This window comes from Orcinus orca, chromosome 2 (genome assembly GCF_937001465.1).
Source record: "Orcinus orca chromosome 2, mOrcOrc1.1, whole genome shotgun sequence".
Taxonomy (NCBI): Eukaryota; Metazoa; Chordata; class Mammalia; order Artiodactyla; family Delphinidae; genus Orcinus; species Orcinus orca.
In genome coordinates, this window is record NC_064560.1 from 188,291,847 (window position 1) to 188,571,531 (window position 279,685).

Below are 279,685 nucleotides of genomic sequence, written 5' to 3' on the forward strand. Positions count from 1 at the left end.
TCCCTGCCAACACTTTGACTTTTGCCCCTTAAGACCCATTGCAGACCTCTGACTTCAAAATTCTAAGAGAATAAACGTGTGTTAAGCCACTAAGTGGCCATTGACTACGGCAGCGATAGGAAACTAACACAATGAGCATGTATTTTATAATCACACACACACAGAGAGAGAGAGAGAGAGAGAGAGAGAGAAAGCTGCTTGTTATTTTTAAAAAGGCAGAGTTATGGGTGAAGCAACTTCATTTCCACAGAAAGCCACGTGCACCTGCCAGGGCAGACAGGAGCTGCCCAGGTTCAAGATGTTAAATACGAGAAAATGAAGTTTGTAAAAATTCTTCAGGAAGTTGAAAGCCTGAAGATTCAAAATACTGTGCTGAAAAGTCGTGTGGTTTTTGAGTTCCATCTGATTGCTTAATGAATTTTATTGTTTTTAAGACCATGATTGGCTAAATGAAAATATTTGTAAAAACTAAATTAGTAACCTTTGACCAATCATGTTAAAAAAAAAACAAAAAACCTTGAGAGGATTTAAAGTGGGCCACATCTTTTCAGTTTAGAGAATGCTTTTTCATCTTCACATGGTCAGATTGTCAGTTCCTTGCTGACAATTAGAGGATGGGCCCCCTTTTGCACACTGCTGGGCCCAGGCATCTAGAGTAAAAAGTGGCAGAACCACAGGCTTCTTGGCCATGGTTTTCCCTCAGGAATTCTGTACATGATCCTCTTTTAGGCAGAGAACCCCAGACTCCTACCTCTCTCCATGGTGGGGGGCCTTCCTGTCACTCAGTGTCACCACCTCACAGAAGGGTCCCCTGGCTACCCCATCTAAAGTAGCCATCCACCCATTACTTAAAACTTGCTCCCAGCACTGCCATCTATCCAGTAATTATTTATTTACTGCTCTGTTTGCTGTCTCCCCAGTCCCCACCTAGACTGTGACCACCTAAGGCCACAGGAGGTGCTCAGAACCTGGTAGCTAACAAAGGGGGATCCGGGGGGGGGCGGTCCGCCTTCCCGGCAGCTGTACCTTCCCGGGTGCTGCTGAGGGGCAGTGGGGCTGGGGGCTGGGGCTGAAGCTCAGGCTGGAATCCCCTCCTTCCCACCATGGCCTTGGGGTGCTGCATGGGAGGGCCAGGCTTGGCTCTCACCGGAGAGTAATGATAAGCACAGTGGTGGTGAAAGTCATGTTAACACGGGTACCATCGATGGAGCACATGTGCCTGTCGAGCACTGTGCTTATGTTACACACACTCTGAATCTTTGCAGTGATCTTGTTCTGCCCATTTGACAGATGAGGAAGCTGAGACTCAGGACGAGTGACGGCTCCCCCGTCCCCCCCCACCACACGTTCCTCAGAGAATGAGCATCCAGGCCCAGGTTCAAAGCCCGGCTGGCCGGCCCCACGGCCCGAGTCCTTGGACACAGGCCCTGCTTCAGGCAGCTGCAGACGTGAGCTTCATGGCGTGTGTGGGCAGGGCTGGCTCTCCCCCTCTCCTGGACCCGGGGGCCGAGGAGGCAAAGGTGAGGGAGGCCACCAGCTGCACCCCTGCTGTTCTGGCGCTGTGGGCAGGAGGCCCCCGGTCCAGGCGTCTCATCTCCTCCTCCAGGCAGAGAGGGAATGAAGTGCAGTGGGAATCGCCATGTGGTTGCAAATAGTTCTGTGTGGGAAGAGGGAGGAGGGAGCGGCCTGTCTCCCCAGGGACTCGCCTCACTCCAGGCAGGGGAGAAAGAGGGGCGTCCCTGCAGCGCACCCAGGGCCCAGGCCCCGTGCTTCATCGAGGCTGTATTAACAGGCCCAACGGCGGTGTGAGGGGAAATGTCACCCCTACGTTGAGACAGGAGCTGGAGGTCCTTCTCCACTGGCGGTGACGTGACCGGGCAGAGCTGGGATTCCAGCCAGATCTGTGTGACCCACAGCCCAGTGGTCACCAGGAAAGCCTATTGTCCTCAGGGGGCCAGGGGTCAACCAGTAGAAGACGGGGGAGGCAGGGAGGGCCCTGGAGGCTCTGGGTGGCCCAGCTGGAGCTGCTGCTCCAGGCGGACGGGCAGAAGGCACCCCACGACCTGCCTGCCACCCCCCGTAGCCAGCGTCGCTCTGGGCCTGAGCATCCAGGAGGGGTCCAGCAGCAGCCTGGCTCCCAGGCCCCTCGCGGTGGCCCCACGGGGTGGCCCCTTCCTGGCACCGCACACCCGCTACAGCTGCCTGCTGACTCATGTCTCAGCTGGGAGGGCAGGCTGGCAGGGGGGCCTGTCCCCAGAGAGGGGCAGTGACTCAGGGTCACCCCCCGGCAGGCACAGAGCTGGAATGGGTCCCCCAGGGTATGGCCTTGGCGGGGCGGGGTGTGGGTGGGGGTCTCGGCCTGGCCCCCAAAGACCTTCTGGAGGAGCCCCTGCCTGCCTGAGACATTTGCAGGATGTCCTTTTCCTGGTCCCATCTGGCCGTGGAGTGGGAGGAGGCAGCAGGAAATGAGCTGACCTCGAGTGGGAGGAAGGCTGGTGGCAGTTCTGAGGGTCAGTCTCCTGGGGACCAGCCATCCGCTTGTGTGTGTGTGTTGGGGGGGAGGGGGCTGGGGTCCTCACAGCCTGGCATGGTCTGCCCACTGCCCGTCTGCCCCCGGACAGGACTTGAGCACGGCCTCAGGAGCTTGTGGTCCCCTGTGTGGATGCTTCCAGAGCAGGCGGGAGGGAGAGGAACCAGAGGAGGCCTGAGCGGGCTAGCGCCAATTCTACAACTCACTTGGTGCCCCTCAGTTGGACATGAGAGGTAGAGGGGGTGGGGGGAGGGGGAGAGGGCAGGAAGGAGTTATGTGGAGGTGAAGGAGGAGGCACTGTGCCGCCAGAGGCTCCCTGTGGGAGAGGCCGGGAGGGCGTGGAAGAGGGACACGGCAGGGCACGGAGTGGCTGGCCCTGCCTCAGAACCCCTTCTGCTGCCCCCAAGCCTTCAGCCAAGTCTGCCATCTTACCCCGCGCCGGCGATGCCAGGGGAGCTGGGGAGGGGCCGCTGGGCTGGGGCCACGGCTGAGGTGGGAGTGAGAGGCTGCTCGACGTGCCCAGAGCAGACAGGGTGGAGGGCGAAGATCTCCAGAGTGTGTGAGATGGGTGCCTGGCTAAGGGCAGGACTTCCGGGGGGCAGATGGGATGGGGCATCCAAGGATGGTCATGTGACCACAGAGGAGCTCGGAGTGACCATCTGGAGGACTCTGGGGGCTGTTCCATGCGGTCACAGACAGGGACATGCACAGGCCCTCTCTTGGGCCATGAACAGGTAAGGGGTCCAGGGGAAGGAGGCCTTGGTTCCCACCTGGGGAGATCCTGAGCTCACAGCCCTCCCTGGTCCTGAGAGTGAACCTGGGACCTGGCCCAGGCCCAAACCTGGCCCTGTCCCCAAGACCCTTCCCCGCTGCTGGTGGTGGGGAGGAGGGCTGGCTCCCTTTAAAGAAGGGCATCCCCTCTCCCCTCACTTCTTCGATCTCCCCTCCCTGGCCCACCCGCCCTCCCATTCCCTTCCAACTGCGGGGGGGGAGCTGGAGCTTTCGTGTTCCAGCCATGACCCTGGGACCCAGTCTCCCTACCTCCTCACTCTTTTCCTGAGTTGGCATCATTCTCAGGCAGGCCATCCCACATGGTGCCAAATGGCCACCCGCATCCCCAGGCTGGCGTCCTATCAGGATGTCAAACCCAGTAGAAAGAGGTTTTTTCTAATATTTCCATAACACAAGTGCTAGAGGGACCTCCCATTGGCCAAGTTTGGGCCACATGTCTAAACCTGAACCAGTCACTAAGCTTGGGGGCTGTAGAGTTCTGGACAAAAAGGCCGGGCCCATGTGTTCATCCTTGAGCCATATGGGTGGAGACTGGGCTCTCCCAAGGGAGATGGGACACTACGGAGGGGACAGATGGTGGACAGGCAGACAGCAGCCGTCACCAGCGCCCCTGCGCAGGCTGACGTGAGCAGGACCTTCCAAGGCAAGGCCCTGGCACACAGCCAGCCTGGCAGAGAGTGGCTGGTATGATACCTAGACTATTATCCTTGGGTGGCCCTGGCCTCCTGCCTTCCCGGTCCTGACCTGGGAGGGTCTCTTCCAGCAGTGCTGCACAGGACGGCAGGCTGGCCCTGACCCTCCAGCCAGGGCTAGCTGCTGCCCCTCTGAGCACCTGTCCTTTCCTGCCAGTGTCTCACGTTGCAAATTCCATGACTTATGACCACCTGCAGCTCCAGGTGCTGCCTGGCAGGACCAGTGCTAAAGTTGGGATACCTACCTGCTCTGCCTACGGTGAGCTCCTGCCTTCAGTCTCTCTGCAGACATCAGCAGCCCCCTCACCTGCCTGCCTAGTGAGTCAGGGAGGTTGTGCCTAGCTTAGGGGGAGGGGGATTGAGACTTAGCGTGCCTACGATCAGAGCTCAGGCTCTCCACATGTCCCTGGGTCCTGGCAGGGTGGGGTCACCCCACAGCTGCTCAGCCGCGCAGCTCAGGGGGATTAGAGAGGCCTGCTCAAGTCCTCTCTGGTTCTTCATCTTTACTATTCACTCTGCTGGGCTGAGTCTCTGACTTTACATCTGGCCCCCAAACCTCTACATGCCCTCTCCTCACGGTGGCAGGACGGCTACTGCAGTTCCAGCCTCACCTCTCAGGTTTAGGTCCCTCAGGAGAGTGATACTCTTTCCTTGCAGCTCCCACTCTCATTGGACCATTTCAGGTCACACGCTCATTCCCCATCCTCCGTAGAAGTGAATGCTAGATGTTAACTGGCCAGGCCTCAGTCACATGCTCCAATCCCAGGCAACATGGGGAGAGCTGGGAAAGGTGAATTCCCACACTAAAATCAGGGCTGGACCTCCTAGTTCCAAGGGCTGACCTGTCCAGGGCGGCCCCCAGGCGCCGAAAGCTCCCCACCCCAGGAACTGAGCCTTAACCTCTCTCGGGTCTGTGGGCTTTCACGAACAACACAAGCCATGGGTCCATTTAAAAATCATTTTATTATTAACTTCATCTTTCCATTTAGCCAAGTGTCTGTCATGTATAAGGAATGTCGGTAAATATTCCATTTGAAGCTTCTTTGTACATATTTCCATTGATAAATAAACTCTGAATTCACATAAAAAAGTTAAACTTAAATAACTCATATTTCCTTCTCTTGTAACAGGCCTATATTGGTAAAATATAAATATTCTTGGACTCAGGCTTTGTTCTAAGTGAGGGCAGTAATTTATCACATGGTACAATTACTGACAACAAAACTAAGAAATTGTCGGCTGGTGTCCTGGCTTGGACGAGTACTGAGGCGGAAAACAGAAAATTCACATTTGGTTTCTGGGCCAAGGGTAGGGCAGGAGTGGTGATGGTGGGGAGAGAACAGTTTTCTTTAGAGCTCTGATAAAAATAATCTGTTCTGCCACTGAATTTTAACTTTGAATATATTCTTCTACATTTGCAGATTAATTCCATGATCATTTTACTTAAAACTTAGATGTCAGCTAACAAAATATGGCACATGATCCATTTTGAACAACGTCAGTAGGTTCAGAAACTATCATTGGGCTGGCGAAAACGACAACAGAAATGCACGTAGAGAGCGATGATCAGGGGTTGGTTTGTTTAGTCTACTGTGGTCAATCGCACATTCATCCAGGGCCTTCGTGCGCACACTCGACCCTCAGCGCGCCCAGGCGGGGCCCCCTTGGCCTGGGCAGCAGTGAGGCTGGGGCGCTGCTCAGAGCATGCGGGGGATGATGGTGAAGGGCACCGCGGGGCTGCTGGCCTCCAGCTCCAAGGCTGTCAGGAAGCACTCAGTGGCCGCCGCGTCGTTGCCCTGAGCTTGCAGGACCTCACCCAGTCCGTTCCAGACCTCGTGGGCCGTGGAGTTCACCTGCACTGCGTCCCGGAGGATCTTCTCGGCCAGACTGTAGCGGCCCAGCTGATGGAGGATCAGGGCCTGCAGAGACAGACAGACAGTCAGAGAGACTACCACTCTGCACTCCTATCTGTCCTTGAGTTTCGGCACGTTCCTTGGAGGGAGGCATGCATCTCCATTGGGCTGGGCACAACGTAAGTTCAAGTTCTTCCTGCACTTGGGGCTAAGAGTCAAAAGAATCGCTCGAACCATGAACTGTATGAAGTTACCGATGTTCAGCCTTTTTATTTTTTTATTTTTTTAACGGTACGCCGGCCTCTCACTGTTGTGGCCTCTGCCGTTGCGGAGCACAGGTTCCGGACGCGCAGGCTCAGAGGCCATGGCTCACGGGCCCAGCCGCTCCACGGCATGTGGGATCTTCCCGAACCGGGGCACGAACCCGTGTCCCCTGCATCGGCAGGCGGACTCTCAACCACTGCGCCACCAGGGAAGCCCTCAAAGCGTTTTTTATAGCCCCGGAAATCTTTGGCTAAATGGAATCTTACTGCTAACACTCACACATTATGGGTATAAACAGACAAAAAGGAACTGCTGGGGGTAGGACAAGGGAGGGGGCCAGAGTCCCCAGTGGGCTCCCCAGAGGCCCTGTACAGGCTCAGTGGAACCAGCTGGACAAGCATTTGGAGAGTCTTCCTTTAGGACAAATTTCCCCAAAGTGGCGTTACTGGGTCAGAGGATAAGACTCTTTAGGGTTCTCCAAATATTTTGCAAATGATATCCCCAAAGGGTGGCGTCACGTTTTGAGCCATCTACAGAGTTGCAGTGGTCCGTCCCCCACCCCACCCCCGCTATCATTACTCTTTATTTTTACTAATTCTGTAAGTGCAGATTGTCCCCTCCTTGTCAAAACCTGCATTTCTTTCATAACAATTGAGGTTAAATATTCAATATTTCCCATGCCCGTTAGAAGACGTGCATCTGTTACCGTAATTGTCTAAAGTCTGTTTTTGACTTTTGAGGGTTTTTTTTCTTCTGTGAACAGAAGTTTTTAGTTTTTTAAGTTGAATTTGTTGATCTTTGGTTATTTACTGATTGATTGATTGTCACTTCAAAGCTTAGGCAGTTATCCTTTCAAAGAACTGACATGCCTTGGATTCCATTTGTTGTGATCTGACTCCCCCGCCCCCCCCCGTAGTTGTCCACCTTCCTCAGCAGATAGGAAACCTCAGTGGGTCTCCTCTACGTGGCTGGACACAAACTAGCTACTTCCCCCCTCCCCTCATTCCTGTGAGGCACTGCCTTTGTCACACAGTGAATTACTGCAAGAGATGCGGGGCGGGGGGGCTTCTTAAATTTTCCGATGAGCTACACCACCTTCCTTTCACATAAGCACCGTGCTGTTTGGATTTCCTTATTCCACATTAGGATTGAACAGGTGGGATTAGAGCCTTTCCTCATCGCTCTTCGCTTTCAGTGTATTTATTGACAATCTTGCCCTGTACTAGTCCAGATGAATTTTAAAAATCACTTTGCGTCTTCCCTTTGGGAGTTGAATTGTACTTGCATGAAAGCTCTAAAAGTGTGGAGAAGCCTAACATCCTTACAGTGTTTTGTCTTCCTGCCCAAGAATGTGGCCTGACTCACCGGTCCTTCAAATCTCGGCCCTGTACTTTCTTTCTGTGCCTCACGTGTGGCAGGGGTGAGTCCTCCCTGGTTTCCTCAAAGCTGTACTTCACCGGCGGGCAAGGGGCAGACCCAGGCAGTGCAAGGGCATGACGTGCAGCCTGGGCCAGGTGGGCCCACTCCAAAGGGCTTTGGCCTCCAAGATGAGCTCTTAGACGGGGTAGGAGGAGCCCTCAGCAGGCGGTGTCCAGCACCTGAGGGCTGTCTGGCTGACCTTGCCCTGGGCTTGTGGCCCTGGGGGTGGTGTCTGAGAGCCAGAAAAGCAGCCTGACTTCCCAGAGTCGCCTGCACCTATGAGCAGCTGGCATGGGAGCCGTGAGGCCAACCCCGGAGGAGCTTGCGGTCAGCGGGGCCTGGGAGACCCACGGCCCCAGCACAGGGTGTGACGCCTCATCTCTGGGAGGGGAGCCAGCCCGGGGAGGCTCCCTGAGTGAGGAGGTAGAGGAGGCCTCAGGCCAACAGAGGCTGCAGACTTTAAGGTCAGGTCCAGCCTCTCTAAGAGGGAAACTGCATACGTGTCCTTTCTTATTAACATCTAGATACGCTGTAACAATGTCCACCCTGGAGTCCCTGGGTACGAGTAGGTCCTGGACTGGATCTGCCAGAGCTGGGGGCTCCGGGGGGGTGGCCAGGGCCAGGCAGGAGGGTGTTCCAAGCTTCGGAACAAAAGAGGTGGCAGAAGCCAGTGCTCGCAATTAGGATTTTACTGGGTTTCTGGAATTTGCTCTCCTCAGACTGCAAGGCCTTCCCGTTCTGCAGTGAGCACTGCTGGGTTTCGGCTGCCTTCCTAGGCTGGTCAGGGTCAGGTTTGCTGGGACTACCGTGAAAGCCCCCTGTTTGCACATGAGGCCACCGCAGGGAAGCACTTCCCGCGTCCACAGGGTTTTCTCCTCATGGCTCCCTCCCCAGACTACCGACTCCCTACCCACCCAGGAGGGGATAAGGGAACAAGGGCGGACGTTCAGTGTGGACCCGGGCTTCCTGGCAGGATGAATAGCAATAATAAGAGCGGCAGCGAGTGCTAACAGTGTTTAGAGCACACCAGGCCCTGCTCCAAGTGCTTAGTTCACCTGGGGACTCCAGAGCAATTTCACACAGGCATGGCCAGGACACAGAAGCACCTGCGTGCAAGGCCTGCTTTTATTGCTGCGGAGAAAGAGCCCACAGTTGAGGAGCACCTACTATGCGGCGGAAAATACTCTCACGCACTGGGTCCTCCTACCCCCATTTTGCAGGTGAGTATGCCAGGGTGCCTAGAGGCTCCGGGTCTCTTGCCCTGGCACAAGCTGCTTACTGCAGAGCCGGGCCAGAACCTGCGTCTCCCAACTCTTCGGGCCTCCCTGAAGGCCATTCGGGTGTGGTGTGCACGGTGGGGTGGGGAGTAACCGCATCCCTCTCCCAGGTGGCACCCCCCCTACTCCGGCCCTCCGCCCTCCGTTAGAGAAAACCTGACAGCTTGACACCTGCACTTCCCAACCTCGAAGGTCAGGTGGAAAGAACGGGAGGCCACTTGCCCAGGACGTGAGGGCTATGCCTCCTTTCTTCCAGGGGAGGTTATCAGCCCCAACTCCTGCTAGAACATTCTGATTTAGCCAACAGAGAAATGAGAGGAGGGAGGAGGGTCTGGGTAATGGCAGCAAACACAGGCATTTAAAGGTTACAGAAGGAGTCCCGTCGCGTTCCTTCAAGGCAAGACTTTCTCAATGCATCAAATTATTGAACACACACGTTTTCTGAGCGGCTCTACCAGGCAGGGAGGCACAGATTGCGTGTTTGGCAAATGGTGATGGGGACAAGGCACCTGGTAAGCCACAAAGAGGCATGCTTGGTTAATTGGTGCAGGTGGAGAATATAACTTAGGTCCCACTGGCTCTGCTGCGGTAGAAGCAGCCTCGTGCTGTTTCCTTTCTGTACCCGGAGTTCTGTCTCCCCGTCGGGCACTATGCCGGACACTTGAACTTGGCTTTGGCTCATCTCCTATTTCCTCCACTTTAGATATAAGGAGACAGGCTTGGAAAGGCCAAGTGTCTTGCCCAAGGTCACAGGGCACACGAGTATGGAGCTTGCAGGCCAGCCCAGGTCTTCCTGAGGCCAAAGCCCCGTTCTCCCCACCTTGGCTTCTCATCCGCTCGCTGCTGCCTCTGTCACTTTAAGAGACAAGGCCGGTGCCCCTCAGGCACTAACCCAGTTACATCTGAGCAACAGTAAACGGGCACCTGCCATGCTGTCTCTCCCTTCCACTTTCTCTGACCACTGACGGCCGGCTCTGTCGCTCCTTCCCGCGGTTACAATGGGGAGGTGGCTCCTCTCCAGGGCACAGCTTTTCTCCTATTTTTCTGCTGTTTGGGAGCATCCTGTATATTCACTCAAGGACCGGAAGGCTCCTTGCCTCCCTTTGGTGGCCCACAGGCCGGCTGTGACCTTGAGGCTTGGGGTGGCTGCAGCCGCCAAAGGACTGGGGCTGCTGTTAGCCGGAAGGCAGACCAATGAGATGTGGAGACCCAGGAGGACCAGGGCCTTGGTCCAGCAAGGCCCGGAGGTCACTGTTCTCAGCAGCAATGACCTGCCCCTACTCTGCTGGGGCAGTCCTTTTGCTGGGAATTTTGTTTAGAAAGTGGCAGGCTGCTGAATCTACCCTATCTTGGGGGCTCTAGGGTACATGGCAGCGGCAAGTGTACCCCCCAAAATGCCTGCAGGAACCAGCCCCTGGACTAATCTGACCCGTCGCCCTCAGTGCTGGACAGCTAAGGGCCTTTGTGAGTCTCTAGTGTTCTCGTGGGCTTGGAAATTTCCAGCCCATTCCTGGACTTATATTCCGAATGTACGAACAGGCTACCATTTCCAGATGACCTTGACGCTTCCTGAGCAATCTGTCTAGTGGAACTAATTCCTAAAGCTGGAGCAGCTCGGGGAGACATCAGACTTGCTAGGGGCTGCCAGCTCAGGCTTGGCCAGGGAATGAAAAATCGGCCTCTCCCCAGTGCCCCAGTGAGGCAAGAGCAGCTCAGAAATCAGTCACACGAGGAGACCAACCAGAACAAGCTCCAGCTGGGGTCTGAGTCACTGTACTGGGCCAGCGCTGCCGGCAGGTTGGCCAGAGGTGGGATGGGACCTGGACGGGCCTGGCTGTCAGGACTGACACACCTCCCAGCCCCTCTACGTTGTGAGAGGCCTCCCCTGGCTTTGATGTGCGCTTATGCATTAGGACCCTGCTGTCTTTTTCATCCTTCAGGCCCCCTGCTTCCTCTCTTCTGCAAAGAGCAGAGGCCACTGATCTCACCACCAGCTGGGTCTCACCACCAGCTGGGTCCAACTTTCTCCTGGTACAGACCTCTGGGTTCATCCAGGCTGATTTGTCAGCCCACGTATTTCTGCAGGACATAGCCCCCAGCCCCCGTCCACCTCTCCAACCTTAGTCGGTCCCGGCCTGGACCCCTGCTGCTGGGGCTCTAGTCCATCTGCTTGAAGTGCTGAAGATCCCCATTCCCCCCAAAGCCCAGGCTACACTGCCTACCTTAGGCAGGGCTACCCAGAGGCACACGGCTCCCAGCTCCAGCCCTCAGGCTGGCAGGAGACAGAGATTTCGATGACTGACATATTTCATTACCTTAGTAAGTACCCCCCCATCAAAATCACAAAAACTCACTGAGTGACTGCCCAGACCCCAGCCACGTGCTGGGGACACCGATGTGGGCAAGAAGCAGTCCTGCTTTCAAAGCTGGGGCCTGGTGACCATCCTAACACGACCGAGCTATGTGCCAGGCGCTGGCTACGCCTCGGCCGGCGTGCCAAGGCCCTCACTCACGTCTACGCCTCGGGGCCTCAGCAGGTAATGTTGGCTCCTGCCTGAGGCAGGGCGTAAGTGGCAGAGCTGAGACGTGAACGCTGCCGCCCGTGCTCCTGACACTGGGCCCGCTCCCTTTCTCTTGGAGAGGATGTGCAAACAGGCCTCCACCTTTGCCAGCCCTGCTGTTTCTGGAGACTCTGGAGGTGGGGAGCTGTCTGGGGCTGGCCTTCTGAGAAGACGGGAACCGCTGAGGAGGTAGCTCATTAGTCCCTTTCTCCAGACACAAATGGAGGCAGCTCCCCAAGCTTGTAATTATTATAATCAGGTGTTTTGTACAAATAAGATCTTGGCGATGCACCAAGTTGCAAATAAGGGATTAAATTAAACTTGTTATTTCAAATGAGACAAAACGGACTTGGCTAGTTTGAAGCCAATTAGCATCTTCCTCATTCATGTCTTTCACGCGTGTGTGAAAATAGCTGCTCAAGGACTAAACACCTTGCCCCACGCTGAGGGCGCCCGTGCAGAAGCCCTGTGCAGGCTCCACTGCTGCAGCCCTGGCTCTGCAGAGACGTCTGTCCACGGTCCCGGGAGACCAATAGCCGGGCTGCAGGACAAAAAGCTCCTTGGAGATTTTAGACATCCCTGTGGTGCTCTGCCCAAGTGCCAAGTCAGCCCTTCGCTGGGTTCAAGGGCGTCTCAGACCCCTGCTTGTCCCCCTAGGCGCACAGGTACAGGGAGATAACATCGCCGCAAGATCCCCACCACAGCATGCCTTGCAGAGGGGGAAGGATTTCCCTGGCACCCGTGAGCCAGGGGCCCCATCCTGGATGGGGGCTAATGACCAGATCTGCAGCCTTTCCCAGGGCCTGGCCTGCACCTGAGCTGCTGGGACCGTTCAAGGCAAGCCAGCACCTCCGAGCTTTGGATAAGGATAGTTAAGCCTCCTCCTGGTGGAATTCCCGTTGTCAGGACCCCGGGATTGTGATGGCAGCTAAAGGAAAGCCTGTCTCCCCAGCTTGTTACTCTCGGGGACAATGACAGAGCTGCTGAGCTGGCTGCAGTCTGAGCTGTGGCTGTGCTGGCTGGGGGAGGTGTGTCAGGGGGTCAAGACACAGGCTGTGCAGGCCCTCGTCACCGCTGGTGGCTCTGGAGTTAGAGGGACCCACCAGCAGCCAGGGAAAGGTGTGGATCGCTCAGAGACGGCAGAGGGTAGGTCAGGAGCACGGGCTCTAGGCTCCCCCGAACTGGTTTGAATCCTAGCTCCACTGACTTGAACAACTTCTCTGGGTCTCAGGTCTTCTGTCTGTATAATGGGGACAAATACTAAAATACGGGAGAGCAGCGAGGCCTAAATGAGACAGAGTTTGTAAAGTACTCAGTATGATAAACCTTCGGTGAATGGTCCCCATCATCAATATTATGATTATGAGTGCTATCATTCCTCCTAACGATCGCGGGGCAGGGAGGGCTTCCAGGACGCCCACGGTTAGATGCTTCGTCACTGCCATCCCTGATGCCCTCTGGGCTGGTGCTCTGTAAGAGCAGGGACCATCTGATTTGCCTTTGCTTTTGCAGCACCTAGAGCGGGCCTGGCACAGCTGAGGTTCTAGGTGAATGTCTGTTGAATGGATGGAAGGATGGAAAAGGGGACGGGGTGGATGCTGTGTGATGGTGGGGAGGGGAGAAGTGGGCATGGCCTCTTCTAGTGCTTCTGACTAATGAGCCCCTCAAAGTTCTGGCCTCAGGTCACCCTTGTCCACACTCCCAAGTCAGACCCCGCTCACTCAGAGCCTTCTCCGCCTTCCGGGTACATCAGCATGGTGGCTGAGGGAGGGAGGGGAGCAGCTCCGTGGGAGAAGGTGCCCGGCTCCCGCTGGAGCCCAGGGGCTGCCATGGCCTGCCCTCAGGCTGTTTGCTCACTCACCACAGATCTGACACCGCTCCCCAAGAAAACCCCAGAACCCACCTACAGACTTTCTGGTCCTACACTCTTACAGATGAGGGAACAGAGGGCGAGAGAGGAAAAGAGGCTTGCTCAAGGCCACAGCCCCTGGATGCAGAGTGGGCTCGACCCCTGAAGGTGCCAGGAGGAGAGGCCTGGTGGCAAGCACCCAGAGTTTTAGTTTCGGAGCCCAGTGCTTTAACACCACCCTCAACACAGCTGTATGTGCACGGCAGAGCCAGGGCTTTCTGGAAGCCTATCAGGCCCCCAAGAGGGAACAGGGACCCCACACGAGCTCCCACCCTTTCCCAGAGGCCATAGGTCGGCTGGTCTGGGAGTCAGCACCAGCTGAAACATCACATTGGGTGAGAAAACCCAGCGCGCTGCCGTCCCTTCTCTTCAGGTATTTGCATTTTCTTCCTGAAGATGCAATCCATCAGAGAGAAGCAGGGTGGTAGCGGTGGTGTTCTCAAAACTATTTTTCTTTCAAATCAGAAGACCACAAGGAGACAACCGACTTAGAAAGGCTTTCCTCGGAGCAGCTCTGAATGCCAAGCCTAGGGAGGCCCGCTCTTCTCTGCAAGCATCAAAGGCACTGTTGGTTCTGAGCACGAGCATTTTGTGGGTGCAGCGAGGGGGCAGCCCTGAGCCCCGCCCTGCTTTCCAACAACGCCTTGAAGAGGAACTGAACTCATACTCGGATGGGGCGGGGTTGCAGCTTCTTCACCTGGATTCCAGCAGCTCTGGGTGAGGCCTGGTTTACACTGGGCTCTGTTTTGTGTTTCATTGCTGTTTGCTTTGAGTGCTTAGAAATCGCACTGGCTTGCCAGGGGCCCGAGTGTGTGTATCTTGGCAACTATGGCAGCCACGGAAGCCCCGCCTAACCCGGCCAGGAGTCCCCAAGGAGCCCCATCCTAGGGATCCTGGCTGATGCCGAGGGCGTCTGCAATCTTACCTCCTACAGCCCCTTGCCCGCTGGAGCTCCAGAGCCTTCCACAGGCCGTCAAGAGTGAGTCGAGGATGCCCTGGAGAAGGGACTCAGTTTTCCTATCAACAGATCTCAAGTTTTGGGGAGGGGCTGGTTCTTTGCCACTTTACTCAATTTGATCCAGTTTCCCCAAAGGCCAAAGCTAGCCATTCTTGAGAACCATGTACTCATCTGAGCCAGGACACAGCAGGGCATGTGCACGGCTGCTGCAACCGTCACCTGGGGGTCTCAGAGTCCCACCTAGCCGCCCCGGTCCTCAGGTGGGGACAGAGCGTTCATGAGGCCATCTGACCTTCAGAGCAACAAAGGGCCGCTGACGTCCTCATGAAGAGGAGGGGCAGTGCTGGCTGAGCGGCTCCCGGGGAAGGGCCAGTTCTGGACAGTGACCTTGAGGATGGTTCCTGACTGGGGTTGGTGGGATTGAGAAGCTGGGGGCGGCGGGGGGGAGAGTGGGGACCAGGCCTCCACGGTAGCCAGACTTTTTCCACGTATTCTGGGGCTGGAGACAAGCGTTACGAGAAAACCTCCTGGCACCCCTGTGGCCTCCGTCCTCCACATCCCCCCAGCCTCCCTGCTCCGGTGTCAGAACCAAATCACGAGGTGGCTCCGTCCCCCACCCCACTTCAAGTCAACTAGGCCAAATGCCCCCATGTCCTCAGACAGGCATGGGGGTGCAGCACCCAGAGAGGAGCCTCGGCCCGAGGAACCAGCGGTCTGGGCACTAAGCAGACACCCTGGGAGCCATTCCCTCAGCAGTGTGTGCTGTGAAATGGTGCTGAGTATTCCAGAGGGAGGAGGGAAAGACCCCCAGCCCTTCCCCTCCCTCCCGCAGAGGATGAGCAGACGTGGCTGAGAGGCTGCCCACACCTTTGCTCACCAGGACGCCTGGCGGCTGCAGGAGGCTATGCTCTCGTGGGGGCCCCTTTCCAGGTCAAATGTTTTATTTGAAGAAATGAACCTTCTGGGGACCAGGCCTTTCTAGCATTGAACTCAACTCAGAAGGAAACAAAGCTCAATTTTTCAAAAACCTCTTGTTTTTCGAAGCCAGCAGCCAACCAGCTATGGAAGCAGAAATCCTTGGGGTTGGCGCAGGGTGGGGGGGCGGGGGGGGTTGGGCCTCTGCTCTATGACAGAAATCCCTGCTGCAGTCCCCGACAGGCAGCCTCCCACTCTTGCTTGCACCCTCCAGTGACGGGGAGCTCACTACTTCTCCAGGCCGCCCACACCGTTGGTGGGCAGTCTGAACTGTTGGTTAAAAATGTGTAGCCCTAATTAGGCTTTATATCTAATTCCTACTCTTTGATGTTTGCTGAGTCCTCTGGAGTCATGCAGAAAAGTTCCCTCCCCTCCCTTTCTGCCCTATAGCCTTTCAGGCTCTGAAGAAAGCTTCCAGAATTCTCTCTCTCTCTCTCTCTCACACACACACACACACACACACACACACACACACACACACACACACACACACACACACACACTTCAGGGCTTTAGAGGAATGGTAAACTCAGACCTCCCACCCTCCTGCCCCCATCTCACTGGACTCTAGTGCTGAGGGCGGCGCCCAAAGGAGACCTCACTGCGGGCTCAGAAGGAGCCGTTAAGCCCCAGAAAACCGCGCGTGGGGCTCTTCCTTTATTTTTAAGCGTCTGACTGGCAGAATCTTTCGAAGCTGCTTTCTTCCAGGATGGTGTGGAATATTCTGAAGGAGCTCATTCTACGATTAGCAGAGCAATGGGCCGTCAGGCAGTAAACACCAGCGGTGAGCGGGGGGGCAAGTCTGGCCCGAGCCAGAGGGCCCGTCCAGCCCCCAGTGGATGTCACACAGACTCAGGGCCCTTGGCCCCAAATTTCCTCTGGCCTAATTTCTTTGAAACTGGGTAGCTCGGCGTCAGTGCTGAAATATCCACAGATCATGGTGGCTTCTAGGGAACAGTCCCTCAGGGAGGAACCACAGCTGGCCTGCCAGCAGCTTCCAAGCACCGAAGGCCCACAGCCTGTCGCATCTGCAGCAGGGCGTCGGGAGGGCGCTCAGGCGTGTGCAGAAGGGCACGTGAGCGCCTCCAAAGGCGGGAAAGGGGGCCATGGGTGGGCACGCACGCTGTCAGGGTCACAGAGTGAGTTGAGGAACAGCATCCCAGTTCCCGGGTTCCCAGGACGGGGCTCGCTCACTTTGCTACAACCAAGGCTGTTTTTAGCTCTTCTCTCCCTTCCGCAAACTTCTTTTGAGTACTGCGATGATCCAGCACCGCGGTGTCGGGAGCTGTGTGGCGCGCAGGGCGCTCAGAGGCACAGGCCGACACCCTGGCCACATTCCCTGCTCTCTCTGGCCTGGAGGGGTTGGTTTGCCGGGGGTCCTGCCCCAGACTGAGAGCCCCCTGAGCAGGGCAGGACTGTCATTCACGTGCGGACACATCGAGAACAGAGCCAGGCTGCTGGAAGGAGGATAAGGGGGAACATTCCAGGAGAGAAAACATGACGCTCCCCCCTTTATAAAAAACGAATGAGAAGCTCATAGTTGGGGTGATCACTCATGGCCACACAGCGGTGAAGCACTGTCACCCCAAATCGGATCCGATGCCTCCACCTCTAAAAGCTTCCCGTAAACTGGTACCTGGCCCTGCGTGTCTAGCTCTTCCTGGAGGACAGTGGCTCTCCCTGAATGGTCTGGGGTAGGCAGGCTCCTATCTGGGGGAGGCACACCGGGGAGGGGCCTTAGAGGTGACAGAGAAATGAGGAAATGGCCCTGGGAGTTGGGTCCCAGCACCCAGGTTTCCCAAGGACCAGCTCAGGGCTCTTTGCCGCACGTCAGGTTACCAGGATCTCTAGAGAGGGCACCGGGCATACAGGGAGCTTAGACGCATGCCAAGAGCCTTCTCTGGGTTCACTGGCTCTGACCCTACAGCTCGTGGCTGGTTTGTCCAGGGAGCAATCCTCCTTGGGGGAGAAGTTCTGGGGACATGACATCCCCGTCCAGCTCTGTCAGCCTGCCTGGGCAGCGCAGGCCCTTCCTGCACGTTGTGGCTTCCAGACTATGGGCTCTCCAGACCCAGGGGACCACCAGAGCGCCTGGCCTGAGAGGGGCTGACAGCGTTGCCCTCATCTGTGTGACGTGAAGAGCGCCCACCCTACCCGGCACGCTACTCACACGGCACGCCCGTTCAGTCTGGGACGGGGGCAGCCCGGCTCCCTTCCCTGCGACGTTACCTCAGCAGCATCCCTCCCACTGGCTGTGCTATCTTATAACCATCCCCCACCTGTAATCTCTGCTGGAAGATGAGCTCAGACTCCAGATTACAGATGGGGTGTCCTGTGCCCTTGGCAGTCTCCCCTGGCCCCGACTGCAACCTGGCTGTCTAGAACTCAGCGCCCCTTCACTTGCCCTTCAGAGTTCATGGTGTGGTGATTTTGCTAGTCAGGGGAAAAAAAGGGAGAGCTGACCTCAGTAACAGAAGGATGACATCACCTCAACATCAGTATGTCTGAGCATCTCTCTGACTCGAGCGCTGGAAGGACTAAGGAGGCGTCGGCTTCCTTCCTCCCTGAAAACCAGCGCAAAGGCAGGCTGGGAGCTGCTCTCTCTCCTTACCCCAAGTGCTGCCCCGACCCCTAGCCCTGGGGGTGGAATTACTTTTATCTGTGTCCTGAGGCCTGGGTGTCCCACACTGCAGCAGGCAGGACCCTCGGAGACCAGGCCGGCAGGGTGACAGGGAGTCCTGTGCCCGGGCAGGTGAGCTCCACACTGGCCGCAGCCCGAGGTGAGGCACTCATAAATTCAACGAGCTCGCGCTCAGAAACGCCAGCGTGAGCATCTCCAGAGCTCTGCGTGGCACGCTGACCTAACTGAAGAAATGTCAGATCAAGCCAGCTCCACGCAGCATCAAGGGACACCCGTGAGAAGGAATCTCGGGGTTACTTCTGCACCTCAGGCTGGGCGGGGGCCCTGGCGAGGGGCGAAGCGGGGAGCTTTGGTGTCCCCAGAAAGCTGTGGAGATCCTGGGCATCGTCCTTACTCTGAAACCTGGGACAGTTCTTGGTAACGTTCCAGGTAACTCTCTAGCCCCGCCTCCCTCACTCTGCCATTTGAATCACGTGCTTTGTTGTTGCAACTATTAGCTCAGAGTCTCAGTGTGAACGGGAACGTCAGCTGCCAGCTTTGAGGGGAGAGAAAGCCACAGCTTGGCCCCAGGGCTGTGGGACCTGCCACGCCCCAGCCAATGCTTTCTGTGGGTGCTAACACGGCTCCCCGTGCCCATACTTTTCCATTGGTAATGGGCAAGAGACTCCTGGCTGACTTATTTAAACGTCTCCCTGGTTGACTTATTTATAAATAATAAACAAGGGGGATATCCACCTTCCCCAACAGCAAGTCAGGCAGGAACAAGAGCAAGGGGTGGCCTGGAAGTCAGCATTTCCCCACGGTCTGAGTTACCCACACAGTGGAAAGTTTGGTGCTCATCACCCCCGGAGGCCGAGGCCCAGCCTCCCACCCTCAGGGGAGGCTGTTGCTACTCCGGATGTGTTTGGGAAGATGGCGTTCCTCTCGAGGCCTGTGCAGCCCGGCCAGAGAGTAAACCGGGTCCTGCTTTGGGCCCAGCCTCCCCGTGGGGTCCCAGGGCTTCCACAGGTGAGAACAGCAGCCCAGGCAGTCACCTGGCTCTTCCAGAAGCTGGTGGGAATGGGGAGGGAGACATGACCCCAGAGCCCTGGAGTGGGGAGTGGAGGTTCTCCACGGTCAGAAAGACGATTCCCAGGCCACCACCTCGTTGCTGAGCTGACGAGCTTCCTGGGAGAAGCCGAGGGTGGGAGGGTCCTAGAAACTCCAGCCTCACTCCTGAGGTCCCAGGCTGAGATCCCTTCCCAACGACCCTGACACACCCTCATCAGGCCTCTGTCCCAACCTGTCCTCAGATGGGGGGATGGGGTGGGGGAGGGTCACACCTTTGACTGGCGTGTCACTGTACGTGAGTCTGAACATTTACCACCAAACAATGAAAGCAAAAGCCGGTCCTGTTACTTCCAGCAAGAAGTCCTGGCCTTCCCTGGGCCGGCACCCTGGTGGAGGGCAGGCCCTCTCAGGCCAGCTCCGTGGTCCACCGCCAGCTGTCCAACTTAGGCAAAACCTTCTCTCTAGCCTCTTTCCCAACCTAGAAAATGAAGGGGTGGAGTAGATGATCTCCAGATGAAAATACTAGGGTTTGGGAGAGTTTCCCACCCACCAAGTATTTTTGGAGCACCCACTACACACCTGATGCCTATCTATTCTTTCAGGGCTTAAAGTTTAATTGGAGGAACAAGCAGAAAACACTACAGGGCAGCCTCTTTCCTGCTGTCTGCAGGGTAACCGACCACAGTGTGAAAGGAAGGGGCGAGGGGCAGCGGCCGGCACGGCTGGGAGGGCTTCCCGGGGGAGGAGAGGCCCAGAGCAGGGCTGCCCTCCAGCAGCAAAACTGGACACAAACAGGAGAGTGGCCCCAGAGGCACATTCCCTACTGCGGCGCAGTAGCCCAGGCAGAAGAGAGGAGAGCAGGCTCTGCTCTGTTTCTGTGGGGGACCCTGGGGACGCTGGGGACCTGAGTGCCCTGGAACCCCGTGGGCACTCAGTAAATGCTGCTTGACTGAAAGGCAGTTCCGGTCCCTGGCACGTGCTCAGTATACTACAGGCACTCAATAGATGCCTGTGTATGGGCGTCATCTCCCTGCTCAGTCACCCACTCCAGTCTAGGCAGTGCCCACCCTAAGAAGGGTTGGCACCCTCCATGGCACCCGGAGCAGGGGAGCAGAGGGGAGGGCTTCCAGGCCCCAGCCCTGCAGGCTCCTTGGGGATATCATGGAGAACGTCAGCTACACGACGGCCACCATGACGCCTCAAGGCCAAGTGCTCCCGCGACCGGGCTTCCAGCAGGTCCAGCCGGGGGCTGCCCACCCGAGGCCCGCCTGCTGGAGCGGGACAATGCTCCCCACCGGCCCCGCCGGGACGTGAGCGCGGTGATTTACTCTCCGCCAAGGAGGATGCGGTCATTTGGGCGAGCGCCTCCCCCATCCCCGCCAGGGTTTGGCATGAACAATTTTTCCATTTTTACACAGGAACAAACAGAAATGATAAGACAGTTTCTGATGACGGGAGGACAGGAATTGATAAACCTTGGAAAAAACGTTTTCCACAAATAACGTGAGGACTCACCCCACGGAGTGCGGGCAGGAAGGTAGGTGTGGGCTCCGGGACCCCTGGGCCAGGCCAGGCCAGCCTGGAGGACAGAGCCCGGGGAAGCTATGCTGCAGTGAGGAAAAGAAAGACAGGCAGTTTGCTCGGACATGGGGACTTCCTCGCCTGGGCTTTTGTTATAAACGTTCTCCCCAGGGCCCTCAGGCCTCGTCCTGGGACATGCGGGGAGCAGCTGCCACCGGGAACCACGTGGCTGCCGGGGAAATGGAACAACCTGGCCCGCGCTCTCTGTTCCCACAAAGCCGAGCTCTTACCACTGACCACTTCAACACAGAGTAAACAGCATCAAGATTAGGGCCGTTTCCTCAAAACTCCCCCATCAGCCCCCATGGGAAGGGTGCAGTGACGTGGTGGCTCCCCTGAACAGAGGCCCTCAGGGCTGGGCCTCGGTGCCCAGGGCCATGAAGGCTTCTCCAGGCCACGTGCCTGTGCAGGGAGCTCCCCAGCGGATCCCTGAGGGGTTGACCAATCGCCTGGGTGGAGACAGGCAATCGGAGGAGGAAGTTACAGCCACTGCAAATATCGCTCCTGTGGTTCAACTCCTGCGACTCTCACGTGTGTGGACTTAGGGAAGGTAACACTCACTGGGTCCACAGAGGTGGCCGCTCGCAGCCAGTGGGGACCTGCCCCGGGCTCCGCTGCCCCAGGAGCTGAGCGGGTCTGGTCTCAGCTTCCTGGTAACCCTCTCGGGCACCCCCTGCTCTTCGACTGGGGTACTTTGCTGAGAAGCGAGCCCTGGCCTTCTCCCAAAGGACCTAACGTCCACCTTGCATGGGCCCTGGGGACCTCTTCACCTCACCCTCAGTTCTCACAGCCATGCTTCCTTGGGAAAAGGGAAGGTGCAGAAACCTAACACCTGCTAGGCAGCTCTTACGTGCTGGGCAGGTGCCCTCACAACACCTATAAGGATAGACAGCTAGTGGGAAGCAGCGGAAGATCACAGGGAGATCAGCTCGGTGCTTTGTGACCGCCTGGAGAGGTGGGATGGGGAGGGTGGGAGGGAGACGCCAGAGGGAGGGGACATGAGGATGTATGTGTAGGTATGGCCGATTCACTTTGTTACACAGCAGAAACGAACGCACCATTGTAAAGCAATTATACTCCAATAAAGATGTTAAAAAAAAAAAAAAAGGATGGAATTCTCATTTCTGCATGACAGAGGCCAAACTGTCCAAGGTCATAGGAATCGCCCATGGTTGGTAGAGCTAGAAATCAAACGTGGGTCTTCTTGGCTCCAAGATGTGAGATCTACCAACGACCTCTCCCTCCCGGCCACCTGCCTGGGCAGCTCTGAGTCTCAGTCTAACTACCTCTCCCTCCCGGCCACCTGCCCGGGCAGTTCTGAGTCTCAGTCTAACGACCTCTCCCTCCCGGCCACCTGCCCGGGCAGTTCTGAGTCTCAGTCTTTCTCCCCGTTGCCTCCTCTCAGCTGTTGTCTCTGCGGAGAGTGGTGAGGTGAGCTCCACTGCATCTGTGCCCCAAGCACCCTGCGCCTGCAAGTCCTGACTCAGGGACACCTGTGCTCTTCTTTGCCGATGTCCACTGCTCCCCCTTCTCCTCTGCCTCCCTCCCAACCACTAAACCATCTGGATCGGAGTCCAGCCGTGTGCTGGTAAAGTTGCTCTCCGAAAGAAAAAACCCCAGATGCGTAGCATTTGCCACTTTCCGTGGTATAAATACTCCCTCCGCGGCTGAGTTCACAGGACATCACTGTAGGCGGAGCTGGGAAGCCGGGAACAGAGCAGCCCACCAGCCCCGCAGGCACCGTCTGCGTCCTCTAATTGGCAGGAGCCCTGAGCTCCTCGCCCCCCACGAGAGCAGAGAGGGGCAAGAAAGGCAGGCGATGCTGGTGCCCTGAGACGCGTGCACCCCGTCGGCCAAAGCACATGTTACCTTGATGGCTGGGCGGGGTCAGCACAAAAATACTATTTTCTCCAGGATCGAGGACAGAAAGGGAGAAAAGAGGCCCGTTTTCTTCTGTCATCAAGCAACTTGACTCGGGGAAGCTTAAGGCATCGTTGAAACGCCCTCATAACGCCTCCGACATCTGGCCTTTGTCTTCTCCCGTTCAGTCTCCAAAGGATCGTTGGGCAACATGGCCTCCTAAGCCTGCATTTCCCTAAAGCCAACTTTCTTGTACACCGGGCTGCGTCCTGTCATACTCGTGGGTGGGTGCACGGTGGTCGGGGGTGACTGCTGGGAGGGGTCACGGGAGGGGCTGCTGGCAGCAAGGAGGATGGGATTGCAGCTTTAATCATTCCAGAGGCAGGAGCAGATTCGTCCCCTTTGTGTAAGACACCAGGCAGCAGGTACAGAACCTAACAGCTTGTGGGAGTCCTAATTAGAGAGCCAGGTATAACTCCGTTGACCTGCCCGGCTTTGAAAGGCCTGGAAAAATGCATGTTTGTCCTTAGGAAGAAGCAGATTTTGCTTCTCGCTTGTTCTGCAAGGTCCCCGCGGGGATCGCTTGTTGGCACTTTGATTCTAGCCTCCTGCATCTGCCCGGATGCCCGCTGCCCGGACGTGGAGGATCAGAGAGAACCTGCGGGGACCCGGGTCCCTACAGGGGAGGGGCCGTTTTCCACAACAGGCCTGCTTCACGCCTTTGTTTATGAAGAAAGACGCAGCATCGTACCCCACAGCTTCCCCCGTGGGGCTGGGCCAGCAGTTGCTGCTTCATTTGGAAGGACATCAGCCAGCATTTCAATTACGGATCTAATCAAGACTGACCTCTCGGCAAGGCCAGATCCCAGGCTGAGTGTGTGTGTGTCCAGGATTCCTTGGAGGAACAATCACTGCTGTTATCAGCTTGGGTTATCCCCCTCCCAACCCCGCCCCCCCAACCCGGGAGGCTGCCAGCTGGCCAGAGAATCAGGTCTCCAGGAGACATCAAGAGGGGACAGTTCACGTTTTTCTCGAGAACCAAGGCCGCCTTGACTGTCAGACACCATCGGAGTCTAGGTAAAGCTAGAACAACCCCTGACACAGAGCAGAGGCTCAAATACTGAGTCCTTTGCGGCTTTACACGCCTTCTGGGCGACTAGCTGATGTTCTGAGAGGCATGAAAAGAAACAATACCTGCAAAGGTATTTTAAGAGACAGGTGTTATGTAAACACCAAGCAGATGAGGAAGGTGGAGGGAGGACGCAGCCTGGAGGAGGGACGAGAGGGACCGCGGCACAGTCAGTGGACCTGGCGGGAAGTGAAGGGGCAAAGTAACCACGGGGCGAAGTGCTTGGAGTCCCGGGAACCTTGGCGGAGGAGCCGTCGAGCTGAGGAGCTCGCAAAGGGCGTTCCCAAACTCTTGGAGTCTTGGGCTTTCTGGACACCGAGGCCCAGATCTGAGAGCTAGTGGGGGGTCTCTCAGACCGCAGTTCTCTTCTCTCCCCAGGAGGCAGCTGAGGCCTTCCTTGGAGGCACGTTGGGGTAAGGCCACCTCCGGACCCCGGGCAGCCTTCTCATCAAATACCCCAGCGTGGAGCCCCTGCACACCTTGGACCCCTCCTTGGTCAGCAGGTTTCTAAGAGCAAGGGGTCTGCGATGACAGGCCCCAGAGGAGGCTTCTGCACATCTGGATCCAAGTAATCACCTTTCCAGAGCCTGAAACCTGGTGATTCTTGGTATTTCGTCATTGGTGCATTTGGCATTCCTTCCTCCTAAAGCAATCCTTCACCACCACCCCACCCCCTTGGTAACAGGAGGGACACCAAAGGCTAACCCAGAAACTTTTCTGCATGTGCCTGGGCTCCTAAATCAGTGCTGAAGCTGTCGATTCAGGCATATCCAGGGTCCGGGCAGCTGTGAGCAGGAATGCTACACAGCAGGGAGAGACCCCTCTGGGCAAGGTGAGAGGCAAGAGGAAAGACAGAGACTTCACTGCAGTTGAGAGCAAAAGAGAAAGGAGACAGGCTCAGCAGTTGCTGCTTGACTGTCAAGTCACAGAGTCAAGCCCTCCAATCCCCAGAAGATGGTGAGAAATTCCACTCCTCCCACCAGAGCAAGGGGCAGAGTTCTCTGGGGCCAGGGTCACCCTGGAGGGGTCCAGAGAGCTGATGCCTTTCACCCCACCCCCAACCCAAGAAAGCAAGTGCTATTATCCCGTTTTACAGATAAGGAAAGTGGGCATGAAACCTTCAAAAGTGATGGAATCAGGATTCCTGGTGGGTCTGCCACTCAGTGCTGTGCCCTTGGCAAGTCCCTTCCCCTGTCTGTCTCAGCTTCCCCAACTGTGAAAGGGGACGCTTAGATTAGGGAATTCCACTGGCGTTCTAAATCCCGGACTGCTTTCAACTGTCTGGGGAGCATCAGGTCCAAAGGCTTTCATCTGCCACCTGTCCACCCTAGGCCCTCATCCTTGATATCGGTGAAGGAAAACCAGAAGCAGTACCTGGGGGAGACTTCTCACAGGAGGTCCTCCCTAGACCTCTGGGCTGAAGAGTTTTAAGCTCAGACTGTCAGAAGGTCCGGACAACACGTGAGAGAGACATGGCCCAGAGAGAGCCCAGAAACACCAGCAGGGGCGTCTCTGGGACCAGCCCCAAATGATGGGGAAGCAATTCAGGCACGAGACGGGTCGGAGGCTGCCAGCCCGGGTGGCTCCAAATGCCACCATGAGAAAATGGTGGCAGCTACGCCCTCTGGCTGAGTTCAGAGGCAGGCTGCGCGGGGGCAGAGGGAGCTGAGGAATCCAAGTTAAGCAGCAGGGCTAAAATCCTGGGAGGCCTGAAATAAGGAGGGGGGATTAGGGACCGGGATCTGAGAACACAGAAGGACCCTGGTAAATGAAAAAATCTGGATCAAATTCCTGATCCAAGCTAGGGAGCAATAACTGTGGAAAGGCAGGAAAGCAGTGGAAGCGAACCGTCAAATCGTCCTGGAATAATGGGGCAGAATTTCTAAGAATAAATGGTTTGGGTAGAGTATGTCAGATTTTAAATAATTTTAGATCATCATTACTAATGAGACACTGAACCACTCTGCCTGTAATTAGTCATCTAAGACTCCAAAACAAAAGAGGAATAAACACAGAATTCATTTTTTCCCTTAAGCTGCAGCAAAGGAAAGCCTAGTGACACGGCTTGCATTTCAGAACCTGCCCTGGGTCTGTGTTGCTTCTGGGTCTGTGATTTCAGTCCTCAGGGAACGCAGGGGTGGCCCGATGCCACGGCTCCCTGGCCAGCACCCAGAAAATGCTGCAGTGGGAGGATGGACCCAATCATCAAGCAGAAAATGTCTGCAGAGAACATCCCTGCACCGACTGATGCTGTTTGGGGTGGGAGGGTTTCTGGTGGGGGCGGGGGGTGGCGGGAACAAGGGCCCCAAGTCACACAGGAGTCATGCGGATGTACAGCACACGTTCTGGATTCCCAGGCGACACTCCTTTTGCTCCAACAAGGACACACGTTCCCAACAAGCCAGAAGCACACAGTTTCAAAATGATGTGAAGACATAGCTTGTGTCGTAAAACCTTTCAATTACCTGCTTCTTCCCTCAAGTCATTCCCAATACCCGCCACACCCGTCCCCACTCAAAGGTCCTCTCTGCTGGGTTCGCTCCCCTGATCCGCTTTGGCAGACTCGCTCTTTGACTGTTTCTGCCACTGCTGTCACCTCCCTCCCAAAGACGGGTGCAGGTGCTCTGCAAAGCCGGTTAGGGCAATGTGGCCTCTCCCTCCCTTCCTCGGAAGACGCCCCTCCCCAACCCAAGCAAGATGTGAGAGCAGAGAAGATATCTTGGTGCTGTGGAAATAAGGAAGCTGCTTTCATCTGGGTTTGGGGTGGGGGTCAGGGGCAAAAGAAGAGGCTCCCTCAGTCTGGGACCAAGAGTAGAAGGTGGTCTCGTCCTGAACGGGACGCCAGGCTCACAATCTATGGAGGGAACCAGCAGGAAGGGCTGAGGGTGTGTCCCGAGTCACAACCAAGGGACAAAAGATCGTCCTTGGGGAGAGATGGCTTGGGGGTGACCAACAGGAAGTCCACTACAAGAGAATTCACCTGGCCTGAGGGAGTGGGGTTTGGACGTCCGTTGTTTTCAGACGGGAGATGATGTTGAATGATACTTGCGTGGCACACGGGGCTGAGGCTATCCCTTTCCTGGCTCACCTGTAGCCACAGGACATTAGCAGGGAGGCTCTGGCCTACAGGGGAGGCAACAGGTGGGAGCGCTGTGGCCCAGGAAGAAGCTCTGTGTGGCGGAGGAGGGGTGCTGCCGGGGTCCACGCAGCTCCAACCCCTTGGCGGCTGCCTTGTCAACACGTCTGCCTCGGTGCCCCCGGCCGCCCGGGGTGGCCATTTCAGCCTCCCCAGCATTTGAGTCTGAGTCAGGCCTTGGCGCCTGGCATCTAGCTTGGCAGGTGAGCTCCTCTGGGGAGCGGGGAAACAGAGCACAGGGGCTTCGACCAAGGAATGGTGGATTCTTTTTACATTACCATTTTGATCTCTGGTCTGGAACTAGGTCTCTCGTGGGTGTGGTCAGGTGAGTCCGTTTCTTAGAGGTGACCCTCCCCGACTGGACTGAGAGAGCCTGGCAGGCCCGGCAGACAGCTGCACGGGGGCGCCTGCCCGCCCTCGGCCCGGGCCTCGCCCCTGTGGACTCCAGTAGTGTCCCACGGCCGTCTGTGGTCTAAGGATGGTGACCACCATGCTCCCCAAATGGGGTTCAGGGTCTGACACAGAAGAATGTGCTTGGGGACAACAGGACAGAGTGTCTGAACTTGAGAGGGGTCATCACCGCGCCCCTCCCGGGGCCCCTGAACAGAGGGCTGCCCCTCCAGCCTTCTGTCATGTTCAGCCCCTGGAGCAGGTCCACAGGTAACCACTAAGCTGACACACCTGACGGGAGCCCTGCCTGGCAGCCCAGCAAGTCCTCTCTGAGATCCCGCTGCCCCGGGAGGTGCATTAATTAGCCCTGTCCAGGCCTCCACGGTCTCCAGTCCCACCTCAGTGTCATTTCCTGTCCTCGTGGTCGATGGGACTTTGTGCAGAGGCGGAGCCACAAAGAGCTAGTAAACCTGCCCGGCGGAGCCAGCATGTCCCCACGAGAGCTGCTCGGTCTGTGCAAGGGAATTAGCACCCAGGCTTTGGGGGGCTTCACTCATAAAAGGGGAGTAATGACATCTGTCAAGTTCACCATCGCCTGTAGTTGTTCTCCCCCTCCCTCCTCCCCAGCCCACCCGCCCCACGCCGGCCGGCCACCCCTGGTCTACACAGTCACTGGGCTGCCTCAGGCAGGGCGCCTTCCCCCAAGGAGCAGACAGACCCATGAGCAAACAAGTCCGCGTTGGTTCAACCGGTGCTTCCAGGGAGGGAGGTCAAGGGGCTGAGGGCCCCTCTGTCAGGGTAGGTAGGTAGGGGGCCAAGAAACGCTTCTCAGAGGCAGTGACTCCTGAGCCGGGCTCCACGACAGGCTCTGCCCTTCCTGCCGCCCAGGCTGATGCCTGGTACCTGACCGCCCCTGCCCACAGGCCGAGGGCCCACCCCACCCTGGCCATGGGGGCACCCATCTTCCACAGCAGCCCTGGTCTGGCCCAGCTGGGCCTCCCCCTGAACCCAGTCAGAAGAGATGCTTTTCGCCTCTACCTGACAACAAGTCAGGCCAGCTGGGGCCTCCACCGTTCCCTGACTCCTTTCAGCCTGGATAACTAGGGCTACAGGCTCAACAGAAACAGTCAGAAAGTAATACTTAAAAAGGAAAGTGTAATACCATGCTCTCGGCCAAGCACGTGCCATGATATATTCTTTTTTTTTTTTTTTTTTTTTTTTTTTGCGGTACGAGGGCCTCTCACTGCTGTGGCCTCTCCCATTGCGGAGCACAGGCTCCGGACGTGCAGGCTCAGCGGCCATGGCTCACGGGCCTAGCTGCTCCGTGGCATGTGGGATCTTCCCGGACCGGGGCACGAACCCGTGTCCCCTGCATCAGCAGGCGGACTCTCAACCACTGCGCCACCAGGGAAGCCCCATGATACATTCTTATTTCAGCTCCTCCAACTGCTGAAATTTGGTTCAGGAGGAAAGCCACACCCATGGTCAGTTCCTTCAGAAAAGAACTCCCTGTCAAATCGAGGCAGAGAGGCTTCCACCACAGGCAGGTGGGACCTAAATTATGGAGACTGGTAGTAACGCTCATAGCTAGTGCTTATGGAGGGCTAGGCAGCCTGTGTGACTCACTTAACCCGCAAAATCACACCGCCAGGGGATCACCTTTATTATCCCCATTTTATAGCTGAGAAAATGGAAGTACAGAAAGATTAAGGGATGTATCTCAGGCCACACAGTTGGTAAGTGACAAAGCTGGGACCCAGGTGGGTTGGCTCCAGTGCCATGCTCTCAACCTCTGTGCTGTCCTATCATTCAAGCTGGAGACTCTTAAGTGACTCTACCTTCTTGTCCTGGCTCTGCTCCTAACTTGAAATATGACCTAGGGCAGGTCACCAAGGGCAGCGTCCCCATCAGTAAAAATGAAATTCTCTATTTCATATTTCATACTGCAAGAATAAACATCAGATACGGTGAATGAGGTTTTACATTTCTTTTTTGAGGTTAAGGTTATATTCGTGCTAATTATTAATAATTCTTGGGGGACTTCCCTGGTGGCACAGTGGTTAAGAATCTGCCTGCCAATGCAGGGGACATGGATTCGAGCCCTGGTCGGAGAAGATCTCACATGCCGAGGAGCAACTAAGCCCGTGTGCCACAACTACTGAGCCTGCACTCTAGAGACTGAGAGCCACAACAACCGAGCCTGCGTGCCACAACTACTGAAGCCCGCACACCTAGAGCCCGTGCTCCGCAACAAGTGAAGCCGCCGCAATGAGAAGCCCGTGCACCGCAACGAAGAGCAGCCCCGGCTCACTGCAACTAGAGAGAGTCCGCGCGCAGCAACGAAGACCCAACGAAGCCAAAAATAAATAAATAAATCCATTAAAAAAAGAAAAATTCTTGGAAGGGCCTGAAGCTGTCAATGTTGCTCAGAGGCAGTGTGTACCATTAAGGGACGGGAGGGAAGCTGGAGTGAGGAACAGGGGCTAAGCATCTGGTAGAAGGCCCTGCTCTTTCCTCTCCTCTGTTAGTTTGAGTCCCAAATACTGTCAGTAAAGACAGTAGAGAAGTTAAGGCCTGTACACTTTTCAAAGAGTACTGTCAACAGCACACAGATGAGTAGGAAAGGTGGACATCTAAATATTTCAGTAGTCTTCCTTTAAAGAAAACAATTGTTCCCCTTATGTTTAAAAGCATTTTAAAAATCCTGGAAGTAAATGAAATACAATTAATAGATGAGAAGGCTTCTCACTAGACGATGGTAGTGTTTTGTTCCCTGCCAATCATTCTTTCTATGTACAGAGAGAAATCGATACTTTCGATGAAAGAGATCCGTTTCTCAAGATCAGCATTTGCAAGGGGAAGGGTATCTCCATTCGGCTTCATTACCTTAATTGTACCTGGGTCTTATCCAGAGTAACAGGAAGGATCAAAGTTCCCTTCTTTAAGACTGGCTTCTCCAAGGGAAAGATGCGGAGCCCTGCCCTGTCTGGGCCCTGGGCCCTGGGTACCCCTTACTAAACTGATGGATAAGCTAGACAGATACACAGACAGTTGCCGCCTCTGGAATCACCCTGAAAATTTCACGACTTCATGCTGCATCTCTCATCCAATAGGGGCATCAACTGGAAAACGTGCTTCTAAATCATAAAATAGACGCAAGCAATTTCCTCCAAGTTTCATGAAACACTTTAAAAGAGGGAGAGAGAGAAAAAACACCAAAGTTTCATAATTTAGCAGTGCAAGCTGCGTCAGGCAAGCCGGAGTCACCTCTTTCCCTTGATTCAGACCTGCCCTGCCTGCCACCCTTCTGGCTCGTCATGCGCAATGGGATGAAGTATTTTCGCACAGTAGACGCGCGTGTAAGCTTGAGGACAGTTTAAAGAAAGCTCCGACTTCAGGTCCCTCTTTGAACTTCAGAAGAGCTGCCGCCGTCTCCGAGCAATGTCATTAGCCTTGTTCGGATGCTTCCGGCTCAAACTTTAGAGCTGCGAACACGACTTAAAATGAAGTAACCATCCAGAAGACTTGTCCCCCTGCACCGCGCATTTCAGGTCCTCCTTCCAGACCTCCCGCCGACGTGGCGTGCCTCTGGGTATTTCATAACAGGATGCACTTTTCCGACAGCGCGGCCGTTCTCTGCCAGCCTTTGCTACTAATGTGCTCCCGGAACAGAACTGCAGCACCCATTCTGAAGTTCTCACACTTGATGTCACTACAGATTTCTGATGTTTCTGAAAATGTAAGATCACGGAGGAGACCCTCGAAGACACCTGTGCTGAAATCTTTAGCCTGGAGCTGTCTGGATTGAACTGAGGTGTGGGGTGAGGCGTGTTTCACGCCTCATCCACAGAGGTCAGCCAGCACTTTTGGACCCTTCATGCCCCAAACAAAAAGTCTATTCTATTATTCAACTGGCCACCTACAAGAGCCCCCAAAGTGTCTTTCCACTGAGCAGGAACCCCCTGCAGCCTCCCTGGGGGTCCTTGCTGAGCTATTCATACAACCCACCATCACGGGGCCCTCAGGCTGAGGCAGGGAGGCCTCCGCCCCACTCCTGGGAGGACCCCTGGCCTCCGATGGTCTCTCTTCCCCATCATCCTCCCCTTTCTTTGGGGAGCTCCACCAGTGGGCCTTTCTCACTACTTCCTGTGGCAGAGGGGGTGAAATTCACACTGCCCACCCCCGGTCTCCTAGCTACCCTCCTTTGAAGGATGGATGGCCTCTGTCCCTGTCCAGGTGTCCAGCCTTGTCGTGGGACCTTCGACATTCAAGGCCGTGGTCCCTGGTGCTTCCTCTCTGGTTTCTCCCCGCTTCGGCATTAGCTCTGAGAGACTCTCATCTTGCCGTAGCTGGAGGCCCATCCCTTGGGGACACGTCAGTCCTCTTCCTTCCCTGCAGGGTGGGGTTGGGGCGTGAGCGGGGCCCTCCGGGCCCAGCCCCTCTCCAGCTCACACCCTCCCCAAAGCCGCCCGAGCAGAGCACGCCTGTCTCCCTCTCCTGCGGCCCCAGCCCCCAGCACGCCCTGGACGACCCCCACCATCTGCTTCTGTTTCACACCTCTTTTCGACCTGTCGAGTTCATTGGTGATGTGCTCCAGGATAAGTTACTTTCTCAGCAGTATTTTCCCCTCTAGTCTTACCAACATCATCTCCCCGCACACAGCCTTTCTGGCTTCCTTCCACGTTCATCTCCCTCTTGAAGGCTCTCTCTGTTCCTTTCTTTTTTTTTTTTTTTTTTGCGGTACGTGGGCCTCTCACTATTGTGGCCTCTCCCGTTGCGGAACACAGGCTCCGGACGCGCAGGCTCAGCGGCCATGGCTCACGGGCCTAGCCACTCCGCGGCATGTGGGATCTTCCCGGACCGGGGCACGAACCCGTGTCCCCTGAATCGGCAGGCGGACTCTCAACCACTGCGCCGCCAGGGAAGCCCCTCTGTTCCTTTCTTACCCTCCCATCTCACACACTGCCCTTGGGAGCCTAGGGTGACGTTATCAGAGGGCAAGCAGGTGGCCCTGTTTGCAGAGCCTGTCCATATCCTGGTCATCGTGTCCCTGTCTACCCTGAGTCCGTGCCTGTCCTTGGCCTGGGTGGTATCACCCAGAGGCCGTTCCTCTGTCCTTAGTCCGCCGTGAGCCCCCTTTCCCTCCTCTACCCCCTCCTCCTGAGCACAGGGTTACTGGTGTGGAAACAGTTGCTCTATGTTTCATTAATTTATCTCAGGTCCTGGGAGTGAAAGGCTTTTTACCATGGCATGCAAATGTATGTAAAGTTATATACTTATGCAAAAATGATATGAACATATGCCTTTAGATTTTCTGGAAAGAAGTCTGATCACTCTATGATTCCCTCCCCTTGTCAACAACATCACTTTGTAATTCCTTATCCCGTCAGCTCACCGCTCCCTTACTATCTGCCCACACTCAGCTCTCTTGTCTTGTGCTAACTCATTATTAATATTAAACACATGATTTCTCTTCTTTCTTTGCCCTGTATGTGAATTTAAACACATCTGTGAAGGCTGAAACTATTAGAAAACTGTCAATTTTCACTGGGGTTTAATTTACATTTCTGTTGTCAAGTCTGACCTTGTATTAACTTTAATACATTTAATACTTTAATGAATACCATCTGCCTCCAAGTCGTTATTGCTTTTTAACAATATTAATGTGTTTGCATTTCTCTGAAATCGTGCCTCTCCTACGAGCTGGGCTGGGCGGTGGCACGTCCTCCCCCTAACCTGTCCTAGAAGGTAGCAAACAATCGTTCCTCAGGGAACAAGCTCGCGCCCCGACTGCTAACCGTTCTCCGTGGCCACCGTCAGCCCCTGGTCTCCACCTGTGACACACAACGTGGCTTCCTTCCTTCAAATCGGCTCCCTCCGACTGCCCCTTGGCCCCTCTCCTTCCTCTCTGAGCATCAGGGCTGACGCAGACGCACTTTCCATCCTCTGGGCTTTTTCCATGACCTGCAATCTGCCTGCAGTCGGTTCCTTCCCTTGGAAGCCCCTTGGCTGGTTCTTCGGGATGGTGCTCGCTGCTGCGCTCAGGTCCTTCAAACTCCTTCTAGTCTGACCTCTGACCCTCGCCGTGGCCTTGCGGCCAGGCCTCCTTGGCCCACCCTGTCACTTGCGCACCCCACTCCTGAGAGCCAGGCAGGTGCCAACGCTCACATCTGTTTCCGCCTCCTCTGCCCCGTAAGTCTAGAGCCCCCGACTCTTCCCTTGGACGTCACCTGGAAAAAGGCGGCCTCTGATCTCCCTGCTGACAATTCGTCTTCACTTAGGGGCTTGCAAAGCAGTCTGGCTGCCACGAGGGTAGAGGCAGGACCTTCTGTGACTCAATAAGAGGTTTCCCTTCCTGTGCTTCATGTGTGTCTGGGGCTAAGATTATGCCTCTTTATGCACCAAGAGGGTGAGCCAAAGGAACAGCGCTTTCCTGTGCCGCTGGGGTGGGAGGCAGGAAAGAGAGGGCTGTGATGTTTCAGGGCTGGGGGCCTGGGTTCCAGGGGCTGCCCCTCCGTGGGCACCAGGAGAGTCGGCAGTACCGGTGGGAGGGGAAGCTGACCTTGGCTGCCGCGGGTCTCCCGCCAGTTGTGGCTGTGGCTGGGAGGACGCAGGCCAGCTGGCATCATTTACGAGGTCACCAAGAAGGAACTGGCCAAGCCACCCTTTGGGACCCACAACAAGCACAGTCACTGGGCAGTTTCGGACCACGAGAATCTGAACTCCTCAAATTTGTAGGCCTGTCGGACTCAATCTGCCTCCAGTCTAGATAGTTTTTGAATGTATCAGGATGCGTGGAGAAGTTTAAGAGTTTATTATGATCGCGATTTTCTCCTGTTGAGACCTCCAAGGCAGCTAATGTCTCCAGGCCAGAGAAGGCTCGGTTGTTGCCCTGGATCCAACAGGCAAGGCCCCTCCATCACCCGGCCCTCGCTCACCGGCTCTCCTCCGCTGGGCCCACTGCTGCTCCTTTCAGAAAGGAAAGCGTCTGGCATTTGGCAGGGAGCTCAGGTGTCTTGACAAGCTCCAAAGGTGAAACAGAAAACTTTCCCGGTGCGATTTTCCTATTTGATCTTTTGTCTCATGTGTTCCCCTTGGGGACGAACAAGAAATACTTCTCTGAATAATTCATAGGCCCCGGGGTAGAAACACGCTGCCTCTTTTTAATAAAAAGGCTGGGTACTCGGTGTTGATTATACCTCTTCTGTGATACTTCAGCAAAAGCAGGGAGATCTCAAAAGCTCTTTACAGATTCCTCTTACAATAGTGAGACAAAAATGAAAAGCCATGGAATATTTTTAACCAAACAAACTAATGTTTGGATAATACGTAAAATTATTTATAAAGCTGTATTGAACTACAAAATGCTCATAAAGGGAAGTTGAAAATTAAATGATTGTAATTATTACAAGGTCTGATTTATTTTTAAAACTGAAAATGATTGTCTTCAGTTTTCTATTTAATGAGCACCTACTAGGTGCCAGGAGCTCTGCTGGACTCGTTATGTAAACCATTTCATGTTGTTCTCACAAATGAACTGGGTAAGGAACAGCTCAATGCACAGAAACACCGAGGCTCTTAGAGGTTAAGTGACTAGCCCAAGGTGTCCCGGGGGCAGGGACAGGGCTGAGTTTGAACCCAGATCTGGCTCAGAAGCATACGTTTCCCATGGTTCCTAATGCTGGGCACCTGGGCCCTCTTCTGCTGAAAACCACCAGTTACTGCTCAGCTCCATCTACATTTTGTGATGTTACTGTGAGCAATGGTGAGAGAACAAAGCCTTTGGGACCCTCTGGAGAACATTTTACTTATTGGTTACAAAACCGTATCCTCTTAGCACTGGACAGAAACTCACAGCCTATCTAGTTGAATACTTTCATTTTACAGCAAGGAAACCGAGTGCGGAGAGCTTATGGGCTTTCCCCAAAGTCAGAGAGCGAGCGAGTGACACGGCAGGGCCAGAATTCTGTCCCTGGACACCTTGTCCGATGCCCGTTCCTCCACGTCACACCCCCCGATCATACACGCTGGGCTCCCGAGGGCTGCCCACCTGAAGGTCACCTCGGCTGCATTACGGGCTTTTCCCTTCCCGTGGCTCATGAAATCAGAGATGTCCTACCGCTGAGAATGAAATACAAATTCAGAAGCTAAGTCTGGCCGACAGGCCCAGAGAAAGCAGCTTTTCACCCGCTCCCTGGACCCGGTTCATCTCCAAGTCTCCATCCAGACTCTCGCAGGAAGGGGACAGCAGACGGGCGGCTCCTGGGCAGCCGCTGTGCCCCACGTGTGAGTGGTCTATTTGACCCCACCCAACTGAAACCGAGGTGGTCAGGTGGCCAACTCCCCCGCAAGGAAGGGAGGGGAGCAGTGGGTCAGCCCCGGGCTCCTGGCCGGGCACCCAGAGGAGGGGCATGTGCGGCTTCAGAGCCACCACACCCGTATGCAGTGTGGACGCCGTGGTGACTTACCTGGGTCCTCTGGGCACAGTAGGGCTGCCCCCCGTCCTCTGACAGGACGCTCCCACTAGCCAGTGGCCTCGGAGACAGGCTGGGGTCTCGGCTCCCTCAAGGTAAGAGAGCCCCCCAGGAGGTAAAGTGCTCTGACTTCTGTACTGAAGGCTCCCCAAGGTGCGGACACCCCCAAGGTGGCTGCTATAAGCAGCTCGGAGACCAAGAGGACAATGACAGTGCCCAGGGCCACAAATATGTCTTTATTAAAGCCAGAGCCACAAGGTGGCTTGGACTGCTGGCTGGAGACCGTTGACTCACAACTGTCCTCTCACACTGATCAGGACCCCCAGGCAGGGTCGCTGAGGCTGTGCGCTGCCGATTCCTACGAGCTCCATGTGCGTAACTGCAAGCAAACGGCGCCCGCTGGCTTGATGCACCTTGACAGCCTGGCAGCCCCGGTGCATCTGGCCTTTGGAACAGGAACAGGGTTTGAGGGTCAAGAACTATGTGCTGCTTCCCGGGGGACCCTGGTCCAGGGCTGGAGGCCCCGCCAGCGCTCAGACTCACCAGCCGCTGCATGCTTTTCACGTGGGTGGGGCTTATGGATAAGGCCTCTTCGTACCACCGCCGGGCCTCCTCGATGTTTCCTCGGAGCTCGGCAACCTGGCCTCGCATGTACAGGACGTTGTGGGACATCGGGAAGAGGTTGGCAGCTTCTTGGGTACAGGCTGTGGCTTCTGCCGGCTTCCCAATGCCGATGTAGACTTCAGCTGTGAGGAGGAGAGCACAGGCAGATGCTGTCCTGGGCCACTGCCCTTCAGGGGCCCCGGGACATCGCCTCCCCTCCACCATGGGAGTCTGGCAGGGGCCCACCTGGAATACGCAGGGCCCAGAGCCAGCCAGCCTAGCGTCAAGGCCGTGCGGCCTTGGAGGGGACACTTGTCACCACCGATGAGACGGGAGTGAGGCCTGCCTGGGCCCTGCCCCCCCCATTCGGAGGTCACGCATCCTCAGGGCGCACCAGGGACACCTGCCCTCAGCTCTGGCAACCACAGAAGAAGGGCTGGATGAACCCAAGGACAGGCAAACCAGAGCGGCACAGCCCCTCACAGGGCAACGGCTCTGCTCTCGGGCTGGTTCCCCTGATGCCAGGAAGTGTGACAAGGCCAGCAGGCGGTGCTGCTATGGGCACGACATAAAATCACTGCTCCATCAGACCCTGCCCTGGACCGACCAGGGAAAGCCACTGCACCGGGGGGACTAGTAACTGTATAACACTGACGAGCCATCGCTTTCCAAAAAGCAGGAAAATGAGCTCTCCTCCAATCTTAGGTCTCAAGTCTCCCACGCCTACGTGGAGGGTCCCTAATTGCTCTGCAGCCCTGGCTTCCATCATGCACGTCCCGTGCCCCCAGCCATCCCCAGGTCCGCTCAGATTCCTCATTTCCTTAGGGCCCTGAGGTCACGGCCCCACCGCCTCTCCAATGTAGGGCCTGCGTTGGCTGGATGTGGGAAGACTCTCCCTCCTCAGCCACACCTGTCAAGACCACCACCCAGAGCCCCGCTCAGGTGGCCGCTGTGCTCCGGGCCCACGGACCCCTCCTCCCACCCCCGGGCAGCCCCTTCCTCGCCTGCTCCTGCCCTGACTGCTGGCCTCCACTCCTGGCAGAGAAGGAGGTTTTGTGCCCATATCTCCAAGTTACGTGTATATGCACACATTGTGTATAACGGAAGGCACACGAGAATAGGAATGATAGAAGAACACAATACAAAGAAACAGAAAACATTGACTTTTTCCCTCACGCCCCTCCCGTCTCTCCTCCAGCCCCTCTGTCCCGCGCAGCCACTGACAGACCAGCCTCCCCAGGCAAAGCTCCGGTGGGGTCACCACCCTGCTGCAAAGCGCTCCTTCCGTTCCTGGGCACCCCTCACCCCCTTCAGTCTTCCCTGGAACGGCCTCTGAGAGGCTTCTGCTGACCATCCCACCTAAAACTGCTGCTCCCCCTACCCCGTCCTGACCCAGCACGACCCAGTTCCTTTCCCTGCTTTCTCTTCCAGCCAATACCAGGCTCACCCTGTCTGTCTCACTCACTGTCTGGGGGGCCCCTCTAGGACATAAGCCACCACCTTCACACTATTCACTGCTGAGTCCCCAGCGACCGGATGAGCGCCTGGCAGAGCGCAAGAAATGGTTGCGAACGAATGATCGGTAACAGTAATGATACCAGTAGCTAATCATCATCAAACATGGGTTTTGTGCAAAGAAGTGCTCTCATTTCTGCTTTTGTCTGCACAGTGATCCACTAGGTACTATTATTTTATCCCCGTTATACAGACGAGGAAACTGCGGCACAGACAGGCTGAGCAATTTGTCCGAGGTCCCAGGGCAAGGTACAGGCAGGCGTGGCTTTGCGGCTGTGCTCTCAGCTCTCTACAGAGAACAGTGTCTCCCCTGCCCCCAGATAACATCCAGACCCCTTTGCCTGGCATCCGGAGCCCATGGTGACTGTCTCTACCACCCCTACTAACCTGTGTTCCTATTGCTTCCTACACCCCCGGGCTCTGCCGTGTTAAGCCGCCGCTGTTTCCCTGGGCTTTTGTTTATTCTCTTGCCTCTGCCCTGATGGTGTCACCCCTGTACCCCCTTTAAAGCCCAGCTCAACGGCCACCACCCCCGGAAGCTACCTCTGACCCCGTCCCACCGCCCCAGCTGGAAGGGGAGCCCAGCCTGGGTATCCCTCTGATGGCTGTGTCCCTAGAGACATTTGGTGAGGGGTCCTGGCTACGCCCCCGGACAGCACGTTCTGCTGACATCCACCCTTCTACCTCCCCACCTCCAGCTTCAGGCGCGGAGACTGGAAATTCTGGGTGGGCAGGGTGTGGTCAGTGTCGATGCCACTGCATGGCCCTCTCCTAAGCACCTCACTTCCCTGGTGACCATAGTCACACCAGTGACTGACTCCTCAGGCCATGAGCAAGCCCGGGGGAGGCACAGACCCACCCTGCACCCCATCTGTGCTTCTGGCCATCAGTCCCCCTCAACAGGGAGCAGAGGTGATGGGCTGGCCCGGGGACCTGCGGGGAGAGGCCCAGCCTCTCAGACCTGGAAACTCGGACACTCACATACAACTGAGCTCTAAGTGTGGCCGGGCCGGCACTGCGCCTGCCTCACGTCCTCCGAGACTCCTCTCTTGAGGTACTTACTGAGCACCTACTACACACGGGGCCTCTGTAGGAACAGAGACCACACGCGTCTGTCCTTCCGCCTGGGCCTCTGCAAAACCTGCCCTCCTGGGAGATAGACACGCAGGGCTGCCCGCTGTCTTCCAGTAACACGACTCTATCCAAGCTCCCGCCAGAAGAGTCCGGGGTGTATCTGGCAGTTTCAGGTTCCGGAGCCTGGCGGCTGCGGGGGCAGCAATACAGAATGTTCCTCCCACTGTATGCTGCCTCCTGACTTGCTTCCCTTTGGGGGTGAGTTCGTGTTCATTTCCAAGGTCCCAGGGCTGCCTGTGGGTGGGTGAGACGCCACAGGCCCCTCCCGTCTAGATCGCTCCGGAATAAAGGCCAACTTGGGAGAGCGGGGACGAAATGATTCCAGAGCTTTGTTTTGCTTTTGATTTTTAAATTTTATTTTATTTTATTTTCATTTATTTGTTTTTTGGCTGCTTCGGGGCTTAGTTGCGGCACGCAGGCTCTTCATTGCGGCGCGCGGGCTCCTCTCTAGTTGCGGCGTGCGGGCCTAGTTGCCTCACAGCATGTGAAATCCCAGTTCCCCGACCAGGGATCGAACCCGCATCCCCTGCATTGGAAGGCAGACTCCCAGCCACTGGACCACCAGGGAAGTCCCCAGAGGTTTTATAACAAGAATCAAGGTGTATGTTGCAGCAGTGGGGGGAGCCTTGAACACCAACACAACAATGTAGATGACACCCTGTTCTGTGTGGGTCCCCGTGAAAACAAACACGGGACCGAGTGTCTTCTTGGTTCCGTGTCTTCGGCTACAGGTCTGGTGCCTCTCCTCCCTCCTCGTGATGAGGAAACAGACGACGGGGGCTGAGCTGAGTCATGATTGAGAAGGTGGGAGAGAGGATCCAGACCCCCGAGGACTTCTTTGCCGTGCTGTCCAAGTTGTAGGGGCAGGCTCATGTCACTGCTGCGGCCTGTGCTCCCGAGGCAGAGGGGCGGGCGAGTGCACGGCCCGCGCTGCTCCCTGACCCCTCCGTTTTAAGATCAAACAGAAGGACACAGGCGCAACGGGCTGGGGTGATTTTCAAACCATTTCTCCCCAGTGGAGCCTCTTTCCTCCAAAGAGATCTTAAGAGTGGACAGCTGGCCTCCCTTCTTGGTTTGGCCCCCTCTCCGGGTCTCTGAGGCAGCACTGCCTCCACCTTATTCAAGCCCTCCTTCTCCTTGCTACCAGGACTCTAGGGTACCCCGTTGGTCAGCCAGTGTCAGGGGAACATGGAGGGTTCGATCCCTGCGCCCAGGCCTTGTGTGTGACCTTGGGCAAGGCCATCAACTTCTCTGGGCCTGTTCACCTGCCAGGTGGGGCCTGAGGCTGGCCCGCGTCTCAACCAAGAGGGTGGAAGCCTGGAGCCTTGAATGCCCGCATTCTCGGCTTGCTCCTGCGGGCGTGATGCTGGGCTCTGCCCCTGCGACAGCGAGGCCAGCAATTCGGGACGGGTGAATTCGATCAGCTGTGATGCACTGGGAGCCCAGCTGAGGCCAGGAGTCACGATGCATCCTCCGATTCAGCCTCCCTGGGCACAAAGCTGGGAGTGTGATCTCCATCTCACTCCCTGTCTCTTTCTTAACTGGCTCAGAACTCAGGACGCAAACAGAGGTGTACTATTTCCCTAAAGCCTCCAAAAAATGTGATCGGTATTGTCTTTTCCCACTAAAACTATGAGCAACTTCCAGCCACGTCACCTCTGCACCCCTTAGCACAGGCCTAGCACTTAGTAGGTGCTTAAGGAAAGACTGTAGACTAATGGACACTGCTTGCGGGTCAGAGGAAGGCAACCGTCTCTGTGGCCCAGGTCGATGAGGAGTCAAAGGCCAGAGAAGTCACAGCAAGTGATGCTCCCCGACCCCTTCACCAAGAGCTAAATTCAAGTGAAAACAAAAAACACACAAAAAACCCCACAAAGGGCCTTTTGAGCTCATTAAGAGATATAAGAGCTTGTACCGAAGGAACAGCAACAGAGCGGGAAGCTGGCTCTGGGAACTTAAAGCTGATCGGCTCCTAACAAGAACACAGTTCAGCGCAGTGTCAGAGCCCCCGCTGCGGGACGGGCTCTGAAGGGTCACTCTCTGAAGAGGTCACAGGGACAGAGTCTGTCCCGGTCGCTGGCAGCTGACAGCTGACAGCCTCTAACGAAAGGTAAGGTGCCACGCAGGGTCACGGACACTTTCTACCCCTTTCTGAAGCTCAGACTAAGCTCTGGCTGTCCTCTCTGGACTCTCTTGCTTTCTCCTTGCTACCAGGTTACTATGAAAAATGCTGGAAATACCCCTCCACCCCACCCCCGCTTGCAAACCCTCAATGGTTCCCAACTGCAGGTGAATGTAACCCAGATGTTTTTGCTTCCCGTTCTAAACTAGGACCCTGCTACCTTTTCACTCCCTCCGTGCTCCATTCACGGTCTCACCTCCACACCTTGGCTGTGCTGTTTCTTCTGCCCAAAGTGCCTTCCCTGTACTGTTGCAGACCCATCACTCCTCACCCTGGGTTCCCGCAAACCTCGCCCTGCACATGACGTCCCCCCAAACCCCACCCTGCACACGACTTCCCCAGATAGGCCTGGGTGCGTCACCCCTCCACTGCCCCGCGTGCTCTGGGAAGTCCCTCACCCCAGGCTGCCCCGTGCTCCCGTGACTTGTGTTATCCCGTAGAGGTCACGTCCCTGGAGGGCCGGGATCAAGTCCGCTCCCCTGTGCGTTGTGCCTCGCGCAGAGGGCTTTCCGAAATCGTTGGCCAAACCAAGCTAAAGATGGGATCTGAAAAGGGCTGAGCTATAGTGCCAAGGCCCGGGGCCTCTTTCCTCCTCAGTGGTGAAGGGGGCTCCCGATAGGGGGACCTGGAGTGGGACGCACCCACAGCCCCGCACGGGGCCCAGTTTCCTCACTCGTTCATTCACTCTTCTGACACTTGTCAAGCACCTGCTTCACGTCGGCTGCAAGGCTGAGAACCGGCTCCCATTGCCTGCCTTGGGCTCAGGGCTGTTTGGGTCGTGCGCCGTGCAGAGGCGCTGTGCGGAGTGGGGCTGACCAGCCTGGACCCCGCTGGCCAGCTGTGAGCCTGGCGTAGGGCTGCATCTGCCCCTGGAAAGCGAGGAAGCTCTTCTCACCAAGGTGCCTTCAGCTAAGGCACACCTGCTCCCTGGGGCTTAGCCTACCCAGAGGGGACATTCCTGTGAAACTTACACAAAGGAGCCGTGTATGTGAGAGGCGGCCCGAGGGCTGTACCTGTGTGCGAGCCATCAGATCCTCCATTCCCCCAGAGGTCTGGCAGAGAGGGATGCAGAAAAAGGCGCGTGGGCCATCAGCTTCTCTCGGTCTTGCAGGCAGCAGGGAGTTAGGCCTGCAGACTCGCCGACCCCCCGAAACCATTTCCCTTTCCCCAAACCCTGCTTCCCTAGAGAGAGGAGACTTGGGAAACAACCTTAGCACGCTGGTCCTGGGACAGCCTCCACCGCGGAGGGCAGGGCAGCGCCAGCGCTGGGCGCACGTGTCTGCCGAGAGACCAATGTCTTTGTCTCCACCTTATTCAAGCCCTCCGCAGCATTTCCTACCTGCCACACGCACTTAAAAATCATTATTTTACAATGGGGAGAGGGAAGGGGGCAGGGGCAAGGGAGGGGTAGGGGACTAAGAGGTATGAACTATTAGGTATAAAACGAGCGGCAAGGATACATTATACAACGTGGGGAATATTTTATAATAACTATAAATGGACTATAACCTTTAAAAATAAATGAAGATACGATGCTGATCAAGAAATCATTATTTTAACAGCTATGGAGTGTCTGACCCCCACCTGTTGAACACTCTCATGCATTTTCTGTGTGACTGTCAAACTGTCGTCATTTTGCAGAGGAGGGCACTAGGGTGGTGGGACCAGGATTTCAACTAGTCTGAGTCCAGAACCCAAGCCCTTGATGGTACCGCGCAGGCTGCCAGGACGTAACCCCCCTTGGCTGCCAGGACGCCACGTCTCCCGGTTCCCTCCCGCCTTGCTGACCACTTCCTTTCTGCTGCTTTGGCTTTTCCTCTCCTCCCCAAATTTTGAATGTTGAGGGCTCGGGTCTGGGGCCTGGCCCTTTCCCTTCTCCATCGACATTCTCATCACATCCCTTGGCTTTAAATCCCCACTCGCAACTTGATGTCTCTAGCCCAAACCTCAAGCGTAGACTTGAGTATCCAGCCACCTGCCTGACACCTTCACTGTGGGTCCTCAGGCACCCGACGCTCCCAAGTTCAAGGAGGGCTCTGGTTGCTCTTGCCCCCCCATATCCCCACCCATCGGTTCCCACCACCCAGGCTGCCCGTGGCAGGAAGAGGAATCACCAGTTACCTGCTGGCTCCAGCTCCCAACACAGGAGTCTTCCTTTTCCTTCACCCCTACATCTAACCCATCAACAAGTCCTATCAGTTCTGCCTCGAAAATGCAACTCAGGTATCCCCCTCTCTCCACCCTCAGACCGGCCGTTCCCCGCGGTCACACAGACCGAAGTTCCTGACCTTGCCTCCCCACGGCACTGCCTCCCGTTCCGTGCCCCCCATTCCTCCAGGGTGATCTTGTAGCAACCTCCCTCTGATCCCTTCATCCCCCCGCTTGCCGTCCTTCCACAGCTTTTCAGTGCTTTTAGGAAGAGATCCTGACCTGGTCACCAGGGCGCTGGCTCGTCTGGCCTCGCCTCGGCCACGTGATTCTTCCTCTCTAGGCTGCATGCCCTGCGGCCCTGCCATTTCTCTAACCTCAGGGCTCACGTGGCCCACAGGCCTGTCCACGTGTGTCCTACGCCTGCCACGTGCTCAGGCCTCCTCCGGTCCTGGCTGGGGAGGACCTCGGTTCCCAGTTCTCCCAGAGCCTACACTGCTGCTCTGGGGTACTCGGCACCGTGGAATTAAGTGCTTCTGCAGTTGTTATGTTTCACATCTGTAAACTCCATGAAGGCAGAGCCCGTGTCCGTCTGCTGACCCCTGAGCTCCAGAGCCTCGCCCTGAGGACGCACGTGAACAGATGCTCACAGCTGCGTGCTCCATAGCTGAGTGCCCTCCCTGGGCGGGGGCTGGGGCCCTGGGCCCACACTGGTTGGGTCTGGATTCTGGTTTCTCCACTTACTAGTCATGCAACCTTAGGCAGGTGACGTGAGAGCTGTGTCTTGGTTCTTCCATCTGTAAAATGGGGTGATTAAGGGGTATTTATACCTTATACGGCTATCACAAGGACTAAACAAGTTAAGACACATAAAGTCCTAGGATCAGGTCTGACACATGCACGGTGCTTGGTAAAGGTCAGCTACCTGCAGGTTGTAGACCGTGAATCAAAACCTCCCAGGGCAGCAGAAGGGGCAGGTCTGGCGGGGCTGACCCACGGAGACTGGCACCGTGTCAGGTCAGGCTTGACCCCTGGGTACCACATGTTCCCTCCTGCAAGCACTCCCTGTGCAGTCACCCTCACGCCACCTGTCTGGGAGCTGTCTTCACCTTGTCATGGGGGCCGTGCCACAGGATTACCCTTCAACCCTGCCGATGCAGCCTCCCGGTGGCTGGGAGGAACCTAGCAGGGGGAAGGGCAAACGGGACAGGCCAGCCAGGGCCAAGGAATTTGTGAGAGTATCACAGCTTTACATTCCCAGCAGAAATCAGAAAATCTGATCTTGCACATCTAAGAATAGCCGTTGGTTTCGACGGTGAGAGATGCCAAAGTGAAAGCTATAATTATTAGTAAGTAACAAGCAGAAATTATCCACCTACTGCACAGTCATTTTTAGCTGCCATCCCAGAAGTGGAAATTGAAGGATGGACACCAAGAAGCTGCTTGGCTTGGGAAAGGCCCTGGTTCAACTCTGAATGACTGTGAATGTATGAATTTCCAAAGGCCAGTGATAAGGTGTGCATTCTAAAGAAAACGATGTATGACTCCCAGGAAGATATGTCTCAAGGTGCAACAAACATCAAAGGCTCTAATTCAGCTCACCTGACTCCTGCCCAGTGAGACCACAGAGGTGCTGGTTTCTATTTGGCCTGGGTTTCCCTTCTGCATAACAGAGGAAAAGAACGCTTTGGACCTTCTTTGTAAGATGGTGTTTATACAAATGGCACTAGAAGATACTTGGAAATCCAGGAAAAGAGACCATAAAAATGGGTAGTTTCTTTCTAAATATCATGTGATACCCAGAGCTGATACCCAATCTTTTGATACCCAAAAGATTGATAAATGTAAAAAAAAAAAAAAATTTGGCAAAAAACCCCCAACAAAACCCCAAAACACAAACAAAATTAAAATGGGGGGAAATACTTAGAGCACATATGGCACAAGGCCAACTTCTTTGACACATAATAAGTGCTTACGACTCAAAAAGAAAAGCTCGGCATCTAAGAAGATAAATGGGCAGAAGCCAGGAGCAGACAACTGAAATACCATTTTCATCTATCAGATCGGCAAAGATCTTGAGGTCTGATGATTTGCTGTGTTATCAAGAATGTGAGAACATGGGCATTCTCACCTTGTTGACTGGAATGCAAACTGGCACAATTCTGTGGAAGGCAATGTGACAAAAGTTACCAAAATTAAAGAGTACGCACCCTTTGATCCGTCAATTCCACTTTGAGGAGTTTACCTTACAGGGACGGAACAATCTATAGACGGCTACTCATTGACGCATCGTCTGTAGCAGCAAAATACTAGAAATCATCTAAATGTTAGTCAGTGGGCTACTGGTTAAATTACGGTAAAATCATACAACGGATTTGCTCTCTGATGTGCCGAAGGGCAATGGTCTGCGCCGAGTGTTACACCCCGGCGGGGGTGCACACGCTAACGGTGGTTGCCGTGGGGGAGTGTGACTGACACTTGGGATGGCAGAAAGCCTCTCATTTCACATCTCTTGTGCCTTTTGAACTGTGTATCATGTGCGTGTATTATTTTTTCAAAAATAATTTAAATAAAATTGTCACATGGGTCCAAAAAAACCAAGCAACAAAACATGTACAACCCATGCCAGTTGGCCACCAGGTACCCTGTGAGGAGCCTGAGGCCCTGGGGTCAGAAGTGTCCAGGAAGGAAGAAGAGGTACAGCGGGAAGGGGCGCCCAGGGCATGGGTCCCATCACACAGGACGGGAGGGACCCTGGATGGTCAAGCATCCCTGGACTTCCTGGGTCTGTGCTCCCCACTGGGCCTGTGGCTGATGTCCTCACAGAGCAGCCAGAGGCTCCGGTGTCCCAGTCATGATCTCTTTGCCACTCAGATGACACACAAGTGGCTCAGGGACCTGCTCATATAATAGGCTGGAAATCTGAGGTCGTCTCAGAGTGGCCTTACCTGCCAGCCTCAAATCTGGGGCCACCTCCAGCACGGGCCTCCACCACAAGCTCCCACTACACTCAGATCACCAGCAAAAACAACCAGGAGAGAAGAGACCCGCAAACGCCACAGAAACACCATGGCCTTGGGTGTGAGGCCTTGATCTAGTTTCTTCCAAAGCTTGCGGCATTTACAGAATCTGGCGGTATTGTTAGAGCTGACGATGGACGCAGATGTTACCTGGTTTCCATAAGTTGTCAAAAAATGTGAGTCACTTTTAGTTTGCCACCCAGAGCAGTAAAGCTCAAACCACCTATGGTAAAACCTTACAGTTCAGTGGAAGCTTCTTTTATGAATTCCTTCTGAGTTTACCTCTTCAAAGACCATATTGAATATACGATACCATTCTAATCTTGACTCAAAGTCAGTGCTTTGAAAGAGTCAATATAGCACCAATCCTATAAAGATTATAATTTGCTTCACTCATTCATACTATATAAGCGGGACTTACATTCTGCCTGGAGTTTAAGGCAAGTATGATATTCCATTTCCAGAATTCAATCCCACCAACTCGTAGAATGTTAAAAGCCACACGCGTTAATAGCAATGAGAGCTTTATTCTGTCCTATAGGCTATGGCAATGAGAAAGGGATGTCACACGATTGATAAAACTTCAAGGATAACTCCAAAAGGAATCTTAGCTGCCGGGTTCTTCAATGTTCTAATAAGCAGCTACAAAATTTCCTCCCGAGTCATGGTGGGTCACGTCGAGGAGCAAAGCCTGGATAACTGAGGGAGGGGCAGCAAGCCACTGGGCAAAGCGGTCCTGGGACTCAGTGACCCTCACCAAGGTCATTAGGTTTTCCGAGCCACAAGCAAGAGAATGCCTGGGAGGTCAAGGGAGCTGCTTCCAGCCTAGAAGGATCACCTTCTGCCCTTGTGGTTTCGTAGACATTAACCCTTTAAAAACTCAACTTCATGCCCATTTTGAAGGACAACTCTGCCCCTCTACTAGCCCTGCAGGTTCGGCCAGTCTCACCTGGCCTGGACACTAAAGTGAACCCCTTCTCTTTTTGTTCTTTGCCGTCACTGCTCACGAGGATGACTGAGTAGGACAGGCACCAGGTCCTAGACTGGGGACCAGCTTTTCTTCAAGAGAGCCACAGAGGAAGGCATGACTGCTGTTCCCGGGCCCTTGAGTCAGCCTGTCTAGAACCCAGCAAGAGGCTGAACGCTGGCCAGCATCTGCACAGGAAGACCAATCAGCACGTTCGTGAATCATCCCTCTTTTGTATTTCTGCTTAGAAGAACATAATTTGTTAATTTACAGTGGTTGTTTTGGCTCAATTAAAGATGCCAACACGGGAGCGGCTGACTGAGCTCGGCTCTGGGACATGCCAAACCTAGGTAAATCCAATTGTGTTTCTTACACGAAGGTTCCAAACAAGGTTGGACATCATACAATTAGCCTTGGCAAAAAAGGGGTAAACAGATGGCCAGTGGTGGGTAATAAGCACTTCTGCGGCCAAACCTGGGCTTTTGCCGTGCACCCTGAGAGTGGAGCCTGGGAAGGCCTTGCAGATCAAGGGGTAAAACTGGAGAAACAGAAGTCATCTTTCCTATGGAACTATAAATATGTAAGCAAATCAGGAGCCACCATTTGCTCTGTATGGTGGGATTCCCATTGCTAAATGTCTGCAGGCTGCATTTATTGTGGCGATTCCCTAGCTATGCAGAAGCAGCCGTGTGAAACTGGGGGAGGGGCAGTCACACCTGCCTTCTGGGCTAGTTTCCAGTCCGGCAGCTGCTGGTACCTGCCTCGCTCTCTGAGGATTACCAGGAGCGCCGTCAGAAGTGGCAGCTCGGACATCCAAACGCTGTTCCCCCCGCCCCCTCGGCTTAGATAAAGACATCTGTGTCATCAGGACACCTGGCCCCTCTCCCAGGGTCTCTTAGACTTCACCACCAGGGTGTGCCAGGCACTGTGCTCACCAACCCTAGGAGACGATGCTATTGCCCCCCATACGGATGAGGAAACCGAGGCTGAGAGGGGAGGCTATCACATCCAGCCCATGCAGCTGTTGGTAAGTAGCAGAGCTGAGGCTCCACTCCAAGGCTGCAGGACTGCCAGACCTCCGTCGGGTCCGGGACACCACGCTCTGCTGTCCCCCTCAAAGAAAGTCTGGGGTGTAGATCTCTGGCCCCTGCGACAGCATAAACCCTGCGGCCCAGGCCGCAAGCTCCCCTCTGGCAGAGCGGCAGATGGGCGTGGGGTTGAGGGGCGGAGCGGTACCTGCGTGGAGCCAGATCTGCGCCAGCGTCATCCAGGGGTGTAGCGGGCCCTGCTTGGGGGCACTGCTCTGCAGAGACGACGCCACTTCCGACAGTGCCTGCTCCACTCTGGAGGCTGCTACCGACGTGGCGTGGACAGAGCCTGCGGGAGGGTTTCGGGAAGACGGCATCAGAGGTGGAAGGACAGACCCAGAGCCAGCCACCGACCCACACAGCCAGCCGTCCCCCTCACACACAGGCACGGGTTCAAGACGTACACACACCCCTCCCTCACAATGTTTCTGAGGTTTACGGTCCTTACTGTCCATACAGTCACTATGGCCTGGCACCTTAGTTTCTGTCCGTTGCTTTAGTTCGTCTTTTAGTCAGGACAGAGCACACGCTGTGCAGATGCTCCATCCGGGAGCTGAGTCGAGCGCAGGCTGAGTGTCGGGGCAGGAGAGGCACAGCTAGCCACGAGGCCGTGACACGCTGCTGAAACTTCGCAGACGTGAAGTACTACGAAGGGAGGTGACAAAGCACTCCCGCCTGGGCCTGAACCTAGAAACTACCTGGGGGGCAGGGGGAGGAACCACACTTGCCTCCTGGGGCAGGATTTGGCATAGATGGAGGCCATTCTCAAGACAAACCCAGCAACCGCCCGTTTCATTCCCTGGCCTTTGAGGGATCTGGAACCGTATTCTAGGACATGCCTTAAAAACTGTAGACAAAGCACAATTTGCCTGCTGTCTAAGCAGGTGTCTATCACTAAGGCTAATACTAGACTCGCCGAGGACAGGTTACGGCAAAGGGGCCCGGAGCTCAGGAGCTGCACCCGCCTCACTCCTCTGCAGAAGCTACTGTCCTGAGAACTGGGGGAGGCGGCAGGCTGAGCACATTCACCGGCCAAAGGGCTTCTATTCAGAAGTCCGATAAGTCAAATGACACACTCCTCTCCACGCTGACCCTCGGGAGGTCCTGGCGATCGGAGGCCACCTCCCCAAACAGGGGCTCTTTCCCCACTTCTTTCCAACATCCGCTCTTGGAGGAATGGTTTCAGAGCTGAGAGCGGGAGTCTCGGTTATTTCAAATTTAAACCCGGTGATATTTATATTCACTGGCAACATTCTTAACTTATAACGCATCGTAAAGCGTAATACGGAGATAAACGTTCCAGCGCCTTCAGTGGTAACTATCGACTTATCGTGAGGTTGAAAATGGTGATGATATAGAGAGATAAATGCTGACTACTCAAATAAATTTCACTCTGGGTAAAATGAGACTGTGAGCATAAAAATAATTTCTGTTGGGGCTTTGAGATGCACCAAGTTGGTCCTTTTTATGATAGAAAAATATTAATCTAGAAATGGGAAAGTATATTCTCAGTAAGGCACAAAGGGCCAGCAACTTCTTGCAGTTAAACATCAGAGATTGTCTCATTGAAGTCACAAATGACATAAGAATGCCTTCTATTTTCATGAATATTTAAGGAAGAAAGCTTCTAAAAGTTCTAAACAGTGAATAAGACGTGAAAGATTTGAAAAGAGGAAAGCACAAAGTTATTATTTTCAGACTATACGATTGTATTTCACGAAGACAAAATCTGGAAATTAACTGATCTGAAAAAAATTTTTTTTTAAATAAAAATTCATGTATTCCTTTTTAAGACTACCTGCGGCAATAGACTGGCCATCCATATTCCAACACAAAGGAAACATGGATTTTTCTAAATACACTCAAATCCTTCAGTGGGGTGGGGTTGGTGGAGGCAAAATGCAGGAGGTGGATGGGAACCAGACTGGGAGTCCAGCGTCTGTGGATAATCCACACACAGCGCCCACGGGGAAAAGCATGAGGAGGGCGCCTCTGGAGAAGGACCCGCGAGTCCTCCAGAGCGAGCGCTGCCATGCAAGGAGGATCTCGAGGCCCAGTTCAGAGACACTGATCGATATCATTATGATCCAGGAGAACTGACGAAGGTCAGCTAAGAACTGACCTTGCTTAGACAAAGTGTGTGGGACTACCTAAAGAAACCCCAAACAGCAAAATGATTAAACTGCTGTTGATTTTTTGGGTCTTGTTTTGTTTTGAACCTTTTTATGGAAAAATCAATGCTTTAACTTTGATAACAATGATTTGATGTAGTTTCCCTGAGACTTTCAACAGCAACTATTAGTAAATAAATAAGGTTGTTGTTGCTACGTTCTGACATTATCAAGCCGACTCACCTCCTCACTGACTACCTTCAACAGTGGTTCTCAACTTTGACTTCGCATCAAAATCACTTAGGGATTAAAAAAAAATCACATGCCGTAGCTACAGCCCAGACCGACCGAATCATGGACCCTAGGGGTGGGACCAGGCATCTGTTTGTTAATAGCCCAGGTGGTTCCAATGTGCAGCTAAGGCTGAGGCCCCTGACCTGGGGAGAGAGGAAGCAGGTGTTATTAACTGACATGTGGTCAAGAAAAGCCTGCAGGCGTCCTCTACACAGGCCAGCCAGCCTGAGCTGTCCCGCTTCCCTGCAGCCCAACAGTCTGGGGAAAGAGTACCGGGAAGATCTTGTCCTTTAGGACGGAGGTTCTCAGGATCCTCTTGGTCTCAGAATCCCTTAGGAGTCTGCAAATTTATTGAGACCCCTCAAGAGATCTTGTTTACACGGGTTATATCTATTGATATTGACCCATGAGAAGTCGAAACTGAGAAATGCTCAAAATATTTAGTTATTAATTCATTTTTCAAAAAGAACAATAATAAACTACCGCTCTAGAAAAATCCTACACATTTTCTACCAGGTTCTCAGGCTCCTTTGCTACAAGGACTTGTGACTTTTGGAGGTGCTAATTTTGTTTTTTTGGATTAACTGTTTGGTTCACAAATGCACTCGTCAGAACTAATGTCAAAGTTCCTTCTCTCTGTGGTATCTATATACAACTAAATCAATTAATGCTTCACATAATCATCTGTAAAATAACAGATTTTAAGTTATTATTACAATCAATGTTTCGCTGTGAATAAGGTCTGGCAAATGATGATGATGATGACGCCAGCAGTGGTGTATCGGCTTTAGTGAACGTGGCCTGTTTCAGGCACTCTGATTTGCACTTTACATATATTATTTCACTTAACCTTTAAACAATTCTTTGAGGCAGGTAACACTGTTACCTACATTGTTTAGAGGACAAAATTGAGATTTTAGTGAGTATCTTACCCAAAGTCATACAGCCAGCAGGTGGCAAAACCAGGACTCAAACACTATCCTAACTCCGAATCTAGCCTCTGAATCCAGCCCTGATGCCACCTCCACCAGGAAGGCTGCCGTGAGCCTTCTGTTTCTTCTCCCTACCACCCTCGTGTAAAAAGTTAGGCCTCGGGTCCTCAGTGCCCCATCTCCCCCTGTGGGTATGGTTATCACTGTACAGACCACACTGTTTTATGTAAAAAGTTGATGTAACTGTCTCTCCTCCGAGACTGGGTGGTTCTGGAAGACAGGAACATGCCCTCCATTTAGGTATTTTCAGGGGCTAACAATGCCAGGCCCACGCAATGTACTTGGTAAATGCTTGCAGAATGAGTGAGTGATGAATGAATGGATGGAAGAATGAGTACTGTCAATACACACATCACTGTGTGAAATTTAGAAGAGTGGCCCCTCTTTGGGGAAGCACGTCTGGGTGCCCTACTGTCCTTCCCTAATGGCTCAGAGGCCAGAACCTTCCCTGTCTCAAGGGGCTTCTCAGCATGGCTGTGCTCACTTCCAACAACCCGGACTAAGAAGCACAGTGGTGCACAGCTGGATTAACACTGTACTCACCTAGGGGCTTCCCAGCTCTAACATAACTAACCCGCTTAAATAGGGAGGGTAACTGAGGTTCGTCAGAAATAACTGTTTCCTTCCTAGTCGATCCCTTTTCACACACACCTCACAGGGGAAGAGACCCTTCAGGTTCTGAACTGGGGATGGATATTAGGGCATTCAGTACTCATTAATAATGGTAGGCGACCTATGATAATGGTAAAATTATTTAATAGTTAATGTCTACTCTTTCTGGCAATAGCACAGTATATCAAATTCTTCCACTGGGTTAGAATTTGGAGGAAAAAAGGGATAAACATCATTATGAATCAGAATGGATATATATCTGATTACAAATAATCAAAACAACCTGTAACTTAACTGTTTCATAGGATTGAAAAAGGTAAGTGGCAAAACAGATTTTGATTTCTGTTGGTAACACCTAGAAATGCTAGTTCTAACCCGCCTATCTTTACAGCAACCCCTTTCTCACCAAAGCAAATGTACTCCTACAGCGTGCATGGGGGTTAAGAGGATTATTCCCCTAAGGGAAATGGACAAATTGAGGCTTGAGAAAGGAATTAGAGGGAGGAAGAGAAGACATATTTCTAATTTGAAATCCAAGACTCTGGAGAAACAAGCTTCCAAATAATCAGGTTCGACAGGTAAGCCAGCAGATGTGTCCGGCCACTGTACACCTCTTATTTATCACGTTAATTTGAGAAGCGCTTATCCCTGTCGTAACCCTGAGAGCCGAGCAGCCACCAGGTCCCTCAGTCACAGGGCACAGTGGCTCTGAAAAGCTACTGCAAAACCAACTAAACCGACAGCTGACACAGGCAGGTGAGGGCACGCCCTAACATCTGGCCTAGGTTCTGTAACCTGACTGCCCCAGTGGTCCAGGGGGCATAAGATGCCCCGGAGCTGAGGAGACCTGAATTTCCTCCCAGCTGGAGGCCCAAGAGGAAATGTTATCTCGGACACCTGATACACAGGCAAAATGCCACTTGAAGAATTGTTCTGATCCCTACATCTGGGGTCTTTATCTGAGTCCCCCCTCCCCCCCGGACCACTGTCTGGGTGGGGTGGGGGACAGGGGCAGCGAAAGAGAGGCCCCAGGAGCTGCAGTGGAGAGTCATCTCCCCATGGGCTGAGGGGCCAGGAACCCAGGCCCCTGACCTCAGGAAGCTGAGTCCAAGCTCAGCTTGGAGGATGTCTGCCCCACATTCCTATCATTTGCTGAAGCCTGTGGAGAAACCCTGCCACAGTAGGATGCCGGGCACAGCCAGGTCAACTTGCCGTTGCAGTTGAAGCCTTTCCAAAAATCCTTTTCCAAAGCACACTACACCCGCGGTCAATTTCACACAGACCTCAAATGTGGCAATCACACGTGGACCCTATTTCCATATCCAAGGCTCCTCATTCAAAGGGATCTCAGAGCCAATAATTCTGTGAAGCAAAGGGCTCAGTAAATTATGTGGCCTAGTTATGTTCCATCACCTGTATTTTCACAAGCAGGGTCACTGAGTGCATGGCATGTATTTATATTCTAGCTACCCTTTTGGCTGTTCTGGTCGCATTATGTAAGCTGCTATGGTCTGAAGGATGTCCACCTTCCCTGTGCCCTCATATCTTCACAGCATGTAGAAGATGAACAGGTCTCAGATGCAGCCCTGCTGCCTGCTGACTTGGTGAGCAACACGGTTCAGGAACAACAGACAGCTATGTTACTTGATGTGCGAAAAGAATCCTCTACCAAAGAGACATCAGGAGGCACATCTCACAGGTGTTTGCTCAGGATTCAGGCTGCTCTTTGTTTCCCGGCCCTGGAGAGTTAACGCGGATGCCCCCTATGCATGAACGTGAGACAACGTAGAGCACGTGGCCGCGCCCCAAGTCCCATCTCTCTGCTTGTCACCCACATTCTTTCTGCCTGATGCCGCCGCGGCAGATACTTGCCCTCCCCACGTTTTTCTGAAAAGAAACCAAGTGTGCAGAAACTACCCACCGCTAATAAATCTCTGTACTTATTTTCCCTCAGTCCTGAAGTGATTCCATCGTATCTGTCAGTAGAGTTTATTCAGCTTCCGGTTCTTAGAAGCTGTGCCCCCCAAACAATGAAAGAATTAAAGAAAAGAAGGCGCCCCTCCCCCCCTTAAAGACCCTGCAAACTGAACAACGATCTGAATGACTAAGCGTTCTGCCCCAGAGCTTTGCTTAAAACTCTTCGTTTTTAACAGGAAAAGGATGCCTGTTTCTCAAGATAGGGCTTGCGCATAAATCAGTGCAACACTGCGGACTGCTGGCAGCCCAGTGACCTCACACCTGGCCCCTGTGCTCTAAGAACCCGAACGTCCTTGGACCCGAGGAGACAGTGATGACTGTCTCTTCTTTTCTGAGGCGGGAGGAGAGATGCGAGCGTCTGCTCTCACTTCAGCACTCAAATTAGGCATATTTTTCTCTGTACCTTAAAAACATGAGCCATTTTCCTCCACTCCCCACCCTGCCAACCCCGGGCGAGGACAATTCCTATCTTTGCTGGAGGCGGTCCTGCCTCTCGAGGAGGCTGATCTGGGGGTGGTGGGCTCTTCACAGCACGCTGTCAGAGATCCCCCTTCCACATTCTGATCCCTCGAGGGCTGCCCCCTGCCCTCTGCACAGCATGTCCACCCACGTGATGGGGCCACGGGGCTGGGGCGGACTTAGGGGCCGCTGCTGGGTCTATCCAACTCCCACCGACTATGGGGCCTCTTGGTTGTGGGTCCCGCTGATAAATAGCTCTGGGGGTCATTCTAGTAGATACTTTCCTTTGTTCACTGAGTGAAAAAGGAGGTTAAGATAGCCAAGGAAATCTGGACAGCCAACCCACGGTCCCAAGACGAGATCACAATTTCCAAATGACTTTAACAGAACATCAAGCACAGTTGAAACCTGACGGGACGTGCCTTCTCTTGAAAGGGGAAAGTCCTTTCCAGGGAAAGCTTTAGGGAGGGATCCCCCGAAGGCAGGGGTATGTGGTCACCAGCGGGCATGCGGGGCTGGCCTGCGTGCTGCTGCTGGGGGCTGGCGGAGCTAAGCGGCGCACATGCAGGGAGGGGCCCGCTGTGAGGGTGAGCCGGGAGACAGCACCTTCCGGAGGACTGCACAGGGCAGAGGCTACCCACCTCCTCAAACCCTCCCCCGTGCACAGCCATGAGGCCGTGTCTCTGGAATGAAGTGTCCTTCCGCCTGGGAAAGGCTTTTGTCTCTGATGCAGCTGATGGGAGAAGCCTCCCTGGCTCAGGCCGTAGTCTAATTGCTGGTCACACGCTCAACTTCTCCCCGAGTGCCATTTATTATTGACTTGTCCATCTCCTAAAATTCCAACCGACCTTGTTTAAAGAAAGACACCCCAGAACTACTTAAGGAGAATTAATTTTAATTTAATTAAAATGGCAAGAAAAGGTTTATACTTGAATCATTAGGGCTGAATGTTTTAAACTGCCACTCCTCGAAAGCAGTGGGGTCATCACTAGAGTGATTTTTTGGTCACATATAGGTGACAAAGATGACTTTATTCTATTAAGCAGTAGCAGAGGGTGAAATTCACCACCTGACTAGTCACTTCCTGATCATGACAGATGTTTCTGAATGTTAGAAAAATGCGAAGTCAATAATACAACGCCAGCCACCGTGGAAGGAGACAAAACGACTACCTTGGCTTTATTTCTCACCTTAGCTCGTTTGAGAGGTGTGTTTTCTCGTTAATGTCTATTCTCTTGTCCTGGTTCCTGAAGAGAGCCGCGGTGTCACCAGAATCGGTGATATGAAAAATGAAGCTGAGCACCCAGTCAGCACGTTCTTGGAGAGAAGAATAAAACCTCAACCCGCACTTCTCTCCAGAAGGATGACTGCTGGGGCGCTCGCTGCTGGGGGCGCCTGGGATCCTCAGGTTTCAGGAGTGAGGGCAGCGGGGCGGGGGGGTGGTCCTGGCGGCTGCGTTCCAGTCCGGCTCTCCCCACCTGGCCGGTCACTGCCCTCTGGAGGCCACAGAGTCCAGGCTGCAACTTGGGGAGAAAGGCACCTGGCCGAGGCTTGAAATCAGGATCCGCTACCGGCAAACCCCAAAGGTGTGTGTGAACAGAATAATTAGTCGACTAAGACCTTTACAGATGAGGATGCTAAGGCCAGGAAGGTTAAATGAGTTGCCTGGATTCCTCTGCAGCACTGGCCCCCGAACCCAGGTTTCCTGACCCTTGAGAGACTTGGAGCTGTTTTTATGGAAGTAGTTAAGTCCCTTGTATAAATATGTCAAGCCTCCCTTTAACATATTTAAAGGGAATTGCTTAGTCTGCTTTAAATTCTGGTAGAAGTAGTTTAAGTTTTATGATGTCTGATTAGCTTATTTTAGGAAAACGAATTATTAGAATTGTTTTCTATGAGCAATAGTGGTTGAACTGGAAAGGAATTTTAAGATTCAACTAGTTCCCTCTACCCCAGATCTACAGATGAGCCACACTGGGGAGGCTGGACGTCTCACACTTTTGATCAGCCCCCGTGGGGTTGCTGACCAAGCCACTGCACGCCCCTACTTGGGCATTCTTCCTGCAATGCCTTCTTCTGTAGTCCTTCCCAGACAAGTGCTGCCTCCTCAGTGTTTACACCCGAGCTGCAGAAAGCATGAGAGGGCCTGGGAGGGCTGGTCCCCAGCGGGAGGGGTGAGCAAGCTTCAGGTCCAAGCCATCTCAACACTCCTGGTCAACGGCCACAACACACACTGCATGGTGGGGTCAGCGTGATTCTGGGGACCCTCAGAAAAGTTAACAGATAGATCGGTAAACTACTTACTAACTGAAAAAAGGGAGGGGAAACCATGAAAGTATACTTCTGGAGAGTTGCCTTGGAACAACAAATCAAACCAAAAATTAAAACCAAGAAACAAACATTTGAAAAATCAAAATTAAGGCTAAAAAAGCAAACGGAGTTCTAATAGCCCTCCAACCGTAAGTCTGGCTGTCTGGAATCAGATTTCAATTCAACAGTGACATATGTTTTTCCACTAACAATGATTTTTTTTTTTTTTTAAGCAAAGAAAGGCCAACTGGGCATTCCCCTCCGCGTTTAAATGTTCACTCAGCACATGAAAGCTGACCAATTCATGTAATGTGTTTTGTTTCCAGGGCAGGAAATTCCAAAGGGAAGGGAAAAATAATCAAACGAGCAGTTTTCAGATCTTTCCACACGTTAACCCTAATCATGATTCCAACCGTTTGTAGGGCTGGGCTAGCTTTCAATCCTGTGAAGTAAAGGACTGGAGGGAGAAATTCATAAAACTTCAGGTCTTGGCTATCTGTCCTAAGGGAAAGAGTTGGGATTCAAATTCATTATAATTTTTATCAAGAAATTCTACATTTACTAGCAATGTATGTTACGTTTTCCCTTCTCTAACTAAATGTTGTATTTATGGGGTGGGGGGAGGGGAACAGTCTTACTTAAAACACCTGGTTACTGGCTATGCACTCCCTAAGGATGGAAGATGACTCAGAGCTTCACAGAGAATAAACAACTGAGCACTGCTTGGTACATATTACGTTCAGCAGAAAGCCCAGTGGGTGCTCATCGCCCTAACAATTTGCTAATTAATCTGATATAAGGTGCCCCACCAGAAGAGTCTGGACTTCAATCTTCAGAGGTTTAAAGGGACACAGGGCTCCTTGGGATGCAACAAGATAACTACTGGCAGGGTGTGGAGGTAGGGGGGTTCATTGTGCAAACGAGAAAGGATGGGGCAGTGGGAACATCTAACATTATTCTAGAACAGTAAGATCCCATTTTAAGACCCCAGAAAACTGGGCAAAAGTCAGTGTAATAAACAATTTTTTCTGGAAAAACCAAAGCAGAAAGAAGAAAAAGTTGGCAATTGCCCGTAGGCATCATATTAAAGGGAAAATATCTATTTTAAGAAGTGGATTAAAAACGACATAAGCAGTTTGTAAATTTTATCTTCATATTCCATTTCATAAAACTGGGATTGCCGTTGAGGCTGAGTTCAGAACACTTAATATGCAGATAAGTAAGGTCAGAGTGTTTCTTGGTTTGAATTATTTATTTTAGATCATAGTCTCCTTTCTGCCAGACTGTGTGTGTGTGTGTGTGTGTGTGTGTGTGTGTGTGTGTGTGTGTGTGTAACACAGCAGGTTACCATCAGAAAGATAAGCGCATTAGGGAAAGTAGTTCTTTCTGGCAGCAGCTCCCCTTATGAGCTTTTGTTTAGCATATAACTGAGTGTTTGGAACAAAGATGAGCCCTTTTAAATCATGGACACAGAGATTAAATTTTCTGGCCGTGTTGTGGGTAAAGTGAACATTAAATAAATGAGTGGAAGAACAAGGGTGGCTCTCCTGGTGAGATCCATATTTAGGTGCCATTTAAGGGCTTTATCAACAAGTGTCTCATTTCAATACAGGGATCTTTTTTCCATTGACAAGTCCCTAAACGCCCTAAAACAGACTTTCAAATTTCCCTATTATTTAAAATCAAGATTAGATTAAAATACTGTTCAATTTCCCTGCATAGTTTCATGACACAAGCCCTACGTTTTCCTTCCTTGCACACAGAAAACAATTTATAGCATTGTTTTTCAAAATGTAGTACACAGCCCACTGGCATCGGGATCCTAAGGAGGTATTTTATAAATCCAGATTCTGGGGCCCCACCTCAGGCCTCCTGAATCACAAACTCCGGGGTAGGGCCCAGAGAATCTGCAGCGTTCAAAGCTCTCTGGGTGATTTTAACGCACAGTAAGGTTTGAGAACCACATACTTAAAAGGCATAGGACTGATATCTTTAGAATACTACCTTGATTATTATATACTTGTTGAATTAATTTCTAAACTGAAAACCAGAAATGATTAGGAGTAAATTATTATTTGCAAAATGTTCTAATTTGTCTTTTTAAAAAATGAGATCTGTATGAATTTATATCCACTCCAGGAAAGCAGAAAGCACAGAAGTCCCCAAGAACTGGAAGCGATGCTCCAGAGAAGCTTCTATTGATTCTGCTCTAAACAGATTTCCTTTACTTTTTAAAAGGGAGGTTGGAACTTGGGCACCAACGTCTCCTTCTGCCCGCACAGTTTTCGGATTTTCAAACTAGCAAGATTTTTCTCTCAGGTAAATTTGATGGAGTTTCCGATCCAGCTTAGCAGTTAGGAAGATTATCAGAAAATAAAACATCAGGCAAATGAAGCAGATCTAACAAGAAAGGAAAAAACCATAAACCATGTTTACACAGAGAGGGTTCCTGGCGGGGACCTGGGTCACTGACTGAATGAGCTGCCGGGGGCCACACAAAGGTATCGGGTTTGGGATGAGAATGAAGATGAGAAGATACAAACAGGTGGAGAGGAGATTCGGTTCTTGAAAGAGAAGAGGAGGAGGAGGAATCTGACACTAAAAACATGAAAGAGAGAGAAAAAAAAAAGGATAAAGGCAAAAAAACTTTAGAAACACAAAGAAAAAAAATAAACTGGCTTTTAATATACTCACATAAGCTGCAAAGAAAATGAGGTCATGTAATACACAATCATTCCTCTACTTGACAAGAGAATACAAGTGCTTTTCGAAGAAAACAAATTTGCTGTTTTTTCCACTGGTTATTTAATTGTTCTGCAACAACACCACGGCATAAAAACATCTCAGATTTACCTGGGCACAGATTCAGCAGTATGATCCATTGAAAATGATACCTCTTTAACCTAGAATACCCAGGACATTCTGGAGGAAAAGAAACTATCTGCTTTTCAATTGGAAAGGATTAGAACTTGACTTTTCCTTGATTTGTTTTTTATGAGAAGCACTTATATAAAGTTTACTTGAAAACTAAGGTCTTTCTAGGTGCAGATAACTGAGGTGCAACAATGGGTCAGGTCCCTGAATCGTGACAATGGAGTCTAAGCTTGCTAAGCTGGTCTACGGTTGGGTCCACTGGCCGGGCATTTTGAAAAGGAAGCTATTACTGTCACTTCCATGCTTTCAGCTGGAGAGATACACAGCAGTAGGGAGAACCACTGCAGTGCCAAATTAAAATTTTTCCCAGACAAAATGGATCAAACTTTCAAGGCAAAAGAATCCTTACTACGGATCGGTGTCTGGTAATATCTACCAATGATCAAAGATAAATCTCCTTACTCCACTTCCTGTTTTGAAGGCAAAAGGAAGGAAAAGAATTCTTTTTCCTCCTCTATTTAAGGAACTAACTTATTCCGAAGAAAAGACAATGATTCAAAGCTTCAAAGTTAAATGACTGTCCCTCCATTTGATTCCTCTCTCCTGATGGCTAGGACCTATTGGATGACAGAGGTGGGGGGAAGGGGACCCAGAGGCGATATTAGAAGGGAAAGCATATTCCTTAAGGGTTTTTTTTTTCAGTCTGCCACATCCATTTAATAAAACCAATGTCCACTCTTTAGCCACAGTGGACTCAGCTATAGTCCAAAGCTTGTAGACATGGGTTCCCCTTATGTTATTACACAGATCTGCATATGGACAATTTCAGAGGTGGAAAACCATACCCCAGTTAATTATTCACCTTCCAAAATCAAGAACACTGAGCCTGTACTTCATAATGACCCAGATGTATAATAATGGTATCTCGGTTATATTTTTATAACCGAGCTCTCATCTGTTTGACATATACACTGAAATTTTAACAGGCAAAATACGATGTCTGAGATCTGCCTCAAAATAGTCTACAAAAACTAAGTGTGGGACAGCAGAGATACAGGAAAAAAAGAATAGGAATTGTTGAAGGCTGGTGGTAGGTACATGGGGATTCATTATACGAGTATTTCTATTTTGGTATACTTGAAATTTTTCCACAGTAGAAAATTTTTTTAAAAAAGGAAATAAATTTTAGTTCTGGAAGACAAAAACAACAATCCAAGAGGGCCTGTGGCTTCACAGAGGCGTCTACTGCACACTGGATGACTCAGAATTGGCAGTATCACAACCGTGGCAGGTCACCTCGGCTTTGGCCACACGTCTTTGCCGGCTGTGCTCTTGTCGGATGCATTTCGAAAAGCAGAGAAGCACTGCAGAAGCCTGAGGACGTTCTCCCAAACGGGTGCAGAGGAATCCTCAGGGCATGTGTAAAGGGACACGTCACAGGGGCTGTGCAGCACGTATATGGTATGCTATTTTCAAGTCAAGGGACACGGGAAATAAGATATAATCTTATTTGTATGGGAGGGTAAACAAAAAGCTAATAAAAAATGGTTGTCTTTAGGGAAAGGCAAGATGGAAGGGCAGGGATGGAAGCAAAACACCTCTATGGAACCTTCGGAATCAAGTTTGGACCAAATCTGTGGGTCGCTCACGAGACAGGCAGTCCCCACTGATGCACTAATAAGAACCGCTGCCCTCCTGCGACCACCAATGGGCTGAACTATCTAAAACTGGGCTTTATTAATCAAGATGGAGGCATCTTTTCCATTTATAGGTGAGTCTTCATAATTTTTAAGTCTCTCTGATTTAAATGATCACTTCAGAATGTTTTACCATCATTTATAATCAGTCTGCAACTGATAAGGCCTGCTAACATGGCCTTCCGTTTCTCTGATTCCTGGCCTCCTGGGTAAGTAACTGGTGGTGGTGGTGTGAAAAGCAACTATTTGGGGCTGTGGGGGCAGGGCCAGTGAGAGGAGTCTTGGAGGGCGTCGTGTGGACATACAACCACACCAACACAATAAACTGGTCACTGGCCAGCGCCTGAGGGAGAGCAGTGTCCACTACGGACAAGTGGCAGCGACCCCCGACTCTGCCACGGAGACACACCTCGGCTGGAAGCTACAGCACCTGATGTTTAACCTGAAGCCTCCTGGAGGCTCCGGGGAAGAGGTCCCAAGGGGCAAAGGGGAGAATGAATCCCAAGGGCCTCCCTCATTTTCTCCCACTGTCTGTTTTTAATGTGATGTGGATGAAAGTCTCAGACCTCAGGGGAGATTAAGGTCCCGATCAGCTGGTGGGGAAGGGGGTCTGAATTTAGTATGAGTGTCCTCGCAGGGTCCTGTGGGTGGGGGAGAAGGGGAAGCTGGCCCTGGGCAGCCACAGCAGCTGTGAACCAGCTGTAGTGACTGTTACCTCCCTCTCTTCTCTCCCCGGGGTCCGAGCCTCACCTCTCAGTGGCTAAGTCCTGACAGCCTGACCTTCCCTCTCCTGCAGCGAGGGGGGCTACACACGTCCCTCTAGCAGGTCTGGACCACAAGCAGAACTCTGCTGTACCATCCCAGGTTAGAGTCTGCCTGGTGCGCCGTCTAAGCCCACCAATGACTGCCCCTCCACCCAGGGGCCAGGCTACTCCAGGGGCGAGTTTCTCTGTGGCCTAACTGGCCTGCATTTTGAGCAGTGGCTGCAAGCCCTGTTAAACTGCACTAATTTATAATTCATGCTGCTTCCGATGCCCAACACTCTTTTGACCTAGGAGCCCCAAGGCCCTGGGATCAGGCTTCTTCAGCCGACTTTAAATTTGGTAAAAGGGAGACTAGCACAGGAAGGCAGGCAGCTGTGAGGACGGGCTTGGGTGAGTACCACACCCGGCTCCCATTGCCACCTGGGGAGAGATTTTCCAAGGACGGCTGTGCACGCCTCGGGGCTGCTCTCTGGCTCTTTGGAGGGGCTTGGTCAGGAGCCGGGACCTGGCACAGTGCAGGAGAAAGACCCGGAGGCTCCTTTCATGAAATCAACCCACAGAAGACCAGGCGTACCCAGACAGCGATTCAGCCTGACCCAGGGCCCTCTGGGGTGGCGGGAGAAGCACCAAAACCAGCTTCCAAATGATGCTCTGGAACTATCCCTGAGGCTCAAAGCGCCGTGGATTTCTTTACATTTTGTGGGTCTGTCGAGTCCTCCGAATTGCCACTGAAAAGTCAGTATTACTACTAAAGTTACTTGTTTGGAGATTACAGAGGTCTCTTTACCCCTCTGTACTTAGGCAACTGTGGAAACGCAAATGATAACTGAGGTGTAAATATCTGCTCCGAGGCAGTAAGTGCTACAAGCTTCCTCGTGGGGTCAGTAGATTCAGAAGCTCTGAACCCACCTGCCTCTCCCTGCAGGGTTTCCTGTGGGGTTGTGTGAGTTCATATGTGCAACTGATTAGAAACCGAAAGCTTGATTTTAGCAAGGTCTGAAATCTAAAGAAAGAGAAAGAAACAGAAAAGCATAGGCGAAGCTTGATGGGGATGGGAACAGTCTAATTTTAGTTTCGAATTTTCGGCTCCAAGAGCAAGGGGAAAAATAGATTTCAAAGAGCTGCGTTGGGCAAGTAATATTACTTCCCCCACTGTGAACAAACACTTGAAAAAAGACACCGGAGAAAACGCACCTCAGGCGACAGTGTAGCCTATTTGGGTGAGGACTTCTTCCCGCCCCAGGCCCTGGTGGTCTTCGTCCCGCGCGGCTTGGGGCCAGGCCCCACGTCCCTTCCGGTTGACACCATTTCGGCCCCTCTGGCTTTTTATTCTCACCTGTCTCGGGATCGCTGAAGTCTGGCAAAGTAATTGTATTAAGCTGTCGTCTGTCAGCAATGGTTCTATCTAAGAGGCTGCTCCCACGTCCAGAATCACTGCAAAACACAGCTACAAATGTCAGTCATTTGAAGGGTGGGCAGGGGAAGGCAACAGAGTCAACCAATCCCGACTCCTGAAACGCAGCAAAACCTTCTGCGCATTTTTGGAGCTTCTTCAGCACCTTTCCACTCATCACCGGGCATCCTGCTTCCCCGCCCGGCCTGGTCTGGGATTCCTTTCAGGATCCGTATCACAAACACGCTTTAAACCGCACCCAGAGACCCGAGCTAATTTTCGTCTCTTTTGTGTCATTGTAAGACACAAAAATGAGAACTTCGAGCCACGTTCTCCAGCCACCGTGTGGGGGAAGCTGATGAGCATTCTGTGCTGCTAAGTGTCGGGCTCAAGCCCATGAACACATCATCCTCGAGCTGTCTTTAGGAAGCAACGCTCTACACCAGTGCGTCTAAGCCCTGGCTGCACAGAAGAATCACCCGGGCATCTCGAAAAGCCACGGAGGCCTGGGTCCTGCCCCAGACCCAATAAATCAGAATTTCTGGTTTTCAAAGCTCCCCAGATGGTTCTCATGCATAACCAAATTCAAGAACCACTGGCCCTGCCTTTTCAAAGGGTGACACAGCCACGGCCTCGTTTGTGTCCTAAGAACAAGCCTTTAAGATAAATGGCGTGGTTGATACCTCTATTTAATAGACAAGAGAGAGGAGGTGTGAGGCCCTACACTGAGCTGGGTGCTGGCAGAGTGGCAGCTACAGCCCCCTTCCGGTGTTCCCGAGCTGGGAAGGCTGGGCCTTGGAGAGAACACAGTCGCGTTTTGGCAGCAGCCTCCAGGCCGGTGGTTCTCGTTAGCTTCCGGCACTGAAGCCCCCTCTCCAGGCTGCTCCTGCGTATAGTAACGGGATCAGCCCCACTCCTTGGGCGAGTCACGTGGGAGACCACATCGGGACTAACGGGAATGGAACACCGTTAAGGGCGCTCAGCTCAGAAAGACTTTTTTTTTTTTTTAATTCTAAGAAACTTGTAAGTAAAAACAATTAAACAATTGCATTCTTTTTTCCTCTATCATGGTATTCTATCAAAAGATGTATATCTGTCTCTTGAGGTTTGAGCCTTTAATGCTTTTCTTTGAATCCATTTTTTTTCCCCCACCTGGGGGCTCTACAAATGATTTTTTTCGTTAAGAAGTTCAAATTCCACAGTAAAGGGACACAATTTCCTTCCTCTATGCAGCTGTTGCTAAAAGTGGTACAAACAAGATTTGCTATGAAACTTAATATGGTTTGCAGGCTGCAATTTCCACGTCCAGTGATGTAGTTAGAGAAATCCACAGGAAACAGAAGGAAACTTGCTTCAGTACAGACTGGTTTGTCAGCCTATACTTATGACATCACTGGATACATGCTTTTTGGAATCTGTTCTATTAATTATTTCCATGACTGAGAAACAATAAATGTCTCTGAGCAGAAGACAGCATAAAAGTACATGCAAATTTGCATTAATCACATTAGCAACTGAATATTTCTAGCACTGATCTATTCATGCATGTATTTTTAATATAAATATTACAAAAAATACTACAAAAATATTACAAAGAGTTAATTATCTGAATGTTGCAATGGCTCCCCACTTAGGAGTTTTTTGGAAGATCTTATCTCAAAATATAGTGAAGTTTTTCATCACCTTGGGGATTCCAGGACGCACAATGAGGTCTTGGAATTGCCAAGGAAGGATCTGCCTGGGTTTTCAGTGGACCAAATCACAGTAAGTGGATGGGAGATGTCTGGTTCAGCCACAATCCTCCAGGCTTCTCATTTCACCAAGTATCAGAGCACAGGGTTGGCTGCTGCATGTCATGCTGGGTCCTGGAACCCAACCAGGAGTCTGGGTTCTTATCCCACATCTGTCACTAATGGTAGGTCACTTTGAGCAAGGCCCCTTTCTCTGTGCCTCAGTGACTTCCCTGTCAGGTGAGGTGGCCTCTTCTTCCCACACAGAAGTGTGTCAGGCTGAACTGAGGTCATGGAGACAGAACATTCAGAAGAATTATAACTTCTGGACACATGCCAGGTGTCCTTATAAACACCATGCCTCCAAATACGCATCAGGGGTTAACAAGGCTGGCTGACTTCGGGAGACAACTTACTCCCAGCTGTCTGGTGCAACGGTAGGTGTGGAGAAGCTGAGTTAAGGACCTCCTACTCCAGATGTTATAAACCCCAACTAAAATGAAGATCTTAACTTATGAACCTCAGCCAATGATAGGGACACAGGACCTATTTCCCTTCCACCAGCTGAGAAACAATATTTGGTTACATTCCTTAGTTTATCTCCATAGTATCTGTTTATCTCCATAGTATCTGTTGCTTATATATCAACAAATAACTGTTCACAATGGAGATGCCTTCATTTCCACTCTGACTGTTGCGACTGACTGAGAATTTTGGTGGATGCTGTAAGCAGGTTTTAGTTCTTTGTTTATATGGTGCAGGATTTGTCTTTGCCATGATCCACAGGATATGGAAGGAGAGGCAGAGGGAGGCCTGGCCTCGCTCTCTCATTCTGGCCAGCGTGTCTCAGGCAAGCCTTCCTCTCTCCCTCTGGGACACATCTACTTGGGCACTCCGTGGACCACCTCCCCCTACAGCTTAGTCACCTCACCTCTTCTCTGTCTGGCCCTTAGGTGCCAGGACCACCTCCGAAGGAGGATGATAGGAAGGAAAGGAAAAACATTACTGGTCAGTGGTGTTAGTAGAGGGTTTAGGGAAAGGAAACTGGACGGAGCCCCAGATCCACCGCACATAAGCTGAAGAGACCCACATATGTAGATGTACACATCCAGGTAATTTCTATTCCCTTAAAGAAGGACTGAAAATCCAGAGTAGACTGTACTGATGGTTAAGTTATCCTAGAAACTGGAAGCTTCTCTTGGAAATCCTCTAACACAGCTACACAGAGATTAAACACAAGAGGCAAGCTGATGGTGGACTGGGAGCCAGAACCCTGGGGTCCTTGTCACAGCCTTGTCCTTTCTCAGCTCTGAGACAGTGCCTGGCACACAGTAAATACTGATGTAATAGAGGGGCCTTGGATAGGAAACCAGAACATTTCCCAGGCAACTTAAGCCTGGATTACATGAATCAAGGCAAGTTCTCAACATTCCCAAACTCAATTTTCTCATCAGTAAAATGGGTCTGATGTAACACGACATTTGCCCATTTTATGGGGCTATTTTGAAGATGAATGAGAGCACACTTTGTAAAAAGAAAAGCTCCACCGAAATATGGATGACTACTAGCGTGAAATGGGGTTTCCGGGGCTTCCCTGGTGGCGCAGTGGTTGAGGGTCTGCCTGCCGATGCAGGGGACGCGGGTTCGTGCCCCGGTCCGGGAGGATCCCACATGCTGCGGAGCGGCTGGGCCCGTGAGACATGGCCGCTGAGCCTGCGCATCCGGAGCCTGTGCTCTGCAATGGGAGAGGCCACAAGAGTGAGAGGCCCCGCGTACCGCAAAAAAAAAAGGGGTTTCCAATTTCCAACTGAGGTTAGAGCAAATAAATTCTTTTTAAAAAATGTTTATATGCTATTCGTTAATGTGATTGAAATGGGACTTGGGAAGAAAAACTTTTCTTCCGATCATATGGCTACATGATGGAGATGGTCTAAGTGGCAGTGACAAGAGGGGGAAGAAGTAGTTAATAATAAAAAATAAAAATAAAGGAAAAAAAGCTGGTTGTCAATTCAGAGAGGCAGCATGGGTGATGGAGAGAGAGCTTTGATGTTCGGCAGACCTGGGTTTGAATAATAGCTCTACTAGTTGTTTAATTGAGAAAACTAGGGCAAGTTCTTTAATAAAAGTGAAGTGTAGCTTCACTTTTATTTTCTATGAAGTGGAAAGAACAGTAGCTTTCTTGCAAGGCTGAGGCAGGGGTTGAGGAGGACGTATGTATAAACAGCTTAGCACGGTGCTGCACAGAGAAGGTACAGCATCCCTTGCTGAAGCGCTGGACCGTCTGGCGAGGCTCTGGCCAGAGGTCACACTGTCTTAAGTGGCCAAGTCAACGCGCACAAGAGCTGAGGCAGCTGTGCACTTCAGCAGGAGAGAAGACGAAACGTGAGGCGGATTTCTGTCCTAAAGGCACGCAAAGCTGCAGGCCTCAACCCAGGCTTCTGAAGTGACCAACACCTTGCCAAACGTACACTCAGGAGAACGCCACCCACCCTTTGCTCACGGCAGGAGAAGCGTTCCCAGCCTGCAGGGACCGCTCTTTGGCCTCAGGCTCCGTTCAGCGACCGGCCCAGAGGGTGGTGCTCCTTCAAGCAAGAGTGAAGAGGAGGGGCGGGTCGCAGAGGACAGGAAGCCAGGTCTTGTCTCCGTTTGGCCCTGTTACTGCCCGTGTCTTCTTCTGCGCCCCCTTGTCCCACTGCTCTGGAGGCCTGTGCCAGCCCCTGGGTGGGGCTCTTGGGGGTGGCGAGCAGTGGGACGCCCTGGGAGGGTGAGCACAGGTCCCTCACAACTGAGCACACTTAGAAACACGGGCGCCTGAGCCCGGAAGTCAGTGAGGACCTTCTCCAGCTGGAAACCAACCGGCCCCTGCCAGCATGCTTTCTGCTCAGTTTTCACGTCTTTTATGAAGCAGGGATGCTTCTCACCCACTTGTGCATGCGTTTCTATCCTCTTCTAAAGCCCCGCGTGTCCCGACTTGAGGCTGCTGGGCCCAGAGCCGCCCTTATCTGGAGAACTGCGGGGTGTGCTGTCCCCGTCAAGACACTACCCTCCCCTCTTCTGCTTTATTCTACTGCCAGGGTCACGCCCTCCCCGACCGTACTGGGGAGGATGTCTAAATCTGCACACTGGTGAGGGCTACAGGAGAAACATTTATTTATATCCCAGAGAAAATAGAGTTAAAAAAACAAACAGGAAACTCCTTAATAAGGGGCTGCTGGACTGCCAGCACCCCCCCTCGAGGCTTTGGGAGTAGCTGGAGGGAGCAGTTCCGTAGAGCTGATGCATCCTCCACCCACCCCCACCCCCACCCCCAGCCAGACTCTGCGCCCGGAGCCAAGGTCCCCCCGTGCCTGGCCCTGAAGGATCCTTCAGGGAGCTGAGCAAGTACGGACACAGCCCAGGCATTTGGTTAAGTGTTTTTAAAAAGCTTTCCAATTCTGCTATTTTTTCTTCTCCTCACATGCAATACTCTTGGTTGCTAAGTGGGAAGAAATGTGGGGAGGTGGGAGAGGTGTGGAGAACTGAGAGAAAACTGGCAACGGGAAAGCTGATGGATTTATTTTCTCACTTCTAAAGGGGGTACAGACAAAGGGATGTGCTCCACTAGGAAGCAGCCAGCTCGGGGAGTATCGCCTGTAGCTGGGCTCGCGGCAAAGACCCTCCCTCAAATCCTGCTGCGTCTGGTAGGCTGGGAGTGGGGACTTTGGGACATAAATATGGACATTTCCTATTTCTGCCTACAGACTTAGAAAAGTAGAATTTTTTTAAAAAATTAAAATGATCTTTATCTCCAGAACATACCCACAAAAGGGAAGAGGCCAGTTTCACGATTAGCTTTTCACCAAGAGGAAGATGGGCCCCATGGGCCTGGTAACGTGCCACAGGCTACGGTTAGGAAGGGGGCTCTCGTGTAATTCTTGTGGCTCGGGCTCTGCGAGGGGGGGCTCCCGGCCAGGCTCCCCCATCTTCTAGCCACACCGCCCACGGGGCTTGTGGTCTCAACTCTGGCTCATGTCAGCTCATCAGGACCCATCACCTCAACAGGGCCCTGATTTTGAATATATATATTTTTTTAACGGCAGAAACTTGTCGAACAAGATCTCACACGGAACCCCACCAGCACCCTGCTGCTTCCCTAACCCCACCCCACCTTTCCTCCCACCCCGCAGCGACTCACCAGCCTGCCTGCCCGCCTCCTGCTGGGCTGGATTGGGTGGGCCACACCCTTGAACACATTTACAATTTGATTTATACATTCTTAGGCTCCTGACTCTTAAGAGCAGAATGTGGGCTGTCCATACATCTTGCTGCGAACTTGAAAAATATTCTGAGTGTTTGAGCAGTTGTTTGAATTCACCTGAATCGTGAGGTCCCTTTTCATTAAATCACTTCCTTCACAGGTCAGGGCACACTTCGTAATCTAGACACATGCCGGGAAACACTGCTCAAGACTTGAAGATGGTGCTTTTCGGGGACATGCTGGGAGTTGACTAGTGGACCTTCCCTAGATTATCTGCCTCTGCAGGGTGGGCGCCTTTGACTGACTCCTACTGGCTGGGCCCTTTCACATCTCTATGGGGCAGAGTTGGCCAGTAGAAAACCTATGAATTTTGTCTGGTCGAGATATAATCAATGTCCACTCCGTAGAAAAGATAACCCCAAACAATGTATTTCATTGTTCTAGAGAATATTATTGTTTTTATATTTATTTGCAAATTCATTTCAGCACATCTATTTTTCAAATTCTTCTTTGAATGGGTCTCAACATTTTACTGCTTCCCTCATTAGTTAATGAGGTAAGTAAAATCTTTCATATGTGCTAATCTTTTATGTTTTATATGTGCTAATCTTTTATATTTGTTTGAGTCATGATTTTAACTTTTTGAAAATTACACTTTATCATGTCAAAAGCAATTTCTACTCTCCTTAGTAGCATGTGGCCTGTTGTCTATGCAGGTCTTTTTAAAATATTACTGTGAGAACCCCATCTGGAATATATAATTGACTAGTCTATCCATAAATCACCAGAAAGATAAAGACTTGTCAAAGGGAATTACACAAATGGCTGGCTGAGGGAAATCAGATGGAGACCAATTGGAAGTGAGCCTAGAGGGCCACCGTGGCAACAAAAGCATAAGAAACCCACGATTTGGAGATTTCATCAGACACTAAGAGAAAATCGGCTTAAAAATGTAATGTGTGAGGCTCCACTGCTCTTACCTGTGGCTCCCGGGGGCCTAGGGGTGCACAGGGGTGGAGAATTTGTCCTGCTAAATGCCTATCGGGGATGGACTGAGAGGCAGGGGCCATGCAAAAACCATGCACAACAGGTGCCGCCGCTGGCCTCTTACCTGGGATTGGTAAGATTGTAGCAGGATTTCCAAATCTGTAGCATGTGCTTACAGGTGAGGAGCGCCTCATCCGGGCCCCGGCACAGCGACTCCAACTTCACTTTGGAAAACAGTAGTCTGTGGTGGGGAGATAAAGGGAGAAAAGAACACAGCTCAAGCCAGAGTCCCCACCAGAACAAAACAAAGTAGCCAGAAGCTCTGTACTCATTCTAGAAGGGGGCGTCCAACGACTGGATCCGAGGGAAGCAGTGGCAGGAGGGCTGAGGATTCCAGAACTCCCGGCTCAGTATCTGCCTTTGCATAAGTCTCACCCCCAACACCAATGCCGGCACAATGCCACCATGTGTGGTCAGGTTAAACATATCTGGAGTGGCTAATTTCATTCAGAACACAGGGATTTTATTAAGACCGTGCTTTTTAGAACAAAGCCAATTTATTTGCAAAACTTCAAAAATGCATCAAAAGCGAATCTTGATTTATTTACAAAATTACACAGGCGATGTAATTATCTACATAAATATCTACAAATAACCTTCCACAATGATCCTCATCATGGGAAGGAGATGAAAGCCTGAACCGAGGGCACATAAAAAGGGGGCCTCGGGCTAAGGCCCTCTCCTCTTTGATCTTTTCCAGCCCTGCTCTGTAGGGGCTAGGACTTCACCAAGTCACCCATAGTCACCCACTACCTCTTCCCAATTTTCTTTTTTTTACCACCGATGGCTTCACGTTCCGCCCAGACCTTCAGGGCACTAAGCTTAGCCCCTTCTCCCTTTCGTGGCCCCTCAGAGCTGCCCCGCCCCCTAAGTCTACTTATGTCCCTCTAGACATCAGCTCCCTTGGTCCCTGGGCTCATCACTACTGTCCCTGTGAAAGCCCCAGCATGAGCCCAGGTACCGTCCTGAAGGTCTTGCTGTCCACTCACCTGCCCGGCTCTAAGAAGTCATATAATAAAGATCTCCAAAAATCATTTTCATTCCCAGCTCAAGAAACTACAATGATTCCTTACTGACTGTAATAATAAGTCAAAATTCCTTATCGAGTCCTTTAAGACAGGGGTACTAGTCCGCGGCCTGTTAGGAACTGGGCCTCATAGCAGGAGGTGAGCAGCGAGTGAGCAAAGCTTCATCCGCTGCCCCCCATCGCTCGCATTACAGCCTGAACCACCTGCCCTGCCTCCCACGGCCCCCCACCGGTCCGAAGAAAAATTGTCTTCCGTGAAACTGGCCCCTGGTGCCAAAAAGGCTGGGGACCACTGCTTTAAGACACTCTGCCCACTGGCCCACTCCTCTGTCACCATCCCATTCAGTGCCATGGATCCCACTGGGCCCTTTACTCCTCCCAATGTAATTCACTGGCCAAAGACTATGTTTTTATCATAACTCTAAGAATATATGCCATGCTCTCAATCTTTTTTTTTTTTTTTTTGCGGTACGCAGGCCTCTCACTGTTGTGGCTTCTTCCGTTGCGGAGCACAGGCTCCAGACGCGCAGGCTCAGCGGCCATTGCTCACGGGCCCAGCTGCTCCGCGGCATGTGGGATCTTCCCGGACCGGGGCACGAACCCGTGTCCCCTGCATCGGCAGGCGGACTCTCAACCACTGCGCCACCAGGGAAGCCCATGCTCTCAATCTTAATCTCTACTAATCCACATCACTCCTTAATTCTTCCTAAATTCAGCTAAAACTCCACCTCATCAAATAAGTCTTCCATGGGTACCACTTTCACACCTTTATCTTTACGCCGTGTGTATCATATCAGCTGGTGTTTGTTGTTAATAAAAAGAAGACAAAGACAGGGAGGAACTCCTGTTTTTTAAAGGTCTTCTATGTGCCCGTGCTTGGCACTTTTACAAAACAATACCAGTGTTATCTGTGTAAGGACCCCTCTCAGTAGGGGGTTTTATCTCCCTTCAATAAAAGAACCTCTGGCCTCACTTCCACAGTGCTTAGAACTGTGCTCGGAGGTCAGTGGGCTTTAAATCAGCACTTGCTCACTGACTATTTTCTCTATAAACCACAGAAGGTAAAGAAGTATGTTTCCGGTGACTTAAGTTAGACACATAGGAGAATTGCCTCACTACTCATCTGAGGGCAGGCGCTTCGGAGGAGGAAAGTCCACCCCCTGCCCCGGGAGAGGTGGAAGGAGGGCGGTCCTAACAGTCGCCACCCAAGCTCAGGATGGGTTAGCACCAACCACTCCCTCCAAATGGAACACAGGCTGCCCAAGGGGGCGCTGGTGGCTCCCAGAGGGGTCAGGGCTGCAGCCTTCTCAAGCCTGGGTCTGCAGAAGCCTAGGACGATGGAATAACAGGCCAGGTAAGGAGACGGATGGAGGCCCTGATCTACCAGCAGGTGGGCGTAAAGAGTGAGGCCAGATGTGAGAACAGGGCTTGGCTTCTGCTCAAAAACACCTCAAGAAGTGGAAATTCCCTGAGGCCTTTCCAGGACTGCCTGCAAGGGACGGCAGCCACTCAGGCTGTCTTGAGGGGTTTCTAAGGAGCCGGAAGCCAACTCTTGCTGATGTCTTCATGAGTCCAGAAGGTGGTGGGAGTACTTCTCCACCAGAATCTCCCACATGACACGGGTCCAGTCGACATGGGTCAACTGGAACATGTGTTACAAAGGAAGGAGGAGCTGCCGAACGGTCACCTGCCAGCGTTTGGTGGAGATCTACTTGGAGGCCAGAGACCCTCGTGGATGAGGTCTGGGTGCCAAGCAATTTTGGCCAGGGGAGACCCCACCGAGACCATGGTGTTCTCTGGAGGCGCACCGAGTCCTCTGGCTGAGTCAGGCTCGGAGCTTGCCAGCCCACGGAGGGCCACGGAGTCGTGGGGAAGGTATCCTGGCCTGGCAGGCAGCGCTGCGGCTCTAAGAGCAATTACCCACGATTCCTCTAACCGTACCAAAGTACAAAACACCAGAGCTCGTCTCTAAGCCACAGCTTGGGGGAACAGTTCTGTGCAAGGCTTCTTGGCTGGAAAAAGAACTCCTAATTAACATGAAATAACAGCTTTCAAACACTTGACTCAGGATATGGAGTTGAAAGGTGTGGGCTGGATTTCAGAGAACCAGACAGGAAGAACAATAGTAGAATTGCTGAGCCCAAATGATGGAAAAGGTACTTGGAAGTGAAGCAAGAGGGGCAGTGTGAAGGAGAGGCTGACGGAGAAGAGGAGCTGAGAGCACAGGCTGGGGAGAGAAAGCAAAGCCTCTCGGCCACTGTCGGATGTGCCCAGCGCGATGGGCAGACAGTTCCAGGAGCCTTTAGCTCCGACATGTTCTTGCGTGCAAAAGAGAAGCAGGAGATTGGAGGCCTCAGAGACTCTGCTCCTTCTCACCATTCCCCAGACCTTGGCTGGTTTATAAGGCAGAGAACAATGCCGAAAACAGAACAAGGGACTTGTCAACGTGTTTGCCGAGCCCTGCTCACACATTTCAAGGTGGTTCGAAAACATCTGGCTGGGTGCATGTTACACTGGCACAGATGTGAAGATAAGCGTTAATGTGCTGCATTTGATGTCCAAAGATACTGTAGAGTCCATCTACTGAGGAAACCCTGAGGCAAAAAACCTGGGACCAACCAGCACTGACTGCATTTCAATCTGTGGAACTGTCAACCTGATTGATAGAGAGGGCAAAGGGATGGCCGGGCTGAGATCATTTGCCGGCCACATCACCCAGGACCCACCACAAATTAAGTGAGATGTTCCTCTTAAGTATAGTAAGGCATCACATGCTGGGGAAATGGTCTATTCCTCTTCCCTGTACCTGGCTCAAAGTCCATGAATCTAATTAAAAAGAATTTTGCCCAGAGACTCATTGAATACTTACAGGATATTAATGAAGAATAGAACCTCGCTAAAATGCCAATCTAACAATGTTCCTGGTAGTCCAAATCTAGCATCACATGCAGTGCCTTTTATGATCTGGCTCCTGCCCACATGCTTAGCCTCTGTCTGCCCTCTGCCCGCCGGGTACATCCCCTATTCTAGCCACGATCAACTTCCTCCGCATGTCACTCTCCTTCGTGCCCCTGGGTCTTTGCACATGCTGTTCCTTCTGCCTGGAATGCCTTTTCCGTCCGCTTCTGCTTTTTAAGCCTCTACTCATCTTTGGAGATTCAGGTCAAAAAGCCTCCCCAACTCCCAACCACTGAAGCCAGCCTTAAGTAATAGGAGCTAAAACTCCCAAATGGAAATGCAATTCCAGAAAATACAAGAGCTCTCAACTGTGGAATAATAAGCTATAAGCCAGGAGGCTTCTGATTTCAAGACGGGTGAAATAATAACAATAACAGCAGCAGCTGTCAGACGCTGTAAATACGTAATCAGTGATCTCTACAACAACCCTCCAAGTTAGGCTGAGAGCTAAGGCATCTGCCCAAGTTCACGTTGCCAGTCGCTGTTAGAACAGAAATGTAAACCCAAACCCATTTGACTCCAAACAGCCAAACGAGAAACAGAGGAGAATGACTTGAAATGTTCTGGCCACACTACTGACACTAATGAAGATATGTAGCATTTTCTAATCCATTGTTAAATATTTAAAACCCTAAAATGTGCAAAGATCTGTGTTAGATACTGTGTGGAATAAAAGTGGCATAAAATACAGTCCCTTGACCTCAGAGAAGTTACAGTCCAGTCAGCAGGAAAGACTTGCCACGAATATTAGGCAGGATTTCTGGCTTAGGGACAGATTAAGGCCCTGAAATCTGGGTAGGGCTGCAGGAAAAGTGGAGTTTGGGCTCCTGGGGTGTTGTTCCTAGGATACATCATACATGGTTCTTTAAAAAATGATCACACTAAAGAAAACTGATCACAGTTGCCTGTGCTTTGTGCTTTCACTCAAAAGTCAGGCACATATAAAATTCTAGACACTTGAAGGATGCAGCTAATCAAGGCTTTACTTTTCATTAAAACTAACAGAAACAATACGTTACCCCATTTTTGGAATTTTTTGAGAATTCCAAGGTAACTCTTGAAATAACTGTCTGGCTTAGTGTAGAGCTTAGAAAGAAGATACAGGCCCCTGGTGAAGCTCTGGGGCCATGTGGCCTGGTGACTTTTCACTGGGCACCCTGGAGGATGTACCAGGGCCAGGTTTACTGTCTAATCCTCATCCCCGGGAAGACTTTCCTCACTCCCTGGAAACTGCCCCCAAGCACTAGGCTTCCCCTCTAGCACATCTCTCTGGTTTAGCTTCACCCCGGGCCCCACCCCCATGAGACACAGACTCAACAGGATTCCTCGAGCTTTTTCCACGTGCCCTCCCATCTTCCTGCCTGCGCTCACCGTGCTCCCTCCGCCTGCCTAGAAGTCCCCTCCCCAGAGCCCCCCAACCAACTCTACCTGTTCAAGTCCCACCGTCTGACATCTCCTATGACTCACGCCCTGCCCCCCAGGCAGCATCTAGCTCCTTCCTCATCTCATCTGTATAAAATATTTTTTGTAATCTGTTTACTCACCCCATAATTTGTACAGCTGACTACCTACATGTCAGTGTGCCTGATAATGAACTTGAATTTGTTCGTCCTTTTGTCAATCATTAAAAAAATGCCTATTATGCCCTTGAGGCCACAAAGGGGAATAAGACATGGTATCTTTCCCCACCAAACCTCACAGTCTAGTGTTACATACACATATGTGATGAACACAAACAGACATATGGACAAGGTTCTCTGGCAGCACAAAAGGAAGGAGACAGGGTCGGCCTGGGGGGGTCATGCAAGACAGCTGAGAAGTAGGACTGTCACAGTTAGGGTGGGAGGGGTCCTGGGGAAGGGCCTTCCAGGCAGGCAGATGGACCATCTCGACAATGGCAGGAGCGTCCCGTGCACTCAAGGAAAGGTGTCTGGAGTCTGGGATATAAGGCTGGGGCCCGAGAAGAAGCTAAAAGGGTAGATATCACTAAATTCTGAAATCTAATACTCCTCACTAAGCTTTCTGATGAAGAACTGTCCATGAAAATAAATTAGGAAAGTTTAGAGAAATTCTAAAGTAATAATTCCCTCCAATCTTATTTGGCAGTATAAACAATGCGCTCATTAACTCCATCAAGGAGGAAACACGCATATTAATAAACAAAACCCCTCACTAATTAGCAGATCCGTAAATGCTGTATTCAAGGCAACTGATTCAGAAAGAACATCACGGGAACCTTGAACGTTTGGTATTTTGTGCTGATCTGTGCTTGTGTGCTCTTGGGCTCAGCATGCCAGGGACCTGTCTTTGTTTATCTGCTGAATGTAGGCTGGGATGCAAAACAGCTGTGCAGAAAACGCACGTGGTATTTGCCCACGTGGGGCAGTGGCCACGGGGGACTTGGATACCTCCCACATCTCTCACTTCCCGGGAGCCTGACCTGAGAGCTGGAGTGGGGCGGGCTGCCAAACACCTGAAGGGAAGTGTCACCACTCTGTCACCAGATAGAAGTGACAGTGCATCAGGCAGGGGTGGGGAGGAGGTAGGTATGATGAAATGAAATTTTAAATTGAGAAGATGGCTTGGCAGCCACAGATCAGATGGTGAGAGAAATTGAAAGAGATGCGCCCCAAGCACGTGGTGATGAGCAGGGGCGGTGGAAATCTGAACCCAGATGAGTCAGCTGGGAACAAAGTCAGACGGGACCGAGCGGCAGCCGGTCACGGAGAGGATGTTCGAAACACCTCTGACCCACCCCTCAGAGGGGGACGAGGGGCTGCTTTCAGGTTTCAATGTGGCTTTCGTGCAGGAAATCCATCTCAGTTCCTCGTTACCAGCATTTCTCATGTCCTGCTGGTCTTGGAGCCCTTGCTCTCCTGGCCGGGTTTCCAAGGCAGCCCGATCCCAGGAGGTGGTGTTCTCTGCAAAAAGCAGCCTCTGGTCCGGGGCTGAGTCACTGTCACTGGAGATCAAGGCCACGACCGGCCTGCGAGCTGCCTGGCCTGACGCAGCTCCACAGGCCCAGTCACCACCAGGAGAGCCCATGATGGTGGGGTTGCAGCTGCGCAGGCCCCGGAGCTGAGGCCTCCAGCCCCCTGAGGACCCTCTGACGACAGCTGGAAGGGACGGAGGGGGGGGGTATGGAACCAGTCATGTGACTGCTCCCATTAGATATCAAACACTGCTTGGGGGGGTCTCACTAATGGTGGTTGTTCAGTAAATGTCACCTGAATGAACGCTCTGTCTACTCAACTATCACATGGGAAATACACAATTTCTTTGATCATCCGGCTCACCTAACTGCTGTACTGATGTGCTGTTCATCGACTCATTAGAAAAAATACAGATTTTTCCAATTAACCCAACCCTGGAAAAGGCCTTGAGAGGTCCTATAATGCTTTACTGCTCAAGAGCGTGGCTGGGACAAGCAGCCTCTGCATCCCCTGGGAGCATGTGAGAAATGCAGAAAGTACACACCACTCGAGACCCGGTGGGTCAGAATCTTCATGTGACAAGAGTCCTAGGTGATTTGTGCAAACTTAAGTTCAAAAAGCACCACTCTACTTCATAACTCTCCATCTTAGCCTTCAAAGGGTCTGAGTTTTTTTAAAAAAGACATCCAAGGAAAAGAGTTCCCATGGTCCCTACACTTAGGCAATTCTACCTGTGTTTATTTCATTCCAATACGGATTTTGAGGGTATTTGATTCTTAAATTCAGTGGCAATTCTCATCAACCACCTACATTAAACTCACAAATGAAGGCTACCCCCACCTGTGGTCTTGAACCTTCCTTTCCATCTGGAGAGAGTCTCTGGGTGGCTTCCTGGTGGATGTGCTAAAACCCCGTCCAGGTCCTTCCCGAGAGTCTCCGGTGAGGGGCAGCGTGCTAAGCCAGGGGCACCATTCACATTTTCGCCCACATCAAGGGCACGTCCTGAGTCTGCAAAGCACTGGCTAATCACCCACTGCCTTTGGGGGTCCTCTTCAGGGCTGGAAAACTCAAACATCTTCCAGAACCAAGCAAGTAAACAGGAGGTGAGCTCAGGATCTCAGGGAGTGTTTGGAGTCATGCCTGCCCAGCCTGAAGATAATTAAATCCAGACATCTTTGAAATGTGCGTTGACCTCCTGGAATTCTAAGAGATGTCTGCTCACAGGCTGCCAGACAGAAACCCTTCGTCTACAGGTTTTAAAGGGATCAAATCTGAGTGCCTGGTTTCCTCTACAAAACCCCCAAGTGCGCGCTGACTCCTGCTGGCTTTGCTAACAGGACCACCAAGGGAGGGTTTGGAGGGCACGGCTCCTGCTATGAGAGCATCTTCTCCGGGAACGAAGCCCTGTCGAGCGACCGGCACAGGTGGCTCATGGGCAAACTTCTGTCTGGGAGTTTTTACCGCTGAGGAAGTTCTTGAAATCTGACCACTTTCAGGGCCTCTGCTTGCCGTGGAAGGAGATGCCGCCCAGGGTGCTGGCAGGTCTGGGGGGGGACATTCAGCACGGCTCCCAGTCGCCGTGAGCCTGACCCCAGCTCAGGCTCCCAGATCTGCTGGTTCCTGGAACATCGACACCACGCTTGTTCAGCAAAAGGAAGCATCAGGGTCAGATACCTCGCTCTGCAGGACTTAGCAGCCCCTCATCCTGGCCTGGGAGGCTGCTTGGAGTGACAGCGCTGGGGACGGTCCTGCCGTCGCTTCTTGGTAGCCTGATCCCGCCTCCTCCTCGTGACCCGCAGGGACTCCTGCACGATCCCGTATCAGTTACACTCTGCTTCTCATTTCAGTCAAAGTGTCAACAATCTGGAATACTCCCCCATCCTCCTCACGATATTTTTAGAACAAACAAACAACTGACATATTTAGCTGAAATAAATCACCCCAAGAAACCCCAGTTTGGCTCATTTTTCGCTCCCACTTCAGCTATTAATCTCAACTCCGATTAGCGTCCTGGAACCAGCACCTAAGCCGGAAACGACCAAGACAGGCTGACCTGAGAACATGTGTGGATTCACGCTGCCCAGACTTGGGAGACCTCCTCCCATGCCTGAGCGTGACATCTTCATGAAGGGAGCCCTTTCATTAAGTGCTATCCACAAAGCAGCAGTCGGGATGGTTTCCTGAGCACGGTCTGACCGGGTGGAACCAGGGGCTGACGGCGTGCAGGGCAGCAGGCGGCCGAGAAGCTGCCCCCAGCTCTGGTGAGCGATTCGGTGAGCAAGTGCCTTGGGCCCGGTGAGCCCTCTGCTATGCAAACGTGTGAACAGGAAACATTTGAAAAAAAGTTCTCCATTGAACTATCCCGGCTCTAAAAAGAAATAATCTATTCTGTCTGAACCACAAAGCCATTGGTCGTCTCTAAAATTGTGAGGGGGCGAACCAAGAGCAGATCTACTGACAGGCCGCTCCCCAAAAGCCGTCTCTGCGGGATTTATTTCTGACTCGGCTGCCACGGCCTGGATCTCCCCACATTCCCACGTCTGAGGATGGGAGCTCAAGAAGAAAAGATGCACTGGGGGCCCTTTTCAGGGATAAAGGCAGATGCCAAAGAGTGGGGATCCTACAATCACCTAGACCTAGAAGGAAGAGGGCTCGGCCTGATGAGACACAGACTCTAAGGGAGCCATGAAGTTCTGTAATTTAGAAATGGCAGCCTCCACCCAAAGTCAAGAAGGGCGCCAGAAAGGAAGAGAGCAGCGGGGTGCTACGAAGCTGGCCAGCTCCGTGGAACCAGAGGTGGATCAGGCATCCCGCTGGGATCACAGGCCGAATGGAGCCATGGGTCCTTGCACAGAACCTGCTCTCATGAATCCTGCCCTGTCTTATCCACGTTCTCTCTTTACCTTCTCTGTGTCCTCACGTAGCACATCATGAGGTTTGGTACACACTTGGCAGAAAGCGGGCTCTCTCACCCTTAACTGGAGGGATGTTTAAAGCAGAGCAAGTCTGACCGTCTGCAGGTGGGTGATGCATTCCCCACCAGCTGTTTTCAGCTCAGGATCCCACAGGAATGCTTAGGAGATAAATTTGAAGATTCTTTTCTTGCTCTCCTTTAGCTCTCAGGTGTTTTTGTTTTGTTTGTCATTAACTGAAAATGCAAAGACCACTACAAATGAACTGGCATTCAGCTGGACTTGTACTATTGGAGGTTTTCTCACAGGTGGCTGGGTACCTAGCAGGAGCGGTATGTGAGCCCTGAAATCAGCAGACATCATCATTTTATCATGTAGCGGAACTCAGCAGAGTGAAAGCGGAAACAGACACTAGACGAAACACAGGTAAACATGCTTCGCTGTGAACTAAGGCCTCTAGGCTGCTCAGCAGGGTCGTCAGTGTACAAACGAGTAGTAATGTTTGCAGCAAGCTAAGCTCTGGGTTAGGGGCTGGGGATCCAGAGATCTCCAGGAAACACCCCGCATGAATTCTGAAGATGATATTCCACACTTTGAATGGTGGGACGAGATATCTGGGAGAACTTGAGACATTGTAAATGAGAGCACTGAAATAAATAAACCTTCTGCATGCCACCATCGGGGATGGCTGGCTCTGGGGTGACTGCCCTGGCCTGGCTTCTCCCAGCAGCCAGGCCTTCAGACAAGCTCTCTTCCCAGGAGGACAGGGAGACAGGCGTGCAGAACTGGAACCCTGTATCCACTAAGTACTCTACTTTGTCTCTATGATTTTGACTACTCTGGGAACCTCATCTAAGAGTAATCATACAGTATTTGTCCTTTTGTGGATGGCTTGTTTCTCTAGCATAACATCCTCAAGGTTCATCTGTGTTGCAGCATGTCAGAATTTCCTTCTTTCTTTCTTTTTTTTCGAATTTCCTTCTTTTTTGAAAGCTGAATAACATTCTGTTTTATGTATGGACCAGATTTTGCTTATCCATTCATCCATCCATGGACACTTGGGTGATTTCTACCTTTTGGATATTATGAATACTGCTATTATGAACATGAGTGTACAACCTCTGTTTGAATTCCTTCCTTCAATTCTATTGAGTATTTACCCAGAAGTGGAATTGCTGGATCATATAGTAATCTATTTTTATTTTTTTGAGGAATGGCCACGCTATTTTCCAAAGCAGCTGCACCATTATACATTCCCACCAGCAGAGCACAAGGGTTCCGGCTTCGCCACATCCTCTCCAGCACCTGTTAGTATCTGTTTTTTTTGTTTTTTTAAATAATAGTCATCCTAATGGTATCTCATTGTGGTTTTGATTTGCATTTCCCTAATGATTGGTGATGCTAAGAATATTTTCATGTGCTTACTGGCCATTTGAATATCTACTTTGTAGAAATGTCTATCTAAGTCCTTTGTCCACTTTTTTTTTTTTTTTTTTTGCGGTACGCGGGCCTCTCACTGTTGTGGCCTCTCCCATTGCGGAGCACAGGCTCCGGAAGCGCAGGCTCAGCGGCCATGGCTCACGGGCCCAGCTGCTCTGCGTCATGTGGGATCTTCCCGGACCGGGGCACGAACCCATGTCCCCTGCCTCAGCAGGCGGACTCTCAACCACTGCGCCACCAGGGAAGCCCCTTTGTCCACTTTTTATTCAAGTCCTTTTGCTGTTGTTGTTGTGGAAAGTTATTTTAAATAAGCTACTGCACCACTGAATCCACTCCACTTTGGTCTGTGGTGTCGTTTAGGCTGTCACCCGCTCTCCTTTGCCCAAGGATCCCCTCCCCAGCCTGTATCTGAGGAACAGGCATCCCTGGGTTGGTTACCTTGCACTCATCCCTCCCAGACATCCTTCAGGTTTCCAGTGAATCATTTCTCTAGTTTAATTAGATGAACAGCCTCTTTTCTTGAGTTCCAACTTTCTATCAAATGCAAATTTAATAGGCATGTTCATTACTCCATCACTCAGCTCAGACATAAAAATAGTCCATAACACCTGGCCTCTCAGTAATCACTACATCAAAACATTACTCAATATATTTCAACTTAAACTGAGTTTCTCTGAGACTGTGTGTGTTAAGTGAGACAGACTGAGAAAAAGGTACAATCTTACTTGCCAAGTAATTTTTTTTTAAACAAGGTATATATACTCCACTCAAGAAAAGAATGATCCTCATCGATCTTCCTGGTTTATTGAAGAGATTAACGGAGGGTGTAGGATAAAAATCCTGTTCATCTGGATTGTTAGCCTGAAGAGGGCATAAATTACCTCTCTCTCGTCCATGGCGGCATGCCCAGCACCTCACGTGGCAACTGGAATGTGGGAAGAACACAATGCTTCGAAGGCACAGAGCACAGAGGCCAAGGCCAGGCTGCCTGGGTTCAAAGCATGACTCTGCCACTTACTAGGTACACAACTAGACAAATCACTAAACCTCCCTATGCCTTAGTTTCCTTATCTGTAAAACGGGGATGATAATACTACCAGCCTTTGATGGTCTCATGATGATTAAATTAGTTTAAAATATGTGAAGTGCGGATAGGAGTTGCCTGTCACAAAGCAGTGCATAAATGCTAGTGGTTATTATTGCTAAATGAGTGAACAAATGGATGAATGAATGCATGAACGTTATATATGTTCATTTCTTTCCATATAGTTAGTTCCTGTTGATGTAAAAAGCAGCACGATTGTCTGAAAAAATCTGTTTCCACGGGTACGAAAATAGAAGACCACATACAGAAGAAGAGATTGTTTTCCAATCTGGTGGCTTGAGGATTTGTTTCAATATCTGATATATCAAAGTCGTGGATCAGAAAACACCATAATGATCCCACTTGTATTTTTATCTTTGAGAGGTTTCAAAATTTACTTTTTGTGCTTTGCGGTAACATTTGATGGTTTCCTAAGTGTGTTGTTGATTTGATGACCTCTCTGAGAGCCAGAGAATAAGTGTCTGTATGTGTTTTACTTAAGTAGGAAAGAGTAAAGTTCAAATCAACTAAAAATCTGTAATTAGGAAAGTTGTAAAACCACAATTTGTCTCAGGGCAAGAAACTACATCCTGGTGTGGCTGCCCTTAGCAGCCATTGGAAGGCTTGCTGAAATTAGAATAAAACATCTCAGTTATACTAAAGTTCTCAAATGTGCCACCATTGGCATGATACTATCTGGTATATTTTCCAGAGACAAAAGTAACAAACTGTCAGTTCTCATTGCAATATTTTATCTAAAAATGAATAATCCCGTGGCAGAAACACGAAGTCTGTGAGGGCCTGACCAAGCCCTGGCCACCACACTGTCTTTAGGAGAAACAATTGTTCCCAACATCACCTGGCATCTACTTCTACATTCTTGGCCAGTGAGGAAAATTACTAAGTAAAATACAGTAATCAATTAGGAAATTTTTGCAAAGCTCTATTTTAAAAGAAGAACGATTGAGGCTCTTATACCAAGTACAAGAGAAAGCGAATCTATCAGAATCTGTGAACACTGTTCAATATAAAAATGTGTACTTTGTTAAATTTTATTTTGGAAAAAACTTACAGTGTGTTAGAGACATTTAATACATAATCAGCAAATACTAATTTTTCATCCTCTTGTTTAGGCATTTAATAGTTAAAGGGTTTAAAAAAACAAGTTTTCAACAGAAGAAAAAGGCAGTATTAGAGGAACAAAAGAGACAAGATACATACAGAAATGGCAGACGTACATTCAACCATCATTAATTATATTAAATGTGAATGCACCAAACACTTGACACAAAAGGCAGAACTTATCAGACTAAACAACAAAAGCAAGATCCAATGATATGCCAGATATAGGAGAAGACATACTGGAAGAAATGATGGCTGAGAATTTTCTAGAAATGATAAACAATACAAACAAGACCAATCCACAGTTTTAAAAAGTCCCCAGCAGGACCTACTCTTAGCTGTATCACAGTGAAAATGCCAAGCATCAGCAAGAATGGCAATGAAAGCAGCCAGAGAGAAAAGGCAGATGACATTAAAATGAACTAAAATTAAACCAACGGTTGACTTCTCAACAACGACAAAAGGAGCAAGATCACTGTGCTGTGAGGAAATGTGAGCTTAGAATCATAGATCTAGTTTGAAAATCTCTTTTGAGAGAAAGCCAAATACCATTTTAGACACAGGTTGAGAAAGTTTGCCAACAACAGACCCTCACTAAAATTTCTAAAACAACAACCAAAATAGAACGTTTCTCTTACAAATTAGTAAAGGAAAAATATGTAATAAAAACATAATTATTTAAAAGAAGGTAGGAAAGGAGAGGATAAGGTATGAAAAAAGAGCAGGACAACTAGAAAACACAAATGAAGTGGGAGACACTAATACAAATATGTCACTATTTACAATAAATGGAAATGAACTAAATGTTCCAGATAGACTGTCAGCCTGAGTTAAAAAAAAAAACAAAACAGCTATATTTAATGAATACAAGAGTGCATGTAAAATATAAGAATATAAAAAGTTCAAAGAATGGAAAAAGATATTCTAAGCACACACACACACACAGTATGTGTGTATACATGTATATGTACACATATACATGGCTATTTGTGTGTGCAGGTATGTGTCCATCATACAAAATAGACTTTCAGGCAAAATGAATTATGCAACTACTTACATATTGACAAAAGGTTGAATTTACTAGGAAGACATAGCAATTCTAAATTTAAATGCACCTAATAGCACAGCTTTTAAAAGGTGCATTTTAAGAGAGGCCTGCGTACCACAAAAAAAAAAAAAAAAAAAAAAGAAGAAAAAAAAATTGCTCCAACTATGTGGTAAAACAGGACAATCTACCAATCAGAGGTAGTTTCAATATACCTCTGCTCAAATACTGATAGATTAAGTAGAAAAAAAAAATCAATAAGAAAAAAAAGATCTGAAAAGCACAGTTGATAGCTCAACGTAATAAAATATACAAAAAATTACCCCCAAATGCAGGAAACATTCTTTTTAAGCACACATGAAATATTTATAAGTAGTGACCACATGCTGGGCCATAAAACAAGTCTCAACGAATTTCAAACTTATATTGATTATAGTCTCTGAACACAGTTCAATGAAGTTAAAAGCCCATTGACAAAAGATAAGTTAAAAAAAACTCATATATTTTTAAATTATAAAATACAGTTCTAAAATAATTAATTCATCAAAAAATAATAATGGAAATTTAAAAATATTTAGAATGAAACAATAACAAAAATTTCACATATTGAAACTTGTGGTTTATAGTTAAAGGAGTACATAGCGGAATATTTTATCTTAAATGCTTATGTCAGAAAATAAGAAAGGCACAATACTAAAGAACTAAACATCCAACTTAAAAAATTAAGAAGGAAAACCAACTAAAACAGAACAAATTCTAAGAAAATAGGAGAAAAGAAATAATAGAAATAAGGACAGAAATTCATAAAAGAGAAAGTAAATACATGGTTGAGATGATAAAAAAAACTAAAGTTTCTTTGAAAAGATCAATGTTTCAGACAGTTTTCTGGCAAGACTGTTCAAGAAAAAAAAAAGGCACATTAAACAGCATGAGGAATGAAAAAGACCTAACCACAGATGCTGTATGACAATAAATTATTTAAAAACATTATAAACTACTCTATGGCAATAAAATTTAGAACTTAGATTAAATGGGCAAATTCTTAAAATATATATAGTATATCAAACATAGCTTAATAAAATAAGAAGTAGAAAAACCTGAATATACTATAATCATTTTTAAAAAGCATCAGGAGTCCTTCCATGGAAAAAAAGACCAGTCCCAGATGGTTTTATAGGCAAATTCTACCCAAACTTATTATTCTAGGAACAAATAATTCACATCTTACACAAAGATTCCAAAACACACAAAAAAGAGCTACTCCAACTCATTTTATGAGGCCGGCCTAACCTTGATGCCAAAACCTGACAAGGATATAATGAGAAAGGAAAATTACAAGCTAGTTCACACACGAACATAAATGTAAATGTTCTTTAAAAAAACTAGTAAACTGAATCCATTAAAAAACTAATAGATCATGATGATGTTGGGCTTATTCCAAGAATGCAAGGTTAATTTAACATTTAAAAATATCAATTAATATAACATTCACAGATTAAAGGAGTAAAATCATATTATCATCTCAATAAATACTGAAAAAACATTTGATAAAATTCAGTATCAATTCATGATGAAAAAAAAAAACTCTTAGCAAGCCTTCTTGGAAGAAGGAAATTTCCCTAAACTCTTAATAGAGGTTTAAATAGAAAAGCATGGAATTTTTTTCAGGTAACTAGGAATAAACCTAGTAAACATCAACAAAATCTTTATAAAGAAAATTATAAAGCTTCATTTAAAAAGTATTTTCTAAAGGCCTAAATAATTAGAGATATCTAATTTTCCCCAAACTAAGCTATTAGATTAAATGTAATTCCAATCAAAATCTCAACAGATTTTTTCGGTGGAACGTGAAAAAACCAATTTGAAAATTTATATGGAGGCAAAGGCCTGAGGGCAGCCAGGATATCCCTGAGGAGCAAGTTACAGGGGTGGCCAGACCTCATGTATAATGAAGTTGTAAGAATGACGATAGAGGAGCTTCCCTGGTGGCGCAGTGGTTGAGAGTCCGCCTGCCGATGCAGGGGACGCGGGTTCGTGCCCCGGTCCGGGAGGATCCCACGTGCCACGGAGCGGCTGGGCCCGTGAGCCATGGCCGCTGAGCCTGCGCGTCCGGAGCCTGTGCTCCGCAACGGGAGAGGCCACAACGGTGAGAGGCCCGCGAACCGCAAAAAAAACCCTAAACCAAAACAAACAAAAAAAAGGATGACGATAGAGAGGCAATCACACAGAGGTGGGCACCCTGAACCCATGGAACCAAGTGGAAAGCTCAGACAACTCCTCACACAGATGGACGTTTGGTTTAAGACAAAAGTGGCCCTGGGGAGAAACCGCAAAAGGAATCTTTTCAATACATGTGGCTGGACAATTGGGTATCCACATGGGAAAAAATTACCCTGGATCCCTTACACCTCACATACATAAAACAGTCAATTCCAGATGGACTCCTAGCCTCAAGGATGAAAGATAACATGAGAGAGCTTGAGAAGATAACTTAGGAAAGGTCTCTTAAACTAGACAGAGAAGTACTACCCATGGATATGATTGATACATTCAACTATACTTTAAAATTAAGAACTTCTGTTCATCAAAAGATATCATTAAGAGAAAGGAAAGACAAGACACAGATTGGGAGAAGCTTTTTACAATGCATATAACCAACAAAAGCATTTTTAATCATAACATAAAGAAATCTTACAAATTAGTCTGAAATGGACAACCAGATTAGAAAAGAAAGACTTCTATATGTGCCTCATAAAAGAGAAAAGCTAAATGACCAATAAACACATGAAAAAGGTGTTCAACCTCATTAATAATGAGGACATGCAACTTAAACTCACAGTGTAATACCATTAACCAGCAGCCAACAAGTCTGAGGGCACCAAGTGTTGGTGTCTGGAGTTGCGTGGGCCCGTGGGCACTGCTGCTGGAGATGTAAACGGACACAACCGCTATGGAGAACAGTTTGGAATTATTTGGTAAAACTGAAGATACACGCATCCTATGACTCAACAGTTCCGCTCCTAGGTGTCTACCTGACGAAATACTTGCACATGGGCACCAGGAGGACTGTGCAAGGATATTTACAGCAGCATCGTTCGTGTAACAGCTGAAAACTGAAAACAACCCACATATCCGCTTACGGTAAACTAGAAAAAGAAATCTTGGTATATTTATACAATAAAGTACTATTTGTCAGTATAAATGAATAAATTGCTGTTGTATGCAAGAAGGATGACCCTCAGAAACACAATGTTAAGCAATGAAAGCGAGTGGTGTAAGGAGATCATTAAAAATTTTTTTAGAATTCAGGATGGTGGTTAACCCGTGCAGGGAGAGGTCAGGGAAGAGGACAGCAGGAGTGCACAGGAAATTCACAGGCAACATTAATGTTCTTTTTCTTAAGTTAAGAAGTGGGTATACATAGGTTAGTTGTATTATTATTTTGAATAGATTTAATAAATAGTCTTTTGCTTCTACTCAATATTTAATCATTTTAAAGGATTCTAAAATATTACATTTGAAGACACTGTATCAGTAGTAATACTATTAATATGAATGCCTCTCAATTACTGAGTGATCACCACGTATGAATGCCTTCAATGCACTGACCAGGACAGCTCACTGCCCCTGGGGGAGCCCCTGGTTTCTCCAGGGTTACCCGTCCTTACTGTCACCATGAAGTGATAAAAGATGGTGGCTAAGTATCTTGAATACGTTTAATGGAGACCAAAAAGCTCTGTAATTCTCTGCATCAGGCTAAGAGGCTAGTGAAATCACTTCTTGGTTCAACAGTCGGACAGGCCTGACCCTAGCAGAGGGAAGGGGCCGAGGGAACATCCACTACATACTCAGTCTGTGGTAGGTTGCGGCTGCTGGGACACGAGAGACACGAGGACATCCCAGGCTTCCGAAAGTCTGCAGCTCTCTGAAGACAAGCTTGTCACAAACATACGGATAATGCTACATGGCAGTTGGGACAGGTGCCCACGTAATCTCATTTAGGTTGGTGTTGAAATGTTTCAGCCAGGTTGGGAAGAAACCATGGGATCCACTGACTATATCTGGCCCCAACTTTTAATAAAGTATTCTTGGGAGGAAGAAGTTTCCCATCACAAAGGAAGAAATACAAATATTTAAAAAGCAAGCAAGTCATCAGAGGCTCTCAGCCCTGCTGCCATATGCTTTGCTTTTTTGAGCTTACAGCTTAACATTAAAATAACAGGCTCGCATTCCTCAAATACCTCTACTGCTGTTCCTTACTTCTACTACTTGAAAAGGCTGTCAGCTGCTGTCACTTGGAGGCATTACCATATTAGCCACCACTGTTTACTGCTTACCGTGCAGTGTGGCTGTTAGTTTAATAAGCCTCCTCTCCTCTCAGATGACACCCCAGGCTGTCTACGCAAGGGCCACACGCTGGAGTCTAACATCTAACAAACATCCAATGAAGGTGCTGGGCTTGGGAGGCAGGGGCAGCCACTTTATAAGAGTATTGATGAGAGAAACTGAATTCAGTTGCATCAGGCTCTACTCTACTGAGGGCTAAAGGGCCGAGTATTTTTGAAAGTGCTTTAACCACTTGACGGTTCCACGGGCTAACCAGCTTTGGATAAAATCCAGAAATGCACTCCGTGTGCATTTTGAGATGTACTCCGTGAGCAAGTGGCAAAGCTCTTTAATTCACTCTGCATAAATAGCTGAACCTACAAGAGAAATCTCTAGTCAGAGGTTTCCTGGATTATAATGAGAATTTTCTCGATGGGGAGAAGAGAAGTGCCCTTTTCACTTGAAGACAAAGAAATGTTTGTAATGGAAACGTGTGAACCGATTTTCTGAGCGGAGTTTGCTGAAACGCACTGATTAAAACCACAGTGAGGTGATGAGGCAGAGAAATAAAGCCAAGGCGGGTCCACTTAAAATTTGCATTATTTCTGGAAGTGGAGAGAGCCTGCCTTCCCTTCTCCCCCTGCCCCAGGCCGCCCCCGCCCACTGCTGACCCTGCCACTTAGACAATGAGAACCTGCCAGCCTGCGGGACTGTTTACTGTTTCTGGCCACTGTGTACTGGTTACTAAGCTACTCCACTGAGGATAAAATGAGTAGCCCAAAAGACAATGTCCTTCTCAACAAAGCCTAATCAACAGGCCTGGATTCAGGGATTCAGAGGGAAGAGGTGAAGACGCAGACAATTCCAGCACGTGGCAGTGTGTAATGACAATTAGGTTACGAACAAACACTGCTGATTGATTTAAGGAATTCCATTTCCTAGAGAATAAACCTAAGACACAAAGAGGTCAGGTATCCAGATCAAAGTTGCCTAAAATATAGTGATCACCTGGAAGTAATGGAGTCCTTTATGGAACGTGGGACAAACAAGCTACAAAGCAATGTTTCCCGAAATTTCAGTCATTGGAGTTTGTTCAACATAGCTTTTGCCATATCCATGTATATTAATATTTCCCTTTAAATTCACTTTAAAACAACTCATTTAAAAATTCTTAGTCTCCCTCTGAGCAATAATTTCTATGAAATCACACTTTGATAGGCAGCTGTATTTTCTCTAATGTACATTTTAAAATGCATAGCTATTAAAATAAAAATGTTCATCCACAATGCATTTAAAATCATCTTGTATGTCTCAAAGGTACACAATGGGAAAGAATGGATAAAGTATTTCAACTCAGGTTGACCTGAAGACTATGTTTGTTTCTAAATATCATGAAAAAACAAGAGTAAAGGGGATTCTGTACTATTTACCACCAGGAAGTGCATGAAGGACTTAGATAGATTGGGAGAAGTAAATTCAATACCTTCTGTGTAAGGAAAAGCAAGTCCAGTATCACTTACATAAAATTTTCTGGATATTCACTCAGGGCCATGTCAATGATATTCAGAGCATCATGGTAATGCTTTTGTGCTGACAACAGGAGGGCAAGGAGGTGCAGGGAGTTGGCATCATCGCCTTGAAGTTGAAGAGCTTGGCGGACATACCCCAGAGCCTCTGGTATCTGGTTTAAAACAAAACCAGAAAGAATTTTTAAACACACACACACACACACACACACACACACACACACACACACACACACATAGAGCCACCATTTCAGTATCTGATTCTCTGTATATATCAGGAGTTGTTTCACCATGTGCCACACTCAGATTTTAAGCCATCTTCACGGCAGCCCCAGGATATTAACCACAAACACGAAAACAGAGGCCCCCTTCAAGCAACAGTATGACTAATGAAGTGATACAAGAGACTCTGTTTCTCAGTATAACTGCCAATACCAAATCGTTTACTTCTCCCTAAATAATCTGTCTCTTTTTCCACAAAACTGATTTACTTTCGATTATGCCCAAGATAATTTCACTCTAAATGGAGACACATAACAAATTCCCAGCAGTTTTTATTGGAATGAAACTGACTTAGCTGAACTGTTCTGATTTTTTAAGTAGTACTGAAATTAAACTGCTTGATAAGTTTCAGAACATTAAACAGAGCTTTCCAAAGGATCAGACACCTGTGATTCTTTTCAAGTCCCTTTGTCCTGCATCTCCGTTAGACATCAAGGAACTATGCAAACAAATTAACCAACCCCACACCTTTCCAAACTACAATCCAAAGGAACTCCACCCAAGAAACAAACTGCAATGCCACATACACAGCAGGTGTGTCCAAATTTAAGTAGGATCAGATACAACCTTAACCTTCAAAATCCAACAGCTCTTCAAGACTTTCTTCAAAATCACCCAAGCACAAGGGTGGATAAAATGCATACATAACGGGTATCTGAACACCCGAGATTCTGTGCAGGTTTAACAGTACCTAGGGAGGATTAGAACCTGAAGCTGGATTTCAAAACAGGCTCAAGACTGAAGCATTCTTACACGGTCACCCCAGGGACTCCTTTCTGTCTCCCCTCCAACTCCGGGCCCTGGCTGGACCTCTTCTCAGCTCTCCTGCTTCTTCCCAAACCCTCAGTAACCTCGCTCCTTAGTAGGAAACCGTGACTTCTGTCTTTACCAAATCTATTCGTTTTCCTCTCCGAAATACCATTTTTGATGCATGTAAGTTAAAAATGCTGGTTACAGAGGCTTTCTGTTTTGAGCCGTAGAATCCCAGCTATCACAGCAGGAAGAGATCATCCGGCCCTACACGTCACTTCACGAAGTGAACCCAGAAGGCTCCATCTACTGCGCCCCTCCCCAGGGGCACAGGCTGCTGTGTAAACAGCACTGGTATTCTGGGAGGGTCAAAAGGCAGGTACACTCATGATATCCGTTTTTAGGGATGACTAGTGTAATCAGGAAAAAACTGATACAGGGTGCAAAGTGAGGTCCTTAAGGGCTGGGCGGACTTGAAGGAATTCGAAGCTGGTTCCTTCATTCAATGAGTATTAGTGAGGGCCTACCACGTGCCAGGCAGTGTCCCCGCTGCCAGCGCAAAGCAATGATGACAGATGTGGGTTCCTGCCCTCAGGGAACCTAAGGTCTAGTGAGAAAGATACTGAACAAGAGAGCTGGGCAAGAGGAAGCAGAGGAACGGGCTGCTATGGGAAGGGGGCTTCAAGGAGGAGGCGAGTGGAGCTCCTGGAGGAGGAGAGAGACTGGACGGTCGGTCACCTGCCCACAGCTGTCTCTGCAGCAGCTTGTGGTCAGGCCAGCTGTGAGCCACACCGTGCCAGGTGAGCTCTCTTGGTTTCCTTGGTCCCCAGGTCGCCAAGGGGAGCCACTTCTTGGCAGCATTCCCTGGCCTCCGGGAAGTCAGATACATGTGGACAGCCCAGGCCTGCCAGGGGAATGGCATGTCTGGGGAACTGACCTTCGATTCACCCTCCAGTCAGCACTTAGGATTGTGCTGGGGTTACCACCAGTGTCTTGCACGTGGTGGGCAGGCAGACATGGGGCCGGAGTCTCCTGAACAGCTGGGAGGGAACGGGAGGGTATGAGAATGGCAAAGGCAGCTTCTGGAAGCTACCGCTGGGAAGATGAAAGCCAACAAAGCTTGCACCTCCAGCAAGGAGAATACTGTCGAGTCTCCTATTTCGAGGAGACACTGTGTGTAATTGTTCATATCTTCTACATATTTGAAAGGAACTGGTCTCTTTTGTCTACACTCGCTGGCATCTTCCTGTCAATCACTGATACCCTTATGACGACCAGGCCTCACCAGTGACTAAATCCCCACCATGCAGCTCACCACTGGGCTCTGTTAGCAAGGGACAAAGGCTGTCTGAGGACTCCTCCGTCAGGGTCTACATCATGTGCTGCATCCCCTGTTGCCATCTGACCCCAGGTGGGGCCCTCCAGATTTGCAGATTTAATCTCCAAAAGCAGAGCCTGCCTGCCTTGTGTCTTCACAGCTGGTGCTCCAATTGACCGAAACACCAGGGTCTTCGCTGTGAGGAGGCAGCGGCCTCTGAGGAGAGTCCCTGGCTCCAGGTCAGCCTCAGGTGAAGGAAAGCAGGTCAGCTACTCCCTCAAACTGTATCAAGACGGAACAGGCACCAAGTGTGGGAACATTGGAGAACTGACCTGTCTGGAGATGGCAAGCTGCAGAGCCAGGTAGAAAGCTGCTTGGTGATCCGTAGGTGACAGGCTGTGGGCCCTGAAAAAGCATTTGCAGCTATTAGTACATGAGAGAGGCCATTGTTACTTTCCATGTCAAACAAGTACTCCCATTTGTATTTTTATTTATACCAAGGCCCCATATTTTTTTAAATTAATTTTCATCGGAGTATAGTTGATTTACAATGTGTTAGTTTCTGCTGTACAGAAAAGTGAATCAGTTATCCATATGTCTACTCTTTTTTACATTCTTTTCTCATATAGGTCATTACGGAGTATCGAGTAGAGTTCCCTGTGCTATACAGTAGGTTCTTATTAATTATGTTACCAAGGCCCCATATTTAATTTAACTATTTAATGTTTCATTTAAACTCTTCTCCTCTGTCCTTGAACAAATGGCATGCATGTTTCCTCTTGCCACTGTACATGGGAATGACACAGGAGCATGTCTCTGTTTTGTTTAGCATCTGAAATGGCAGGCAATGGGCTTGACTTTGAGAAGGAGCCTGGGGCTGAAGAAGCCACAGGCCCCGAGGTCTGACCTCCCCAGCAGACGCCTCCCTTGGGCTGAGCAGGAGAGGTCCACGTGTCACGCTGGGACACGGTGAGGCTGTGAGCATACTTGGCAAGGCGACAGCTGCTTTGGTTAAGTTTTCGCTTGGTCTTAACACTACTTTATCCAAATTTCTGGATTTCAGAGAAACCATATGAAAATCAAAGGCCCGGCTTTGCTTGTAAAATGAGGTTTTGGTTTTTTGATGAACTATAGAGAGAAATGGAGGATATTCATTCAGTCTTTTGAAGCTTCTACTAAGTTCCATGCAGTTTAACTAATTACATGCAACCAAGACATGTAAGACTTTGTGGCCAGACACCAGACTTAGTCTATCAACTGGCTTTTGACACCAATGGGAAGAGGCTATGCTGACCTCCTACTGGATGGCAGACACGTCATTCTTGCTTTTATGTGGAAGTCAACTGTATCTTACCACAAGCAACTGGGGGGAACTAGGGGGTGGGGGATGTTCTCTGTCCTTTTTTTAACCTTAAGAGCAAAACTCCCATCCCTGGGGAATCTTCACTAGTAAGTTTGCCTCCAGACACTGTCTTAGGACTCTTCTCACTTTAGTCTAAGAGGCTGAGGCGGAGGATTTGCCTGTGTTGCCCTTTGAGATGTCTTATTTCTAGCAGAGGCCTACTCAGCATGCCCCAGTTTTTATTACTTGACAGGCATTGGTTTTTCCATGAATTTATACATCAAAGAATATTTTTCTTTGGTGTTCATAAAAAGTGAGATTGGAATGTCATGGTTTCTGTCTCTCCCAGTTATTCAGGGAAAATGAATACAAAATGGATTATGAAGAGACTTTGAATTTAGCATTATTTATTTTATCTCATCTTCTTTCACAATTAAACCAGCTTTCTACAACCCTCAAAAAGAATTCCACAGAGCTATAATTTTCTCAGCACAGTCTAGAGTTTTTACAAATGAAGTTAAATCAAATCACGGTTGTTTCTACCCAACACCAACCAAGTGAAAAGCTGACAATGGTCTGGTGAACTCAGGGTGTGGATAAGAATAGTTCTGACCAAAGGCCCTACCTTAGCCTCTTCAACTGATTATTAACTGGTAGCCACAGCACTAAGAAACAAACAGAAGTGCTAGAAATCTTGGCATCACTGGGGTACATTAGGACAACATCGGAAGAATCGTCAACTTGGCTAATAATGAATATCCAACAGCCAAATTTCTAATGAGGCACAACTTAAGCACACACATTTAAAAAAAACCTTATTTCAATAATTTGGCTAATACGTTAAACTGGCCACTTTAGCCTATGAAAGAAAAGAGGAAACATGGAGATGCTCAAAAAAACTAGAAAAAGTGCAAGATGTTCATCTCAGGTAGAGTCCTGAAAACGTGCTCCAGTTGCGCGGGACAACTTCGGCAGCTAGGCTTCCTGTGACAACACCACATTTGTATGCCCACAGAAAATGTGCTTGACAGAAATCATCAAGCAATGCAGGTGAGAGGAAGGACATTAGTGATCTTGAAAACTGTAAGCTTGCTGGACTCTGTACGTGAATTTAGAGCAGCGCTATGAATCCCATTCCCATGCTGTGAGCACCTGGTGAGGCTGCTAAGAGAAAATCAGAGACCTAAAAAATGTCACTACAGGGGTGCTCACAAAGTGCTTCCCTTGTCAAAGCACCTCCATACTCATTAATTCCATTTTTATTCCATAGGAAAAGAAAGAATTGCAAGACACTGGCCCACTGAGGGCACCCATCTATCCACCCATCTACCCATCCATCCATTTACCCCTTCATCTCTCCATCCATACATCCAACCATCCACCCACCCATCCATCTATGCATCCATCCAAACATCCATCCATCCATCCATCCATCCACCCATCCATCCATCCATCCACCCACCCATCCATCCATCCACTCACCCATCCATCCACATTATGCAGTACCTACTGTGATGCCAGGCCCTGTGTTAACTTTTAGGGAGCTTGGAGATGAATAATACAAGTGCCTTTCCTTGAGGAGCTCCCCCCAACACCACAGAGGGGGAGACCTAAATGATCATTACAGTGCAGTACGAGCAGTGCCCTGAGAAGGGTATGCCAGACTGCTACTGGAGTGCATGCGATGGGCCTCCCAGATCACCTGGCTAAAACTTAGACGGCTCTGAGGTCCACCCCATCATTCTCCTGAACTCTGGCTCCAACATCCTCTGGAGCTGAACCAAGAATACAGAGACAGCTGATCAATTTTGACCCTGGTCCATTAAGACATGTACCCCTTGTAACAATAATAACTACAATTTATGAAGCATCTACTATTAAGCATCTTGTTCGAGAACATCAAGCAAAAGAGGTAAAGCCAGAAGTGAAATTCCGAGGCCTGGTCTCTCCACCGTATCACCCTGCTGCCTTATTTAGCCGATTCTCCTTGAAGTCCCCTTCAATCCTGATTACAGTAGACATGGGATTAGTGTATCATTATGTTAAGAAAGAAAAGTGCAAACCTGGTTAAATCTATTACTCTGGGACCTCCCATTACTTACACACATAGGATGACCCACTTGTCCTGGTTTGTCCTGTATTTTCCTGGTGTTTGCACTGAAAGTCCCATATTCTGGGAAACTGCTCAGTTCCCAACAAACCGGGCTGGCTCGTCACTCCATACCCACAAAACATACCACATTCAAACTTAAATTCAAGCTAGGAGTGGGAGAGGAAAATAAAAGTGAGATTGTGAGATTGTGTCCCTTCTACCACACTGAGTGATAAACACCAGTGACACCACGCAGCCCGGATTCCTGCATGCTGGGGGGGCAAGTCACTGAGACATGCGCTCGACTGTTTCCAGCCTGGCTTTTCTCTGTAGGATGTGAGAGCCCCCAGGAGCCACCACTGAGATCAATACAGCATCTTAGAAAGCTTTGCAAACAACAGTTTTTCTTCACTATAATTTTGTACAGGACATATGAATTGGTTCAGCCTCTTGGGCTCAGCTTATGAGTGTATGAACAGCTGAGGGTCTCAACATTAAGATGCAATCATGCAACTGGGATGTCTTCAAAAATCACCTCTCTGAATCCAGGAGAGAGCAAACCTTTTTGAATTCTGACTCCAGTCATAATTGAGTTAATTTTCACACGCTATATCTGCAACCTCACCACTTTTTGAGATACACCGTTTTCTTTTTAAACAAAATTTGCTAAACAATAGTATTAACAGAATTGTGGGGAGAAGATTTAAAATATATAGTAAGAAAATATTTCTCATCCAAGTGATTTTTAAATACTCATTTACATGTAAGAAGTAATACAGATCCTTCTTATTTACTTAAAATCTTTCCCTTATAGACTTCTGTACAGTACACTAGGATAGTCCTAGTTCATGCGTACTTGAAACCAAATATTTTTATTACTTTGAAAAATACCCTTAAATACACATAAATACAAATTTAGGTTAGCCTTCCCCAATAGAATCACGTAGGTTAGTAGGATTTTATTCCGCTTTATTTCCATATGAACTAATATTTTAAAAATCCCTTTGAATTAGAAACTAAGCAAAAGAGGAACAAAAAGAAATTCAGGCCAATGGAACAGCTGTTATATAACATGAAGTTATGAATTCTGCGGCTCAAGGCAGACCACCACCATGGCTGTTTTTAGAGAGCCAGTAAGATGAGCTGATTTAAGGAAAGTGAAACAGTGAAACAGATGTAATGACCACTTTCTTAGGCATCCATGTGTGGGTTTTACAAACTAGGACTGGAAAATTTAAAACTCCAAATCATTTGAAATGGAAATGCTTTCCACACTCCGTGCTGAAGGATATCAACAAAAACTTAGCACAGAGATAGGAGGTCTGTTTGCTGCTGTCAGTTGGTACATTCTGTCATTAACCAGTCTGGGACTGGCAGCGTGAAGGAGCTATGGGCACGCCTGCTAGGAAATGGAAAGAAAAGAGATGAAAGTGTTTCAGACTAACTGAAACCAAGTGCTAATGATTTCGTGATAAAAAGGAGCATGTACACTGTGACAAACCTACAGGCAGCCCTAGTTCTAAGGAAAGAAATCTAACAACGGTTATTAGGTATTGAGAGGTCCTCGTAAAACTTTTGGTTAAGTAACTAAGTTTCTAATATAATTCCAAGAAATCAAGTAACTCAGGTATATTTAAGCTGACAGGATCAATACCAATTCTAGATTGGACATCATGGGGCTATACTTTCACACAGTGATTCATGTCAGTGATTTATTATGCCTGCAGTAAGAATAAAATGAGGGAAGTGTGGTGTAGTAGGTACCAGAGAAGCCAGTCAGCGTCAGAGACCTTGACCTTCCTGACCTCAATAGCTACAGGATTCTGGCTCTTTATCCCTGCATCTCGGTCCCTCACCTGCAGTGAACACACGACTTGTTCCATCTACCTTATTGGTGTGGGGTGAGGATCAAGTAAGGGGTGTGAAAGGCCACTGTGACATGCAAGCGGTCTCTAATTATAAGGCCTTCTCCTAATTTCATGAAAGGTACAGTGATGGAGATAAGCATAAGGTATTATGGAGCATGGAGGGGATGGAGAGACCTGGGACCTGCTGGCCTGACTGTCTTATAAGTATTTCAGAGACTGCCCTAAAATCTGGCCTTTTCATTTCGTAATATAAAAATCTGCAGATTGACACGTTAAAAAAAAAAGGTTGCAAAGAATGATGCTTTTTCTAGATGATAAAAAATATCTTTAATAAAAGGAATCATCTCCCTAGACATAAAAAAGTACCTCTCTTAGAGCTGAAATCGCTTTATTAGGAATGAATAAACATATCAAGAATGCAGATTTACATGGCAACAAGTGATGCAGCAAGTTTTATACTGTCTGTTCGGTACTCAAGAGGAAAGACTCCCAGGGGTAAAATACTGTTTACATAATCTTTATAAATATCTCTTCTTTTTATACTTATCATACTTTGGTGTCATTATGTACAGCCGAGTGAAAAGATGAACTCCCACTCACCTCTGAAATGCAAGAAGCGCCTTTCTCTGTAGGACCTCCTGCATCCCTCGCAAAGAAGCTAAGAAAAGGGTTCGATTAGTCAGTGGCATGGGAGATCAGGGAGTTTCTGACAAATAGAAAACTCATCACAAAAACTAAACATTTGACTGGATTAAGAGCAACAGATTCTGGGAGCTTATGTGCCCAGTCCTGTCCCAGGCACTGTCGAGGATGGGAAACGAAGGCCGTGTCAGCCTGAGGCCCTTGCACTTGTTGGGCATAACTGTGGAACCATGCCAAGGCGAGAGTGAGAGTTGGCTGGTCACTCTTGGTACCCCCAGGATAGCAGCCTGTCTTCAAAAGACCAGCTGGGAACTCCAGAGAGGAAAACATTCTCAAGGGCAGGCATGTAATTCACGGGTGAAGAATGGCTCTGCCAGAATGGAAGAGAAGAGATTCAAGCCCCAGTGGGTGGATTTGACGGCCTTCAGAGTTCCTTCTGGCACCGAAAACCAAGGACACTAGCCTGATGCCATGGAAGGCCAGTTTAATTCACGGAGGCAATGGCTAGGACCTTTAATGCCTTGATGTGAACACCAGGGACAGACAGGGCAAACCCAACACTGATACTGGAAAATCAGCTCAACACTTCCCCTGTAGACAGCATGTGAGAAATGCCACCTTAGAGTCTTGTAGAAACTAAAAAGGTACTTTTTACGGGGACAACAGAAAAACTCCTAGAGGAACCTGTTGATGGCTGCACCTGGAGATGGTCCTTATCTAACAAATCCAACATGGCAGATCCCATCCTGACATCGCGCTGAGGATGGTGGAAGGCTGCCCAGAGCTGGATGTAGCTGTAAGCCATGACTAACTTAGAACAACAGTGAATGAGCTAGAGGCACCCAGAGAGCTGTCCCAAGGGAACCATGGATACAGATGAGACCCAGCAGGGTCACGTGACTCTCCCAAAATTACAGGGTTAATTAGGTGTAGAGTCTCAACTAAGAAGTTATATGGATAAACATATGCTATGAAATTTACCCTTCACTGAAAGCCTACTATAGTTAAAAAAAATGTTCTGGGTATTGTCAGTGTATATGAAAAATTAGCAAAAAAATCTATGATTGAAAATCAGTTGATATGCAAAACTTCTCCAGGGTCTTTGATATTTTAGGGCAGAGGAAAGAAAGATTTGGGGTAACATGTAAAATAAACGATAGCAAAATTACAAAGAAAGCAAAAGAAAATGAATACCATAAAAGTCAGGGTAGTGTCTTCTCTTAAGGGGGCTTGTGATTGGGAGTGGCACGTAAAGGGCTCCCAGGTAGCTGGCTAGGTTCTATCTCCTAAGCAGGGTGCTGCTTATAAGAATACTTTCCCTTATACTAATTCACTGAGTTGGACAATCATTTTTGAGATTTTTTTTGGTATTTGTGTTACCTTTAACAACAAAATGTAAAAGGGATAATAGAAAGTTCAGAAAAACAATTTACCAATTTACCCTTTCTGCAAACATATAACTGAAAACTCATTAAGTATAGAAAACATAATTAAGATTTTTTTTTTTTTAGCCGGAAGCCCATCCACCAAAACAGTAAATACATCCCAAACGTGTAATGTCACTGCATGTGCTACGAGCCACTATACTACACATGTACGTATCCGTGAATTAAAATGTGCAAATGGGGACTTCCCTGGCGGTCCAGTGGTTAAGACACCGCGCTCCCACTGCAGGGGGCATGGGCTCGATCCCTGGCTGGGGAACTAAGATCCCACATGCTGCGTGGAGCGGCCAAAACATAAATAAATAAAAAAGAGTTGTTTTAAAAAAAAAAAAGTGCAAATGGAGAAGGGGCAGGTACTGATAAATCAAGGGATGCTTTCCGGAGGAGGTGGGCCCTGAATGCTTCTACATTCCCAGCCTAAGACCCAGCATCCCTCCACATGGGGGGGGCTCAGGCCAAGCGCTGGGGCAGAGTCAGGTGAAGGCCGGGTGGGGTGAATTCTCTCTCAGGGCCCTGCTCACCTCACTCCTCAGGACAGATCCCTACAGCTGCCAGCTGGGCACCACCAGCACAGTGCACCTGTGAAGAGGGCCTGGGAGCCGGGGCACAGGGCCTGCATTTCTTCCCTCCCATTCTCCGACCGGTCCAAGCAAAGAGGACAGCGGTGGCAGGTCCCCACAGGACGGCAAACGAGGAACCAGCCATGTGCCCTCCTGAGACAGGGGATGGGCCGGTCCTGCAGTGCAGACTTGGTGGCTCCCCAGCTCCCGTGGGCGGGGACTTCGCTCACCGTCAGTGGCCTGCAGACTGTACGTAAGCCCCAGGGCCAAGTAGCCTTTGGCCTTGAACTCTGACGTTTTCTCTCCCGCATCAACGACGGTTTTGGCAAACTTCTCAGCCTCTTCCAACTGAAAAACCAGGTAAGTTAAAAACAACACCAACATCCTGCAGAATTTCTAACATGAGTTCCCGTAAGCATCTGCTGTCCTAAGCGATTTCTGATGAGTCACTGTGAAAATAACTCCCAGATCTTCCAGTTCCACTCTGGTGATTCTGTTTTCTGTATTTCAGCTTCTCAACAGTCTCAGGATTCCCACCTTGCCTTTTTGCTTTCAACCTTTCCTTATTGCTTTTTTGCCCTCTTTTCCAAGGTCACTTGCATACTTGGTGGGGCTCTTTGTCGTCTCTGTTTTTCACTGATTGGCTCTGTGATTAGATGGTGCTAGGTATTCAGAAGTTACATATACATGTATGTATAATTTGAAATATTTTGTGCTTGGGTCTTTCCTTTTTTGCATGACATAAAGAATCTTTTAGGCTTGGATTCTCTTTCCCACAAGCTGTTAGAAATTTCAAAACTCCATCTATTTATTTTACAGTACACCGCACACAGACCTCGCACTGGCAGATTCCAAAGGGAAGAATGTGCACCTGTAAACTACACCCACAATAAGACCTTTTGCACAGCTCACTAGAGGCAAAAGTAATAAGATTTGCTCCTTCGGGGTATGGTAAGTGTTGATGTTACTGAAGCTGGGTGATAGTACATGGATGATAGTTGATTATACTCCTTACTTTTGCGGTATTTGGAAATTTTAATGATAACAATGTAAAAAATATACAGAAAAGATTTGTTATTCTCATCTTGTAAAAGAGAGTCAGGTTTATGTTAGGTGTTATGGTGATGAACGATGCCATCGCTGGAAGGAGTGTGGCAGGGTCACAGCTGGAAGCTGGCATTTTCAAAACCGAAAGATTCGGTCCACTGCTCCAGCCACTCTCGGGGCCTGCCTGCATGTCCCCTCACTTGCCACACCAAAGTGTTAAAACCTGCACGGACCACACAACACCTTCACGGCTGTGTTTCAGGTGAGAGCCACATTTTAAAATGTGTTTTTTCTTCCACACTTTCCCAAGAAAAATTTGACCAAAGTAGGACACTTTCTTCACAATGTTTACTTTCGCCCTGCTGGGTGAGAATAAATGGAAAAAAAAGAGCAGCAAGGACCGTCATGGTAGAAAACCTTAGCCACGTGCCTCAGTCTTTTGGGCAACTTCTTCTTATCACTAACCTTGACATGAAGTTAGAGAAAGACATTAAAACTCCATCGTATGTGGCGATCAATTGAGTTTTCTAGTTTCTGCTCAAACAGTACGTTTTTGAGGTACTACAATTGTTACAAATCAGGCTCTTCCCAGATTCAAAGCTGAACAAGAACATTGGAAGCGGAAAGCCTCTGTGCAGGAAGAGGAATGAAGGAAGCTGGGTTTACACATGAGCTAAAGTAGAGGTTGACTCTTGGCTTTACAGAAAAGCTCAGGCTCTCCTAGGGGGGAATCACTGAGTGACATAGACTTTTTCAGTCCCATATGACTTACATACAGGATGCATCTGAGTAGGAATTCCAATTCCATCTTACCATTTCTACTTTTGAAGCACATTCCCATGAAAAAGAAAAACCTGGAGTTGTACTGATTCCCCGAAGTCCTTGGGGTGGGGTTGAGGCCTGAGGAGGGCTGTAGCCTGGGCCAGAAGCCCGGGGCTCTGAACAGCCTTGCTTTTGTGTAGCTGATGCACTGCTCCTATTTCCTCTCTGCCTAGGAATCAAAAGGGTGGCAGCCCCCGCACACGCGGAGGGCCCCAGCCCCACTCACCCAGTGAAGGGAGCCCATGCACAGCTTTGCGGCCAGAAGTGGGATGGTGGCGTCGTCCGGCTTCAGGCGGATGCACTCTTTCAGCACCTTCACCGCGCGAGCAGACTTGGCAAAAGGAGATCATTTCTGTGAAACTCAAAATTTTTGACAGAACCAAATACTAAAGCCTTCCCAGTGGGGTTTCTGGTTAGGATACACTCTTAATGAGGGTTTCCAACTTTCACCCAATGAAGCAAGGGCCTGGGGATGGACATAACCTGAGCTTGGAACTTTTGGGGGACCGGGGAGTAAACTGTGGTTAAAACAAGTGAAAACGCTGCCCCGAATCCCCCTAGTTTTATTCCCTACTTGTGTAGCCATTGTAAAAGTAAGAAAAAAATAAAGACAGTGGAGGTTTACATTATTATAAAAAAGAAACTATCTAATTTAAAGCATACCATTCAGAATGGAAAGCATACCACTCCACTTTGCCCCAATAATCTTGTGTCTCAGACTTTACAGTTCACTAAAGGGCCCAAATTAACAAGAATAACAGTGGCTGTTATCTTTATTGAGTGTGTTCGTTTTGGGGGTCCTATGCTAAACACCTTGTGGGTATCATCTCACTACCTGATGACAATTCTGTGAAGTCGGTACCATTTCTCCATGAGATGGAAGAGGAAGCTGAGACACTAAGTGACCTGCCATGGGTCACACGGCTTCGAGGTCAGCGCCAGGCCTCTCTCTCCACAGCCCTTGCTTTCAGCCAATACCGTACACGGTCTCAGATCACATCTTGCTACAGATAATTAGCAGATTTCCCCTGCCAGGAATAGTTTACACTCTCAAATGAGTGAAAGGGGTCAGTGTGAAGAACTGACCTTAGTTTTAAGCCACAGCTTCAGATAAATAAAGTTACAAACACTAGAAAAAGGCAAGAATTTCAAAATTTTCTTCTCAATGATGTGTCCATGTTGGCCCCCAAATAATTAAATTCGATCACTCATTTATAAATGACCACAGGACAGTTTCAAATAGCTGGTGTAGACATCTACCAGGCATCACGTCATCCCATGAAATTCAAGTTAACCACCAACACAGAGGATTGCATGTCAGAAAGGGAGACTCACTTTTCCAGCAGCCATGAGTGACAGAGCAAACTGGTACCAGAGGTGGAACTCCTCAAAGGCAAACTTCATGGCTCTTTCTAAGCACTGGATTGGAGAGAAGAACAAATGCAGACAGGTAAGAACTGCCGGTGGCGCAGCTGGGCAGGTGTGAGTGTGCGTCTGTGCGCACTAAGAGCAGTCCCACCACATCTGCTTCCCTGGAATGCTTAAAGCACCCTGCTCCTCCGAACCCTCCCGAGGCGCCCCCCGAGGCAGCCCCCTGGGCCAGAAGCCGGGGGCAATCCACAGCTGACTACAACACAACCCTTGATCCCAAGTAGCTTTTCATCCAATACAGGCAAAGAGGCAGGTACACAAACTACTCAAATACAAGGTCCCAACTGACAAGTGTCCCAAGAGGAGGAAACAGAAAGTACTGTGGGAAAGCGGTCACGGGCATTGGGAATGGCATCCTGGAAGACTGGTACTTGAGCCAGTTCTGTTGGATGAGAAGGGAGAAAAACACAGCTAGGATTCAGAAATGGTGCTCCGGGAAGAGGGGGGACAGACAAGGACGTGGAGGCACGAAAGAGGATGCTTCGATGTGCCAATGACAAGTGGTCCAGTATAAACCCAGCTGAGGGCACGGGCGGCCAGGAGGCAGGCGCGGCTGGGGCCGCGTCACTGAGAGTCTGACATGGCGGCTCCTTGTCTGAGTTGTTCCATCTCCCTCCCCCTCCCCAGTTTTGGTTCTCCCTCCTCTGTGCTCCCAGAGTTCATACCTGTGTTAATGTGATGTCTTCACCCGCCCCAGCCCAGCCCAGCCCAGTCCAGTCCAGCCCAGCCCAGCCCAGCCCAACCCAGTCCAGCCCAGCCCAGCCCAGCCCAACCCAGTCCAGTCCAGCCCAGCCCAGCCCAGCCCAGCCCAGTCCAGCCCAGTCCAGCCCAGCCCAGCCCAGTCCAGCCCAGCCCAGCCCAGCCCAGCCCAGTCCAGCCCAATCCCACTCTGAGAAACTATCCAGGGCAGAGATCCTGTCTTCGCTGTCTCCTCAGTGCCCGCCCGAGGCGGGAGATCTACAAATGCAGTTCACCCAATCCATGAGGAGCCTCTGGTTTCTGCACAGAGTGACACGACCATGTCAGAACCTAAGGGAGATCATGGGATGAGGGGGGTGTATGACCAGGGGGCTGTATGACCAGGGTGGATGAAGGCCAGGAATAAGGTGGATAGAATGGTCCAGGGACTTCAGAAACAAGGACAGAAGCAAGAAATGTGTCTGAATTAGAATCAGCAAGGAAGGGCCACCCAAGGAAGGAGCGGGTGGCTGGTGAGATGGAGGGAGTGAAGGGGACCCCCAGAGTCTCCGGCCTACATACCCGGGAGCAAACCCATGGCACGGAAGGTCTGTGTATGCAGGGGTGTGTGTGTGTGTGTGTGTGTGTGTGTGTGTGTGTGTGTGTGTGTTTATTAGAGAGAACGACAGAGAGAGAGACAGAGAGAAAGAGAGACTGGGGAGGCAACCTGAGGGGAACTAGCAGGCAGAGAAGAAAGTGCAGAGATGAGTTAGAAAGCCAGGCCCCTGGAACAATGGGCCTCTCACGTGAGGCCTTCTCCCGAGGAGGTTTTTAAATGAACAGAAAAGCCTTAAACAGCAACAAAACCTTCACCCTGAGAGGGCAGACAGCTCCCATCAGGGTCACCTCAAAGACTGATGGACATGCGGTGGCACCTACGGCACCACGTGGACATGCGGTGGCACCTACGGCACCACGTGGACATGCAGTGGCACCTACGGCACCACGTGACCCCTTTTCTCCAGCGACGCTCCATGCAGCCCGGGAGCGGAGGAGAAGCACAGGTGGGATGCTCAGGATTCACGGGTGCCCAAGGAGGGAGGGGCAGGGGGCTGGGGCTGAGAGACAAAGCAGCCACAGAGACGGTCATGATACAGGTAAAGTGAAGGGGTGAGAGGAGGAAAGAATTCCAGGATTTTAAACGGTATTCAGAGAAAGTCACAGTAAATACTATGCTGGTTGGTTTACTGTGAAAACCTGCCCTAAAAAATATATTAAGAAGCGAAGTATAAGCAGTTAATAAGCCCATGCTGATGATGGTGTAGGATGTAAAACGGACACTCGGTCCCTTATTCTGATCCCACTGGAGACACACTTCGTCAAAAACTCGGGGGTGGACATGTGACTCCATCCTAGACCAGGATGTTGGCAGAAGTTAAGGGGAGGGCATCTGCAGTTGGCATACACTTTGCCCTCAGCCCTGGTCCTTCTTCCGCCCGGGACACAGACTCAATACTGGAGGTGGGGCGGCCAGGAAGTGAGAAGCGTGAGGACAAATGCTACCCTCTAGAATGACTGAGCATTAAGAGAGAAGGCGCCGGGCCTCTGATATCATGAGATGCTGCAGCTGCCTCTCCTCAGACTTCCTGCCATGGGGAAAAAATAAACTCATATTTGGTTAAGGCACTCACTATATGGTGGTTTTGTTCATTACTTCTGGATACACCTCTCACTAATAAAAACACTGAATAGCAGAGCTGGGATCTGAATCTGTCGCCAGAGCCCTCTTACCTGCTCTGCTACACAGATGAGCAACAAGAAAGCATTACTGTGCCTTTAAGAAGCACAGTGGGTGTAAAAAGAGGAAAGTAGCTCGCTGAGAAGATCAAATGGGCGAGATGCGGTGGTGCGGGAAGACCTAACCCAGGTGTGGGGCGGCACGGGCTGGGAGCACGTGGGGCAGGACAGGTATTAAGGAGAGAACGCCAAGCGGTGAAAAGCCAACAGTGCTTGGAAACTGACTTAGGGAAGGGGGATGAGGGATGATGAAGAAGGAAACCAGAATGATGATCACATTGGTGGAAGTAGGCAAAGGAGTCAGTATGTGGAGAGAAGTAGGTAGATAATGATCAAAAATGAGGTTTGTTCTACAGCTCCACTCAACTAATTCATTGCAATATAACCACTAAGCACTTAAATGTGTACACGGAGACATTTAAAGGTTTAAGTGCTTTTCTGCCTCCTTTTGTGAAGAAGAACAATAAACATCAACTTCTTTCCTGATAAACAAAAGGATCTCACAGCTCAAACAGTCTGCTCTGAATCAAAAAGCTAGATCTTATAAATAAGTGTGCATCCTTATTTTCTTTTGTGACAAAGGCCAACATACTCATTATCTTCAGTGAGAAACATTCATGGAAGCCTAATCAGTATAGAGCTCCACTCCAGGTGCTCCAGGGAAATACCAGCCCTCATAAAGAGTAGACTCAGAATCGTGGGGCTACCAGGGAACTTGGGAAGCATCTAGTCGAAGTCTCTTAACGGAAGGGACATTTGTCATTTTGGCTGCCTATCACCTCAAAACTTTCCTGTTTATTTTCAGGCAGGGGTTGGGGTAAGGACATCCTAGATAAAAGGGGAACAGACTCTGCTTTCTTTTTTTTTTTTTTTTTTTTTTTTTTTGACTCTTTTTTTTTGTTTTTTTTTTTTTGTTTTTTTTGGTTTTTTTTTTTTTGACTCTTTTTTTTTTTAATTTTTTTTTTTTGACTCTGCTTTCCAGGTGCCAAACCTAAGGGTGAATGAAGGAGGGAAGCAACTGGAGTGTGTCACGTGACCTGAGCCTGGCCAGTGAGATGCTCCTGCCAGCGAGCTGCATCCAGAGGTCTGGGCAGGGGGACGGGCTGTTGGAAGTTGTTTTCCGTGGCCAGGCCTGGGGGCCGTGGTAGCAGCTGGGTTGGTGGAGGCCCTCCAGAGTTAACAGTATCCTCCCAGGCTGGGGCAGGGGGCTTTGCCTCCTCAATTTCTGCTCACCCCTGTTCTTTAGCCTTCTGTGGGTCCTGTGTGCTAAACGGTATGCATTGGTAGATGCATGACTTTTCTGCCTGAATTGACAAGTCAGGTCTGTTACCTACAACCAAGGCTCTGAAGGTGCACCCGATCAAATGCTTCAGGCCCCTCTGATAGCACCCCCTACCACCCAGCCCCCAACAAGTAGCTGTACTACTTCTGCCTGAGAACTTTCCAGAATAGGGAATTCATGACACGTACAGCAGCTAGAAATAAAGAATCACCATAGATTAAGTGTGTGAATTTGGGCAAGCCAATTAACTTCTCTATACCCAGATTCCTCACCGTAAAGTGAGAAATATAACAGTGATTAATGTAGAGAGTTATCAGGAAGATTAAATTAGTTAATACATAATAAGCAACAGGAACAGTACTTCAGATACAGGCTAGTAGGTGCTAAAAAAAGGTTAGCTATTACCTAAAATTAACATTCTTATATTAAAAGAGAAAATGTAACATGACATCTATCATTTTACCCAAATTTAATATATGAAAATTCAAATGTATAATACATTATATCAGAAATAATTATTTACTTTACAAAATGTTTCCTCATTTTAGAAAAGGATTCAATCTGAGACCCTTGAAAATAATGTACAACTTTATGGAACCAAACTGTTAGAATACATGTTTATTATTTCCTTAATAAGTGGTATGGACTAAAAGTCTGTGTCCCCCCCCCAAATTCTTATGTTGAAACCTAATCCCCAATGTGACCGTGTTAGGAGGCGGGGCCTTTGGGGTTGATTGGGTCATGAGGGCGGAGCCACAGAGAGATTCCTTGCCCCTTCCACTGGGTGAACAGCGGGCAGTCTGCAACCAGAAAGCAGGCCTTCACCAGACATCAAATCTGCCACTCATGACCTTGGACTTCCCAGCCTCCAGAATTGTGAGAAATAAACGTTTGTTGCGTACAAGCCACGCAGTCTGTGGTATTTTGTTACAACAGCCCAGACTCGCTGAGACAACAAGCTCTTTGCTAACACTGCAGCCAAGTGCTCTTCTAATTGCTTTACAGGAACTGCCTCGTTCGCTGGTCCTAATGACCCAACAAGGTCCAAGCAGGAACTGTTACATTTACAGAGGAGGGAAATGGAGCACAACTCTGCCATGTGACCATGCAGGATCTCAGAGAGCTGTGGCAGAGCCAGGATCTGCACACAGGTGGTCTGGTTCCAGAGCTGGAGCGCTTATCCATAGCTCTCCACTGCCTCTGAGACGTTAATTACAGACAAGCCACTCAATTGATTGGGCCCATCCCTACCGCATAAAGCAGAGTATAGCTAAATAAAAGCCTCCTAAAAATGCCACATGTTCCCTGAAATACTCCCGAGATTCAACAATATTTTGTACTGCTGAGGGGCCCTCGCTCCTGTGTCCTCTTGGGGATCCCTGGAGCTCTGAGGACTGAGGCCTTTCCAGCTTGCTGAATTTTCAGGAAACTTCACAGATCCCAGAGATGCCCACCAGCATCACGGTGGCCCATCTCAAAGGCGCACGATTTGACAAAGATGTACCCAGGCCACGGTTTCCTCTACACTGCACATCTTTCACAGCCCCTCCCAGCTCGGACCCCATTCTCATAACTGTAACTACCCACGTCCCATTATAAGCCATCGGGGTGTCATAGAGAGAGTTAGGAAACGCAAACCAACAATTACAAATTAACCCTTCACCCCAATTCAAAAGTATTGGCGCTCTGGCCTCAGAGCCGATGGCTCTGTCTTCCTGTGGGCTCTTGGCATCCTCTATACAATGACGGCAGCTGGCTCTGAAAAAGTGCCCAGACAGCTCCAGATGCTCCTGAAATCCTGATGCCAAGCGTACTGCTCGGCTATGTAACGCGTCCTCCCCTATGTCCCTGTAAACACGGAGATTACATAAATCTCTAAGCACTCAGGTCGACATACCTCAATCACAAAGGAAGCGCTCTTCCAAAGAATGCATCTAAGACCCAAGGGAACTTGGGGCGTCACTGGAGCACCTGCTATCCACAGCCTCTGCCCCTTAGACTAGGTCTTTGCTCACCCCAGTTCTGTTTGGCTATCCCTTTTAAGCACCTTAAACACATATGTATGTGACAGAGTAAAAATTTCCAGTTTATTTTCCTTCTTAAAAATTTTTATTATTACTATTCCTGTTCTCTGTGAGTTAACTGCCTTTGATACAAATAAGAAGTTTGGTGATAAAAAATTTTTATTGTTGAAAAATTTCAAACACAAAGATAGGGGAAATAGCATAATAAATCCCCGTGTACCCTTCGCCCTATTTCAACTACCAACTCAGTTCTCAACCTGTTTCATTTGTATCCCTACCCATTTCTCCCCAACATATTATTTTGATGCAGATCACAGACAGCATAACATCTTGTCCATAAATTTAAAAATTCCAGTTTTAATGAAGTAAGGAGCCTGGGAGCAGAATATATGCTATAAAGTGAGATAATTCACATTTCAATAACGGTTCCAGTCTAAAAGAGGTACTAATGAAAATGGAAGAAGATGTAGGTGTTGCAGGATGGAGACAGACGGGAGTGGGGTGCATATAAGAGGCGGCTTCGGTCCCCCAGACCCAGCCTGGCTGGTGGCTGGAGAGGAGAGCAGCACGTGCTGATGGCAGCGGCTCTAAGGCCAGACTGCCTAAGCTTAATCCAAACGCCTCGCTCACCAGCCAGAGGGTTGTTATTGGGTTAAAGGAAGTCATACGTGTAAAATGCTTAGAAGAGTGTCTGGCACAGAGCGAATGCAATAAACATGCTACTGCTGATGTCGCTTTCATGAAACAAAGAAGTAGTGGATGCTGCTGCAGGGCTAGATCTGCGGCGAGGAGCCCTGGGAACGGGGCTGGGGTGCCAGTGGAGGGCAGGGGGAGAGAGGAAGGGAGCCCCTAAGTGGAAAGGGGGAGATGAGAGCTGGCCCTTTTCCACTTCCAATGTCCAGCGGAGAGACGGCAGTGTGGGCCTGGGGAGAGGGACGTGGACTCCAATGCAGATCTGCAGATCCCTTAGTCACCCACACAAAACAGCAGGTGATATCTCCAAATCATCTCCCTTACAAGGAAAGAAGATGGATTTGGCAACAGTATTATCTCTACCAGGAAAGACAGGTCCATTTGCTGCAATCAGACTTACTGCCACCTCTCTCTAAATCCCAGATAACATTCATTTAATACCAAGAATATTTGGTAGAACAATAATTAGACTCTAATTGGCATCCTAATCATTTGAGTGGTCATCAAAATGTCACTTCCAAAAATGTTATTTCCTTTTGGTAGCAAGAGCTCATCCCTTCCAGTCTCCTAATTTGGCTTTTCATAAACGAGCCGTCTCTGAGGGGGCTCCAGGGATGAGAAGTTCTTCTGGCAGAAGAAAAGGATTTAGCAATTACCTTCCTAGTATGCAAAGCCCAATTACACGAACTGGGTGCATGGCAGTGACAGCTGTGCAATACCACAAGCAAGGAAAAGCCAACGTCTATATTTGGAATTCAACGGTGAGATTCCAAAACCCATGGGGGAGGGGGCAGGAATAAAATAATCAGATACCCCTCAAATTTAGCCTGGAGGGGATGTCTAAAATTCATCACTATTCAAATAGAACAAAAAACATAGAGAACTGTCTCCATTATTCACCTTTGTGGACAGGTTGGCCATATCCTACAAGTTCTCATAACCTAGATCCTTCGATTGATTAGGAAGCTTTTCTTTTCTACATCGTATATACTTAATGAATCGATTAATAAATGTAATTCCTGGCAGGTGTGTAACAATTTTTAAAAATTTAACATGGTATATGAATAATATTTCATTTCCTTACTTTAGCGGTGAAAAACTAAGCAATGAAAAACTATCTAAGCAATTTAGACATTCTGGACCATTATCTTAGACCCACAGATTGATATAATCAGAGAGCGTGTTGACCTTCGAGATGATCTCGTCCCATTCTTACTTTACTAAGGATATGGAAACTAAGACCTAGAGAGAGGAGATAGGACCAGCCCAGGGTCACACAGTGGCAGCCCTGGAATTAGAAGCCAGGTCTCATGATGCTCAGGTCAGAGCCCTTATTTCTAAATTAACTGCATATAAAAGTACAAATTAAAGCGGAGTTCGAGAGATCTACTCTACAAGGAGTCTGGGGCCAGGAAAAGCTTCTAAAAGTCAGGCTGATGGGACTCTCAGCTACAAATAAAAGTCCTCCTACCCAGTTTTGAGGAAACACAGACAACACCCATCAAGGCTTGCTCAAGTTTTCTCCCCTTAAACTGGAAATAAAACGGAGCAAACCCCACGTCCGTGCCCCCGCTTCCCGTTTCTCTTTCTGCTCTAAAGCAGCGATATGGCTCCAAGCAGAGGAGTGTCAAACCTTTATTACTTCAGCAGATGCTTAAATTAGAGGTCACCGCTGCCTCTGGCCATGGTGGGGCAGTAGAGAGTGGGTTGTTTTTCAAAGGTCACAGACTTTATTACAGAGCGTGAACGCTGGACGCCACCCTCCGGCACGCTCTCCCTTCGAGGATGAGAAGCAACTGGATCAAGTTTGCACAGTGAGTAAAGGGTTGCCAGGTTTCTACTCAAATACCGCTCCATCTGCTCTTTTGCTGATGTAGCCCTTTGTTATTCTTACAAAATGAATCCCTAAACTCAGGAAATGGGCATTTCATTCCTCTCCCTCCTCTCTCCCCAACTGCCCTCACCTTTTGGTCTTTGTTTTCAGTCCTTCTCCCCTGGCTCTGGGCACCAGGGACTTCAACCATGGTGGCCCCTTGACACACACAAGAAGTAGGGAGGGAAGTAAGGTGTCCCGGGTGCTCCCGAGAGGTGTGTCTTACACAAAGTAGGTGTTCAACGAATGCTTGAATATAGGTCGAATGTTAGGATCCATTCTTCTGGTTGTCCTGTAAGGGGGCCCCAGACAAATCTTCATGACCTTGGATTTGGCAACGGATTCTTAGATATGACACCAAAAGCATGAGCAACAAAAGAAAAAAATCAGTACACTAGACTTCATCAGAATTAAGAACTTGTGCGCATCAAAGGACATTGTCAAGAAAGTGAAAAGACAACCTACAGAATGGGAAAAAGTATTTGCAAATCATGTATCTGTTAAGGTTCTTATCCACATTAAATAAAGAACTCCTATAACTCAACAACAAAAAGACAAACAGCCCAATATAAAAATGGGCAAAGGGGACTTCCCTGGTGGTCCAGTGGTTAAGAATCCTCCTGCCAACGCAGGGGACATGGGTTCGATCCCTGGTCCGGGAAGATCCCACATGCCGCGGAACAACTAAGCCCAGGCGCCACAACTACTGAGCCTGTGCTCTAGAGCCCATGGGCCACAACGACTGAAGCCCAGGCGCCTAGAGCCCATGCTCCACAACAAGAGAAGCCACCGCAATGAGAAGCCCGCACACCGCAACGAAGAGCAGCCCCCGCTCGACGCAACTACAGAAAGCCCGCACACAGCAACGAAGACCCAAAGCAGCCAAAATTAGATAAATAAAAAAATAATTTTTTAAAAAATGGGCAAAGGTCTTGAACAGACATTAGTCCAAACAAGATAACGCAGATGATGAATATGCACGTGAAAAGATGTTCAACATCACTAGTCAACAGGCAAACTCACAATGAGATACCATTTCACGCCTACTGGAATGGCTATAATACAACAACAACAGCAAAAAAACAAAAACAAAAAATAAAAGCGTGGGTGAGAATGTGGAGAAACTGGAACACTCGTGCCTTGCTGCTTGGAACATAAAATGGTGCAGCTGCCGTGAAAAACAGTTTGGTAGTTCTTCAGAAAGTTAAACATAGAATTACCATGTGACCTGGCAATTTTACTCTTGGACATATACCCAAAAGAACTGAAAACAGGAACTCAGATACGTGTCCATCACTGCATTATTCACAATAGCCAAAAGGTGAAAACAATCCACACGTCCATCAACAGACGAATGAATAAACAACATGTGGCATATACACACGATGGAATATTACTCAGCTCTGAAAAGGAATGGAGTTCTGATACACGCTATCAGATATATTATTACAACATAGCTGAACCTTGGAAACACTAGGCTAAGTGAAGTCAGCCAGAACCAAAACACTAGTACTGCATGATTCCATTTGTATAATGTACCCAGAATAGGCAAATTCACAGACACAAAAAGTAGCTTAGAGGTTACCAGGTTATGGGGGTTGCAGGAATGGGGAGTATTGCTTAATAGGTACAGAGCTTCTGTTTGGGGTGATGGAAAAGTATGGAAACAGACATATTGGTTACACAACACTGTGGATCCAATTGATGCCACTGAATTATATATTTTAAAATGGTTAATATGGCATTTTTTAAGTTGAAAAATTTTTTACCTTGAGGGCCATAAGAAGAGAACAATGATGCTTATTTCAAAAAACATACCCATAAGGGTGGGAATATAGACACCTGTGGCCACATCAGTGGCTGCGATTCTTCAGGGCAGGCCTGTCGTTCAAGAATGATGTAGTTGATCCCTACTGGGCTGACCCCCAAAGCTGGACCAGAGCTGGGATCTGCACCAGTCAGTGCTCTGCCCCAAGCAGGGCCCACCTCTTCCTCTGCTATTTCCCAAGTAAAGGACCTTTAACCTTTGGGCCTACCTGGGGAAGATACACTCATTGCACATCCAGGGACAGTTTACCCCCAAACCAAAGGAAAGCAGGATGAGAATGTACATTGGTTTTGAAGCACGGGTTTATTCAGCAAGTGTTTATTGTGCACCTATCACGAACCAAACGCTCTGCCTCGATTTCTCAGAAGTCTGCGGTTCCGTTTGCATCAGGCCACCCTGATGCCTTCTAGGGACCCTGGCATGTAGGTCAAGGCTGGGTTTCTGCAGAGTGAGTGGGGCTGCATGAAATACCAAATGTTAGTGTAAACTAACAAATGATAGGCCGGTTAAGCAGATGTAGTTAGATGTTCAAGTGTTTTCTACAAGTCTCCCTGATTAAATAAGTGTTTGGGGTACGGACGCGTAGATGCCCCTTTGGTACAAGCACGAGCCAGACAGTCCTACCCACAGAACTATAAAGTTGTTGAGATTTACCATAAACAAATGAATACGAATTCAACAGGAAAGACAAAAAAACCATTTCTGTCTTTAAAGCTGCCATGTCTGTGTAGAGGGGATACACACACCCTTCAAAATGGACCCCAAAACATTCTGTCAAAATGGAGCCATTAATAGTCAAATTCAAGAAACAATTCCTTAGCAGCTTGGGTTCATTCTAAAAAACAGAGAAAGCGGTGCTTGTTGCTTTACTTTTAATAGCGCAGGTTGTCATGCCAACTAGCGCTACTGTTTAAAAAGGGGGAGAAAAAGAAGTGTTCCTTCCTACACAAACCTTTCAGCAGGGCTTCACATCAGTCTTTAAAAACATGAAAACTCCTAGCACTGGAGATACGGTAACCATTGCACTTATATTTAAACCCGTTAGGATGAGGATGTGATGCTCCTTTGGTTTGAATTCCCTTTGCACACAGCGCTCCTTGCCCAGGATCCGGCTGAACAGCGCCCCGAGAGAAAGAAAGGCATCGTGTGGGCACACAAGAAAGCAGCCCATCTTGAGATGCGAGGGGAGCCTTCCATCTTGAACCACGGAGACAGAGAGGAGAGTTTTTCTGCAAAGTGGCTCTGCTCCCCACATAAGCACCGTTCTTAAAGGGCGGAGTCTGTACAATGCTTACGACACACACAAAGGTGTCTTGAGTGTGAGAAGATGTACTGGGGGCCCCCCACCCTGTCCCTGCTGGTGCGGGAGTGCCTGGACCCGCGCTAGCCGCGTCCTGATGTAGAAGTGTTGACGCTGTTTGGGGACAAGAGAAGGGAGGAAGGTATGATGAGGACAGGGTGGGAAGGAGGCAAGACCTCTCCTCTCACAGCAGCCTGGTGGAGGTGAACTCTTCTGTTCATGAAAGATTCTACCCAGAAGAAAGGAAGGTTCCTGCAGCGGCACAGAGGCAAAGAGAATCTGCTCACAGAGCAGCTGAAGGGTGGTGTGCCAGACACGTCAGGGCCTGGCAACCTGGCTCCTTGCTTTCACCCAGTCCTCGCCTCCTCTCCTCCCTCCACGAGAGCAAGGCCTCATGTCCCTGCACCTCCGTGACCTTGACAATGAGGGTGTCCCTCTGCTCTTAGACTTAATTCCTGTCAGGCCCCGAAGAGCCAATTCATACATCAGCTGTTTGTCATTCTCCCTGGCACCCCCAACCTGCCAGCTCTGCTGCACCCGGCCTAGTCCCTTCATCTGCAATTAATGTGCCTTGCACTATCTAGTCTTCTCTAACTGGTTACCTTTCCATGTGTTGTTTTCTGATTTCCTTATATAGACTGGAAGTTTCTGGAAGACAAGATACTGTTTTTGTATACTTCGTTGCTTCCCCCATGCCTGGCGACTCCTGGGCACCCAGCGGTAGAGATAGCACAGCAGCACGCGGCTGCTGTTTAATGAGCTCTACGTGTAGGGCTCCGTTCTGAGCACTTTACATGAATTAGCGAATAACCCTCAGAATGATCTGACATAGGTGTGATTATTATGCCTATTTTACAGAAGGAAAGACTGAGGCATAAGAGGTTAATGATTTGCCGGGATCACACAACTAGTAAGCGGCAGAACCAGAACTCAAACCGAAGCTCTCTGACTCTAGGGCCTGTGCCCAGGACACATGAGATGGCTGACCCGGGTTTGGGGGTTGAGGAGGCAGGGCTGGGGTGGGGATGTCAATGGAGGGGAGGAGAATGATGGGGAATATCCACAATAAAACGTCTATGATACTGTCCCATTCCTTGAAACTTACATAGATGTACATGCACTTGTTCATAAAGAGATATAGGACAAAGTGATCTCTAAAATGTCAGTGGGTAGTCAGCTCTTTCAGGAGAGTGGGATTCTCAGTGACTTTTTTCTTTTCCATGTTTGTATGTAATGTTTGATTCTTCAAGGGCTGTAGCATGGGGCAGAAAGACAATGAAGTTGTTTTCATTACAGGAGGAAAAGGAAAGCAAAACAAAATAAAAAGAGGGAGAAAAAGAAGGGGCAAGGGGGATAGCCATGAAATGTTTCTCAACAGAAGGGTGTTTGAGAAAGATCACTGTGGTGACGATGCAGCAGATGAAGACAGGATATAAACAACCGCCACGTGAATGCTAATGATAATCCCAACATCAGTGGGGCCCAGAGAAATAATGTAGGAAGTTTAAAAGCCAGTTACTCCGCAGCAGCACTGTCGCCACGGCCAAATGTCCACCAACTGATAAATGGAGAAACAAATCGTGGTCTATCCATACGATGGGATGTTACTCAGCCATAAAAAGGAATGAAGGACGGATACATGCTACCATGTGGACGACCCTGAAAGCATCATGCCAAGTGACACAAAAGGTCACATGATGGATGATTGCATTTACATGAAATACTCAAACTAGGTAAATCCACGGAGTCAGAAAGCAGATTAGTAGCTGCCAGGGCCTGGGGGCGGGGAGGAGTGGGGAGCAGCTGCTCAGTGGGGCCGGGGTGTCCTCCCAGGGTGATGAAAGTGTTTTGAAATTAGAGGTGATGGTTGTACAACAGCATGAATGTACTAAATGCCACTGAATTGTACCTTTTAAGGAGGTTGAGTGTATGTTATGTAAATTTACCGCAATTAAAAAAAATCCAGTTAGCCTTTTAACCTAAAGTCCTCAGGAAATGGAAGAGCAGATGAGAAGAAAGAAAGGAAGGGTGGGGAGGAAGGAAGGAAGGAAACATACAATACAAATTGGGGGGGAAAAAGGGGGAGGGAGGGAGTAAGGGAGGGAAGAAGGGAGGAAGGAAGGGAGGGAGGGAGGGAGGGAGGAAGGGAGGGAGGGAGGGAGGAAGGAAGGGAGGGAGGGAGGAAGGAAGGGAGGGAGGGAGGGAGGAAGGAAGGGAGGGAGGGAGGGAGGAAAGAAGGGAGGGAGGGAGGAAGGAAGGGAGGGAGGGAGGGAGGAAGGAAGGGAGGGAGGGAGGAAGGAAACCCCAGCAAATGAGGGAAGCGGGACACTTTAAGTCATGGCCTGAGACCAAGGGAGAGAGGTCGGCGCTCAGCCAAGGGCAGACCGAGACCCTCCTCCAGGAGGCAGCTCTCCCAAACCAGGGCCAGCCCTCGAGACGCTGTGCACCTGCGCCTTCCTCCTAAGACAGCTCTACTCAGATCTGCTTCACCGTGGCCGCCACATGTGCACTGGGGGAAGCTCCATCTGCAAAACTAAGTAGAAATAGCAAGACAAGCTGAGGCCGAGGATTCAGATCCGTCATTACTGGATGAGACCCTGTGTGGAGACCCCCCGGCGGCGGCCAGCCCAGATGGCGACTGCCTGCTGCTTGGCGGCCTTCCTCTGGGCTGGGAGCCGCTCACGGACAGGGACCCCGCCTCGCCCACGGCTGCATCCCCGGCCTGAATCACAGCCCCTGGCACAGAACCAGGGGCTGCATTTATATGTGTTAAAGAAATGAATGTCCTCTATTATATATATATTTGATCCATCGATTTATATGTTTAATAGATAAAACACAGATATGGCATGAAATTCAAAAGGCTCCGAGGGATAGACAGTGATAAATTTCCCTTTCTTCCACCGCTCTGCTCCAGCACTTGCAAGGCAATCCCTGACGCTGTTTCCACTGTTGACAATGTGACTAGAGCATATTCTGAATTGCAAAGGCTCCAGCAACCAACCGGACTACCCAGTGACTTGGGCGTCAGGTCATCACCACGAGATGAAGCTACATGTGATGTCAAGGTGAAAGTCATCTGGCTGAAGACAAGGTCCCAGGATTCCGTGCCGGGCAGAGGCCCATGCCAGGGAGCTGCGGGCTCGCGGAGGAATGCCGCTAGGATGACAGCCGTGCCCCTGGAGTCACTTGTGGCACGACGAGAAGCCTGTGGGCAGGGGCCGTCCAGCCTGTCAGCCTCAGGCTCCTCACACCTGCTGCGGACACAGGGGAATTTCAAGCTGGGGACAGGTTCTGTTGCTACATGATGGGAGGAAAGCAGACATGCCAACCACGCTCAACCCTGGCCTCTGAGAAACTTTTAGTGGTTTGTCGGGGGTGGAGGGGAGTTCACCTTAAGAGAACTCAGCTGTGAGCTGGGTGGCACTACAGATGGGCTCTTTGGTGGAAGTGGCGGACAGGAACTAAGCTGGCCAGAAGGAGGGGGTCCCAGGAAGCCAAAGCCCTGGGGTGGTAAAGAATCCGGGCCGATCCCAAGCCTGGGCAGTGTCCCAGGGGGTATACCGTGTATGACAGGAACATCTGGACTCATTGCCTTATCTAAGCCAGATGGCGAGGGCTTTTTGTTTTTTTTTTGAAGACTGAGTAACCATTGCCCTGTATAGTCACCAAACCAAAGACTAATAAAAGATCCAAGCCACGCAGGCTCATCTGTTCTCCAAGGCTCCTGCCTAATGCGGCGATGCACCGGCAGGCAGGCTACAGGCTGAGCTGGGTGCTTATCTGATTTCAGCCAATCTGTTACTGTATTTCATTCCCTGTCCTCGTGCCCGGAGGCTGTTGCAATGTGTGTAAATTTAGAAAAAGAAAGATAAATAACATGGAAAAGTTCGTTTTAACAAAAGGAGTTGTCTTTCTTCCCTTCTTTCTTTTTACTTCACTAAAGAGAAGATAAAATGATCTTGTTACTGATTTAGCCCCTACCAGGGTGGATCTGGTATTCTGGGCAGGGACTCAATAACGCATAACCGCAGCCTCGGATTAACCAGCTTCTTCTGAAACTGGAAAACCCGTCAGGCTTCCATCCTAAGTGTTTCTTAGCAGCTGAGGGAATGAGATGGCAATGCCTGGTACAAGATCTGTAAGCAACTGGGGTCTCTTCTGAACGAGTAAAAGACTCTATGTGACGACAGCGTTTACTTCCCGTGAAGCCTGCACCAGCTCACCCAACGCACACTGTGCCGGAAGATGCCAGCTCACCAGGAGCTATGCATTGATACTTTACATAAAATGAGACCTGTTTTACAAGGAAATTAATATCACAGATGGGAGATTGGGGTTACGGTGGAAATTACACTGAAAGAGAAACTGCTTGAGAAACGCTTGCCTTCTCTCATACGTGAACTCGCCCCAGTGGGTTTATGGACCCTTGGTAGATGACCACCAATGAATTCCACCACCTAATCGTTTAGCCCAATTCGCATTTTGCAGAGATGGAAACCAAAGTTAAGTGATGGGCCCAAGGTCACATGGCTGCCAGCGACAGGGGGTGGGGACAAGACCAGGTCCCACAGCTCTTCACAGTGCTGGTACTGCCAGCACTACCCACTGCTGGAAGTCAACCAGACTCAAGGGCTGTACCTCTGACAGCATCTCATACTGGCCTCTTCTTCCAAGAGCGATGGTCAGTAAATCATAGACCACAGATGCACTCTGTAAACTGATGAGGCGGTCGCTCTTGTGCTCAGGTATCCTGCTCAGCACAGCGTCCCGGTTGGCCTGGAAACAACACAGAAGAGAGAAGCAGACGGTGAGCTAGCCCGTGCACACAGCTGTCACCGTGCGCAGAGAAGCCATCCAGGCTCTCCTGCCCCTGGGAGCTTGCCGCGGGTCTGGAGACAAGGACACAAATGAGACAGGGGTCATTTATTCAAAATCCCCAGAGCACCACAGCACATGGTATTATCCAAACACTGAAGGCCTGGCGGGCACTTGTCCCTGTCAGCAGGCGTCTGGAGGAAGCTTTAGGAGTCGATGAAAAGCAGGGTGGTTCCTCCTGGGCTCGGGTTCACAGACAGCCATGCTGCAGACACAGCTGCGCTCTGGGGCAGCAGAATCAACCACCAAGTGAAGCCCTGCTGCGCCTCACTTGTAGATCCTGCTTCTGCTGTACATTACAGAGCGGGAGAAAATTCCCAGCCCCACACTTCCCATCACCAACTGGTGTCATCACGTTCCATCAGTCCAACAGAGATATAGCGTACTTTTCCTCTCTCACCCAAGTCACGTTCAAATCCCTATATGACATCTTCACTGGAACAGACTACAGAAACTAATTCAACTTTGTTTAGGGAAGCACAAAACAGATGTACAAGAGACAGCAAGAAGTGAACGGATTTTTGTTTTAAAAGACGTTAGCACAGAGGACCCAGGAGAACACCAGGGCATGCCTATTTCACTTCCCCACTGCTTAGCACAGAAACACAGCAGGTGCGTTCAAGCTTATTTATCTCATCTATCTAGAAATCAACCGCTCTTCACAGTGACTTATTTTCATTACTTTTGAAATTTCTCCCCCAATTCCTCCAGACATATCACAGGTACTGGAGACTCTCAACATAGCTCATTTTCCTTTTCGCCCTAATAGGGAGTTCAGTATCAATAAAGTTAGATTTTTCCTGTCTTCTTTTCCTTGCTAAGGAACAGAAGTCCATCCCTAGGAGCACAGAAAGGGCCCCTCCGTTCTCCCCACGGAAGTGGCACGTGCAGGACGAGGGTCACCGGTCCAGGCGGGCTGACGTCTACCTTCCTGCCTGACACTTGGAAAGGCCACGCACACAATCTCCTGCTCACTAACGAGGTGAATGCTTTCTTTCGTGTGAGTCCAAGGCACTGACTTGTAGCCTCCTGTCAGTACTTACTTGTTTTAAAACTCCTTACTCTTAAATGTCAAAGACAAATAAGAATATATAAGACAGGCCACTTCCTACAAAGTGAGTCATCTCTTATGGAAACAAGCCTGCTTTTGAAGATTTCATTCTAAGTTTTTCTTGTTAGGAGTGCCTTTCGACCCAAAAAAAGAAGCTCTGGGGAAAATACGGCCTGCTGTAAGTGGTCTCATTTTATATATTTCCTCTAAATGTTCCATACTGAGATCAATGCCTGCGAGAGAAGGGAGTAAGACAAAACACCATTTAAGAGAGATTTTCAGGTTATGCCCAAATGCGTCTTTTTTTTTCTTTTTAAAAGAAAAAGTCTCTCAGTGCTTTTTGATTAAAAAGGTACAATATAGAACCTCAAACAGGTCCACAAATAATAAATGTCCCAGAACATTGTCTCAGTGGTAGTTGTACTAATATGGCTCTGATAACCCCTTTCTCCTGGGGAAACTAATTTGACTTGAGGTAAGAATGCAGTCCAATTCCAAATGAGTTCTTGTAGGTGGAGGGACTATGGACAAATTTATGCTTCTAAGTTAAAATTAGGACCAGTAAAGAATACAATTTTCTCAGACACCAAAAAAGCCCGGCAATTCTCATTTTGGTTCTGAAATTGAGCACATCTATTTTCAGTCTAAAAACTGAAAAAAATCAAGGAGTCAAGGGACGTGAAAAAAGACTTCCAAAGGCAACTTAATTTAGACTTCTACCTACGTAACTATGGAACGATTTACAGGGAGAACATAATCATTTTGGTTGGCAACCTAGCCCTTCATATTTACTGTCATTGGATTTCACCATCCTCTGAAGAGACTTCCTGGAAATTAAATACGACAGAGTCAGATTTGACTGTCTCCAGGGGATCCGAACTTTGAGTATTACTAGTTTCTACCACTTCAAGGAGGGAGCAGGAGAGTTGGGGACATCACTCCCAAGACAACAACACTTAGAGCAAGCATTCTAGAGATGTGGCCATGTTTCCCAAATTCCAATCTGGAACACATGATCTGACAATAGAACTCAATCCTTTCAATCAGAATTGTCCAAGAAATCGAAAGCGTATGCTCACCACGCTTTCAGAATTTTTACACCGTTACTAACCAAGTCTGCCCAAAGGAAGCTAAGTGCCAGGTTGTGAAGAGTCCAGCGATGAGGCCTGTGTGGGCAGTCCCCCTCCCCCGCCACAGAACTGATGACGGTGAGACCTGCCCATCTGAACACCAGTTACTGGAGGCCACTGGACGCCAGCCTGTGCACATATGTGCCTCCACATCTGTGCCAAGGTAGAGTAGAAGATGTAAATGACACCGTCCTAAGTCACCAGCTGACAGTCAAGGAAAGATAAGCCACAGGGGCAACCTGTTTCCTTCAGAGGAAGTAGGGCCAATGATGTCAAAGAGCTTCCAAATAAAAAGAAGCGGTGACTCAAGCAATCTCGCTCTTATAAACATCTCGGGGCCATTTCACAGAACAAGAAAACCCAGAGCTTTAATTTAAGGCAAGAAAGCTACGCTGCCTGCCTAATCCCAGCCTCTTTTGCCCCTCTTTCACTCAGCACACAGGCATTCCTCTTGGGCTCCGTTTCTAAGTCTTTCTCCCTGAGTGTATTTCACGCCTCCATTTAAACTGTCTGCTTGGGGAGGAAGGGAACAGCTTCTCTTGCTTTAGTTACGGCTCCTTTTCCTCTTTTCTCCTCCTGCCTGCCTGGTGGGGTGGGAGTTATGGAAGAAGGCAGGATGCTCTGCTACAAGGAGCAGCAGACCACTGCATGATGCCTCCATTCTGCCTGCTCTAGGCCTCCGGTCCCTCGTCTAAATAACTAGGTGGATGTGAGGACCTCTAGGTCCCTCCAAGTTCCAGGGGCTTGCTGTTCTGCTCAGGTGCTCAGCAGACACCATTTACTTGCCAAGGTATTAACTACTATAACACAGATTACTCCAGAATGTTTCAAGCCGGGCTGTCATGTCTAGCGATATGCAGAGTAGAAACCCAGTAAAGGATGAGCGATGAAATCGTAGACCTACATTTGATATCCTGGCCAAACACTAAGAAAACATTTCAAAGGAATTTGATGGTCTGGCAAAAACTCCCTCACAACAGCAGAGCCAGGTAACAGGAGTGGGCTCTCTGGGCCTGGGCTCTGCAATGCCTGGGAAACAGGTGGGGGCTTGGGGAGAGGACCTGGGCAGGAGGACGAGGCAGTTTCATCAGGCTGCTGCTATGGAAACCGGAGGTTCAAGTATACAAGTGTTTCACCCCCAATTTCTCCCTCCCACCAAGGCAAATGGAGAAGGCTCATAAAGGTTACCTTTTGGGGGCTTCTTTCCCCTTTCAAGGTTCCTCTGGTGGTCATTTTAGCTATAGTTACCCATATACAACTGTGTTAGTGTTCAATCAGTACTTGGTGGATAAATGAATGAACTAAGGGAAGAGAAGCTCCATGCTCCAGGCTGACCCAGGGACATATCTGGCCAGTCCAAGAATTAGAAACGTCCCTTTTTTTTAAACCACTATACTTTTTTCCCACCAGGTATCCCCTTTGGAAAGTACTCATCTCCAAAGAGAAAGAATCACCATCCTGATGGAGTCACCATATCAAAACAGGGACCATAGGAATAGGGGAAAGAAAAATGTAAAAACACATTCTACTCACCATTGACTCACTAATCAGCAATAACAACAGGGCTTCTTCAGTATTTTCTTGAGGACAAAAAATGCTGTATAAAGAAAATTGACTTTGATATATGGCAATTTCAAAATAACACAAAATACATGACTAAGCAGAACTGAACGGCTAACAGCTTCTAGATTTTTATATAGTGTAGAACCCACGAAAAATACTGTATAATCTGGGCCCCTGGATTAATTTGTTTATTTCTATGGTAATCTATGGAATGTATACATTTTAACTACGCATTTTAATAGCAGGCAGCCGGGTAACGCTGTAGAAACCGAGTTAAAAGCCCAAAGAACGTTTGTGCCTATTACAGAGGTGGAAAGTTTGATCACTACAAACTGACGTTATCTAAAGAACACAAGCTTCCTCCTAAACCCATTACGAGGTATAAACTGAAGACATTTCACTACATGGTACTCTTCTTACCTCTTACTTGCTAGCTGGCGTATTGTATATTGTCATTTAGATGATACAGGAGATAGGAAGTAATTTTAGAGTTTGAATGATTTCTAGAATACTGTAAGAACTTAGTGAGCTATCTTACTCAAACACACGTGTACTATGGGGTGGCACGCAGGAGCTGTCTTATTCATCAACTTTATGGGATTTGGCTACCATCTTGGATTAAAATAAAAAGCTTTTAAGCTCAGTGTTGCTCAGGATTAAAGAACAACGAAAACCAAACATAACTCTGGTCTCCATTCCCTATATCCTATTTTTTGTGCTCTGAGCGTTTTAAAAGACCTCCAGGGAATTCTCTGGTGGTCCAGTGGTTAGGACTCTGCGCTCTCATCGTCCGGGGGCTGGGGGTTCAATCCCTGGTTAGGGAACTACGATCCCACAAGCCGCGGGGCACAGCCGGAAAAAAAAAACCCTCCAGCATTTTCCCCCATTCTAAAGTTCTAGCATCCTTTGAATAGAATTGTAAGTCTTATCACTGGTTGGGCCAAACTCAACTCTGTTTTTTTTTTTCTCGGTTCTTGCTTTTTTGTTTGTTTGTTTTTCGGCCATGCCAGGCGGGCATGTGGGATCTTAGTTCCCCCACCAGGGATCAAGCCCGCACCCCCTGCGGTGGAAGCGCAGAGTTTTAACCACTGGACTGCCAGGGAAGTCCCATCAACTCTTTTTCGTGGAATGGTAGAAGAGTGCAGTAAAAATGAACTTGGTTAAAAAAACTTGGGGATGTTTTGGAGATGACTAAATAAAGACTAAATTTACATCTTCCCAGGGGTAATATTACAATCATTTAACTTAAGAGAAGGGATGATTTCCCCCCCAAAATGGCCAAAAAAATGTTTTCCAAATGATTGCAAATATTTGTTCTCTTTGAAGTGCTGGCAACTTTTGTATTGTGTCAAAGGGCCATGAGGAGTAAGACAGAAAAGTCCAGTGACTGATACTCTTTTTACAATTCAGTCATCCCTGGAGGTAAGGAAACCACCTGTGGGATGGTTCCTATTGCTCCTGCAGGGCTAAAATTTATAAAAGGGCTGGGCTGTGAGTGAGAAGCAGGATTCTGGAATGTGCAGTGACCTCCTTAAAGAGGTAACTTGAGGTGATTTGGGTTTTTGGAAGATGGAACATTTCTTTCCCCTTAAATTCAGAAATAGAGCCAACAGGCTTTGAATTAAGAACGCTCGTGTGTGTGTGTCTGTGTGTGTGTCTGTGTGTATCCCCATCCAGCAATCATTTCCTGATATCCTGGCTCGTGCTTACATGCAGTTGGGACCTTACAAATAAAGCAGAACCATTAATCATTTTTTTCACAGCTACCCAGTTCTGCATTGTCCAGACTAATTGAAAAGAGAGGGAGCCCATTCTAATCATAACTTAACACCAGCAAATTCAGTCCAGAGATAATCCCCAAATTCCACTTGAGCCATCTAGTCTACTTAAATGTGAGGTTGTGTTATTTTTACTAGAGCTGCTAACAAGTAGCACATTAACTGATTCTAATTCTACTTTCTCTACCCTTCTTTTCAAGGCAGGAAAGATGGGTACTCAGGGGTGCTGCAAAGTTCTCAGGGCTGGCAGGAAGAAGTGGGGGGCGGGGGAGGGGGAAAGGATAGTTTTAAGAGACATGCCTAAAAAGCTACCCACTGGAATGCCCCCTTCTCCATAATTATGAATTCTCTAGATCTATTTCTGGTCATTCTTTCCCTCTTCCCTGCCCAGGGAAGTGTGGAGCTCAGGGTGGACAGTCAAAATTGTTGGGGCCCTCCTTTTGTGATATTATCCTCTTGGGGCCCAAGAGCCTCAAGGGGAGATCCTGGGGTGCCCAGGCCTCAGCCTTGTGGAGCCAGAAGCCTGGGGCCTTAGACCTGGAGGAAGTTGATTGAAGGGATGGCCGTTCACAGCTTCAGTTCTGCCATCAGGTAGTTGTTAGGACCCTTCAATGTCCCCTATCTTTAAACTTTGAACAGCATCCTCGTCCTTACCAAAAGCCTCTGCACTGGCTACCAGGAGGTTCAGACCTGTATTTAGCATGCCATGATCATTACTTTCTCCTCTTAGGCCTACCGAGGAGTTTAGCACAATGTGTGGCACTCCTAGTTTTCAATAAATCATCATCCGCTTCCTGGCATCATAGTGGTTTCTAGCTTCCTCCTTTACTTAATGCTAATTATCTAGTCTAATATGCATTTAATTATCTAAGCCACCTCAAGTGCTTTTTACAAGGAGGAATACAATGGAAGTAAAAACATACTTGAGTGACATGCACACATATGTGGACTAAGAAACATATATAAGAATATTCATAGCAGCACTATTCCTATTAGCTCCAAATGAGAAACAACGCAAATGTCCATCAAGAGTAGAATGGATCAACATATGGGAGTATATTAATAAAATGGAATATTATTCAACAACAAAAACAAACTACTACTACATGCAAAAATATGGATGAATCTCTCCAATATAATGTTAGACAAAAGAAGTTAAATGTAAAAGTACTTAATATATGATTCCATTCATGTAAATTTCAAAAATGGGCCAGGCTAATTACAGTGATAGAAGTCAGGATAGGGTTACCCTTGGGCAGGGAGCAGTAACTGGGGGAGGGTACAGAGAGTCCTTCTAGGGTTCTGGCCATGTCTAGTTCTTGACCAGGATGCTAAATTACTTGCATGTGTTCACTTAGTGAAAATTCATCAAGTTTTCTACTTTTGGTTCGTGTATTTTTCGCAATGTATATTATGTGCCAGTAAAAAGCTTACTTAAAAAATAAGTAAACAAAAGTCAGTAAAATTCTTCATAGAAAGATCTAGAAGAAAGGAAGTAAGGAGGCCTATGGCATGTGATTCTTCCTCTCTTTTTTTATCTTGGATTATCAGCATTTGATTTCCTTTCAACATTTAAGACGGAGAGAGGATGAGCATCCTGTACCCACTTCACATCCAGGTTGCAGTGACAGGGAGGGGAGTTTTCTGGCAGAGGTTATTTTTCAGTAATGGTCCATCATGACCAATGGTCCTGAATGGTCCGTGTGGTTTGCTGGAGCTGGAAGGATCTATGGCACATCAAGTTTGCTTTGTGCTCATGTTCCTCATAAGAGGGGAGAGAGGAGGGACCACTGGCCAAAATGAGATTTAAACATCATCTATGGATTCCCCCTTTTTACCTCCCAACTCACATAACTGAACTGGTGATAACATCTTTTTGCCACAAAATTGCTTGGTTGGAGAGTCCTGTCTTGTTAATAAGGAAGCCCCAAGCAGATTTTTCTCTCTTTACTAATAAATCAGAAGTAAGGGTATGAACATGCAAAACTAGAAAGCTAAAAGCTGATGGCGATAACTGAAGGAAGAAAGATTAGCACAGAGATTAACTAACTAGAGAAGTAGAAACACAATAGAGAAAAATCAACAAAACTGAAAGTTAATTCTTCAAAAAGATCAATAAGACTTGACAAACTTTTCAGGTAGACTGACCCAGAAAAGAAAGAGAAGACTCAAATTACTAAAAGGAGAAATGAGAAATGGAAGCGGGTACATGACTACAAATCTTATAGAAATTATGTGTGTGTGTGTGTGTGTGTGTGTGTACGTGAATACTATGAACAACTGTACTCAGCAAATTAGTTAACTTAGATGAAATGGACAAATTTCTAGAAAGACACAAACTACCCAAACTGAAGAAATAGAAAATCTTAATAGCTCTGTAACAAGTAAAGGGAGCGGATTAGTAATCAAAAACATTCCCACAAAGAAAAGTCCACGAGCAGATGGCTTCACTGGTGAATTCTACCAAACATTTAAAGAAGAATTAATAATAATTCTCCATAAACTCTTTCCAAAAATAGAAGAGGAAGGAATATTTCCCACTCATTCTACGAGGCTAGTATTATCCTCATACTAAAATTAGACAAAGACATCATGAGAAAAGAAAACTATAGATCAATTATTTTATGACTATTGATGCAAAAATCCTCAACAAAATACTAGTAAATCAAACACAGTAATAAATAAGGATTATATACCTAGTGGGATTCACCTAGGAATGCAAGGTTGGCTTCATATCTGAAAATCAATTAATGTAATACATCACATCAATAGAATAAAGGACAAAAGCCAGATGATCATCTCAGTAGATACAGAAAAAGCATTTGACAAATTCAAAACCTTTTCACAAAAAAATATACTCAACAAACTAGTAATAGAAGGGACTTTCCTCAACCTGATAAAGGGCATCTATGAAAACCCACAGCTAACATCATACTTAATAGTGAAAGACTGGATGTTTTCCCCTTCCTAAGATCAGGAATAAAACAAAGGTGTCCAGTCTTGCCACTTCTATTCAACATTGTACTGGAGGTTCTACCCAGGGCAATTAGGAAAGAAAATGAAATAAAAGGCATTTATGTTAGGAAGAAGTAAAACTATATTTGCAGATGACATGATCTTGTATATAGAAAATCCTAAAGAATCTAAAAAAAACTATTAGAACTAATAAACAAGCTCAGCAAGACTTCAGTATACAAGATCAATATAGAAAACCAATTTTACTTCTATATACTTGCAATGAACAGCCCCAAAATGAAATTAATAATAACAATTCCATTTGTGATAGTATCAAAAAGAATAGCACACACACCAACACACCCTTAAGAATAAGTTTAACAAAAGAAGTGCAGGGCTTCCCTGGTGGCGCAGTGGTTGAGAGTCTGCCTGCCGATGCAGGGGACACGAGTTCGTGCCCCGGTCCGGGAAGATCCCACATGCCGCGGAACGGCTGGGCCCATGAGCCATGGCCGCTGAGCCTGCGTGTCCGGAGCCTGTGCTCCGCAATGGGAGAGGCCACAACAGTGAGAGGCCCGTGTACCGCGAAAAAAAAAAAAAGTGCAAACCTTATACCCTGAAAACTACAAATTGTTGCTGAAAAAAGTTAAAGAAAACCTAAATAAATGGAAAGATATCCCATGTTCATGGATCAGAAGACTTAATATTGTCAAGATGGCAATACTCCTCCAATTGAGCTACAGATTAAATACAATTCCTACAAAATTCCAGTTGCTTTTTTTTTTTTTTTTTTTTGCAGAAATAGACAAAATGATCCTAAAATTCATGTGAAAATACAAGTGTTTGGGGGATGGCAGGTGACAGCTAAGGGGTGCTAGGTTTATTTTGGGGGCAGTGAAAGTATTCTAAATTTGACTGTAGTGATGGGCTATGTGACTATATTAAAAGCTATATTAATGTGAATTGTACACTTTAAATGAATGAATTATATAGTATGTGAATTATATCTCAATGAAACAGTTTAAAACAATGTGTGTATTTGTGTGAAATGAAACTTGTGTCTCAGTAACCTGTCACATGGGAATCTTCCCTTTAACTAATAACTTCATTTAACTAGATCTGCATTTTGCCTCCATGATTCTCCTTGTACAGATGGGGAAACAGATGTTAAAAGAGTGACAGAGGCTGAGTGGTTTAGGAAATAAGGGAGAAGTGGCCAGCACTGTGAGCTTCTCTGCCTTCAAGGGGTGAGGCCACACTGGAATCGCACCCAGAGACACAGGGCTTCATCCATGTGTCAGAGTTGATTGGGGGAGGGAACAAGAATTAGATTCTTCAACATACCGGCACTTTGGCTATTAAGAAGCATGTGAAGCAGAAGAAAAATCTAGGGTGTATTTTTAAGATTTAAATATCACCTAAGAAAGAACCCCAATCCTGCTGCTAAATAGTTCATAATGAGGGGTCAGCATTTTAAAAGTGAGAGTTTGAGAATTGCTAGAACAGATGTTCTATGAATCCAGACAAGTACTAAGGAGTAAACGCAGGGAAAAGTTAAGAAAATGCTCAGTAGTCTGAATCCATATAAGAAATGCAAATTGAACAAGATGAGGAGGGAGACAAATGCCAGGGTCAATTTAAGAGGATTAAGAGGCAGTTACCCTGAGAAATGCTGCCCCTTGTAAAATGCGGCATTGCGTTCAGAAGTCACACACGTAATAACTATCTAATCACCCCATGTCTGTCAGTGCTTTCTGGGGCCTCAGAAGCAGCAGCCTGCGGTCTTTCAGCCATTTTTCCAATTTGTAATGACTAAAGAAGGTTTCCGTATTTATTCTTACACGCTCCCCTTTGCTTCATGGAGAGGTTCTGAAAAGCCATCATGCCTTGTCCTTGTAGGAACAAAGATGGGAAGGAAAGCTTTGAGGGGAGGAATGAGTCAACCCCTGTTCCCGTTTCCCCGCCTTCTTGTGGTCTCTCTCCCTCCCACCTCCTCCTTCCCGGACCTGGGGAAATCCCAGGCTGAGACCGGAGTGTTTCCCTAGCCCATTTTTCTCAAAGGTGATCAAGTTCCCAATCCAAAACTTAAACCAATTAAAACATTCTAAAGAGACATCACCTTCCAATCACCGGTAAATTATCAAATTCGCCTTCTTCTTACAGCTAATTCAGTTTAAAACAAGCTTTTAAACAAAAGGATCAAGGAATTGCTGAGGAAAAGTAAAGAAAAGTCAACTCTGGCTTACTAATAGCTTTGTCACTGACTGCTGTATGGTTCTGCGGTTCTTATAATAAACGAAATGAAAATCCCAAAGACTAACAGCGAAGGCTGAGAATGGCAGCCAAGCACTAGATGAGAGCATTTTCCTACTCAAAACGTCCCCACGCATGCATGGATATTTGCTGAAATTATGAAGAGTAAAGAGCTATCTTTATTAAACTGGTAGAAAATCTACCCTTGAACTTCTATTCAATCCTTACATTTTCCTGAAGTTTCCCTCCCATCCCCTAACCTACAGATGAGGACACCAACTCCCATACTTCTCTCCTGAGTAGACACGGGCTTTCCGCGTGAGGGTGTAGGTTTTTGTGTTTGCTCCTTTCCGGAGAGGATCGTCCAGAGGTGACTGGCATGGTGGATTCTCCAGAGGGTTCCAGTAGCTCTGCTCACACATACCCCGCAACAAGATCTCCGCCAGCTGCCTGGCTATTGTCTGGGGACACAAAGGAGCAAAGGCACAGCCATGAATCTATTTTGTATCATTCATTCATTCATTCGCTCATTTAATAAATACGTGTTAGTCATCACTTTGTCATCACTGTTCCAAGACTCATAATTAAAAATGTCTACTCCTATGATGAAAATTATATCAGTTGATGACAAAAAAAGAAAAGAAAAAATGATACACTAAGATATTTGAAAGATTAAAAAAAAAATAAGTTTATGCCCTTCAAATGCTGCCCTGCCTGTTATACTCTGGAACACTAAACATGTTTTATACCGGAAACAACTGAAACTTTTAGTTAAGCGCTTTTCCAAAAGCTCTTATAAATAATAGGTGAACTGCAAATATTTTCATCACCTCCCAACCGAGGCCTGCCAAAGCCCGACCTTGGCAGAAAGCCAGTACTCAACCTAGATGATGTAATCCCTGAAAAAAATCTCTTCGTTGATGATAAGATGATGTTCGGTGCATATTTTTAGAATGTCTTCCTTCTTCGGAGTGCCAAGGGCAAGTCCTTCACAGCCCCACCCTGCGACTCAGTACCTGAGGCCCCGTTCTTACTGCATCCTGGCCCTTCAGCCCAAAGGTTCCCACTGGCCTTGAGCAAAGTGGAGAACTGGCGAAGTGACTGTGGCTACTGATCCAGAAGACCGTTTTTTAAAGCTGGGTAGGGATCTCCTTTCTTACTGTGAAAACCCAGAAATATCCAGATCTTGTTCTTCTAAGTTAGGTGCAGATTACTATGTTTTTCCAAACTCTATAGCTCCACTGCCTAGAACAGCATCACGTACGATGTATGGGGGAGGGAGATGTGGCAGCTACTAAGAAGTACTTTGTTAACTGATGCATATCAGTTAACTTACCTCATAATCTTCCAGTGACAAAGAAGAGAAGTAAAAAAAAAAAAAAATCCCTCCGAAGATAGAAACACTGCATCTCAGGGTGGTCCAGGCCACCTCACAATCAGCCAGAGGTGGCCAAAGACAACTTCAACCAGCAGATTTTTCCACAAGGTTTTAGCATTCTTTGGAAGATGCAGACAAAGAATGCTGATCTTCCCTGACAATGAGCCTTTTTAAATAAATATTTTCCAGAACAGAACTTTGCTAGGCTTTCATCCATGTGAAATCTCTTAAAACACCACAAGGAATCTTAAATGCAACCAAATCACTAGCTTAGTGGTTTCTGATAGCCACTGGGTAAAGGCAAATTTTCTTCATTATTCCCAAGTAAGACCCACTAGCTTTAAATGTTAAAAATGTGAAATTAAATGCACTCCTATCATCCCCAGCTGAGCCATCTGTAAAGATCTCGTAAGAGCACGATTTTTAGGACCTAAACAGTTCCTGAACTGTTTTCTTAAACCTTCCATTACAGCCTCATTTTGATCTCACTGCAGTCATATAAGCTAATGACTTCTGCTGGAAGCGCCAACTAGCAAAAATAACCTCCACTCACTATAGCTGAGAAAAAAACGTTAAAGGAGAAAAATGAACAAAGAACTTCACTTTCTGGATGTATCTGCCATGGAGGGATTCTAAGGTTGTAAAAGTCTCTGCCCTCAAAACAGTTTGCTTGTCCACTGCTGGATAGCTCACGCTAGATCTCATTTTCCCTCAAGGTATTAACCTTCCGGAGAGATTTTTAAAATGAGGTTATGTGATTGCACATTTTAAAGGCATCACCTCGTCATGCATTACTGATTAGGAAGGATGTTGGCTGTGTTCACTGAAATCTCAAATGAAGTTCAGAAAAGGAGATTAAATATGAGAAATTATCAGCAAGATCACCAATATCTATGATACCTTTTATGTTTTATACTCCGGTTATATTTAGCTTGCGGTTTAAATGTCTAAAAATTGTTGGTAGCTACCAAATACGTTTCAAATACATTTAGAATTAAAGGAAGGAAAGGAGAGAAGCTGGTCTGGAAGAAGACTTGAACTTCTTTGTACAAACTGGGTCATTAAATGCACTTTTTTGTATGTGATTTTAAATTGTGATAAAATTCACATAACATAAAATTCACCACGTTAACCATTTTAAAGTGTACAGTCCAATGGCACTTAGCACATTCACCATGTTGTACAACCATGACCACTCTAGTTCCAGAACATTCTTTACCCTAAAAGGAAACCCCATACCCTCTAAGAAGTCACTCTCCATTCTCCCTCCTTCCACCCCCTGGGAACAGCTAATCTGCTTTCTGTCACTATAGGTTTGCCTCTTCTGGACATTTCACATAAATGGAATCATATAATATGTGGTCTTTTTGTGTCTGGCTTCTCTTACTTAGCATAATGTTTTCAAGGTTCATCCATGTGTTAGCATGAATCAGTACTTCATTCCTTTTTATAGCTGAATGATATTCCATTGTATGGCTAGACCACATTTTGCTTATTCAATCATCAGTTGGTAGACATTTGGATTGTTTCCGTCTTTTGGCTATTGTCAATAATGCTGCTATGAACATTCATATACAAGTTTTGATTTGAACACCTGCTTTCAATTATTTGGAGTACTTATCTAGAAATGGGGCTGCTGTGAATGTACTTTTAAATCCTTCTCTGCTATGGTCTCACACCAGAGTTTACAAAGCAACTTTTTCATCTCATAAGGATATCATAAATTTGTAATTATCAGCTAATCTAAAAAGAATCATACAGCAATTAAGGCTGATAGAAACACTGTCTTATGAGTGGCAATAGCTGGAGAAGTGTCCTGATGTCCACCGGAAACCAAGCACCAGTGTAGACTTCCCAGGAAATGCTTCTCAACTAGAGTGGGCAAAGACTCACTTGTGGAAACTAGAAAATACGGATTTTCAGGCCCTGCCGCAGACGGACTCAGTTGGCATTCCTGAGGTCAGGTACAGGGATGTGTATTTGCTCAAAGTTCCTCAGATGGTTCTGATGCACACCTTTCGTTAAGCACTCAAGGGATTAGAAACGGTTTAACTTAGGTCACTTGAGAACCATCCAGAGGTGTACTTGCAACTCAAGTGTGACATTGAGTGGGGGGTGACTCCCCCGCGCACATCAACACTAAGCAGTCAGTAACAGCTGAACGTGCCCAGGGGCAGCTTTAGCTACACAGGCTTTCTTTAGAAGCCTCTTCACGGGGCTTCTCAGAAAAAAGGAAAAAAAAAGAAAAAAGAAGAAGAAGAAAACTGTCTTCCTTCCTAACTTCTCTAGTCAGAATCCTACCTCACAGGATTTTTATAAGTTAAAACACATTGGTTTGAAAATCATACACCTTAGACAATAATGGAAGATATTCTCTAATTTTGATAAATATTGGAGTAAGCAGCAAGCAGATTCTCACAGTGCAGTGCATGCACTCAACCTTCTAACGAGGAAACACCCCTTATCTCCTTAACAAAATATATATTTTTTGAGAGTCTATAAGCAATTTTGAAAGATTGGCATTTTTAAAATTTTTATTTATTTATTTATTTATTTATTTATTTATTTATTTATGGCTCCGTTGGGTCTTCGTTGCTTTGCGCAGGCTTTCTCTAGTTGTAGCGCGCGGGGGCTACTCTTTGTCGCGGTGCGTGGGCTTCCCATTGCGGTGGCTTCTCTTGTGGCAGAGCACAGGCTCTAGGCATACGGGCTTCAGTAGTTGTGGCTCGCGGGCTCTGGAGTGCGGGCTTGGTAGTTGTGGTGCACGGGCTTAGATGCTCCGCGGCATGTGGGATCTTCCCGGACCAGGGCTTGAACCCGTGCTCCTGCATCGGCAGGCAGATTCTTAACCCCTGAGTCACCAGGGAAGCCCAAAAGATTGGCATTTTAAATGTGCTTTTAAAACAATTATAAGAACACTGGCCAATATAACCAGTTACTTTCATTGTGCTTCCAAATCTTAGAAGAAGCTATTCATGCTGACCAGTTCAGAAGTTTTATGGAATGTTGAGAGTAGATCAGTTTGAGAGAAAAGATAGATGGCAATAATTTTTATCCTTTTTTTTTTTTGCGGTACGCGGGCCTCTCACTGTCGCGGCCTCTCCCGTCGTGGAGCACAGGCTCTGGACGCTCAGGCTCAGCGGCCATGGTTCACGGGCCCAGCCGCCCCGCGGCATGTGGGATCTTCCCGGACCGGGGCACGAACCCGCGTCCCCTGCATCGGCAGGCGGACTCTCAACCACTGCGTCACCAGGGAAGCCCTATCCATATTTTTGCAGGGTTTTTTCCCTTAAAGGACTGTGAAGATCAAAATGTTTTGTTTGAACTTCTGAGGGCACCCGTAAATCATATAATACATAAGTAGATATCGAAGACCAAGTGAGTTCTTGGTGCGGGGTGTGTGTGAAGTTGCCCGTCTTGTCTCACCTCCCATAATTCTAGGAAAGCCTATGGCTTAGCCATCTGGGCCAGTGAGTTGTATGTCCACATCCTTAGCATGAAGATACAGCCTCATTTCCCAGGACAGGAATCTCTTAGCCTTGCCCAACTGAACACTGTCCCACAGCATTTAAAGGACTCATGACAATGGGAGGACAACAGCATGGATGACAAGACCAAGGACACTGCGGTCTTAGTGGGGCTGCCACATCGGCTGGGGCCTGGGGCGCTTCTTAGCTTCCACGAGCACCAAGCCTCACCCAAACACTCGATGACTCTGGCTCTGAAGGGTAAACTGTGGAGGTATAATTAATGCGCCTCCCAGACAGGAAGGTGAAAGGTTTAAAAGGAAAGAGAGAGAACTCAAGTCAACAGGAGAGCCAAGCTGCTGATCAACCAGTTTATTTAACTAGCTTTTCTATTTCTGGGTTTTATGGTCCATATAGTGAGTCCAACAGCTAGGTTCTCCTCAGGATCTAATCTGCTTTGCTCCGTCTGGGTTTTGGTATGAATCAGCAGCCTACAACTAACCCTTCACCGCACTGGCATCAGGAGGGTATACCTTCTAACTGCTATACAGGATGCATTTTTTGTTTCAAGAGAGAGCATTCCCAAGAAGCAACTGAAAAGATGCTCAACATCATTAGCCATCAGGGAGTGTAAATCAAAACCACAATGAGACAGCACTTCACACCCACTAGGATGGCAAGAACTAAAGAAAAAGATAAGAAACACGTGTTGTTGAGGATATGGAAAAACTGGAACCCTCATCATTTCTGGTGAGAATGTAAAATGGTGCAGCCGGTTTGACAAATAGTTCGGCAATTCCTCCAAACGTTAAATGTAGAGTTACCGTGTGACCCAGCAATTCCACCCCTAGGTATCTACTCAAGAAAAATGAACACATAAAAACTTGCATGAGAATGTTTGTAGCAGCATTATTCATAAAAGCTGAAAAGTGGAAACAAAAAATGTCTATTGACTGATGACTGAATAAACAAAAATGTGGTCTATCCATACGATGGAATATCATGGTGCAACGAAAAGGAATGAAAGACGGATACATGGTATAACGTGAATGAACCTTGAAAACGTTATGTTAAGTAAAGGAAGCCCGTCACAAAAAAGACCACATACTATATAATGCCACTTATATGAAATGTCCAGAATAGGCAAACCATAGAAACAGGAAGTAAATTAGTGGCTGTCAGAAGCTGGGGAAAGGGAAGAATGGAGATTCACTAGTAATGGGCATGGAGATTTTGGGGGAGTGATGAGAATGTTCTGAAATTAAATATTAGTGATGGCTGAACAATTCTGTGACTACTAAAATCTAATGACTTTGGGTGAACGTATGATGTGTATATATATATACATATATATATGTATATATATATGCTTCACTGAGATATAATTTATAATGTATAATGTCTATATTACATAGTATGTTATGATATATAATGTATTATTTATAATACACGTATGAAAGAGAGAGAGGCACTAGAAGTGCCTCGGGCCTCAGCCAAGTCATTAGTTACACTTACCATTCGCAGGTTCTGGGTTGTTCTCGTTTCCACTGCTCTGAGGAGCTCTCTAAATCTCCCGACTCCTCTCGTCAAGTTCCTGTGCGCACACAGAATGGGACAGGGTTTCCGTCTGGCGTGTATTAATGTTAGATATTTTATACACATATTTCAATTCATTTTGCCTACATAAAAGCTGTTGGCGAGACTGTAAGCAATCGTTCTGCACATGCCTGTCCATCTTTGTTCAACTCTGAAAAGTTTGACCTAGGATCAATGGTCTTTTGAACTTCCACAATTCAATTTTCTCGGGAAAATAAATGTCGGAAGATCAGATCCGAGGCAAAAAACAAAAGGCAAGATATCTTTCCAGAGTCTATCTTCTACCTCACAGTGGCTGAGGAGTTTTCCTGCTCTGCTGAGTGGTGCTGAAAACTATCTTTTCACCGCAAGGTGGGTGGCAAAGGGGTACAGGAGTATCAACAAGGCACTGTGTGCAACGTGGGAAAGGCTTCTTGTGACCTCAACCTTTACAGGCAAGACAAAGAGAAAAGGTATGAAAAATGAGGGGCTCCACCAAGCAACCACTCCGTGTCTTCAAGAACATACGTCACTGCCCAGTAAACCCATTGGCCCCTCCTGCCCCCAGCGAGGCAGAGGGTCACAGCCCCTCCCACAGCTAGTGAGCGCTGGCTGGAGGCCGGCGCCACCTGACTGGGGCCAGCATACCTCATTTTGGTGCCCACACACCTCACAGAGATGTGCAGGGTGACACGTTTCGTGAAGGGACAGTAATTCGTTAGTAAATCCCGGTCCACGTGCCCAGACCCCACTTGCTGTCTGCCCCCTCTGAAGGCTGTGCCTGACCCATTCAGCTGGGAGCGGTTCCCAGCAGGTCCCTTTACATCGAGCACCGCCACCTCCTACGACAGAACCCCGTGATATTTATAACCTGCTCGTTAGAACACATCTCAGCTTTCCAAAAAAGCCACAGAGCGGGTCAGCCGGTGCGGACCTGTCAGCCAGCCTCTGCAGTCTGTGGCAGATGCTCTAGGTATTCAGCTCTCTTCTTGGATGACATTTTGAATCACACAAAGGGATTAAATCAAACTGAAGGTGGGTTCTGTATGCTACGAGCACTCACAAGGGCTATCAATTCGTGTCTTATACCTAACGTAACATCCCAGGACGCTGATTCACAAGAACAGCCCCAGAACTTGAAGGTAATGGTTTATTGGCACAGATACGTCAATACTCCCATATTCCTCTCACCCACACATATCAGATGATACCAGATCAGAAGCTTTACGGTGGCATGAAAAGAGAGGCTTGCGCCTGGCAGTCCAGGCAGCACTAAAGGAGACGTGAATAAAAATTAGGTAACAGGCCCTGGGACATGCAGTCTACGCTGCTGCTTTCCCCTTCATCTGCTTTTATGGGATCTGTGTTCACAGGCACCAGAGTACACTTGCTTTGGACTGAAGCTCGGTTCTGTTAAGTAACATGGTGGGGAGAAAACAGCTACAGCTGAAAAAGGGGACGGGCAGGGCAGAGCAGTCTCATTTTATTCCAGAATCGCAGAGTAGCTCCTACTATGTACAAAAAGAATGGCGTTTTGAACTGTGTGAAATAAGGTGGGACTGGGACAATATAGTTGGAGACCCAGGTTTAAAGGGCTGTTTTGGCAGGGTGGAAATTAAGCCTTCAGTAGGCAGTATCAAATCTATATGTTATAAGTCAGGGAAGGCTATCAGATGGGAATTGGCCATTTGGAATGTCTCCCAGGCCCTCTTTGCAGAGTGAGATACCTATCCAGTTACGCAAGCACAGAAGTGTCTAGCTATAAGTGATCTGACACAACCTGGTCCACTGGGACACAGACGAGAAACGGCTTGCTCAGCCCTCCACACCCAGTGAGAGGGACAGCTGGGACCTTTCGACCCAACCTCTCCCCTTCCTGACAAAAGAAATGTGAGCCCTCAAGCTGAAGTGCAGGTCTAGAAGAAGGAACAAAATATGCATGCGAGAAAGGTCTATGTTTTACATCATTAATATGAAAATTAATATATATACATAATACAAATCGGATGCGCTCCGGTGAGATTCTCCTAGGAGCTGGTTCAAAACTGGAAAGAAAATCTGCTGGCCCAGGTGAAGCAGCCTGGTGTCCAAGGGTGAGGCCTCAGCTGACCTAAATGAGAACCGACGGGTAGAGAAATTCAATTCCCCTCTGAGGCCGAGGTGTGGTTTCTCCCGTGCAGGACCGAGGCCCTCTGGTGGCGACTGCAGGAAGTCCCCGTGACCGAGAGGACGCCGCACAGGAGGCCAAACCGGTAGCAGCTGAGGGCGTATTCCTGACGCATTGACACTGCCTTTGAGGCAAATTCAAGTTTTTCTCAAGCTGCTTCCAGGTTACTTCTGGGAAGAGCTTAGGATTCAGAACCAAGTTCTTCCTGAAGCTGGGAGGAATCCTGCTTGTCAACAGCAGATCTGCAGTAACCGCAGAATGTCTCAGAAGGCCTCCGGCTGTGCTGGTCGAACGGCACCGTCAGGACAACCATGAGGCTGCCTGTCCACCCACGGGGCAGGAGGGAGGGGGACTGGAGGGGAGAGATCACCCAGCTTAAATATCAGAAAAGGAAATAAATATCCTAAGCGCAAAGACATCCAATTCTCAGCAACTCTTATACCATCCATACATGTTTTTAGTCACATAATTTTATTCAAGCAATCACTTCCACTGTTGCCATGACAGCAGAAAAAAAATTTTTAAGCTAGATGGATAATCATGATAGAAAGGAACAAAAAAAGGAATTAACTTGCAAGAATTACATTCTAAAGGCTATGAAATACCCCAATTTGAGGGAAATAAACAAAAGCCACATGATTGTTTTCATGTCTCTAAACTCTTAGTTTATTCTTAAAATGTGGAGACCCATGAACTACCTGGAATGAACCGCTGCTTAAAAACTCCACTCCAAAATGAACAGAAGAGAGACAAGGAGTTGCCCTGGTTTTGAGGGTTTCCACAGACCCTCGACATTAGGTCATTTGTTCCATTTCAACACCTTTGACTTAGAGAATGCAATGATGTCAAAATCCATTATGGTAAACTATTCTTAAAAGGAAGGTTCTGGCCAGCATTCAAGCAGCAGGCACTGGCAAGCTGTCAGAACTTGGGGTTCACCTCCTGCACCTCGCTTCCTGAGCTGGGTGCGCTTCCCTCCACGTGGAACGGTTCCCAACTGCTAAGCTCTTACCACGGAGAAAGGGCCTACAAGTCCCTCGAGCACCAGCTGGTTGTTCAGCCCGACAGGCAGGCGAAACCTGCCAACATCACCGACAGTCCCCAGCCCAGCAGGGAGAGCCCAGGCCAGCGTCCTCAGCCTTGCTCTCGTGCAAACCCAGGCAAAGGAAAGCCCACCCACGGTTCACGGGCACACATTCTAATCCCCCCCCTTGACATACTTCCTTTTTTTCTTCTCTCCTCCCTTTTCCATCAGGTTTCATGCTCCTCCCCGAGCCACCTCCTTCCAGGTCTCGTGTGCTGGTCCTCAGGTCACTGCAGAAGCATGACTTCCTGAGGACACCCGGGGAGGGCACTGACTGGCCAGCGCTCGGCCTCCCTCTTGACCCTTTGGGCCTTGAAAGCAGCACTTCTGAAGGCTGGTCTCTGAAATGTACATTCTGACGTACAAACCTACAATCGAACCAAGGGGGAAACGTACATGGGAAGGAAGCCAGAGTTCCCAAATCCAAATCCAAATGGAAAACCGAGGCTGGGAGAAACTCGGAGACTGGAGAACTATTTCACCTGGTGATGGGCAGCTATTTCAACTGCAAGCTCAATATATTTTATTTTTATATTTTTTATGTTCACTTCTTGGGAGCAGGGTGGAAAAATACAATTCTTCCCTTAACCTGTCCTTCCATATTCTCTTCTAACCTCAGAGTTTGGCCCAGGCCACCAATGCACTCAAATTCAACCTCAACTGTCATTGTCATCGCAAACTCAACGTTCTGATGTGAATAAAATACTGGATGTCAAATTCCTGGGTAACAAGGGAAAGGTACCACTGCCAGCGTAGGTTCAGTATTTTTTCTCTTTCTCTGTGGTGGAGAACTTTATAACTAAAGATCAATTTTAGAACAAGTCAACACAGTAGATCTCTTAGAGCTAAGAAATCGTTCGGCTTTTTCCATGTTCTTTCATACCAACTGGCACTTCTGAATCTCTTAAGCAGTAGGTTATTTCAATAATTACTGAGCACTGTTACATATCGGGTTCCAGTCTCATCCCTGAGGATACACTGGTGAACACGGGACAGCACCAGGAAGCTTGGATGGCTTCACATCCCCCATAAGAACATAAGCGCCTTGAGGACCAAGATCTTTGTTTTGCTCACTGCCATATCCCAAGCCCCTCAAACAGAGTTGGCATCCAGAAAGTGCTCAATAAATATGTGTTGAATGAATGAAATTCAGAACTACCATGAGCTGAGTGAACCACGACCCCGAGGGGATGCATTTTCTACCTGTTTCTTACCCCCTTCGTTCTCACCGCACATGGACTGGCAGGCAGCACAGCAAGCTCCCTTTAAACAGAACACGTCTCATACATCCTCAGCCGTGTTTGTAGCATGGGTGCCTGGGAGAGCAGGGACACGCCTGTAGCAAGCAACGTACCCAGGCATGCCCAGCCTGCCAGCTTCTAGAGGGTTGTGTTGATAATGAGGATTTCGAGACTTTTGAAAAAACCTTTCAGACAGTTCAGGGAAACCTTGCTGCCCAGGTGCCTTTCCACATGCTCCTCTCTCTCTTTAAAGAGTCCTAAGTCATCCTTCAAGACCCAGGTCAAAGGCCACCTTTGAGAACCTTTTGTGAGCTTCCCCAGGAAGACACGACAATGCCTCCTGGTGTTGCCAACAAGTTTGTACATTTTTTTTTTTTTTTTTTAATTTTTGGCTGCGTTGGGTCTTCGTTGCTGCACATGGGCTTTCTCTAGTTGGGGCAGGAGGGGGCTACTCTTCGTTGCGGTGCGGTGGCTTCTCTTGTTATGGAGCATGGGCTCTAGGTGCACGGGCTTCAGTAGCTGTGGCATGTGGGCTCAGCAGTTGTGGCACGCTGGCTCAGTAGTTGTGGCACACTGGCTCAGTAGTCATGGCTTGCAGCTAGAGCGCGGGCTCAGTAGTTGTGGCGCACGGGCTTAGTTGCTCTGCGGCATGTGGCATCTTCCCGGACCAGGGCTCAAACCTGTGTCCTCTGCACTGGCAGGTGGATTCGCAACCACTGCGCCACCAGGGAAGTCCAAGTTTGTACCTATTTTGAGTGTAGACAGCACTAAACCTGTGCTTTTCCTTTGTATTTACGTCTGCAGTCATCTTGAGAGCACAGGCCCTCTTGTACTCACCTCTTCTTGTCCCAACTGCCTCACAGAGCCAACCAGGTACCCAGTGACCCTCAGCAAGCTTTTTGTGGGGTGAGGGCAATCTTACATTCTGAAATCCCCTTCCCCATCTCCTGGCTGAAAAGCATGTTTGTGATCACAAAGAGGACAACTGAAGAGATCCTTCTCACACCAGGAGATCCACCCTGTCAGTGTCTGGACACTGTCAGCACTTACAACCCTAGAAAAACACAAAGGGATACCATGTATCCCTAGGTCAATTTCTCTTCATTCTCAGGCTTGGGAATTGCTTCCCCTTCATTTATACAACCCTTAGTACCATCTATGTGGAAAGAGTCTGGAATCGAAACCAGAACTCCAGATCCAGAAAGTGGGAGAAGAAAAAGACATCCTTCACAGTACGGAAGGCCACTTCTGGCCGGCTGTCAGGGAGCTGTTTTTCCCAGAATGGATTCCAGCTTCTCCCTCTGTGCACACTCTTTGCCTCAGATCCAGTGACATGCATTTGTGAAGACAGATGGCTTGCTGTAGTCAAGGGCCAGGGATCAAACCCACAACCTTGGCCTCATTAGCAAAGGACTCTCTCTGATCACTGGAGCGAGCCAGCTGCAACCTAGATATAGCAATGGAGGGTGTGACAACCGTGCACGCCGGGACCTGAACAAGCGGGCGAAGCTTCCGTAAGTCTCATTTCAAACCTAATGAGAGTCATACTAGGCTTAACAACATTTTTTGGACCACCCTGGCAACGAGGGCTTCCTCGTGACAAAAGCAGAGCAGACCAGGCATCCTAGTCAGCTGGCCAGGCAGCCACAGCACAGGGAGCAGCTGGGTCCCGGCAGCAGAGACACAGGTGGACGAGGCACAGGGAGCCCTGCAGGGCCCGGCCTGCTCACGCCTGTGACATGTGACAGCCAGACAAACTGTCCTGCCTGTGATGTATGACAGCTGGACAAACTGCCGTAGGGGCTCAGACGGAAGGACTACGCACCCTCCTACCCATTCTCTCCCCTCATCCCGACCCCGAGGCTCTGGGGAAACACGGGATACGGAAAGGCCTGCTCCTCTCCCATCCTCCTTCCTTTCAACCTTTGGAAATGAGTCAAAGGATATCAATCCTCATTCAAACAATACACAGCGAGTGTCCACTGCGCATGAGGAGAGGACCCCGGGGACGCAATGCTGGGCTCGCCAACAAACGCGCTTCCTCCCGCAGACCTGGATCGTAACGAGGCTCAACTTGACCCGAGAGGCCTCACAGTACCTAACGCAGAGCTGGACTCCTCGATCTGACAGCACTTTTAACAAACGAACCAGAGCGCGTCTAACACAGGAGGCTCGCTCTTCAGGGCACCCACCTGGAAATCCACGTACTCATCTAATCTACGTCCTCAAACTGAGGCAAAACAGAACGCGGACTCTGGAGTCAGTCTGGGCTCAGACCCAAGCTCTTCCACTTAACTAGTTGTTGACCTTGGGCAAGTGCTTGCCTCGGTTTCCTCATCTGTAAAATGGTGAGAACAAAGGTACCCACCTCATAGACTGGCTGTAGGAATTAAATGAGTTCATACACGGAGTAAGTGCTTTTTAAGCACTCGCCATGATTATCACTATCATCCTCAAAACTCTGCCATTGGTCAAAACGGTTCTGGAATTCTGGAATCTACCTTCCAGTCAATGCACAGACATGAAAGTCTGTTTTACTTCTTTGGAGTCATTTAATTTTGAAGAAAAAAAAAAGATATTCCCCAGTCTGATTCATTCATTCACTCTGCTATTTACTGAAAGCCTACCATGCTCACAATGACAGAAGACACGACTGATGTCAGGTGGAAGAGTGAAAAGCTCTTTCCTGGGGCCCTGTGGTCACTCTCGCAGGAAAGGATGGCGACATCGCTTAGGAGTGCTGGTGCCCGTGGGGAGGAGCAGAGAGTCTCCGCCAAAGGCCACCGGGCAAGGGTCAGAGCCCAACAACACAGATGAGGCAGAGGAACCAAGGCTGTTAGCAGTTGAGTCCTTCTTGTTCTGGCTCAGCTAATACAGGTTTGCTCTGAATCAATCAACAGGGGCCAGTCCAAACTCAAAAATGTGAGCTTGGGTGGCTGAGCCACTAGAGGTAGTTTAGTGGCTCAAAGTAGTGGTCCAGGAGGTTTAGCCACTAAAGTTCTAGGAGAGCCTGATACAAAGCTGACAAGAGAAAAGCTCAGCACCGACATCGTTCACTTCCACAGAGGGAAGTGTTTGCTCGAGAGCAGCCCGAGGTGGGAGACACACACACATGTAGCACGAGGAGTGCAAGAGAGGCCAGGGCTCCAAGGCCTGCTTCCAAGAAGGGACATAGCTTATTACGTGGAACCCTGATACGCACCAGGCCAATCTAATACTCATTTAAAATGTCAGTAATAAAGCAGAAGGAAAACAATCTAGGAGGTAGAACTGGTCTGCTAACAATATGGCTTCAAACATTCATGAATTCTAAGCAGCAGGGTCACATAGTTAGGAGGACTTCTGACCATCCTGTTCATCCAGTCACTTGGGCTGTGGAGAGGGGGAAAGGCAGAGAGGACATCAAGGTGGGGGGGCAGTCCTTCCAGATGGACCACAGTACTTAAGCTGAAGGTTCAATACAAGGATAAGAGGACAGTGTTCACTTCCATTCCAATAGCGGGAAACAGAACTGCATTTCCAAAACAACCTCTGGGGACAATATTTCAAAAGCTATGACAAGTGAGAAAAAATCCAAGGGACTCAGTTTAAAAATAACATATATAGGACTTTAGGGGCTTCCCTGGTGGCGCAGTGCTTAAGAATCCGCCTGCCAATGCAGGGGACACGGGTTCAAGCCAGGAAGATCCCACATGCTGCGGAGCAGCTAAGCCCGTGCTCCGCAACTACTGAGCCTGCGCTCTAGAGCCCGAGAGCCACAACTACCGAGCCCGTGTGCCTAGAGCCCGTGCTCCACAACAAGAGAAGCCACCGCAATGCGAAGCCTGCGCACCGCGATGAACAGTAGTCCCCAATCGCCACAACTGGAGAAAGCCTGCACTCAGCCATGAAGACCCAACGCAGCCAAAAATAAAATAATAAAATTAAAAAAAAATATATATATATATAGGCCTTTAAATGTCCAGGAGTCACGGGTCCAAACGCCTTCAGGAGCCAAGCAGGCAAGAGATGGGGGTGAGGAGAGCTGAGTGGGGACGGGGAATGGCAGCAACTCTGAAGGCAGCGCTCAGGCCAGGTCAGCCCGAGGGTCCCATTCAAAACCAGACCAGGCACCCTTGGAGGGGAAAGGAGGACCTTGGCCATGAAGCAGGCACATAAAAGCCTCCGGGAATTTTCTCGGGGAAAACAAAGCAGTGTTGCCCAGTTTGAGGCAGCATGGTGCCGCTTGGAATCCTCACAGGTTCTTGTGAGTCAGGCTGGGAAAGATTAGTAAGTTGGGGATAGAAAAGAAGGAGAGGGCAAAGGTTGAGAGTGATCATGAGACGAGGAACAGAGACTGGAATGTGAGACATCTGGAAACAAGGCGAAGGGAAACAGTACCAGGCGCTGGGCCTCCACGGGAGGGTAAGAGCCCGGGAAACAGGCTTCACCTTGCTGTACCTGCCTCCCCATCTGTAAAATGGGACTAATACCTGCTCCTGAGGCCTGGATAAGATGACGCCTGTAAAGTCGCTGGCCCAGCGCTCAAAATCATGTAATCCTCCCATTCCCCACCCTCCCCTAACCCTCGCACCACCCACCACCTGGTCCTCCGTTCCACACATAAACTGTTATCGGGTAAAAGCCAAAGACAGACACTGGTACGTTTGTGTACCTCTGGTTTAGCAGAAGATACTGCAACATCAGGACTGGTTTCCATCGTATACTATGGTCAAAATTTTTTTCTCAACTGACAGGTATTTAGTATCTTCTGTAGTTTTATACACGAAGAAACAAAGGCTCAGAGAAATTATGTAACGTGCCCGTGATCATCACACAGCCCACAGACAGAAGAGCTGGTATTTGAACCCAGGCCCAGTCTGACTCCAGTGCCCAGAAAAGTTGATGATCCCTGTCATGCAGAAGCCTGCAAACAGTCTGGAAACTGTGACTAACTCCCATGACACAAAAGCAAAAGCACGACAGGGCAGAAGAGAAGCAAGGAAGGCTGGGAACAGCGAGGGCCAGGCCAAATTCCTACCGGGACACACTTGGCTCTGAAGAAGGGCTGTGATTCATGGCCCCTGCCAGTGGCGGCAGACAACAAAGGGACAGCAGAGCATTTCTGCCGCGTGGGCTAACCTTCACGGCAGAAAGAGAACTCTGAACTGGACCAGGATGGACAAGGAGACTAACATTGACAAAATGATGGTAATATAAAAACGGGTCTGTCCACAATTTGTTAGGACAAGCTTCTACATCAGATGCTTTCATCATATGCCTCACAGAGTGGCCCTTCCCAGTCAGAATTCACGTCCAATCACTCAGATGGTGAGCTCAACTGTACCTTTGCACCATCTATAGAAAAAAAGCTTTGTTAAGCACATGAGCAGGGCAAACATGATCTGTGGGGAGAATATTGAATTTGCTCAGCAGAATAAGCTATTTTCAAGCCCTTCTAAGCCATCCAGAAGAGCGGACATTTACTAATAGACCCCTGACAAGATAATTACAAATGAGTCCTCTCTCTCATCAAGAAAGCCTCCCTAAGACTTTCGGCTGCTGGGAACTTCCCTGGTGGCGCAGTGGTTGGGACTCCACGTTCCCAATGCATAGGGGCCTGGGTTCGATCCCTGGTCAGGGAACCCGTGCATGGATCCCACATGCATGCCGCATCTAGGAGTTAGCATGCTGCAACTGAGGAGCTGGCGAGCCTCAACTAAGGAGCCCACGAGCTGCAACTAAGACAACAGCGCAGCCAAATAAATAAATAAAATAATTTTTTTTTTTTTTTTGTGGTATGCGGGCCTCTCACTGTTGGGGCCTCTCCCATTGCGGAGCACAGGCTCCAGACGCGCAGGCTCAGCGGCCATGGCTCACGGGCCCAGCCGCTCCGCAGCACGTGGGATCCTCCCGGACCAGGGCACGAACCCGTGTCCCCTGCATCGGCCGGCGGACTCTCAACCACTGCGCCACCAGGGAAGCCCTAAAATAAATATTTTTAAAGAAAAAGAGACTTTCAGCTGCTTCAGGACAGAGACGGGGTCTTCCAGGGTAAGACCAGCTGCACACCTGCTAGTCACAGGGCTGCTGTGAAGATCACATGAGGCCACAGTCACTGCTCAGTAAATGTTCGCCATCATCGACTTCTTCTGAAGTGACACGAGCTGGTCCCACGCCACCCCCAGCCCATTGTTCCAGATGGTTCTCCCACCAACCTAGTGAGCAGACAGGACTCGTTACCCTCAACTGACAGAGAGGGAAACTGAGTCCCAGAGATGGAATGGGAGAGGCCTGCCCAACAGCGCTGAGCGGGCAGCGGAGCCAGGACCGGGATCCCCAGTGCAGGGATCCTTCCCCTGCCCCTGCTCGGTGTCCTTCTATCCACCCCAACTATTTTTTTTAACTTTTTGTTATATAAAAAATAGACACAGAAAGCCACATAAAACAAATATATCGTTTGAGAAATTATTACAAGGCAAAAACACTTGTAACTATCACCCAAGTTTAAAAAAAAAAAAAAAGAATCGTTGTCACTCACCCCATCCCAGTTAACAGGCCTCTCCATCCAACCAGAGTAACTGCCCCCCTGACTTTCATAGTCATGGCCTCATTCCACTCCTTACAGCTCAATCACTCAAGTATACATCCCTGCGCTTGCCCATTTTTTTTTTTTCTTACTTGATGAGTCTTTAAAATCTCGCTTAATCTACAGGTTCCCTTTCTACCTCTTTCTTTTCCTTACAATTAATCAGTTAAAGAATCTGAACTGCTTGACCTGTAGAGATTCCCATTGGCTGGAAAACCACACAGTCATGCAGTTCGATAGGAAAACCACAGAGTCATGCAGTTGGATATATTCCTCCTTTCCCTGTATTTCTTGCATTTGGGAGCTGGATTTTGAGGCTTCACCCATTCAGGTTCAATCCCTTTGCAAGACTTTGCCAGTCCTGTGTTCTTCCATCAGGAGGCACATTGGGTCCAGCTGTCGCTCTTTTTTTTGCTGTTAGCTGCCCTTGATGCTTGCTGGTCAGATATGTTAATTCACTGGGAGTTACAAAATGGTGACATTCTAATTCTCTCACTGCATTTTCACTTACTAGCTGGAATAATTTTATAGGGAGGTGTTTCCCTTCATCTAATATTTGGTTTTCCAGTTCATACAGTAAATGGAGGAAAACCATTTGAATCTTTCTTTCTGTCTACTTTGTTAGATACTGAATTAGAACTCATGAATTTAAACATATTTGATGAGACTATTGCAATTTTTATCCTTCTTGAAATTTAAATTGTCCCATATATGGCCTGAATTCCATGTTAGAAAACATAGCCCTAGAAATCTTTGATAGTTCTCTTGCTATCTGATATGTAGAGATTTTACAGGCTTGTCTTATTTATTTCCTAACCCAGAACTGAATGAGGTTTTTTAAATTGGAAAATGATACTTCAAGATCACAACCTAGGCACTAGGGACGGTCATTGCTACTGGGTTAGTCACTGAGCCAAACCTCCTCTCCTCTCCTTGTCTCTCTGAAGGACTTATTTAAAGGACCTCCTCTCTCTCTCTCTCTCTCTCTCTCACACACACACACACACACACACACACACATACACACACAAACATATATGTGTATATCTACACACACGCACACACAAATACACATACAGACACACACACACACACACACACACAGATACTTAATGATTTCATACTGATATTTCCAATTCAGTCATTCAAATTGAGGACTACACTACAAATAACAAATGCTGGAAAGGGTATGGAGAAAAGGGAACCCTCCTACACTGTTGGTGGGAATATAAGTTGGTACAGTCACTATGGAGAACAGGTGGAGGTTCCTCAGAAAACTAAAAATAGAATTACCATATGATCCAGCAATCCCACTCCTGAGCATATACCGGGACAAACCCATAATTCAAAAAGATACATGCACCCCTATGTTCATAGCAGCACTATTTCACAATAGCCAAGTCATGGAAAATACCTAAATGTCCATCGATAGACAAATGGATAAAGAAGATGTGGTACATATATATACAATGGAATACTACTCAGCTATAAAAAAGAATGCAATAATGCCATTTGCAGTAACATAGATGCAACTAGAGATTATGATACTAAGTGAAGTAAGTCAGAAAAAGATATACCATATGATATCAGTTATATGTGGAATCTAAAATATGGCACAATTATAAAGCAATTATACTCCAATAATAAAATAAGGCACAAATTAACCTGTCTACAAAACAGAAACAGACTCACAGACACAGAGAACAGACTTGTGGTTGCCATGGGGGAGAGGGGTAGGGGAGGACAGGACTGGGAGTGTGGGATTAGCAGATGTAAACTATTATACATAGGATGGATAAACAACAAGGTCCTTCAGTACGGCATAAGGAACTATATTCAATATCCTGTGATAAACCATAATGGAGAAGAATATTTTAAAAAAAAGAATGTTGGGGCTTCCCTGGTGGCACAGTGATTGAGAGTCCACCTGACGATGCAGGGGACACGGGTTCGTGCCCCGGTCCGGGAAGATCCCACATGCCGCAGAGCGGCTGCGCCCGTGAGCCATGGCCGCTGAGCCTGCGCGTCTGGAGCCTGTGCTCCGCAGCAGGACAGGCCACAACAGTGAGAGGCCCGCGTACCGCAAAAAAAAAAAAAGAATGTCTATATGCGTATAACTGAGTCACTTTGCTATACAGCAGAGATGGGCACAACATTGTAAATCAACTATACTTTAAAAAAATTAAATTAGAAAAAAACAAATTCAGGACTACAGAGTTTTTCCTTGATACCTTCTATCTTAAATGTATTTTGCCTTTCTCCCATACCAAGAATCCTGGTTCTCAAGGACATGGGGGATAAGAGAAGTAGAACATTCCATGACTATTAAGCTGCTCTATTTTGTTACACAAAAACATTTCACAATATCAAATCATATCACCATCATTATGATTACTGAAAAGCTAAAAATCTTATTTTCTGCATATGCTATCAGCATTCTCCTTTCATTTTTTAGTTTATGGTTGTACTATATCTGTTATGAGACAATCAAAGAAATAGGGAAGCATGACCTATACTTTAAAAAAAAAAGAGTAGTCAATATAAACTCACTCTGAGTGAGCCTACGTGTTGGATTTAGCAAAGACTTCAAAGTACCTATTATAAGTATGATCAAAGAATTAATAGAAACTACGTTTAAAGATTAAAAGAAAATAGCAAGTCAGCAAATAGGGAATCTCAACAGAGAAATAGAAACTATAAAAATTAACCAAGTGGGGATTTTAGAGTTAAAAAGTATAACTAAAATTAAAAATTCCCTAAATGGGCTCAACAGCAGCTTTGAGATAGCTAAAAAATCACTGAACTTAAGATAAATGAATAAAAATCATCCAATCCAAAGAACAGAGAAAAAAAAAAGGCTGAAGAAAAACAGAGACACATAATGATAAAACTGCGGAAAAACAAATCTTGAAAGTAACAACAGAAAAATAATTAATCACATAGAGGGGAACAACAGTTAAGATTAATAGTGACTTCTCATCAAACATAGGGGAAGATATACTCAAAGTGATGAGAGAAAAAAAAAAATCACCAAGAATTCTGCATGGCGTAAAATTGTCACTCAAAAATGATGGCAAAATAAAGACATTCCCAGATAAACAAAAAGTGGGAGAATTCATATCTAGCAGGCATGCCCAATACAAAATTTTAAAGGAAGTCCTTCAGACTACAAGGAAATGACAACAGAAGGTAATTTGAAACCACAGGAGTAAATTAGTAAGAGTACTAGAAATATAAATATGTGGTTAAATATAGTTTAAATATATTTTAAAATCTTTTCTTCTTTTAATTTATATTAAAAATAGGACTGTATGAGGAAATAATTATTAATATCGCACTGTTGTGTTTATAACATATAGAGACATTAGTAGCAAAAGGAGGGAGGAAATAAAGCTATATTAGAGCTAACCTGCATATTTTACTGAAATAGATGGATAATTTAAGATATGTTTTATAATTCATAGAGGAACCACCATAGAAATTTTCAAAAAATACAGGTAAAAAATCAACAGAGGAATTAAAATGTAATGCTGAAAGGTATTTGTTTAACACAAAAGAGGGCCATAGGGAGGAACAAAGAATAAAAAAGACACGAGACATACAGAAAACAAAGAGCAAAATGGCAGATGTAGATCTAATCATGTCAGTAGTTACATTACATGTGAATGAGTTAAATATTCCAATCAAAAGGCAATTTTTTTTATACTGGATAAAAAAAGCAAGCTCCAACTATCCGCTATCTGCAAGAGATATACAAGAGAGGTGTTTTAATTCAAAGATACAAATAGGTTGAAAGCAAAAGGATGAAAAAGATACACTATGTAAACAGTAACCACAAGATGGCTGGAGTGGCTATATTAATATCAGATAAGGCAGACTTTAAGTGAAGAAATATTACTAGAGACAAAGAGGTATCTATGAAAAACCTACAGCTAACATCTTACTTAATGGTGAAAGACTGCATGCTTTCTCCCTAAGATCGGGCAGGAGTAAGATAAAGAGGTCTGCTCTCACCACTTCTATTCAACATTGTATTGAAGGTTCGGGGCAGTGCAATAAGGTGACGGTAGAAATAAAAGACATACGGTTTGGAAAGGAGGAAGTAAAACTGTTTTTATTCACAGATGACATGATCCCATATGTAAAAATCCTAAGTAATCGATCTATTAAAAATTATAAGAACTAGTTAACAAGTTCAGCAAGGTTGCAAGATACAGCATCTATATATATAAAAATCAATAGTATATATATGTATATATATATATATATAAGCAAAGAATAATCTGAAAATAAAATTTTAAAAACAATTTCAATCACAATAACATAAAATGAATAAACTACTTAGGAACAAATTTAACAAAAAATTCAAAACCTGTGTAATAAAAACTGCGAAAAGATTTTGAGAGAAATTAAAGAGGATCTACATAAAAGAAGAGACAATGGATTGGAAGATTCACTATTGTTAATGTGGCAATTCTCCCTAAATTGATCTAGAGATTCACTGCCAGCCTTATTCACATCCTGGCAGGCTTTTTTTTTTTTTTTGTAGAAATTGACAAGCTGAGTCTAAAATTCATATGGAAATATCAAAGACTGAGAGTAGCCAAAATAATTTTGAAAAAGAACAAAATTAGAGGACTTACACTACCTAATTTCAAAACTTGCAATACAGCTACATATTCAAGACAGTGTGCTATTGGCTTAAGAATAGACATATAAATCAATGACACAAAATAGAGACCCCAGAAATAAACCTTTATATTTATGCTCAATTAATTAATTATTTTGCTAAAGTGTCAAGGCAATTTAATGGGAAAAGAGTTGACTTTTCAACAAATGGTGCTTAGACAACTGGATATCTAAATGCAAAAAAAAAAAAATTCACTTAGACTCTTACATCGCACCGTACACAAATATTAACTCAAAATAGATTAGAGGCCTACGTGTAAAAGTTAAAACTATAAAACTTCTGTAATAAAACACAGGAGAAAAACTTTGTGGTCTTAGATTGGGCCAAAATTTCTTAGCTATGACACCAAAAGGACGATCCATAAAAAGAAAAATTGGTTAAGTTGGACTTCATCAAAATTAACTTTTCCTCTCTGAATGACATAATTTAAAAAAATGAACACCTGCCATAGACTGGCAGAAAATATCTGCAAATTATATATCTGATAAAGGACCTGTATCCAGAATATATAAGGAACTCTTACAACTTGATAATAAGATGACAATCCAATTGAAAACAGGGCAAAAGATCTGAAGACGTTTCACCAAAGAAGATATAATAGCTAATAGGCACATGCAAAACAGCTGAACATCATTAATCATTAGGGAAATGCAAATTAAAATCACGAGATACCACTACGAACCCACCAGACTGGCTTTAATTTCAAAACTGCCAACACTAAATGTTGAAGAGAATGGAAAGAAGCTGGAACTCTCATACACTGCTGCTAGGAAGGTAAAATGGTACAGTCACTCAGGAAAACAGCTTAGCAGTTTCTTAAAAGTTAAACATAAACTTATGACCCATCAATTCCACTCTGATGAATCTATCTAAGGAAAATGAAAACATATGTCTACAGAAAGATTTGTCCATGAGTGATCATAGCAGCATTATTCATAATAGCCCCAGAGTGGAAATGATCCAAATGTTCATCAACTGGTAAACGGACAAACAATGGAAAAACTATTTAGCAATACAAAGGAGTGATTACTCATATATATTCAACAACGTGGGTAAACCTCAAACACATTATGCTAAGAGAAAGAAGCAATACACAAAGGACGACATATTCTATGATCCCATTTATGTGACATTTCTGGAAAAGGCAAAGCTATAGAGCAGATAAGTGGTTGTCTGGAGCTGGGGGTAGGAGTGGGGACTGATTACAAATAGGCATGAAGAACTTTTAGGGTGATGGAATGTTCTAACGCTGAATTGTGCCAATGACTGCAATGCTTCCGTAAGTTTATTTAAAACAACTGAACTGTAATATTTACAACAGGTGAATTTTTGATATATAAGTTATACCTGAATAAAGCCACTAAAAAATAATGGTAGCATCTTGCTTTATGATAGTTCCTGGCTACCTCCGCGTCCTTCACCTTTATCTCTACCTGATCGTTCTTTTGTCTCTTGTGTCACTTGGTCAGTTTTCATTCCACTTTCAGCATTCTCCTCATTGTGGGGTCCAGTCCCAGCAAAAAGCCCTAGTGGGTCGGTTTCAAGTCTTCACAGGGGCCAGACTGCTCCAGTCCCTTAGACCTTACTTGGCAAAACCCTCTCATTTTCAGCAGCTAATCTCAAATTGGCCAGACAAGCTTTCCAGGAGTCTTGAGGGCTATTTTCGGGTCTCCTGTCCTCAGGCCCCTGGGATCCCCCATTGCTTCCTTCTGCTTTCTCCCACACAGATGCAAATAACATGCTTGTCTCTAGCTGTTGGTAGTCTGTCGCCATTAGCTTGTACTTTGGTGTTCGTGAGTACACCTTGTCATCTAGTTTCACTGTAAATGTTGTGCACGGGGTTTTTGGTTTTGCTGTCCGGTTACTGTGTCTTTTTTAATGACAGGATATGAGAAGATCCCAAAACTATACTGCCACTGTTGTTATCATCTTCCCAGACTTCTCAGCTGCTGATTCTTACCTTTTCTTCTAGGGAGCTGACAAACCCTTCACTCTGCAGGGTTTTATTAATTTATTTATCAAACTTACCGTGTGCCAGACACTGTCCAAACACACAATAATTACTAACGCACTTAATCTGCCTAACAACACTATGAAGCAGGTACTATTATTATCCCCAGTTTACAAATGAGGAAAGTGAAACACAGAGAGGTTAAGTAACTTGCCAAGGTCACCGTGCTTGTAAGGGAGAGGATTCAAACCCAGGCAGGTGGATCCAGAGCCAATGGCTTTTAACCACTAGACAATGCTGCCTGCCAAGAGTGCATAAAGTGTGTCTGGCCTGGTAGCTCTAGCATTCAACCAGGACTGCCATCCCTGCCCCCCCCCCAGGCCTCCCTGAGATGGGGAAATCTTACCCCTCCCTCAGAGACCGAGTTCAAATGTCAGTTCTTCTAATGAACTTGATGAACGCACCCAGGCAAGTGCTTGTTCCTCCTTCCTCCCCTCCCTCTCCTTCTCCCCACCAGCCCATCTTTTCTTTATAGTGCTTTTCACCAGGTGTTATAATTATTTGTTGTCTTCCCCATGAGCTCAGAGAACATTTTTTATTCATCTCATATCCCAGAGCTTATCCTAGTGACTGGTGCCCAGCAGGCTCTCAATAAACATACATGGAGTTGAGATGGCAATATCTTCTTTTTTTTAACTAGCTCAAAACGTACTTGAAAGCAGTGTAATTGCATCTTTAAAAAAATCTGTAATTCAGAGGTTTTACCAAGTCTGGCTAATGAGTTTTTCTGAGTATTCTTCAGAAGAAACACAACATCAGATTCTTCCTGGTATTTTAACTGCTTGTTTCCAACATGCAGAGATTGCTGCTTCTGATGCTAATTTGCCAGGGAGAGTCAAAGGAGAACCAGCTCCCATAACCATCAACCAAGCACCTGCCAGCAAAGAGAAGATACAGAAGGAAGAGCTAACTGAACAAAAAGGTACAGTATGTCTGTGCCGGGCCTAGAGAATCACCACCAAAGTCACCTGTGAATAAAAAGTAAAAATTCAAACCTCAAATAGAGAGGAAGGTGGAAAAATCAAATGTCAATTGAAAAAAGCAATTCATTAATTTTTAAAAACCTTACAATTTAATGCAGGATTTTGCTATGAGAACATACAATCATATTGCAGATATCCTTATCGGCGTAAAGATCTATGGCGGACATCGCTATAAAAATATAAAGGCAGGTGTTTGTAAGAAAATTTATGGCCCCCTCACTTTCAATAGAAGGTTCTAGCATTTCCTAAGAAAAGTCATAAATTTTCCAAAGATGTCTCAGTCATTTTCTGGGCTTTAACTCAACCTCTCTGCAACTCTCTCTAAGAGCTGACTAAAAATACCTCTGCAAAAAAAAAAAAAAAAGTATGGAGAGAAAAATGATGACTTAAAAAGAAATAGGTAGGAAATATCCCTTGAAAAGAGCTGGGGCCTCCACCCCCTGCACCCTGCCCTCATATAAAATATTAACACATTTGACACCTAAACCAGGGAAGGGAAAGAACAGGTTGATGAGATTTGCTCTGGCCAAGAACAGGAATGCTGCGTGCCTTCCCAACACCCTCCTGCCCATCCACCCCGCTTCCCGGGCAGATACATCTGGACCGGCTCTGTGGCACAGACGTCACTAAATTACCGAGAAAGCGCTCCACAGTCTGACAGGCTCAGAGAGGGTAAACTCTGGCTTCCTCCTTGACCAGACGGGACGTGAATTCCTCCTTCCCGACACACACGTGTCATTTCAATGGCCTGCCCTTGAGGGGCTGCGTACAAAGGCCATGCTTAAACAGGCTCTCGGGCTTCTGTGTCCAACTTCAGCCTGTGAGGTTTCAACTCAAAGAGCTACATACTTGAAAAAAAATGCGCGTCTGGGAGGCTCTGGGAGCAAATGTTCTCAACACTAAACCGTGGAAAATGATAATTCTCTTTCCTGCTGTGGGAACGCTAGAATCCCATCCAGATGTGTACACGCCAGGCTTAAGTAAGGAGGGCTACAAGCACCAATTTTCCACCAAGCTAGGAGCTTCTCAGAAAAGAAAGAGTCTATCAGGCCTGCTTGGGGGGTGTCTTATAATAAAGCCACCGTTATTGGAAACAGTCTCAGAGATAAGGCAGACAGAAGTCCCTATGACCTTCCCAGAAAACGTATTATCTCTTACTGAGGTCAAGGAAACCACTTGATACCTGGCCCCCTTCACCCTCTTCCAACAGAAGGACATCATCTGTGGGAAGAGCTGGACGGTCAGAGCACAGCTCCCCCTAAACAGCAACAGGAGCGGTCACTTCCACGAGGCCCGTCTAGGCTGTCTTTTTCTTCCTTACATCCCGGCACCTAGCACAGTGCTTGCACGCTTAGCTCTCAGTACATACATGCTGCGTGAACTAATTTTAAAGAAAACACACAACTGTCAGGCATCTGTGAGCCACAGCCATCTCGGACGAACATAAGTTCATTCACTCACTCACTCATTCATTCACGTACACCTGTATACCAGATACTCTCAAGGTACAGATCCCTCCCCAAACCAAACAGATACAAATTCCTGGAACTTATATGCCAGTGATGGGAGACAGACAATAAACAGATTAGATAAAGGAAAAAAAACACAATGTGGGCAAAGGGTTAGCAAATTCCTTTCCTCTCCTGCTTGAGAATCTGACCTTAGGTTAACTTTCTAGTTCTGTTTCCCTGGAAACCTAATAAAGCTAGAATGTCAATTATGTTACGAGGCAACATTGCTTATATTAAGAATGACCTCTGACTGATATCTTGCATCTGGACTGGAAGGAATTATAAATATCTGACGGGGACAACGCCGCTTCGGGCTTCCTTGAATGTGATGACTTACAACTGAGCATATCCCTCAGGGAGATGTTAAGCCGGGGCAGACCCCATCCCTACTCCACGTGAAGCTCACTCTCTAGCATGTGAGCTGTCACAGGATGAGGGAGGGGCAAAGAGGACAGCTCCTGGGTGGCCAGATGACTGCCAAGAGCACAGCTCACAGGAGAGAAACCCTTGACACTGCCTGGTTGGCAACTTACGGTTCTGCTCCAGATCTGTCTCCACAGATGGCCAAGTGTGGCCACTGAAAGTCTTGTGGGTCGGAATGCTTAACTGAACCTAAGAAGATCCCTGGTAAGCACTGTTCGTAGTACATTTGATGCCCGTTAAATACTGAGAAAAACAGAGCAGAGAAAAAGCATGGGTTGGTTGGACCAGATGCCTCTGATGCCCATTCAGGATCCTTTCAGGTCTAACCAACACGAGCGCCCTTCCCAGTCCACCTTGCCTTTGTGAATTAGCTCCTCTGCACTGATTCATCTTCAGGCTCTGCTCAGTCACTTGCTCGGGAAACCTCCCCTAACCACCAGCTCCAGGTCAACTTCAATGGCCTCTCACAGAAATGGGTACCTTGCCGCCTGAGCCCCATCTCGGGGTGTAGTTATACACCCAGGAATATAAGGACCTGGTTTCTCTCTGAAAGCAAGAAGCACGTCTGGCTGCTCACCATTTCACCCCCAGCACCTGGAGAACATCTGGCAGGAGCAGCAGCTGAATAAACACTGGCAGAACAAGTGAATGTTGGAACAAATCGTCTGAAACTAAACAGAGTTGGGCAGTAGTCCTCACACCGCACTGTTATGTTCCTGCTGTGTATGCTCACTGAGGATACTCCCGTCCAGAGCATGACCCAAGAGTCGGCCTGCAATATTGCCCTCCATGAAAGAAAATTCCAGGGTCAATCTCCGGTCGTATCACGAATTATTGGGAAATATCAAAAAAATAAAGTGAATTTTGATTTTTTAGCCACAACTGTTATATGACCATCTCTTTTGGGGAAAACGTGCAAAGTGAAAGGCTGAATTTAAAGAGGCAGTATTGCCTTCTTCTCCTTTCCTAAGGTGTAAGCCTACTTGTAGTTATTTATCTTCCTGTTGGACTAGAGAATCCACTGGGATCGTTTGCTGTCTCAACCCCAGCTCCTAGCACATAAATGTTTGCTGGATGAACAAATAAGTGAATGAATAAACAAAGAACCTCCCCCTTCCCTCCTGCCTCCATTAAAATAGAAAATCACTATCCCGGACAAACCCAAGGTGAAGAACTGGAATAATCTCCGGTACCAGTTCATCTTTCAGGGAATTCCAACTCTGAATGGAGGCTGAAGGAGGCAGCCTACAGCTGGGAGAAACCGTCCGGAGAGGGGCCTTTGTGAGATGCGAGTAACTGCTAGTTAGTTCACCGGTCCCCTCCCCACGCTCCGTGCTCCCACCCTACCCCGCCTTGTACTCTGGAAGCCTCAGATGACCTACCCCGTTCTTCTGCTGAAGACAGGACAGGCCAACGTGGATGCACCCACCTTGCTGAACGCAGATAACGCTTTGATGGCACAGGCCTCGAACACGCCGTGGGTGCTCGCGCTTATGCAGTGCATTGAGAGCAACTACCCGTCCCCCATAATTCATTCCCTGAAATGTATCACGGAAAGTGGTCCTGGAATTTCATAATTAAAACTGACAAAGACTCCTTTGTTTTCATACTAAAGTTTTGATGGCATTAAGGGATGAGCCAGACCTAGTCTACACTGAAACAAAACAGAGGAGACTTGGCTGACGCTTTTTATTCCATAAACGATTACAACTAGACTGGCTTTAAAAGTCCTTATTTTCTCAGCCTAATGTATTCCTTGCGGCTCTGCTGCCCAGAGCTCCATCTTCAAGAAGAGAACACTAACTGGGCGGGGTCATTCTGTGCGAGTGCTGAGAAAACTGGGCTGGGCGTCAGCAGGGGGAGGCACAGGCCACCAGCTAGCTGTGTGACCCTGAATTAATCACACTGCCTTGTTTAATTCTCTTCTTTTTCTTTCTTTCTTTTTTTTTTTTTTTAGCAGTTTTAGGTTTACAACAAAATTGATAGGAAGGTACAGAAATTTCCCAAAGTCCACAGTCCACCTTAGGGTTCACTCTAAGGAAGTGAATAGTGTTGCACATTCCATGGGTTTGGACAAAAGTATAATGACATCTATCCATCATTATAATGGCACACAAAGTATTTTCACTGCTCTAGAAAACTTCTATATGCTGTGTATTCATCTCCCCTCTCTCCCAAACTCCTGGCAACCATTGATCTTTTTATTGTCTCCACTGTTTGGTCTTTTCTAGAATAGCATATAAATGGGATCTTTTATTTTTCCTTGAAAAGAGGGTCAAAGCCTTTAAGTCTATAAGACCACTCATGGTCCTCCACAGGCTCTAGGCGGCAAACTCCCCCGCTAAACACTGTGGCTTTTCTTCCAGCATGGAGCCCTGTCCCACTGGTCCTGCTCAGCGGCCACCTGGAGGTGCAGGAGGACATGTGTAGGGTATTTGTTCATAGGAAGGCTACAAGTTTTGTGTCCCTTGTCACAATGAACCCAGATGCCCGTCGGGTGTGTTATAAACAGAGGAGCCATTTCTTCAGGCTCCTGCTCTGAGCACACCCCAGCACTGCCTTGTTTACTGACGGCCTCCCTGAGCAAAATGTAAACCCCAGCAAGGTAGTGACTGGGTCTGACCTGTTCACTTAGAACAGTGTTTGCCACTAGTAAATAACCTCTTGAGGTTCTTGATAAATATTTATTAAATGATCATTGAATGTGATTTCTCTGGATCTCAGAGTCCTCAGCTACAAAGGGCAGTGATTTTTAAAAATATGCTCTAACCATTTGGACTCCAGGATTTTCAGATTCTATACCCGACCTTCAGCTCAACTATTATGAAAATTTTCCTTATTACTGAAATGACTCATGGGAAGTGCTTAGCACAGTTCGCTAGGTTGACCCAAAGTCTTCCAGACCCAGGACTGCTTGAATGACAAGTGGCATCACCGAGGTGGTCCTGGCTGACCAGGCTGCAGGACTCACAATGGTCCGTAAACTTCCCTCCTGAAGCTGTTGTGAATAAAGGAAGTAGCCCACTTACATGGACTCCCCCCCCGACTCCCTCCATCACCCCATCTTTCTCTCAGTCCAATACATACATGGTTCTTGCTGAGATCAGAACGTAGCCTATGGCTGAAAACCAAGTAAAATGAACCAAGTCCGACTGATATGGTGGGCGTGATTCTGCTGGCACTAGACCCCTGCCAAATGAACTACCCTAGCCTTGGCCCTTCCTGATACCCCATCCTTCTCCACACCTGAAGAATAAATTCCCTGCATCTTAGCCTGGCTCTCAGTCTTCCACCATCTCTCCGCCATCCATCCTTCCAGCGAGAACCCTAACTTGGAAAAGGAAATGGGAACGGAAATAACATTTATTTAAAGTGACCCACATCTGACGCCACCACTTCATTCGTGCCACTCTTTCCCCAATCTAGCTTGTGCTCTGACCATCCACCAAAAGTCCTTTCAAGGTCACAAAGGTTTTCCATATTATCGAATCCAGTGCTTTGGTATTTACCCTTATTAACACCTCAGCATCATCAGGTGAGCCCTTCCTCCTCTTCAGGCACCTTAGGCTTCTACGAGGACACACCCTCGTGGTCCCTCCTACCTCGGGCAGCTCCCCTATGGGCTCCTCCTCCTTGGCCCATCTCCAACTCTTGCAGGTTTCCTGCTGGGTCCTGGGCTTTGCTTCTCTCTTTACGGTCTGTCCCTCTCAGCCCATCCAGTCCAGGGCTTTAAATATAATCAACATGCTGAGACTCCCAACTTATAACTCAAGGTTCAACCTCCCCTGTGCTCATCTCTCCTCCTAGTCGACACTGCCACTTGGAAATCTCACAGGCTCTCAAATGATACACATCCAAAGGGAAATCTCTGATTTCCCCTTTTCCGAATCTGGTCCTCCCCTTGTCCCCACTCCATCTAACCAGTTGCTCCGACTGCAACTGGGGAGTCATTCCTGATTCCTCTGTTCCCCTTCCCGCTCCCCCACAAATCCAATTCATCACCTAGTCCCCACACCAGTTGGGATCACACATCAACGAAAAGCAGTTCTACCATACATCTCCAATCCATCCACTTGTCTTGGTCCCTACTACCACTGTCATCTTTTTTTTTTTTTGCGGTACGCCGGCCTCTCACTGTTGTGGCCTCTCCCGTTGCGGAGCACAGGCTCCGGACGCGCAGGCTCAGCGGCCATGGCTCACGGGCCCAGCCGCTCTGCGGCACGTGGGATCCTCCCGGACCAGGGCACGAACCCGCGTCCCCTTCATCGGCAGGCGGACTCTCAACCACTGCGCCACCAGGGAAGCCCCACTGTCACCTTTGAGGTGAGCATCTAATGCCTTGCCCACCACTGTCACCTCGCCTTTGTTTTGGTGACTTGGGGATTTTTCTTTGGACAATCGCTACTCTCCCATTGTACGCCACCACAGTAGATCTGCCTTTTCAGGGTAAGCCAAACCAGGAGAGTCTGTGACTCTCCCCCTTCCAACTCTGCTGCAGCCACACTGGGCTCTTTTCAGGTTCCTAAACACATCAAACTTCCCTGGGTCAAGACCTTACACGTGGCGGGCCCTCTGCTTGCAGCACTCTTTCTCCTGCTTGTGGCACGCTTACTTCCTTCTCATCCTTCAAGTCTTGGTCTCATGTCACTTCCTCAGGAGGCCTGGCCTGACCACCCTACCTAAGCAGGTGCCCTCTGTTATTTGCTGCACCCATTTGTTTCCTAGCATTTATTACGATTTGTAATTATAAACATTGGTTTACTTGTTTATTATCTTCTCCCTCACTAGGCTGTATCCCCCCTGAGAACCTGGACTATGTGTCTTATATTCCCCAATTCAGTACCAAGCACAGTACCGGCACATAGCAGAACTATGTTGGATAACTGACCCAACCTACTGCATGCCAGGTCCTGTGCTGGGAGGTTTATATAGAAACACATACATTACTGTATAAACCTCTGCTCCAACCAGAGTGGTCTCCTGATACCCTGCAGAATATATACAATACTGAGTACAGCTCTAACCCCAGGTTTCTACCAACTAGTTGGAAAGTACCCCTGACTCTCCCCAATCTGGGCACCTACATCATTTCAATCCCGCTTCTCCAAAGCTTTACTCCCCTTCCCAAATATTCCGCCGTCTCAACAGGCAGCCTCCTTATTTGGCTTTCTGGCAACCTGGACTTCCCCTGTCACACATGTACAGACTATCCTGAGACTGCTTCTTTTAGTTAGTTTCCTGAGATGAAGTTCTAGGAGGTCGGGGACTTCGTCGTTCTTTTCCGCATTAGAGCCCCAGTGCTAGGACAGGGCCTGGCTACTATGCAATTAGTCCTCACTAAATGGATGAATAAGTACTTTACTGAATGAATGAATGGGCCTGGAAACCTCAGCTCAGTTACAGTGATTATTAGGTGTTCTTGCATTGTTTACTCTTTTATACAACCATACTGTCGCCTATAAAGTTACTTATTTTCACATCTTACCCTTTTTCTTTTCTCCTACTATCTCCCACAGTGCAGGCTCATTTCTTTTTACTCTCTGAGTCTCTCGAGAAATGTCATGTACCAAAAGTTGATACATACGAAATGCTTACTGGAAATGTGTCTGAATTTTCTCATGTTCCTTGCATTTGACTCCTAATGTAAAAAGCAGGGGGCAGTTGAAAAAGCAACCACTTCTATCACCGCCAGAAGGAAGACGTACTGAAGGCAAGAATGCAGAGGACAAGGCCAAGTCGCTCCAGTGCCTGGGGAGGCCAGTGCATCGAGCCAAGCCCCCTCCCTCCCCCTCCCTCCCGCCCCCAACAGGGCCTGTGGGAGCCCGTCTGCTGCTACTGTTTCTCTGAGGCCATAAACCCAGGAACCTCGGCAGCCCATGGGATGCCGCAGGCCTCATGGCCCTTCTTCCTGCCTTCTAATTCCAAGCTACATTGAGCAGGGCTGAACAGTTGCAAAGGTCAACAAGATGACTGGGGAAGTTTAAAACCTTTGAAAAGTCAATGCGTAGTGCTAATTAGAGGTCTATTTAAAGCCAACAAACGCATAGCAGTGACTGACTGTAATAACACAACTCCAAAAAGCCCTCCATCCCACTTTATTCCCCGGCCTGGCTGCAGGCACATGGGGGGCAGCCCAGAGTCTGACCATATTGCCTGACTTCCTACCTTCTCCGAGGATCTCCCACACAGAACTCCGTGATGCACCCTAGGAAAGAGGACGACCCAGCGGGTACACTTCCCAGACACTGACGCTCATTTGCCTTCTTGCTTGAATTTATCCCCACCCTCCTTGAATTAAAACCAATTCAGAACCAGGGGAAACACACACTACAATCCATTTGGCTTACCCAGTACACCTGACATGCTGGAGCAAGAAGCAAAGCTCCCTGAAATGTCCTTGGCTACCCTTTGTTTATAAGATATAGTTCAATATTCCTAAAATAACGTGGAGTAAATAAATGGCCTCCCAAACCCAAGCTTCTCTGGCATTGTGGCCTCAAGGACTCAAGGAGGGGTAACACTTCTCAGAAGGCTGAGGGGAGCCCCAGGCTGAGGCCGTTTCTCTGCACACTGCCCAGAACACCCAGTGCTAGTGCCTCACACCAGGCGGCCCCGCCGCCTTTCTCTGAAACACTGGGGTGGCCCTCGGTGATGAGGGGTTACCCAAGCTAATTGTTACGCATCTCGAGCAGAGCTGGCTCACACCAGCAGTCATAAACGAGGGCCCTTCCTTGAAAACTCTGCTGTGTGAGGCTCTGCAACGAAATGAGTGACGCCTGCTTCGCGAACGTCCACTTCAGCTGGAGCCCGACCTTCCTGCGGTCCCACTTCCAGCTGGAAAGCCAGCCGGGCATCGTCATCACTGGAAGTTACAGTTTCCCCCTGCCTGTTTGCCTGACGCTGCACCAGATGCTTCCACATGCGTTCTCTTATTTGCGCCACACACAGCTCTCTGGTTCTGGCACTATTTTACAGATAAAGAAACGGACACCCAGCGAGGAGAAGGGCTGGTCCCTTATCCGGTCCTCTGGCTCCAGCGCCCTTGCTTCCCCTCATCCGAGTGCCTACCGTGGGCGAGGAAACTCGAACAGCTCAGAGGCAGCAGCCCTGGCCCTCTGCGGCTAACGCTATCTGCCTCCACCCTCTGCACAGCCTCAGCAGGATGGTTTTCTCATCCACAGCAGGCCTGCTGCTGCCACCCAGAGGGATAAGAGAAACCCCCGTGAAATCGACGTGGGTGCGTGCCAAGCCGGACCACGCCCAAGGACACTGGGGCTGGGATGATGACAGGTGCTCTCTCCCTCCAAGGGGACAGGGGAGAAGGGGGAGTGAGGGGGCAACAAGGAGAGGGAGGGGAAGGGGGTGAGGCAGGAAAGAGAGGGGGAGGAAAGGAGGGGGGAGAGGGGCAGGGGGAGGAGGAGAGAAGAAGAAACATATGATTTGTGACAGGCTGTAGATGAGACATGAGGAAAAGTGTGATGAGAAAACACCAATTCGTGGAGGCTGGGGACCATCCCCCGGCAATGTCTCATCCCGGGGTCAAGCGCTCCCTCACAAGAGAGGCTGGATGGTGGACAAGGCCACGGTTTGAAGGTTGAGCCAAGGCCCTGCACACAGCATTTCCCCTGCAGTGGGGGCAGCACTGAAAGGACTGAGGTCAGAGGCCCGGCAGCCAGGTCACCGTGCGTGTAATAGAGGCGATGCTGTTTACACCGCCAACCCCAAGGGCGGTGGTGGGTGTGGAAGATATAACGCCATGAGGATCAACGATGAAATAAAAGTACTTGGTAAACAGAAGAGGGATCTAAGGGATCAGAGCGGCCCAGGAGCTGGTCCTGGCGTTAGGTTCTTTCTGAAAGAGACCCAAGTTCACGGGCTTGGCAACTAAAAGGCTGAACATATTTAAGTGTATTTCTAAAGAAAAAGATACGCTTTACCAATTAGTAACTCTTATTGCCAAACTCATCTAAGATGCATTTTCCTAACCCTGAAAATCAGTCAAATCCTGTCAATTCCAGATATATATATTTTTAAGTGTAGAAACACAAAAAGGGAGTGAGACGACGAAGGAGCAGAGCAAACACATTGGAAGATGGGAAGCCACTGGTGCTTAGGGATGGCACCCGCCTCCATTTGCCCCCACTTGCTCTGCAGAGACACTGGCGGTACGCGTCCACTGATGAATGCCCCCCGGGTGTGGCTCTCGGGCCCCGAGTGACCCACCGTGTAAGTCAGCAGCCCTGACAGCGCTTGGCATGTCCAAAACCTCCCACTGGTCTCTCTCCTTTCGTCCGTATTTCGTGGTCTCAAAACTGGCCCTCACCTCCACCTTCCCACGTAACCTCTTGTTACCGCTTTAGAACACTGCAGCTGACAAGAGCCCTCCAGGGCGGCCGGCTCAATGCATCACTGGTCTTTAGAGCCCAGGGAGAAGACCAAGAGGACAAGAAGAAACGAAGAGGGGCTTCAAAATTAAGCAGTCCCTTAACTTTGACTATGTCAATGGGAACCTTCTTGAACTTGGGTAAGATAAAATGAGACATGAGCCAGTAAGCAATTCCCAGCATGTAGTCCATCACCTAGTGCAAACCTCTCATCATTATTTTTTAGTTGGGTTCTGGTGGGCATCCAGAGGTTCAGGGCAAGAGGACAGAGCCCCATAGCCCCGCTTCTTCCTCCTCGACGAATAGCCTTCAAATAGGAAAATAAGTTGTCCGGCCCGTCCTTATCAATCTCACACAAAACATTTTCAATAGAAGGTATTGGTTTGGGACTCCTGAAAGCCCCAGGGAAATTCATTCCAGCCTCTGGACTTGCATATCAATCACACACACTCACAGGTTAGAGGGAGGGAAAGCCAGGGTTGGAGTTTCCTCTGTGATGACACTATTTATTGTAAAAAGGGAGAATAAACAGAAAAAATATTCTACGTTCCCTCCCTTCTCTATTTATAACAGCAAAGAAACTAGAACTCAAAACTCAGCCTAGAGGACATGCACCATCACTCAGACGATCTCAATCAGTGACAGATGAGATAAACTCAAAAGCATCTATGCCAAAGCTACCAAGCCATTCCAAACTTTGGGGTGTTTATTGCAGCCTTTTGTGGGCCCTGCCAATCTGAACCTTTGGAGCAAAGCAGGCCTTCTCCACAAACAGTTTAATAGGATTTGGAAAATAAGCATTTACTCCCCCAACAAATGGGAAACAGAAGCACGTGGCTCTGGGCAGGTGAAATCCCACTTCCATGAGCTACGCCCCAAGGTTTGAAGCTCTTGAAAATGAAGAGGGAGCAACTCCCCTGTTCAGTTATCCAATCTGCAGTTTAAAGCGCTATTGGACTATTCCTGAGGAAGGGGCCTCCCACGCACAGCCTAGGAGGAGCTACGGGGGAACCAGATACCTACTGTTGGTCTCCATGCACATCTATCCTGCAGCAAAATGTCAAAACAAGGGACAGCTGAAGAGATTTGGAAGAGTATCATTGCATTTCTCATAAGAGCAACACGAAAAGGAAAACAAGCATCAAATGCATGAGAGAGCTATCCCTTACGTGCAGGCTCTTAAACCTTTTTAAGTCTTTTCAAGGGCAGCTCAAGGGGAAAATGTACCTGTGTGGCATTACAGCCATACTCGCTTTCATAAAAACCGTCTGAAACTTGGCAAATCCAGTTCTCTAAACGGATCAGCCATTCAAAGGGAGGTGATCCTGTGGGCCAGGGTTTCCGATCCATTCATTTTCCCCGCAACAAAGCAGGGAGGCCTGTGCAGTACCATCCCAGGGAGGCAAGGGAGCACAGAGCATGGGCCCCATTCCCTCCTGGTCCCGGTGCTCCACACTGTGACTCGTACTCATGGGGGGGCCTCCTCCCTCCCCCCACCTTCAAATCTCATGGGAAAGTGAGGACCCAGGTGGAGAAGAGACAAAAGAGCCTATGCTCATTCTTTTTTTGAAAAAAAATTCCCACTGTGGTTTATATTTAAAATTGCTTTACGATAAAAACTAAACTGAAGACAGCATTATAAGGCTTTCTACTTTCCTTCTTTAGGAACTTGATTTAGAAAAAGAAGAAGGCTTACCCATTTTTGAAATAGAGGACATGGGCTCTCTGTAGTCCTGTTTCTAGGAAAAAACCTAGTTCTTGATCGTGGGGAGCAGAGCCAGGCTTAGGACTTCTGTTTTGAATATTAGAAAGTATTACCTAGAAGGGGAGAAAATCGGAAAACTAATCAGATCCACATGCAAGCCTACCTCCTTCAAACCCTGTCTCTAAATGCACTGCAGGACTTGAAAAAATAACTTCTGTATGCAAACATCAGTGCAAGGCACTGATGTAGAAGTGTAGCGATAAGAAAAGCAGAGAGAATGACTTCTGTGAGACAGGGAACAACTGCTAACCCCGGGCCACGTGTGGCCCTTCTGGCACTGAGGACAGAGGAGTGAAGGGTGCTGATGAGCGCACGGTGCCAGGAGAAGCATTAGAGGTGGAGCGGCTCTGCCGAAGGCCAGGATGTTGACAGAGAGGCTGAGTGACACAGAAGCCAGTTCAGCAATGGACAGAAACAGTCATCATCCACCAATGGCTGAGGTCACTGATGGGTAGCCCGTGGCTTCAGCCCTCCAGAGTTTGATGAGCTTCAGAAAGAGCTGGAAGGTGCCATGATTGGCACTGGCTCTGGAATTAACCAGAGAGGGCAAATTCACCAGGCTACAGAGCTGAGGCCTGTGGACTGGGCAGCAGCCACCTATTCTCAAGGGGAGAGTTGAGAAAAACCACCTCGACTCGCCCTCTCCGCAAACTTGACCTCTTGTCAGCAGACAACAAGGTTTTAAAGGTTGACGTGTTTAGCCCTGCCAGAAAGACTGCCAGCTAGTCAAGAGAAAGGCTTGCAAGTTGAGGGGGATACAGTGAAGTGTAAACACTTAGCTACGGTTACAGAGGCTGCTCTCCTTAAACTCACAAGTCAAATAAAGCATTTATCAACCAGAAGCTACTGTGGCCCATTTTAAAACCACAGGAGTGCTCTCCAAACATGCTGCCAACATCTGCTGAGTCAGCAGCTCTCCAAAGATCCAGCTGTTAGCCAGACCCCAAATATTTTAGAGGCCTTGAAATTATTCTCCAAATGGAGCTGAAGGAATTGCTGGTTCTCTACCTTACGAGCTTTAGGGAGGGAAAAAAAAGTAGAAGACACACAATGAACAATACATTGTGGAACGAAAGCCAGGTGGGCAACCCTTGCCTTTGAACTACATCCCAGCATCTTATCAAAACTGCCTGGCTCCTTCTTGACTTAGCCCTTGGCTCTGCAAGTGCTAAGAGGTAGGTAGGTGTTCCTCCTGCCTCTGAGAACTGTCATTTTTGGCTTCACCCTCACCCATCCTCGAAGTGCTGGAGATGCACAGAGTGCGGTTCTGGGCCCTTGTCCTTCTCTGTGAAGTGTCTCTCAAGATGATCTCATCCACTCCTCAAAAATCAGCTACATGCTGCCGAATCCCAAATTTATAATCTCTAGTCCAGACTTTCCCAGACTCATATATCCAACTACTTCCTTGACATTTCCACTTGGGGGTCCAATGCTGAAACTTTAAAAAATTATCCTCCATTTGCTTTTGATAATAGTTTTTAATTTTTTAAAATGCCATGGTTATTTTAAAGTGAAAACAATATAGTACAGTACAAAAAGAAAATTAAAAATCATCTCAAAATTCTACCACATAGAAATAGCCAGTGAACATTGATTGAACGATAACCCAGCTATCTCCATGTACGTATGTATCAAGAGGAGAGAAAGATAAAAATCATTTTACAAACATTGAGATTGTTATACATACTGGTTTTAATTTTAAATTTAACAGGAGAAACTAAAGTGTGACCAAAGTAATCACTCAACCTCAGAAAAATGTGGGTTTTTTTACACATAGTTCATACATTTATGTCTCTCTAACGTTCAAAATATATTTATTACACGTATGCATGTGTGTTATATGTATGTGTATATAGACAGAAAGACAGAGACAGGGAGACAAAGAAAGAGCCAGAGAAAGGACAGAAAGTAGGTCATTCTTTTATCTACACATTTCAACACTATACAGTATCTGCTGACCCAGAACAAAAATGAGGAAACTGACATATTCATACTACCTTCTCCTTTGCCTTCTCCTCAGCCTCTTATTTTTGTTATAGTACTGTTTTTTATTGCCAAGGTACCTAACAATTATGTTCTACCCCATAATTATTTTGCATCAGTTCTATATCAAAATGCATTTGTGGGGCAAGATAGGGGTAGAGGATTAAGAGGTACAAACTAGTATGTATAAAATAAATATGCTACAAGGATATATAGTACAACACAGGGAATACAGCCAATATTTTATAATAACTATAAATGGGATATAACCTTTATAAATTGTGAATCACTATGCTGTACCCCTAAAACATATAATACGGTACATCAACTATACCTCAATCAATCAATCAAATGCATTCATTGTTTCTTTAATTCTTTATATTAAATTGATGCTTGCTTGGTGGAATATTGCCAAAAAGGGGCTCGTGGATGCTACAGGCCCTGAATTCTTACAGGTGTAAGAATGTCTGTCTCTTGTCTCTGTTCCTCTAAACCTGAGTATGACATTCTCAGATTTCCCACTTTCCCTCCCTCAGAACATGGCAGACGATACTCCAGTCTTCCAGCACCGACAGTTGCTGTGGACAACTCGGAAGCCAGCCTTACTGGTCTCCCTGCAGACAATGTGCAAAGAGCAGTCCTTTTCTCCCTGAAGTCTAGAAGATCTACCAGGTGTTGTCTTGCCGTTCATCATTCTATGTCAGCTATTCTTGGAACACAGTATGAACTCTCAGTCTAAAACTTCAGATCTGTAGTATCAAGTAAGGCACTGGACTCGGGCTGCCATTCTGGGTTCAAAGCCCAGGTCCACTACTATGGGCAAGTCACAGTCTCTAAAGTTTTCTCATTGGTAAAATGGAGATGGTAATAGAATTTTTCACTTAGTGAAGTCCTATGAACTAAATGGAATAATAAATGGATAGAACACTTAGCACAGTGTGTAGCAAGTGCTGAATAAAGCCTTACTTTGTTGAAGAATTTCTCTTTGATTATATAACTGCATTTTCTTATCTAGTCTGGTTTTTTCCATTTTCTTTTTCAGGAATACTAATTGTGTGCCCTGTCTTAATTACTGTAGCTTTGTACAATAGAAAGTTAAGAGATTGGGAAGTGTGAGTCCCTCAACTTTGTTCTTTTTCAAGATTGTTTTGGCTCTGCTGGTCCCTTGCATTTCCATATTAATTTGTGAATCAGCTTGTCAATTTCTGCAAAAAAAGCAGCTAGGATTTTAATGGGGATTGGGTTGAATTTGTAGATCAATTTGGTGAGTACTGTCATCTTAACAAATTAAGTCTTTTGTTCCATGAGTGTAGGACGCCTTTCCATTTATGTAGGTTTTCTTTCATTTCTTTCAACAGTGATTTGTAGTTTACAGAGTATAAGGTTTGAGCTTCTTTTTATTATCCCAATGCATTTTAATCTTTTTGATGCTATTAGAAGTGGAATTACAATTTTAATTTCATTTTCAGATTGCTCATTGCTAGTGTATACAAATAAAAGTGATTTTTGTATATTGACCTTGTATCCTACAACCTTGCTGAAATCATTTATTATTCATAGTATTTTTTGTGTGAATTCCTTAGAATTTTCTATATACAAGATCATGTCATCTGTAAATATAGTTTTACTTCTTTTTTTAAAAATATTTTATTTTTTGGCTCTGTTGGGTCTCTCTTGCTGCACGCTGGCTTTCTCTAGTTGCGGCGAGCAGGGGCTACTCTTCACTGTGGTGAGTGTGCTTCTCATTGTGGTGGCTTCTCTTGCTGTGGAGCACGGGCTCTAGGCGTGCAGGCTCAGAGGGTTTCAGTAGTTGTGGCACGTGGGCTCAGTAGTTGTGGCGCACGGGCTTAGTTGCTCCACAGCATGTGGGATTTTCCCGGACCAGGGTTCAAACTCACGTCCGCTGCACTGGCAGGTGGATTCTTAACCACTGTGCCACCAGGGAAGTCCCTCCCTTTTCAATCTGGATGCCTATTATTTCTTTTTCCTGCCTAATCTGATCTTGGAAGGAAAGCATCCACTCTTTCACCATTAGATATGTTGTTAGACATGGGTTTTCATGGATGCCTTCTATCAGGTTGAGGATATTAATTTCTTTTTTTTTTTTAATTTTTCTTTACTTCTATTCCTAGTTTGTTGTGTGTTTTTATTATCATGGGGATTGTTGGACTTTGCCAAATGAGTTCTCTGCATCTACTGAGATTATCATTATCATGTGGTTTTTGTCTTTTATTCTATTTATATGTTGTATTACATTCATTGATTTCCATACGTTAAATCAACCTTGCATTTCTGAAAAGAATCTCGCTTGCTGGTATATAATTCCTTCTCTATGCTGTTAGATTCAGTTTGCTGGTATTTTGTTGAGGATATCTGCATCTGTATTCATAAGAGATACTGGTCTCTGGGACTTCCCTGGTGGCGCAGTGGTTAAGAATCCTCCTGCCAATGCAGGGGACACGGGTTCGAGTCCTGGTCTGGAAAAATCCCACATGCCGCAAAGCAACTAAGCCCGTGCACCACAACTACTGATCCTGTGCTCTAGAGCCCAAGTGCCGCAACTACTGGAGCCCACGTGCCTAGAGCCCGTGCTCCACAGCAAGAGAAGCTACCGCAATGAGAAGCCCACACACCACAACAAAGAGTAGCCCCCACTCACCGCGACTAGAGAAAGCCCACGTGCAGCAATGAAGACCCAACACAGCCAAAAATTAATTAATTAATCAATCAATACAAAAAAAAGAGATATTGGTCTCATAAAATTAGTTAGGGAGTGTTTTACTCCTCTTCTACTTTCTGAAAGCTTCTATAGTACTGGCCTCATTTCTCCCTTAAACTGAATCTCTCTTCATTGAATTCACCAAGGAAGCCAACTTGACCTGTAGTTTTCTTTATGGGACGATTTTTAATGATAAAGTCAATTTCTTTAATTCATATAGGTATACTTGAGTTATCTATTCTTTCTTGAGTGAGCTTTGGTACCTTGTGTCTTTCAGGGAATTTGTCTATTTTCTATAAATGATCAAGTTTATTTGCATAAAGTTGGTCATAATTTTCCCTTACAGCCTTTCAATGTCTATAGATCTATAGAAGTGCCTCCTTTTTTCTGGGTATTGATAATTTGTGTCTTCTCTCTTTAATTCTTGTTCAGCTTATTAATAGTTTACACAAATTTTATTGATCTTTTCTAAGACTCCAGTTTTGGTTTCACTAGTTTTCTCTACTGTTTATCTGTTTTCTATTTCACTGATTTCTGTTCTAATCGTTCTTATTGCCTTCCTTCTGCTTATTTTGGCTTTAATTTGTTCATCTTTTTCTAGTTCCTTGAGTTGGAAATGTAGATCATTGATTTGAAATTTTTCTTCTTTTCTACTATACACATTTAATGTTATAAACTCTTCTATACATTTTGTTTTCTATATCTTGAAGCTCTACTATTAGGTATACACACTTTTAGGATTATAATGTCTTGATGAATTGACTCCTTTTATTATATCTCCCTTTATCTCCTATAATATTCCTTGTTTCTAATTCTACTTTATGATATAATACAGTCACTCTAGCTTTGTTTTGATTATTGTTTGCATAGTGTGTAATTTTACCTTTTATCTACCTATGTTTTAATATTTAAATCATTTTCTTGTAGATAGAAAATCTCTGCCTTTAAATTGGGGTGCTTAGACAATTTACATTTAATATAATTATTGACATGGTTGGAATCATCTTGCTAGTTTTTGTTTTATTGTCCCATATGTTCTTTGTTCCTTTTTCTCACTTTCTTCTTTTGTTTTTTTTTGGATTGATGATTCCATTTCATTTCCACTATCAACTGGTTAATTACGTCTCTTTCTTATTTTTTAGTGGCTGCCCTAGGGTTTATAATATAGCTCTTTATAACATCTCTAAGTAATATTACACCAATTCATATATAGTATAAACACCCGATAACAATATACTTCTATTTCCTCCACTAGCTTTTTTGCTATTGTTGTCACACATTTTACTTCTATATTATAAATCTCATAATACATTGTTCATATTTTTGGTTTAGGCAGTCGATTATCTTTTTTTTTTGTTTTTTTGTTTTTTTTTTTTTACACGGACCTCTCACTGTTGTGGCCCCTTCCCGACACGCAGCCTCAGCGGCCAGCCGCTCCACGGCATGTGGGATCTTCCCGGACCGGGGCACGAACCCGTGTCCCCTGCATCGGCAGGCAGACTCTCAACCACTGCGCCACCAGGGAAGCCCTCGATTATCTTTTAAAGAAATTAAACATAAGAAAGTCTTCTTTTTTTTTTTTTTGCGGTACGCGGGCCTCTCACTGTTGTGGCCTCTCCCGTTGTGGAGCACAGGCTCCGGACGCGCAGGCTCAGCAGCCATGGCTCACGGGCCCAGCCGCTCCGTGGCATGTGGGATCTTCCCTGACCGGGTCACAAACCTGTGTCCCCTGCATCGGCAGGCAGACTCTCAACCACTGCGCCACGAGGGAAGCCCGAAAGTCTTCTTTATTTACCCTCATTGTAACCATTTATGATGCTCTTGATTTCACTGTGTGGGTCTGTATTTTCTTCTGCTTGAAGAACTTCTTTAACATTTCCTGTCACACAGGCGTGCTGGCAATGCATTCTGTCAACTTTTCTTTGTTCTAAAAAAGTCTTTATTTGTCTTTCCAGTGTCTTCTAATCTGCATATTGTTTTCTGATGATAAGTCTTCTATAACTCTTATCTTTATTCTTCTGTATTTAAAGTTTCTTTTTCTCTGGTTGCCTTCAAGACTTTTGTCTTTGATTTACAACACTGACTATGATGTGTCTAAGTGTATGTTTGTATTTATCCTGCTTGGGGTTCTCTGAGATTCTTGGATCTGAGATTCCTTGCTGTGTTTCAGTAATTCTGAAAACTTCTTAACAATTTTCTCTCTTTTTTTTTTTTTTTTTTTTTGCGGTACGTGGGCCTCTCACTGTTGTGGCCTCTCCCGTTGCAGAGCACAGGCTCCGGATGCACAGGCTCAGCGGCCATGGCTCACGGGCCCAGCCGCTCCGCGGCATGTGGGATCTTCCCAGACCAGGGCACGAACCCATGTCCCCTGCATCGGCAGGCGGACTCCCAACCACTGCGCCACCAGGGAAGCCCTATTAATGTATTTTTTACTTGATTATTGGCTGTCTCCCTCCATGGTGCTGCACCTTCTGCAAAGTCAGGGGCCATGTCTATTCCATTTACTAATATATCCAGTGTCTACTGCAGTGTCGGGGACAGGGTAAGCATTCAATATACATAGTAAGTGTAGTAAATGAATAAAACACATAGTAAATGAATGAATGAATAAATTTGCAGGGCCAATAAGAAATGCAGGGAAAAAAGCAATAAGAAAATAACCTATTCTGCATTAGGCACTATGTAGGTACATAGACTATCTCATTCATTCTCCCACAAAAACCCACTGAGACGCACACTATTACCCTCTCTTTACTGAAGGGGAAACTGAGACTTTGCTCCACTGAGCAAGTTGCCCAAATCACATGGCTAACGAGTGTTAAGGCTGGTGTTGAAACTCAGGTCTACCTGACTCTGCAGTCTGACTCCTCTCCCTTTGTCCTATTAGTCTGCATTTGCTTGCAGAACAAAGTCCAAAAGACAAGGTCAGGGCTGCCAGGATGAGTCAGGATGGGAAAAATGCAAGGTGGATGAGAGAGGGAATAGCTTAGCTCAGAGTTTGCCCTGAAGTCTAAGTATCTTGGATTTAATCCCTTCCTCACAAAGAGCCTCTAACACATGGGCCTGGGCAGGAGCATTGTTTGGCAGTGTTGAAGCCACCACTTTTTCTGTGGATAAACACTTCCCTGTGAGAGGACTGCCAACAAGTATCCTTAACAAGTACAGCCTGCTTGGGCAAAAGCACACACCCAACACCTGAGGAAGCATGACAGAAAGTGGGCTGGGGCCAAAGATTTTAGGTCAAAAGGCCCAGGTTCAAGGTCTGGTTCTGACATTCCTCACCACTTGTGGACTTAGGACAACTCCTTTGATCTCTCAGATCTTCACTGTTTTCATCTGATTAATGGGGATAATAATATATACCTACATAATGGTTATGAACTGCAAATGAGAAACTCAATGAGCATGTAAACACTATAACCCTTACTGGAGATATATTAAAGTATCACCTTCAAGTAGGAACAAAATAAGGATACTTTCCACCACCTTTATAATAACATTGTTTTAGAAAAGTCTGGAGATAGGGCATGAAAGAGAGATAAAGTGGAAAACACTAGAAAGGAAGAAAGAATAACGACAAAAATCATTCCTCTGCCATATGTTCATATCCTTAGAAAAATGAAAAGAATCAACTCTATTTTTATGGAGGAGTTCAGTATTGTGGCTGATAACCCTGTATTCCTATCCTTGTCAGCCTTCAAGGTTCAGCTCAGGTGTCTTCTCTTCCAGGAGCCATCCCTGAACTTCCGCACGGGTCCAAGACCCTTCTCCGGGCTTGCAGAATTCTCTGAGCGTTCCCCACCAAAGCAGCCCACGTGCTGTTTATGAACCTGTGTCCTCAGAAAACAGTAAGTTTCCTGAGGACATGCTCTGTGGCTTATTTCTTCTAGTGCCCCTGGTGTCAAGCACAGTGTGCAGAACAAAGAAGGCACTCATTAAATATTTTTGTAATTGAATTTTAAAAACCAAAGCATTGCTATATGTGAAAATACAATGAAAAAAATGATCCTATACGCGAAGCAATACAAATAGAAAAGATCTGGGAATACAGTCCATCTACTGAAGTCTGTAAAACAAAAATCTTGCAAAATGGAAAGAGGTATCATGGTCACAGGTGAGTAAAGACTAAATATAATTCTCCAAACCAATGTATAGCGTTAATAAAAATTTGACCAAATCCCAATTATTCTAAAATGCATCTAGAAATACCAACAGAAAAGGACAAAGGGTATTCTGAAAAATAAGTAGTTACTAATCCCTTCAGATGTTAAAACATATCATAAAGAAGCACTTATTAAACAGTGTCACACTGGTGCAATATAAGATTAGCAGAACAAAATAGGAAAGTTCAGAAATTACTGTTGTGTCTAAAATTTTATTAAATGACTTAAAATACATAACAGAAAATATGAAAAAAGAAAGATAAGATCATCTTAAAGTGGTACTGAAGTTTGAGGAAAACATTAGAGTCATATCTAATATCATACACCAAAATAAATCTCTCCAAAAAGATTTGAAAATTAAAAGTTTTTTTTTTAAAAATGGAAAATGGTCGAAAACTTTTTATATCCTAGAGAAGATTTATCCCAGTATTTCAGCTTTAAAACAATGAAATAAATGTAATAAAAAGATAATCAGATTCAACTAATATATATAATAGATTTAAAATGTATGAACAATTTAGAAATGGAAAAGTACTGAGTGGGAAATCATTCAGAGCAAACATAATAATGGGTTAACATATTTATGGTATAAAAGCTTTATTCAAATTATAAGAATAATACTACATCCTAAAACCAGAGAGAAAGTATAAACAAACAAAAAGGAAATATAACAAGGTTAAACATAAAGTTATCATATGACCCAGCAATTCCACTCCCAGGAATATACTCAAGAAAAATGAAAACATTTGTCCACATGAAATCTTATATACAAAAAGTTATAGCAGCATTATTATAATAGCCCGAAGTAGAAACAACCCAAATAATAAACGATAAAATGATGAATGGGTAAACATAATGCAGTATCGCCATACAATGGCATATTATTTGGCAATAAAAAGAAATGAAGTACCAATGCATGCTGCAACATGAGAACATTATGCTGAGCCAAGCCAGTCATAAAAGACCACATGTTGTATGGTTTGATTTATAGGAAGTGTCTAGAATATACACATGTATAGAGACTGGAGAAATTGGAGGTAAATGGGGAGTGACTGCTAACGCGTACAGGGTTTCTTTTGGGGGTGATGAAAATGTTTTGAAATTAAGTATTGGTGATGGTTGCACAACTCTGTGACTATATTAAAAACCACTGAATTGAATACTTTAAATGGGTAAATTCTATGGTATGTGAATTATATCTCCATAATGCTGTGATTTAAAAAAAAGAAAAGAAATATAGCTAGTAAGCAAATAGATGGAAAAAATTTCAACCTGACTGATAGTTAAAGAAATGCAGGCCAAAATGGCAAAGTACTGTTTTCGCCTAGCAAATCAGCAAAGTAACTTAGAAACAAATGCAACCCCGTCAAGATTGTGAAGCAACCACTACTCTCCTGTACGGCCAAAGGTATAAGATGTTAGTATGACTTGTAGGAAGCAATTGGATACAATATATAGTAACGAGAATGTTAAAAATGTCCCAACTTCTGGGAATTTGCCCTTAGGAAACAAAGCAAAACAAGGGAAAAGCTACCTGAAGGAAGCTGGCACCAGAGCAGTATAAAAACAGGCTATACCCAACTATAAGTGAATTATATCATAGAGGCCATCCACTTGGTAAAATATTACATAACCATGACAACACTTTGAAGTTTTGATGTAATCTTGAGTGAAAAAAGACAGATATAGACCCCTTTAATGCTGTAAAATTATGAGGGCAAAGACTGACCAAGAACATACAAAAATTAAAATAAGCTACTGTTCTTTTCTGGTTTCCAGGCTTTTCTAACTCAGCTTTAAGTGTGCTGTAGCCTCCTTTCCCAGCCAGTCAGATGGCAGCCTCAAAGTCGGAGCAACATACTGGCCAGTCAGTTTCCTGACATTTCTTTAAGGAAGTAGTTTATTCAGATGCACTACATTAAGCCATGACCTATAACCTGCTGCTTCAGCTTAAGTGAAAAGGCGGGGATTGGGAAGGAGAAGAGAAGGGAGAATCCATCTTTTTTTCATGGTCTCATGTTTTAGACCCTAAAGCACAGCCACATGGACCTCCAGAGTCACACCCTGCCTTCCGTGTCAGTAGCCCTGAGTTCTTTTCTTAGGACATCTTGTTTGAGTTCAAGACACACAGTAACCTTAATCTAATCCAGTTGTGAATCCAACGTCTCAGCTGTGTCACTGCAAGTTCTTTCTGTGGGGGGGACAGAATCCACTCAAGGACTGACCACGATGACCAGTGAACGGCTCCTGATGAACAGATGAAGTCTAGGCTGGGCCCTGCAACATTTGGGCACCAGCTATTTCTCAACACTTCAACGCTGAAATAGCCCATAAAAAAAACTATGGGTGTCCCGTAATTTAGCATTAACTTCTTTTCTAAAATAGGGTGTAAAGAAATGAACTGTCAGCAGAAGGTAAGGTTCCACCCTGGCGTGGCTTCTGCTCAAGAAAGCCATACCCAGCTGGCTGGCTGATGCATGCAAAGGACAGAGACAGGATGATTTCATTTGCCAAAAGCAGGGCTCATATTATGATATTCGAGGGTGAAGTCATCTTTATTCCTATCATTGCACCTTTAGAAGCTTCTTGTGGGGCAGATAACTTTATTTACTGTTGGTGTAATGCCACCATCCAAAGATAAACTAATCAAGGTCAACCTATGTCATGTCCATCTATTCTAATTTGGTTTACTTGATTAAATTATTCTATATGCATAATTTTGGAGGTATTTTTCATTCCCCTTCAGAGAACAAACTATCAGAGAAAATTATTAGCAGATGTCTCTGTGACCCTAATGTAACAAGGACAACACTAAACAAATATTCAATGCACACGGCTTTCAGGTATTCAAATTTCCTTTGGCCCTGCCTCCCTGTTTGGAACAAGGAGGGAGAACAGTACATGGAAAGCTCCTATCATACTGGGTGGAGAACACTGGTGGCTCACTGGTTTTCTTCCCCAGACAAGTCAGGCAGTATTAATGCCGCCATGAAAATGGAAAGCTGAAGCACACAGATATAAACGATTGGACCAAGGTCAAACAGCCGGGGTGAACAGAGATTCAGAACCCAGATATGATATGGGGACTCTAGGCAAGATGGTGTTCCATTAGCTTCCAGGCAAGAAATGGAAAACCAAATTCTCCTGAAAAAATTACTCCATAAATATCTCTTTAAAATTATTTAACACTTTTAATAAAACAGCATGTCTAAAATACTCCATATTTTCATCTAAATATCTGAAATCTTCGAAGGTTAGGAAAGATTCCACCGCCAGGTGATACAGGAACAGATAATGACAATAAAACGAACATTTAATGTGTGCTAAACATGTACTGGGAACAACATGAGTTGACCCAATTTATGCTCACATCAGCCTTAAAGCAATTATTATTGCTATTTTACAGCTGAGGTTCGGAGGCAGCACAGAGAGGTTGAGTAACTTGCCTGATGTTCCACAGCTAAGAGGTGGCAAGGCCAGGATCCCAACGCCGGCGTCACTTAACCCCTGGGCCCTGCTGCCTCTCCCAACTTAACTTAGCCGCCTGGAGGGGAAGCCAAGGTCAGCCCCCTTTCTGAAGAGCCCCCGCCCTTCAGGAAACAAACAACACTAACGTTGCTAAACATACCCACTCTTAGAGAAACTAGAAGAGGAATGCGGCTGCAGCAGAAACAAATCGATGGTTCCAGATTATGAAAAAACATTTTCCACAATACTCCAAACTGTGCTCAAAAGTTCTCCTCAAATTTTATCCTTGCTAGTGAGTGACATTAAGAGGCAACACATAAATAAAATGCCAAAAGGTCCCGGCAAACAGAAGTTTCTTCGCTTTAGAATGGCTGGGAAATGAGGGGAAAAACCACTGAAAGACTGTCTTTGCCCAGCAGAACAAACACAGGAACAGTGTGTGGGGTTTTCTACTTAAAGGGCTACCTACCCAGAAAAGCAAAGCACTATTTACCTAAGCTTGCCCCAGTCTTTTGCTTCCTTCAGATTTTATTTTCCTAACATTTGTTTTCAATTTAGCATAATTCTTAAAAGTCACTTAAGTTAAAGGAAGGAAAAAAAGGCCAAACAGATATCTTCCTCTGCATGGCACCATTGTCTTGCCTCATAAAAACCCCTGAACTTCCACCAAGCCCAGTGGTCACTTAAGGAAGGTCATTTTTCCCCTAGACTTCTAATTAGTCACAGATAATTTATTGAGCATCTACTACAGTCAAAACAGATGTTTCATTCATTCAATGTCTCTCATTGCTAATATCCCAGCTTCCTGGATGTGGGGAGACCCAAAGTGGTTTCCCATGAAGGAAAACTCAGACTGGAAAATCAGAGCCAGAAATGTGAAAGTCATCTAATATATACCCTGAAATTGAACCATACACTGAGTGAGGCTGCTTCCCCACACTACTAAGAGCTATGGCTTGCTTGGTCAAATACTTATTGAGCACTTTCTACATATAAGGGTGTAAGAAACTACGGGGTTCCACATTTATTGGCTGCGGCCTGGGATAATGAAGTAAGTGATGCTGAACTAGGTGTCAGAAGAGCTGAGTTCTAATCCTAGCTTTGGCCCTAACTTCCTGTGTGTCCTTGGGGGTCTCCCTTTCTGGGCCTCCATTTTTTTCTCAAAATCTAACATCCTATGATCACTGTTTCCTCAAAACCACGAAAAATATTTATTTTAAATCCTATGATTATGAGAGTCTCCTTTCTGGTCTGGCTAAAGAACCCAGTGGTGAATAGGTGGTTATAAAGGAACACAACAGGAAGTACATCCAGATCTGCCAATTCCCACATCATTAAAGACACACGTAACAGATGAACCTCCTTTCTCCCAGCCAGGAGAAGGCAGCCCCAGCGTGACAACAAAGAGTAAAATGCAAAATAAGGTCCTCTAAGTGGCAAGGACTGTGGGGTCCACAAGAACAGCTTAGCTGGCATAAGCAGACTTCTCAGCTGCCCAGCACTGGCCATCAGGGAGGGAGACAAAGAAAATCATGCAGATTTTAAAATCAAGCTGCATGATCATTTCTCTAAAGATCGTACCATCAGTTCTGAATAACAAATAATTCCTTTCTCATAGAACAACATTTTGGCAAGACAGCCAAATATATTCCTGAATTCCTGGATATCGCGAACCATGATGTATAAACCATTCTGGTATGGGCCAGGCCAGACACCACTCCCATCATCCTCTCCCCCTCTTCTCTGTGGCTCTCACCCTACTCTCCCTGCTCTTGAAAGGTAATTCTGATCCTTGCCACCCACATCAAGACACTACAAAAAGATTTCTATGAAAGAAACTACTTCCAGTCTGTACACTTATAAAATAACAAAAACTATTAAGACTTTGGTAGTCCCTCTCTATTCTAATCCTTAAGGAAACAGAGAACCCATAAGTTGATGGGAAACAAGATTCTGACCATTTTCAAAAAGTCTCACAGAACTTCTACTCATTTTAAACAATCTCACAGGATGCACCTCTGGGTCCGAAAGGGGAAATATCAGGATCCAGCCTTGGTTAGAACACCAGGAAGCTCTGCAAGGGGCGGACTTGAATAGGAGCTATTGTTTTTAGTAAAAATAAGTGTCAATTACCAAGAATCCAATTCGTTTCTGAATCTGGGCTAAATGCCTTTATTTAAACGACCTTTTACAATGCCCACAAGAACTCCATGAAGTAGGAACCATTATCATGCTCCTTTTACAGACAGGAAAATTAACGCTGAGAAGTGAAGGAGGTAACTTAGTGAAGAGCAGAGCCAAAGACAGCGATCCTTCTGAACAGACAAACTGCCCAAGCTCCCCAGCCTCATCCAGCCTTCAACGTCCTCTGTCTGAGGGTGTGAGCTCAGCGTGCCTTGCTCACTCGTTCTCTCCTCAGATGGCCCTCTGATCAGCTTCTGGTTTCATTCCCCACAGCAGAGGCAAACCACTGACTGCTGGGAGAAAACCATCCCAGATGGTCTCAAGGAACACAGCCTGCTCCAAGCAGGTTGGTTGAGAGTCCCCAGCAGCCCTTTGGCATGACCATTGAGGTAAAGCCTCCCAAACTCCAGATGTACCCTGCGTTGGTACAGAATCCACACAAGTACAAAGGAAGCTCAACCTGTTTTGCCTATGAGAACAGGAATGAGTAGCCAGCTTCGGGGCACTGAGGGTATAAATAGATGCATAGTGTCATTTCTGCTCAGAAGATGTTAAAATGCTTTCCAAACATTGACCCATCTATTTTCACAAGGTGCCGCATTTACCACCATATTCTCCATAGCATTAAAGAACAGAAGCAAAGCTTTGCACCCAGAGACAGACAAGCTGAAGGCTTCCAGAGGCTGACCACAGTTCTGTGAGATCTGATTTGAAATTTTAAAAAATTATCAACTGAACGAACACATGGTCCTCACTTACCCTTTCTATCTCTTGGAGGTACAGGAGTGCAATGTCCCCTGCCTTCTCATAACACGTGATGACATCCTGTTCCCGATCCACAAGGAGATTACTGGTAGAAGAAGAAATAGGCAACTTCTCTAAACAAAGTCCTAAAAAAAATCAACATACAAAAACTGGGTAAGTTGTTTTTCATGGGGCTTAATTTTTTTTTTGCGGTACGTGGGCCTCTCACTGCTGGGGCCTCTCCCCGCTGCGGAGCACAGGCTCCAGACGCACAGGCTCAGCGGCCATGGCTCACGGGCCCAGCCGCTCCGCGGCACGTGGGATCTTCCCGGACCGGGGCACGAACCCGTGTCCCCTGCATCGGCAGGCAGACTCTCAACCACTGCGCCACCAGGGAAGCCCCATGGGGCTTAATTTTTTAATATTGCTCTAGAGGGCCAGATAATATTAGAGAAGCAGATACTCTGCCCTCTCTCTTTAAGGACAAAATGGAACATCAAAATGGAGTACCAAAAAGAATGTCCATAAGTTTCAGATGAAGGAGGCCCCTCAATATATAGAAAGCACCATTTGACTCTGATATCCAGGTTGAGAATTTGATCGGGTACTTCACCATGATTCCATTCAGATCCAACAGAACTTCTCATTCAAGTATGTCTCAAGGTCCTTAAAGAATTTTTTAAAGTAAGTACAGGTAGGCTCACAGCACAATACTAGGTACAGAGTATCTTCTGTCCCATGATGTACACTTAACCGATTGAACACAAAACATTTCTAAATGCTCTCAGGAGCCTCAGTTACCAGGAAAATCTTCCAACTCTCAGCCCTAGAGTTCTGTAGTGATGACAACACCCCAAGCCACCTCTCAGTTCCAGGCCAAGAAAACAGCCAGAACATTGCTGTGTGGGCACATCTTGGGAGCTGGAGGGGTTACTCTTTGCCAAGAGAGAGTTCAGGGCTGGGACGGGATATGAAAGCATGAAAGACTGAGAAACAACAATGCTGAGAGGAGCAGCTGTTGTGTAAACCCAGCACCAACCTCAGCCCCTGCTCTGGGCAACCAGCCTGGGGCACGTCGGGCTCCAGGTCCCCACCTGCAATTGGAGGCAGAGAGGGAGCCCCGCGGGGAGGGTTTCTGCTGTGTCAAGTGCCCTGGGGTACCGGGAAACACACACTGCACACGTTCACTCCACGCACGAGGGTGCGAGAAGCTTCAATGCGGACACAGTCCGGCTCTGCAGCTGGAAGGGGCCAGAGAGGTCCCTGGGAAAGCCACTCATTTTATAGACGAAGAAGCTGAGAGCCATCATGGTAAAGTAAGCGACTTGCCCAAAACCTGACAGGCAGTTAACAGCACAGCAGGAATGAGAACCCAGGTCTGGGGCCTCCCAAGCAACACCTGTCAAGTGAGCTGCTGGCTTTCAGAGCAGACACCACCGCAGAGGGGACCAAACACACCAAACGCCAGCAAGTGACCCAGAGCCTCCCGTGCATCGCTCTGAGAACGGCCTCCTCCAAGGTGCTCTTATCAAACTGTGACAGTCCCTCCAGGCTGTAGAAGGTGACAGGTGGTGGTCGTACTGCATGGGAAGGAGAAACCACTTCCATCCACAGGGAGCCCACAGCTGAGGACAGTGTGCCGGGGAGCTCAGAGGTGACCACGTTGTCACAGAAGGTGCGGATCGGCCAAAGATTTTGTTACTGTTTAACAGCTATATTGAGGTTGCGCTTTTTTAATGTTTCATCATGATTTCTTTTGTTTTTATTGACTCTTACTTTTTATTAACTAAAGTCCATCGTTTACATTAGGGTTCACTCTTAGGGTTGTGAAGTTCTATGAGTTTTAACAAATGCATGGTGTCATGTATCCACCATCACAGCATCATACAGAATTGACTCACTGCCCTAAAATTGTGCTCTATCCCTCCTCCTGAACCCGTGGCAACCACTCATCTTTTTACTGTCTCTACAGTTTTGCTTTGTCCAGAATATCATATAATTGCAATCATCCAGTATGTAGCCTTTTCAGATTGGCTTCGTTCACGTAGAAATATGCTTTTAAGGTCCCTTCATGTCTTTTTGTAGGCAGATAGCTAACTTCCTTTTGTCGTTAAATAACATTCCATTTATTCATTATTTAAAGGCACCACGGTTGCTTACAAGTTTTGGCAATTATGAAGAAAGCTACTATAAACATTCACGTGCAGGTTTTTGTGTGGACATAGACTTCAACTCAGTTGGGTAAATACCAAGAAGGGGAACTGGTGGATTGTATGGTGAGAATGCGTTTGTAAGAAATAGCTAAATAAATATATTTAATTTACAGATAGCTTTGTAAGAATAAATATTATTGGGTTGGCCAAAAATTTTGTTTGGGTTTTTCTATCAGATCTTATTTTTAGCTTTATAAGGAACTACTAAACTGTCTTCCAAAGTCGCTGTACTATTTTGCATTCCCGCCAGCAATGAATGAGAGTTCCTACTATTCAGCATCCTTGCCAACACTTGGTGTTATCAGTTTTTTGAATTTTAGTCATTCTAGTATGTATAGGGGTGTCTCACTGTTGTTTTAATTTGCAGTTCCCTAATGGCATATGATATTGATCTTTTCTTACGCTTATTTGCCACCTGTATACCTTCTTTGGTGAAACGTCTGGTCAGATCTTTTGCCCTTTTTTCGATTCAGTTGTTTGTTTTCTTACTGTTGACTTTTGAGTTCTTTGTATATTTTGGATACATGTCCTTTATCAGATATCTATTCTGTAAATATTTTCTCGCAGTCTGTGACTTTTCATTCTCTTAACAGTGTCTTTCACAGAACAAAAGTTGTTAGTTTTAATAAAGTCCAACCTATCAATTTTTTATTTCAAGGATTGTGCTTTTGGTGTGGTCTCTAAAACGCCACTGCTAAATCCAAGGTCACCTAGGTTTTCTCCTGTGGTATCTTCCAGAAGTTTTATGGTTTGGCATTTTACATTTAGGTCTACAATCCATTTTGAGTTGATATTTGTGAAAGGTATAAGGTTTGTGTCTATATATATATATATATATATGTATATATATATATACATGTGGCATGTGTATGTTCGTTTGTTCCAGCACTATTTGTTGAAGAGACTACCTTTCCCCATTGAATTGCCTTTGCTCCTTTGTCAAAAATCAGTTGATTATAGTTGAGTAGGTCTATTTCTGGGCTCTCTATTCTGTTCCACTGATTTCTTTGGTCTATTCTTTCACCAATATTATGTGTCTGGATTACCAGTATACAGTATACCATTTTTTAAAAATAGCTCTACTGAGAGATAATTTACATGCTATAAAATTCACTCGTTTTAAGTAAAATTCAACATTTTTTAAATAAACTCATAGAGTTGTACAACCATCAACACAATCCAGTTTAAGAACATTTCCATCATCCCCAAATGATCAAGTGATTGATTGCTCAAATCAATCTCTATCCTCAGCCCCAGCCTCAGGCAACTGCTAACCTGCTTTCTGTCTCTGTAGATTTGCCTTTTCTGGGCACTTCATAAAAACAGAATCATATAATATCTGGTCTTTTGTGTCTAACTTCTTTCACTTAGCATAATGTTTCAATGTCCCTCCAAGCTACAGCAATACTCCATTTCTTTCTACTGCTGTATGGATACAGTGCATTTTATCTGTCCATTTGCCAGTAATGGGCATTTGGGTTGCTTCCTTTTTGGCTATTAGGAATAATGCTGCTATGAACATTCATGTATAATTTTCTTGTGTGAACATATATTTTTAATTCTCTTGGGTAAATACCTAGAAGTGGAATTGTTGGGTCAGATGACAAATTCACTTTTAACTGTTTAAAAAACACTTGTTTTCCAAAGTGGCTATACCATTTTACATTCCCACCAGCAACTTGTGAGGATTCCAGTTTCTCCACATTCCTGTCAATACTTGTTCTTGTCTGACTGTTTTGTTATAGCCATCTAAGTAGGTGTGAAGTGGTATCTCATTGTGGTTTTGATTTGCATTTCCATAATGACTAATGATACTGACTTTTCATGTGCTTATTTGTTATCCATACATCTTCTTTGGTGAAATGTCTATTAAAATCAGTATTGAGTTTTCTGACCTATGCACAGAGTATGTCTCTTCATTTATGTAGGTCTTCTTTACATCTCTGAGCAATGGTTTGTAGCTTTCAGTGTGCATGCCTTGCAAACCTTTTGTTAGATTTAAGTATTTCATATTTATTATGCTGTTGTAAGTGGTATTGTTTTAATTTTCATTTCCTTTTGTTCATTGCTAACATATAGAAATACAATAGATTTTTGAATAGTGATCTTATATTCTGTACCCTTGCTAAATTCACTTATTAGTTCTACACAATCATGTTGTTTGCAAATAAAGACAGTTTTACTTCCCCCTTTCCAATCTGGATGCCTTTATTTCTATTTATTGCCTTATTGCCTTATTGCACTGTCAAGAACCTCCAGTACAACACTGAATAGAAATGGTGAGAGCAGACATCCTTATCTTATTACTGACCTAAGGGAGAAAGCACTTAGTCTTTCACATGAAGTTTGATGTTAACTATCAGTTTTTCATAGATGCCCTTTATTAGGTTGAGGAAGATCCCTTCTACACCGATTTTGCTAAGAGTTTATATCAAAAATGGATGTTGGATTTCCTAAAATCCTTTTTCTGTGTCTATGGGTTGTTCTCTTTTATTTAATCTGGTGAATTAAATCGACTGATTTTCAAATATTAAACCAAACTTCCTTTCCTGAGATAAACCCTATTGACCATGATGTATTATCCTTTTTTTATATTTTTAGATTTGATTTGTTAAATTTCTGCTTGGAATTTTTTTCATCTATGTTCATGAGGAATATTTGTCTACAGATTCCTTGTAATGTCTCTGTCTGGTTTTGGGATTAGGGTAAGTCTTAACCTCATAAAATGACTTGAGAAGTATTCTCCTCCCTTCAATTTCCTGGAAGAGTTCGTGTAGAATTACTATTTTGTTCTTAAATGTTTGGTAGAATTTACCAGTAAAGCCATCTGGACCTGGAGTTTTCTGTGTGGAAGCTTTTTTAACTATAAATTCCATTTCTTTGATATACGGTTGTTCAGATAATCTCTTTGTTCTTAAGTGAGCTTTGGTAGTTTACATCTTTTAAGTAGTTTGTCCATTTCTTCTGAGTTGTCAAATGTATTGGTACAGTGTTGTTTATAATGCTCCCTGATCCTTTTAGTATCTGTAGAATCTCTAATGGTGACATCTCTCTCATTCCTGATGTCGGCAGTTTATGTCCTCTATTTTCATCCTGAACAGTCTAACGGTTTATCAGTTGAACAGTTGAAATTCTCATTGAGATCTTTTGATTTCATTGACTTTGGTTTCACTGATTTTTCTCTATTATTTTCCTGTTTTCTACTTCATTTATTTCTGTTCTGATCTTTATTATTTCCTTTCCTCTGCATACACTGGACTTAATTTATTCTTCCTTTTCCAGTTTCTTAGGGTGGAAGCCAAAGTATACATCTGAGACCTTTTTCCTTTTCTAATATATGCACTTTGTGTGATAAATTTTTCACCAAGTAGTTTTAGCAGTATCATACAAATTTTGATATGTTATGTTTTTATTTTTATTCAGTTCACAATACTTTCTAATTTAACTTTTGATTTTGTCTTTAAAAATGTGTTATTTAGTTTCCAAACACTCATGGATTGTCCAAAGATCTTTCTGTTATTGATTTCTAAATTAATTCCATTATGGTCTATGCAGTAAAGACTAAACAGGCTTGAGATGTTCAAACTCTGCACATTCCAAAGAAAGGACTGGCCTTTGATCAGCTGGGAGAAAAGCTCTAAGCCCTTGGAATATCCTACCGGATAAGAGTGTCTTTGTACATCTGGGGCCTCAGGCCACGCCATTTAGTTATACTTAGAATGTGATTTACAGTGTAGGTCTTAGGCCACACTATACCACTTTGACCTCTAGGGAGACTAGAGACCAAATAATTAAGTTCCATGGCACTCTATGCCTTCTTGACTGACCCCCAATACAAACCGTGGACATGATGGCCTGAGCGAGTTTCCCTGGCTGGCAGTACACCATTAGTGCTGTCCCACATCGTTGCTGGGAGAACTAAGTGCTGTCCATATCACCCCATTGTGAGAAGATGACTTAAATCTTGTGGTCCCTTCTGGACTCTGCCTTACGTGCCTTTACTAATTTTAATCTGTAGCTTTTTGTTGTAATAAACTGTAACCATGAGTATGATAGCTTTTCTGAGTTCTGTGAGTCTTTCTAGTGAACCACTGACCTGAGGGTGGTCTTGGGGATCTCTGACAGAAGTCAGAGAACATATTTGAACCCTTCTAATTTTGTCGAAATTTGTTTCTGGCCCGGAATATGGTCAATCTTGGTAAGAATCTTGAAAAGAATGTGTATTCTGTTGTTGGGTGGAGTGACATATAAATGCCAACTAGGTAAAATTAGTAGATTGTGTTGTAACGTTTCTGTATCCTTACTGATCATCTGTTGACTTGTTCTATCATTTATTGAAACAGGGTATGGAAGTCTCCGAGGATTGCTGTCAGTGGTTGCTTGAAGGTTTAACTTATCACAGTCTATGTCAAATGATATTATACTCATTCACATACAGCATAACACCTTTACTATTACATACTTCCATTTCTCTCTTTCCAGTCCGTATCTTCTTATCATATACATTATACTTTTACATAGATTATAAATCCAATGCTACATGATGATTATTTTTATTGAAATGGTGGATTATGTTTTAAAGACATTTTAATAAGGAGGAAAAACTGATATAGGCTCTAATATAGTTATCATTTCCAGTGTGCTTTGCTCCTTTGTGCAGATTCATATTTCCTTCTACCTAAAGGGATTCCTTTAATATTTATTACAGTGTAGTTCAGCTGATGATGAGGTCTTTCAGTTATTGTCTGTCTGAAAAAGGCTTTATTCCACCTTCATGTTTGAGAACATTTTCATTTTCATTCACTTGACAGGTTGCTTCCCCCACCCATGCCCTCCACCCTCCTAGAACTAAAGATGTTCCTCTATGTATTCTCACTTGCATGTTTTTTTACAACAAATCTGCTGTCACCTTATGTTTATTCGTCTGCATGTAATGTGTCTTTCCTTTGGCTATTTTAAAGATTTTCTCTTTATTACTGGTCATGAGCAGTTTGGATTATGAAGTGCTTTGGTTTCGTTTTCTTCATGTTTCTTGTGCTTGGGCCTCACTGAACTTTCTGGATCTGAGGATTTATAGTTTTCATAATATCTGAAAAACATTCAGCCATTATTTCTTCAGAATTTTTTTTTTTACCCTTCCCCTTCCTTAGGGGACTCCAATTACACACATATTAGGCCACTTGAAGTTATCCCACAACTCACTTATGTTCTTTGCACTTTTTAAAGAAGTTTTCACTCTGTTTCATTCTAGATGGTGTCTATTGCTACGTCTTCAAGTTCACTAATCTTTTCTTCAATGTCTAATCTGCCATTAATCACATTCAGTGTATTTTTCATCTTAGACATTGTAGTTTTCATCTCTAGAAATTAGATTCAGTTCTATTTTTAACTTCCATGTCTCTACTAAACTTTTTGAACATGAAGAATAGATATAATAACTGCTTTAATGTCCCCCCAGTCCTAAGTGCTCAATATTCACTCCCTTTCCTTTAGAGCCAAAGTTGTTTATATGGTTGCAAAAAAAAATTATTAAGCACCCTCTCTCCAGTGTGAACTCTGTTTCAACCTCTTAAAATTTTCTCTGAAGGAGAATACAAGATAAACTGAACAAATTCACCATTTGGTAGAACAGCTCTGGAACTACTCAAAAGCAAGCACTTGATTGGGGCTTCCTAAATGTGCTTTAAGTGCTCATTTGTACAAAATTAAAATCTCCAGAAAACAACAAAAAGAGATAAATTGTTTCATAATCTGCCTTCTGCTTGTATGAGAAGCAGCCAAATACTGTGCAAGTCGGTATCAGGGACTTAATATAAAGGAAACAAATTCTCCAGAGTATGTCAAAGGGCCAGGAAAAAATGGGTCTAGTCTTTGGCACTTGATACTACTGCAGGCTGGACTCTGACCCCTAATGCTCATGAAGATGACCAAGGCCCTCAGGGACCTGACAAGCCCACTGAGTCAAAGAAAAGGCAAATCCAGTTCAACACAGTTTGACTATCATCTGTACTGTACATTCTGAAATAGCTGAAATCCACTTATCTAGGGCTGCAATCCATGGCCTTGCATAGTTGGTAAGAATATTCAAAGCAGCTACACAACTTAATCCTCCACCATGAGGAGAGACTGGTGTTTTCTGTGGATTCCTGTTCTGATTAGGTAGCTATGTGGACACGTAAGCTCTTAGCTGGCAAATGGGTCTTTGGCAAGGAGTCCATTCTCGGGTAGGAGGTCCTTAAGGGTAAATACTGTTCCTTTCCTTCTCCCAAATGCTGTGACGTTCATTCCATGTGCCACCACGCACATCTCAGAGCAACAGCGGAGTCTTGATTTACCACAGTGAATTTGTGGCTATGCAGCTCAGTTCCAGAACATGCAGTTCTCTGTCAAAAGCTGCTTACAGGACCTCTGGACTAGACTGTCAATTTTCAAGTGTCTGGGATCAGATCGACACTATCTGAGAAGCAGAGTTCTGAGGTCACAGTCCAAATTGGCCCCCATTAAAATGTCAGATAATGCCTTGTCAGTTTGGAAAGCTATCATCAATAATGTTTTTGGTTACTTTTTTTCCAGAGAAATGCATGACAAAAATAAAAATCAGACTTGAAAAATAGCTGGTGTGGGAGCGATGCCTAATAAACATCTCAATAAGATCTGCATCTCCAAAATCAAAGCCGTGTACAAAAGAGTAGACGCTAAGTGCTCCATGACCAATCATCAAGGCCAACTTTAAAGCATGGGTGGAAAAAGTGGCTGACTACATGCTGTGATTTAAAGAATGCTGAGTAGCCACTGGACCCAAAATGTATCTCCCTTCCCATGGGAAATTCCCACAGATGGACTCACTTCTGATTCTGAAAGGTCCTTTCTATGAAGGGCAACATATTTTAACTAAACTCATGATAATAAAGTCATTTAGGTCATACTTGACTGCTTCGAAGCTCTTCCATGTGCATTAGCCTGTTCGGGCCTGTTTAATGGGTACTATCCTCCTCCCAAACTTGTGGGAAAAGAAACAGGAGGTCTGCACAAGGGCCAGAACTGAGATTACAAGGGAGCCCCTGAGCTGGGACAAGTGTATCCTGCCCCAGGCGATGGATGGTCTAAGAGTCTGAGGCAGGGTGGACTGCTGGAAGCAAAGGTGCTGTGCAGCCATCAGGGACCAGTGGAACATCACGGTTGGGAGGGGACACCAGTCAATGAGGGGCAGCTGAGGACCCTGGACACTTAAAAGTTCAAATGCGTTCAGCCCCCGAATCGCTCTGTTGAGGCGCATCTTACAGATGCAACATAATATGGCAACCCGGACTCTCCGTCCCTTGTTTCCTTCCACACCAAGGTTTCGTCACCTCTGAAAGGGAGCTCCATTTTCTTTCCTCAAGGGCTGGAGGTTTGGCTGAGCAAGTGGAGAGCTACACATCTCACTGCCAAAAAGATAAATAAATAAATCCAGTGATCACTGAGGGGTTAACATCCCCACATTCTTTCAGGATTGTCTAAACTTGAGATTCCTCAGCTAGGAGCCTGATCTGGGCGCGTAAGGCTGCACAGTTTCCGTAATAGTAAAGGTTCGTTTGTCAAGGCCCTACTCAGCATGCAGCACTGTGCCTGGGGTTTGACATGCACCACTTAAAATCCCCACAGCCACCCTGGCGAGGAAGGTGTTAACAGAACCTTATAGATAAGATTGAACTTAGGGTCCCACAGCTAGTAAAGGGTAAAGCCAAGTTTCGACCCCTGATCTATCCAACTACAAAACTCTGCTCATAATATCCTGTCTCAGGGAGCTGCTGACAGCATATTCGGTATCTGATAAGAGCAGCGACCATAAAAATGAGTTTCAAATGGTAAAGGCATAGAAATCGGAGTCCAGAGCTTAGGGCAGTGGTTTCCTCTCCCACCAGGAGCTGCATCACCCTAGGCAAGTCCCGGGATCACCGGCCTCTTCTCCTCATCTGAGCCATGAGGGCTGAACTACTGGGACACCATCTTGAGCTGGATGACTGTGCAGAACTACAAGCCAAAGCAAATATTTTGATTTTTTTAAGTCGCCTTGAAATGAACAGGGAATTAATTTCTCATGAAGTTAAGCAACACAATAAAATATAATTATAGGAACTATGTACTAAAACATTAGGCATTGTTTCGTCATTTATCTTAACTGCATCTCTGAAGCCAGGCCCAGGCCAGGTACACTCTGATGCCTTGCTGTAACATGACCCACAGGGCAGTTTATAACTGGAAGTACCAGAAGAACCTCATTACAATACCATGTCTCTGTGGCAAGGACTTCAAAGGCAGTAAGACAGTTTCCAGGGATCTCAGTTTCCAAGGCTGAAAAGTAACTGGGGAAAAGAGATTCAAGAGTCTCAAAGCAAAGTCCTAGTACAGGCAGCCCCAGATTGCTAGTCCTGTGTTCTCACCTCTAGAACAGCCGGGCTCCCAGAGGTGTCAGATGTACTCAACTCAGTGCAAGACAAGCCCCGACACAGGGTGTAGAGAGGGGATGCTAACGGAAACCACCCAATGCGGGGGGTGGGTGGCCTAGACCTCCTGTGAAGACCCCGTCAATCCAGAGCTTTTCTGCTTTTAGTGGTCTCTGGGCTGGGAGGCACAGTTGGCCCCTTCTGGATACTTTCAGAAATTGCTGTCTTCCTTCCAGAGTCAGCATATTCTTCTTAGGAAGTGTGCACGTATACATACATGCACGCGCACGCACGCGTGCGCACACACACACACTGCTTATAAAAGGAGATGCCAGGCCTTGAATCAGACATTCACCTGCTACAGCAGACGATCTTTCAGTGTCCCTGCCAGCTCTATAATTCTGTGAGCAAATGAGATGCTAATTCAACCTGAAATGCTCACTAAATAAGAGTTTATAATTTGAATTAATGTTCTTAATGTCTCTACTTAGTAACCATATACTAGTAATAACAACATGCAACAAGTGCTAGCTACATGCCAGACACCTGAGAGTTTAAAATAATTTTTCTAACCTTCACAGGAATGAGGGAGAATTCACTATCTTCCTCATTTCAGAGATGAGGGAACTGGGGCTCTGAGCTGTTAAGTAAATCACCCGAGATTACACAACTAGTAAGTGGCAGACCCTCTGCCGTCTGAATTCTTGCTCTCAGCCTCTCACATCTCGGATTTATCTGTCTTTAACGTGTAAAGTGGTACTGCATAGTGGCTAAGAGTGTGGGCTTTGGAGCCAGACTCCCTGCTTCCTAATCCACAGCTGACTTCATATGTAAAATGTTATGTGCTTAAAACAGTGCCTGGCACATAGTAAGCATGCAAAACCCAGCCACTATCAGGATTATTCCCTATATCACTATTCTCGTTACATAACAGTAGGCTGGAAGGTCTCCAGGAGGAAGCATTTATTCTTTTGCTATCTTCTTTTTATATATTTTTAAAATATCAGCTTTATTGACATATTATTCGTATACCATAAAATTCATCTGTTTAAAGTGTACAATTCAGTGGTTTTAGTATATTCACACAGTTGTGGAACCATCACCACTAGCTAATTCTGGGACATTTTCATCACCCCAAAAAGAAATACCTTACCCATTAGCCCTTGCCCCCCATCCCCCCTCCTCCCTGACCCTGGAAACCACTAACCCACTTTCTGTCTCTTTGGATTTGCCAATTCCGGATATTTCACATAAATGGAATCCTACAATATGCGACCTTTCGTGTCTGACTTCTTTGTCTCAGCATATTTTCAAGGTACATACTATTGTAGCATATATCAGTGCTTCATCCCTTTTTTTTAAATTGAGGGGAAATTCACATAACATAAAATTAACCATTTTAAAGTGAACAATTCAGCAACATTTACTACATTCACAATGTTGTACAACCTCCATCTCTATCTAGTTCCAAATATTCCATTCCTTTTTATGGCTGCATAATACTCCACTGTATGGGTATAACACTTTTTACTCATCCAGTCATCAGCTGATGAACATTTGGGTTGTTTACACCTTTTGGGTATTTTGAATCATGCTGCTATGAATATTCATGCACTGGTTTCTGTACGGACAAATGCTTTCAATTCTCTTGGATATATACCTGGAATAGAATTGGTAGGTCAGGTGGTAATCCTATGTTTTGTTATATTATTTGTAATCTTTGTGCTAAAAATGACACCTATTACTACTACCAATCTGCTGGGTAAAATATTAAGAAGTGAAAATACATGGCCATGGAAAATACATGAAAATACAGGAGTAGACAGACTTGCATTCAAACCCTTGCTCCTCCATTTTCTAGCTCTGTGACTTTGAGCAACTTCCTCAATACCTCGGGGCCTCTGTTCCCTCATTAAGCAAATGAAAATGACAGCACTTGCTCTAAGCGAGTATTATGAGGTTTAGTCCAGTGCCTGGCTACAAGTAAAGTAAGTACTTGATAAATAACAACTACTATTATCAACAAGCACCTTTCCTGGGGGGAACTGCAATCCTGCTCAATTTTCTGAGGAGTATCTATAAAATACAGAAAAGCATCGAGAAGACAGTAACAATCATCTATGTTCCCACCCCTCAGAATCAAGCATAGTTAACATTTTAGTACAGACCCTCAGCCTTGCTAATACATGACACCATGTAAACTTTGGTCTTGGTTCTAGTTTCTTTCCTAAGAAGAGTGGACTCATCACCCTTAGGGGATCCCTACAGTACCAAGTGTAGCCCTGACTACAGCAAGGAATGAGAGTGGCCAGTGAACAGACGTGCCTTCCCTTTCTCCATTCCACAAATTCTCACTAAGCACCACGGCTGGGCTTCACGGAGCAGGACATGGTCTTCTCCCTTGAGAAGGCCTACCTCTAGTGGAATGGAGGAGAAAGACATTTCCAAAACAGTGTGAAGAGTACAGTGACTGAGACAGACATGGTATCACAGAAGAACTAAGTACAAGCACCTCAGTGGACCTTCACCTAAGGCCCCAAACTTTCTTTGGGCTCTGTCTCTGCTTGTTTCCCAAAAAAGAACCAATGAAGAGTCTATCAACACGACCAACATTAAACATGAATATGGGTCAGCAGCAATAAAAGGGCTCTTACTCTCCTTACACTATCTAAATATAAACAGGAGGCTCTGACTAGCAACCTGAGATGAGTGGCTACATGCAACGCAGCATCTAGCTTCCCACCATCCGCAGAACCGTTAAATCTAGATGGGAAGAGGCCTAAGAGAGTGCCACGCCCGAGATAAACAGCTCCGGAAGGCTTACACAGCAGATCCCCAGCAGGCCACGGCATCACAGCTCCTCGCCTTCTCACACCCGTACTCCCACATTTTCTGGGTTTTGCACATGGGCAAAAGCACTCGGCGAGGACCCCCCGGGCCCCACCTCTGCCACCCCATACCCTCCTCTCATGGATAGCTGTCTATCAAACTACTTCTTTTCACTGAGCCTGAAGCGATCTCAAGACTTCAAAAAGAATAAAAAGCAGCTTCTAAAGGGAAAAAACTGGATCCCCCATCTTCTCTCCTCTCCTTACCATGGAGATGAGGAAATTCAGGCTCAGAGGGGGTTCATAATTTGCCCCAGGTCACATAGTGGGTATTGGCGAAGACAACCCTGAGCGCTGCTGCAATGAGCTCACTACCAGGGCAGGTCTACAGAAGCTGGGACCCAGCCTCCAACAGACTGTAGAATTTTCCTGCCAGGGAGGAAGCATCCTGCATGTTACTAGTCTGTCGTTCGGCTCCAGGATACCTAGGAGGTCATGGTCATTAGCAAATATCCAATTCATAAAGGTCAGGATTAGGTTCTGTCACTTTAAGACCTGATATTAATCTACCAAGAAATACTCTAGGAAAATTCTCTTTGGATTCTCCCTACAGTCCTTATGACTAGGGACTTTTCAGTCCATGAAAGAAAAGGAGGTATATCAACTCCTGCTAACTCTCCACTACCAGAATTCATACTTGTAATTCCTTTCTCTTTTCAAGTCATCCATGCACTGACTTTAACGTACTGAACGGGGTCAGACCCTGTGGGAGTCTCTGTAAACGCAGTCACTGCAGGGAGCTGCAGAGGTTCGGCTCCCCGTCTAGTAAGAACGGGCGAGGCCTGTGTATAATTGCCTACCCAAGGCACAGCTTTCGAGAAATGACCCAGGAGTCCCTTAGGAGGCTCACTGATCCAAGGTTAATAAAGACGGCTGGCAAGTTCACACTTCTTCCCGGCTCCCTGACCTCGAGCAGAATCTTAGAATGATCCAAATTTCAGGGCCAAGGCTGCGGGGTCGGCTCCGCGCATGCTCGAACTCCTCGGCGAGGACGCGGCTCCCGCGCCCTCTGGCGGCGGAATCCGGCACTGCAGGAAGACCTCGATGGGTGCCCTGCGCTTGGAGGGTCCTCCCCACCCCACTGTGGTGTGGCCCACGACGGAACTTTTGGCATGTGACCCGCTCAGAGGCCTAGTGTGGAATTCCGGTTTTTGAACGTGGCCAGGGTACCAAAGAATCCTACTGTTTAAGTAAGAAGCCCCAGTGTTATCGACGCTGTTCAGGGAGAAGGATGTTTTTTCCAAGACCTCCTGCAAGGTCCAACCAGCTCTGGGAGCCACTCAACGCAAACCAAGGCACCTCACAGCACACCAGGGTAGACTCAGCCTCTCTCGGTGCGCCATCGGCAACCTCTGCACCCGGGAGCGCCTGCACAAATGATACACCGGCCCCAGTCCACAAAGCAAGCATCTGACAGCAAAGGAGAAAATGAACGGGGGTCTGAAACAGAGGGTCCACCCTTTACTCCTCCTCTTAACTAGGGATGGTACCTGTGTGAGGATTAAGGGCATTAGGGGGCAAGTGCTTAAAGAGTGTTTGGAAGGTTTTTCTTTTTAATGCTGTAATTACTATTAATAATTTAGTACTATTATTCCAGAACCTGGCCCATAGTAGGAGCTTAATAAACCTGAGTTCCTCTCCCTGTCTTGCGAGGCTGCGGTGTGTCCCTGCAGGGCAGACACAGGTCTCTGCCTCACGGGTCAAGGGACTGGGCAGGGAGGCCCAGCCGGGGCCCAGCACAGCTTCCTGCTCTGCTGCACCAGTCCCAAGGTGACTGGGGGAGAGTGCAGAGCGGCTCTGACACCCTCCCTCTCCCCAGAACAGTCTGTGCTCTGCTCCCGCCCCCAGAGAGCTCTGAGCTTTCCAAATAAGGATGCTTTTTTCATTCCCAAAGCATCAGGAACATTTGGGGGAAGAAAATGAACACCAGACATGGTTTGGAAATGATGGAAGCCAAGTGATGGGTGGTGGCAGAACAAGCACTGTGCTAGGACTCAGAAGTCCTGGTTTTAAAGTATTAAATGGGAGCCTGGACTACTCCCCTTTTATAACCTGGCCCGCGTTGTATGGGTCTAGGCCTCAGGGACCTAGAAAAAAGGCCCCAAGTCCAAAGAGGGAAAAATACAGCCACTAGCACACAATGCAGGGGAGAAAACTGCATTAAGGAGGCCCAAAGAGCCCCTGGATTTCAAAGAACTGAGCCATGAGAGATGGGCTCATCAGAGCCAAACAGCCTGAAAGACAGTCCACAAATTGGGATGATCTACCTGAAGGTGAGTGTGGGTAGAAGGAGAATTAGAGACAAGATTGTTTGTTTTATATCAGGCCCAAACCAAAATCTATTTTCATCTAAAATGGAGAGCATTTCAGAATACACTAAAAACCCTGCACTTTTGCTTAAGCAGCTTGTGTTACTCGGGTAGAGTTTATCTTCGATAGTGTGGCCCTGGATGCCAGGGGAGAATGTTTAAAGAACCATCCCATCACAAGTACCCCTGTGTGGCAGGCACTGTCCCAGGTGCCAATGCCGGGATCCGCAGCCGGATCCAGCAGCTTAGATGCGGTACAGCCTCAGAGCCCGCCCCCTGGAGCAGGCACTCACATATCTGCTGATTAATGAATTAATCAATCATACAGTCTAGTCCGAGAGAGGCAAGTGACAGGTGCGAAATAATTAAATACAGAATGCCCAACTGGATGGTACTAACTATAAATAGAGGTAGAATCAGAGGAAGGAGAAGTTGAAGTGGACGATGGAGCTGGAGAGGTTGTCCCCGAGGTGTCCCCGAGGGCGGACTCCTCACAGGAGAAATGAGAGACTCGCAGCTGGAGGGAGAAGACAGGCGGAGGAGGGAATAGGCCCGCGGGGCTGAGGCAAGCGGGCGGGCAGCCGGCAGGTGGCCTGGAGCAGAGTGTGGGCAGGACGGAGCAGGGTGTGGGCCCAGCCCCGCCACACCAGGACAGAGCCTCCAGGATGGGGAAAATGCACGCCCGTCCCTAGACTTTTTATGGTCCGCAGAACTCATCAGGAACCCGAGCTTCAACAACAGGGGAGAAGGTAACAATGGGGGCGCGGGCATCTGCTCCTGACGACCTCAGTGTGGATTTTCCTGTGGTACATTAAAACCTCAGACTGGGATTCCCTGGCGGCGCAGTGGTTGGGAGTCCACCTGCTGATGCAGGGGACACGGGTTCGTGCCCCGGTCCGGGAAGATCCCACATGCCGTGGAGCGCCTGGGCCCGTGAGCCTGCGCGTCCGGAGCCTGTGCTCCGCAACGGGAGAGGCCACAACAATGAGGCCCGCGTACCGTAAAAAAAAAAAAAACCTCAGACTGCTTACCGCCTTCACCACATTTTAACTTCGACCTACTTAAGAATATAAAATTGCCACAAATGTGCAAATGCTCACATGTTCTGGGTCCCGTAAACCCCAGGGCAAAGGTCTCTGTCACCTGCATCCCTCCTCCCTTTGTGGGCCCAGAGCCCTGGCAGGCGCTCCGCCTACAGGTAGAGCTCCCCTGTTATGTGCTGGGCCTCTTGCCTTCCCCAATCCCTGTGGTCCCCTGAGCGAGATGCAGCCGCTCCTGGGTTGTAACCAAATCTACACACAGTCAATTCCCGAATCTTGACCAACGAACCAAGAGCCTAGAGACCCTTGTGCTGAGCAGCAGCCCCAGAATTAGAATGGTTCCCTGGACAGCACCCCCTTGTGGTTGCAGCGGTCTCATCCTGCTCAACTTCAACGCAGGGTCTTCGCCCCACCCTCCTAGGGAAATTGGCTCCTCCCCCTGCAACCCTTACCTGGTTCAGCAACAGCATTGCCTGCCCAGTGAGCTAAGCTAAAAATCTCAGTCATCTCGGTTCCTTCCTCAACCACATCAACACACATACCATCTCCACCGCCTACTGCGATCCAGGCTTTTGCAGTTATCTGTCAGGATCCAGCTAGGACAAAGGAATCACTCTAGTTCTTTCCAATAAAGGAGAGTCAGTGTATGGGACCGGCTACATAAGGGATGAAACATATGAGAAGCCAAACAGGATGGTATGGCATCCCAGGATTCTGCAAGAGCGGAAGGCCATGAACACCCCGGGGCTGGAAAGGATACAGGGAGGAGGTGGAGTTACAAGAGCTGACGAGCTGGGGCTGTTGCTTGGGAGACGGAACCCAGCAGAAGCCTCCTGATGGGAGCCGAAGCCACAGAGGGAGGGTCTGTCTGACTACAGATGGAACCACGGGAGAGATGCAGCCGCTGTCAAAGGTGCTGCCTAAGGCAGAGAGAGAAAAAAAAAAAAAAATACCCTGGCCCCTCCCTCCTCTTGCTCTCTAATTTCCTGCCAGTGTTTTCTGTTGGCGGAGCCCAGGCGACCGGAAACAGCCTGCAGAAGTCAGGCCCCCTGAAATGCAGACCCCAAAGCCAGCTCACCTCCCCAACCGGTCTCCTTCCCCATAATCTCTAATTCCTTCTAATCTATTCTCCACTCTGTGCCAGAAAGATGCTTCTTGCTCATGAATTTAATTAAGTCATTCCTCCTGCTTAAAACCTGGCAGTAGCTGACAGTTTTCTAGCAGGAAAAAACAGGACTCATCCACCAAGCTGACTGTGTCAATCAAGTGCGAATATAGGAAGTGCTGTTTCCCTTGACGACGACGTGTACTTGAGTTTACTCTGTAACATGGGGTGAGCTGCTATTCAAGGTATTGTTGTGGAAGAAAATAGAGACCATTCCTCAGTCATCCACCCTGAAAATGGCAACTGGCTAAAGACCATTCCTTTCTGAGCACGATGGTTTGCCATGATCTGAGGCTCAGGGCTCCAATGAAAAGATGCCATGTAGAAGCAAGTGGAGAACAAGTAATGGCTTTAAAATCTATTAAAACAATAGAGTATCAAGAGATTGAATTAGTAATCCAAAAACTTCCTATGAAGAAGAGCCCAGGCTCAGATGGCTTACTGGTGAATTCTACCAAATGTTTAAAGAAGAATTAACACCAATCCTTCACAAACTCTTCCAAAAAGTAGAAGAGGAGGTAACACTTCACAACTCACTCTATGACACCAGTATTATCTTGATACCAGAACCAGACAAAGACATCCCAAGAAAACTGCACCATTATGAACATAGACGTAAAAATCCTCAACAAAATATTAGTGTAGCAAATCCAGCAACACATTAAGAAGGATTATATACCATGACCAAGTGGGATTTGTTCCAGGAATGCAAAGTTGGCTTAACATATGAAAATCAGTCAATATAATACATCCTAATAGAAGAATAGGCACAAAGATTACACAATTATTTCAACAGAAGAAGCATTTGACAAAATCTGACACCCTTTTAGGATCAAAAACACTCAACAAACTAGAAATACTTCTTCACCCTGATAGAGGCCATTTATGAAAAACCCACAGCTAACATAGTGGTGAAAGCTTTGCCCCGAAGACAAAGATCTCTGCCCTGGTCACTTCTATGCAACATTGTACTGGAGGCTCTGGCTAACGCAGTTTGGCAACAAAAAGAAATGAAAGGCATTCAGATTGGAAAGGAAGAAGTAAAACTATCCTATTTACAGATGACATGATATATATAGAAAACCCTAAAGAATCCATAAAAAATTATTAGAACTTATAAATGAGCACACCAAGGTTACAGGATAAAAGATCAATATACAAAAGTCAGTTGTGTTTTCTATACATTAGCAATGAACATTCTGAAAATTAAATTAAGAAAACAATTCCACTTATGATAGCATCCAAAAGAATAAAACTTAGCAATAAATTTAACAAAAGGAATGTAAGACTTGTACACCAAAAACCAGAAAACATTTCTGAAAGAAATTAAAGAAGGCATCCCATGTTCGTGGATTGGAAGACTTAATATTGTTAAGATGGCAATATTCCCCAAATTGATCTACAGATTCAACATAATCCTTATCAAATTCCCAGCAGGCTTTTTTTTTGGTACTAATTGACTATTTGATCCTAAAATTTATATGGAAATGTAAGGGACCCAGAAAAGCCAAAACAATCTTGGAAAGAACAAAGTTGGAGGACTCACACTCCCCAATCTTAAAACTTACTACAAAGCTACAGTAATAAAGTAGTACTGGCATAAGGATAGATATACAGACCAATGTAATAGAATTGAGAGTCCAGAAATAAACCTTTACATTTATATTCAATTAAATTCAACAAAGACATCAAAACAATTCAATGGGGAAGAAATAGTCTTTCAACAAATGGTGCTGGAAAACCGGATAGCCACAGATAAAAGAATGAAGTTGGACCACTACCTCACACTATATACAAAAATTAACTCAAAGTAGATCATAGACCTAAATGTAAGAGTTCAAACTACAAAACTCTTTTTAAATGTTAATAAAAGATCTGTGACCATGATGAGGCAACAGTTTCTTAGATACAACACCAAAAGCACAAAAGAGAAAAAAGTAGATAAACTAAAATTAATCCAAATTTAAAACTTTTACATTTCAAAGGACACCATCAAGAAAGTAAAAAGACAACCCATAGAATGGGAGAATATATTTTAAAACCATATAGCTGTAAAGGGACTTGCATCTAGAATATAAAATGAACAATTATAACTCAATAATAAAAAGACAAACTACCCGATTTTAAAATGGGCACAAGATCTGAATAGACATTTTTCCAAAAAAGATATACAAATGGCCAAAAAGCACATGAAAAATTGTTCAACATCATTAGTCATTAGGGAAACAAGTTAAAAACCACAGTGAGATACCATATCACACACACACCAGGATGACTGTGATCAAAAGAACAGAAAAGCGTTGACAAGGATGTGGAGAAACTGGAATCTTTCAGAATAATACAGCCGCTTTGGCAAACAGTTTGCAGTTCCCCGAAAAGTTAAACACAGAGTTATCACGTGACCCAGTAATTTCACTCCTAAGTATGTACCCAAGAGAAATGAACACATGCATCCACCCCAAATCTGGTACACAAATGTTCATGGCAGCATTATTGATAATAGCCAGAAAGCAGGAACAACCTCACGTCCATCAGCTGATGCGTGGATTAACAAAATGTGCAAAATGTGGTACCTTCATACAATGGAATATTATTCAGCCATAAAAAGGAAAGATACATGCTGCAACATGTGAGAACCCTGGAAACATGCCAAGTGAAGGAAGCCAGACACAAAACATCACATGTTAGGACATTCCATTTATCTCAAACGTCTCGAATAGGCAAATCTCTAGACAAAAGGTAGATTAGTGACTGGCTAGAGCTGGGGGGGTGGGCATTAATCAAATAACAGGAAGTGAGTGTTAATGAGTACAGATTTCCTTCTGGGGTGACGAAAATGTTCTAAAATTGACTGTGGTGATGGTCGCACAACTTCTGAACTACTGAATTGTACACTTAAAAGGTTGTATTTAATGGGATGTAAATTATATCTCAATAAAGTTTTTTTTAAAAGCTATAGAGCATATTTGTAATAGGAAAACCTGAAACAACACAGATGTTCCATAGGCGATTCGTTCAAACATACCCATAAGGCACACCACTGTGCAAGCCCAGGCTGGTTCGAACCCTGGTCCCAAAAACACACCTGTAAAATTTGTTAACTAACTCAAGTGGCAGTAGGGTGGCTGGTTTTATTTTTTGCTTTATATTGTTCTTCATTTTCCAAATAGCCTATACTCAACATACAAGTGAAGAATAAATGTTTAGGGGCTTCTCTGGTGGCGCAGTGGTTAAGAATAGGCCTGCCAATGCAGGGGACACGGGTCCGGGAAGATCCCACATGCCGCGGAGCAACTAAGCCTGTGCGCCACAACTACTGAGCCTGTGCTCTAGAGCCCACGAGCCAGAACTACTGAGCCCACGTGCCACAACTACTGAAGCCTGCGTGCCTAGAGCCCGTGCTCTGCAACAGGAGAAGCCACCACAGTGAGAAGCCCGCGCACCGCAACGAAGAGTAGCCCCCGCTCGCTGCAACTAGAGAAAGCCCGCGCGCAGCAATAAAGACCCAACACAGCTAAAAATAAAATAAATGTAAAAATAAATAAATTTTTAAAAAAATTTAAAAAAGAAAAAAAAAATGTTCACTTTCAGATCAAAGGTCAGAATGAGAGGCGGCTGGTCCCACATAGCGCAGATAGGAAAGCACACAGGCACAGCCGTTCTGCAGCAGTCTGGAAATACTTCTTTTCTGACCCAGAAACTCCACCTCTGGAAACCTCTCCTAGGGAAATCATTAAGAACAAGCACAAAGACCAGGCTGAGAGGGCATTCATCACAGCCTTATATGTAACAGAGAAAAGCTGAAAACAACATACATGGCCCAAAATAGAGGCTTTTTAGTTAAATATATTATAGCTTATCCATGCAATGAAATGCTGCACAGCTGCTAAAATGTTGCAGAAATTTATCTGTTGTTGCAGAAAATGACAGCAGGTCACAAAGCAGTATATATGATATAATCTCATTTTATTAAAAAAAAAGCCACACGCATGATAAGTATAGAGAAGATCTAAAAGGAAACACACTAAGATGTTAACAGAGGTTGGCTTTGGGTAAACAGGGTGATGGATATTTTTCTGTTCTTTTGACTGGTCTGTATTTCTTATTTTTATACAATGCACATGTATCTTGTCTGTATTAAGAAGAATAATAAAGGGAAATTATGGGGGAAGAGGCAAGAGGGCAACCCAGGACAGCTGGAAGCACCACCAGCTGCCCAAGCAAAGGAGCATGATAGGCGGGGCCGTGGGGAGGGTTGAGACCGTCACAGCCACTGCTGCTCCCAATCTCGGGACACCTGAGGTCAAGACTACACAAACTCCCTTTTGCTGACCTCAGATTTATATATTTAAAAGCGTTTTCCCATTTTGTCTTCTTCATTCTTCTCAGTATTCCTGTATCATTATCTCCATTGTGTAGATAAGAAAAGTGAGACTTAGATTTACTTACTTAAGAATCACAGAAGAGCATCAAAGGTTAGCAGGTTATCTGACACCAGAATTCCATCAGTGACATCCCTACTCCAACTGAAAGGCAGCTCAAGAAAGCAGAAATAATATGGATTCTGGAGTCCACAGGCCTTGATCTGACTCCCACCTCACCTCTGAAATTCAGGCTTTCAACCCCTCCGCAGGGAATGATAATCCTTATGGTGCAGGACTGTTCTCGGGGCAAAGTGCAATCATGCAGGTAAATCTGAGAGCGTCATGCCTGGCTCCTGGGAGCGCTCAACAAATGCTAATCCAACAGGAACCCCAACCTCTCAGGGCAGCCGAACCCTGAGGTGGCTGTGTGTGTTAGAAAGATCTCCAGATATGGGAATACTGCTGGACTGTGTGCCGTTTCCACTGCCTAGCCTGGTCCTATCCCCGAGACCAGAACAGTCAAGTCCTTCTTCCCCCGAGAGCCCTCCACGCAGGCAAGGTCGGCTCCTCCAGCCTTGGAGACTGCCTGATGCGGTCTGGTCCCAAGGCCATCTCCAGTCCACAGTGACTCCGTCACAGAGCAGTCACCTGGCTCCTCCTCAATTGTCCCTTTTCCTTTTCCCCTGCAGGGATCGCCTCCAAGGAAAAAAGGCAGAAAGAGCCCCAGCTTCTTTGACAAGAAGGCTCCTACTCAGAGGAGCCACTGCTGTGTCACCTGTCATGGACATTTGCCCTCCCTCTCATTCCCCTGAAGGGCCCACCCTCTTCGTCACAGCCTTCATGCAGGTCCTGGGCCAGTTACAGGGCATGTCGCTGGCCACCGCAACTACATTGAGGATGGGAATGTGACCCAGGCAGGGTCAACAAGACCCAGTGAAAATCTGGCTGAGGTTCCTACGACTTACGCCTAAGAGAATCAGAGCCTGGAGCTTGAGATGGGAAGCAACACAGGGGAAGATGTGCTGGGAAAAGGAGAGAAAGCGTCCACGCCTTTGAGCCCTGAATCCGGCTGCCCCCGAAGTCAGATTCAGTTGGGTTTTCTTTCATCTACAACTGAAAGGCCCTAACCCACAGATCTCAGCAGAACTTCAAAATGCGTCTTCAGCGTGGGTTTACCCTATGCATGCACTCAGGGCAGGGGCTCTGGCCTTGGGGGATGGAGTCTGAGTCGCTGACTTGGATCGGCACTTCTGCCTCCATCCTCTCGGTGAGCACAGCATACCCGTTCACTACATCTGCAGAGCAGTGGGCTCGGGCTGGGCAGAGCAGGTGACACGGACACCCTGCCACCGGTCCAGCCCCTCCCCCTCCCACCATGTCCCAGCAGCTGTTGTGTCTCTCTCACGGCACTCTCTCCCACCGAGCACACAAGTGACCTGAGAGCCTCTCTGCCACCCAGTGTCTACGTGAGCTGGCTCAAGGGGCGAGCCCTGGTCACCATGCCTGCGCCTGCAGCTGTCAGCTGAGCATAGGCGCCAGCTGGTCCGGAAGACGTCAACCCACGGCCTGGAGAGGGCAGGGGCCCTAGTGTGCGAGGGGACCGGCACTGCCTACCCCACAGATGCCTCTGGCACTGGTGGAGCATGGCCAGCCTGGACCCAACCCACCACATGCAGGTTCCCCTGGGGGCGGCAAACGAACATCCCTGAGGATAGAGCCCCCACCATGGCCCCCAGGCGAAAGCCCCCAACAAACATGCCTCCACTTTCCCAGGGGAATCTGGGCTGCTCCAGACAGACAATATTCCAGGAGGAAAAATGAGGCAGAAAGGTAAACCACCTTCTAGGAACCTCATTCCTCGAGTCACCTCGTCGGGAGTCTGGCCTCACCTTGACACAGAGGGCTGTTACGATTAGCCCCCAAGGAGGAAGAGCAGATACACCCTTCTTCTCCCATCTCTTATATTTCATGGGTGGGGGGCAGCGAACCCTGGTTCAAGATATTTGTTTCCTACGTGGCCACAACATGCGACAGCCTTCTTGGGAGCACAACAGTACTCAAGTCATAACTACCCACAGCCTGAACAATTTCCAACTCAATTTATTTCAGGCCTTTTTTGATACCACCCAGCGGCCCAGGACTGAGCAAAGTGTGGTGGAGAAGCCCGTGAGCAACACCTAATAAAAGCCACTCAACAATGAACCGTGTCCCTTGTGCTGATGTGTCTGAATTTTGCACTGGCAGGGGGCCCATGGAAGACAGCGAGCAATCCCCAGGGGCCTCTTCCCCAAACGTTTTGTCAGTGAATGTTTTAAGTCTCTGTCCTCTGGCCTAACGACTGATTACTGCAAGCTGAGGTCCGTGGGTGTGAGAAGACACTGGTTTTCAAGCTGGGGAGGGCAAGGCTGAGATCCACACCTTTCTGGAGATGGGTTCTGTGTTTGAAGACTAGTGCTTACAAGCTTAAGGGAACAGGCAGCACTTCTGAAAGCCCCTGAGAGCTCCCTCGCCCCTCGGCGCTGCCCACGGAGAGGTGGGCATCTTAGTTCCTTCTTGACACCACGCCCCAAGACCCGATGCTCAGAGCACACAGTGGGCAGACCGAAGAGGGCTCTGGGGCCAGTCTCACCCGAGGAAGGAAGTAACATACCCAAGGGGAGGCCATTATATGATTCCGTTACCACATCCCCACTGCTGTTCTCATCACACCCGCCCTTCTGCGAAGCGAGAGGCCCACGAGGTCTGCAGACTCTAGGGAAGGGGAGGCCTCTGGCCAGGAAGTGAAGTGCGGTCAGCAGAGACGAGCCCTCCTCCCTGGAGCCCAGCAGAGACAGTTTCTCCTCCTCCGCTATCTCCTCTCTTTATCGGCCAATGTATTTAGCATGTTCCTTATGAAGACAACTGTCTGGGAATTGTGTGAATTGTTTTTGCCTCTTAAAGGAACACTACTTGCATCAACTGATCCATCCCAACGTGAATGGCCTTTTGTGATAAAACCATGAATGTGGCTCCAACTCTAAAGACCCTCTAACCTTCCGGGCCAGCCCGGGGCAGGGCTGACGAAGTGCAGGATGAACTTTGTCTCTGGACCCACCCTCAAGCAGTCCCGTTACGGTACCCACTCCACCTGCCCCTGACCACTGGGTGCCCCCCAGCCTCCAGCAGCAACAGCCTTTCCTCCCTCAGCCTCCAATCTCTGCTTGCACTCCCACAGCCTGAGCCAAGCCCTCTGCTACACAAGGCAGATACACTAGGGCAACTCTCCCCTCTCCCCATAGCTGGCTGTTACCTGGGGCTTCTGAAGAGATCTATCCATTTGGGTTCAAGCTCCAGGGATACATAAGAATAAAAATAGCTAACCTTTGTTATCTGCCAGGCACCGTGCTAAGCGCTTTACATGTGCTCACTCCTTCCCTACAACAATGCTACAGTGTAGATACTATTATTATCTCCATTTTATAGATGAAGAAAGGGAGCCCCAGTGAGGTGAAAGTAATTTGCACGAGATCCTACAGCTAGTAAGTGACAAAGCTACAGATCAAACTTGGAAGTCTGGCTCCAACACCCCAAGCTCTGAGTCAGTGTGTCAGAGGAGCAATTTCAAACCCAGGAACAAAGGAGGAATAAAGAAAGTGGAGGAGGCCCCACAAAGCTCCCAACACTATACCGCCTTCTCCACCTGGGCAGATGTCATGCAGCTTGACAGGAACGTTTCCTACCAAGAAACACCTCCATGTCGGGGCCCTGCCTCCAGTTCATTCTGTGTCATTGGGCAAGTCCCTTACCTTCTCTGGCACAGTCTCCCCTGCTGGAAAATAAGACATCTGTATGAGAGATGGTTGTGAAGGCCCTGTTTATATTTTGGAGTCAGTCCTTCTCTGCTTTGGTACCATGCAATCTGGAAAGGAAGTTTAATACCACGCTGCTGTTTCCAGGTTCATAATTTCCCTCCTCGTGGGCACCAATCCCAAGCCTCAGATCCTACGCATTCCCTTTCATTCACCTGAGCACAGGCTACTCTCTTCTCCCTGCATCCTCCAACAGGTCCCATCTGGGTCCGAGACCAAGCTCTGATGGACATGTCTAACGAGAGGCTTACATGCCCCCACCCCGTCTCCTCTTTTTCCCAAGTGCCTGGTGGCATGGCCCTATAGTGACTTCTCACCAGTGCACTGTCAGCACAGCTGATGTGTGTTACTTCTGCTCACCCTAGACATCTCTCTCCTTTCCCCTTTCCACGAGCTGCAACATGCCAGCCACCCAGCTTCAGTCATCCATCACACAGATGAGGACTGCGCCCTAGCAGACGGGGGAGGAACAGCAACCTCGCAGAACACAGCTGCCTACCCACCGTGACCAGGTGGGCCATCGCAGGACTGTCACAGGCCTTCCCTCAAATTGGAACCCATGCATCTGTGGTCCCTCTATTACAACAGGGTACATGCCAAGGCTATTTATAAAGGCCATCTCTAGGAAGGCAAGCCACTTACAGCTCCCACCGTCCTAGCTGCAGCAAGTTAGCCGATGTCCAGCAGATCGAAGTCCCAAAATAGACAGTGACCATGTGTTCACTGTTCCCAAGCCTCCCCCTTTGGGAAAAGAACATCTGTGGCCATTCGGTGTCCTGGAGATTTCACATGATATCTCAATCTGTACCCAGAATAAAGATTTCTACTCACTTGATTAACCCAGTTCTACCAGAAGCTAAAGAGTTTCTCCATGTCTTCTATTCCCATTCTCTGTTTCTCTACTTAGTTTTAAGGGATAGGAGGAAGGCGCTGGGGGGATGGGCGGGGGGGGGAGTTGAGATCCATTGAGAGGCTCTCTGATAATGGCAATGAACTGAAATGTATAACCTTTGGGGAAGGGATCCATGCCAGCCTCTGTCATGGTGTGATGTCAACATGCTCTTACAGGTATACCCCGTAACTGGCAGCGAGTAAGTCTGAATTATCGAAATATGCCCAGTATGTTACACCTGGGCAAAGAAAATGCACCTGACCATGACAGCTAGAAGCAAAGGCACCCAGAATCACCTGAATTACACGACGGGCACCTTGGTAGAAATCTGAGCAAGGGAACTTCTATAAATTTCAATCAATAATTGAGCACCAATTAGGTACCAGACACCGTGCTAGTTTCTGAGGATGGCAAACGAACAAAACAGTTCCTCCCTGAGTGGAACTCACAGACTGGCAGGAGTGTCTGATTGCAGTACAACTAGTTCTAATATGATGTTTGAGTAGTTCTAACCTACTGGGCTGTGATACTATCAAATGCGATGGCCTCTGAATGGGTGAGCCCTGGAGGGTGTCAGGGAAGACAGGACATGTGACCTTAAGGGCCAGAACTTACAGCAAGGGACCTGGGCAAGGAGTTAAGGGAGAGGAACGTGAGAGGTGGGGCTGAGAGGAGGAGTGTGGACACAAATCTAGGGTGTTCTCTAGTGACCTGAATGTTTTCTACCTGCGGAAACCTTACCTGGCCTGAGCGCATTCCCATCCACGTGCCAACAGAGCAGAGTAATTAAGAACGTGGGCTTTGGAGCTGAACACTCTTCAGACTAAGTCCCCCTCTGTCACTCAGTAGGAGAGCATGGGCTCTGGAACCAGCCACTGAGGCTGAGTCCTGGCTCTACCACTTCCTAGCTGTAGGGCCCCGGGCAGCATATCTAACATCCCTGTGCCTCGGTTTTCTCATCTGTAAAATGGAAAAAATAATAGTGTCTACCTCACAGGGTGATGGGGAAGCTTGGCTGAGATACCCAAATAAGGGCCACAGTGCCTGGCACACAGTAGGCACCATGTCATTCTTAGTAACTTTACCCAGTCTCATTTCCTTGGTCTGTAAATTAGGGGTTTGGAGGATTAAAAAGACAATAAAACCCTAACGTGGTGTTGGCCCATAGGAGGTTCTCATAACTGAATCCTGTTGGCTTCCGATTCCCAACAAGCCGAGGCTATATTACCTGGCCAGGGGAATCTGCTCCCGGCCATGGCTGCAAGAGCAGATGTGGGAGTTCACGGACATTGACTCTGGCTGAGAGACTGGGTCGAGTCAGACCTCAGGGGACCATGGAAAAGTTGAGGTGACCTGTGAAAGTGTGCAGCTGACAGCAGCATACAGGTGGCACAGGGGAGGGGCGTGGGCTGGTGCATGCCCATCCAAGGTACACCTGGGCTTTGCTCCAGCCTAGTCTTACTCTGGTGAAGTGAGGGGACAGCTGTTCCCTTCTCCCATGAGCCAGCCAGCATGTCCCAACAGCCAAATGCCTCAGCCCCGTGGCTGGGGCCCACTGCTAATCACACACCACCCAGGGCCAGACTTAGGGACCAAGCCTCCTGTCCCCCTTGCCCACTTTGCATGGCAGGCGTGAGACTAAGCTGGTGGTGCCACCTGCAGACAGTCTGCCCACCAGGCCGTCTCAGAGCCCAAATCAAGACCTGAGCTCTTGGTGCTAACCAGGTCTTAGAGCCATGCTCCACCCCCAAAGGACAAACCAACTCCTGGCTACAAGCCAGCAGGCCCCCGGTCAATCAGGTGACTGGAAACTGCCAGATGAAGCCTTGCTCTTGTTGCACAATATTGTTCCTGGCCCCAAATCTCTCTCTCTCTCTCACACACACACACACACACACACACACACACACACACACACACGCACACACACACACAGCTCCCATAAGCCTAAGGCATGTGAGGTGCTGGGTGAACACCAGCGAGAAAAGAGGGCAGCTGTGTGGCACAGACCTCAGACAGATGCACGCCCAGGTCCAGGCCCTCAGAACCCCTGAGACAGCCTCAAAGGACTGTGCCCAGTAAACCACCAGAGTGCCCTGTCAGAGTGACAGCATCCTTTCCCAGCCCACAGGGACACTGAGAAGATTAATTAGAGGAACCTAAAAGTGCTTGAGCAAGGCTCCCCAGGGAACTGGGTGAATATGTCACCCCTGTCACAAGGCTCTTTAAGTGTGCCTTGGCTGGGTCTTTGTTCAACATTTCATAGGATAACCAAGACAGACAGCCGGCTGCAGACAAGTGGCCAGCTCAATGCTGTTCTAGAGGGTCAACCCACCCAGGGCCCGAGCCTCTGTGTGGCCACAGTCAGCCACATTGCATGGTTTGCGTGGTAGGTGGCAGGAAGGAGAGGAGCTGCTTTCAGAGTGTCTCCTTCTTACTGAGGCCTTTATAAATCTACTTCAGAGTGTCCCTCCTCCTCCAGGAAGCCTTCCTGGCCCTGCTGGCCTACGGTGACCTCTCCTGCCTCTGAAAAGCTGTTACTGGGCCTGGCTTTTTCCATTTGCTGTTTTGTTTGGGGCTGACATTTAAAAATATCATTTAGTAAGTGCTTTACATACATTATGTGACTTAATCCTCATAACTCTGTGAAGTGGATGTGATTACACTCATTTCATAGATGAGGAAGTGGAGACTTGGAAAGGTCAAATAATGTGTGTGCCCTGGCTTTCTGTCATTTTTTTTTTCCCGTGGGACTGCACTCCCTCACATTAGATTACAAACTCCTCTGTGGCAACCAGGGCAGCATTTCCCCCTTCTATCCCCTGAGCCCCTAGGCCCCCAGGTAAACACTGCATGACGGGCTGTTACAGTGACCACTGAGCCTTAATTAACCCAGAGGTGGCACCGATGAATAAAAATGAGATCAGCCACATGGCCGACTGGCCATATGATAAGGATTCCTGTATATACGCTGTGCGGCATCTCAATTACCAAGAACGGTCCCTCCTTAAGCTGCACATTAATCATCAGGAAACTTTACTGCAATGTTGTTCCTTCGGGGACAACTGAGGAGCTGCAGCTCTAAGGAAACACCGTGTCGCTGGACTTAAAATGATCCAGTGCCTGTGGTGGGGCAACCCCAGGGGCCTCGCCGGGAGCTGCCGGGGTTAAGCCCAGCCAAGGGCACAGGGGTCAAACCGCAGGAGCCAGGGAGGCCCTGCAGCTCCAGACAGCGCGACCCGGGGCATGGCCCCCAGGAGAGCAGGCGTGGGCCTCACCTTTGGTGGCGTAGGCGTCCGCGGCCATCCGTAACCTGTAAGGGGGGACGCCCGTCAGCGGCCAGTCTTCCAGGCCCACCCGGGCATAAATGTTGAGAGCGGCTTCATAGTCTCCTTCAACATAATCCAACTTGGCCATGATCAGATTGGACTCTTGTAGGAATTCTGACTAGAAGGAAAAGGAGAGAAAAAAACATTTTCCTACGATATGATGTGTGATGCTCCTATGGAGCCCCGCGGCTCTGCACAGAAAGACGGGCGTGGAAGCTTTCTTGTTGGTACCGCTCGCAGGGGCCCCAGAGCGGAAACAGCCCATGTGGCCAGCAGCTGATGAGGGGGGAGGCAAAATGTGGTCTCGCCGTCCCCCGGAATATTACTCAGCCATCATCAGGAACGAAAAACTGACCCCTGGGACCACATGGGTGAACCTCAAGAACATGACGCCGAGTGAAAAAGCCCGTCACACAGGCGACATATATTGGCCCGAACGGTCGAGCCTGCTGAGGCAGAAAGCAGACTGGTGTTGCCTAGGGCTGCACGATGGGGGCATGAGAGATGACTGCTAACACCTACAGGTTTACTTCTGGGGGGATGAAGTAAAATTGACATAATGGTTGCACAGCTCCTGAATTGTACACTGAATTGTACACTTTCAATGGATGAATTATATGGCATGTGAATTATACTTCAGTAAATCTGCTGTGGGGCTTCCCTGGTGGCGCAGTGGTTGAGAGGCCGCCTGCCGATGCAGGGGACGCGGGTTCGTGCCCCGGTCCGGGAAGATCCCACATGCCGCGGAGCGGCTGGGCCCGTGAGCCATGGCTGCTGAGCCTGCGCGTCCAGACCCTGTGCTCAGCAACGGGAGAGGCCACAGCAGTGAGAGGCCCGCGTACCGCAAAAAAAAAAAAAAAAAAAATCTGCTGTAAAACAGGCTCCCCTCAGGCCTCAGGTTTGGGTCAAGAATGGAAGGCGTGCGTTATGAATGAAACACACGAGCACCTGTCTCCGAAAAGGAGGCTCCACGGACATCCTGGTGGGTCCTGCCCACAGCACTGGGGGTATAACACAGACTGTAACCCAAATAACCCAAGGAGAGAGGCTTTCTAAATTGGTGCAAAATTCAGGACTTGCTTTCTTTCCGGGGACAAACTTTTCTCGCTGAGCTGTTCCAGCTTGTTATGGTTACTGACCCAGGTCCCTTCCCAGAGGCTGCAAGTTCTAATTCTGATGGGCTCGTCTTACTCTCCATCAGGAGAGGCTGGCTTCCCCAGTCCACACCCACCAACCTCATCCTCAGCCCATTCTCAAGCCCCACTCATCACTGGGGAAAGAAGAGGCGACCCAGCCATCTATATAAGGACACAGATTTATCACCCTCTTCTAGGCATTCTCATTGGAACCCCAGGTATACAAAGCCGGATTTTTCAGCTTACAGAAGCACACCATGAAGCTGCACTATCCTGTAATCTATGGCTGAGACGGAGTGGGCGATATGCAGGTAACCAGCCAGAGCGTGGCGAAGCCGCTGTTTCAGCCAAGGTGGTCGGCTTCCAGGCAGTCCCTGAAAGGGAGCAGGGGTAGCGCTACAGAGGACATAGAACAGGCAAGAGAATGAAGGGAGCAAAAGGGTTTTAAGAGTGGCCCAAGGGAGTGGCACCAATGCAAGACGTCAGAATTATATTTGGAAACAGAGAAAGAAATCAGAGCAGACTTAAGAAAAGAGAAAAAGAGCTGTGAAAAGAAAGCATCCACCACAGGGGTTCTCCACCAGGGAAGGGGACAGGGCAGGCTTGGGTATATTGAAAACGCTTCCTAGGAGATTCCTGTGTCCTCCCTCTTTCCCCAGAACTGAGACCCATAGGCTGAAAAGCAAACTGAAGGGAGAGGGGGAGGGAGTTAGTGTTTGCTGGGCACAGAGCTTCAGTTTGGGATGATGAAAAGTTTCTGGGGATAGATGGTGGTGATCTGAATACGAATGCACTTAAAACCACTGAACCTAAAAGATGGTTAAAATGGCAAAGTTTATGATACTTATATTTTACCACAAGAAAAAAGTTTTAAAAATTAAACCCGAAAAAATTTTTAATTAAAAAAAAAGGTAAACTTGAAGGGCCAGATGGAAAATATGCAGGAGCTTGAAGAAAATTCCAAGAGTATGCACAGTATGGAGAGCCTTGCTGGGCAAGTCCAATCTATGGCCTTGCGCAGAGGAAGAAACAGCTTGGCAGAGGCCCCTGGGCCGAGGGGGAGAGGGGAGCAACTCCAGCCCAGTGCCATGTTACCTTGCCTGTGACAAGCGCAACTTTCTTGAGTTGAATCAGAAGCCAGGCCTCCTGACTCCTCGTCCGGGCTCTTTTTGCCACCACACGGCTACCTCGCTCTGGTCTCTCCAGCCTCAGTTCACTTGTGTTTTGTGGGCACCTGTGTCTGCACAGGGCTTTCCCTAGCTCCCAGCTAGGAGACACCCGAACTTAAGGTCAAGAGGAGAGGAAATTTCACATCAGCCAGCGTGAGTGGGTCAACCCGCCCAAGTAAGATATGTTCCAAATATGACTTTGGAACACTCTTTATAAGGCAGAGGGAGCTCAAAAATGGCAGCAGGAGAAAACTCCTCTAGGTAGAACCAATAAAATAGCAAAAACTGACATGTATCTCACGCTATCCAGTTGTGAAAGAACTTCTACACCTGAGACTCAGAATGGCCTTGAGCTAAGTACACTTACAGATAAGAAATGTGAAGCTCAGAGAGCTTAAGTAACTTCCCACGATCACACAGCTTATAAATCCACAACTGGAAAGCAAACTCAGAATTCTAAGTTGAAATTCAATGTTCTTACTACCGCACTGGCTTGTGGAGGATGGAGAGCAAAAACTATGAACATGTGGTAAAATTAAAGGTTAATTCAAAGTGGGGGGACTCAAAGTGGGATAGCAACTAGCCAAGGTGCCAGGCCTGGAGCAGTGATCTTCAACCTCTCCCCCCAACACAGAGTCTCAGCCTTATACCTCCTGGAAGGACACTTGAGTCTGACCAGCTGTCACTATGAGGTCCCCCCACCCTTTCCCACTGATTAGGACCCACCAATGTCACCAGGACCATCTTCGTTAAGAACAACTGACATGGAGACAACTGTCCCTAACTCTGAAGAAAAGTGAAAGAAGGAAGGAAGGAAGAAAGGAAGAGCTTTAAAAGTTCACTGAAGACTGCCCTTCCCCAACAGAGAATACATCCGAGATTTTAAAGGGACCCTGAAGAAGCTGGCAGGAGTGCTGGGATGCAGTCAGCTATCTGAACAAGACTGACTTCAGAAAACCAGTTAAGAGCCAGACTTCAGGCAGGGAAGTGTCCAGAAACCAGTAAGTGAGGTAACAGGGTGGGGAAGGGGGCAGGGGGGAGGGAAGGCAAGGTGAGAAAGATTCAGTGAAGCAAGGAAAGATGTGAAATGGAGAGGGAAAGCTGAATACAGAGACCAGGAAACAGGGCAGATGAGGAGAAGGGCAGCGCTTAGGGTTTCCTGTGCCATGAGGACTAGGGTCATTGCTCAGGCAGAGGAAGTTCCTGCCCTGGTTCCCTCCCACACCAAGGTACCAGGCCTGCCGGCGCCAATGTGCACCCCCCTCCGGGCCAGAGCTGCCTGGGACGTTCACGAGCTGCACATTTCAGGCAGGATATCATGCGGTTTAAGCGACACTCCTGATTCACTTCTCTCTTCTCAGTGGGACAAGGTGTCAGATTGAGTCCTGGGCCACAGATAACAGCTTTATTCCAAGCACCTGGGGAAGATTAGTGCCATTTCTCAGGATAATGTGTCATTAGAGACTCTCATCAGAGAGAAGCTATTGGTCTGGAAGCCCCACATCAATTGCACAGGGAGTCGGCCTGCTCCTCAGAAGACAAGCCACAGATGTGCTCCGCCCGTCGCCCAGTTTGTCCCTGGGCATCCTTCCCGAGCACACGCTGCCCAGAGGAGGTAGAGCCAGCACATCCCTCTAAGCCCTCATCCCGAGGCCCACGGTACCTTGAGGTTCCCTCGGTCCAGGGCAGCGGTCAGATGCTTGCGGACCTCAGTCATCTGGGGCCTGGGGCCTCGGGGACTGGCCCCCTGCCGCAGGGGGTGTTCCTTCAGGTACTGCTCCAGCTTTGATTCCCCAAGGAGGAGTTCTGCCATGTCATCTACAAAGAACACAGTGAGAAGCTAAATGGGGGTGAGGAATGGTCTGTGTGCTGGGAACTCCCCAAGGACCTCAGGACCATCTTACAGTGAATTCTCTTAATTAGTTAAGAATGTTCCAGAGTATGAAAGCAAAAGGGTGGTAGCCCAAGCATTCATTCCTCCGTCCCACATTTACTGAACTAGAAAGATGGATACTCGTTAATGTGGACAGAGCTCAAGTTCAGTAGAAAACACAAAGTTGTCTTATGATTTATTCAGCAAGATCGCTACAAAACACACAAAACCCAATACTCTGTATTTTTCAGAGACAATGCAGTGAAGTCTTCTAGCTCTTTTGTGGTCTACGGCTTTATACATGGACGTGAGCTGGTAGAAACTCTTGTGTACTCAGATTCTTAAAACAAGTTTGTGTCAAAATGACCTGAATGCATGCAGTCTGTTTCTGCCTAGAAGTCAAAGCTCTACAGACATGGCATCTGGGAACGTTTGTACGAAGGTTCTGCTCCTAAGAGCGCATTACTTATACTTCTTTGTTAATGTCTCTGTTGGCTTGTTAATTAGAATAAAAACCTCACTCTAAGAGCAGCTCTCTGGAATCCACACATACAGATTGTTCTGAGTAAACCCAGAACAATTCATACACCAGCCTGAACACAGTCTATTTTTTCTGTGAAGGGACAGAACATAATTGTATGAAAATATAAAAGCAATTTTTAAAGGTCTGGAAGGATATGCCTCAAACCCATGGCAGTAGTTACCACTGGGGTACAGGAAGGAGAACCTCAACGGGGGTTAGCGGCCAATTAGACTTTAGCTTTATCTGTAATGTCCTGGCCCTAGAAAGGAGAACAGGTTTGCCCATTATTTGTGTAATCTAAAATTAACTAAAAAAAAATATCAGAGGACCCACTGAGATTTTGGGAAATAGGTCTACCAAAGGCCAAGAGCTGTAACAAGAGCCTTTCCAAGTGCTCTGGTCAGTGACCCAAAGCTGCTGACTCTATAGTTCTCAGCAGTGCCTCTGTCTGTGCACTGTGGAGCCGAAAATAATCTTTTAGAGATGAGACCAAGGGTCCTGGGAGGAGCCAAGCAACACAAAAACAGAGCTGAGTTAGGCTACTGAACACAAGAATTCTTCAGCTGTCCAAGAAGAGAAAGCAATTGCCTACAAGATGCGGAGGACGTCAGGCTTGTCCCATGGCCGCATCAACACCGAGGGCCGTAAGGCCATGTCGGCACAGAGCCCGGGGATACGGAGCAAAGCCCACATGGACAGGCCAGCCCAAACAGCAGCTTCCTCCCAGAAGCATGAGTCCTTCCTGAGAATGAAATCCAGCTAAAAAAGAAATCCAGGGCTCAGGGATGAAGGACATGTAGGCAGAGGCCTGCAGGCATATGAGAATTACAAAACAGAACATGACTGTTATAAATTAATATGATGCAAAAACAATAATACGTCAAAAACTGGGAGGAACTTCAGGGGCCATGCACTCATCTTTCAAAACACTGTAATATATGTTTAAACAAAAAAAACAAACATGACTCCAATCTTCTTAAAGCTTTACTGGGGACTTCCCTGGTGGTCCAGTGGCTAAGACTCCACGATCCCAATGCAGGGGGCCCAGGTTCAATCCCTAGTCACTAGAGAACTAGATCCCGTATGCCGCAACTAAGAGCCCACGTGCCGCAACTAAAAGATCCCACATGTCGCAACTAAGACCCGGTGCAGCCAAATAAATAAATATTTTTTTAAAAAAGCTTTATTGGACTCTTTAGGAAATGACTGTCACATGGTGAAGCATTTATTTGGAGCTCAACAATTCCTTCGGATTCAGTTTCTTCCCTCCATGAATACTTACTAACACCTTATTTTCTAATAGTGCACTGCCATCCAATAGAAATATATGCAAGCCACATGTTACTTTAAAATTTGTAGTAGCTATATTAAAAAAGAAACAAGAGACAGGTGAAGTTAATTTTACTAATATATTTTGTTTAACTCAATATATCCAAATATTATCAGTTTAACCAGTAATCAGTATTTTTTAAGTTACTGAGATATTTTACATTCTTTTTCATATTAATTTTTCTAAATCCATTGTGTACTTTACACTTAGAGCACAACTTGATTCAAACCTACCACAATTCAAGGGGTCAGTAGGTACATGTGGCTAGTGGCTACTCTACTAAACAGGAATATGATCACTATTTATAAAAGTGTGTCTATTTAAATCTGTCTGTATCCCTACAGAGACATCTAGAATGATTATCACTGGAGGAAACGATAGGCATTTCTGAAGGGTAATATTTGGGATGATTTTTAACCTCTCATCTTTAAAGTTTGAATTATTTATATTGAGCAGAATCATTTAATATTACTTTTAGAAAAGATGAACTCTTCTATAAAAATTGGAAATAAATTTTTTTAAAAAAATATATATATATATCAGGATATTAATAGTGGTTATTTCCGGGCTTCCCTGGTGGCGCAGTAGTTGAGAGTCCGCCTGCCGATGCAGGGGACACGGGTTCGTGCCCCGGTCCGGGAGGATCCCACATGCCGCGGAGCGGCTGGGCGCGTGAGCCATGGCCGCTGAGCCTGCGCGTCCGGAGCCTGTGCTCCGCAACGGGAGAGGCCACAACAGTGAGAGGCCCGCGTACCGCAAAAAAAAAATAGTGGTTATTTCTGAGTGGTAAGACTATCAGTATACTTTGAATTTCCTTTCTGTATACTTTAAGCTTCCAAAAAATAAAATAAAGTAAAATGGGATTCAGAGTCCTAGATTTAAATCTCAGTTTGTTGCTCTGTGACTTTGGCCCTAGGATTTAACCTCAGCATTTTGGGGGGTAATTCTAAGAAAGGCTCTCTGGACACATGAGCTGAGGATTCCTCTCTCCCCATCATTCCACACTACTCCGCATTATTCTGAATTATTCCGCGTCATTCCCCGCCCCGCCATCTCACCTCCCTGCTGCTGATCTCCTGCCCCTGCATCTGGAAATGGCTGCCCGCGGCAGCATCGCCAGGCCAGTGAGCAGAGAGGACAATAGATCAGGACCTCTGCTACCTGCTGCATCTCTCTAGCTGTGGGACCAGGGGCATACTGAAGCATCAATTCTCCCGTTTATAAAATGGGAGCAATACTGTGACCATAGCAAGACTGCAGAATAGAGCTAATGAGTTCTTAGTAGGGACTATGCGGTGACCTTGGAGTGACCACACCACTCAGCTGGGCCTTAAAGGTTGAGTAGGATCTGCACTGGCAAACAAGAGAGGGAAGGGTAAACTAGGCTGAGGGAACAGCACAGCATTGGAAAGGTGCAAAGGCAAGCTTCCTTTGCATTGAACAAAGCGGCTGGAGAACAGGGTGTGGTGAGTGAGAAGACCAGCTGGGGTCAGAACTCAGAGACTGGGGCTTCCCTGGTGGCGCAGTGGTTGAGAGTCCGCCTGCCGATGCAGGGGATACGGGTTCGTGCCCCGGTCCGGGAAGATCCCACATGCCGCGGAGCGGCTGGGCCCGTGAGCCATGGCCGCTGAGCCTGCGCATCCGGAGTCTGTGCTCCGCAACGGGAAAGGCCACAACAGTGAGAGGCCCGCATATCGCAAAAAAAAAAAAAACAAAAAAAACTCAGAGACTCACCGGTTCACCCTCCCCCACCTCCCTACCCAGCCCCATCACCACGGGGTGACGCCCAAATCCCTTAGCATGGAACACAGGTCCTGGCCAAGTTCTCCACATGTGCCAGCCAGGTTCACTCCTCCAAGCCTTTGCAAGGCTCTGGGATGCTGAGAACACTGTTGGCCATTACTGATCTCTAAGCGCTGTGGATCTCCTCCCCGACATGCCCCATCCCAAGCCACCCCCAGCTGTCCCAGCAACCTTGAGCACCCCAATCCCTTCTAGACTATAAGGAGAGGCTTAAAGGAAGAACCTGAGTGTCATTTTTTTTTTTTTTTTTTTTTTTTTGCAGTACAAGGGCCTCTCACTGTCGTGGCCCCTCCTGTTGCGCAGCACAGGCTCCGGACGCGCAGGCTCAGCGGCCATGGCTCACGCGCCCAGCCGCTCCGCGGCATGTGGGATCTTCCCGGACCGGGGCACGAACCTGTGTCCCCTGCACCGGCAGGCGGACTCTCAACCACTGCACCACCAGGGAAGCCCCTGAGTGTCATTTATTTTTGAGTCCCAGGGCCGGGCACAATATCTGGCAAAGAGTGACAATAAACGGTGAACTAACTCGATGACAGGCAGAGGCATTTGGGCTGCACCTTCCAGGGTAGGCCTGTCCCTGCCTGTGGCAGAATCTGCCAGTCGCCCCCTAATATTCATTCTCCCCTTCTTCCTTTAGCATTAGAATGCCCAGGTTTCATCAGTGCACATAGCTTCCCAGGGCCCCTGGGAGCTAGATGCTGCGTGTGACTCAGTTACAGCTGATGGGATACACGCAGCATCTGGGCCAGGGCCTGAGCGGGGATAAGCCTGTCATCCAGCCCCTCTTCATCCCACCCTACCAGCCGGGATGTGGCTGTGCTGATAGATGCTGGCAGCCTGTCCCGGACCACAAGGTGGAAGCCATCTACTGAGGATGGCGAGCAGCAAGACACAAGGACCCTTGTTCTCTAACACCCAGGAGCTGCCACAAGCCCTGGGCGCTGCTTATGGCCAATTAGTACATGAGAGAGAAACACTAACTTTTACCTTGTTCTGCTCAAGTCGCTGTTATTCTGACCTTTGTTACAGTGGCCAAAATCGTATCCTAACTAGATCTCCCAAACACAAAACAGGCTTTCAGTTGAGAAACACTGTCTGAGAAAACTTACCAATGCCCATCCCCAAGTTCACTGCTTTCTAAACAGAACTCTGCAGAACCCAACTGAGGGCTTTGGTGGAACCCCTAGACTCTTCACCTCTCCTCTTTCATTGCTTTTTACTTCCTAGGCTTGCAAAGATGTTTATGTAAACAAGCGGCTGCAAAGTTGAAGAGGAGTGTACAAACCACTCCCTAGTGCTGTGTGGGATTCACATCCCTTTGTGTTCACCGATCTCCTAACACTGGGGCAACACATCAGGGTCTTTTTGTTGTTGTTTGTTTTGTTGGTTTTTTAAAATTTATTTATTTTATTTATTTTTGGCTGCATTGCATCTTCGTTGCTGTGCCAGGGCTTTCTCTAGTTGTGGCGAGTGGGGGTTACTCTTCGTTGTGGTGCATGGGCTTCTCATTGCGGTGGCTTCTCTTGTTGCAGAGCATGGGCTCTAGGCGTGCGGGCTTCAGTAGTTGTGGCACGCGGGCTCTAAAGCCCAGGCTCAGTAGTTGTGGCACACGGGCTTAGCTGCTCCGTGGCATGTGGGATCTTCCCGGACCAGGCCTCGAACCCATGTCCCCTGCTCTGGCAGGTGGATTCTTAACCACTGCGCCACCAGGGAAGTCCACGCACCAGAGTCTTGATTCAAGACGTGAAGAGAGCCCAGTGCTCGCAGAGCAGCGGGGTGGGCCCTGGCAGAGGTTCAGCCTAGAGGAAGAGGCTCTCCTCAGAATTAGGAGACAGCACCCCTTTTCTCATGGAGATTCTGGTCCTTCAAGACCATTTAACATGGTGCGGGCTCTAACAGAGATGCGTGTAGCTCTGGCTGGGAGGAGGAGAAGCAGGAGGAGACAAAACCTTCAGCAAGAGTGTGACAGGTATATGCTTTCAAGGAGGAAAATGTGGGGAAGGGCATTCCAGGCAGAAGGAACAGCATATGCAAAGGCATGACACAGACCAGCTGCTTGGGGAAACTCCAAGAGCTGAACCATGAAGGGCGTGGAGAGGGAGAGGAGGTAGTCGGGGTAGTTTCCTGTCAGATAGGCAAGGATCAGCTCCTCAGTTCTAAAAGGAGGTGCACATTCTGAGTAAAGAGCTTACAATCTAATTTGAAATTTAGCATGGTGGCTACAAAATCATTTTTGAAATTTTTAAAATTTCCAGGCTCTAATTAATCTCCCAAGCAAATTATGTTTTCTTGGCCTCCCTTCAAAAAAGGTGACTTCCCTGCCACTCACTCTCCCAACAAGGAGGACAGAAATCTTAAAAATATCAAGCAGCTTGGGGCTTCCCGGGTGGCACGGCGGTTAAGAATCCACCTGCCAATGCAGGGGACACGGGTTCGAGCCCTGGTCCAGGAAGATCCCACGTGCTGTGAAGCAACTAAGCCCGTGCGCCACAACTACTGAGCCCAAGTGCCACAACTACTGAAGACCGTGCACCTAGAGCCCGTGCTCCGCAACAAAGGGAAGCCACTGCAATGAGAAGCCCGTGCACCACAACCAAGAGTAGCCCCCGCTCGCCACAACTAGAGAAAGCCCGTGCGCAGCAACTAAGACCCAATGCAGCCAAAAATTAATTAATTATTTTAAAAGATCAAGCAGCTCATGCCAGAGGAATTATGCAGAAGCTGCAAGGCTAGTGATGGATGGGGCTCCACGGGCGCTGGCCAAGGACCGCACAGCTCCCCAAACAGAATCCACTATCGACAAAAGAAACAGACGTCCCCCACCCCGCTGTCATGGCCCAACCGTGTGTCCCGCTACATGCCAGGACCATAAGGCATAAGGAAATAAGGCACCTCGGGGCACACAAGGAAATGAATTCCCACTGTATTAAAGAATTAAATATAAAAGAGGATCCAAATGTTAAAAATATACTTTCACTTCCAGCCAAGACGGACCGAATTTACCCTCCCATCTAAAATAAACACAAAAACAAGACAGAATTTATGAAAAAAAAAAGAAAAGCAGTTTTCCAGACATTGGACATCAGGCAAGAGAGGAAAGTGACCCCAGAGAACTGGGTAGCAAACAAGGTGCACCCTACGATCGCCTTGAGAGCTTCCCAGTCACAACACAGAATCCTGCTCCCGAAAGACTTAAATCTGAGTATCTCTTCCTCCACTTGCCTATTCACACACCCAAGCACAGGGGAGAGCATCAGGACTGCAAAGTGGGGCCGGGGTGTCCTTCCCAGGATGGGGAAGCCCAGTAGTACTATGTGAGAAACAGCTTTGGCCTCAGGCAGCCGTGGGCTTGAATCCCTGCTCCTCTGTTTCCTAGCTGTGTGGCACTGGACAAGTTACTTAACCTCTCTGAGCCTTAGTTTCCTCACCTTTCGCTACTGTGAGGCGCTGGGATACTGTCCTGGAGATGGGATTCAAACCCAGATGGCTCCTGCCCCGTCTCCCCAGCAGGTCAGGCACAAACCATGTGGACGTCAGCTCCAAGAGAAGGAGCCCAGCTTCCTTCCCAACCCTGGCCAAGCCGGGACAGGCAGTTTCCAAGTCCCTCTCCTGCTCCACCTGCTGGGATTCTCAGGTGACCAAAGTGAGGGGGGACTCAGGGGCCCAGGGGCTGGATTCAACTTTCCCACGGGTATTTTTGGGGGTTTGAGGTGGCAGAAACCAGCTTCCCAGTGACAAACAGAGAGGAAGCCTGAAGCCAGAGACCACTCCCCAGGGCCCTCACCAGGAAGAGTGTGGGGAATTAGCCCCCAGGCAGGGGACTCTGGTCCCCGGTTCATGTCCACAGACAGTCCCATGAGCCTCGCGGCCGGCTCGGCTCTGTGCCCAGGTGGCCCCGGCACCCCCCTCCCCCCAGGGAAGGAGGAACTGTGCCCTTTGCCACTTGAAGTGACTGCCCCTTCCTCACAGCCTTCTCCCTTGTGGGATAAACAGCTGACACCCAGAGATGTGATCAGATGGGGAAGAAAAAACTTCGGTTTCTACTCTGTTCAGGGAGTACTTGATATCAGTATAAAAAATCTCAACTACTCAGTTTACATGTCAATAGAGAAGCATTAGGTCTATTCAAACCATTCCTGCTGGGGCTCCAATCCAAGAGGAAACAACAAACCCCTATTGAAGGAGGAACTGGTTTGTCCCCTTTGTTATCCAGCAAAGACAGTCAGGCTCTCCATTTCCCAGTCTCCGTAGGAACTCTGAATTTCATCCCCTCGTCTCTCTGGCTTCTTGTAAATCACAGGTACCTTAATGTTTGCAGCACTTGGGACCCTCCTGCCTCCCAAGGAGTGTTGACAAGAAAACAGAGACCATCAGATAGTGTTGGGAGAAGTATAAATCGATAGGAGTGTCTACAGAGGGCAACTCAGCAACACCTACAAAACAATGTACGTACCTGGACCATCCGACCCAGAAATTCCAGTTTTAGCAAATTCTCCCATAGATACATGCACTCTTGAGCTCAAAGACGTACGTATAGGGATGTTTAGTTTACTACATGCAGCCCTACTGGTCATGGCAAAGGATAGGAACTACGACAGGGGGCCTGTTAAACGAATGACGGTGTACCCCAGGCAATGGGACAGACTGTGTCCATTAAACAAAGGGGACAGATCTAAACACAGCTCCGTGGTAGCCTGGCTGCGCCTCCCTGAATCCACATGCTTCATGGCCTTTCCCATTGACCCTGAGCTTGGCCACATGACTTGCTTCAACTGATATGACAGGAGCAAATCTGATGCACACAGAAGCTCAGAAAAGGGCTTATGCACTTCCACTTCCCTCTTGCTTCTCTGCAACCACCATGAGCACACGCTTGGCTGGCCTGGACCTAGAAGGCTGCAAGGTCACGTGCAACAGAGCTGAGCTGTCTCAGGTGAGACCCAGCCAGGTAAGAGCGCCCCGCCAAGGGCAGCAGCATCCCTGAGCTGACCCACGGCCGGCCACCGAGGCAGGAGCAAGCTCTGAGAAGCCCAGAGTCATGAAAAACAATAAAATGTGGTTGTTTTAGGCACTAAGTGTTCCGATGGTTTGTTACAGAGTAATAGATAACAACTCAAAGACAGATACAAAACAGGGAGTGCAGTATGTCACTACTGTGTGTAAAAGCCAAAAACCAACAATATACTTTCTTATAAAGGTACAGGTACACAGAGTGTTTCTGAAAGGGCACCCAGGAATGGTCGCTTCAGTGGAAGGGCGCAGGAGGACACGGAGATGATGTAAGGAGGCAGCTACTTTCACTATATACTCCTTTGCATTATTAGGTCTTAATAACCACGTACATTCGTTACCTAGAAAGTATTAACTGGCTAATTTAAAAGGAAAAAAGATGGCCCGTGTTACAGTGTACTCTGAATCTAGAGCAGCTGGTCTGGGCACCCACAGAGGGCTTCCCACGACGTACTCCACCATCTCAGAACCATGTGAAGATGTTTTAAGTCTGCAGTTACTACTGAGAAACGAGCACCCGCTCTCCCTGGGCCGCCAGCCTCTCACACACACTCTCCAGGCCCTCAGCATCCTTCCAAGGCCGTGTCTCACCAGAGGGTGCCTGGACATGCCGTGCCTGCCTCCCTTCTCCTGCCAAAGTTCAAGGCATCGTCTGAGATGCATTTCAGGGTCCACCGGGAGAAGCTTCCTCCGCTCCCTCCGTCTGAGCTAACCATGTACCTCCCAGGGCTCTGCACGTGCAGGCACTGGCCAGCCCGCGCCAGGACGTGCGGCAGCGAATGAGACAGGAGAGGCCTCTGCCCCCAGGGAGCTTACGTTTCGGGACAGAGGAGACAGAGACAAACCAGAGAAAGGCCAGACAGTGGTAAGAGATGTGCAGAGAACTAAAGCAGGGTGGCGTGACAGTGAGCAAGTGTATGGCTACTTGAAACTGGGTGGTCAGACCAGAGCAAGAGTCTCCACGGAGAGGCGTTTGACACTTGAATGATGTGCTAGTCAGCCATGCAGATGGCTGAGGGAACAGCATCCTCTGAGCTCATGTAAGGGCCCTAGGTGGGGACACAGCTGGTGTGTTCTAGCAACAGCAAGAAGGCCAGCGTAGCTGGAAAAGAGGGAACAGGTCAAGATGGGGATAGACAGAGAGGCGATCATGAACTTTCTCATAGACTGCAGTGAGGAGTCTGGCATTCACTCTAAGTGCAATCGCAAGTCTTTGGTTGGGGGTTGCGGGTAAATGGGGGTGTGCAATGATCTGATGTAGGTTTTGGAAAGATCCCTCTGTCTGCTGTGTGGAGAATGAACTTGGGGTTGGAGCATGGCAGAGGCAAAGGCAGAGCCAGTTAGGTTGCCGTAGTAGTCGGGCGAGAGGTGACAGACACTTGGACAAGAGGGTAAGTGGTGAGAAATAGCACAGAGAGGGAGAAATCGTTTGACTGAGACATAGTTTGGAGAGAACATAAACCAGACTAACTAATGGAATGGACTGGAGGTATGGCAGACAGAATAGTAGCCACCCCTCGCCCCATCAAGACGTCTATGTCCTAACTTCTGGAACCTGTGGATATGCCACCTTGTCTGGCAGAAGGGACTTCGCAGACGTGATTAAGTTAAGGATGTTGAAATGGGAGGATTCTCCTGGATTATCTGGGTGGGCACACTGGGTCCCTAGAAGAGAGAGGCAGGAGGGTCAGAGTCAGAGAAGAAGGCGTGATGATGGAAGCAGAGTGAGAGAGACTGGAGGACACTGAACCACCGGCTTTAAAGATGGAGGTGGGGCCGCAAGCCAAGGAGTGCAGGCAGCCTGTAGAGGCTGGACAAGGCAAGGACACAGTCTCCTCCCTACAGCCTCCGGAAGGAATGCAGTTCCGCCGACACTTGATTTTAGCCCACTGAGACCCATTTCCCATTTCTGACCTCCAGAACCGAAAGAAAACAAATCTGTATTGATTTACGCCAGTAAATTTGCAGTAATTTGCTATAGCAGCAGCAGGAAACTAATGCACAAGGGTTGAGGAGAGGAGAGGATTAAAGGTAAATTCTAGATTTTAGATTGCACAGTGGAGCGGACAGCGGTACCACTTTGCCATGTACTGAGGTGAGGAAGAAAATACCCAAGAGTTCTGTGTTAACCAAGTTAAATGACACTTGATATCCAAGTAGAGAAATCATGTCAGTGGGCGAGGGTCCACATCAAAGCTGCGGGAGACTAAGTGAGAAGGACCAGGAAAGAGAGACTGAGGTTAGAAGTTTCCAGAAAGAGGAAGTGGTCAAGTGGGTTCAAAGCAGCTGGAATATCCAGGAAGATAAGAGCATAAATATAATCATTACGTTTGGCAACATGGAGGCAACATTGGGGTGGAGGGGGGCGGGAGACCTTAACATGAGAAGTCTCGGGGAAGCCCAGGGGATACAAGCCCAGCCAGGGTGAGCAGAGGAGATGACGATTCTCCAAAGAGCCTTTGCCAAAAGGGAACAGAGAGATGAGGCAGTAATTAGACAGCGATGCAGGGCTGAGGATGGTTCCAATAGGAAGTCTAGGGCATGTGTGCATCCTACAGGGCATGGTCCAGGAGAGCCAGACAGAGAGACAGAGAATTGATCCAGGGAGGCAGAGAGTGGACTGCAGAGGCCAATCTGGGAAGGCGAGGACGGAAGGGATTCAGGGCTGCAGGCCTTTGGAAGGAACTGAGGCCCCCAAGCAGGCCAGGAGGAAAGCGGGTCAACTCGCGGGGAGGAAACGAGCTGGTCTCCTGATTGTTTCTATTTCCTCAACAAAGAATGAGGCAAGGTCATGAGCGAGGGGTGACAGCAAGGCATTCAGAGGACGTACAGGGTCTAAGAAGAGAAAAGAACGCGTGCGACAGACATTTTGGAAAGGGGGAACGCAGACCTACTGGAGGAGGGGCAGTGCCTTGGTGAGGTCACTGTTCACCAGGGGCACGTGGTCAGCAAGGTGAGGGCGTTCCTCAGCCAGACCCACGGGTAGGTAGAGCTGGGCCGAACCAGGGTAGGGACACTGCCACGGTGGAGGATGGGGAAGAAAAGGGCACACACCTTGACTAGAAAATATGGATTACATGCCCTACACCTGTTTCAAATCTAAGTCGGGTCAGGTCACCCCTCCCCTCAAACCCTACAATGGCTCCCCCCTCACCCAAAGTGAAAGCCAAGATCCTTGTAACTTACCACCTTAGCTCTGCCCTCCCTCCTATCGCTCTCACATTCACACTCCACCGCCAATGCTCAGCACACAGCAGGCGTCCCATACACATTTCTGGAACGAGTCAATCAATAAGCATGTCTCCCCTCCACAGACACGGCCCAACCAAGTACCTTAGTCTCTGGAGACACAGCTCCCTCCGCCGGGGTGCCTGGCACACAGTCGGGGCACGACGCTCACCGAGACCAGACCTCCCCGTGTCTACCTAAGGCCCCACTGCTCCCCTTCCACTAGCTTTGTTTAAATTGTGACCCAGCTCGGAGGGCCCGGCTACTGTGGAACTCTTACTGACAGGCAAAGATGGCATGAGGCAAAGGGTAAGGAGCTCAGAAGAAGCTGGCAGAAACGACATTCTGGGATGGCCAGGGTCCAGGCCTCATGCCAATGCCTGCTCATATCCACACACAACGCAGAAGCTGAGGGACAGGACGGGAGAGGAACATGCGGGAACAGAAGACTACGCTTCCTCCGCGCTGCCAGAGTAGACGAGTATGCTGGACACACACACACACACACACACGCACACGCACGCGCACGCACACACTTCCCCTAGAGAAACCTCGTCTAAGAAGAGACGAGGTAACTTGAAAGTCATGAGCTTGGAGTTGGCCTGACCTGTCCCCAGAGCTCCGCAGGGCAGGAAGTGAGTCTAGCGGGCAGGGGGGCTGTTATCAGGCCAGCCCAGAAGGCTTGGAAATGGCTCTCTCAGGAAGCCAGCCCCACACAGGCTTGTTAAACGTACACCCACACGGACTCAGCAAGTTCCTCCTGAAGACCCAAAGCCCCAATCCAGTCCTTGCCTCCAAGGGGTAGGGTCTGTAGGGAGGCGGGTACCACCAAGCCCTGTGCGGTGGTGTGCAAAGACCAGCAGGGACACTCAGGAGGGTGTGAGAAGCAAGTGAGGTTTGAGGGGCCTGAGGAATTTCTCCAAGTGAGACTCCAGGCAGAAGGGTGACTGGACACCACCGGCGTGTGTGCTGGGGCAGGGCGGGGAGGCTGCCACAGGGTGTGCGGCGGCTACAACGGGCCAGGGAGACCCACTTTCCCAGGCCTCCAGGCCCAAGACTCAGTGGGGAGCTGACTGCCTTGGCCTGGTGCCTGGTGGACCAGGGAAGGGAGGGTGGCATTGACTGTAGGTCCCTGGGCTGGGCACCACCCACCCCTCAGGGGTATCATCTCACCAAGTGGACACCCCTCCAAGGCTGGCTAACTTGAGAGAACGCTGCTTCAGAACCTACAAGAGCCAGAGGGGGCAGTTCCTCAATGGATCCCGGCCCTGCAGCAACGGGGCTGAGCCAGCCTGAACGTGAGGAGGAAAGAGGGATAAGGGGGCAGCGAGGGGACCGGAAACCCTCCCTGGGATGGGCCTCCCAGCAAGTGTCCACCCTGCAGTTGCCCAAGAAACAGGGAGAGAAGGCCACAGGCAGCCAGCCCGAACAGCGATCCATCAGCCCCAGGCGGGCCCAGGCCAGTCGCGCTAGGACGACACCAAGAGACTCAGATGTGCAACCACGTGCGGGTGGACACTCCCTCCCCAGGGGCCGCCACAGCCCAGTCCCTCCACCACCCCCAGCCCCGAGCCCAGTCTGCCAAGTCTCCATGTACTGGACTCAGCGATCTTCGTGTTCCGGGCCCTCAGGACAGGGTTGGCACCCAGGAGGTGTTCAGTAGGTGTCTGATGAGTAAATGAATCCAAGTTAACTCCTCCAGAGCACAGGCCAAGGTGTTCGTTGAAGAATTAGTTGAGTACCTACTGTGTGCCAGCCATGTGATGGGTGCTTGGGATAGAGCAATGAACAAGAGAACAAAAGGCCGTGCCCTCCTGGGGTGGCCAGCCCCGTGGTCTCATTCATCTTCGTGTCCCCATTACCCATGGCAGCACCCCTACGTCCTACCCCAGGCTTACTGGGTGCTGAATGGGTGGCTGGAAGAGAAGGCCTGAGGCATCTGTCAGACCTGGGCTGAAGCGCTTACTAGTTCTGTGACCCAGCAAACACGGGTTGTTGTCAGCTTCTCAGCACAACAAGAACCCCACCGCCACTAAGCATCTTTGCTATCATTGCTATTAGTGTTGTCCTGCCCACTTCGTCCACACTCTGTAAAGGACTGAGTATCTGGAACTTTCTACCCTCCTTCCACACACAATACTCCTGATGCAGTGAGGCTGCTTGAGATAATGCTTGTGCTAGAAACTGCATTATCTTATTTGTTCCTCAAAGTAACCTTTGAGATAAAGATTGAGGCTCAGAGAAGCTAAGTAATTCACCTAAGGCCGGACGAGCAGTAAGTGTCGGACCCAGGGTTTGAACCCGGATCTAACAGGGCAAAATCCACCGCTTTCTCCTGTACTAGGTTCCTTTCCTCTTTGCTAAAATAACTCCATCCGCCTAAGAGGGTGAACTACTGTCCCACTGCCTAGGACTGAGGGGGCTCTGGGACACAGGACTCTCGGTGCTAAGACCAGGAGAGGCCGCCTAAAGCCACGCTCTGCCAGGCCTCACCCACCACCCTCAGCCCCAGTAACCCAGCTGCACCCTGTAGCCTTCAGTGATGCTGTCACTGTTCTCCTCAGGCCGCAGGTGACACTGTCCCACCACTTGGACAATCATGTCTCAGTGTGGTCCGGGAACTCCCTGCGCCACAATCCCCCGGGTGCCGGTTAACAACCCTGTTCCCTGAACCCGACGCCACCAAGACTTCCCGAAGCAGAAGCTCGGACCCAGCCTGTGACTCCGAGTTACTAAGCAGCCCCAGGTGAGTCAGCTGCCCAGAGGCTGAGGGACTGCCCTGAGTGGGAAGCTTCCTGTGGCTGGTGACCGGCTCGCTCTACGTCTTCTGGTGCAGCGTCCCCCGCCCCGCTCCACAGGAGGTGCTCCTTAAATGCTAAGAATGGTGGCTGAGGGCAGGGGCTTTCAGACATGCCTGGTGACACAAATCACCAGAGGCTGAATTTTGAAATACAGATTTCCAGTCCGCATCTTGGACCGAGAATCGCCACCCTAGAGGAGAGGTCTGGCAATCCATATTGTCTGAGCTCCCTTAATTCAGTGCAGCTCAGAGCGTGTCCATGGACCTGCATAACTGGCAAGACCTGGGAGCTTATAAAGAGTGCAGAAGCCTAGGCCCCAACCCAAACGGGCTGCATCAGAATCACCACGTGTGGAGCCCTACAAACTGGGTTCTAATAAGCCAGCTCGGTGATTCTCTGATCTGAAAAGTTCAAAAAAACATTAGTGTAGAATAATGGAACTAGAGTCGTAATTGGGCTAGAGTCCTGTTCTATGAACATCTCCAAGCCTCGGTCTACTCGTGCCCTGAATGGGAATCACAGCCCCGACCCCACTCCCCACGTGGCTGTTGGGATGATTAACCGGGATCCACGTGAAAGTTCATGCGCAGAATCCACAGCTGAAGCTCAAGGAACGCTTGTTCATCCTCCCTCCGTACTGGCACTGTTTTAACACCCATGAAGTCGGGAAAACTAAGGTTTCAGTGCTTCAAGTGATGTGCACAAGGTCACTCAGAGGGAAAATACCTGGGGATTCTGACTCTGGGTCTGGCAGGCCCATGAAAGGACCAAGAAACATCTGTCCTGCCTGGTGCTGGTACCTCCACCACGCGCTGTGCTCGATGAACAGGGACAGACAAGCCTGGAGGGTAGCAGGGGCTGAGGCCACACCACCAGGTTTCCTGTGGCTGCGGCTGCCCTTTCTAGTTTACGTGGCTCTCATCTCACCCGCGCGCCAAACTCTGCCCAGTCTCATCTTGGTGGCTGACGGGGATGGTTTTGAGACGTCTCAGAAGACCTCTTCCTATTTGTAGCAACATGGATGGACCTGGAGGGCATCACGCTAAGTGAAATAAGTCAGACAGAGAAAGACAAACACTGCGTGATCTCACTTATATGTGGCATCCAAACAACACAACAGGGGCTTCCCTGGTGGCGCAGTGGTTAACAATCCACCTGCCAGTGCAGAGGACACGGGTTCGAGCCCTGGTCCGGGGAGATCCCACATGCCACGGAGCAACTAAGCCCATGTGCCACAACTACTGAGCCTGTGCTCTAGAGCCCGTGAGCTGCAACTACTGAGCCCATGAGCCACAAGTACTGAAGCCCACACTCCACAACAAGAGAAGCCACCGCAATGAGAATCCCGCGCACCGCAACACAGAGTAGCCCCCACTCACTGCAACTAGAGAAAGCCCGCGCACAGCAATGAAGGCCCAACACAGCCGAAAGTAAATTAAAAAATTTATTAAAAAATAAATAAATTTTTTTGTTTTTAAAAAAGAAGCAGACTCACAGATATAGAGAACAAACTAGTGATTACCAGGTTGGGGGAGGGGGCAATACAGGAGTGGGGGAGTGGGAGGTACAAAGTATTGGGTGTAAGATAGGCTCAAGGATGTATTGTACAACACGAGGAATATAGCCAATATTTGTAATGACTGTAGATGGAAAGTAAATTTTCCAAATTGTATAAAAATTCAAAATTAAAAAGACCTCTTCCCTCTTCCTGGCTCCTCAGATGGGAAGCAAGGGCTTTCGCATAAGTCAAAGGTCTGGAACCCTCCACCACCTGCCAAGCACAAGGTCACCCAGAGGGGCAGGAATCCACCCACTTGAGGGCAACGTGAATCACGAGCAAAGGCCCTCTGGGTGCAGCCTGGTGCAAAGCCGGCCGGCGGCAGGTGCTCTGGGTAAGCGAAGAGGTGCACCAGTTGGAACGCCTTCAGCAGCAAGTAATGACTGAACACCCGGCTCAACAAGGCTTCAACAAGAAGGCGTTTATCATCTCAGGTAACAGGAAGTCCAGGGAAGGCCCGCTGCACGCACGGAGCGTCAGCAGCTCGGCAGCATGACCAGGATCTCCCTGTGTCGCCGTGTCCCCACCCTCCATAACCCACGGAGCCCCCCTCACTCCTGAGCCAAGTGCCTCCTGGCACAAAATGGCTGCAGCTCCACGTCTCAAAAGCATGAACCATTTCCAGGGCAAGAAGAGGAACGTTCTTCCTCCCTCTTAAGCATGTACGTCACTATTAAGCATGAAGAAATCCTTCCCAGAAGCCCCCTCCCACAACATATGTCTCTGATGCCTCATGGGCTGGAGCTGAGTCACATGCTCATGCCTCAACCAATGACAGGCAAGGGGGTAGACCCTTGGGGCCAAGGCCCACCTATCATAAAACACATGGCACTCAGAGGGGCCGACCGCTGAACAAAATCAGGGCTCAATTGGGAAGAAGCAAAATGAGTGGAGGCGGAGAATGCTGGATGGACACCACCAACTCCACAGGTAAACACCAGTCCCCACAGCGTAACACTCCCAGGGACGGGATCATCACCTGTACCTTGGCCCTCACATCCATTTTGGAAGGCCCTCAGCCTTGCTTCCTGAAAGACCGGTTCCAACCGGTCAGGAGCCTCCCCTGGTGAAAAGTCTGCGGGCCACTTCGACACAGCACACCCAGGGTGGGCTAGGAGGCTGGTGGCCCACTAAAGCAGGAGCACACCCTCTGCCCTTCAGAAGGGCCACCACAGTGGGAAGACCAGGCACATGCCCAGCAGACTGTGTGGGGAGGGGAAGCGGCCCTGAGCGGGGAGGTGGGAGACGCTAGCACCCACCACGAGACAACCCATGCTATCTCTGCTAAGGGCTTACTCTGTGCAGGCCCCGGGCTAAAAGCACTTTCAGGTGCTCTTTGGCTTGTTTGTTTTGTTCTGTTGTTATGTGGTCCTTCCAGCCACCTTACCAGTTTAGCACTGTCATTACAGGTTCACGATCCCTTGTCCATAATTTCCAAAATCCAGACCTCTCTACAAACCAAAAGCTGGGTTTTGTTGTTAACTTACTGGGCAGTTAAACTGAACCAATGTAAGGTTATTTGGAGTCTATTTATCCCTTTTGCAATGACTGTTGATATGTTTTGATGCAGAAATACTGCTTGTTTTCTCATGAAGCACTGCCACTAACCCCAGGGGGAGTGTCACGTAATGTCCAGTATATACACTGCACTCTGAAAAATTCTGCATCCTGAAACACATCTGGCCCCAAGGGTTTCAGAAAAGGAATTTTGGACGTGTGTCCCCACTTTACACATGGGGTTTCACAAGGCAGAGCAACACTCTGACCCCGGGTCCAGACCTCTGACCCACTCTGCTCACCTCTGCCATCGCCGGCTGGTGGCTTTAAGGAAGACATCGCTCTCTCTGGGCCTGTTTTCTCATCTATAAGATGGGGAGGTTGGACTAGATCAGTGGGTTTCAAATGTGTTTTTTTAAGCACATTAGCCCTTCCTTCAAAGGAAACTTTAAGGGAAAATGTACCTGCTCCAGTGAGTGAGGCCTGCCCACCTGGTCACCAGGGTGCTTTCTCGACAGGACAGTGTGAAAACTGTTATCCAGTGTGATCGCTCAGGGCCCATCTGGTTCTAACTCTCTGTGGTTGTCTTCTCAGAGGCCAACAGCCTTTTCTGTGAGGGAAGGACAGCTAGGAGGAACCTGAACCAGACCTTGACAGATGGCTAGGCTTCTGACCTGCAGAGAGGGCTCTGGAGCCCAACAGCTTGCGCACAGGTGAGAGATGAAAAGCAAGGGGAGCGAGAAGGTCCAGGAGCCAAACCAGCCAACGGAGGGGCCCCGCGCACCAAGGGGATGGAGGTCAGGCTGGAAAGGCTGGCTGGCCAAGCGGATGGATGTCGGGTATCCTCCTTCCTCTCCACTCGGAGCCTGAAATTCCTGTGCCCTGGAGGCTGGCGGGGGGGGGGGCCGGGGGGGCGTGCAGGAGGAGCTGAGCAGCCCCAGTCCCACTGTGTGGAGCCACAACATCACAGTGTTTTTGCCCTGACCACAGCGACCACGTGAGCCCCAATGCCCAGCTCAGAGCCACCCATGTGCGTTGTGGAATAAGTGAATCTTCTGGATCCAAAAATCAGGACGTGTGGTCTGCCACAAAGGCATGTCCTTCAGAGGACAGCAGGACAGAGCATTTGAAAGCAGGACGCTGGCCTGGGAAAGCCAGGAGGGAGCATCTCCTAAGTTTCCTTCCCCTGTGTCTGGGGGCTTCCCGAGAGTCTGCCGTACCCCAGGAGTGTCCAAAGAAGCCATTCCTACACGTCAGGGCCACCTTCTCACCCCGCTGCAGGCTCTCAGATACACCTCAGCCTTGTTTCCTAAGAAGCCCCTCGGGCGGGCAGAGGGGCCCCCCATCCACCATTACCTCTCTGCCTCTCTGGGAAATCTCCAGGGGCCTGAGCGAGCCCGGCCCTCCTCCGAAAGGGGAAGCCACAATGCCACCCGTGCCCTCCTTCAAACCACAGGAATATCAGCTATTGGCAAAGGCGAGAACCTCACTCTCACTCAAAGGTCTAAGTACATTTTATAACCAAACTTTGCCCCCTAAATATTCTTTGTTTCAGGCACCACTTCCCTACCTACCCTTCACCAAGAGGTAAGTAAAGTAACCCCAAATCACACCTAACCAGAGGGGCGATGGTCCCTTCAGGAGACACTATGATCAGGGCCTAATTGCTCTAAGTGAGCTCAGCGACTGAGCCCGTCTGAGAAGCTGAGCAGCCTGGGGAAGTGGGGAGAGGCCGACATTGCCTCAGAGCGAGCGGCTGTCTTTCGGGGCGGGTGCAGGCTCCAAAAGGCCTGTTCTGTTACTGAAATATGCGGAGGTCTTGACCAGGCCCAGCTCACGTGTGTCATCCCGAGGTCTCCCACACTTCTTCCCAACCAGGTGATAGCCAGGACCTGGCCTGCTTTGCCCAGGGTCGTGCTGAGTCAGCAGGAGGGAGTGAACACCAGTATTTTGCGTATACCAAGTTTAACATATATCAACTCATTTCATCCTCACAGCCATCCTGATGGGTTAGGTATTATTAACCCTATATTACTGATGAGGAAACGCAGGCTCAGAGATGTTAAGTAACTGGCTCAAGGTCACCCAGCCAGCCAGAGTCCGAATTGAAGCCCAGGGGCACTTTCTCACACAGCAGTGAACCTAACCACCAGGAGGCTAGAGGGTGACCTTCTGGGGAGAGAAGCCAGCTGGGACTGCCCTCCCACGGCCAGGGCTGACCTGTGAGCCGACAAGAAGCCGATGTGCAGTTCTCCATGTTCACCCCTGACCCCTCGGGCGGCCACACCATCTCCAGGCCAGGGCCCCTCCCACTTCCCTGTGCCCACCAATCCCCTGCAGGTCTGGGGTGGGGCCCGAGAGTGTGCGCTCCTCACGTGCTCCCAGACGATGCCCATGCTGCTGGACCCCTGACCACACTTGAGGTAGCAAGAGCCTGGGCTTGAGTGGACTCGCCCATCCCCCTTAGCTTGTATGTATTCCCATCCCCGCTCTCTTGCTGGAACTCATCAGGGCCTGGCATTTAGCTGCCACACATTTCAGTTCCTTGAGATGGAGTGATTAAAAACAGTGACTGCAGTGGGGTGTGAGGCAGAAAAGGAACTTCTGGGCTCTGTTTCCAGCTTGGCATTGGCCCTTTTCTTCCTTATACACCTCTTGGCAAAACTAGCTAAACCAATTTATCTCAAAGGAGTCAGGCTGGAGCAGCAGGCTCTGAAAGTGTCCGCTATTTACCGGCCTCCATGGGGAGGGGCTGCCATGCCCGAGCACAGACGCTGACGTGCTGAGCGGAGAGGCTCGCTGCAGGCGGGAGCGCAAGAACCAGTGACTCCTCTGCTCAGAACCTTCCCGGGGCTCCCACATCACTCAGAGAAAACCCAAAGCCTTAACCATGACCCATGAGGCCCCATGCCATCTGGCCCTGCCGCCCCTCTGCCCTCACCAGGCTTCTGCCCTGGAAGTCCCCTCCCTGGAACACACTCCACCAACTTAGCTCTTATCTCAGATGCTGCCTTCCCATCAGAGGCCTTCCCCGGCCACCCATTTAAACAAGCCCCACCCCCACCCCACCCCAAAGCACTTTTCCTTCTTCCCCTCTTTATTCTTCTCATACCACTTACCACCATCTGACATCCTGTACATTTTACTTCATGATTTTATCTGTCTCCCTGCCCCTTCCCTACTAGAATGTGGGTGTCATAAGGGCAGGGATGTTTGTCTGATGTGGTCACTGGTAGATCCCCAGTGCCTAAAACAGTGACTAGCACATTGGCAAGTACTCAGTTTTCGTGGAATGAATGAATAAGTGAATGAATGAAGGGCCTGCCTACTAAGGCGTCAGGCTCTGTGGCTAGCCCTGGGAGTCTTTAGACTCCTTTGAATCTCATAACAACCCCTACACGGTAAGTCTTTTAATCCTCATTCTGAGATGAAACTACTGAGGCCCCGAGTGGTTAAGTAATTTGACCAAGGTCACAGCGTTAGGAAGTGGCAGGTCCAGGACTCAGGCACTGGTCTGGCTGGTTCCAAAGACTGTGCCCTTTTCTGCCTGTGGTTGCCTTCAAAGTAACTGTCTTAGTATGATAAACATGACATTAACTCGCTGTCCTTATTCTAAACAGCAAATGTTTTAGCTTAGGGATTTTGCCAAATCTGCCCAAAACTTGAGGTCTAGGGCACCCAGGTGGGTCTAGTGCCCCCAAAGCCAGGAGGACGCCCCACTGCCAGTCAGGGGAGCCCCCATCAGCCAAAGAAAGGGAAAGACCCTCCTACAAGCACTTCTCTGAACCCCAAAGGAAAGCCACAATAATTCTGTTTTGTTTCATCCTTTTTCTTTTTTTTTTTAATCTTCCTGAGCAATCTCTTTGACCTTTTCTAGTCTGTGTGACCTTTGGCCATCAACGGCTGCTGTTTACCATGTGGGTTCTGGGGCAAAAGTCTCTCTCTCATGAGTTTCCCCAAACCAAACTTGCACATAGACCCATGGACCACTGTGCCCCGTACAACCTGCTCCCCCCGCAAGCCCCATTAATGACTGTGGCTTAGATTCTAGGGACCAAGCCTTGGAAAGGGAGCCAAGCCTAGAGGGGCCGTGAAGGTAAGATCGGCTCATGCCACTGGAAGCCCATCTACCCTCTCATTCCAGAGACCACCATAGTTTGAGTTACCCCACCTCTCCTACCCATCATTCTCAGTCACATGATCTTGTCTGTTTTCTTCTAATCACTTCTCACTATCTGAAGCTACCTTGTTTACTATGTCCATATTTGCTTACCATCTGTCTCCTCAGAGGAGGTAAGCGCATAACGGTAGAAGCTTGGTCAGTGCTATTCACCACTGTTGATGCCCGACACGTGTGGGCATGCAAATACTGGTTGAATGAGTAAATAAAGCAGGAAACAAGTGGGTTCTGAAGGGAAAAACCAGGGGGCTCACAAATGAACTTATTTAATCCTAAGATCAACGAAGGTATCATATGCCCTGAAGGTATAATATGCCCTGAAGGTATTATATGCCCACACAGCTGGGAAGTGACAAAGTAGACCCAGGATTGTCGAGCTCTGAAGAAACAAGAAAACTTCGCAGGTACGGGGAAGAGAAGCAAGAGGCCAAGCTCGTGACCCTTACAGGGACAGCAAGGTCAGGCTGCCACTGGGGCCCAGGGGACTGAACACCTTTTCCTCAAATGCTCGCGTAACTGAGAAGAGTCAACATGTTCCACATGCTGAGCCCAGGTAGGTCTGTGCTTCCTCCATGCCCCTGGTATGATCGTGGCACCTGCATCTGCCCAGGAAATACCGGCCCAAAGCAAGGTACCACAGTTGAGAGTGCACAAAACCAAGTTCTTATTTTGAGGCTCTGATACTATAAAAGGCACAAATATAAACCATTCCTTAAGAGGACACACGACATCCCTCTCCATTTCTGGGTAGTTTGAGGCGAGAAGGTTGAAAACAGTGTGGCGGTCCTTTCTCAGAACAGTGTCATTTATTCATTCTTTCATTCATTCATTTGTTCAGCCAACATGTGCTCACCCAGCCTCAGGAAGCCTGAGATGAAATGTGACAAAACCTCTGCCCTCTCGCCAGTGCATTGGTGCCTGCGGTTTTGGCGGGCACTAACAGACAAGCAAATATTAAGGATACTTGCTTCCAAAACAAATAAGGACACGTGGAGCTATGCTCTGAAATGGCATTTTGGATGCAATTTTGATTCCACTGAGTATGAGAACCAGTTGAGTCAACCGGGTCATAGACTAACTCCAGGCACCAGGTTCCTACTCCTTGGATCTCTCCGACCCCCTCTTCCTCTAGGCCCCAAGCCCCTCACACACCCAACTCCATTTCCCAACATTCTTCAACCACATTGCCACCTCTCTCCACAATATTCTCCCTCCTGACTCCCCTGACTCTATTTCCCCCATATTCCCAAACCTGACCTCCCTAGAGCCACAGCTTCGACATCCTACCCTCTGGATCCCGGGACACATCTCAACCTGATTTCCACCACCACCCCACACCCACCCCAAGCCTGGGCTTCCACCTGGAGCCCCTTGAACGCCATCTGTTTACAGAGCATATTTCCCAGGGGTCTCTGCTCACCACCCCCATTCGCAGGACCCCCGTAAATACATCATGACTCCGAGTACACCATACACACACCCTGGATCCCCATACATCCACACCCGAGTCTTGAGGACGCACCCTCCCCCCATCACCTCCAACTTCTCAGAGCCCCTAGGCCGGCCCCTGACCCCCTGGGACCCCAGTACAGCAGCCAACTCCGAGACACCCACCCCCTGACTCCGCAGAAGCCCGCCCTGCACGCCGGAACTCTGGGACGCCCGGCACAAGCCCTCGGCCGCCGGAGGCCCCCACCGCGCCGCTCCGCGGACCCCGGGTTCCCGAGGCCCTGGCCCCGCCGCGCACATCTCCGGGCGCAGCGCCCTCGTGACCCGGCCGCGCCCCTGCCCGCGCCCCGCCGCGCCTCGGGGGCCCGGCCCGGTGATCGGCGGAGGCCGCGGCGCCTCCAGCAGCCCAGGCCGGAGCGCCCGGCGCGTACCGTTGGCGATGAGCTTGGCCGACAGCTGCTTGACGAGCTCGGGGATCCGCTCCCACTGGCACTCGGAGCGGCAGCGCTCGATCTCCGTCTCCAGCCGCGAGCCCGCCTTCTTGGTCGCCATCGCGGCCTGGCCGGGCCCGGCCAGCCCCCCCCGCAGGCCCCGCAGGCCCCGCCGCCCGGGCGCCCCCGTCTCCGCCTCCCGCTGCCGCCGCGGGCTCGGGCTCCGGCTCCCGGCTCCGCGGCGTAACGGGAGCGCCGGCTGGGGAAGGGGCGGGGAGGCGGGCGGCGGCGGCTGGCGCGGCGGGGCCCCGGGCGCCGCGAGGAGCGGCCCCTACCGGCCAGGGCCGGAGCCGCAGCGCGGGCCCGGGTCGGGGCCGGGGCCGGGGCCGGGGCCGGGGCCGCGGGGGCCGGGGGCCGGGGGGAGGGGGAGGCGCGAGGAGGGGCGAGGTGCGGCGGAGGCCGGGTTGGGGAAGGAGGCCCGGGAACGGGACCTGGAGGGGGGCTGGGGCTGGGGTCCAGATTCGAGGGGGAAGGCGTGGAAGAGAGAGGTGAGGAAAAGCAGGGGCTGTGGTGGTAGGGGTCTGGCAGAATGGGGGCGTGGAGGAGGGAGACCCGGGAGGAAGGGAGGGAGGGAGGCAGAGACTGGGAGCCCCACAGACCCTCAGGAATAGGGCCTAGAAAGGGCAGTGACCCTGGGGACGGTCACGGGCCAGGCCGGACTAGTGGGCCTGGGGTATGAGGTGGGTGTGACGGGGAGGCCTGCCTGAGCTTGCCCTGCCATCTCAGGTTTCTGGGAGATCCCTCTGGGCCTGGCTTGGCTTGTGCCCCTTAGCAGGCCCCCTCTGCCCCAGGCAGCCTTCGCCCCACCCAGTTCGAGGTGGGTGGAGACTCATCCCTCACAGGCAGGCTCAGCACCTGCCCAGGGCTCCATCAATGTCTGTTGAGGCGAGTTGGATTGAACCAGGCAAGGACTGCCAGCTCAGATGTCGGCTACCTTGCCCTCTGAGGAGGATGCAGAGTCCGCAGGGGGGTTTCCTTGTCTTGGCCTTGCACACAGAGCTGAGGGCAGGCGTCCCAACTGTGCCTTCTTTCAGTTATCCGATAACTATGTAGTCATCACTTACTATGGCTCGGTCCTGTTGCAGGTGCTGGGAATACAGCAGGAAAGTAACAAAATACCTGCCTTGGTTACATTCCAGGCAGGGGAATAAATAAGCAAAATAAAGTAGTAAATCAGAAGGTAAAAATGGTTAGCTGAAGAAACAGAGCAGGGTCCAATGAGGAGAGTAAAGAATTGACAGGGTGGTAAGAGACGGCCTCCTTGAAGTGACATTGGACAAAGACTTGAAGAAGGTGAGAGAGAACATCTCTGGGCAGAGGGTACTGCAACCAAGTACAAAGGCCCTGGAGCATATTTAATAAGCTGGGGGAACAGGAAAGAGACCCAAGTGGCTGGGGTAGAGGAAGGGAGGGGGTCGAAGCAGGAGAGTTCAGAGGTGGGAGTCAGAGCTGAGTTCATGTTGGGCCTGCGGACCATTATGGAGACTTTGGCTTTTCCTCTGGTGAAATGGGGCATCCATGCAGGACTTTTAATGAACGTCATGACGTGACCTACATTTTAGGAATACCCCTGTGGCTGCAGGGCTGAGAATACTGCCAGTAGTTCAGGAGGGAGATGGTGGTGGATGGACCAGGGTGATAGCTGTGGCAGTGGTGAGAGGGTTGGATTCTGGATACCGCATTTGAGGATGGAGCTGACAGTCTGGAATGTCAGGTATGAGGAAGCACCAAGTCATAGTCAACATCATCCCTTCTAGGGGTGCCTTACTCTAGCTTTCCAGGAGTTCTTACCTGCAGTTTCGTCTCTCATCCCCTCAGCAGCCCCGGGGCTGTTCTTGGGAAGAAAAGACATGGACCCCAGTCAACCAAGGGTGAAGCTGAAACTCAGATATCCAGAGATGTGAGGAAGGAAGATCCGGAGATGCCTTCTGATGTGACCGGCATAACCTCAGGCACCTGCAAGGACCTATGAGGTGATGAAGGTTGGCCTGATGAGCCTCAGATGCTATGGACAGCTCGAGGGGAAATACAATGTCAAAGTTTCAACAGAGGTCCCTTTGGGGGCTTGGATTCTTTAGTTTCACCAAGAAGAAATAGGAAGAGAAGTAGAAGGAATCTCCACAGGAGGTATTTCCACCACCATCCTCCACCCTGAACGCTCATATTCTCCTCTTAGCATGGAGGTCTGTTTCTCCAGATGCTTGCACAGGAAGTTCTCTCCCCTCTGGTCCAGGAGGGAAATTCCTGTGCATTCTTTGAGACCCAAGCCAAGGGTCACCAAGAAGCCGTGCTCAACATCTGACAGATCCTGTGTGATCCTGCAATAGTTGCTCTTTCCCTCTGTGATAGGGCTTCTTATAACAAACTCTGTCATATAATGACTGATGTTTATACTGCCTCAGTTGCCACACTGTAAGGTATATTATTGGTGTCCATCTCTGTGCTCCCCCGCCAGCTGATAAGTTCCAGAGACAAGGCCTGTGTCTTCATGAGGGCAGAGCAGACCTTGACCCTTGACTCAGCATGTGCTGCCTGGGCAGTGGCATTAATAGTTCCTGCCTTCCCCGCCGACAGTTCCTCAGCTATAATACCTACCCTGTAGAATTGATTGTGAATTAAATGAGGAAATACAGGTAAGGCACTTAGAAGGGTGTTGATAGACCATAAGAGTGCAATAAATGTGCCCTGACATCCCGTGTCTCTGTACCCCTTGCACCTGGTGTAGGGTCTGGCACGGTGTAGGAGCTTGAATGAAAGAGTGAATGAATGAATGAATGAATGAATGGACGAGGCTGGAGATCTCCAAGGTCGAGAATCAGCCTGCAAATGTATTCCTTCAGGATTTAACACAACAATAATAAGTGACTACATTTGAGGCTTCCACCTTCATAGCAGGCCGTCCTGGAAGTGACTGACACCCACCAGCATACCCTTCTGACCATCTGCCTGAGCGCTGAGCTTGCTGGGATATGGGGGTTGGGAGCAGAAGCTGATAAACATTGTCAGCCTGACAGTTGGGCTCCTTGGTCTCTGGGCTCATTCCCACATCTGCGATGTTTTCTGATCTTCATCCGTTGCCCGGGCTGCTCTGGCAGCTGCCACAGCAACCCTGGAGATATACAGGTGATCACAGGGGGAGAACGTCCCCAAATGGTTTTCCAGGTGAGTTTACCTGCAGGCGGCACTCAGGGAACCTCAGTAGTAGGAAGTCGTTGGTGCTAATAATAGTAATTAAGCCGACATCTTTTTTCCAGGCATTGCTGTTACAGGTTTGACAAGGATGTGAAAAATCACAGCCTGTAGGCCGAATCCAGCCTTGAGGCCTGGCAATGGCTGGCAGGAAAGGAGCTAAGTGGAAGATGGCTCAGGAAGTCTGACTCCAGGATAATTCCTGCAGTAGAGCTGTCTTGCCAGGAGCCATGGAGACGGGCTAAATGTTCAGAGCAAAGGTCAATGCAAATGGGATGCCTCGGTGGTCTGGAAACGTCCCCGTCCTCTTCCCCCAAAAGCCTGGGCCCCCTGGACAACTAGAATAAGGCAAACAAACTATACTTCAATTAAAACTAAAAACAAAAAACACACCCACAACTACAAGAGGTGGGCAAGAGGTAAGGCAGGTAGGGCAAGAGGTAAGCAGAGGGGAGAGGGCTTGAGAAAGAAGACAGGCTGGGGAGGGGCGGGGGAGCCCCAGGGAAAGAAAGAGACTCGAGTGAGCAGGGGCCGGGCCTTTACCCTTGTGCCTCCCTCAGCCTGGAAGACCCTTCCCACATACCCACGTGGTCCCCTCCCTTCATTTAGGTCCCTGACCCAAGGCCACCTCCTTAGAGAGACCTTCCCGACCACCCTATCCAAACCCACTCCCTGCCCTTCCCTCCACTCCCTGTCCCCTTACTCAGCTCTAGGCTTCTGCTTGTCACCACCTGATTCATATTTATTAATTTAGTGTTTGCCTCCCTCACTAGAATGTCAGCTCCACGAGGGCAGGGATTTTTGTGTGGTCTCGTTCACTGCTGCATCCCCAGCGCTGAGAATGGTGCCTGGCACATCGTAGGTGCATAGTAAATATTTGTTGAACGGCTGAACGAGTAGAAGGAAAGCGGTGGGGCTGGAGTTGTACTCCAGGCAGACAGGCCCGCAGTCGAGTGCAAATCAGCTTGCGGAAGCGTATGGGTCAGGTTTTAGGGGGAGATGGAAATCCGGAGAGAGGAGATGTCAAGGGGCCTCAGTGTGCTAACAGAATAACCGCTGCTAACCTTTGACCTCACTATGCCAGGCAGCTGCCCTGTCATCTGGCTGCCTGAGCGGAAAGACTCCCCAGAGCCTGGGGGGGTTGTGAGCCACGTGTGCTCGGTGAGCCCTGTGGGCGGGCACTACAGCAGCGCGTGTGACGAACTGGGGGACAAGCCACAGTGCTCATGCTTGAGTCATGATAGCTGCAGTGCCTTTGGATGTCTTTAATTATGTTTTTGACACCTACAAAAACAGATAATCAAGAGGCACCTATATAATAAAATAATAAAGTGAACACCAGGGACCCAACTGACCATCTCAGAGTTAACCACAAGTTTGATTTTTGTGTTGATTACATCCTTATTTTGTTTTTTAAGTAGTTGTAGCACCACACATTTCCTGCCACCCCTAGTAATATGAGTGTCATATGTAACTGTATGGGGCTCTTTAGCTTCGTGCTTTCTAAAGTGGCGTCCTGTCCTGTAATTTGCTTTGTTGCTCATTACGCCCCACGATTTGTCCTTGTTATGCGTAGCTGTGGTTCCTTCCTTTTCTATAGCGTGTAATGCTCCATGGCATGGAGTATATTATCCACCCCCCAGGTTTATCACACTTCAGTGCCCAGGTGTGCTTTTATGAACAAGGCTGCTGTTTATAAAGCTGCATCGCTGCCACTGTTTTGAGCAGGGTTTCTGAGGATGACTCAAGATGGCTCTGTGCCCCTCTCCCCCTTAAAATACCCCGGGGTCCCCTGACTTTCTTCCCAGGGTCACCTGCTGCTGCCTGGAGCCATGGTTCCCACTGTAGGAACAAACCAGTGGGATCCTTGCTGAGCAACCCCACTGCAGGCACCGAGCTGGTGTTTCCAGTTAACCATCTGTTACCATTTGAGAGGGACAGCCAGGTGTAGGAGGCTGGCTGGCTGGCTGGCTGCTCAAGGAGGGAACCAGCACGGCATGACCTGAGTGCGGAAACCACGTTCCTGCGTGGCCTTCAGCTTTGCAAGTCCGGAAACACGTGGGTGCTCCAGGGTGCTCCACCTGCTCCCACAGTGAAGTCCACCAGCGGCCCTCGCTTATGCTCCATGCCAATTCCATTTATGATGGAAGCCGTCCCCCAGTGCCCCATACCCAGAGACCTAGTTCCCGGTGTCAGGATGCTTGCAAAGCTGAAATGCTTGCTTGGAGGTTGCTTGGTGAGTGTGGACTTGGAACCAGAAAGAGGAAAGTCTCAAGAAGGTCATTACTCAAGCCCTGGAAATGCTCTGTGAGCCTTCTTGGTTCCATTTCTGAACCACCTCTCTGGGGCTGAGAATATCCATGTGTCTCAGATCTGCGTCCTCCTGCCCAGGATGAAGCTGGAATAGCTCTGAGACTTTTCACTTTTCCTCTCCATTCATGATAACCTTGCCTAGGCTTTGGACACCATAACAAAAATCAAGTTAGTTTTCGGTTTAGTCAGTATGATAGAAATCACTTATCTTTGTGAGTGTTTTTTTCACACTTGGAGTTCTGGGGATACTTTCCTGTTACCCTATATATCACCTGTCCTACCTTCTCCCAGAAAGGCAAAGAGTGGGCTTATATGTCTAAATGAACAGCAAAGTAAAGATCAGAAACTACACAGCTATAGGGGAGAACATTATACCTGTCACCAGGGAGGAGACTGTTCCTAAGAGTGTGAATAGGATGATTTTTGAGCTTCCTAGCAGACCAGGCACAGAAGAAAACACATGGAGGGTTCTGATTTGAATAATGCAATTGACTCACACTTCTGGAGTTTTAAAGGGCAATCAGGAATTAGGTAAGCACAAGGGATCTGTTTGTTTTTATGGAGTTGTACTGGGTTGGCCAAAAGATTGTTTTTTTCCATAAGATGGCTCTAGTAGCACTTAGCTGTCTTTAACTTCATTTGAAACAATTTTGTTAGATTGTATGTGACAGCTGTCATATCAGCGTGCATTTAAAAAAAGACATCACAATTGGTGAATTTTTGTGTAGCCATTTTAATGTTGAAGATGGACGAAAAAAGCAACATTTTCGGTATATTATGCTTTATTATTTCAAGAAAGGTTAAAATGCAACTGAAACACAAAAAATGATTTGTGCAGTGTATGGAGAAGGTTCAGTGACTGATCAAACGTGTCAAAAGTGGTTCGTGAAGTTTCGTGCTGGAGACTTCCTGCTGGATGATGCTCCATGGTCAGGTAGACCAGTTGAAGTTGATAGTGATCCAATCCAGACATTAATTGAGAACAATCAATGTTATACCATGCAGGCGATGGCTGACATACTCAAAAAAATACCCAAATCAAGTGCTGAAAATCATTTGCACCAGCTTGGTTATGTGAATCGCTTTGATGTTTGAGTTCCATATAAGTTAAGTGAAAAAACCTTCTTGACCGTATTTCCGCATGTGATTCCCTACTTAAATGTAATGAAAACGTGCTGTTTGTAAAACAAATTGTGACAGGCAATGAAAAGTGGATACTGTACAATAATGTGGAACGGAAGAGATCGTGGAGCAAGTGAAATGAACCACCACCAACCACACCAAAGGCTGGTCTTCATCCAAAGAAGGTGATGTGTATATGGTGGGATTAGAAGGGAGTCCTCTATTATGAGCTCCTTCCGGAAAACCGAACGATTAATTCCAACAAGTACTGCTCCCAATTAGACCAACTGAAAGCAGCACTCGACAAAAAGAGTCCAGAATTAGCCAACAGAAAACGCATAATCTTCCATCAGGATAACGCAAGACCGCATGTTTCTTTGATGATCAGGCAAAAACTGTCACAGCTTGGCCGAGAAGTTCTAATTCATCCACAGTATTCACCAGACATTGCATGTTCGGATTTCCATTTATTTCAGTCTTTACAAAATTCTCTTAATGGAAAAAATTTCAATTCCCTGGAAGACTGTAAAAGGCATCTGGAACAGTTCTTTGCTCAAAACGATAAAAAGTTTTGGGAAGATGGAATTATGAAGTTGCCTGGAAAATGACAGAACGTAGTGGAACAAGAGAGTGAATATGTTGTCCAATAAAGTTCTTGGTGAAAATGAAAAATGTGTCTTTTATTTTTACTTAAAAACTGAAGGCACTTTTTGGCCAACCCAATATTAGCAAACAGTTGTGAAGTTTTCATTTCAAACACTTTACTAATAAAAAGAGTGAGAAGTCTCATTTTGTGTGAAGGAGCCTCATAAACACAAAATCTGCATCTGTTAGGAACTGCGAGTGATCTTCCCCTGCACAAGGCAACTAGCGTGCAAGGTTTCCACAGTTCAATTCAACAAACATTTATTGAGCATCTACTATGTGTCAGACCACGTTAGGCCCTGAGAATACAAAATTGTATAAAGTGTGATGCCATCCCTCAGGAACTCATGGTCTAGTTGGAAAGGGGACAAAGAAGTGAACAATAGCACTGCAGCTGGACTCAGATGAGCATTGGGGGCTGAAGGAGCCCTTGGTCCACCTTTGTTGGTGGGGATTCCAGGAAGTCTTGGAGGAGGTAAACTCTGAGCCAAGCCTTGCAAAAGGATTTCAGGTCTAGTCTGCTTGCCAAGTCTCCCCATCTAACAGAGTGGTCCTGAGTTTTCAAAAATCCTTGACTCAAGAGAGGGTCATAGCATTCAGACACTTCAAGCACCAGATCACCCGCTACGTCAGAGGAGAAAAAATCCACAGCTTGGTCTCCTTTCCTGTAGCAAAGAAGCTGTTGGTAAGAAAGGTTGGGGATGAAGGCTCACCTGAACTGCTGGCCAGCCAGAGAAGCATACAAACACTTCGGATTGCTTCCTTACTCCCAAATTAGTGCTTGCAGTACTGAAACCATGTTCACTGCACAAAACTTTCCCTGGGGACTCGTGGGCTTTCCATTCTTTCCAGCATTTGGGGCTCATCGCTGGACAAGAAGAGCAGGAGGTCAAGTCCGGCCTCTACCCACAACTGGTTTGTGCTCAAGTACCCATCAATTTCTTCATTTGTAAAATGAGAGCACTGCTCTGGGAGATTGTAGTCCATGACTCTATCCTGTCAAACTGGGAGTTAGGCAGTTGCTAGAATGTGAGGAAACCTGGATTATCCCTTATTAGTCTGTGGGCTCTCCTACAGGCAGAGCTTCCTGGACTGCAATGCTGCTCTGAGCTCTCAGGCATCAGACGGCGGGTGGGGTGTGGGGGGGTGGAGGTGTGCAACACTGAGGTTGCAGTTGGAGCCCTGGATCTGATTTTCATCTCTGTTCACCAACCAGCTGTGTGACCGTGTGGGAGCCACCTAATTTACTTCCCAGGTAAAATGTGGGACAGATGATCACTAGCATTCCACAGTAAATTGGGGCTTGAGAAACTCATCCACTGAGATGCGGGACAAAACTCATTCAAATACACGATTAAAGTAAGTGGGAAATGCGTGCGATCTGCCAGGTACCTAAGAAAGGTTGAAGACACCAGCTAAACCTCAGCGATGCAGCAGTCAAAGGTCAGCGCAGAAAACCAGTACTTTGTCTGGCTGAGAGGCACGCTCAAGTCTTTGTCAGAAAGCAGAATTTTCCTTCTGAGGTATCTGTTGTTTGAAGAGAAGTCCGCAAGACTCGAAGACGAGGTTGAGAACTCAACCTGCCTTCTATTTAGGGGCGGGGCCTGCGCAGTTTTCCCGAGCTCTAATGGAAGGGGAGGGTCCGGCGCGGCGGCAGCAGCCAATGAGAGAGTAATCCGATGAAGTCATGGAGTTCCTCAGCGCTTCATTGGCGGATCCCCGAGGCGCCGGCGCAGACTGCAAGGCGGGTTGGCCAGTGGCAGCTGGGCGCCCGAGATCCAGGAATTGCAGGGCGAGTCTGCAAACTTCTGCCCAGCTTTTACTTACCCTAAGGGGAGAACCACGCGATGAGTGCGTCTCTTCTTGAAGGGAGAAATGAAAATGCCCAGAAAAAAGACCTCTTACCCACCCCAAAGGCTGGATTTACTCATCCTGAGGTAACTCGCGTTTCTTTGGTGAAAGTGGAAAGTTTATTTTGTTTTAATCCAAACACACTGATTAATTAACCGCTTTAACCGTTTAATGATACTGAACAAACATCCCTTGGCTGGTCACCTTTTATTTCCGCAGTGACACTCAGGGTTGGGAACAAAGACATTTCTGACGTTTTGAAACATTTTAAAACCGTGATTCTCAAACCGTGGTGTACAGGGGGATCCAGAATGTAGGTTGCACACACCGGGCGCCACCCCCTGTTTCCAGTCCTTCTGACCCTGGAACCTGCAGATTGAAGAAACTGGCAGGGCCAGGAATGTGGACCCCACTTTGGGAACCAAGCATTTGAGCATCATCAGAGCTTGTTACAAATGCAAATTCTCAGACTGTGCCCCTCCAGACCTACTGAATCAGAAACTCTGAGGTCTAGCCCTCCGTGTTTTAACAAGTCCTCCAGGTGGTTCTGATGCACTTTCAAGTTTGAGAATGGGGCTTCCCTGGTGGCGCAGTGGTTGAGAGTCCGCCTGCCGATGCAGGGGACACGGGTTCGTGCCCCGGTCCGGGAGGATCCCACATGCCGCGGAGCGGCTAGGCCCGTGAGACATGGCCGCTGAGCCTGCGCGTCCGGAGCCTGTGCTCCACAACGGGAGAGGCCACAACAGTGAGAGTCCCGCGTACCGCAAAAAAAAAAAAAAAAAAAAAAAAAAAAAAAAAAGTTTGAGAATGGCTTTAAATCAAATCCTCATGACCCTTGAGACTGCTTCTGCACAATCTGAAGAGTTACCCTGCAGTCCATTCACTCCTGCACTCCCAGACTCTTAGGCCTGTCTGGGGGCCTGTAGTCCAGTCCTTCTGGGGTAGGTAATTTTGGTTGCCATGGAACTCCAGGCTCCTCACCAGGGCTCCTAGCAGCTGCCATGGTTTTGCCTAGAAGTAATTGGACCAGAGATGCACCTGTGACAGTGCTTTCCTAGAATTGATTGAGATGGTTTCTGTGAGTGACTAGACCCTAAGGGTGAACATGGTACCCAAGGGCAGACTTGTTCTGCCATATGGCCTGGGGAGCAGAGGAAACTGGTCTTCAGAAGGAAGAAGAGGGGAATGAAGCAGACACACAGGTCCAGAGATGGGGGGGTGGAAAGAGAATCCATTCCTAGATGCCCTCCAGGCCCTGCACTACCAGCCTCTGCCTACTTCTCAGACTTAGGCCGCTGGCTCTGGCTCACAGGACTCCGTTAGCGGAAGGAAAGATCACTTTCCCAACCTACCTGAGGCCCTGCTGCCTTCCAGCCCTCAGGTAGCAGGTGATTCCTCAGCTTGTATTCTCTGATAACAAACAGCCCTCCTGATTGACCCATGTGGATTCCTGAGATTGGCCACCCAGGGACTCTTGAGGGATTCAGCTTTGTTTTACAGACAAGGAAACTGAGACCCAAGTGACTTGCCCACGGTTATGTGAGCACTAAGCTTGCAGGCCACTGCTGCATCCCCAGGGGACTCACCCTCATGACCTTGGGTCACAGCCCAGGGCTCTCACAGCAAAGCAGTCAGGTCAACCTCAGGCCTTTTCGCCTCCTCTTGCAAGCTTTTAATAAGTCAGTTTCATTTTCAAAATACTGCCCAGAATAGTCTATGGTCAGCAGAAAGATGCTGACAGCACTGTCTATTCTAGGAAGGTATTTTATTTTCTGATGAACTATAGTGGCAATGGATGGTTTGAACGTCTGTTGCTGAAGGAGCATGACAGATGTTACACTGGTCCTCACCCCACCCAGATTTCTTTCTTTCTTTCTTTTTTTTTTTTGCGGTACGCGGGACTCTCACTGTTGTGGCCTCTCCCGTTGTGGAGCACAGGCTCCGGACGCGCAGGCTCAGCGGCCATGGCTCACGGGCCCAGCTGCTCCGCGGCATGTGGGATCTTCCCAGACCGGGGCACGAACCCGTGTCCCCTGCATCGGCAGGCGGACTCTCAACCACTGTGCCACCAGGGAAGCCCCCAGATTTCTTTTTTAAGATGTAAAATGATATGATCTAGTAATTCCACTTCTGGGTATTTATCTGAAGAAAATGCAAACACTAATTCTAAAAGATAGGTGCACCCCTTGTTCATTGCAGCATTATTTACAATAATAACCAAGACACGGAAACAGCCTGTGTCCACACACAGATGAAAAGAAAATAAGAAAATGCAAGATATATGTGTGTGTTCTATATTATAATATATATATAAAAATATTCAGCCACGAAAAGAATGAAATCCTGCCATTTGCGACAACATGGGTGCACCTTGAGGGCATTGTGCTAAGTGAGATAAGTCAGACAGAGAAAGACAAATACCGTATGATTTCATATGTGGAATCTAAAACAAAATAAAACAAACTCATAGACACAGAGAACAGATCGGTGGTTGCCAGAGGCCAGGCGTGGGGGTTGGGAGAAATGGGAAAGGGGGTCAAAAGGTATAAATTCCCAGTTATAAAATAAATCAGCTATGGGATGTAATGTATGGCATGGTGACTGTAGTTAATATTGTTTGTATATTTGAAAGTAGCTAAGAGAGTAAATCTTTTTTTTTAACATCTTTATTGGAGTATAATTGCTTTACAATGTTGTGTTAGTTTCTGCTTTATAACAAAGTGAATCAGCTATACGTATACATACGTCCCCATATCTCCTCCCTCTTGTGTCTCCCTCCCACCCTCCCCATCCCACCCCTCTAGGTGGTCACAAAGCACCGAGCTGATCTCCCTGTGCTATGTGGCTTCTTCCCACTAGCTATTTTACATTTGGTAGTGTATATATGTCCATGCCACTCTCTCACTTCGTCCCAGCTTACCCTTCCCCTTCCCCGTGTCCTCAAGTCCATTCCCTACGTCTGCGTCTTTATTGTTGTCCTGCACCTAGGTTCTTCAGAACAATTTTTTTTTTTTTTTAGATTCCATATATATGTGTTAGCATACGGTATTTGTTTTTCTCTTTCTGACTTACTTCACTAAGAGAGTAAATCTTAAAAGTTCTCATCATATGAAAAAAGTTCTCATCAATACTTTGCCTGAGTGACTTTTACCAAACTCAGAGATCGTGCTGGTCAGGGAAGGCAGGGGGAAAAAATAATAGAATTACTAGCTGCCCTTACCCCTGAGAGGCAGAACAACCATTTTCATGCCTTACGGCCACCTGGGATCTTTATGGCCTGTCCTGTATTGGGGGAATTCCCCGCCTGATGAGGCGGAACGCTCCTCCCACTGGAGAGGCTGAAGATGCCAGGTGGTCACCGTGCCAGACTCCCTGGTGGCTACAATGAAGCTGGGTAACAGCTCTGCCAGGCAGACACCACTCAGAGTCCAGGGGCAGCTGCTTCCGGATTCAGCTGAGGTTGCTCTAGCAGCTGCGGGTAGAGTTGGTCCAGGTGCACCTGGGTGCCCACACCCAGCAGCGGCTCCCAGAGATTGTGAACCACCCGAGATTAATTCCATTTCTACCTAAATCAGCCAGAGTTGGTTTCTGTGGCTTTTAACGGTGAGCAGGACTGATGGATGAGGCTTCCCAAAGGAGAGCCAGACACTGGCAGGGCTAGACGAGGGGGCAGGTGCCCAGGTAGAAGAAAATGGCATTCGAGCAGGGAGAGGTGCTGCAGCACACTGTCCTTCAGACCGAGTCACACATTGTACGGAGGGAAGTGAGTCACATTGCAGGTCAGAGCATCCTCCAGCTCCTCACAGGGGTTACAGAGGGTCACAGGAATCATGAACGGGCTGGAGGGTTTTCCTGCAAGTCTGGCTTCTTTCCCTTTGATGCTCTCTGAGCTTTTCATTCAAGAATGCTGGGCTTTTCCTTTGTGGAAGAGGAGGTTGGGTTAGGAGGGAAAGGTTAGACTTCCTGAGCCTCTGCATAGGCAGCTTCTCGGGTTTGACTGGGGAGCCTCAGGGTGCTCCCCTGCTTCCAACGCCAAAAGTTAAATCCTTCACCTAAAGTGTTATTTAACTAGGGGTGGATTTCCTTCCTCCGTCCCTCTGTCCCTCCCTCCCTCTCTCTCTCCCCTTCTTCCTTCCTTCCTTCCTTCCTTCCCCCCTTCCTTCCTTCCCTCCTTCCTTTCTTTCTGTGTATCTGATTTACAATATTGTGTTAGTTTCAGGTGTACAGCATAGTGATTCCGGTGTTTGCTTTTTTGCAGATTATATTCCATTATGGGTTATTACAAGATATTAGATATAATTCCCTGTGCTATACAGTAAATCCTTGTTGCTTATCTATTTTATGTATAGCAGCTTGTATCTGTTAACCCCATACTCCTAATTTGTCTCTCCCCGCTGCTCCCCTTTGGTAACCATAAGTTTGTTTTCTGTGTCTGTGCGTCTCTCTCTGTTTTGTATATAGATTCATTTGTATTACTTTTTAGATTCCACATATAAGTGATACCATATAGTATTTCTCTTTCTTTGTTTGACTTATTTCAGTCAGCATAATATTCTATGGGTCCATCCATGTTGCTGCAAATGGCAAGATTTCATTCTTTTTTATGGCTGAGTAATATTGCATTGTATATACTTACAAGATCTCTCTTTTTTTTTTGATTGTACTAACTTATTCGTTTTTAACTTTATTTTTTATTGAAGTATAATTGAATTACACTGTTGTGTTAATTACTGCTGTACAGCAAAGTGACTCAGTTATACATATACATACATTCTTTTTCATGGATATTGAATACAGTTCCCAGTGCTATACAGTAGGGCCTTGTTGTTTATCCCTTCTACATATACCAGTTTGCATCTGCGAATCCCAAACTCCCAATACAAACCTCTCCCACCCCTCTCACCCTTGGCAACCATCAGTCTATTATCTATGTCCCTGATTCTGTTTCTGTTTCACAGATAGGTTCATTTGTGTCATATTTTAGATTCCACATATAAGTTATATCATATGGTATTTGTCTTTCTCTTTCAGACTACTTCACTTAGTATGATAATCTCTAGTGGCATCCATGTTGCTGAAAATGGCATTATTTTGTTCTTTTTTACGGTTGAGTAGTATTCCATTGTATATATATACCACATCTTCTTTATCCATTCATCTGTTGATGGACACAGGTTACTTCCATGACTTGGCTATTGTAAATAGTGTTGCCCTGAATATTGGGGAGCATGTATCTTTCTGAATTAGAGTTTTCAGTTTTTTCAGATATATACCCAGGAGTGGGATTGCCGGATCATATGGTAGCTCTCTTTTTAGTTTTTTAAGGAACTTCCATACTGTTTTCCAACTGGCGGCACATTACATTCCCACCAACAGTGTAGGAGGGTTCCCTTTTCTCCATACCCCTTCCAGCATTTATTATTTGTAGACTTTTTGATGATAGCCATTCTGACCAGTGAGGTGATACCTCATTGTGGTTTTGATTTGCATTTCTCTAATACTTAGTGATGTTGAGCAGTTTTTCATGTGCTTACTGGCCATTTGTATGGCTTCTCTGGAGAAATGTCTATTTAGGTTTCTGCCCATTTTTTGATTGGGTTGTTTGGTTTTTTTCAATATTGAGCTATATAAACTGTTTGTATATTTTGGAAATTAATTCCTTGTCGGTGTCATCGTTTGCAAATATTTTCTCCCATTCTGTAGGTTATTTTTTGTTTTGTTGATGGTTTCCTCTGCTGTGCAAAAGCTTGTAAGTTTGATTAGGTCCCATTTGTTTATTTTTCCTCTTATTTCTTTTGCTTTGACTGCTCTAAGAAAATATTTCTACAATTTATGTCTCAGAATGTTCACCCATGTTCTCTTCTAGGAGTTTTATGGTGTCATGTCTTACATTTAGGTCTTTAAACCATTTTGTGTTCATTTTTGTATATGTTGTGAGGGAATGTTCTAATTTCGTGAATTTACATGTAGCTGTCCAGCTTTTTCAACACCACTAGAAGGGATTGTCTTTTCTCCATTGTATATTCTTGCCTTCTTTGTTGTTAATTGACCATAGGTGCATGGATTTATTTCTGGGCTTTCTATCCTGTTCCATTGATTTATATTTCTGTTTTTGTGCCAGTACCATATTGTCTTGATTACTGTAGCTTTGTAGTGTAGTCTGAAGTTGGGGAGTCTGATTCCTCCAGCTCCTTTTTTTCCCTCAAGCTGGCTTTGGCTATTTGGGGTCTTTTGTGTCTCCATACAAATTTTAAGATTTTTTTTGTTCTAGTTCTGTAAAAAATGCCACTGGTAATTTGATAGGGATTGCATTAAATCTATAGATTGCTTTGGGTAGTATGGCCATTTTAATACTATTAATTCTTCCAATCCAAAAGCACAGGATATCTTTCCATTTCTTTGAATCATCTTCATTTTCCTGTATCAATGTTTTCTAGTTTTCAGCATATAGGTCTTTTACCTTCTTGGTTAAGTTTATTCCTAGGTGTTTATTTTTTTGATGTAATTTTAAATGTTTTTTTTTTAACTTTCTCTTTCTGATATTTCATTGTTAGTGTAAAGAAACACAACAGATTTCTGCTTAATAATCTTGCACCCTGCTACCTTGATGAATTCATTTATTAGTTCTAATAGTTTTTATGTGTAGACTTTTAGGGTTTTCTATATAGAGTATCATGTCATCTGCAAACAGTGACAGTTTTACCTCTTCCCTTCCAGTTTGGATACCTTTTATTTCTTTTTCTTGTCTGATTGCTGTGGCTAAGACTTCCAATACTATGTTGAATAGAAGCGGTAAGAGTGGGCATCCTTGTCTTGTTCCTGAATTTAGTGGACAGGCTTTCAGCTTTTCACTGTTGAATATTATGCTGGCTGTGGGTTTGTTGTAAATGTTGAGATGTGTTCCCTCTGTACTCACTTTGGTGAGAATTTTTATCATAAATGGATGTTGGATTTTGTCAAATGTTTTTTATGCATCTATTGAGATGATTGATCATTGTGGTTTTTCTCTTTCCTTTTGTTAATGGGGTGTATCACATTGATTGATTTGTGTATGTTGAACCATCCTTGGGACCCTGGAATGAATCCACCTTGATCATGGTGTGTGATCCTTTTTATGTATCGTTGGATTCGGGTTGCTAATATTTTGTCAAGGATTTTTGCTCCTATATTCATCAAATATATTGGCCTGTAATTTTCTTTTTTTGTAGTGTCTTTGTCTGGTTTTGGTATCAGGGTGATGGTGGCCTCATAGAATAAATTTGGAATAGTTTGACAAGGATAGGTATAAGTTCTTTGTAGTATGTTTTGTAGGATTCCCCAGTGAAGCCATCTGGTCCTGGACTTTTGTTTGCAGGGAGTTTTTTAAAATTACAGATTATACTTCACTTGTAGTGATCAGTCTGTTCAAATTATTTATTTCTCCTTGACTCAGTCTTGGCAGACTGTATGTTTCTGGAAACTTGTCCATTTCTTCTAGGTTGTCCAATTTGTTGGCATATAACAGTTCATAGTATTCTTTTTATGATTTTTTGTATTTCTCTGGTATCAGTTGTCATTTCCCCTCTTTCATTTCTTATTTTGTTTATTTGGATCCTCTCTCTTTTCTTCTTGATGAGCCTGGCTAGAGGTTTGTTGATTTTGTTTATATTTAAAAAACAAAACAAAAAAAACCAGCTCTTGGATTCATCTTTTCTATTTTTTTAATCTCTATTTTATTTATTTCTTCTCTGATCTTTATTATTTCTTTCCTTTGCTGACTTTAGGTTTTGTTTGTTCTTCTTTTTCTAATTCTTTTAGGTGATAGGTTAGGTTGTTAATTTGAGATTTTTATTGTTTCTTGAGGAAGGCCTGTATTGCTATGAACTTCCCTCTTTGAGCTGCTTTTGCTTCAGGGGTGGGTTTTCTTTTTATAAGGAAAGATATAGATTAAAATAACACCCCCCTGCTCCAGCACAGCTGTTAATATTTATGCCTTTGATGGGAGCAACAAATTCCAGTGGAATGGGCCCTTGCAGCTCTGAGTGCATTAGAATGGGCTCCCTAGCCCAAGCCTCTGGGGGATGCCACCCCTGAGCGGCTGAGGGGCCCCTCTAGTGAGACTTCATCCAACATGGATGAAGTTGGATGCATACTGGGGGCCCAGAGATCAGGTCCTTTCTTGGAAGCAGAGTCTGAGCAAGCAATGGGAATGGCTTAAGTACATAGAGGAGGAAGAGGAGGGAAAGGCCTCCAAAAGGCGGGGGCAGAATCTGGCACCCCACAGACAGGCCTCTCTCCCCTGCTCTCAGGGACCGGGCTGTGGGTCTGTCATCTTATCCCTAACCCCAGTTTAAACCATCAACTTCCACACAGCCCTGTGTGCAGGTCCATGTGAACGAGCCCAGGAGGCATCTGCCCACACAGGGGGCTTACGGAGAACAATCCGGAAAGAGTGGAAGCAGGACAAGTTACCCCTGCAGCACTTACCATCCTGAGCACTCAAACCAGCATCTGTCACCTGCTCCCTTCTGCAGGTCGTCTGCTCAGTGTGCCCACTTCTCACTGCGTCCCTGCCTGGTGGGCTGTGGAGTCCCTGGCACTACAGGCCATGCCTTAGTCCTCCGCACATCCCCCGGACACCCAGCTGCCCACGGCTCCACAGGCACTCATCAGTTCTCCCACCCATGCAATGTGGATGTCTTTGGAGAGCCCCCAAAGGAAGGAGAAGGGAAACCCCTGATGAACTACACCTCCCTCTTCACCAGGCTCATCTCCTTCCCCAAGAGGAAGGAGCAGTTAGGATTTCCAACTCACTCCTTTGTCAGTTTTTCTTACACTTTGTGTTTTTACTATAACAGGTATCCACAATCCCTCTCCTGTTAGAGGCATTTGGGTATGTATTTGCTTCTCTGAACAGGTTGTGAGTCCCAGAAAGGCCAGGACTGTGTCTTGGTCACTTCAACATCCCCCTCCCCCATCATCTGGCACATGGCTGGCATGCTGTAGTTTTTGAATAAAGGAACAGTCATTGAATGGAATTGTCATGCTGAGGGCACCTACTCCCCTATAATGTCTGTGTAGTGTGTTGGAATGTGTGATCTTTTTTAAAAAGTTTAAGATATAAATCACATAGCACAGAGTCTCAGTTTAAAGTACACAGTTCAGTGTATATTGACAGTTATGCAACAACCACAGCAATCAATTTTAGAACATGTCACCCCAAAAATATATTGACAGTTATGCAACAACCACAGCAATCAATTTTAGAACATGTCACCCCAAAAACAAACCTTGGACCCATTAGCAGTCACTCCCAGCCCCTCCCCCTGCCAGCCCTGGAAAATACTAATCCATTTTCTGTCTCTATAGATTTTATTCTGGCCATTTCATATAAATGGAAACATACAATATATGGTCTTTTATAACCGGCTTCTTTGACTTAGCATAATGTTGTCAGGGTTCCTCCACAGTGTAGCATGTATCAGTACTTCATTCAGTCTTATGGTTGAATAATGTTCCATTGTGTGGAGACCACATTTTATTCATCCACTCGTCAGTTGTGTTCCCACTTCTTAGCTATTGTGAACGATGCTGCTATGTTTGTTTGTGTGCACATTTTTGCGTGGATATAATTTTCGTTTTGCTTAGGTATGTACGTAGGAGTGGAATTGCTGGCTCGTATGGTAACTCTATACTTAACCTTTTGAGGAATTGTCAAACTCTTTTCCAAAACAGCTGAACCATTTTACATTCTCACTAACAATGTATGAGGGTTCTAATTTCTCTGCATCCTTGTCAACACTTGTTATTATCTGTCTTTTTAATTTTAGCCATCCTAGTGTATGTGAAGTGGCTAAGGATGTTGAGCAACTTTTCATGTGCTTATTGACCATTTGTTTACCTTCTTCAGAGAATTCAGATCCTTTGCCCATTTTAAAATTGGGTTATTTTTCCTTTTAATAATTGAGTTGTGATTATCCTTTATATATTCTAAATACAATTCTCTTAGCAGATATATGATTTGCAAATATTTTCTCCTATTCTGTGGGTTGTCTTTTCACTTTCTTTGTAGTATCCTTTGAAGTGCAAATGTTTTTAATTTCAATGAAATTGAATTTATCTAATTTTTCCTTCTGTTACCTCTGCTTTTGGTATTGTGCTTAAGACACCATTGCCTAATCAAAGGTCATAAAGATTTGCATCCATGTTTTCTTCTAAGAATTTTGTAGTTTTAGCCCTTACGATTAGGTCTGTGATCCATTTTGAATTAATTTTTGTATATGGTGTGATGTAGGGGTCCAAATTCATTCTTTTGCATGTGATATCCAGTTGTGACAGCCCCATTCATTAAAAAGACTATTCTTTCCTTCTTTGAATGATATTAGCACCCTTATCAAAAAAAAGGGTTTATCTCTGAACTCTGATGTTTATTCTATAGATCTCTGTGCCTATTCCTATGTCAGTATCACACCTTCTTGGTTACTGTAGCTTTATAGTAACTTTTGAAGTTGGGAAATGTGAGTTTTTAACATTGTTCTTTTACAAGATTGTTTCAATCATTGAGGGTCTTTTGCATTTTCACATTAAAATTCGGATCAGTCTGTCCCTTTCTGCAAAAACTGGCAGCTGGGATTTTGATAGGGATTGTGTTGAATCTGTACATCAGTTTGGTGAGTATAGACATCTTAAGAATGTGAAGTCTCATCCTGTCTACTTCACCTCGTCCCTTGTCTCTGCAGAGTTGCTATTGTTTGAAAGAGGCCAGAGAGCTGGGTTTACTGAGCTCCTGAAATCAGAGAAGTGCTTTGCTTTTTCTCTAGAAGCCCTTGGGGATCAAGGCTCAGCTCCTGGCAGGATCATCTTCTGCATGATCGCTGTAATTCCTGGGCCCCAATCTGGATGCACTTTCTCAGGACTTCTTTCCACCCCAGGCCTGATCAGCAGATACTCCCAGCCAGGCCTCAGGAACCATCGCCACGTTAACAAACCAATCATAGGCTGGCTTCTACATGTGAGTTCACAAATGTTTTTGCAAGTCATTCAGGCAAACAATAACCCCAGCTGCTCTTTGAAGGGTATCAAAAAAGGCTTCTACCCAAAGGCCTTACCCTTCCTCCCCAACCGTCCTTAGAGATTCTCGCCTTGGGCAGGTGCCTTTTAACATGCCCATGTGTCTGAAGATAATATATGAAGCTCCAATCTCCTAGTTCAAATTAGTTTCTTATCTTGCTTTCCCTTGCAGCTGGCAGTGAAATGTTCCCAGCAAAGTGAGGTGCCTCAGGAGGGCTGTGAGAGAAGCAAGGGATGGAGAGCAGAGCAGAGGCCCTGCCAGCCCAGGGAGGGGTGGGAGGGTGCCCAGGAGAAACTTCTTGACATCATGATTTTCTGAGACCAGGCCTGAATGAATTCATGGCCGTTGAGAATGTCAGGGCCGGAGGGAAGTCCTCAGACAGCAGAGGGTCAGACAGCACAGAGAAGGAGACCAGGTCAGGGCATCAAAAGGACACGTCTGCAGTCTGGAAGGAAGTGCCGGAGGTAAGACCTGAGCCCAGGGCTCCTGCCTCTGTCCCTCTATGCTGCACCTGCCTCGCTGCCGCAGACAGACAGTTCCTTCCAGCTTCCTGAGTGTGGCCCCTGGGACAAAGCTGGATGCTGGTGACATGCAGTGGGGAGCTGACATTCATTCGATGGGTATGTGGTCATTTACTCATAACTGCTAGTTATATTAGGAGCTCTTCAACCTAGCGAGGCGTCCGGGAAGGCTCTGTGAAGGCGGCCAGTGATCTGAAGGCCCTGGGCTGAGGGCGGGGAGAAGCAGCGGGCAGATGAAGGGCAGTGAAAGTCTGCCAGGAAGGGGTTGGGGAGTGCTAGGGGGAGAGCAGGAAGGCAGGCAGCACAGGGGGCCAGGGCCTGGTCTGCTGTGTGATGGAGAGGGGACCAGCACCCCACGGGGCTCTGGGGCTTCTTCCAGGGAGCAGTTGGGAGACACAGAGGAGTTTCACTGGGAACGTGACATAATCAGGTTGGAATTTTCAGATGGTCGTTGAGGGGACGTCCTCCTCTAATATCTCTGACCGTGGACCCCACTGGAGCCCAGGCCCTCACCCAGGAGCTGACACCACCCAGGAGAACCTCTGGGGAGGCCGGCCGCCCCCTCCACAAGCAGATTGGTGTCCCTGGTGTAGAAACCAAAGCTCAGGCTTCTCTCATTCACTTAAGAGGGGTAACATTTAAGCCTACTCTTCACCCTGAGCTTCAGGGAGTTTCCTCAGCTCCCAGAGACACCCTGGTCTGGCTGGAGACCCAAGACACCAGAGCACACGGGGGCATTTCTGGGCTGGCTGGCCCCTCACTTGTGCCTGGGAGGCAGAAGTACCATTTTCTCTCAGGCCTTCTTTCCACCTCTCCGAAATCTCAGGAAAGCTACAGAGCCACCTTCTGACAAGGGTAGAGCACTCCAGTCAGCGTGATCCAGCCGCAAGGGCAGAAGGATGCTGTTTAACAGACAAAGTCAGCTCTGGGACCCGTCCCTTTGTCAAGAAGCTGGGTTCTAAATCACCCACGCCCCTCCTCTGTGGCCTATTCATTTGGGGTATCAGCATACAAGGCTGGGAATGATGTCTGTCTGTCTTTCTCTCTCTCTCTCTTAGGAAAATTTCTGAACAAACAAACAAAACAAAGAAACATGATTTCCAGGGTGGAGCTATCTCTGAGGGTCTTTCTACCAGACTATGGGTAAGTCAATTAATCTTTCTGAGCTTCACTTTTCTTGTAAATATTTCTTGACCCCAAAGTATCTCAGAGTAGGAGTGTCTGGACACCCCATCCTGGTCAGCAGGCAATTGTACAGAGTCCAGAAACTCAACTGCATTGAGGCCCTGGGCCTCCCAGGTCAGCCAGTAGCTTTCACCGGGAGGGTTTCACACGCATGCAGAGGAGTAGGCCCTAAGCTTCAGAGGGGGCTGTCCGTCTCCATGACATCACAGGGCAGCTCAGAGCCCAGCCTAAAACCTCAGGAAACATTCACGTATCAAAGGACAGTCATCAGGGAATAGGTTATTGTTCGTTTGTTTGAAGTCTTTTTTCAAAGTGCCTTTGGAAAGAAAACTATAAAACTGCGTGATGACTCAGGAGTTTGCGAGTTATTCGTTCATGCTGCTGACGACAGTCTGAGTCTGATCTTTAGCTATTTAACACATAAGAAGCAGACGGTGTTTGTAAGTCCAAACAGTGGTCTTGAGAGAAAGGAGGAAAGCTTGTTCTTTCACACGTGGCCCGTGATGCGCAGCTCAGCTTGCTCCCGTGAGGGCTGGGTCGCCCCGATGAAGATTCCTCAGGGAGAATGTATGGCCCCTAATTACAGTGGCTACACAGTCACTTCTCCAAAAGTAAGGTGCGCTAACGGTCGGGAGAACGGATGCAACCTTTGACTGAGACAATGAGTCATATTCTTTCAAGCTGGGAAGGGAAAGACCAGACCGTGGGCTCGAGCGTCAATAGACTGATGAATCAACACAACTTTGCTGCAGTTTGCATTCCTTTCTTTCTCAAGGATGGAAATTAATATCTGGCATCTATTGAGCCTTTTTTCAAACTTTATCTCAGAATAAAACCCTCATTGTTGGATGCAGTGTCTTGACAGTAAATGGCAAAATTATTCCATTATTCTGCACCACCACAGATAATCGTCCGACCCGGGGCAGGAGGTGAAGGTGCGGGGAGTGAAAAGGAGCTTCCAGGATCAAGTGGCCTTAGGAGCACAAAGCCAGTTGGATATGCTTAATCCTTGCCACTTGCCCTCAGAGTACAAAAATGTTTTGAACTGCCAGAAGGCACTTTGCAAGGATCTGCATTTCCATTTTTCTTCTTGATTTTATTGAATTCAAGTCCATGAGTAGTTACTAAGCAGCTGCTGAGTATTCAGAATACTGCTGAATCCCTTCGCTCCCTCCGCCCTGCTTTTCACCCCACCCCCTACACGTTAGTATAGGATGCCCCGCACGGTGGGACTCGCTGATGGATTCAGTTCCACAGGTCACTCGTTCTGCAGGTCCACGAACCCCAAAGGCCTGATGGCTTGCATGAGTGAGCGCACACAGCTCCTTGAACTGCACTTTGTACTGTACACTCACTCACCCTTGGGATCATCTGGGTTAAAATTTTAATCCCTGGGTGGCCTCCTCTCACCATCCATTGTGCTCAGGGCGGACTGTCTCCCTTACCAGCTGTTCAGGGAATGTTTAGAAACTAGTTCTAACAAGGTACTGGCGTGCCAGTCCGCTGCTCGTGGCACTCCGTCTTCTGCAGCTCTGTTCCTCTCTGCCGGGTTTTATCATCAAGAACGGACTGCTGGGAGGGATAAATTGGGAGATTGGGATTGACATATACACACTACTGTATATCAAATAGATAACTAATAAGGACCTACTGTATAGCACAAGGAACTCTTCTCAGTACTCTGTAATGACCTACATGGGAAAAGAATCTAAAAAAGAGTGGATATATGTATACATATAACTGACTCACTTTGCTGTACGGCAGAAACGAATACAACACTTTAAATCAATTATACTCCAATGAAAATTAAAAACAAACAAAAAAAAAGCAAATAAGATGCAGGCAACTCTGCAGTACAGATGTGTCTTTGGAAAAGCAAAGGCCCCTTTGAATAAAATTTACAGCCTGTCATTAGAGCCAAAAAAAAAAAATGGACTGTGCTTTGCTGGTGGGACTAGGCCTACATTTTCCTTTAAGAAGTCCTTAGGAGGGCTTCCCTGGTGGTGCAGTGGTTGAGAGTCCGCCTGCCGATGCAGGGGACACAGGTTCGTGCCCCGGTCCGGGAAGATCCCACATAACGCGGAGTGGCTGGGCCCGTGAGCCATGGCCGCTGAGCCTGCGCGTCCGGAGCCTGTGCTCCGCAATGAGAGAGGCCACAACAGTGAGAGGCCCGCGTACAGAAAAAAAAAAAAAAAAAAGAAGTCCTTAGGAAGTATTTCTGATATGCAGAAAGGCCTAGGAAATGCTATAGGTGTTAACACCTGTGTGCTGCCACTAAGCTCAAGAAAGAAAACATCAGAAATACAACCGCAGCCTCCTGCTTAAAGAGCCCCAAACACTAAAGTAGAGCTTTGCAACTTGCTCCTATGCTTGGGATCAACAGCAATTCATTGGGCCACAGTGAAACATAGCTTCTGTGTCTGATCTGGTAAGACACTGCAGAGTCGCTATGGGCCTAGGAGATTGCCAACAATTATTATCCCTATCACTGCGTCTTTCTGCATCCAAAATGCGTCCCCAGCTGCAAGATCAACGTGGGCAGGCCAGTGTGTGGAGTCGGAATTTTGACTTCAGCCCACTGAGCCCCCTTCTCATCCTAATGATAGCCACACTGTCAAGTTGAGGGGTGTTGTCAGGCCCAAATTATGAAGTAATGCCCAGGCCCACGGCCTTCCCCTGTGCCCAGACCTCCTGCAGGGCCACCATGCCCAACTTCTTCAGGTCGTGCTGGCTCTTCCTACTGTAGGTGCCCTCTTCAAGCTGCGTGGTATATTACTGACCTTAGACCCTCCCTCAATATTTGTGATTAATCAATAACTACTAAAATTTTTGAGCACCCCAAATGTATCAGACATTTTATATAGATATTGCAGCATAAAAAATTACTGCAGAGCATGTCCCAGTCTTCTGTGATGAAAGGATAACAATAACGTTATACCTATTTTGCAGGTGAGGAAACTAAGGCCCAGATGGGTTGGATCCTCCAGTGGTGGAAACACAGGCAGTACCGAAGGGTTGTACCAAACTTGCTGAGAAGGTAGGATTTTGAGGCATAGGTCTTCCCCAGACCTTCCACTGCAGGCTGACTCTGTTTTCTTGCCAGGCTGGTCTATCCATTTATTTGGTTGTCTTTTAGTCACTCGTGGTCGCACCACATTGTTCGGTGGAGGGACCCAGCATGGCCTTCATCTGGGTTTCCTGTGAGTTCCACTTCAGCACCAGCTGCAGCCTCAAACTACCACAAGGTACAGTCTGGAAGAACTGACTACTGCTTTTGCTGAGCTGTATCACCTGCGACTATGAAAGTCTGACAGAATAAACTAGAATATTTACTAGAAACATCCACGGATGCTTTGCATATATTATTATCTTACAAACATGAGACTCTTGACTCAGTCCATGCATGTGGTGCAGCATCACTTGCAGCTGAACCTTCTGGAAAGGAAGCCTGCAGACGGGCAGCAGCAAGCCAGAGCCACCATCTGGGTCATCAGGTGGCCCAAGGTTATCCCCTTCACCCCACACCTCTGCCTGGAGGCTTAGTCCTGCCTTTGGCATCACCTGGGGATTACTTCTACTTTGTCTTATAAATAGTCAAACACATGCCTAGGTTAGCTATTAATCCTGGGGGCTTGCTCTGAGATTTCAGAATCATGTCTTCCTCAGACTGAGCACACAGCACACACAGCAGAGCTGACCAGAGTTAAATGAAAAAAAAAAACCCCACAGAATGCCAAGCACAAGTCCAGTTTTGAGAGTGTGGCTGGCTTTGAGAATTGATCAAAGAGGGAAGCGTGCTAAAAACAGCCCTCACCATGTAATCCTGTTTACATTATCCCGTATAATAGAAACCTGTTTATATTACCCCTCCTGCCGTGGAAGACTCCACCGCTCTCTGCTCTCTGGTAATTCTTTGTGGCGAAAGGAAACTTCTTCCATTTGGTCAGGAGGTTTCAGGGCCCAGAGAAAGGGAGGAGAAGGGGATAGGAATAGAGAACAAGGGATGGGCTATAATTTATTTCCAAGAAATAAAAAAGGATTAAGTACAGAAAGAGCTGTGCCACAGAGTCGGGAACACTGACGAACAGCCTTCCTTCTCAGCAAATTAAATTTCTATTGCTCTTTTTTATTTTTTAAGCATCCAGTTTAAAACAAAGGCTTAGAAAAAAATGTCCTGCAGTTTTCAACTTGATGCAAAACATAAACAAACACTGTACTGGACACAGCCCAGCTGCAGGGAACCCAAAAGGCAACCACCAACAAATGAAGCTTTACTCTTGGGCCTAATAAGGACCCAAGCTTCTAAGTTGAGGACACATTTATTTCACTGGCAAATTTTGGTTTTAGCTTGTTGAGCTCAAGAGCAAAATGTCTTGAGAAAAGCCCTCAGGGGCACTGATCCCAAGCAGGGCCACTCCTGGAGGTTGGTGGGAAGGGGGAGGAGCTTTGCTAGTTTCTGGGAGCTCTGCACTGTTTTGTCCCTGGTTTTTAAAAGAAGTCTCCTATGTGTTGTGTTCATTGGTGTAAAGTAAAGCTTGTCTCACCCAAGGTAAGTAAAAAATACATCCCCACCCCACCCAGATGCTATGCACCACCAAGGAGGAAGAAAGCAAGTGCTGGGAGAGTGTGTGCTCAGCAGGGAGACCAAGCAGTTGGGTCATGGCCAAACCCATGGTGGCTAGAAGTGGGCATGGGGTGTATGTTTCCTACTGTTGCTGTAATAGCTATCATGGGCGTAGTGGCTTAAAACAACACAAGTGTAATTTTTATTGGTTCTTTTCAAAAACAGATTTATCGAGATATAATTCACACACTATACAATTCACCCATTGAAGGCATACAATTCAGAGGTTTTCAGTATATTCACAGATATGGACAACCATCACCATAGCCAGTTATAGAACATTGTCATTGCCTCATAAAGAAACCCAGTACCCTTTAGCTTTCACTCCCTTATACCCCTAAACCCCCTGGTCCTAGGCAACCACGAATCTAGTTTCTATGTGTACTTCCCTCTAAGTGATGCCCCTGCTTTCGAGCTGAGTGTTTGGTGGGGCTGTGGGTGGGCAGTAGCCTCAGGTCTCCTAGGCTCTCTCAGCATGGAACTCTGCCGCAGGAGTCGGGCAAGGCAATCAGGCCCCAGTGCTCTCGATGAACCATGCCAGGGGTGGAGCCCCATCCCACAAGTGTGGGCCAGGCAGAGGAATGAGGCCCCAGCTCCCATCTGCATGTCCCCCCAGAATTTGGCCTTGGCAACAGGAAGCTGGGGCAGGTTTAGAAATGCTGACATCTTGCCTCTCCTGGGAAGACAGCCCTCCGTCCCGGAGCTGGGGGAGAGGGAGCCCTGTGTTCTTGACTTCACCATTCTGGAGTGGAGTTTCCATCATGCTGAGCTGGAGGTCCAAAGTCCAAAATCAGTCTCACTGGTCTAAGTCAAAGTGTCAGCAGGGTCAGCACTTCTCGGAGGCTCTTGGGAGAATCCATTTCCTTGCCATTCTAGATACCACCTATAACCTTAGGCTTGTGGGCCCTTTCTCCATCTTCAAAGCCTGCAGTGTAGCATCTTCTCTGCTCTCTGACCTCCTGCATCTCTTATAAGGAACCTTGTGTTACATCAGGCCCACCTGATAATCCAGGTTAATCTCCATCTCAAGACAAAGAAGTTGAGATTGGTTCAAGATGGAGGACTAGAAGGACATGTGCTCACTCCCTCTTGCGAGAGCACTGGAATCACAACTAACTGCTGAACAATCATCGACAGGAAGACACTGGGACTCACCAAAAAAGATACCCCAGATCCAAAGACAAAGGAGAAGCCTCTAAGAGATGGTAGGAAGGGTGCAATCACAATAAAATCAAATCTCATAACCGCTGGGTGGGTGACTCACAAACTGGAGAACAATTATACCACAGAAATCCACACACTGGAGTGAAGGTTCTGAGTCCCATGTCAGGCTTCCCAACCTGGGGGTCCAGCAACGGGAGGGGGAATTCCCAGAGAATCAGACTTTGAAGGCCGGCGGGATTTGATTGCAGGACTTTGACAGGACTGGGGGAAACAGAGACTGAACTCTTGGAGGGCACACACAAAGTTGTGTGTGCATCAGGACCCAGGGGGAAGGAGCAGTGACCCCCATAGGAGACTGAACCAGACCTACCTGCTAGTGTTGGAGGATCTCCTGCAGAGGCGGGGGGTAGCTGTGGCTCATCGTGGGGACAAGGACACTGGAAGCAGAAGTTCTGGGGAGTACTCCTTGGCGTGAGCCCTCCAAGAGTCCTCCATTAGCCCCACCAAAAAGCCTGTAGCCTCCAGTGCTGGGTCGCCTCAGGCCAAATAACCAACAGTGGGGAGGTTAGCCCCACCCAACAGCAGATAAGCAGATGAAAGTTTTACTGAGCTCTGCTCACCAGAGCAACACCCAGCTCTACCCACCACCAGTCCCTTCCATCAGGAGGCTTGCACAAGCCTCTAAGATAGCCTCATCCAACAGAGGGCAGACAGCAGAAGCAAGAAGAACTACAATCCTACAGGCTGTGGAACAAAAACCACATTCACAGAAAGATAGACAAAATGAAAAGGCAGAGAACTATGTACCAGATGAAGGAACAAGATAAAACCCCAGAAAAACAACTAAATGAAGCAGAGATAGGCAACCTTCCAGAAAAAGAATTCAGAATAATGATAGTGAAGATGATCCAGGACCTCGGAAAAAGAATGGAGGCAAAGATCGAGGAGATGCAAGAAATGTTTAACAAAGACCTAGAAGAATTAAAGAACAAACAGAGATGAACAATACAGTAACTGAATGAGAAATACACTAGAAAGAATCAATAGCAGAATAACTGAAGCAGAAGAATGGATAAGTGACCTGGAAGACAGAATGGTGGAGTTCACTGCTGTGGAACAGAATAAACAAAAGAGAATGAAAAGAAATGAAGACAGCCTAAGAGACCTCTGGGACAACATTAAACACACCAACATTCGCATTATAGGGGTCCCAGAAGGAGAAGAGAGAGAGAAAGGACCTGAGAAAATATTTGAAGAGATTATAGTCGAAAACTTCCCTAACACGGGAAAGGAAACAGCCACCCAAGTCCAGGAAGTGCAGAGTCCTAGGCATGATAAACCCAAGGAGAAACATGCCAAGACACATAATAATCAAATTGACAAAAATTAAAGACAAAGAAAAATTATTAAAAGCAACAAGGGAAAAACAACAAATAATATACAAGGGAACTCCCATACGGTTAACAGCTGATTTCTCAGCAGAAACTCTACAAGCCAGAAGGGAGTGGCAAGATATATTTAAAGTGATGAAAAGGAAGAACCTACAACCAAGATTACTCTACCTGGCAAGGATCTCATTCAGATTCGATGGAGAAATCAAAAGCTTTACAGATAAGCAAAAGCTAAGAGAATTCAGCACCACCACCAAACCAGCTCTACAACAAATGCTAAAGGAACTTCTCTAAGCAGGAAACACAAGAGAAGAAAAGGACCTATGAAAACAAACACAACACAATTAAGAAAATGATAATAGGAAGATACATATTGATAATTACCTTAAATGTGAATGGATTAAATGCTCCAACCAAAAGACACAGGCTTGTTGAATGGATACAAAAACAAGACCCATATATATGCTCTCTACAAGACACCCACTTCAGACCTAGGGACATATACAGACTGAAAGTGAGGGGATGGAAAAAGATATTCCATGCAAATGGAAATCCAAAGAAAGCTGGAGTAGCAATATTCATATCAGAAAAAATAGACTTTAAAATAAATAATGTTACAAGAGACAAGGAAGGACACTACATAACGATCAAGGGATCAATCCAAGAAGAAGATATAACAATTATAAATATATATGCACCCAGCATAGGAGCACCTCAATACATAAGGCAACTGCTAACAGCTCTAAAAGAGGAAATCGGCAGTAACACAATAATAGTGGGGGACTTTAACACCTCAGTTACACCAATGGACAGATCACCCAGAATGAAAATAAATAAGGAAACACAAACTTTAAATGACACAATAGACCAGATAGATTTAATTGATATTTATAGGACATTCCATCCAAAAACAGCAGATTTACACTTTCTTCTCAAGGGCAAACGGAATATTCTCCAGAATAGATCACATCTTGGGTCACAAATCAAGCCTCAGTAAATTTAAGAATATTGAAATCATAACAAGCATCTTTTCTGACCACAACGCTATGAAATTAGAAGTAAATTACAGGGAAAAAAACATAAAAAACACGAACACATTGAGGTCAAACAATACGTTACTAAATAACCAAGAGATCACTGAAGAAATCAAAGAGGAAATAGAAAAATACTTAGAGACAAATGACAACAAATACACTATGATCCAAAACCTATGGGATGCAGCAAAAGCAGTTCTAAGAAGGAAGTTTATAGCAATACAATCCTACCTCAAGAGGCAAGAAAAATCTCAAATAAACAATCTAAACTTACACCTAGAAGAACTAGAAAAAGAAGAACAAACAAAACCCAAAGTTAGTAGAAGGAAAGAAATCATAAAAATCAGAGCAGATGAAATGAAATGAAATGGAAACAAAGAACACAGTAGCAAAGATCAATAAAACTAAAAGCTGGTTCTTTGAGAACATAAACAAAAGTGATAAACCTTTAGCTAGGCTCATCAAGAAAAAGAGGGAGAAGACTCAAATCAATAAAATCAGAAATGAAGAAGGAGAAGTTACAACAGACACTGCAGAAATACAAAGCATCATAAGAGACTACTATAAGAAACTCTATGCCAATAAAATGCACAACCTGGAAGAAATGGACAAATTCTTAGAAAGGTATAAACTTCCAAGACTGAACCAGGAAGAAATAGAAACTATGAATAGACCAATCACAAGTAATGAAGTTGAAACTGTGATTAAAAATCTCCCAACAGGGCTTCCCTGGTGGCGCAGTGGTTGACAGTCCACCTGCTGATGCAGGGGACACGGGTTTGTGCCCCGGTATGGGAAGATCCCACATGCCACGGAGCGGCTGGGCCCATGAGCCATGGCCACTGACCCTGCGCATCCAGAGCCTGTGCTCCACAACGGGAGAGGCCACAACAGTGAGAGGCCTGCGTACCACAAAAAAAAAAAAAGTCTCCCAACAAACAAAAGTCCAGGATCAGATGGCTTCACAGGTGAATTCTATCAAACATTTAGAGAAGAGCTAACACCCATCCTTCTCAAACTCTTCCAAAAAATTGCAGAGGAAGGAGCACTCCCAAACTCATTCTATGAGGCCACCATCACCCTGATACCAAAACCAGACAGAGATACTACTAAAAGAGAAAATTACAGACCAGTATCACTGATGAATATAGATGCAGAAATCCTCAACAAAATACTAGCAAACAGAATCCAACAATACATTAAAAGGATCATATACCATGATCAAGTGGGACTTATCCCAGGGACGCAAGGATTCTTGAATATACGCAAATCAATCAGTGTGATACACCATATTAACAAATTGAATAATAAAAACCATATGATCAACTCAATAGATGCAGAAAAAGCTTTTCAATTCAACACCCATTTATGATAAAAACTCTCCAGAAAATGGGCAAAGAGGGAACCTACCTCAACATAATAAAGGCCATGTATGACAAACCCACAGCAAACATCATTCTCAATAGTGAAAAACTGAAAGCATTTCCTCTAAGATCAGGAACAAGACAAGGATGTCCACTCTTGCCACTATTACTCAACATAGTGTTGGAAGTCCTAGCCATGCAATCAGAGAATAAAAAGAAATGAAAGAAATACAAATTGGAAAAGAAGAAGTAAAACTGTCACTGTATGCAGATGACATGATACTATACATAGAGAATACTAAAGAAGCCACCAGAAAACTACTAGAGCTAATCAATGAATCTGGTAAAGTTTCAGGATACAAAATTAATGCACAGAAATCTCTTGCTTTCCTATACACTAACAATGAAAGATCAGAAAGAGAAATTAAGGAAACAATCCCATTCACCATTGCAACAAAAAGAATAAAATACCTAGGAATAAACCTACCTAAGGAGGTAAAAGACCTGTACTCAGAAAACTCTAAGACACTGATGGAAGAAATCAAAGATGACACAAACAGATGGAGAGATATACCATGTTCTTGGATTGAAAGAATCAACATTGTGAAAATGACTATACTACCCGAAGCAATCTGCAGATTTGGTGCAATCCCTACCAAATTACCAACGGTATTTTTTACAGAACTAGAACAAAAAATCGTAAAATTTGTATGGAGACACAAAAGACCCTGAATAGCCAAAGCAATATTGAGAAAAAAAATGGAGCTGGAGGAATCAGTCTCCTGGACTTCAGACTATACTACAAAGCTACAGTAATCAAGACAGTATGGTACTGGCACAAAAACAGAAATACAGATCAATGGAACAGGATAGAAAGCCCAGAGATAAACCCACACACCTATGGTCAACTAATCTATGACAAAGGAGGCAAGGATATACAATGGAGAAAAGACAGTCTCTTTTCTGGAAAAACTGGACAGCTACATGTAAAAGAATGAAATTAGAACACTCCCTAACATCATACACAAAAATAAACTCCAAATGGATTAAAGACCTAAACGTAAGACTGGATGCTATAAAACTCTTAGAGGAAAACATAGGAAGAACACTCTTTGACATAAATCACAGCAAGATCTTTTTTGATCCACCTCCTAGAGTAATGAAGATAAAAATAAACAAATGGGACCTAATGAAACTTAAAACCTTTTGCACATCAAAGGAAACTATAAACAAGATGAAAAGACAACCCTCAGAATGGGAGAAAATATTTGCAAATGAATCAACGGACAAAGGATTAATCTCCAAAATATATAAACAGTTCATGCAGGTCAATATTAAAAAAACAAACAACCCAATCAAAAAATGGGCAGAAGACCTAAATGGACATTTCTCCAAAGAAGACATACAGATGGCCAAGAGGCACATGAAAAGCTGCTCAACATCACTAATTATTAGAGAAATGCAACTCAAAACTACAATGAGGTTATCACCTCACACTGGTCAGAATGGCCATCATCAGAAAATCTACAAACAACAAATGCTGGAGAGGGTGTGGAGAGAAGGGAACCCTCTTGCACTGTTGGTGGGAATGTAAATTGATACAGCCACTATGGAGAACAGTATGGAGGTTCCTTAAAAAACTAAAAATTGAATTACCATATGACCCAGCAATCCCACTACTGGGCATATACCCAGAGAAATCCATAACTCAAAAAGACACATGCACCCCAATGTTCATTGCAGCACTATTTACAATAGCCAGGTCATGGAAGCAACCTAAGTGCCCATCGACAGATGAATGGATAAAGAAGATGTGGTACATATATACAATGGAATATTACTCAGCCATAAAAAGGTACAAAATTGGGTCATTTGTAGAGACGTGGATGGATCTAGAGTCTGTCATACAGAGTGAAGTAAGTCAGAAAGAAAAAAAACAAATATCGTATATTAACACATATATGTGGAATCTAGAAAAATGGTACAGATGAATCGGTTTGCAAGGCAGAAACAGAGACACAGATGTAGAGAACACACGTATGGACACCAACGGGGGAAGGTGGTGGGGGGGTGAGATGAATTGGGAGATTGGGATTGAGATATATACACTAACATGTATAAAACAGATAACTAATAAGAACCTGCTGTATTAAAAAATAAAATAAAATTCAAAAAGAAAATAAAGACCAGGAAGTTTCCTTTTGTGGCATAAGGCACCATATTCTGAGATTAGGACACAGCCATTGTTCTGTCTGTTGCAGGGTGAGAAGTAGGAGAAAAACAAAGTGGTGGCTTCCAGCTCAGAAACTGGCACTTTTACACTAAGCCAGCTTGGCTCCTTCACTGACCTAGCTGGGAGAAGCCCCCCGTACTGTGGGACTGTCTGGCGAGTGTCTTTCCGAAACACCATCATGCTGGGGGTCCATCTTCACCTGGGCAGTCAGCAGAGTCCAACCTTGGTCTTCTTCCCAAGCCCAGATAACAATAACTACCATTCATTGAACACCAGCTGGGCCTCAGGCTTGGTCTGAATCCATATGACTTCCCTTTGAGGAGATAGTGTTCTACTCATTTTAGAGATGAAGAAACTAAGGCTTGGGAGTGTAACTCATCCAATACCACATAGTAAAATGGGGGAATAAGGATTTACATGTGTGGCGATTTTAAAATATGTCCACAGATTCTTTAATACTCCTCCCTTCAAAAGGGGAGCCTAACTCTCATCCCCTTAAGAGTGGCTGTACTTGGTTGCTGGCTTCTAGAGAATGTAACGTCTGTGACATCTGAGACTAGGACAGCAAAGGAACTGTCGCTCCCTCCTTGCTTTCTCGTAGGTACTTAGCTTAGGAGAAGCCAGTTGTCATATTGTAAGGACACTCAAGCAACCCTTTTGAGAGCCTGGGTGAACCATCCTGGGAGAGATCAGCCAGCCCCAGTCAAGGGTTCAAATGATGGCAACCCAGCCACCATCTTCATCCTGACTGCATGAGAAACTCTGGTCTGAGTCAGAACCATGCAGCTAAGCTGCTCCTGAATTCCTGACCCACAGGAACTGGGAAATAATAATAAATGGTGGTTGTTTGATGCCACTGGGTTTTGGGGTTATTTGTTATGCTAGCTGACACAGCATCTAAGCCTCTGCTCATTCCATCAACTGCTGCTGTCTCCAAAAATAATCCAGTTAAGGAACTATTTCTTTGGAAGACTGAGAAAAGTTGGCCTTGAGGGGTAGAAGGTGGGTGAGTTTCAGGGGATAAAAGTGAGGGATCAGTGCCCAAGGGAGCAGGGGAGAGAGTCACAGAAGATTGGGTGGGAGGTGGCCAGGGAGATGGGGAACCGGCTGCCAAGAGCTGTGGTAACGAAGCCCCAGGCATTCCCTCCCTTATGACCTATCAGGGGCCAGTTTCAGGTTCTGACAGGGGTTCTTTCGAGAAGAGCAATGAATGGGCAACTAGAGCACCAGACCTTTAGAGAACTCGGTGCAAGGGAAGCGTCCTCTACTTTCAAGGCAGTGCAAAGCAGAGCAGACAAGTGCAGCTAAGAGAACAACAGAAAACTGCAGTTACCTACATGCAATTTTAGCACAAGCAAGTTAATTTGAGTCATTCCTCTAAGACATAAAATTACTGATATCTACTGTTGTGTTACTTTAATAATCTTACTTAATTCCAAAAAACAACATACTATAAACAGCTCTCTCTGCCCCAAACCACCTCCCCTCAAATCCAAATCAGATATCAGGTGTTTGTACACTGACAGGTTAATTTTTTTCTTAAAGCTTGAACAAATACATCTTTACACACCAGCAGCTGGTAGAAAGTAAGCCCTTACTGCTTTGTTAAAAATAAAACCCATACATAAAAACTGTCTGGTCAAATTTCCAAGGCAAGAAAACATCATGTTTCTACAATATATCTACCTTTTGATACATGTGTGTTTTCCAGTGATACAACTCATTCAAACCTTCCTGAACAAAGGGAAAACTAAATTTGAGACCAGGAAGGGAAAAAGACACATTCCTCTTATAAATTTTAGAGACAAGCAGCTATGGGATTCTGAAAATTCTCAATAAATAGTACATCGTATACAAATTTTTAACTCCATATCTTTTACCTTTAGTCAATGGCAATACCAATTATCACTGTAATCAAGCATTCAAATAACTTTCAAATGACTGTGTATATTTATAGCAACAAAAGAAACATGTAACATTTAGCTCTTCTAATAATCCCAGAAGAGGAAAAGTTCATTATAAATTAATACTTGAAGATTCTAGCACAACTAAACTTAATCAATTTCAAAAAAAAAAAAATCCTACCCTAAAGTATTATAAATATGGGATTCAGGAAAGCAGCTAAAGAAAAGCTTCTACCTACTTAATGTGGGAGGCATCAAGCCACTCCCTTTGGGGAGAATTAATACTAGATTAATACTAATAAAAACAATGGAAGATGGCATAAAGGCAGATATAAAATAAAATTGATCCTTGATGTGAGAATAATTTTATCTTTTGCACTGTCAAAATGTCTTAACATTCTTCTAGAGCGACTTAGAAAAAAAGTCATGCAAATAAAATTGTAATTGCATGCCAGTTCAGTGACTCTGTCAGCGGTTTGCCCCAGAAGGGCTTTTTCAAAGAGTTAAAAAACCCGTTCTAATCGCCATCCAAATTGAGGTTTACAACCGAAAGAAGAAGAAATCATCTATTCGCAAAGCAAATTCTATCTATAGACTTCACTTAAAAGGATTTTTTGCTTCTTTCTCAAATAAAAAGGAATTTTCCATATTGGAAAATTGGGAGTAAGGTGAGAGAGAGACAGATATGAAGGTAAAGAACCTCATTAAGGCAGGCAGAACATGACAAAGATCGACAGAAGAAAAATACAATCAAATGTCTGCAAATAGAATAGTTCCCTCCTTTGATGACAAATGAGTACTTGATCCTAGCGGAGGGGACCTGCATAGGCTGCCTGGGAGTCTGAATAAAACCGCTGCTCCTCTGGTATTTAGGGAATGATGAATTAGCTACTGCTTATCAGGCAACTAACAGAGCCAGCAACAAAAGGGTTGCAAAGACACCTTCAGAACAGCCCTTTTGAGATTGGAAACAAACTTTTGGCCAGAGAGGAACATGCACCCGTATGTCTGAAAAGAGAAGCTTTTCAAAGGGGATCACTAACTACAGGTCTTTTATTTTAGAAACGTATCCACTCTGGTTGGTGATTCTTCTGCCTGAAAGGCCACCTTGGACTGCTAGACAGCTGATGTGACTGGACAGCAAATAGCTGTTTAAAACGGTCTAAAATAGTTAATTTGGTGGCTACCCACAGATAAGCCCTGCTACAGGGTTTAGAGTCTAAGGCTGGTTCATTTAATATGGTGACATGGTGACCTGGATTCCAGCAAGAACAAGCACAGCTTCCTTTAAAAAGGTGGGAGAAAGCGGAAGGAATGCCATGGGGGAGAGAGACTGAGGGAGAGAGAGAGAAACAGAGAAGTGAA

At 47.5% G+C, this 279,685-nt stretch overlaps 1 protein-coding gene, 1 long non-coding RNA gene and 1 other non-coding gene across 14 annotated transcripts; 1 reads left to right on the top strand and 2 right to left on the bottom strand.

Moving 5' to 3' along the window:
* Window positions 1-4,958: 4,958 nt before the first annotated feature.
* TTC7B (tetratricopeptide repeat domain 7B) lies at window positions 4,959-242,994 on the bottom strand. 12 transcript variants are annotated; one of them, XM_049706980.1, is made up of 22 exons: window positions 242,671-242,992; window positions 218,651-218,805; window positions 214,632-214,800; window positions 184,224-184,354; window positions 168,879-169,000; window positions 138,061-138,139; window positions 131,989-132,161; window positions 124,685-124,748; window positions 120,734-120,871; window positions 104,522-104,605; window positions 103,413-103,517; window positions 101,548-101,665; window positions 99,271-99,328; window positions 93,701-93,773; window positions 91,013-91,173; window positions 70,710-70,826; window positions 63,575-63,672; window positions 59,340-59,501; window positions 56,898-56,948; window positions 48,297-48,437; window positions 36,035-36,237; window positions 4,959-5,933 (listed from the first exon to the last, which is right to left on the bottom strand). In XM_049706980.1, the coding sequence occupies exons 1-22, from the start codon at window positions 242,789-242,791 to the stop codon at window positions 5,712-5,714; spliced, it is 2,745 nt and encodes a 914-aa protein (XP_049562937.1). In that variant the 5' UTR covers window positions 242,792-242,992; the 3' UTR covers window positions 4,959-5,711. The 12 variants fall into 12 exon arrangements, with proteins under 12 accessions (XP_049562937.1, XP_049562943.1, XP_049562938.1 ...); XM_049706982.1 differs by lacking the exon at window positions 4,959-5,933 and adding an exon at window positions 34,396-35,936 and having other exon boundaries at window positions 242,671-242,993; XM_049706986.1 differs by lacking the exon at window positions 36,035-36,237 and having other exon boundaries at window positions 242,671-242,993.
* Window positions 161,221-161,349, bottom strand: LOC117200287 (small nucleolar RNA SNORA11). The gene has a single exon (XR_004481758.1). It is a non-coding gene; the product is annotated as a small nucleolar RNA SNORA11 (small nucleolar RNA).
* A 9,428-nt stretch (window positions 242,995-252,422) lies between the features above and the next one.
* On the top strand, window positions 252,423-266,814 carry LOC125963704 (uncharacterized). The gene is made up of 2 exons (XR_007476070.1): window positions 252,423-252,479; window positions 266,652-266,814. It is a non-coding gene; the product is annotated as an uncharacterized LOC125963704 (long non-coding RNA).
* The last annotated feature ends 12,871 nt before the right edge of the window (window positions 266,815-279,685 follow it).

Excerpts from the sequence above, each read along its gene's own strand:
- TTC7B (XM_049706980.1), bottom strand. The coding sequence starts at position 242,791 with ATGGCGACCAAGAAGGCGGGCTCGCGGCTGGAGACGGAGATCGAGCGC. Across the intron at positions 104,606-120,733 it reads AGTATGAGATGCTGTCAGAG|TGCTTAGAAAGAGCCATGAA; the intron begins GTACAGCCCTTG and ends TCTCCAATCCAG. Across the intron at positions 93,774-99,270 it reads GCGCTTCTTGCATTTCAGAG|GGCCCACAGCCTGTCACCTA; the intron begins GTGAGTGGGAGT and ends ATGCTTTTTCAG.